This window comes from Salvelinus fontinalis, chromosome 2 (genome assembly GCF_029448725.1).
Source record: "Salvelinus fontinalis isolate EN_2023a chromosome 2, ASM2944872v1, whole genome shotgun sequence".
Lineage (NCBI taxonomy): Eukaryota > Metazoa > Chordata > Actinopteri > Salmoniformes > Salmonidae > Salvelinus > Salvelinus fontinalis.
This window is the reverse complement of record NC_074666.1, coordinates 67,676,191-67,964,548: the sequence shown is the minus strand read 5'-3', so window position 1 is coordinate 67,964,548 and position 288,358 is coordinate 67,676,191. Positions and strand designations below refer to the sequence as shown.

The window sequence follows — 288,358 nt, the reverse complement described above, 5'->3', positions numbered from 1 at the left end:
TGCATAAAATAAAAATAATGATAAAAAATACTTCAATAACATTCAAAATATTTGTCTACAAAACAGGATAAAATCTGAAAATAAATATTACTGTGCAACTTGAATGTATTGTCATTGCAGGTAGAGAGATGGATCAAGAACACTCTTTTTATGGATTAAACTTCACTTGAACTGAGTTACAATTATGTAGGCTTTAGGTTGGCTAGCTCAAGTCCGTTTCAATAGAAAATGCATAATTCTTTCCGCCCTAACCTTGAGGCCATCACTGATGTGATTGGTTAAGTAAAAGTAAAGCTTAAACCCCACTGCTTTTACCAATTCAAACCTCTCACATCTGTGATTACTTTGAGGAAGAGAGAGAAATAAGATTGCATTGTTTAAGTGAAAGCATTCAAACAGGTCCGACATTTGTTTTTTCTCACACTACTGAGCCAAGCCAAACTCAGTTGGCCCAGTTACACATCCACTATTTGCTGGAACCTTGCTGAAAAGGACAATGTGAAGCCAGCACAAATTGCTTTGGGAGTGCACAATAGTGTGAAAGGGGTATTAGTTAGCCTACTACACAGGCTGTCATAGGATTCAAAACACATATTTTGACAAGTAAAAAAGCTTTGCACTTTGTCAAATCACTCATACTTGGAAAGCAACAGAATGGTGATTCTTGATTTTACGCGGTCATATTCTAAAAACAGTTACCATACTGCATGTCTGCAGGTTTTTAAATAAAGTCCAAGTAGAAGGTATCAAGGTTTGTAGACACTAGCTCTGCTCTTTCTGCCTTTGTCAAAACAGTGCACTGCATGTTACATCTTTCCCATACAATACCTTAAAAGACATCTACTCACTACAATAGTTGACAATACAAAATAATACTTCAGTTTTTTTTGTCATGCATCCTTTTAAACATGTATTTGAATGGTTGTGCTCTACATTTAGGAAAATATAAATATACTTTTTGGCTAAACAAAATACTTCAGATACTGTAGTTAAAAAATATACCACTTTGTGGACTCTGGATAGAGTTGTTTCCTTTCACTTGTTTGCCCCTATACATTGACACCACACAACCCAATAAATTGTATACAAAACAAATTGTATCAGACTGTGTAAAGAAATAACAGTATAGCTTAGTTTAAAACAGAACAGTTCTAAATGGAGTCCACAAAAAGGTCATTGATTTGAGATTAAATGACTTGTGGTAAAACTATTATTGGAGTCAAAAGTGTTTGCTATGCCTCCTCCAACCAACAACCTTCACTTCCAAATGGTATTGTACACAAGTTGAGCAGTTGTATTCATTTACTCAATTTCAATTCACTCTCATGGAATCAACCGATAGGCCAGATCATGGCATATTGAAAAAGCCAACCAGGTTCACGCAAGGCTTGCCACTACACACAGTGCCTCTTAATTGGATATGCATTGCATGCCTTTTATTTTTCTCTAAGTGCTAAAAGTAATGTAAAAAATACTTCAATTTTGGCACAAAAATGACAATTAAGAAAGCAACTTAAATTCACAACATAATTATTAATGAATTGCTCCACTTGTTAAATTGACCTACTTCATTGGCCATCCAGAGTTGTTTACTAAGCACTTGCACCAGTGACATTTTGCACCACTTATTTTCCAGGAGGGAATATAAAAATAATATGGGCCAGTTTCCCAGACCCAGAGCAAATCTACTCCTGGACTAAAAACTAATGTTCAATGGCACATGAATCTCCTATAATAAAGGTGTATTTTAGTCCTAAAGGTAGAATAAATATTAAGATAGTTGTGTGTTTTATTCTTGTTGCTTTTATCTTATTCCCTTCTGAAAATAACAGGTGCAAACACTCCCTTGTTGTCTAGTTGAGACTTTCTCAGTACTCTTCATGTGGGTAACTATTCAGTAGGGTTGGCCACGTAACAACAAGCATAATATTGCTGTCAAGGCGTCATGAAGACAACAGCAAACAATTACTATGGTAACTGACCTATCCCTTTTATGCCTATGCGACTATTTATATGGTTGCAATTCACTATCATGAACATTTCAGTTCTGTTACTCTCATTTTCATGACAACTGACAATCTGAGACTTGACTTACATTTCTCTTCTAATACTCCGTATTCAGTAAAGACTAGGGTTGGGGTGGTTGAGTGTTTAAAATAAGAATCAGCTAAACACCTCTTACTTCAAAAAGCTATCCGTGTGTTCCAGAGCCTTCAACAGGGAGAAAAAATTGTTTGCTTTCACCTTACATTTTAAAATATATAATACAAACGCTCTTAAATATAGTTGTAGATAATGCAATAACTGAGATAATACTGTATACAGAAAGTCTGTTTACACTTCACATTCTTACCCATATACGTGTGGAAAAAGATTGACAATGCTAAGAGCCTAAATTCGAACACAGTGGCTGTACAGTAACATGCTATACATGAGTCAGAGCTCAGGATTTCCGCTTCACAGCTCTGTATGGGTTTTGACTGACAGTTGTTCTGAACTTGAGCACCGTGCGCGACAAGAAGTTGCCTTCATCCCTCCCGCTAATTGGGCAACTAGCAAATGTTTTGTTGTCTGAGTGAGGGAAAGGCTGTAAATTATGAGGATTCAATGTATTTTGAAAGATGAGACATTGAGGATGATAATACCACTCTGATGTCATACAACCAAGCCAAACACCTGTGAGTCCACTTCACATTACCATATCAACTCATGTAATATAGTGTCAACATGTATATTACATGTTTTATGTACAGATGACATGGCATTATACCCTGGGTTGTCCTGAACAGAATGAGCCTGTTTGTTGTATCGTGATGAAAATTTGCAGCGAACCATGCATCTGAATGCACACATGACTCCATTCTATGCGCACCAAAATGATTATCTGCTTCTCTGAATTGCCTTGTGAAGGCCTAACGCTGTAAGATCATATTTTATAATTTAGCTAGTCATGTTGGCAATAGAACAATCTTTCAAGTTATGCCCACCTGACCCAGATTGTGATTTATAATGGACCGTTTTTGGATTGCGTAAACAACAGTAATTGTGTAAAGACGGGGATGCAGGGCTGTGTTCCAAACAAAAAACTACATGTGTGCGTGCTGTAGTTCCTCAACGGCACAGCTAGAAGAAGAAAAAAGCTCCTTATAATTGAAGACTCTTCTTTGAGTCATAAAAAGTGCATTGAAATTACTTCGGAACTGTGCAAACTTTGGAGAAGCCACTAGGGAACACCAATTAGATCAATCACTTGTCAATTTTTTGTCTTATGTTGTACCTAACCCAAATTTACCAATAATATTTTTTTATCATGTAACTGAATGTATCCAGAGTATTTTTAGATTTCGTTATCAACAAATGCAGCGAAAAGTACATTGAAAGTAAAATGCACAAAAAAATGTAATGTTTAAATTCAGTCTTGTGTCAGAACTGTTGTGTCCTCAGCTTTAGTCTGATAATTTTCCAATAACTAACCAAACTGTTCCCTTTTAATTCCTACCTTGGTTATGGATTCCATATTTCTTCTGTAAGAAACATTTCAATTTCTCCATATAGGTCAATTCCCATAAGTCTAAGGGGTTAATTAATACACGTCTATAACAGTATTAACAATCAGTCAGCCACGCTGTAAATGTAAATACTGCACAATATACACCATTGGCAAGGTCCTCACCATTTGTGCTCAATTGCCTGAAAATGCAAGGGCAGTGAGCATTTTGAATAGTAGATCGAGCTGAAAAATTTAAAAAGATTCTGTGAGAAACACTGCAATACATCTATGTACATTACTGCCTTACTCTAAATTGAATTATTCACGATCACCTCAACAAAGCCTGAGAATTACAGTCGGAGTTGATTAATGAACAACTTGGTAAGTTTCTTAGCATTGATGTTACCTCACTTATGTCACTTTAATAGACGACTGCGGGACACATTTGTGCTTTGACACTAAGTTGCATAAACATTATTGCATATGCAACAAGGGAGTGTGGGGATTTTATTTTGAGGCGATAACGGACAAGTTATGTCGACTTTGTCACCCATGTCAGAGAAGTACTTTAGAGGTACTTCATTTTAAAGCATTCTACATGCATTGTTCCGATTGTCTGACATCAGGGCATATTTTGTGTGCATGTTTGGGGAACACCTCATAGTGAGGAATTTTCCAAGCACAGTGGGCCCTGAGAAGGTTATGTCACCTTGACAGAGTCAGATTTCTTGGTTTCACAGAGTAGAGTGACATAGGGCACTCCGATGAAGGCCCATTTCTCGTTGGGCCAGAACATGATGACCGGGCCTCGTTCAGGGGCCTCTGTGGCGACGTCAAAGTAGGCAAAGCACACACAGCCCAGGTAGGAGGCTAGGCAGATAAGGATGTGCCTGTGGGAACAAGAGTCATGGGGTCAGGACCAAAAACATTTAGGGCCAGTTTCTCAGAAAACTAGCTGAGAAACTGGCCCTAATGGTGTATCTCAACAAACTTGAGTGGGTTCCTTTCCTCATCTCCTTTCTTCCATCTGCACTGACGTGAAAGAACTTGCCCAGTGGGCAGAAATGGTTGTAAGGATGTTCATAATGACAATTTCAACCAGCTTCTGGTTATAACATCATTTCAACTAGTTTAGTCTGCTGGGTGTCAGGAAAAATTACATTTTTTAATACAGAAAGTGTGAAAACAATTTCATGTTTTTAATCTTCATGTATTTATTCCTTCTTAAAAACAGCAGGTGCAATTTCCAACCATTGCTGTCCTCTGGTGGCCCAGATCAGTACCTGATTAGGACTTTGAAAACAAAGGTGTTGCAGGTTTCATCCCCCAGGCTTAGAATTGAATAGCCCTACATTAGTGGTTAATAAAATACTTCAAGCCTCTTAAAAAGGGAAAATAATTCTGAAAGCCATTGTCATAAGAATATGTATCATCATCATGCGTGCACCAAGTGTGATGGAACATCAAGGTGACCCCATTTAAAAGGATTACATAAAAATGGTAGCTACCCATCTTTCCCACTCATTTGAGGCATATACAGTAGCTGGATCTACATATCAGACAGCGTGGTGCATGGACTCATCTCACCATTACACCACTTTTGAGGTCTGAAAACATTGTCATCTTAGTTGAATTCACTGACTAAGTCACTCTGGACAACAGTGTCTGCTAAATGACCAAAATGTAAATGAAAACTCTCTCAATGACTTTTCATGCAGTTTCAAGCTCACCAAGCACAGTGTAGGTAGGGGAAGTTGACAGAGGACCACATCTCACAGAAGATTTTGTCACTGATCCAGCAGAGGAGAGCCAGAGCCCACCAAAACCCAGAGATCAGCCCCAGCTTGAATACTCGTGGGTTCTCACACCTGCAAACACCACACAATAACATATTGGCAATGCATAAGTCCCCACACAAAGACATATACGTGACACACACTATTCAAATGTTAGAAAGAAAACAAACAAACACACACTTCATGGCTTGCTGTTAATGTAAATTCTATATTGACAAGAACTACAGCCAACACGAAACCACAAGCAGATGCCAGTACAACTTCCAGTAAATGCCCATACAATGCCCATACGTATGACTTTTGATTGCATTTCAAATAAAAGAGTGTGGAAGGACCACCAGAGGGCAGGCTGGGCTCACGGATGGTAGCCCAACAAGGCATGGGAGACAGGTGAACCAGAGGCAATTAAGCACAGCTGACACAACTAATGAGATATTCTCCTTCCCCTATAAGAGAGAGTATGGAACCAGCAAGGAGAGAGACTATCTCTGGAAGATGGCCACCGAGACAGAGGAGCTGTCTAGGAAGAACCATTAAGACGGTGACAATGTCGTGACTTTTTGTGGTAATTTAAAGACAATCGTATTGTGTTCCTGTTTTGCTCTGGAAAAGAAGATATGTTTTTTTCCTTTGGAGAGTTTCATTGATTCTGTTGGAGTGTTTGTGTTGTCCAAATGCCCTCAATATAGAACTTTGTTCAATCAAGAAAACCTACTCCTGACTCGTTTGTTCCACCTTCCCGCTTTAGAGTGACGCCCAATTACTTGGTCCGCTCACAAGAGCTTCAAACAATAGGAAGCCATGCATGTAAAAAGCAATGGGAAATTATATATCACATTTTCATTTTAGTCAAATAGCAAATGCTCTTATCCAGAGTGACTTAATTGGGCAATTGAATGCAAGTCTGTTTGTTAAGATGTATTTATTTTTGTAATAGTAACACCATATTAGGCTCCTGAGTGGCGCAGCTGTCTAAGGCTGCGCCACATCTCAGTGCTAGAGGGGTCACTACAGACCCTAGTTCGATCCCTGGCTGCTGTGAGTCTCATAGGGATGCGCACAATTGGCCCAGTGTCATCCAGGTTAGGGCGCGGCCAGGGTAGGCCATCATTGTAAAATAAGAATTTGTTCTTAACTGACTTGCCTAGTTAAATAAAGGTTCAAATAAAACATTTATTCAAATGAGAGTTCAGTTCATAGAACAGGGTTGATCTTAAAATGAGGGACAGGTTTTTTTAACAAAAATTTGTTACAAAATCACATGAAATAAAATTATAAATCTTCATAAATTACTTTTTCAAAGCAACAAAATAACTAGGGATTTCCAATGATGATAAACTGAGAAATTTAGGGAGTAAGTGAGTTAAAATCTCCCACAAGGGACATGTCAAAATGCTGATTTTTGTTGTACTTTAGCAAGTCTTTGTCCCTCCATCCGTCCATCCTTACACGCAAACTCAAACAGCACTGGCCCAATTTTGACCAAACTTGGTGAATGATGTGTCTCGCCATAGAGATTCGTCATTTACAAAATTGCACTGATTGGCACAAGACAGGAACTATGGTAATTAACTGAAATTTGTGAGTCGCATCAAAGAGGAAGAGGCGAAGGACAGGGTGTGGATTAGGGAAAAGGTAATACCTAGTCAGTTGTACAACTGAATACCTTCAACTGAAATGTGTCTTCCGCATTTAACCCAACCCCTCAATCAGAGATGTGTTGTGGCCTGCCTTAATCGACATCCACGTCTTCGGCGCCCGGGGAACAGTGGGTTAACTGCCTTGCTCTGGGGCAGAACGACAGATTTTTACCTTGTCGGCTCGAGGATTCGATCCAGCAACCTTTCGGTTACTGGCCCAACACGCTAACCAGCTGAAGAGACTGGTACCCTGTCACGTCCTGACCATAGAGTCCTTATTTTCTATGGTGGAGTAGGTCAAGGCGTGACTTGGAGGTTAGTCTAGTTTATTATTTATAGTTTGGTTTTTCTATGTTGGTGATTTTGTATGATTCCCAATTAGAGGCCGCTGGTAAGCGTTGTCTCTAATTGGGGATCATATTTAGGTAGCCTTTTTTCCACCTGTGGGTTGTGGGATATTGTTTGTGTAGTTGTATGTCAGCGCTCCATTGTCGTCACGTTTCGTTATTCTTTGTTTTTGTTATGTGGTTCACTTACTTTAAATAAATAAAGATGTGGAACCCAGATCACGCTGCACGTTGGTCCGAGTATGCTTCCAACGATCGTGACATACCCAGGCTAACTTGTCTTCCATTTGTTAAGAAATGTCTTTTCACTGTTAGAGCGACTTGAGCATCTGGTCAATATAATGGATAATTATGGGGGACGACATGTTCATATAAAAAAATGTGATTTATTGAATTTTAAAGGGCACTTCATTTAATTTAACAAGCTTTTAAAATGCAATATTGGTGCACAATCTCTACTTAAAATATCAAAACGGACTCATTTCGTGGACGACCCACCTGCTAGCGACACAGGTACCAATCAATTAATACAGACAAAAGACTAATCTCCAATGTGATGAAAACTCTGACTTACAGGTAACTGCCAAAATAAAGGAAATACAGAGTTTTAATAGGGAGTTGGGCCACCACGAGCCAGAACAGCTTCAATGCGCCTTGGAAAATATTCTACAAGTCTCTGGAACCCTATTGGAGGGATGCAACTCCATCCTTCCACGAGAAATTCCATTATTTGGTGCTTTGTTGATGGTGGTGAAAAATGCTGGTCTCAGGTGCTGCTCCAGAATCTCCCATAAGTGTTCAATTTGGTTGAGATTTGGTGACATATTGAAACATCAGCAAGTTGAGCAGTCTTTGTCACTGAAGCTCCAGCCAAACGTGCCTCAACAATCAACCCTCTTTCAAAGTCACTGAGATCTCTTCTTCTAGCCATGGTAGCCAAAATAATGGGACACTGGGTCTGCCCAGCATTTCTATACACTAAGAATGAGGAGATGATAATTCCACACCTGTGTGCAAGCACCTGCTTTCAATATACTTTGTATCCGTCTGTCTGTCTGAAGCTACTCTCACCCCAAGATATAAAAAGATAGAAGCAAGGCAAGATGCAGCACATATATTAAATAGTTCCTTTTTCAAGTGCTTCCCGGAAGTTACAACCAGGAATAGTCAGAGATCCTATATGTTCCTTTAGTTCAAGATGAGGCCATTCTAAACTGGGCTCTATGATAAAACATACGTAGAACACAAACCATTTAACAGTGATTTAAAAACGTAAAATTCACCCACTTAGCAAGATTATGAAAAAAATTGGTTTGAAATGTATTGCGTAAATATTGCGTAAATAACAGATGAGTCTGTCATGTCTGTCACTATCATTAAATGTGAAGACTTATTTATATCAAATCAGTTCTCTAGGTTTATTTATTAAGTGATTAAACTAATCATAAAAGTGATTAAACTAATAATAATTAACTAGGAAGTCAGGGTACCACGAAAAATGTTGCGATTTAGAGATTGTCGCGTTCGTCGTAAGGAGGAGACCCGGGCGCAGCGTGATATGAATACATACTCTTTAATTAAACGAAGAAACACTAAACAAACTAACAAAAGAACAAAACGAACGTAAAGCTAAAAACAATGAGTGCTGAAACAGGCAACTACACAGACAAAACCAACAAAACCAAAATGGAAAAAATGGCAACCTAAATAGGATCCCCAATCAGAGACAACGATAAACAGCTGCATCTGATTGGGAACCAATTTAGGCCACCATAGACCTACATCTGCCTAGACTACACACAAACACACCTAGACATACAAAAACCCTAGACAATACAAAACAATCATACCCACCCTCGTCACACCCTGACCTGACCAAAATAATATAGAAAACATAGTTCAGGGCATGACAGAGTTATAATTTTCCAAATATAACTCTTCAGATATTTTAAAATTACAATCTTCTATTAATGAATTATTACCTCATCAGTTCTTATTACTGAATGTCGCAACCCCTTAGATATCTGCACGAACCCTAGCCTAAATCATTCATCAACGATATACAAAATTGCCTTAATTATTTACTAACTAACTAACTAACCACACAGAATTACATAACAAACAAACAAACATTAGATATTTGGGTTACTGCATGATACAAAGCCAATATGACGAAGCCAATATGACGGCTTGGTAGACAAAGGAAAGGGGTGGGGACAGAGAGCGGGAAAGACAAAATGGATTCACTACACAGTTGATAATTACACTGCTCAAAAAAATAAAGGGAACACTTAAACAACACAATGTAACTCCAAGTCAATCACACTTCTGTGAAATCAAACTGTCCACTTAGGAAGCAACACTGATTGACAATAAATTTCACATGCTGTTGTGCAAATGGAATAGACAAAAGGTGGAAATTATAGGCAATTAGCAAGACACCCCCCAAATAGGAATGGTTCTGCAGGTGGTGACCACAGACCACTTCTCAGTTCCTATGCTTCCTGGCTGATGTTTTGGTCACTTTTGAATGCTGGCGGTGCTCTCACTCTAGTGGTAGCATGAGACGGAGTCTACAACCCACACAAGTGGCTCAGGTAGTGCAGTTCATCCAGGATGGCACATCAATGCGAGCTGTGGCAAAAAGGTTTGCTGTGTCTGTCAGCGTAGTGTCCAGAGCATGGAGGCGCTACCAGGAGACAGGCCAGTACATCAGGAGATGTGGAGGAGGCCGTAGGAGGGCAACAACCCAGCAGCAGGACCGCTACCTCCGCCTTTGTGCAAGGAGGTGCACTGCCAGCGCCCTGCAAAATGATCTCCAGCAGGCCACAAATGTGCATGTGTCTGCTCAAACGGTCAGAAACAGACTCCATGAGGGTGGTATGAGGGCCCGACGTCCACAGGTGGGGGTTGTGCTTACAGCCCAACACCGTGCAGGACGTTTGGCATTTGCCAGAGAACACCAAGATTGGCAAATTTGCCACTGGCGCCCTGTGCTCTTCACAGATGAAAGCAGGTTCACACTGAGCACATGAGCACATGTGACAGACGTGACAGAGTCTGGAGACGCCGTGGAGAACGTTCTGCTGCCTGCAACATCCTCCAGCATGACCAGTTTGGCGATGGGTCAGTCATGGTGTGGGGTGGCATTACTTTGTGGGGCCGCACAGCCTTCCATGTGCTCGCCAGAGGTAGCCTGACTGCCATTAGGTACCGAGATGAGATCCTCAGACCCCTTGTGAGACCATATGCTGACACATACACATTTGTGGCCTGGCTGGAGGTCATTTTGCAGGGCGCTGGCAGTGCACCTCCTTGCACAAAGGCGGAGGTAGCGGTCGTTGGGTTGTTGCCCTCCTACGGCCTCCTCCACGTCTCCTGATGTACTGGCCTGTCTCCTGGTAGCGCCTCCATGCTCTGGACACTACGCTGACACACACAGCAAACCTTTTTGCCACAGCTCGCATTGATGTGCCATGCTGGATGAACTACACTACCTGAGCCACTTGTGAGGGTTGTAGACTCCGTCTCATGCTACCACTAGAGTGAGAGCACCGACAGCATTCAAAAGTGACCAAAACATCAGCCAGGAAGCATAGGAACTGAGAAGTGGTCTGTGGTCACCACCTGCAGAATCACTCCTTTTTTGGGGGTGTCTTGCTAATTGCCTATAATTTCCACCTTTTGTCTATTCCATTTGCACAACAGCATGTGAAATTTATTGTCAATCAGTGTTGCTTCCTAAGTGGACAGTTTGATTTCACAGAAGTGTGATTGACTTGGAGTTACATTGTGTTGTTTAAGTGTTCCCTTTATTTTTTGAGCAGTGTATATTCATTGAAATGCTAATCCTTTGCACATGAACGGCCACTCATTCAAGAATAACTGCAATGTATATATTTACGCCCGTATGTCGTTATTGTCTTCTCTGTTGGAATCGCGGCCAGTTCATCAGAGTTTCTGGTTAACTTCCCCAGAAGTCTCAATGTCCTTCGTGGTTGTAGTTTTCTCCGTGGCTCTGGATAGTGTCTGCTGTAATGGATACGTCAGGTGTAACATGTTCTTAGATTAGATGTTTCGGTGGTTGTGGGTATTCTCGTCCTAGGTTTACGTAATTTCTAGCTGCAGACTAGTAATTCTACGTCTAGGACTTGCTCTTGTTCTGTAGTGTTTGATAGTCTCAGAGTTTAACCATTTCCAGCCATCTCCGTGGCCTATAGAATTGTAGCCATTCCAATGTGGGGACTCCATCCCGGCGTTCCATAACTTCTTATGGCTGCAATCCCGGTAACGGGATGATATGACAACAGCCAGTGAAAGTGCAGGGCGCCAAATTCAAAACAACAGAAATCTCATAATTAAAATTCCTCAGACATACATGTTTCTTATACCATTTTAAAGGTAATCTTGTTGTTAATCCCACCAAAGTGTCCGATTTCAAATATGCTTTTCACCGAAAGCACTACAAACGATTATGTTAGGTCACACCAAACCACAATAAGCACAGACATATTTCCAGCCAAAGATAGCAGTCACAAAAAGCAGAAATATAGGTAAAATTAATCACTAACCTTTGATGATCTTCATCAGAATGCACTCCCAGGAATCCCAGGTCCACAATAAATGCTTGATTTGTTTGATAATGTCCGTTATTTATGTCCAATTAGCTACTTTGGTTAGCGCGTTTGGTAAACAATTCCAAAGTCACAAAGCGCGTTCACCAAAACGTGATGAAATGTCCAAAAGTTCCGTAACAGTCAGTAGAAACATGTCAAACGATGTATTGAATCAATATTTAGAATGTTGTTAACATACATCTTAAATAACGTTCCAACCGGAGAATTACATTGACTTCAGTTGAGCGATGGAACGGAGCTGCCTCTCACGTGAATGTGAGTGGTCAAAGCGTAGTCACCTCATGGCAGTAGTTACTCATTCCTGTCTCCTTCAGCCCCCCTTCACAACAGAGTCATCAGACAAAGTTCTATAGACTGTTGACATCTAGTGGAAGCCGTAGGAAGTGAAAACTCATAAATATATCGCTGTAATTTTAAATGGGAACTTGGTTGAAAATCTACCAGCCTCAGAAAAAATCCAAACAGGAAGTGGAACTTCTCAGGTTTTTGCCTGCCATATGAGTTCTGTTATACTCACAGACATAATTCAAACAGTAAACTGCCTGCTTCTCAGTCCCAGTTGCTAGTATATGCATATTATAATTAGTATTGGATAGAAAACACTCTGAAGTTTCTAAAACTGTTTGAATGATGTCTGAGTATAACAGAACTCATATGGCAGGCAAAAACCTGAGAAAAAAATCCAACCAGGAAGTGGGAAATCTGAGGTTTGTAGATTTTCAACTCGCCTATCAAATACACAGTGGGATATGGGTCATTTTACACTTCCCAAGGCTTCCACTAGATGTCAACAGTCTTTAGAACCTTGTCTGATGCTTCTACTGTGAAGGGGGGCCGAATGAGAGGGGATTTAGTAAGGTCTACCATGACCTGAACATGCGCTGACCATGCGTGTTCATGTGAGAGCGAGCTCTGTTCCATCGCAATTCTGAAGACAAAGGAATTCTCTGGTTGGAACATTATTAAAGATTTATGTTAAAAACACCCTAAAGATTAATTCAATACCTCGTTTGACATGTTTCTACTGACTGTTACGGAACTTTTACATTGTCTGCTTTTAGTGAACGCGCTTCGTGATTTGATTTGTTTACCAAACACGCTAACAAAAGGAGGTATTTGGACATAAATGGACATTACCGAACAAATCAAACATTTATTGTGGAACTCGGATTCCTGGGAGTGCATTCTGATGAAGATCATCAAAAGTAAGTGAATATTTATAATGTTATTTCTGACTTCTGTTGACTGCACAATATGGCAGATATATTTTTGTCTTGATTGGGCTCTGAGTGCCGACCTAGGATTATTGCATGGTTTGCTTTTTCCGTAAAGCTTTTTGAAATCTGACACAGCGGTTGCATTAAGGAGAAGTGGATCTAAAATTCCATGTATAACACTTGATCTTTGATCAACGTTTATTATGAGCATTTCTGGAAATTGATGTGGCTTTCTGCAAAATCACCGGATGTTTTTGGAACTACTGAACATAACACACCAATGTATACTGAGATTTTTGATATAAATATGAACTTTACCGAACAAAACATACATGTATTGTGTAACAAGTCCTATGAGTGTCATCTGATGAAGATCATCAAAGGTTAGTGATTCGTTTTATTTCTATTTCTGCTTTTTGTGACTCCTGTCTTTGGCTGGAAAAATGGCTGTTTTTCTGTGATTTGGCGGTGACCTAACATAATCGTTTGTGGTGCATTCGCTGTAAAGCCTTTTTGAAATCGGACACTATGGTGGGATTAACAACAAGATTACCTTTAAAATGGTGTAAGATAGTTGTATGTTTGAGGAATTTTAATTATGAGATTTCTGTTGTTTGAATTTGGCACCCTGCACTTTCACTGGCTGTTGTCATATCGATCCCGTTAACTTTTTAGGGCTGCAATCCCGTTAACCTGTTGGGGATGGGGGCGCTGTTTAGACTATTTATGCTAATGTGGCTAATTTTTTAAACGGCTTCCCACAAAATCCTTGATCGTACAATATGCATATTATTATTATTATTGGATAGAAAACAGTCTATAGTTTCTATAGGAGTTGAAATTTTGTCTCTAAGTGGAACAGAGCCCATTCTACAGCAATTTCCCTGACATGGAGTCAGATTTGAGAAACGTTGGCCACTTTTCTGAAGTCATTTAAAAGGGCTCTGTCGTTGCTATGACTATACGGACACTTCTTACGTCTTCCCCTGGATGCCTTTACGTGATGACGATTCCAACGGGCTCGATTGCTCGTTCACAGGCCCTACAAATGAAAAAAACCTTTAGCTAGCAAGTCTTTTCTTGCTGCGTAACGCGCGTGGAAGACACCGACCCTCTCCTGTTCCAAGCGTTAGTTTAGCCTGTTATATTTCTCCGGTCATCTTTTCACTCGTTATAGGAGTTACAAACATCACAAAGTAGTTAATTTAAAGCGTTTTATAGCAATTTATATCCGTTTAGTGCGATTTTGGGACATTTATTTTTGCAACGATGTGAAAAGTTGGGCACGCTTTTCAGTTCATCCCGAACGTAGTTGACATTTCCACATGGCAAGAGGACAGCTTTCCACCAAAAGACGATTTCTCCCAAGAAAGGATCCTTTGCCCAAGATACTGATGGAAGAACAGCTCAAGGTAGGACATTTTTATTATGATAAATCGTGTTTCTGTCGAAACATTTTAGTGGCTTAGGACGCCATGTTTTTTGACGTAGCTTCGCTTGGCGCAAACTGTATTGAAAAGTAAGGATAAATTAAAAAATGTAATAACGCAATTGTATTAAGAATTAAATTGTCTATCAATCCCTGTCCACCCTATATTTTTTAGTCACGTTTATGAGTATTTATGTATAAGAGTAGATCACTGTCTAAGTGGCGCAAGGACGTTTTCTTTACCAGCTTGTCTACATTTCACATTGTCTAACCATGATTTTGGTGGCTAAATATAAACATTTTCGATCAAACTGTATATGCATGTTGTAATGTGATGTTACAGGAGTGTCATCGGAAGAATTCTGAGAAGGTTAGTGAAAAAATTAATATCTTTTGGCGATGTTGACTTTTATCGCTCACTTTGGCTAGAATCAATGCTGGGCTGCTAATTGCTATGTGCTAAGCTAATATAACGATTTATTGTGTTTTCGCTGTAAGACACTTAGAAAATCTGAAATATTGTCTGTATTCACAGGATCTGTGTCTTTCGATTCGTGTATGCTGTGTATTTTTACGAAATGTTTGATGATTAGTAGTTAGGTAAACACGTTGCTCATTGTAATTATTCTAGTCCATTTGTGATGGTGGGTGCAATTGTAAACTATGCCATATACCTGAAATATGCACTTTTTTCTAACAAAACCTATCCCATACCATAAATATGTTATCAGACTGTCATCTAATGAGTTTTTTTGTTGGTTAGGGGCTATAAATATCTTAGTTTAGCCGAATTGGTGATGGCTACTGGTGTTGGTGGACAAATAAAAGATGGTGGATTATGCTAATGTGTTTTTAGGTAATAGATGTACATCTTTACATATTGTGTCTTCCCTGTAAAACATTTTAAAAATCGGAAATGTTGACTGGATTCACAAGATCTGTGTCTTTCATTAGCTGTATTGGACTTTAATGTGTGAAAGTTAAATATTTAAAAAAAATATTTTTTTTGAATTTCGCGGCACTGGTTTTTCAGTGGGGGGGGGGGGGGGGGTGCCGCTAGCGCCACGCTGATCCTAGACAGGTTAAGAGATACAGTTGTGTGTTTCCTGTCCTTCATGAGATCACCAAATGAAAAGCACTCGTCATAACTGTCCCCTAAGTGTCCACGGACCATTACCATATTCTCAAAAGTAGAAACATTGTTTAATTATTCAAAATTTGATTTCCAAGGGTCTCTCTGTGTTCCACAGTTTACATTCCAATCTCGAACACTACAGAGCATAGGGGCAGCGTATTTTATGACCGACCATAAAACAGTTGACTTCCCACTCAGAGAGAGCACGCTGTAGAGCGGACCCCCCTGTAACCAGATCCTTCCGATCGTCACAAGAGAGTTCTGACAAGTGCTTCATGCTGAACAATGACTTCAAATTGTTAATAAAAAAAATGCACTTAGCGTTTGACATGAGAGCGCTAACTGTTTTAGTTCAATGAGAGTGGGTAAGATGCTAAGCTATTGGCTCAGTTGATAAACTAGAGGGAAATGTTAACGGAGTTACAAAATCAATTGTGATGTACTAGAAGGCAGCAGGCCATGTTTCAAAGGATCTCCGGCAGGAACTCTCACCCACTTAGGAGAACTACGAAAATAAAACAACAATATCAATGACTGGCCGTGTGAGCTATGTCAAGAATTAGAAACAAGTAGAACAATGGATGAATCAAGGCTAAATGCTTTAAGTGAGTCAGTCTTGTAGGAAAAGGAAAAAACATCATGCACCCACTTCCACACAGGTGTATATACACAAACCGACACGCACACACGACAGGAATGGCCCTTTGTGCTGCTATTTGGAAGAATGTTATTTCCTTCAACATTGACAGCAACACACTATTGAAAAGGCTCAAAGTAACACCATGCAAAATAGGTGACACATAACCATAGTCAAAAATGTGGACTCTCCAAAATGTGACTAACTTGTTTTCTGTCTAAATGGTTTTCTGTGTGTTAACTGCTACTACACTCTGACCTTAGAGGAAAAAAACATATTAGAAATATACCTTTAACACGTTGACTGAGTGTTGCCCATTACTGGTCGAAAATTACTACACTACAACATAGTGCTGTCACAATACCAGTATCATGAAACAAGAAGCAGACTGAACTCCATGGTCCTTTAACAACCTGTTTTAGGTCACATATTGTGTGCCTCGTTTAGAAATAAAAACGTGCCTCTGGGTGACAACTCTTTTCCCTGGGAAATTGAGTCCACTTAATGTGTTGCTTACTTGCCATGAAACTTGTGACATCACTATAACATTACTCGTCACTTTTGTAAAGCACCGGGAATTGTGGATGCTTACATATTATCCAACACTAAATCATATTAATTGAGATAAGGTTTGATGTAGAATCCGCAAAGTGAGGTGAGTCGCTATTTTCAATGCGAGTTAGAGGAAGACATTATCCCTGAGGCTCAACTTTGCGGCTTTCGCGTGCACACCCACACACGTCCACTATCGGATGTGCACACACACCCAAACACAACTTGTGGCTGCCTCATTAGATACAGCTTTCAAAACATTCAGACGCCTGGAGTATTATCTATTTCACATTCACTCAGCAACAGGCCACAAAGTCTTTTATAAAAAATAATCATTACATTTGAGGGTGTATTCTTTCATTCAGATCCATTACATTCCAATTCAGGAGATTAATTGACATTCATATCCAGATGACTTTTTTGCAATTAATTAATTAGATTTCAATGCTCTTTCTGAAATGGGACTTGACCCCAACCCTGGTTTCTACATAGGCCTACAGTATAAGGCCCCTCAGAGAGAACTAACGACTCAATGTCGTCTGTTATTTAATGGATTCATAAATTATTTAATCTATGGTGGCTTCTCAAGCATAATTTAGCTGGACAGCAAACTCAACTAGCTGTAGGCCCCATACAATAGGACAGATTTTTTGGACTCAAGTCACGACTTGGACTACAGTCACAAATTTGATGACTTGAGACTCGACTTGATAGAAAATAAAATAACTGGGGACTTGACTTGGAGCCTCAAGACTCGGGACTCGACTTTGACTTGAAATTATCTGGCCATGTTTTGTAACGTTTTGTCACTCATTTTGTGGCAGAGTCGCTAGTGAAATGCAAATTATTGTTCCATGTATAAATGGTATGGATATAGCAATTTGGTCTCCCAAGGGGAGGCTTTGCAGTCTTGCCCTCTACCGGTATCCGTTCAGATAGCCTCTGTATCAGGCTTAACCTGTCCTATTTCTTTTGGGCTATTGTCCATGTATATTTGGTAAATCTACTTGTATATTTTGTATGATATAGCACTTTCACATCAACCTGTCTTGCTTTCATGCCCTTACAACTGCTACAAGGTCCCCATTTTACAATGACATAATCAAAATGTGTTGTAGACAAAATAATGAAAAGGACTGTCTGGTAGCCTCAATAAATAGAGAAAGATTTATAGTTGAACAAGTCATCGCATGTATAGATTTTATTTTTACTTTACTTCAGACATGACTTGAAAATACTTTGCTCGACTTGCTCTTAGAATGCACGACCTGGACTCTTATTTATTTAACTAGGCAAGTCAGTTAAGAACAAATTCTTTTATACAATGACGGCCTACCAAGAGGCAAAAGGCCTCCTGTTGGGACGGGGGCTGGGAACGGGAAATTGACTCGACCTGTTCTACTTGGGACTCGACGTAAGATGGATCTCGTGACTTAAGACTTGCTTGTGACTCGAATAATAGTGACTTGGTCCCACTTCTACAACAGGATGTACCAGCTAGTCTATTGCATGTGATATTTGTTGGTGTTTGTTCTTAATAACACACCTGTTGAAGTAAACAGTGAATCATTCTCACCTTTTGAGCTCGGTAATGAGCAGAACGGTGCAGGGGATACCCAGAGTCATCAGAGACACCGAGTTGACGACAGGCTTAACGAAGGCCAAACCAGTGGTGATCCCGGACAAGATGCCGATGACCACTTTGAACCTTGACCTGGAAGGCAAAGAGACCTATATGACCACAGAGCAAAACATACTGGCAAAGCTGCATCTGCTTTATTTAGAATGTGATGAGCACTGGGAAGAGTGTGACATGGGAGTATAGTAGACAAACAGAAAAACAGTATAAAATAACAAAAACAGCTGTATATTGAGGATTCAAATAGATGCAATTTATCATCTGAGGATTTGAAAAATCCTTTATTTTGATGTCGGACAGTTTAGATGTGATGGCTTTGGTTACAAAGAAGGACAAACAGTGCCTTCAGAAAGTACTCACACTCCTTGACCTTTTCCACATTTTGTTGTGTTACAGCCTGAATTTAAAATTGATTAAAATTCAGATTGTCACTGGCCTACACACAACACCCCATAATGTCAAAGTGGAATTATGCTATTCGATTTTTTTTTTTAATTAATTACAACTGAAAAGCTGAAATGTCATTAGTCAAGTATTCAACAGTGAATTTCAAAACGCAGATTCAACCAAAGTCCAGAGAGGTTTTTCAATGCGTCGCAAGGAAGGGCACCTTTTATTTGCATTCATTTAACCCTTATTTTACCAGGTAAGTTGACTGAGAACACATTCTCATTTACAGCAATGACATGGGGAAAGGTTACAGGGGAGAGAGGGGGATGACTGAGCCAATTGGAAGCTGGAAATGATTAGGTGCCCATGGTGGTATTGGGAATTTAGCCAGGCCACCGAAGTTAACACCCCTAAGTTAACACCAGAGGAAAGAGTGCCTCCTACTGGCCCTCCAACACCACTTCCAGCAACATCTAGTCTCCCATCCAGAGACAGACCAGGACCAACCCTGCTTAGCTTCAGATAAAAGTGGGATGCAGGGTGGTATGCTGCTGGCACCTATTGGTAGATGGGTAAAAATAATACATTTTTGAATATTGACCATCCCTTTGAGCATGGTGAAGTTACTAATTTCACTTTGGATTGTGTAGTCACTACAAAGATACAGGCGTCCTTCCTACCTCAGTTGCTGAAGAGGAAGGAAAGCACTCAGTGATTTCACCATGAGGCCAATGGTGTTGTTAAAACAGTTACAATGTTTAATGGCTGTGATAGTTTTCTCCTGAGGACTGATCCACAACATTATATAGTTTACATTTTTTATTTATAAAGTACCAGTAAAAAGTTGACACACCTACTGATTATAGGGTGTTTATTTTCACTATTTTCTACATCGTAGAATAATAGTGAAGACATCAAATTATGAAATAACACATATGGAATCATGTAGTAACCAAAAAAGTGCTAAACAAGTCTAAATACATTTGAGATTCCTTAAAGTAGCCACCATTTATTTGCCTTGATGACAGCTTTGCACTCTTGTCATTCACTAAACCAGCTTCATGAGGAATGTTTTTCCAACAGTCTTGAAGGGCTGCTTTTCTTTCACTCTGAGGTCCGACTCATCCCAATTGGGTTGAGGTCGGGTGATTGTGGAGGCCAGGTCATCTGATGCAGCACTCAATCACTCTCCTTCTTGTTGAAATAGTCCTTACACAGTCTGAAGGTGTGTTTTGGGTCATTGTCCTGTTGAAAAACAAATGATAGTCCCACTAAGCGCAAACCAGATGGGATGGCGTATTGCTGCAGAATGCTGTGGTAGCAATGCTGGTTAAGTGTGTCTTGAATTCTAAATAAATCACAGACAGTGTCATCAGCAAAGCACCCCCACACCTCCTCCTCCATGCTTCACGGTGGGAACCACACATGCGAAGATCATCCGTTCATCTATTCTGCGTCTCACAAAGACACGGCGGTTGGAACCAAAAATCTCAAATTTGGACTCAGACCAAATGACAGATTTCCACCGGTCTAATGTCCATTGCTCGTGTTTCTTAGCACAAGCAAGTCTCTTATTATTATTGGCGTCCTTTAGCAGTGGTTTCTATGCAGCAATTCGACCACGAAGGCCTGATTCTCTGAACAGTTGATGTTGAGATGTGTCTGTTACTTGAACTCTGTGAAGCATTTATTTGGCTGCAATCTGAGGTGCAGTTAACTCTAATGAACTTATCCTCTGCAGCAGAGACAACTCTGGGTGGCGGTCCTCATGAGAGCCAGTTCCATCATAGCACTAGATGGTTTTTACGACTGCACTTGAAGAAACTTTCAAAGTTCTTGAAATTTTCCAGATTGACTGACTTTTGTTTCTCTTCACTTATTTGAGCTGTTCTTGCCATATGGTATTTTACCAAATAAGGCTATATTCTGTATACCCCCCTACCTTGTCACAACACAACTGATTGACTCAAACTTACAAAGGAAAGAAATTCCACACATGAACTTTTAACAAGGCACACCTGTTAATTGAAATGCTCTCCAGGTGATTACCCCATGAAGCTGGTTGAGAGAATGCCAAGACTTTGCAATGCTGTCATCAAGGCAAATGGTGGCTACTTTGAAGAATCTCAAAAATATTTTGATTTGTTTAAGACTTTTTTGGTTACTACATGATATGACATATGTGTTATTTCATAGTTTTGATGTCTTCACTATTATTCTACAATAGGTGTCTAAACTTTTGACTGGTACTGTATGTGTGAAACTTGTTTTGATTTAGAATGGACCATTATCACGCACCGGTCTCAAAACATGCACTTAAATAGCAAATGGAAGATGCTTTTACCGTTGTTTATTTTCATGCCAGCCAGGTAGGCTATACTTAAGCAATGTGCTTAATATTAGGAAAGTTGAGAAATAAATAAATATATATAGTAGGCCTAGTCTATAGAAATTTGATGGGATCCTACTCTTTTTAGAGGCCATCACTCTGTTTTCCCATGCAATTGCATAGCCTGCGCAACATGGGCTAATGGGATCTCATGAATTGTTTGATTAGATTTTCGATCATATTTGCATTGATGTCAGAGTGATTAGAGGGACAATAGAGTGCTGAGTACCAGGCAGTTTGCAAGTTTGGTAGGCTACTAATGACCATCAGCAGCATCAGAGCTTGGAGAAGCCTAATTACAGTGAATAAAGGGTCACGTGGAATTTGACTGGCGTCATGACTCATGACCGCCGGTGTTACGGTAATACAGTCATCTAACAGCCCTTAACACAACAAAATGTGGAATAAGTCAAGGGGTATCAACACTTTCTGAAGGCACTGTAGCTCTAGAGAAGTCCTCACTTTGGGAACTCTGTTCCTTCTTCCTGAAGGGAGCAGCTGCGACATTGTGAATAGAGGATGTCCTCAGGGCCCTTATTGATTGTGGAGATGAGTGACGGTGAGTTGTTTAGCGCCAGTAATGCAACTTGAGATGCAATGCAAGATGTCATGTGAGACATCAACTTCAATAAATGTTTTTATTTGCAATGATTCCCTTTAGATCGTATTATTTTGTGCCACTAACGATCCAGGTAAGACTAAGGAAAGTCCTTAGAGACAATAGGACTGACAGCCTGTCGTCTCAAGGACCCATAATGGCAATACTAATAGATGTGCTGCCATTTAGGCTGACACTAGCTGAAATAACTAGGTAGAGTAAACATGGATGACAGCCACCAGAGGTGTCCATAATGCCTTTAATGACAATGGAAAGGGATATAGGGACATGTGATGCAGCTTTGACTGGTGTCAGCTATCTCAGACAGGACTATTATTAAACATAGGCATACCAATGGCCACATGACAAAGAGTAGCCAACAGCAAACTTAATGAAACACCAAGAGTGGAAAAAGCTCATGGTAAAATAAACATCTATGAAACTGAAATGGTAAGTGTTTCTTTCATCCGGAAAGTTGTTTACTCAAAGAGAACAAATTAAAAGTTAGAAATGTAATATTTTACATTATGTTGCATAGATGACCAGCTGGCCAGTGTTTTCACTGACATGTTTATTTAACCTTTATTTAACTAGGCAAGCCAGTTAAGATCAAATTCTTAATTACAATGACGCTCTACCCCGGCCAAACCAGGACGACACTGCACCACCCTATGGGACTCCCAATCACGGCCGGATGTGATTCAGCCTGGATTCGAACCAGGGACTGTAGTGATGCCTCTTACACTGTGGTGGGTGCCTTAGGGCTCCCAAGTTGCGCGGCGGTCTATTTTCAACCTATCCCTGACCCAGTCTAATACCAGCTTGTTTCAAGCCGACCACTAGTCCTCGTGACCAAGAACGCCAAGGTAACCTACCTAAATTACTATCGCCCCGTAGCACTAGAATCTATAGCCATGAAATGCTTTAAAAGGCTGGTCATGGCTCACATCAACACCATTTGGAGGTGGAGGGTCCGTCATTATCTGGGGCGGTGTGCCACAGCATCATCGGACTGAGCAGCTCCAAACCATGATGCTCCCTTCACCATACTTCACAGTTGGGATGAGGTTGTTCCTTCCAAACAACTCAACTTTAGTTTCATCTGTCCACAGAATATTTTGCCAGTAGCGCTTTGGAACATCCAGATGCTCTTTTGCGAACTTCAGAAGTGCAGCAACGTTTTTTTTGGACAGCAGTGGCTTCTTCCGTGGTGTCCTCCCATGTACACCATTCTTGTTTAGTGTTTTACGTATCGTAGACTCGTCAACACAAGATGTTAGCATGCTCCAGAGATTTCTTTAAGTCTTTAGCTGACACTAAAATTCTTCTTAACCTCATTGAGCATTCTGCGCTGTGCTCTTGCAGTCATCTTTGCAGGACGGCCACTCATAGGGAGAGTAACAACACTGCTAAACTCTCTCCATTTATTGACAATCAAGGCTTTTAGAGATACTTTTGTAACCCTTTCCAGCTTTATGCAAGTCGACAATTCTTAATCTCGGGTCTTCTGAGAACTATTTTGTTCAAGGCATGGTTCACATCAGGCAATGCTTCTTATGAATAGCAAACTCACATTTTATGAGTGTTTTTATAGGACAGGGCAGCTCTAACCAACATCTTCAATCTCACCTCAATGATTTTGGAGAAGTCATTAGCCTTGGGGTTCACATACTTTTTCAAACCTACACTGCGAATGTTTACATTATGTATTCAATATAGACAAGAAAAATACAATAATGTGTGTTATTAGTTTAAGCAGACTGTGTTTGTCTATTGTTGTGACAGATGAAGATCAGATCTAATTTTATGACTAATTTATGCAGAAATCCAGATAATTCCAAAAGGACACACACACACACGTGTATGCATGTATGTATGGTACGCAATGTATGTATGTATGTATGTATGTATGTATGTATGTTTAACGTACGTACGTATCACACGCATACTGACACATTCACACACACCACATACGCTGCTGCTATTGTGTATTACCTATCCTGTTGCCTAGTCACTTTACCTCTACCTATATGTACATAGCTACCACAATTAAATTGTACCCTTGCACATCGACTCGGTACTAGCACTCCCTGTATACAGCCATGTTATTTTTTACTCGTTATTCACTGTGTATTTATTCCTCATGTCACTATTTCTATTTATTTTGTATCTTTAACTCAGCATTTTCAAAAAAGTACCCATAAGTAAGCATATCACTATTTATGAAGCATGTGACAAATACAATTTTATTTGATACCATGTAGTTTAATGGAACTGAAACCAACCAGTCCCCCAAAAGGCTAGAGTCTGCACAGACCCTTCATATCTGCAAACATCGAAGCGCAATGGCCAAGGTGAAGGGAGTGAATTGAGCAGTGAGACCAGGCAAACTGTTGACTCACCGGTCATTCCTGAACATCTTGGGCAGATATCTCTTGGGGAACCACATGCCGATGGCACACATGAGCACCCACAGGATGGACAACTCATCCAGCATCTGACCCAGGAAACTGAGGGTGGCATGGAAGTATGTGGAGCCAATACCTGAGGCAAGGGAGACACACCAAAGTTACATGCTATACAAAACCAACACTGTGCCTTTTAATTAATTAGGCATAATAAGACAACATCTGATCATTTGTGGTGCTATTGACAACAGGTGTTACTGGTAGTCCACAGGTGGTGTGTTATTTGTACTATGAATGAAATTGCTGTAACTCTGGTCAAAAGCAGTGACTCCGGAATAGGGTACCATTTCAGATGCACAGGATTTGCAAGCACACAGAGCTCCTCAACTCCCCCAGACTAATTTGATTCACTTTTATATTATTACTTTGTGATAATTTTCCAGAAATGTTCCCTTCAAATTGTGGTCTTGGTTCTTTCAAAACAAGGAAATATCACCCTCTTGCAGAAATCAAACTTATCTGATTAGCTTCAGGATGTTTTGAAACCCAATTTTACACATCCTCTCACATTGAAAACAGAGGGAGAGTTCCCCTGAAACCCAATTATCTCACTACAGACATCAACCCCTAGCCCTTCAACCACCTAAACTCTAACCTCCCCAGATCCGACAGTACCACACAGGTGTGAACAATGTGGCAAAATCTCTTTTGCCCATGGAAGGCAAGGTGGGGCCATCTCAGATTTACCCTGTGCACTGCCTGAGGCCGAAACGTGTTCTTAAGCTACAGCGGAATAAATTAATAACTAAAGATTATTTATGGTGTGGTGTCCAATCTCTTTCACCAAGGTGGAGCCATTGCCACACTGCTTGACCTATCCAGTCCCTTCAGAACTGCATGCGGTGAACAGAGGATGTGTTTCTCAATTCTGGTCCTGGGGACTAAAAAGGGGCACATTTTTGTTTTTGCCCTTCAGGTCAACAGGACCAGAACTGGGAAACACATTCTCTCAGTGTTCACTGCATCCAGACACTCTGGGTAGGGCCTAGCTAGACAGAGGAAGGAGCCAGGAGACCAGTCATTCAGCTCTAGATTAGATTCCAGCTGTGTTCCAACTCAGGTCAGAGGTGAACTCAGCTGTAGAAACTGTAAGGAGAGGCAGAAGTTATTCGAATTGTGGCCACAGTGCAGCTGCTGTCCCACTAGGCGTGTAATGCAGTATGCTATTAACTCTCTGCAATCTATTTTACGGTCTTTATAGTCATCCATTTTAGACTGCAGACTTACAGATCAGGATACAGTTTAATATGTTGTTTGGGATTGTGGGTGATGCTGTAAATTTAGGTAACCCCACAGCCTGGACAATAATCTGCAGTGTAGGCTTCGCAGAGACATAACAAAATAGAAAATGGCAGCTGTACAAATAACTCAAGACCCCTTTGACCTCACAAACACGGCAGAATGGCCAAGATTCGAGAGGTTTTGTCTGGCATCAGGGCTGAATGCAAAACCAGAGGAATATCAGTTGAACTCTCTTATACAGTGCCTTGAAAAACTATTCACACCCTTTCACTTTTTCCACATTTTGCTGTGTTACAGCCTGAAAATTGATTAAATTTAGAGTTTGTTTCACTGGCCTACACACAATACCCCATAATGTGAAAGTGGAATGATGTTTTTAGAAATTTTTACAAATAAATAAATTAAAAGCTAAAACGTCTTGAGTCAAATTATTCAACCCCTTTGTTATGGCAAGCCTAAATAAGCTGAGGAGCAAACATTTGCTTAATAAGTTGCATGGACTGTGTGCAATAATAGTGTTTGACATGCTTTTTGAATGACTACCTAATTTCTGTACCCCGCACATACAATTATCTGTAAGGTCCCTCAGTTGAACAGTTAACATCAAACACAGATTCAACAAAAAACAGGGAGATTTCCAATGCCTCACAAAGGGAACCCATTGGTATATGGTATTATATATATATATATATATATATATATATATATATATATATATATATATATATATATATATATATATATATATATATATATATATATCGCTCTCATCCAACACTTCCCACACTGCCCCTACTCGGATGGTATCGCGCCGTCCCAACCTTCGCTCTCTCTCCCCCGCTACTCTCTCCTCTTCCATCCTATCATCTCTTCCCTCTGCTCAAACCTTCTCCAACCTATCTCCTGATTCTGCCTCCTCAACCCTCCTCTCCTCCCTTTCTGCATCCTTTGACTCTCTATGTCCCCTATCCTCCAGGCCGGCTCGGTCCTCCCCTCCTGCTCCGTGGCTCGACGACTCATTGCGAGCTCACAGAACAGGGCTCCGGGCAGCCGAGCGGAAATGGAGGAAAACTCGCCTCCCTGCGGACCTGGCATCCTTTCACTCCCTCCTCTCTACATTCTCCTCTTCTGTCTCTGCTGCTAAAGCCAATTTCTACCACTCTAAATTCCAAGCATCTGCCTCTAACCCTAGGAAGCTCTTTGCCACCTTCTCCTCCCTCCTGAATCCTCCTCCCCCTCCTCCCCCCTCCTCCCTCTCTGCTGATGACTTCGTCAACCATTTTGAAAAGAAGGTCGACGACATCCGATCCTCGTTTGCTAAGTCAAACGACACCGCTGGTTCTGCTCACACTGCCCTACCCTGTGCTTTGACCTCTTTCTCCCCTCTCTCTCCAGATGAAATCTCGCGTCTTGTGACGGCCGGCCGCCCAACAACCTGCCCGCTTGACCCTATCTTGTCTTCTCTTCTCCAGACCATTTCCGGAGACCTTCTCCCTTACCTCATCTCGCTCATCAACTCATCCTTGACCGCTGGCTACGTCCCTTCCGTCTTCAAGAGAGCGAGAGTTGCACCCCTTCTGAAAAAACCTACACTCGATCCCTCCGATGTCAACAACTACAGACCAGTATCCCTTCTTTCTTTTCTCTCCAAAACTCTTGAACGTGCCGTCCTTGGCCAGCTCTCCTGCTATCTCTCTCAGAATGACCTTCTTGATCCAAATCAGTCAGGTTTCAAGACTAGTCATTCAACTGAGACTGCTCTTCTCTGTGTCACGGAGGCGCTCCCCACTGCTAAAGCTAACTCTCTCTCCTCTGCTCTCATCCTTCTAGACCTATCGGCTGCCTTTGATACTGTGAACCATCAGATCCTCCTCTCCACCCTCTCCGAGCTGGGCATCTCCGGCGCGGCCCACGCTTGGATTGCGTCCTACCTGACAGGTCGCTCCTACCAGGTGGCGTGGCGAGAATCTGTCTCCGCACCACGTGCTCTCACCACTGGTGTCCCCCAGGGCTCTGTTCTAGGCCCTCTCCTATTCTCGCTATACACCAAGTCACTTGGCTCTGTCATATCCTCACATGGTCTCTCCTATCATTGCTATGCAGACGACACACAATTAATCTTCTCCTTTCCCCCCTCTGATAACCAGGTGGTGAATCGCATCTCTGCATGTCTGGCAGACATATCAGTGTGGATGACGGATCACCACCTCAAGCTGAACCTCGGCAGGACGGAGCTGCTCTTCCTCCCGGGGAAGGACTGCCCGTTCCATGATCTCGCCATCACGGTTGACAACTCCATTGTGTCCTCCTCCCAGAGTGCTAAGAACCTTGGCGTGATCCTGGACAACACCCTGTCGTTCTCAACTAACATCAAGGCGGTGATCCGTTCCTGTAGGTTCATGCTCTACAACATTCGCAGAGTACGACCCTGCCTCACGCAGGAAGCGGCGCAGGTCCTAATCCAGGCACTTGTCATCTCCCGTCTGGATTACTGCAACTCGCTGTTGGCTGGGCTCCCTGCCTGTGCCATTAAACCCCTACAACTCATTCAGAACGCCGCAGCCCGTCTGGTGTTCAACTTTCCCAAGTTCTCTCACGTCACCCCGCTCCTCCGCTCTCTCCACTGGCTTCCAGTTGAAGCTCGCATCCGCTACAAGACCATGGTGATTGCCTACGGAGCTGTGAGGGGAACGGCACCTCTGTACCTTCAGGCTCTGATCAGGCCCTACACCCAAACAAGGGCACTGCGTTCATCCACCTCTGGCCTGCTCGCCTCCCTACCTCTGAGGAAGTACAGTTCCCGCTCAGCCCAGTCAAAACTGTTCGCTGCTCTGGCACCCCAATGGTGGAACAAACTCCCTCACGACGCCAGGTCAGCGGAGTCAATCACCACCTTCCAGAGAGAACAGAAAACCCACCTCTTTAAGGAATACCTAGGATAGGATAAAGTAATCCTTCTAACCCCCCCCCCCCCTTAAAAGAGTTAGATGCACTATTGTAAAGTGGTTGTTCCACTGGATATCATAAGGTGAATGCACCAATTTGTAAGTCGCTCTGGATAAGAGCATCTGCTAAATGACTTAAATGTAATGTAAATGTATATACACACACACACACACACACACACACACACACACATACATATATATATATATATATATATATATATATATATATTATACACACATACTGTTAACGGAATTTAATAATTCCTATATGTGTCTATTGTTCAATTCAAATCACTCTGTCTTGTTTCTAAGAATTTGTAAGCGCCTTATTTTGCATAAAATAGACAGAGACCAGTCTCAGAATCAGCCAATAGCATTTATTCTCGTGAGCGCGCTCCCATTGAACCACGAACAACAGTTTATATACAAAATATGACGTCATTGGTTGCTGAATGAATCTCCTCCTCTCGACCAAGACAAAACAGGTTCAAAAGCTCATTCCAACTCACCAGCGCACACACGACACACAATTTAACTGGATTAACTCCTGAAGTTTCACCATAATTTATTACCACTTTAGCAGACAGCTCCGGATAATGGAAAACCTAGGGAGGCACTCGCTGCCTTATCTAAATATCCCAGAGCTAAGTTGAGTCGGTTCAACCATAGGTTAACGATCCTTTTTGCTTACCTAATAACCCACAACACATACCTCTCCAACTAAGTTGGAATGGTGTTTATTATGTTTTAATTACTCCTTATTCATAATACATAATCCCTTCCTTATGAATTAACATTATTAAATCAGATATAATAATACAGGGTAGAGTTCAATTAGTTATAGTTCTATTTAAATGTAGATTTTGCTTAGTCATTATTCATAAATTCCTAGCACATACATAAACACAGACAAATACACATATATACACACACAGTTGAAGTCAGAAGTTTACATAAACTTAGTTTGGAGTAATTAAAACTTGTTTTTCAACCAGTCCACAAATTTCTTGTTAACAAACTATAGTTTTGGCAAGTTGTTGAGGACATCTACTTTGTGCATGACCCATACTTTTTCCAACAATTCTTCACAGACAGATTATTTCACTGTATCACAATTCCAGTGGGTCAGAAGATTAAAGGCACAGTATGTAAACAGCTTGGAAAATTCCAGAAAACGCTGTCATGGCTTTAGATGCTTCTGATAGGCTAATTGACATCATTTGAGTCAATTGGAGCTGTACCTGTGGATGTATTTCAAGGCCTACCTTCAAAGTGCCTCTTTGCTTGACATCATGGGAAAATCAAAAGAAATCAGCTAAGACCTCAGAAAAAAATGTAGATCTCCACGAGTTTGGTTCATTGTTGGGAGCAATTTCCAAACGCCTGAAGGTACCACGTTCATCTGTACAAACAAGAGTACGCAAGTATAAACACCATGGGACCACACAGCCGTCATACCGCTCAGGAAGGAGACGCGTTCTGTCTCCTAGAGATGAACGTACTTTGATGCGAAAAGTGCAAATCAATCCCAGAACAACAGCAAAGGACCTTGTGAAGATGCTGGAGGAAACAGGTAGAAAAGTATCTATATCCACAGTAAAACAAGTCCTATATCGACATAACCTGAAAGGCCACTCAGCAAGGAAGAAGCCACTGCTCCAAAACCACCATAAACAAGCCAGACTAAGGTTTGCAACTACACATGGGGACAAAGATCATACTTTTAGAAGAAATGTCTGCTGGTCTGATGGAACAAAAATGGAACTGTTTGGCCATAATAACCATCGTTATGTTTAGAGGAAAAAGGGGGATGCTTGCAAGCCAGAGAACACCATCCCAACCGTGAAGCACAGGGGTGGCAGCATAATATTGTGGGGGTGCTTTGCTGCAGGAGGGAATGGTGCACTTCACAAAATACATGGCATCATGTGGGAGGAAAAGTATGTGGATATATTGAAGCAACATCTCAATACATCAGTCACGGCGTTAACTTGGGTCAAATGTTTCGGGTAGCCTTCCACAAGCTTCCCACAATAAGTTGGTTGAATTTTGGCCCATTCCTCATGACAGAGCTGGTGTAACTGAGTCAGATTTGTAGGCCTCCTTGATCGCACACTGTTTTTCAGTTCTGCCCACAAATTTTCTATAGGATTGAGGTCAGGGCTTTGTGATGGCCACTCCAATACCTTGACTTTGTTGTCCTTAAGCCATTTTGCCACAACTTTGGAAGTGTCATTGTCCATTTGGAAGACCCATTTGCGACCAAGCTTTAACTTGTTTGGGATAGGGGGCAGCATTTTCACTTTTGGATGAATAGCGTGCCCAGAGTGAACTGCCTCCTACTCAGTCCCAGATGTTAATATATGCATATTATTATTAGTATTGGGTAGAAAACGCTCTGAAGTTTCTAAAACTGTTTGAATTATGTCTGTGAGTATAACATAACTCATATGGCAAGCAAAAACCTGAGGTTTGTAGTTTTTGAACTCACCCCTATTGAATACACAGTGGGATATGGGTTATTTTGCACTTCCTAAGGCTTCCACTAGATGTCAACTGTCTTTAGAATGTTGTTTCAGGCTGCTCATGTGAAGGGGGCCGGATGGGAGCTGTTTGACTAAGGGGTCTGCCTACAGCCTCGTTTTCAGTCACGAGCTTTCACTTGAGAGGTAGCTCTCGTTCCATTACTTTTCTACAGACAATGAAATTCTCCGGTTGGAACATTATTGAACTTTTATGATAAAAACATCCTAAAGATTGATTCTATACTTAGTTTGACAAGTTTCTTCGGCCTGTAATATAACTTTTTGAACGTTTCGTCCGAATGGACCAGATCGCACTTTTTGATTTGTTTACCAAACGCCCTAACAAAAGAAGCTATTGGACATAAATGGACATTATTGAACAAAACAAGCATTTTTTATGGAACTGTGATTCCTGGGAGAGCATTCTGATTAAGATCAAAGGTAAGTGAATATTTATAATGCTATTTATGAATAAATGTTGACTACCCAACATGACGGACATTTCTCTGGCTGGTTTGGGCTCTGAGCGCCGTTCTCAGATTATGCTTTTTCCGTAAAGTTTTTTTGAAATCTGACACAGCGGTTGCATCTAAAGTTCCATGTATAATAGTTGTATTTTCATCAACATTTATTATGAGTATTTCTGTAAATTCATGTGGCTCTCTGCAATATCACTGCATGTTTTGGAACTACTGAACGTAACACGCCAATGTAAAATAATAATTTTGGATATAAATATGAACTTTACCGAACAAGACATACATGTATTGTGTAACATGAAGTCCTATGAGTGTCATCTGATGAAGTGATTAATTTTATCTCTATTTGTGCTTTTTGTGACTCCTCTCTTTGGCGGGAAAAATGGCTGGGTTTTTCTGTGACTTGGTGGTGACCTAACATAATCTTTTGTGGAGCTTTCACTGTAAAGCATTTTTGAAAATCAGACACTGTGGCTGGATTAACGAGAATTCTATCTTTAAAATGGTGCCTAATACTGTATGTTTGAGAAATTTAATTTATGAGATTTCTGTTGATTTGTATTTGCCGCCCTGCAATTCCATTGGCTGTTGGCTAGCGGAAGTCATAGACATGTTAAACAAGTTAAAGGCAATGTTACCAAATACTAATTGAGTGTATGTAAACTTCTGACCCACTGGGAATGTGATGAAATAAATTAAAGCTGAAATAAATCATTCTCTCTACTAATATTCTGACATTTCACATTCTTAAAATAAAGTGGTGATTCGAACTGACAGGAAATTTTTACTCAGACTAAATGTCAGGAATTGTGAAATACTAAGTTTAAATGTATTTGGCTAAGGTGTATGTAAACTTCCACTGTATATATTAGAGGTCGACCGATTATGATTTTTCAACTCCGATACCGATTATTGGAGGACCAAAAAAAGCTTATACAGATTAAACATCGGCCAAGATTATATATATATATATATATATATATATATATATATATATATATATATAATATATAATATAGATAGATAAATAAATATATAATCTTGGCCGATATATATATATACATATACACACTGCTCAAAAAAATAAAGGGAACACTTAAACAACACAATGTAATTCCAAGTCAATCACACTTCTGTGAAATCAAACTGTCCACTTAGGAAGCAACACTGATTGACAATAAATTTCACATGCTGTTGTGCAAATGGAATAGACAACAGGTGGAAATTATAGGCAATTAACAAGACACCCCCAATAAAAGAGTGGTTCTGCAGGTGGTGACCACAGACCACTTCTCAGTTCCTATATTTCCTGGCTGATGTTTTGGTCACTTTTTAATGCTGGCGGTGCTTTCACTCCAGTGGTAGCATGAGACGGAGTCTACAACCCACACAAGTGGCTCAGGTAGTGCAGCTCATCCAGGATGGCACATCAATGCGAGCTGTGGTAAAAAGGTTTGCTGTGTCTGTCAGCGTAGTGTCCAGAGCATGGAGGCGCTACCAGGAGACAGGCCAGTACATCAGGAGACGTGGAGGAGGCCGTAGGAGGGCAACAACCCAGCAGCAGGACCGCTACCTCTGCCTTTGTGCAAGGAGAAGCAGGAGGAGCACTGCCAGAGCCCTGCAAAATGACCTCCAGCAGGCCACAAATGTGCATGTGTCTGCTCAAACGGTCAGAAACAGACTCCATGAGGGTGGTATGAGGGCCCGACGTCCACAGGTGGGGGTTGTGCTTACAGCCCAACACCGTGCAGGACGTTTGGCATTTGCCAGAGAACACCAAGATTGGCAAATTCACCACTGGAGCCCTGTGCTCTTCACAGATGAAAGCAGGTTCACACTGAGCACGTGACAGACGTGACAGATTGGAGACGCCGTGGAGAACATTCTGCTGCCTGCAACATCCTCCAGCATGACCGGTTTGGCGGTGGGTCAGTCATGGTGTGGGGTGGCATTTCTTTGGGGGGCCGCACAGCCCTCCATGTGCTCGCCAGAGGTAGCCTGACTGCAATTAGGTACCGAGATGAGATCCTCAGACCCCTTGTGAAACCATATGCTAGTGCGGTTGGCCCTGGGTTCCTCCTAATGCAAGACAATGCTAGACCTCATGTGGCTGGAGTGTGTCAGCAGTTCCTGCAAGAGGAAGGCATTGATGCTATGGACTGGCCCGCCCGTTCCCCAGACCTGAATCCAATTGAGCACATCTGGGACATCATGTCTCGCTCCATCCACCAACGCCACATTGCACCACAGACTGTCCAGGAGTTGGCGGATGCTTTAGTCCAGGTCTGGGAGGAGATCCCTCAGGAGACCATCCGCCACCTCATCAGGAGCATGCCCAGGCGTTGTAGGGAGGTCATACAGGCACGTGGAGGCCACACACACTACTGAGCCTCATTTTGACTTGTTTTAAGGACATTACATAAAAGTTGGATCAGCCTGTAGTGTGGTTATCCACTTTAATTTTGAGTGTGACTCCAAATCCAGACCTCCATGGGTTGATACATTTGATTTCCATTTTTGTGATTTTGTTGTCAGCACATTCAACTATGTAAAGAAAAAAGTATTTAATAAGAATATTTCATTCATTCAGATCTAGGATGTGTTATTTTAGTGTTCCCTTTATTTTGAGCAGTATATATATATATACACTGCTCAAAAAAATAAAGGGAACACTTAAACACAATGTAACTCCAAGTCAATCACACTTCTGTGAAATCAAACTGTCCACTTAGGAAGCAACACTGATTGACAATAAATTTCACATGCTGTTGTGCAAATGGAATAGACAAAAGGTGGAAATTACAGGCAATTAGCAAGACACCCCCAAAAAAGGAGTGATTCTGCAGGTGGTGACCACAGACCACTTCTCAGTTCCTATGCTTCCTGGCTGATGTTTCGGTCACTTTTGAATGCTGGCGGTGCTCTCACTCTAGTGGTAGCATGAGACGGAGTCTACAACCCACACAAGTGGCTCAGGTAGTGCAGTTCATCCAGGATGGCACATCAATGCGAGCTGTGGCAAAAAGGTTTGCTGTGTGTGTCAGCGTAGTGTCCAGAGCATGGAGGCGCTACCAGGAGACAGGCCAGTACATCAGGAGACGTGGAGGATGCCGTAGGAGGGCAACAACCCAGCAGCAGGACCGCTACCTCCGCCTTGTGAAATTTATTGTCAATCAGTGTTACTTCCTAAGTGGACAGTTTGATTTCACAGAAGTGTGATTGACTTGGAGTTACATTGTGTTGTTTAAGTGTTCCCTTAATTTTTTTGAGCAGTATATATATATATATATATATATATGCATACATACACACACACACACACTTGAAATAATGACAATTACAACAATAATGAATGAACACTTATTTTATCTTAATATAATACATAAATAAATTAAACCCATTTAGCCTCAAATAAATAATAAAACATGCTCAATTTGGTTTAAATAATGCAAAAACAGTGTTGGAGAAGTAAAAGTGCAATATGTGCCATGAAAAAAGCTAACGTTTAATGTTCCTTGCTCAGGACATATGAAAGCTGGTGGTTCAATATTCCCAGTAATGAAATATTAGGTTGCAGTTATTATAGGAAGTATGACTCGACTTTTTCTCTCTATACCATTTGTCTTTCATATACCTTTGACTATTGGATCTTCTAATAGATACTTTAGGATTGCCAGCCTAATCTCAGGAGTTGATAGGCTTGAAGTCATAAACAGCGCTGTGATCAAGCATTGCCAAGAGCTGCTGAAAAATGCAGTAAAGTTTGAATGAATGCTTACGAGCCTGCTGCTGCCTACCATCGCTCAGTCAGACTGCTCTATAAAATATCAAATCATAGCCTTAATTACAATATAATAAACACAGAAATACGAGCCTTTGGTCATTAATATGGTCAAATCCGGAAACTATAATTTCAAAAACAAAAAGTTTATTCTTTCAGTGAAATTCCGTATTTTATCAAACAGGTGGCAACCAAGTCTAAATATTGCTGTTACATTGTACAACCGTCAATGTTATGTCATAATTATGTAAAATTCTGGCAAATTAGTTCGCAACGAGCCAGGCGGCCCAAACTGTTGCATATACCCTGACTCTGCGTGCAATGAATGAAAGAGAAGTGACAAATTTTCCCTACTTAGTATTGTCTGCTAACATTCATTTCTTTAAACTAAATATTCAGGTTTAAAAATATATACTTCTGCGTATTTATTTTAAAGCAAAAGGTGTTCATGGTTAGGTACATTTGTGCAACGATTGTGCTTTTTTTCTCTCGCAAATGCGCCTTTGTTAAATCATCACCCGTTTGGCGAAGTAGGCTGTGATTCAATGATAAATTAACAGGCACCGCATTGATTAAATGCAATGCAGGACAAGCTAGTTAACCTAGTAATATCATCAACAATGTTTCATTAACTAGTGATTATGTGAAGAGTGATTGTATTTTATAAGATAAGTTTAATGCTAGCTAAAAACTTACCTTGGCTCCTCGCTGCACTCGCATAACAGGAGGTCAGCCTGCCACGCAGTTTCCTTATGGAATGCAATGTAATCGGCGTCCAAAAATGCCGATAATCGATTGTTATGAACACGCCCTAATTAAACTGGCCATGCCGATTAAATCGGTCGATCTCATACACACAAACACAGTTCCAGTCAAAAGTTTAGAACACCTACTCATTCAAGGATTTTTCTTTATTTTGACTATGTTCTACATTGTAGAATAATAGTGATGACATCAAAACTATGAAATAACACATATGGAATCATGTAGTAACCAAAAAAGTGTTAAACAAATCTACATCTATTTTATATTTGAGATTCTTCAAATAGCCACCCTTTGCCTTGATGACAGCTTTGCACACTCTTGGCAATCTCTCAACCAGCTTCACCTAGAATGTTTTTCCGACGGTCTTGAAGGAGTTCCCACATATGCGGAGCACTTGTTAGCTGCTTTTCCTTCACTCTGCGGTCCGACTCATCCCAAACCATCTCAATTTGGTTGAGGTTGGGGGGGTTGTGGAGGCCAGGTCATCTGAAGCAGCACTCCATCACTCTCCTTCTTGGTAAAATAGCCCTTACACAGCCTGGAGGTGTGTTGGGTCATTGTCCTGTTGAAAATGAAATGATAGTCCCACTAAGCGTAAACCAGATGGGATATCGCTGCAGAATGCTGTGGTAGCCATGCTGGTTAAGTGTACCTTGAATTATAACTATATCACAGACTGTGTCACCAGTAAAGCACCCCCACACCATAACACCACCTCGTCCATGCTTTACGGTGGGAAACACACATACAGTGATCATCCATTCACCTACTCTGTGTCTCACAAAGACACAGCGGTTGGAACCAAAAATCTCAAATTTGGACTCATCAGACCAAAAGGACAATTTCCACTGGTCTAATGTCCATTGCTTGTGTTTCTTGGCCCAAGGAAGTCTCTTCTTATTGGTGTCCTTTAGTAGTGGTTTCTTTGCAGCAATTGGACCATGAAGGCTTGATTCACCGTCTCCTCTGGTCAGTTGATTTTAAGATGTGTCTGTTACTTGAACGCCTAATCATTTATTTGGGCTGCAATTTCTGAGGCTGGCAACTCTAATGAACTTATCCTCTCCAGCACAGGTAACTCTGAGTCTTCCATTCCTGTGGTGGTCCTCATGAGAGCCAGTTCCATCATAGTGCTTGATGGTTTTTGCGACTGCGCCTGAAGAAACTTTCAAAGTTATTGAAATTCTCCGTACTGAATGACCATGTCTTAAAGTAACGATGAACTGTCGGTTCTCTTTGCTTCATTGAGCTGTTCTTGCCATAAAATGTACATGGTCTTTTACCAAATAGGGCTCTCTTCTGTATACCCCCCTACCTTGTCACAACACAATTGATTGGCTCAAACGCATTAAGAAAGAAATTCCACAAATTAACTAAACTAGGCACACCTGTTAAATTTAAATGCATTCCAGGTGACTACCTCATGAAGCTGGTTCAGAGAATGCCAAGAGTGTTCAAAGCTGTCATCAATGCAAAGGGTGGCTATTTGAAGAATCTCAAATATAAAATATATTTTGATTTGTTTAACTTCATTAGGGTAGGGGGCACTATTTTCACCCCCGGATGAAAAGTGTGCCCAAAGTAAACTGCCTGCTACTCAGGCCCAGAAGCTAGGATATGCATATAATAGATATATTTGGATAGAAATCTCTAAAGTTTCCAAAACTGTTAAAATAATGTCTGTGAGTATAACAGAACGGATATGGCAGGCGAAAACTTATAGTTTTCTATTGAATGCCATTACAGTATCCATTGACTTAGGACTCAAATTGCACTTCCTATGGCTTCCACTAGATGTCAACAGTCTTTAGAAATTGTTTCAGGCTTGTGTTCTGAAAATTGAGGGAGTAAGACCACTCTGAACGAGTGGACCATTCGGTGTCCCAGAGGTTTTTCATGCGCACAACTGAGAGCACGCCTTTCTTGTTTTACTTTTATATTGACGAAGCTTCTGTCCGGTTGAAATGTTATTGATTATTATGACTAAAAACAACCTGATGATTGATTATAAACATTGTTGACCTTGTTTCTACGAACTTTAGTGATACTTTTCGGATTTCTCTTCTGTCTGTTGTGACTGCCTTTGAGCCTGTAGATTACTGAACAAAGCGCGCGAACAATACAGAGGTTTTTGGATATGAGGGACTTCATCAAACAAAACAAACATTTATTGAGTAAATGGGAGTATTGTGAGTGCAACCATGTGAAGAGCAAAAGGTAAGGGATTCATTTTATCACTATTTCTGACTTGTGTAACTCCTCCACTTAGCTGGTAACTGTTTGTAATGATTTGTCTGCTGGGCGCTGTTCTCAGATAATCGCATGTTATGCTTTCGCTGTAAAGCCTTTTGAAATCTGACACCGTGGTTTGATTAACAAGAAGTTAATCTTTAAACCGATGTATAACACTTGTATGTTTTATGAGTATTTCTGTTTTTGAATTTGGTGCTCTACAATTTCACTGGATGGGACGGTAGCGTCCCACACCCCCTGGAGACGTTAACACTTTTTTGGTTACTACATGATTCCACATGTGTTATTTCATAGTTTTGATGTCATCACTATTATTATACAATGTAGAAAATAGTAAAAATAAAGAAAAACCTTTGAATGAGAAGGTGTTCTAAAACTTTTGACCGGTAGTGTAGACGCACGCACACACCTTCCATAGATAAACTTTTAAACGGTAGTGTGAGGTCACTTAGAAATGTCCTCGTTTTTGAAAAACACATTTTTTTGTACATTAAAATAACATCAAACTCAGCAGAAATACAGTGTCGACATTGCTAATGTTGTAAATGACTATTGTAGCTGGAAACGGCAGATTTTTATGGAATATCTACATAGCCATACAGAGGCCCATTATCAGCAACCATCACTCCTGTGTTCCAATGGCACGTTGTGTTAACTAATCCAAGTTTTTTATTTAAAAAGGCTAATTGATCATTAGAAAACCCTTTTGCAATTACAGTGGCTTGCAAAAGTATTCACCCCCCCCTTAGCATTTTTCCTATTTTGTTGCCTTACAACCTGGAATTAAAATAGATTTTTGGGGGGTTTGTATCATTTGATTTACACAACATGCCTACCACTTTGAAGATGCAAAATATTTTTTTAAATTGTGAAACAAACAAGAAATAAGACCAAAAAAAAACTGAAAACTTGAGCGTGCATAGCTATTCAACCCCCAAAGTCAAAACTTTGTAGATCCACCTTTCGCAGCAATTACAGCTGCAAGTCTTTTGGGGTATGTCTCTATAAGCTTGGCACATCTAGCCACTGGGATTTTTGCCCATTCTTCAAGGCAAAACTGCTCCAGCTCCTTGAAGTTGGATGGGTTCCACTGGTGTACAGCAATCTTTAAGTCATACCACAGATTCTCAATTGGATTGAGGTCTGGGCTTTGACTAGGCCATTCCAAGACATTTAAATGTTTCCCCTTAAACCACTCAAGTGTTGCTTTAGCAGTATGCTTAGGGTCATTGTCCTGCTGGAAGGTGAATCTCTGTCCCAGTCTCAAATCTCTGGAAGACTGAAACAGGTTTGCCTCAAGAATTCCCCTGTATTTAGCGCCATCCATCACTCCTTCCTTCAATTCTGACCAGTTTCCCGGTCCCTGCCGATGAAAAACATCCCCATAACATGATGCTGCCACCACCATGCTTCACTGTGGGGATGGTGCTCTCGGGGTGATGGGAAGTGTTGGGTTTGCGCCAGACATAGCGTTTTCCTTGAAGGCCAAATAGCTACATTTTAGTCTCATCTGACCAGAGTACCTTCTTCCATATGTTTGGGGAGTCTCCCACATGCCTTTTGGCGAACACCAAACGTGTTTGCTTATTTTTTTCTTTTACCTCTCTGGGGCAGGTGGGACGCAATCGTCCCACCTGGCCAATAGCCAGGGAAAATATAGCGCGAAATATACAAATAAAATGATATAAAATTCTAACTTTCATGAAATCACACATGTAAGATACCAAATTAAAGCTACACTCGTTGTGAATCCAGCCAACATGTCAGATTTCAAAAAGGCTTTTCGGCGAAAGCATAAGATGCTATTATCTGATGATAGCACAACAGTAAACAAAGAGAGTAGCATATTTCAACACTGCAGGCACGGCACAAAACGCAGAAATAAAATATAAATCATGCCTTACCTTTGACGAAATTATTTTGTTGGCACTCCAATATGTCCCATAAACATCACAAATTGTCCTTTTGTTCGATTAATTCCGTTGATATATATCCAAAATGTCAATTTATTTGGACCGTTTCATCCAGAAAAACACAGCTTCCAACTTTCGCAACGTCACTACAAAATATATCAAAAGTTACATGTAAACTTTACCAAAACATTTCAAACTACTTTTGTAATACAACGTTAGGTATTTTTAAACGTTAATAATCGATCAATTTGAAGACGGGGTGATCTGTGTTCAATACAAAAAGAAAACAAACTGACGCAGCTTTTTTCGTAACGTGCATCTCTAAAACAATTTACTTCATGTGACCCTCATTTATGATAGTCCTACTTCTTCATTACACAAAGGAATAACCTAAACCGATTTCCAAGGACTGGTGACATCCAGTGGAAGCGGTAGGAACTGCAAGCAAGTCCCTTAGAAATCTGGTCTCTATGTATGTATGTATGTATGTATGTATGTATGTATGTATGTATGTATGTATGTACTGAGATCGTGTGACACTTAAATAAAGTCCACCTGAGTGCAATCTAACGAATTATGTGACTTCTGAAGGTAATTGGTTGCACAAGATCTTATTTAGGGGCTTCATAGCAAAGCGGGTGAATACATATGCACGCACCACTTTTCCGTTTTTTTATTTTAAACAAGTAGTTTTTTTTTCCACTTTCACAACTTTGACAAATTTTTGTATGTCCATTTTCATGAAATCCAAATAAAAATCCATTTAAATTACAGGTTGTAATGCAACAAAATAGGAATAACTCCAAGGAGTATGAATACTTTTGCAAGGCACTGTATGTTAGCACAGCTGAAAACTGTTGTTCTGATTAAAGAAGCAATAAAACTGGCCTGCTTTAGACTAGTCTGGAGCATCAGCATTTGTGGGTTCGATTAAAGGCTCAAAATGGCCAGAAACAAAGACCTTTCTTCTGAAACTCGTCAGTCTATTCTTGTTCTGAGAAATGAAGGATATTCCATGTGAAATTGCCAAGAAACTGAAGTTATTACACATTGATTACACTATCACTCGTATTTCATATAAACAACGATTCATTGATACGTATGCTATGACGCTGGTAAGCTTGTCTCGCGCGCACCTACAGTGCTGGTCATTAAAAAAAACACCTAGCTAACTCATGAATGCAAACAATGTTCTTCCCCAAAAACATAGAAAAATGACATCTGTTTCAGTAGCTATAGCTAGGTGTCATCTAAAATAACCTTGATTTATAAGACCGTTCTTATTTGTTTAATGGGTGGACCCATCAATGTGAAGCTAGCCACAATAAGGATTAGCCACAATAGTGGACTTTGAGGTTAACCTTCAAAAGAAAAGTATGTCATTGACAGTGATGCAAATTAATATAAATAGTAGAATTATGCCATAATCGAATAGATCATGCTAAACGACATTGGAATGTTATATAAAATCAACAAAAGACAATCATTTGTTAATTTGACAAAACTGTTGAAACCACACTGGATGTATTAGACTTTAGAATTGCATTGTGGGCATACTTATTTCACTTACAGACTTACCTATGGATTGTGGATCAATGACATGGGGTATCAGTCTACTCAGTGACACCCAGAGAACATTACTCTTATTGTAACTCTCTTCTCATAACTCTTATTGTGGGACTCTGAAACAACTGAATTGAACCACATTTATTGTCAACCTATGTATATTGAATACTATTCCAGAGGAAAAACAATACTGCGTGGATGTTTTGAAGTATGATAACTCTGAGGAGGATGTTGGGGAAAAAATATCTTGGGTATTGAGTAGACCGATACCCCATTTCATTGATCCCCAATCCTTAGGTAAAGCTGTACACGGCAGTATGTATGTCAATACACACAATAAGCTGACTGGGGAGGTGATTTCACACAATCACAGTCCGGCGATAAGAGCTACAACGCTAATATTTGAGTTAGCTCTTCACAGTTGTTTTCTGTGGCTGTCACCAAGTTGACTGACACCCCATTTCATTGCTTCACATTCCAACCTTGTTTAACATTATCGAGTCTAAATATGGCATGATTCCACCAATTGTAACCCTTTGCATCACTTTCAAATAGGTACTTTTATTTTGAAGGCAAATCGCAATTTCTAAAAATAAAAAAAGATTGTGCCTAATCCTTATTGTGGCTAGCTTCACAACACATTACCCGGTCTGGTTGAGCCTTATGAAGCTAGCTGGCTGCTTATATATAACGTTAGCTTTGGGCATCAGGGTTTAGTAGCTGGCTAGCCATTTATTTTCATGAACTGAAGTTTAATTTCAATAGGCGAACAACAAGTGGCTACCTAGCCTATACTTACTCACAAGGATTCCTAAATCATTGCTAAGAATAATGAAAATGACTGCAGTTTCTATAGGTCATTGTTTTCAGGCTGGTTGTATTGGTGCTAGCTAGGTATTAAGCTAACGCTAGCTAGCTACCCCAGAAGTTGCAGTCCAACACAACATTCTGCAATTAAACTGTGTTAATTAAAAGCTTAATTAACACATCAAAGTGTTATTTTACATGTATATTTTTTGACACACAAAGACCCAAACGGCGTTCCATACAAACTGGCTCTACTGAGAATATAAAGAGTGAGAGGCCCCGGTGCACAACTGAGCAAGAGGACAAGTACATTAGAGTGTCTAGTTTGAGAAACAGACGCCTCAAGTCATCAACTGGCAGCTTCATTAAATAGTACCCGCAAAACACCAGTCTCAACGGTGAAGAGGCGACTCCGGGATGCTGGCCTTTTGGAAATGGCAGAAGGACAGCATCCCGGAGTCGCCTCTTCACCGGGGCCTCCCACCCTTTTTATTCTGATTCGAGCCAGTTTGTGCTGTTCTGTGAAGGGAGTAATGGTTGCTGATAATGGGCCTCTGTATGCCTATGTAGATATTCCTTTTTTTTTTTTATATATTTAGATCAGCTGTTTCCAGTTACAATAGTCATTTACAACATTAACAATGTCTACACTGTATTTCTGATCAATTCCATGTTATTTTAAATGGACGAAAAAGTGATTTTCTTTCAAAAACAAGGACATTTCTAAGTGACCCCAAACTTTTGAACGGTAGTATATATATATATATATTTTACACACACACACAGTGCATTCGGAAAGTATTCAGACCCCTTGACTTTTCCCTCATTTAGTTCCGTTACAGCCTTATTCTAAAATGGATACAATTACAATTTTCCCCTCAATCTACACACAATAAACCCTTAATGACAAAGCAAAAACCGGTTGAGAAACTTTTGAAAATAAAATACAGAAATACCTTATTTACATAAGTATTCAGACGCTTTGCTATGAGACTCGAAATTGAGCTCAGCTGCATCCTGTTTCCATTGATCATCCTTAAGATGTTGCTAGAACTTGATTGAGTCAACCTGTGGTAAATTCAATTGATTGGACAAGATTTGGAAAGGCACACACACCTGTCTACATCGTTCTTAAATTGAAGAAGTTGCTTCCCGAGTGGTGCAGTGGTTCAAGGCACTGCATCGCAGTACTAGCTGTGCCACTAGAGATCGTGGTTCGAGTCCAGGCTCTGTCATAGCCGGCCGCGACCGGAGGACCTATGGGGCGACGCACAATTGCCCCAGCGTCGTCCGGGTAAAGGGAGGGTTTGGCCGGCAGGGACGTTCTTGTCACATCTCGCTCTAGCGATTCCTGTAGCGGGCCGGGCGCAATGCACTCTGACATGGTCGCCAGGTGTACGGTATTTCCTCCGACACATTGGTGCGGCTGGCTACCGGGTTAAGTGGGCGTTGTGTCAAGAAGCAGTGCGGCTTGGCTGGGTTGTGTTTCGGAGGACCCACGGCTCTCGACCTTCACCTCTCCCGAGTCCATATGGGAGTTGCAGCGATGAGACAAGACTGTAACTACCAATTGGATAACATGAAAATTGGGGAGAAAAAAGAAATGAAAAGAAAAAAAGAAGTTTGGAAACACCAAGACTCTTCCCAGAGCAGGCCGCCTGGCCAAACTGAGCAATAGGGGGAGAAGGGCATTGGTCAGGGAGGTTTTCAAGAACCCGATGGTCACTCTGACCTAGCTTCAGAGTTCATCTGTAGAGATGGGAAACCCTTCCAGAAGAACAACCATCTCTGCAGCACTCCACCAATCAGGCCTTTATGGTAGAGTGGCCAGACCGAAGCCACACCTCAGTAAGGCACGACAGCCCACTTGGAGTTTGCCAAAAGGCACCTAAAGGACTCAGACCATGAGAAACAAGATTTTCTGGTCTGATGAAACCAAGATTGAACCCTTTGGCCTGAATGCCAAGCGCCACACCCTGGAGAAAACCTGGCACCACCCCTACGGTGAAGCATGGTGGTGGCAGCATCATGCTGTGGGGATGTTTTTCAGCAGCAGGGACTAGGAGACTAGTCAGGATCAAGGGAAAGATGAAAGTAGCAAAGTACAGCGAGATTCTTGATGAAAACCTGCTCCAGAGCGCTCAGGACCTCAGACTGGGGCAAAGGTTCACCATCTAACAGGACAACGGCCCTAAACACACGGCCAAGACAATGCAGGAGTGGCGTCAGGACAAGTCTCTGAATGTCCTTGAGTGGCCCAGCCAGAGCCCGGACTTGAACCCGATCTAAAATAGCAGTGCAGTGACGCTCCCCAACCAACCTGACAGAGCGTGAGGATCTGCAGAGAAGAATGTGATACACTCCCCAAATACAGGTGAGCCAAGCTGTAGTGTCATACCCAAGAAGACCTGAGGCTGTACTTACATAAATGTGAAATTGAAGTTGATTATTTTTCATACATTTGCTAAATGTTTTGAAAACCTGTTTTTGGTTTGTCATTATGGGGTATTGTGTGTAAAGTGATCAGGTAAAAAAAAAACAATTTAATTAATTTTAGAACAAGGGTGTAACGTAACAAAATGTGGAAAAAATCAAGGGGTCTGAATACTTTCCGAATGCACTAACTGTGATAGCAATGTTTGGTTGGTGTCATCATACACCTAGGCATGGCCATTTTAGTGACATGGCCATCCTTAAGTCTTCCATTAAAGGAAAACGTGTGGGATGTGTTCTATATATTCAGACCACCTTTTTTCAGACGTAAACCTATATGTTTGAGTGCCACACACACAAGTCAAAGTAAATGAAGGAATCATCATGCTTTGTCAAAACAACTTACCAATCACAACCAGTAGAATCCAAATTAGATATATTCCACTGTTGAAATGTGTTGCGTACTGGCGGAACAAGCACATTAATATAGGCGGTAAAACAAAAAACAAGATGTTGCTGATCTGAAATGAAAAAAAATTAAGGGAATGAAAATGTGAGCAGAATTGTAGCCTAAAAGTTACCAAGCAAATGACATGCTTGATACAAATACAATACACACATCCATTAATTTCACTCTGTATTGCAACATAATTTCTGAATCTTTAGGAACACGTGGCCACAGTAAGGATACGAATACAAGAGGTAGGCCTATTGAACAATGTTTCATCTAAAATACCAAGATGTCTTCTTGATAGGCAAAAAAATATATATATATATATTTAAAATAACATTCAGCACTGATAGTAGCTGACAGCTGTTGAAACAGATGAGGTGCCATTGCGCCTGTGTGTTCAAAAAAATCTAACTGTTGAAAAGTGAGGATGTGTCGACGACCAATCTGGGGTAGTAACATTCAAACGAAATCACAATACAGTAAATAACGGAAAGCAGTGCCATGCAGAAAAGTAAGGATTAGCAAATATTGACACAAAGACACTAAGCAATGGCTGTCACAAAACAGATTACAATATTGGCATAAAGATACATGACTAACCGTGTTATAAAACTCTGCAATGCTTGGGTAAATAAGGTAATTGCCTTCACACCAGTCCACCTCGGAGCTTCCAGCTTGCAGTTGGTCCCAAAACATAGGATTAGTCATGTCTCGACTTGTTCTAGTAATGGATAGGACTCCGCAGTCACTATTGAGATAAAGCAGTCGACTATCAAATCAGCTGTGGACCGCTAGACGATCAATTACCAGAATTTGAAACACGTAGCTGTATACAAAATGCATCCAAATTCAAACGCATTTTAAATCACCAGTATATCCCAATGCAAGCTTGTCGTACAACTCCGCTCTCAACAAAGTGCAAGAGCGCTGTAAATATTGTTCTTGTTCTTCGTCTTCTTCTTCTTTGGGATTTGGTTGTCGGCTCGCATCGAACTTCTAGTTGCATACACCGCCACCTACTGCACTGGTGTGTGATGCCATTCACGGTCTACATACATTATATTATTGGAAATAATAATGCAAAATTGGGGAAAAGGATAATACCTACCACCTATTAGCCCTATCTAAAAAAAAAACACCACTCATTACACTATTTAACCCTATCTATTCCTACTCCAGACCAATGGTCTGAGAGAACATATCACTACCACTCAACACTGCCTCTAGCAGTTCTGCAGTAAATCCTCGCAATCCCAAGTACCTCTCTGCCGCTGCCACTACAAACTATATTTTCTGTGACTTTCGATTAATTTCTGCAGTACAACCATGGCTATAAATGCTAAAAAGCCCACCTTACTGAAGCGCACATTCTTCCTATCACTCTCTCAACCTCTGCCTACTCACAGGAATCCTCTCAGGATCCCTCACCCTGTACCCATCCTTCTCTACCACTCTCTTCACTGCTTCAGTATTCAACACTTTCTGTACTACACTCAATCTGCCTTTCTCTCACCGGATACCTCCTATCTCCAGCCCAATGATCACCCCCACAACTAACAAACAGAACTTTCTACACCGATACTACACATTCCTTTGTCTCATGCCCCCCTGCACACTTCTCACATCTGCTGCAGGCATCTGCTGCAATATGCCCATAACCTTGACATCAAAAACACTGTTATATTTTCAGAACATAAACTCTCAATGGATAACTGACACTTCCTACTTTTACCTTATCTGGTAACAACTGCATCAAAACTCAGCATGACAGATAATGTCTTCTCCTTTTCCCCAACGGATCTATGTTTCATCAAGCGGCGGGCGTCACAGACACGGGGAATCTTCCATTTCAACTGCTCCTCCTCAACACTTCATGCCACCCCCGTTATCATTCCTTTCAACGGCGCCCTGTTATGGAGAGCAAAGCACGTCAAAATGATTGCCCCTAATCCCGTAAACCAGAGCGCCCTCTGGGCGGAGGAAACACAATAAATCATCACGAGTCCACTTCAAGTTACCTTCACCATCTCAACAGTCCCCAACCTCTCCTCCACCCAACCTGATACCACATATGGATCAACCACACAGCAAGACTCCATTCTCTCTACAAATCTCACTCCCACTGGACCTAAATCATCCTTAGGACGAGGCCCGAAATCGGCAATCCTCACCGCAGGTAGTTCACCCTCACTCTCAACAAATTCCATCTCTGAACTATTGGAGCTTGTATCCCTGTTTTTGCATTTGACACCCACCTTCCTCACCTCACTACTTTCCTCTTCACTCAACTTCTTCTCAGCAGTCATCAAAGCACCTGCCACTACATTTAATTCATCCTCACTCTCGTCCTGTCCCATTTCCTCCTCAAGCTCTTCCAAAAGTTCTGTGCGATCCTCCATTCCATATTCACTCAATAAATATTCCATGTCTCTCCTTTTTTAAATTTTCCATCATCTTCTCGTTCACCAGATCTTTCAGAAGGCTTGTGCAATCCCCCACTCCATCTTTATTCATAATATGTTCCACTTCCTTCCTTATTTTATTTTATGTCATCCTCCCCACCGTGGCCTTCGCCCAATTACTCTCTTCACCACTGTAATTCTTCTATAATGGCGGCCCGCAAGCCAACGTTGCATGCTGCAACCTACTGTGCTGGAGTGTGTGGTCAATCACGGTTTACAACATTTCTATATCCTCCTACCTAACTCAGTACTTCTGAGAAAATAAATAACAGCCCTACTAACTTCTAATAGACCCTCCCACATCCCCAAAATCCCTTCCAACCCGTCCAACCTCGTCCAACCTCAATGACCCTACACTTCGGTCTTTTCCTCTCTTCAACATACTTACAACAATATAATAACACGTGCTCCACCATTTCATGGACCGTATAGTCCAGACACAAACCATTCACATGCTTGCCAACCAGATGAAATGACAAGTTCAATGGACAATGTCCCAAGAGCAATCGAGCAAACACCAACTCTTCCTTCCTAATCTTACCATTGAATATTGGTCCACCAACCTTTCTTTGGAGGGCATATAAATGCCGGCACTTGGGCTCAGAGTCCCATCTCTTCTGCCACACATCTATCAAAATGACTCTGATCATACACTTGGCCTCACCTCTACCCAGTGGAACATTTAATATAAATTATATCAGGTTGCAAAGCTCTTTTGGCTAACTGGTCTGCAATTTCATTTGCTGTAATTCTTCTTCTTCTTCTTCTTCTGTGGATTTTATATGGCAGTTGGCAACCAACTTTGAGGTGCATTACCGCCACCAACTAGACTGGAGTGTGGACCAGAGACAGGGGATGTCTAAATTCTACCCATTATTCTCGTCTCCCTAAGGAAATGAAATACATAGTTAAATACTACACCCCCTGAAGAGTTCCTTAGCATTTCACTCAATCTTGGCTCTTCCACCCCATTACTCCATAAATCTCCCTTTCCCTCCCATGTTTCTGGCACTGAAGTGTGGTGTAATCTCAAGTAGGCCTACCCTTGAATACAGCAACAAATTGTAACACATGCGTGATGATGCACAAGTATACTTTTACAGACAGACAAAAATGATGAAATCACATATGTAGTGAATTACAGCATATTGAAATAGTTGACAATAAAGAAAGACAAATACCTTGTTTATACTGTCATTGGAGAGGAATATGGGGATATTAGAGACTAGGTTCAGTGACAATTTTTTTATAATTACATGTTTCATTTAGGAGTATTAAACGGAATGTTTCCATTACATTTGTGCATGCAGATTTAAATGCTGATGAAAGATTCTTATGAGAAAAAGGCAACATTGTAACTAACACCACGTGTTATCGCGATAGCGTATGATGCCTATGTGAGACAGCAAGGCGGACATCCGCTCTCTTTTCGGTGGCAGACTGTTATCGAGGCAGTTTTACAAAATGAAGGTAAGAGAATTCAATTCAACTTATCTTTCAAATAACATATCTATCCTTGTTAATGTCCAGTCCGAATTGAGGTAGTTTATTACAATATTATAAAACGGTATCTTGTTTAGTCAGATATTGCATTGTATTTTAGGATGCATGTTGATTTTGTTGCTAGCTAGCTAGTTAGCTATGGCTGGCGACGTTACTAAGTAAACCTGAAAACATGTCTGCCTCCTGAGAGAAATGTGCATGTCTTGCCGGGCGTCATTCAAAGAACCGCAATAACGTATCCTCTGCTGTTCTTGGGGGGTACGAATATTATTATATTTCGCCGATCAGTTGCACGTTTGTTAATCGCAACGTAGTCATCCTCAAGGCCGCTTCCAGCCAGCTTGCTTCCGATATTGGTTAACTACAGTTAACGTTAGCTACTTAATAGCGTGTACCTGGATCGTACCAAATAGTGTAAAGCTAACTGCCGAATTCATTTCCCCTGACTAAAATTCACTTGCAACCTGTGTTCTGTGTAACGAATCTTGTTTCTAGGAAACTAGCTAACAAGAATTAACCAATTGCATTAACTAGCCAACATGCCAGTATCTGCCAATTGCTAGCATCCCGTGTACATCTGCATCATGTTGCACTCAATTCAGCTGTCTCACCATTGTTTTGGTTAGGCTACTGTAGTAGTTAATTATTCAAGACATTTAAAGTTGGTTATGGATGGGTAGCGTAGGTGCAAGGTGATCGTCTAGCAAACAATCTGCCTGATGTACATTGCTAAGGCCTTCTCAACTAGGAGAGCTTGCTACAGCTAGTCAATCTACAACACACTGATCTATATATGTCTCTCTCAGCTGAATATCTCGTTTCCTGCCACTGGCTGTCAAAAGCTGATTGAAGTGGATGATGAGCGCAAGTTGCGAACCTTCTACGAGAAGCGTATGGCCACAGAGGTGGCTGCTGATCCCCTGGGAGATGAGTGGAAGGTAAGCTGCAGTCACTAAGAAAGCTGCTCAGTTTTCAGATCCTGCAGGCAATTTTTTTAAATAGTTAAATTAGTTCGTCTCAAACTCAAGTGAATGTAGTCTTCACTATTTACGCCAAGCGCATTGACTATAGCGTTGGGTAATTTTGGAATAGTCCATTTAATGCCTTGGGTGCCAGTGTGCCTTGAACACGAGCAGTATCAACATTCTGTTTCAACTCAACATGATCTCACACAACTTAGTAGACCCTTCCTGGCTGGTCTGTAGGGGGAACAGTGTTGTGCTACAGAAACTGCATATCTGCTTTACCAGATGCAACCTTACCCTCTGACCATGGCTGGTTGAACTGCATTGCTCTTCCAAACCTTTCACTGAACAAATGTCTTACTTGTGTGATCAACATGTCCTTGTATAGAGCAAGGTTTTCTTACTTAATCTTGGCTCTCATCTCTCCCAGGGCTACATGGTGCGCATCAGCGGAGGCAACGACAAGCAGGGCTTCCCCATGAAGCAGGGTGTGCTGACCCATGGTCGTGTGCGCTTGCTGCTTGCCAAGGGCCATTCCTGTTACCGCCCCCGTAGGACAGGAGAGCGCAAACGCAAGTCTGTCCGTGGCTGCATCGTTGATGCCAACCTCAGCGTGCTGAACTTGGTTATCATCAAGAAAGGTATGGCGTTGTAATGATGGTAACCACTTGATCTGGCACACCTTAGTAGACCCTTTCTGGCTGATCTGTAGCCTCAAAGGGGGGACAGTGTTGTGCTACAGAAACTGTAGAGCTGCTTTACCAGATGCAACCTGACCCTCTGACCATGGCTGGTTGAACTGCAATGCTCTCCCAATCCTTTCCCCATTTAACATTGGGTTATTTTGAAAGGTCATATTTTTAAAAATGTATTATTTAACCGTCATTTTCACAGGGAAGTCCTACTGAGACTAGGGTCTTATTTTTTTACGATGAGTCCTGCATAAATTTATTTAAACACAATATACCGTATACAAATTTACAAAACCTATTAAGGAAAACAAGACGTGCATGTTTCAAGTCTCTAACTTTGAAAACAACTTGAACATCCTCAGTGCTGTTCTGCTCCCGCTGCCACCGCTTGGATGTGGTTAACCATTTGGGTGGTGATTTCTGTATAGACTGTTTTAAATCTAGTGGCCTGACACCTTTTCGCTCCATCTTCCAGGTGAGAAGGACATCCCCGGCCTGACCGACAGCACTGTGCCCCGCCGCTTGGGACCCAAGAGGGCCAGTAAGATCCGCAAGCTCTTCAACCTGGCCAAGGAGGATGATGTCAGGCAGTATGTTGTGAGGAGACCCCTGACTAAAGAAGGTGAGGCCTACACTGCTTCTATATGGTCCTGTTAATGAATGGATTGGTAACACGCTTAGCACACCAGCACTTGTAAACTCTTGACAGCATGATTTAATTTTTTTTAAACTTCTAATATTTCTGCTTGCCAAATTGTGCAAAAGTTATTGTCTGGCACACCAGTAGACAAGAAAGGTATGGAGTTGTAATGATGGTAACCACTTGATCTGGCACACCTTAGTAGACCCTTTCTGGCTGATCTGTAGCCTCAAAGGGGGGACAGTGTTGTGCTACAGAAACTGTAGAGCTGCTTTACCAGATGCAACCTGACCCTCTGACCATGGCTGGTTGAACTGCAATGCTCTCCCAATAAGTAGATTTGCTAAAATCTCATTTGAGGCAACTTATAGTTTTGTGTGGGACATTTTGAATGAATGGGACATTTCTTTCATGTGAACATTGGCAGGCCAAATGAGTTGATACACTCAAAATATATCAACTATAACACATTCGGTATACTGGCTAGAATGAACAACGGCTACAACTCTCAATCACTAAGATCTACATACATTTCATAAACATTGAAACCTTAACTATTTTCCCATGTGCACACACACTTTGTAGTAAATGCCACTGGTAACACTTCGTCTTTTCCAGGTAAGAAGCCCAGGACCAAGGCTCCCAGGATCCAGAGGCTGGTGACACCCCGTGTGCTGCAGCACAAGCGCCGCCGCATTGCCCTTAAGAAACAGCGCACTCAGAAGAACAAGGAAGAGGCTTCCGAGTACGCCAAGCTGCTGGCCAAGAGGATGAAGGTACTGAAGGGACTTAGGCACTACTTAGGCATTTGGCTGTAATATGAGTCATTATGTATTCTGTGTAATGAATTGCCATGAATGTTGTGAATACCATTCATTTCATTCCAATGATTGCAAGTGAGTTGATGTATGATTGCAAGTTGACTCATAAAATGGTTAATAAAATTACAATTCATTAAAAATGTCCATAGGTATAACATCCCCAATGACGTGAACAATTTTGCCATTTGAGTAACTTAGGAAGTCCTTAGGAAGACTAACAAATCTCATCCTTGTTTGCAGGAGGCTAAGGAGAAGCGCCAGGAACAGATCGCCAAAAGGCGCCGTCTCTCCTCCCTTCGGGCCTCCACATCCAAATCTGAGTCCAGCCAGAAGTGAAATGTGGAATTGAATTAAATGGTTTGCTGAAATGCTGTTACTGGTGTTTTTATTGTTTCGTACATCTAACATAATGTCCATGTCTGAAACAAACATCCTGGTTGTATTTATATTGATCATTTTCACATCCATAAGAGGCTCCATGGCTCCCAAAACTGTTAAGAAAAAGTATGAACCTTTTGGAATTACCTGGATTTCTACATAAATTGGTCACAAAATGGGATCTGATCTTCCTCTAGGTCGCAACAATAGACTGTGCTTAACCTAATTACTGTTTTTTTTTGTCTATACCTGGATTTCTACATAAATTGGTCACAAAATGGGATCTGATCTTCCTCTAGGTTGCAACAATAGACTGTGCTTAACCTAATTACTGTTTTTTTTGTCTATATTGAATACATACTTTAAACATTCAGTGTAGGTTGAAAAAGTATGTGAACCCCTGGCCTAATGACTTCTCCAAAACGAATTGGCATCAGGAGTCGGCTAACCTGGAGTCCAATCAATGAGACGAGATTGGAGATGTTGGTTAGAGCTGCCCTATTAAAAACTCACAAAATGTGAGTATGCTATTCACAAGAAGCATTGCCTGATGTGAACCATGCCTTGAACACGAGTTCTCAGAAGACCCAAGATTAAGATTTGTTGACTTGCGGGGGGGGGGGGCACAACACCCCAAAACCTCATCCCAACTGAAGTGTGGAGGGAGCATCATGGTTTGGGGCTGCCTCAGAGCCTGGACAACTTGCTGTCATCAACAGAAAAATTTATTTCCATGTTCATCAAAACATTTTGCAGGAGAATGTAAGGCTATCCGCCAATTGAAGCTCAATAGAAGTCGGACGACGCAACAGGACAACAACCCAAAACACAGAAGGAAATCGGCAACAGAATGGCTTCAACAGAAGAAAATGCGCCTTCTGGAGTGGTCCAGTCAAGAGTCCTGACCTCAAATGTTTGGTTGAGGATATTGCTGCCAAAGGAGGGTCAAGCAGTTATTAAATCCAAGGGTTCACATACTTTTCCCACCCTGCACTGTGAATGTTTACACGGTTTAATTGTTTGTGTGTTATTAGATTAAGCAGACTGCTTGTCTATTGTTGTGACTTAGATGAAGATCAGATTTTATGACCAATTTATGCAGAACTCCAGGTAATTCCAAAGGGTTCACATACTTTTTCTTGACACTGTAATTGGTGAACACAAATCTGTAAAGGGAGTGTAGAGAACAAGACTTGAGATGGAATCTGTTTTAATGACTGCCACAGCCCAATGGGCAATCGTAAAATAAATGTAGGTACCCACTGCTATTTAAGGCAGTCTTTGATCTGGAGGGGATCTCATTAGTTGAGTTGCCATCCTTTGGACGCCAGGGTAATGAACAAACACAGCTGTTGACGCTGATGTGCCGAAAGCCGGGGACAGACAGATTATGAAAAATATGTTTGTCCGTCAACATTGAACTGACTTGGAACTTTTGCATATACATAACTCATTTTCACATTCTCTTTTCTGTTAAAAAATCAAATTGTCCACTTAATGTTCCTCAATATTAGTCCTGCACTTCCACGCAGAGGCTCTGAAAATGGTGATGTTTGTGGAATCTTCACAGGAAAGACTACGGCTCCTTTAAAACAGGCAGCCCCATTCTGATCTTTTTCTCAGTTGGTCTTTTGACCAATCCGAGCTTGGCCTGCATGTGTAAATGCAGCCATAAGGTGACCCATATATACTGACTCACAAGGGAGAAACTACATGGCTGCTCTGTCTGGTAGAATATTCGAGGGGGATGTCCTGAGGCATGGATAACATCCACAAAGAGAACAGGATGAACCATTTATTCTGTCAGACAACAGTTAGGTAAAGCAACTCTGGATCATTCATCCTATGGGTGTCAAGTTGAATGCATGGTGGTGTTGTATACCAATAGAGTATGATTTTATTTGAATAATGAGGTAATGGTCAAGCTGTACAAAGTATTATAAAAATTATGTTTTCACATTATTAGAAACAGCAATTCATGGTTGTTTTGGGATGTTTCAGGATTTAGCCCGTCAGCTGTTTTATCTCGTGGACAGACGCAGGTAACAAAACTGGTGTTGCGGCATCTGTCAAGATGGGACGATTAACGTGGAGCTTTGTTCCGGTGCGCAGATTTTTCGGCACTGATCGTTTGGCATGGCTTGGTTAACAGGCTAGACATTTGGCTTAACCTGTGTACCAGTCTGTTTCTGCCATCATTCCACTGCTTGTCATGCAAAACTCTGTGTGTGTGTGCTTTTATTTTTTTTCCCACTGACTTCTGGTGATAAGTTTATACTCAGTGAGAGCTGTGATTTGTTCAGCTGAACTCCAGGCCTTCATTAGCTACAGATTGTTACATTACAAAAGCTTTTTGGTATCCATTACTGGGAGTTACAGGTTAAGTACTGTTTGGTGTAGCACAGCGAATTTTCGACCAACCTTAATTTGGCAATACGATCTTCATTCTTGATTCGGCCGAACATATCTTCTAAAATGTGTCCAGTTGCAGGTGTTCCATTTGAATTTAGAAAATGCTCCATTTATTTAAAGAAATAAGTAATCCAACAATATGTACGCTGCCATCTTGTCTATTTAAAATCTTCTCTCGTTGATTGAGACGGATGGGTCCATCCCGAAGAAGAAGAAGGATTTAATACACCAGGATTGAATATTTTCCTGGTATTTTACAAATGTCCGATAATAAATCACTTTTCTCCCGGGTAACCATGTATGTCATTCAAAATCATTATAACGCATATAAATATGTCTGGATTTGATTAGAGCTTTGATCAGCATGAAAACGCTAACCTGATGCTACCTGAGCCTAATGAGCCATATATGAAATACATTTTATGATCCATACATTAGAGACATGTAATGAGCCCAAGCCCAAAAAAAGAAAATTATATTGAAGTTATCCAATACATACAGTGCATTCGGAAGGTATTCAGACCCCTGGACTTTTTCCACATTTTGTTACGTTATTAGACTACATTTAAAAAAGAATCCTCATCTACACACAATACTCCATAATGACTAAGCAAAAACAGGTTTTTAGATATGTTTGCAAATTTATTGAAAAATAAAAACCAGATACCTTAAGAATTCAGACCCTTTGCTATGAGACTCGAAATTGAGCTTAGGTGCATCCTGTTTCCATTGATTATCCTTGAGATGTTTCTACATATTAGAGTCCACCTGTATCATTCTTAAATGGAAGAAGTTTGGAACCACCAAGACTCTTCTTAGAGCTGGCCGCCCGGCCAAACTGAGCAATTGGCGAAGAAGGGCCTTGGTCAGGGAAGTGACCAAGAACCCGATTGGAGCCCTGAGAACCTTCCAGAAGAACAACCATCTCTGCAACTCTCCACCAATCAGGCCTTTATGGTAAAGTGTGAAGACGGAAGCCACTCCTCCGTAAAAGGCACATGACAGCCCGCTTGGAGTTTGCCAAAAGGCACCTAAAGACTCTGACCATGAAAAACAAGATTCTCTGGCCTGAATGCCAAGCGTCACATCTGGAGGAAACCTTGCACCATCCCTACGGTGAAGCATGATGGCAGCAGCATGTTGTGGCGATTTTTTTCATTGGCAGGGACTGGGAGGTCAGTCAGGATCGAGAAAAAGATGAAAAGAGCCAATTGAGAGATCCTTGATCCTTGCACATTTGTGGCCTGCTGGAGCTCATTTTGCAGGGCTTTGGCAGTGCACCTCCTTGCACAAAGGCGGAGGTAGCGGTCCTGCTGCTGGGTTGTTGCCCTCCTACGGCCTCCTCCACGTCTCCTGATGTACTGGCCTGTCTCCTGGTAGCACCTCCATGCTCTGGACATTACGCTGACAGACACAGCAAACCTTTTTGCCACAGTTCGCATTGATGTGCCATCCTGGATGAACTGCACTACCTGAGCCACTTGTGTGGGTTGTAGACTCCGTCTCATGCTACCACTAGAGTGAGAGCACCGCCAGCATTCAAAAGTGACCAAAACATCAGCCAGGAAGCATAGGAACTGAGAAGTGGTCTGTGGTCACCACCTGCAGAATCACTCCTTTTTGGGGGGTGTCTTGCTAATTGCCTATAATTTCCACCTTTTGTCTATTCCATTTGCACAACAGCATGTGAAATTTATTGTCAATCAGTGTTGCTTCGTAAGTGGACAGTTTGATTTCACAGAAGTGTGATTGACTTGGAGTTACATTGTGTTGTTTAAGTGTTCCCTTTATTTTTTTGAGCAGTGTATAATAGTGCCTATTTGTATAGGCTAATTATTAGGCTGAAGCATATATACAGTTGAAGTTGGAAGTTTACATACACCCTAGCCAAATACATTTAAACTCAGTTTTTCACAATTCCTGACATTTAATCCTAGTAAAAATTTCCTGTCTTAGGTCAGTTAGGATCACCACTCTATTTTAAGAATGTGAAATGTCAGAATAATAGTAGGGAGTGATTTATTTCAGCTTTTATTTCTTTTATCACATTCCCAGTGGGTCAGAAGTTTACATACACGTATTTGGTAGCATTGCCTTTAAATTGTTTAACTTGGATCAAACGTTTCGTGTAGCCTTCCACAAGCTTCCCACAATAAGTTGGGTGAATTTTGGCCCATTCCTCCTGACAGCCTCCTTGCTCACACACGCTTTTTCAGTTCTGCCCACAACTTTTCTATGGGATTGAGGTCAAGGCTTTGTGATGGCCACTCCAATACCTTGACTTTGTTGTCCTTAAGCCATTTTGTCACAACTTTGGAAGTATGCTTGGGGTCGTTGTCCATTTGGAAGACCCATATCTTGAAAATGATGTGATATCTTAGAAAATACAGGTAACTGCCAAAATAAAGGAAACACTTGAGTAAATGAGGGATACAAATTATATTGAAAGCAGGTGCTTCCACACAGGTGTGGTTCCTGAGTTCATTAAAAAAGAAAGCAGTTGTCGCAACTATTTTCTATGCCAACTTTTTAAATGTCGACAATAAAATCAGTGAACAAGTTAATGGAAACATAGATATTGTTGTAAGGTTGCCCCCAAACACCCCTATTCGTATCACAGACATTGGCCTGTTGAAGTGTGTGCATCCAACCCGTGCATGTGTGGTTTCATTTTGCCCAAACATAAAAATAATGAAACTTGTGAAGCTATAATGGATTTTAGTCTAGGAAGATCATTAATACAGAAATGTATGATTGGATTACAGTTATAAACACATATTGTAGACTACTGTAGGTCAACCTTTTGTACCTTTTCATTATTTACTCTATGGCTTGAGAACGGTTATTATTCTTTTATACAGCTGTGTAGGAATTTCATATTTCAACAGATTTTATACATTATCTTATTTGTTTGGTAATGATGTAGCATTTCAACCACAATGCATTTTTTTCAGAAAAAATTTATTTTATTCTTCCACTTTGAAATAAGTATTGTTTTTATCAGAAACTAGTGTTGGTAATATGGCTTTAGTCAAGGCTTTAGACTTGTCATGACTTGCCCTCCTGGATGGAGGTCAAAGGTCCCAGCTAACCAAAGGTTTCAAGAGCCCCTCTCATGCGGGAGTTGGCTAGTTTTATGTCGTAAATACCTCGCAGGAACTCTCCCACTCTGCAGAAATGGAAGTAAAAAATCCCTTCATTACAACAGAGAGAGATTTTGCAGTACTGTAACATCAAAAGGTTGGACATTAAAATAATATTTCTAATGGAAATAATGTGGGAAATGGTTGGTGGGACTTCCAGAACAAAGAAAGCCTACTACCATAACTAATAAGTACATTGTGACCTCTGGTGGACAACCAGAGACTTACACAACCAGAGACTTCTGTCGAACTACTCTCCACAGACTCATCAAATTATTTCAACAGAGCGAGACAACAAAGACATACAAGTGTAAATATGTACATTGCATTTCTAAATCCAAATGAGCGGTTTATAGGGTGCTAAATATCCATATTTAAGATTAGTGAATTATTCAACTGTATGTACGATAGTGGAATTCCTTTGTCTCCCCATCTCCTTCTCTTTCTCCCCCCCTTTCATTGTGTAACAAGCCGTCGTATTGGGTTAGTCCACTAGGGACTTTTCATGTACAGTTGTGGCCAAATATTTTAAGAATGACACAAATATTAATTTTCAGTTTGCTGCTTCAGTGTCTTTAGATATGTTTGTCAGATGTTACTATGGAATACTGAAGTATATTTACAAGCATTTCATAAGTGTCTAAGGCTTTTATTGACAATTACATGAAGTTGATGCAAAGAGTCAATATTTGCAGTGTTGACCCTTCTTTTTCAAGATCTCTGCAATCCGCCCTGGCATGCTGTCAATTAACTTCTGGGCCACATCCTGACTGATGGCAGCCTATTATTCCATAATCAATGCTTGGAGTTTGTCATAATGTGTGGGTTTTTGTTTGTCCACCCGCCTCTTGAGGATTGACCACAAGTTCTCAATGGGATTAAGGTCTGGGGAGTTTCCTGGCCATGGAACCAAAATATCGATGTTTTGTTCCCCGAGCCACTTAGTTTTCACTTTTGCCTTATGGCAAGGTGCTCCATCATGCTGGAAAAGGCATTGTTTGTCACCAAACTGTTCCTGGATGGTTGGGAGAAGTTGCTCTCGGAGGATGTGTTGGTACCATTCTTTATTCATGGCTGGGTTCTTAGGCAAAATTGTGAGTGAGCCCACTGCCTTGGCTGGAAGCAACCCCACACATGAATGGTCTCAGGATGCTTTACTGTTGGCATGACACAGGACTGATGGTAGCGCTCATATTCTCCGGACAAGCTTTTTTCCGGATGCCCCAAACAATCGGAAAGGGGATTCATCAGAGAAAATTACTTTACCCCAGTCCTCAGCAGTCCAATCCCTGTATCTTTTGCAGTCCCTGATGTTTTTCCTGGAGAGAAGTGGCTTCTTTGCTGCCCTTCTTGACACCAGGCCATACTCCAAAAGTCTTTGCCTCACTGTGCGTGCAGATGCACTCACACCTGCCTGCTGCCATTCCTGAGCAAGCGCTGTATTGGTGCTGCCCTGATCCCGCAGCTGAATCAACTTTAGGAGATGGTCCTGGCGCTTGCTGGACTTTCTTGGGCGCCCTGAAGCCTTCTTCACAACAATTGAACCGCTCTCCTTGAAGTTCTTGATGATCCGATAAATGGTTGATTTAGATGCAATCTTACTGGCAGCAATATCCTTGCCTGTGAAGCCCTTTTTGTGCAAAGCAATGATGACAGCACGTATTTCCTTGCAGGTAACCATGATTGACAGAGGAAGAACAATGATTCCAAGCACCACCCTCCTTTTGAAGCTTCCAGTCTGTTATTCGAACTCAATCAGCATGACAGAGTGATCTCCAGCCTTGTCCTCATCAACACTCACACCTGTGTTAACGAGAGAATCACTGACATGATGTCAGCTGGTCCTTTTGTGCCAGGGCTGAAATGCAGTGGAAATGTTTTTGGGGGATTCAGTTCATTTGCATGGCAAAGAGGGACTTTGCAATTAATTGCAATTCATCTGATCACTCTTCATAACATTCTGGAGTATATGCAAATTGCCATCATACAAACTTTATGCCATCATAAATAATTGCGGCAATTTGTGTATCGCTAAGTCATCAAGTAGATTAGGGTTTGTGCAGCTTTAAGGGATTATGCGATGTTCAGAATGAGTCTGATAAGTTAAATAACAATTAATGAATTGACTGTGACTGATGTAAGAGATATATCTTTAGAGTTTAGTCGGGAGATAGTAACTCGTTAATTAACTTTTCCCGTGGTGCCCCAAGATGACTAATTAGTTAATTGTTACATGACTAATTTAATCATCGTAATAATTAAACGTAGTTAATTGATTTGATGAAATAACAGTCAAACATATTAATGATAGCAACGTCATGACAGAGTTCCTCATATAAAATGTCTCAGTCAAGTTGTTAATGTATTGTCTTCAATTTGCAGATCTTCATGTTACCTCTGAATACAACAATGAGGTATTATATTTCTGGTGCTAGAAATAGCCCTGATTTAAAATCTGTGTCCTTTAGTGCTGGTACCTAATAGGTTATTTTTCCTCTACGTAGGATGGCCGATCTAACCGGTATGGTTCTGGCGATGTGGCTGGGCTTGGCACCAGTGGCGTTGGCAGTGGATGGATAAGTCACGCCCTCCTCTCCTGCCGACATGGTGCTGTAGAGGATGTGGCCTTTTTTACCCACCGACTTGTACTCAAAGCCGGGCGGATCACTGAAGCTGGCTGGGCAGCGCCAGAGCTCTCTGATGGTGTAGCTGGTGCAATACATGGTGCTGTCATCTATAGTCTGAGATCTCATTACCCTCTGGGCTGGCTTGAAACTGGTGGCCTGGGGGGCATTCTTGGCAGTGTACTGGGAGCGGAAGGTGGTTCGATGAACTTAGGCCTACATACAGCATGGATGCCGCACCATACCCCTTTGCAAGACAGCACACAAACCACTTCTAACACTAATGTAACACTTCAAGAGATTGGGCAGTGGCTCATTCCAGAGACCCTGAACGTATAAGGCGTACATACTCCTTGTGCCAATTGAGTGTAGTGCCTTCCATGGAAGTGGTTTTGGCATGATTCCATATGACAAGGGACTACAAAATGAACACTTTATAGCTTTTACTATGTAGACCAAATAAATTGACTGAAACGAACCTGAAGGTGGTGGTATTGGACATGTGACCATCCAACGGCTTGAACTCATTGTTAACTTTTTTGGACGCCTGAGGAGCCACAGTTCCTTTAGAGTGGATTTGTCACTGTAATCTGTGTGCACACACGCTGAGTCGGGGCGGGAGGTGGGGATGACAGCAGGTGGGGACATAAATGCCGACTGCAAGAAAAAATGAAATCTTTGCAACTTGACAAGAACATGAATAAGTATGAAAATAAAGACACACACATGCTCCCAACAATTTAAGGAGTTAACCTAATAACCAAATAATATGAACAATAACATGAACTACAAAATTCTAATTGGACTACGATTGCATAAACCATTATTTGATGTAGCCGTGATTAGGCTGTGTTAGGAAGTGATGTCACTCCTAGGAAATGATGCAAAGATGCAATTAGGAAATGTATCTTTATGGATGTAAATGTTAATTTACCGGCATTACAACAGTAAACAAATTACTCGTTCCACGATACAGAATTGTAATTTGCCAAAGTTAACTTATTTGATAGTTAGCCTGCCGTTAATAGCCTACAATGAAGCCTTCACTTTTTCGGCACAAGGCTACTTGAAAATAATCTTATCTGCAGTCGCAGATCTGGCATAAGCACTGGGTCATCATGTTTATGCCATCTGAATATGTTCCAGTGTCCTCAACAACATTGGAGGTGATAGGTCAGGTGGGCATTTATATCACCTAGAAAGTTATATGTATGAGATCATTTAAGTGGCAAGCAAAAAACAAACACACACAGTTATCCTTCAAAGTGTAATTGACATCACTTGTGTGCATGCGCGCATCTCAAACGTCTTCCTTTCCTCGTCTACACTGATTCATAGTCACTAATTAGGGGGTGAAACAACAGGTGAAAGCAATAGCCTAATTAATTATATATCAGGAATTGGATTTCAGCTGTGCATTTCATTCATAGGACTGATAATGCAACGGAGAGGACACCACTTCATACTATAGAGATCCACCCTGTTTGCGTTTCTTTGCTATTAGCCTGAATATCGTCATTACGCCATGGTGCAAGGGACATTGCAAGAAAGAATGTGGTTTTACGAAGAACAGGCGGGTAAAAGTTTGGCAGGTGAATAAAGCCACACTTTATAAAGCAAAATATGTAATTTCTCAGGTATCATATGCGATGCATTTATACTTTGAACCATCTTTTTTCTCATGCAAATTTGAAATTAAATGTATTTGTAAAATTATATCAACTTAAATGACCTAATCTAATAGGGCCAGATATGATGCCTGGGACTCTTAACTCAAGTCAGGTTGGTTAAATTTACATTCTTGTCCCCAGCCACTTGGCCTAGACAGCACATGTTCCCTATACTTTGTATTCCTACTACTCAACCATGTTTTTGCTATATTAACTGCTTGCTTAATGTTAGTGAGAGCACTGATGATCTAAAGTAGCCATACCCAGTGACGGTGTTTTGCATTGGTCATAGGTATTTTTATTAGTTATGAGTTGTGTTTACAATTTGGTTTGTTCCTTAACAGAATGTGGTCTTCCGCTTGGCTAACCTCCCCATGGTTAGTTCAGCGTGTGCACTCGTATCTGTCTGGTATTGTGACACCAAGCGCAACCACCCCTACATCAGATCGTTGTGTACGGTGGTGGAGATTAGTGTGATGACTTTAACCTCCGTAGCCTTTAACAGTGCCACCCCCATCATCATTAAGCTGGAGCCCCAAAGTAAGTACTTTGATTCTGTCATCTTTCCAGTTTTTCCACTTATGGAATCACTTTGGACCAAACCAGTGCTTGAATTGTGACAATTCTGTCTCACACCAAATCCAATCCCTATGCTGTGCTCCCACAGTTTCCATTGTGAATGATCTTGCATGCAAAGGCCTGGATAAGCTTGAGAGTACGTTGCCAGTGCTTCAACAGCCTTCACAGCAGGTGAATTCAATCTTCAAATATGTCCCAATCCTCTATTGGCTGTCCTTTGTGACAAATATATTGTTACATTATTGTAAGAACTATTTCTGTTCAATTATCATTATCATCCAGATTGTGTCAGATGTGAAGAATATAATGATGGAGGCCAAAGATGCTGTAGCCATTGCTGTCCACGGAGCAAATAACTGCATGTATTACACCCTGACTGGAATGGTTGTGATGACAAAAGGAGCAAGTGGTGGGAGAGCCAACATTGTGTCCCTGGAACATGCTGTCCAGCTGGTTAGTGTGGGACTGGAATATGCACTGAGCCTGTCAGAAACCCTGGTGGACCAAGCCCTTCCTCCGACCGATGAAGAGATGGGTGAGTGGAGCTAATGCTGGAGTGTATTCAATAGTGGCACACCATAGCGAAATGTAGCAAAATATTTTAATGGAAGTGAGGGGCTATTTACACCAGCATATCAAAGTGTAGTCAACAATGTTTTGCACCTTAACTATGGCTTTCCATGGCCTCTGGAGACTTATACTGACAGAAATGAAGGGCAACTGAAAGCTGTGTTCTCTTGTAATCTCTCATCACACCGACTCTTCTGTCTTTAGAAGATGAGGTCAAGACTGTGAAGGGCTTTGACGTTGCCGCCGCCAGGCCCAGCTCTCCTGTCCGACTGGTTTCCCTCACTGTCAAGCTGTGTAGACGAGCATACCACCAGGCAGAGGAGAAGATGCGCTCTGTCAAAGTCTGCGGTCAGAAATCCCTCAACCTGCTTCAGCACACCATGCACTTGGTAAGCCTGGTAGATGCTTAAACCAGTTTCTCTAGAAATTCATTTGGGAGAGGGACCCAGTGATAGGATTTGGTAGCCTAATAGTTTCAGGTCAGTTTGGGGTCCTGGTTTGATTTGGTTTGCTGATGTCAATGTTGTGAACAGTGCGTCCCGTGGTGGCTGTGGGGTTATGGTATGAGTAGGCATAAGCTACAGAAAACGAACGCAATTTCGTTTTATTGATGGCAATTTGAATGCAGATACAATGACGAGATCCTGAGGCCCATTGTCGTGCCATTCATCCACCGCCATCACCTTATGATACTGCACAGCCCCATGTCGCAAGGGTCTGTACACTTCCTGGAAGCTAAATGTCCTAGTTCTTCCATGGCCTGCATACTCACCAGACATGTCACCCATTGAGTATGTTTGGGATGCTCTAGATCAATGTGTATGGCAGCATGTTCCAGTTCCCGCCAATATCCAGTAACTTCACACAGCCATGTAAGTGGGACAACATTCCACAGGCCACAAACCACTTGATCAACTCTGTGCAGGAGATGTTGTGCTGCATAAGGCTGGTGGTCACCAGATACTGACTGGTTTTCTGCCCAACAGATGCATATCTATATTCAGTCATGGATTAGGGAAGAATGAATTTATATCAATTGACTGACTACTTTTATATGAACTAACTCAGTAATATTTGAAATTGTTGTATGATGCATTTATATTCAGTATAATCCATGTTCTTTGAAATTCTTGAAATTGAAATGCTACTTTGAGTCTAATGTCCATTATGCTTCTGATGGAATTAATGTGTGCAGGACAATCTTGGTGTCTTGGTGGAATGGACTAGTAACGTTAAAGAGAAGAAAGACAAGGAGACTGAGGTATTATCAAATCTATTTACTAATGTACTGTTGGTGGAAATGTCTTAAGCTGTGATTATTACTGTTACAAGCTTGCTCTAGGTGTTCTCAAATTCTTTCCCTAGAAATTGGCTCATATTCAAGTGGCTAATTGAGAAATCCTTACTGAAAACATTTCAGTACCAGAATTAACATGTTAAATAAAAAATAATTGTGCTCAACCATGCTGTTGCGTTTCCCAGACCAAGCATTGGTTGTGTTCGCTTGCATGGTTCAGCAGAGTCCCATATAAAGCAGTACATAACCTCTGTTTCTCCAGCGGGTGGTTATCCACAGCCTGGATGTCTCTCCCAGTGTGAGTCACCAGTTGCAGAGAAACTGTCTGAGCCTGGCCTGTAGCCTACAAAGTCTCCCCCGCCACCTCCAGCAGCAGGCTGTGTGTTTGCTGCTTTCTGCCTCACAGATCTTAAACAACTTTAGTTCCACTGACCCCCACCTGGTCATCAGACCTCAGGGCAAAGTGAGCGGTTCTCTGGATGCCATCCTGGACTACCTGGTCCACAACATGCCGCTCAATTGGCTGGCGGGGCCCTGGTGCCCTCAGAAGTTGCCCATTACTCCAAGGGCCCAGACATATGGTCAGAGGAGGAAGAGGCCTGCCAAGAAAACAGGTGTTTTTGACCGTGGGTGTACTGTCACACCCTATGAACAATATTGATGTGGTTCGTGTTGGGAGTCAGTCATCTCAGATATATGTAGGCTTCTGAAGTGCAGTGGTCTGTTTTTATTAATATTTGTCTAACACACAGCATGTCAATGCATTTGACTTGTGGGCATAGCGTTTAATGGACTTGGGTCAATAGACTTTGTTTGGGGTTTCTGTCACTGCAGTAATGCAAATCAATGTGTGGATGGCCCTAGACTTTGTATGCTTCATGCTGTGGAAAGAATCTGTTAAACCACAATAAATGACAATGCAAGTTACTTCCTTTGGCCTTGTCATTCATGTTTGGGTGCTGTTCCAAAATGTTATATCAAGATGACATGTAGCAATAGAACAATATTAACAAAGAAATGCCCTGGTCTAGGTTGATGGCAAAAACATGACCCAATGTGAGTGCCCCAGTGTAATAGAGCACAAGTGTTGCCTTTTTGTCATTGCTAAACCTGTTTTGCTTGACAATGGCGAAAGTACAGAGATCTGGGAACAAATCTGTGACCAGGCTAGGTTTCTTGTGCATCTTAAGGAAAAAAAATAGGTCTTGATCAAGGTCATTGATCAGTTAAGAACTTTCCTCACCTGGTTGTAGAGGTCTTTATTGGATACTCATTGAAAAGGAAATACCAACCAGCAGACTCCTGCCTTCCAATTCAGTTTTACACCCCTGCCTTAATGCCACAGTGGCCCTTCCCGTAAGGCATACTGTATTAGACCTTACACTGTTACCTGGTAATATTCATAGGCTTACTCGGTGCACCCAGACTGTGAATGGTGTTGATCGGGTACTGTGACTGTGAACATGAATTTGAGTTCACACCAGTTAACCATATGCTCATTGGAGATAAATGTGAAACTTCTGACAAGTTTGAGGTGCTTCCTTGTCCAGATTAGTTAGTGCCGGAGCTGGTCTGAGATGGAGACTGACTGGTACAGATGCGAAGAGTGATGGCTGAGACCCCAGTTGCGGTAGTCTTACCATCAGTGAGACAGTTCAGTCATGATGGCGGGTTCTGAACTAACATATGGAATTGTTTTTAAGATCATTTTAAGGATCATTTAGCTTGTGATTTTGAATTTACGACCCCTTTAGGGATCAAACAATTATTTGAGTAAACATTGAATTTGGCCGTGTGTGCAGGGTGACAAACCTACAAATTTTGCTATTTTGGCCACACCCTTTTCTGACAGGAAAAATACACATTGGCAGTAGAATGGCCTCTACTGAAGAGTTCAGTGACTTTCAATGTGCCACCTTAAGTCAAATTTCTGCCCTGCTACAGCTGCTCCGCTCAACTTAAGTGCTCTTATTGTGAAGTGGAAATGTCTAGGAGAAATTACAGCTCAACTGCGACGTGGTAGTCCACACAAGCTCACAGAACGGGACCGCAGAGTGCTGAAGAGTAAAAATAAGTTCACCGAGTTCCCAACTGCCTCTGGAAGCAACGTCGGCACTAACTTTATCGGGAGCTTCATAAAATGGGTTTCCATGGCCGCATACAAGCCTAAGAACCATGCGCAATGCCAAGCGTTGGCTGTAGTGGTGTAAAACCTTCCTCCATTGGACTCTGGAGCAGTGGAATCACGTTCTCTGGAGTGATGAATCGCTCTTCATCTGGCAGTCTGATGGATGAATGGGTTTGGCGGATGCCAGAAGAATGGGCTGTTCATGGTTGGGCTAGGCCCCTTATATCCAGTTTAGGGAAATCTTAACGCTACAGCATACAATGACATTCTAGACAGTTCTGTGCTTCCAACTTTGTGGCAACAGTTTGGGGAAGGCACTTTCCTGTTTCAGCATGACAATGCCCCTGTACACAAAGTGAAGTCCATACAGCAATGGTTTGTCAAGATTGGTGTGGAAGAACTTGACTGACCTGCAGAGAGCCCAGACCTCAACCCTATCGAACACCTTTGGGATGAATTGGAATGCTGACTGCGAGCCAGTCCTAATTTCCCAACATCTGTGCCTGACTAATGGTCTTGTGGCTGAATGGAAGCAAGTCCCCGCAGCAATCTAACATCTAGTGGTAAGCCTTCCCAGAAGAGTGACGGTTATTATAGCAGCAAAGGCGGGATCAACTCCCTATTAATGCCCATGATTTTGGAATCAGATGTTAGATGAGCAGATGTCCACATACTCTTGGTCATGTAGAAATGCATTGAAAAGATTCATACATGGGGAAAAAAACAAAAAATGATCAAGAGAAATAAGTAAATGTACACTACCGGTCAAAAGTTTTAGAACACATTCATTCAAGGGTTTTATTTGGACTTTTCTACATTGTAGAATATTAGTGAAGAAATCAACTATGAAATAACACATGGAATCATGTAGTAACCAAAAAAGTGTTAAAGAAATCTAAATCTATTTTATCCTGTTATGGCTGCAGGGGGCGTATTGAGTAATCAGATAAAATGTGCCCATTTCAAACAGTCGTACTCAATTCTTGCTCGTACAATATGCATATTATTATTACAATTGGATAGAAAACACTAGTTTCTAAAACTGTTTGAATTCTTTCTCTGAGTGAAACAGAACTCCTTCTGCAGCACTTTTCCTGACCAGGAAGTGAAATGTCAGAAATCGATGCTCTGTTCAACTGCATGCCTATACATGGGCGTGATACGTAAGAGTCTACAAACACTTCCTACGCCTTCCCCTGGTTGTCAAGATGCGGTGAGAGAAGAAATTTCGTGTCTATCTTGGTCTGAGGGGGAATAAAAGGTCTTTGTTTGACGTGACCGTCCATATCCTGTTTCTGGAGCGCGCGAAAGAGGACATGGATATGGTTTTGTTTAGCTGTCGTTATGAACGACGAACATCTCCGTCTTAGATTTTATTTGATACATGTCACCATATCATCGTAACGTATGTTTTTTCAATAGTTTAATCAGATTATTGAACATTTTTCGGGAGTTTTGCCGTGTTCCGTTCTCTAACTTTTGTTGACTTTGGAGTGATCCGTGCCACTTGGCAAGTGCCCATGCTAAATAAAGAGGGATATTTGCCGTTCCAGATCAAAACAACGACTGTTCTGGACAAAGGACACCTTATCCAACATTCTGACGGAAGATCACCAAAAGTAAGAAACATTTTATGATGCTATTTCTAATGTCTGTCGTGCATGTTGACTGGTCGTGGGCGCCAAAGTATTTCTGGCTATTGTGGCTATGCTAATCACGCTACATTTTTTTTGCGCTGTAAAACATTTAATAAATCGGAAATATTGTCTAGAATCACACGATGCCTGTCTTTCAATTGCTGTACACTATGTATTTTTCAGAAATGTTTTATGATGAGTAATTAGTTATTTGACGTTGGTGTCTGTAAATATTATGGCTGCTTTCGGTGCAATTTCTGATTGTAGCTGAAATGTAAACTATGATTTATACCTGAAATATGCAAATAAAAAAAAAAAAACATATGCTAAACAATAAATGTTATCAGACTGTCAACTGATGAGGTTGTTTCTTGGTTAGTGGCCATTTTTATCTTTATTTGGCCGAATTTGTGATAGCTACTGATGGAGTCATAAACTGATGGAGTAAGAATATTGGTGTCTTTTGCTAACGTGGTTAGCTAATAGATTTACATATTGTGTCTTCCCTGTAAAACATTAAAAAAATCGGACATGTTGGCTTGATTCACAAGATGTGCACCTTTCATCTGGTGTCTTGGACTTGTTAATGTGTGAAAGTTAAATATAAAAATAAAAAAATATCTTTTGAATATCGCGCCCTGCACTTGAGCTGGATGTTGTCATAAGTGTACCGGTGTCGGGCTGCAGCCCAAACAGGTTAAATTAGAAATTCTTCAAATAGCCACCCTTTGCCTTGATAGCTTTCCACACTCTTGGCATTCTCTCCAACCAGCTTAATCTGGAATGCTTTTCCAACGGTCTTGATGGAGTTCCCACATATGCGGAGCACTTGTTGGCTGCTTTTCCTTTGCTCTGTGGTTCGACTCATCCCAAACCATCTCAATTTGGTTGAGGTTGGGGGGTTGTGGAGGCCAGGTCATCTGATGCAGCACTCCACTCTCCTTCTTGGTAAAATAGTCCTTACACAGCCTAGAGGTGTGTTGGGTCATTGTCCTGTTGAAAATGAAATGATAGTCCCACGAAGCCCAAGCCAGATGGGATGGTGTATCGCTGCATAATGCTGTGGTAGCCATGCTGGTTAAGGGTTCCTTGAATTCTAAATAAATCACAGACACCGTGTCACCAGCAAAGCAACCCCACACCATAACACCACCACCTCCATGCGGTACGGTGGGAAATACACAAGCAGAGATCATCCGTCTCACAAAGACACGGCGGATGGAACCAAAAATCGCCAGTTTGGACTCCAGACCAAAGGACAAATTTCCACCGGTCTAACGTCCATTGCTCTTGTTTCTTGACCCAAGCAAGTCTCATCTTATTGGTGTCCTTTAGTAGTGGTTTCTTTGCAGAAATTTGACCATGAAGGCCTGATTCACGCAGTCTCATCTGAACAGTTGATGTTGAGATGTGTCTGTTACTTGAACTCTGTGAAGCATTTATTTGGGCTGCAATTTCTGAGGCTGGTAACTCTAATGAACTTAACCCCTGCAGCTGAGGTAACTATGGGTCTTCCTTTCCTGTGGCGGTCCTCATGAAAGCCAGTTTCATCATAGTGCTTGATGGTTTTTGCGACTGCACTTGAAGAAATGTTCAAAGTTCTTGACATTTTACAGATTGACTGACCTTCATGTCTTAAAGTAATGATGGACTGTTTCTCTTTGCTTATTTGAGCTGTTCCTGCCATATTATAGACTTGGTCTTTTACCAAATAGGGCTATCTTCTGTTTACCAACCCTACCTTGTGTTGGTAAAGTAGGGGAATAGCTTTAAAACACTGAAGTGCATTTTGGGTAACATAGTAAGGTAACTTTCGGTTTTGATGCAATTGTGTGACGGGGATGTAGCTGAACTGTGAGCTACGCTCGTTTTGCTCCGTTAGCCCACTATTTTATTTTGTCATTTGCTATGAGACGCAATATAACTCGGGTGTATTATGTTTCCATTGATCATCCTTGATGTTTCTACAACTTGATTGGAGTCCATCTGTGGTAAATTCTATTAATTGGACATGATTTGGAAATGCACACACACCTGCTATGTAAGGTCCCACAGTTGAAAGAGCATGTCAGAGCAAAAACCAAGCCATGAGGTTGACGGAATTGTTCCTAGAGCTCCGAGACAGGTTTGTGTCGAGGCACAGATCTGGGGAAGGGTACCAAAAAATATCTGCAGCATTGAAGGTCCCCAGCAACACAGTGGCCTCCATCATTCTTAAATGGATGAAGTTTGGAACCACCAAGACTCTTCCTAGAGCTGGCCGCCCGGCCAAAATGAACAATCGGGGGGAGAAGGGCATTGGTCAGGGAGGTGACAGAGAACCCCATGGTCACTCTGACAGAGCTCCATAGTTCCTCTGTGGAGATGGGAGAGCCTTGTGGGACAACCATTTCTGCAGCACTCCACCAATCAGGCCTTTATGGTAGAGTGGCCAGATGGAAGCCACTCAGTAAAAGGCACATGACCGCCTGCTTGGAGTTTGTCAAAAGGCACCTAAAGACTCTGACATGAGAAACAAGATTCTCTGGACTGATGACACCAAGATTGTACTCTTTGGCATGGACACCAAGCGTCACATCTGGAGGAAACCTGACACCCTCCCTATGGTGAAGCATGGTGGTGGCAGCATCATGCTGTGGGGATCTTTTTCAGCGTCAGGGACTGGGAGACTTGATGTTACTACAACTTGATTAAGAGTATCTCTACCTCCTCCGGTCTCTAGAGAGTTGAAAACAGCAGGTCTGGGACAGGTTGCACGTCCGGTGAACAGGTCAGGGTTCCATAGCCGCAGGCAGAACAGTTGAAACTGGAGCAGCAGCACGGCCAGGTGGACTGGGGACAGCAAGGAGTCATGCCAGGTAGTCCTGACACATGGTCCTAGGGCTCAGGTTCTCCGAGAGAGAGAAAGAGAGAATTAGAGAGAGCATACTTAAACACTTACGTAGATGGAAACAAGCTGTCCTTGAAACAGTCTTGATATGTTCGTCAAAAGAGAGATCATGGTCCAGAGTAACGCAGAGGTCCTTCATAGTTTTATTTGAGACGACTTTAAACCATCAAGATTAATTGCCAGATTCAACAGAAGATCTCTTTGTTTCTTGGGACCTAGAACAAGCATCTCTGTTTTGTCCGAGCTTAAAAGTATAACGTTTTCAGCCATCCACTTCCTTATGTCTGAAACACAGGCTTCTAGCGAGGGTAATTTTGTGGCTTCACCATGTTTCATTGAAATGTACAGATGTGTGTCATCCGCATAGCAGTGAAAGTTAACATTAAGGGTCCGAATGACATCTCTAAGAGGTAAAATATATAGTGAAAACAATAGTGGACATGAAACGGAACCTTGAGGAACACCGAAATTTACAGTTGATTTGTCAGAAGACAAACCATCCACAGAGACAAACTGATATATTTCGACAGATAAGATCTAAACCAGGCCAGAACTTGCCCGTGTAGACATATTTGCGTTTACAATCCCTCCAAAAGAATGTGGTGATTGATGGTTTCAAAGGCAGCACTAAGGTCTAGTAGCACGAGGACAGATGCAGAGCCTCGGTCTGATGTCATTAAAAGATAATTTACCACCTTCACAAGTGCAGTCTGTGCTATGGGGTCTAAAACCAGACTGAAGCATTTCGTATACATTGTTTGTCTTCAGGAAGGCAGTAAGTTGCTGCGCAACAGCTTTTTCAAAAATGTTTGAGAGGAATGGAAGATTCGATATAGGCCAATAGTTTTTTATATTTTCTGGGTCAAGGTTTGGCTTTTTCAAGAGAGGCTTTATTACTGCCACTTTTAGTGAGTTTGGTACACATCCGGTAGATGGAGCCATTTATTATGTTCAACATAGGAGGGCCAAGCACATGAAGCAGCTCTTTAAGTAGTTTAGTTGGAATAGGGTCCAGTATGCAGCTTGAAGGTTGAGGCCATGATTATTTTCATCATTGTGTCAAGAGATATAGTACTAAAACACTTAAGTGTCTTTCTTGATCCTAGGTCCTGGCAGAGTTGTGCAGACTCAGGACAGCTGAGCTTTGGAGGAATACGCAGATTTAAAGAGGAGTCTAATTTGCTTTCTAATGATCATGATCTTTTCCTCAAATAAGTTAATGATTTTATTACTGCTGAAGTGAAAGCCATCCTCACTTGGGGAATGCTGCTTTTTAGTTAGCTTTGCGACAGTATCAAAAATAAATTTTGGATTGTTCTTATTTTCCTCAAATAAGTTGGAAAAATAGGATGATCGCGTAGCAGTGAGGGCTCTTCGATATTGCACAGTACTGTCTTTCCAAGCTAGTCGGAAGACTTCCAGTTTGATGTGGGGCCATATCCGTTCCAATTTTCTGGAAGCTTGCTTCAGCGCTCGGGTATTTTCTGTATACCAGGTAGCTAGTTTCTTATGACAAATGTTTTTAGGGGTGCAACTGCATCTAGGGTATTGCGCAAGGTTAAATTGAGTTCCTCAGGTGGTTAACTGATTTTTGTCCTCTGACGTCCTTGGGTAGGCAGAAGGAGTCGAAGGGCATCAAGGAATCTTTGTGTTGTCTGAGAATTTATAGCACGACTTTTGATGCTGCTTGGTTGAGGTCTGAGCAGATTATTTGTTGCGATTGCAAACGTAATAAAATAGTGGTCCGATAGTCCAGGATTATGAGGAAAAACATTAAGATCTACAACATTTATTCCATGGGACAAAACTAGGTCCAGAATATGACTGTGGCAGTGAGTAGGTCCAGAGACATGTTAGACAAAACCCACTGAGTCGATGATGGCTCCGAAAGCCTTTTGGAGTGGTCTGTGGACTTTTCCATGTGAATATTATCTGCTATGACTACAAGGTCCGATAGGAATTCAGGGAACTCAGTGAGGAACGCTGTATATGGCCCAGGAGGCCTGTAAACAGTAGCTATAAAAAGTGATTGAGTAGGCTGCATAGATTTCATGACTAGAAGCTCAGAATGAATCAGCTGAGTCCCAGAAAGAGGGCCAATTATCTACAAATTCTATCTTTTGGGAGGGGCAGAAAACAGTTTTCAACCAGCGATTGAGTTGTGAGACTCTGCTGTAGAGCTCATCACTCCCCCTAACTGGGAGGGGGCCAGAGACAATTACTCGATGCCGACACATCGTTCTAGCTGATTTACACGCTGAAGCTATGTTGCGCTTGGTGACCTCTGACTGTTTCATCCTAACATCGTTGGTGCCGACGTGGATAACAATATCTCTATACTCGGCAGTTTTAGCTTTAGCCAGCACCATCTTCAGATTAGACATAACGTCGGTAGCCCTGCACCCTGGTCAACAGTGTATGATCTCTGGATGATTCGTTTTAAGTCTAATACTGCGGGTAATGGAGTCGCCAATGACTAGGGTTTTCAATTTGTCAGAGCTAATGGTGGGAAGCTTCAACATCTGTTTTGCTTTGTCATTATGGGCTATTGTATGTATATTGACGACGGAAAAAAACTTTAAATCATTTTAGAATGAGGTTGTAACGTAACAAAATGTGTAAAATGTCAATGGGTCTGAATACTTTTCCAAGTGCACCGTATAACAACAGCCATGTTCCAAACAACTGAAACTACAACCACTCAAGATGGAACAACTGCACCTTCATCTATAAGTGGTGAATATGTATTTTCTACATTATTGACTTGAATCAGCACTGTCACACTTCAATACAATAATCAGTCTTATCAGTATTACACTGAACTGCAATGACAGTTTCCCTTTTGTCTGCTACAGTGGTGAGTTGATATTGTGTCTATGATGGTGGTCAGCACGGTAATAAGTTGTTCTTGCTGTAGTATGTTGAGCACAAGACAAAGTCTGTGGTCCAAACAAGTAAAGATGGCGCCGACAGACATGGCAGCTCTGCCTCCTAGCTCATAAGCAAATTTGCTGTATTTAGTTTTTTGTCTGTGTTATTTCTTACATTAGCCCAGAAGGTTATTTGATATTACATACAGCTGGAAATAACTTTTGGATATCAGAGCGGCGGTAACTCGCCAGCATTACGACCAAGAATACGAATTTCCCAAATTGGATTCTTAGTTCGTACCCCCCAGGGCAATTTAACTTATTCCAGAGTCTGCTCTGTGGTGGTGGAGAAGAAGTATTCTGAGTGGACTTCTCGCTAATGTTCAGTCTCTGGACAATAAAGTAGACGAGCTCAGGGCGAGGATCTCCTTCCAAAGAGGCATCAGGGACTGTAACATACTCTGTTAAACAGAATCATGGCTCTCTCTGGATATAATGTCCCCTTCCATACAGCCAGCTGGGTTCTCAGTACATTGTGCATACAGGAATAAAGAACTCTCCGGGAATCAGAAAGGCGGTGGTGTATGTTTCATGATTAACTACTCATGGTGTGATTGTGATAATTGACAGAAACTCAAGTCCTTTTGTTCACCCGACATAGAATATCGCACAATCAAATGATGACTGTATTACCTCCCAAGAGAATTCTCTTTGGTTATAGAAACAGCCGTGCATATTCCCCTTCAAGCCGATACCATGACAGCCCTCAAGGACCTCTACTGGAAACTACATATCCTGATGCCGCATTTATTGTAGCTGGGGATTATTTTTTTTAAAGAAAATTTGAGGAAAAGGCTACCAAAGTTCTATCAACACATTGAATGTAGTACTCGCGCTGGAAAAACACTCGACCACTGCTACTCCCCCTTCCGGGATGCCTAAAAGGCCCTCCCACTCCCTCCCTTTGGCAAATCAGATCACATCTCCGTTTTGCTCCTCCCTTCCTATAGGAAGAAACTCAAACAGGAAGTGCCCATGCTAAGGTCAATTCAACGCTGGTCTGACCAATCGGAATGCATGCTTCAAGATTGTTTTGATCATGCGGAATGGGATATCTTCCGGGTAGCCTCTGAGAATAACATTGACAAACACAGACACGGTGACTGAGTTCATCAGGAAGTGTATAGGGGATGGTGTTCCCACTGTGCCTATTAAAACCTACCCAAACTAGAAACCGTGGATAGATGGCAGCATTCGCACAACTGAAAGCACGAACCACCTTATTTAACCGTGGCAAGGGTACTGGGAATATGGTTGAATACAAACAGTGTAGTTATTCCCTCCACAAGGCAGTAGAGAGAGTTGAGACGTACGAGGCAGGGTCTACAGACAATCACGGATTAACAAGGGGAAAACCAGCCACGTCGTGGACACCGACGTCTTGCTCCCGGACAAGCTGAACACCTTTTATTTTTTTTTGTATTTCACCTTTATTTAACCAGGTAAGCTAGTTGAGAACAAATTCTCATTTACAACTGTGACCTGGCCAAGATAAAGCAAAGCAGTGCGACACAAACAGCAACACAGAGTTACACATGGAATAAACTAGCGTACAGTCAATAACACAATAGAAAAAAAGAAAGTCTATATACAGTGTGTGCAAATGGCGTGAGGAGGTAAGGCAATAAATAGGCCATAGTAGCAAAGTGATTACAATTTAGCAGATTAACACTGGAGTGATAGATGAGCAGATGATGATGTGTAAGTAGTGAAACTGGTGTGTAAAAGAGCAGAAAAGTAAATAAAAACTATGGGGATGAGGTAGGTTGATTGGGTGGGCTATTTTACAGATGGACTATGTATAGCTGCAGCGATTGGTTAGCTGCTCAGATAGCTGATGTTTAAAGTTAGTGAGGGAAATGTAAGTCTCCAGCTTCAACGATTTTTGCAATTCGTTCCAGTCACTGGCAGCAGAGAACTGGAAGGAAAGGCAGCCAAAGGAGGTGTTGGCTTTGGGGATGACCAGTGAGATATACCTGCTGGAGCGCGTGCTACGGGTGAGTGTTATCGTGACCAGTGAGCTGAGATAAGGCGGAGCTTTACCTAGCATAGACTTATAGATGACCTGGAGCCAGTGGGTCTGGCGACGAATATGTAGCGAGGGCCAGCCGACTAGAGCATACAGGTCGCAGTGGTGGGTGGTATAAGGGGTTTTGGTAACAACAGATGGCACTGTAATAGACTGAGTCTAGTTTGCTGAGTAGAGTATTGGAAGGTATTTTGTAGATGACATCGCCGAAGTCGAGGATCGGTAGGATAGTCAGTTTTACTCGGGTTTGTTTGGCGGCGTGAGTGAAGGAGGCTTTGTTGCGAAATAGAAAGCCGATTCTAGATTTGATTTTGGATTGGAGATGTTTATTATGAGTCTGGAAGGAGAGTTTACAGTTTAGCCAGACACCTAGGTATTTGTAGTTGTCCAAGTATTCTACTTCAGAACCATCCAGAGTAGTGATGCTAGTCGGGCGGGCGGGTGCGGGCAGCGAACGGTTGAAAAGAATGCATTTAGTTTTACTAGCGTTTAAAAGCAGTTGGATTCCACAGAAGGAGTGTTTTATGGCATTGAAGCTCGTTTGGAGGTTAGTTAGCACAGTGTCCAAAGAAGGGCCAGATGTATACAGAATGGTGTCGTCTGCGTGGAGGTGGATCAGAGAATCACCCGCAGAAAGAGCGACATTGTTGATAAACACAGAGAAAAGAGTCGGCCAGAGAATTGAACCCTGTGGTACCCCCATAGAGACTGCCAGAGGTCCAGACAACAGGCCCTCCGATTTGACACACTGAACTCTGTCTGCGAAGTAGTTGGTGAACCAGGCGAGGCAGTCATTTGAGAAACCAAGGCTGTTGCGTCTGCCGATAAGAATACGGTGATTGACAGTCAAACCTTGGCCAGGTCGATGAAGATGGCTGCACAGTACTGTCTTTTATCGATGGCGGTTATAATATCGTTTAGTAACTTGAGCGTGGCTGAGGTGCACCCATTACCAGCTCGGAAACCGGATTGCACAGCGGAGAAGGTACGGTGGGATTCGAAATTATCAGTGATCTGTTTATTAACCTCTCTGCGCACAGATCCCTTTAGCGGGATCATTTTCCTAAACAACCGCTGAATTGCAGGGTGCCAAATTAACCTGTCTAGGATCAGCGTGGCGCTAGCGGCACACCCCCCCCCCCCCCCACTGAAAAACCAGTGCCGCGAAATTCAAAAAAAATATTTTTTTTAAATATTTAACTTTCACACATTAAAGTCCAATACAGCTAATGAAAGACACAGATCTTGTGAATCCAGTCAACATTTCCGATTTTTAAAATGTTTTACAGGGAAGACACAATATGTAAAGATGTACATCTATTACCTAAAAACACATTAGCATAATCCACCATCTTTTATTTGTCCACCAACACCAGTAGCCATCACCAATTCGACTAAACTAAGATATTTATAGCCCCTAACCAACAAAAAAACTCATCAGATGACAGTCTGATAACATATTTATGGTATGGGATAGGTTTTGTTAGAAAAAAGTGCATATTTCAGGTAGATGGTATAGGTTACAATTGCACCCACCATCACAAATGGACTAGAATAATTACAATGAGCAACGTGTTTACCTAACTACTAATCATCAAACATTTCGTAAAAATACACAGCATACACGAATCGAAAGACACAGATCCTGTGAATACAGACAATATTTCAGATTTTCTAAGTGTCTTACAGCGAAAACACAATAAATCGTTATATTAGCTTAGCACATAGCAATTAGCAGCCCAGCATTGATTCTAGCCAAAGTGAGCGATAAAAGTCAACATCGCCAAAAGATATTAATTTTTTCACTAACCTTCTCAGAATTCTTCCGATGACACTCCTGTAACATCATATTACACAATCCATATAGAGTTTGATCGAAAATGTTTATATTTAGCCACCAAAATCATGGTTAGACAATGTGAAATGTAGCTCAGCTGGTCAGAAAATGTCCTTGCGCCACTTAGACAGTGATCTACTCTTATACATAAATACTCATAAACGTGACTAAAAAATATAGGGTGGACAGGGATTGATAGACAATTTAATTCTTAATACAATTGCGTTATTACATTTTTTAATTTATCCTTACTTTTCAATACAGTTTGCGCCAAGCGAAGCTACGTCAAAAAACATGGCGTCCTAAGCCACTAAAATGTTTCGACAGAAACACGATTTATCATAATAAAAATTTCCTACTTTGAGCTGTTCTTCCATCAGTATCTTGGGCAAAGGATCCTTTCTTGGGAGAAATCGTCTTTTGGTGGAAAGCTGTCCTCTTGCCATGTGGAAATGTCAACTGCGTTCGGGATGAACTGAAAAGCGTGCCCAACTTTTCACATCGTTGCAAAAATAAATGTCCCAAAATCGCACTAAACGGATATAAATTGCTATAAAACGCTTTAAATTAACTACTTTATGATGTTTTTAACTCCTATAACGAGTGAAAAGATGACCGGAGAAATATAACAGGCTAAACTAACGCTTGGAACAGGTGCGCGCCGGTGTCCTCTAGGCTCATGACGCAGCTCCCAAAGAATGACTAGCTTCAGGGTTTTTTCATTTGTAGGGCCTGTGAACGCGCAATCGACCCCGTTGGAATCGTCATCACGTAAAGGCATCCAGGGGAAGACGTAAGAAGTGTCCGTATAGTCATAGCAACGACAGTGCCCTTTTAACTGACTTCAGAAAAGTGGCCAACATTTCTCAAATCTGACTCCATGTCAGGGAAATTGCTGTAGAATGGGCTCTGTTCCACTTAGAGACAAAATTTCAACTCCTATAGAAACTATAGACTGTTTTCTATCCAATAATAATAATAATATGCATATTGTACGATCAAGGATTTTGTGGGAAGCCGTTTAAAAAATTAGCCAAATTAGCATAAATAGTCTAAACAGCGCCCCCATCCCCAACAGGTTAAAAAATATCACAAAAAATATTTATAATCATGGAATCACAAGTGAAATATACCAAAACACAGCTTAGCTTGTTGTTAATCCACCTATCGTGTCAGATTTTGAAAATATGCTTTACACTCACAAACGCTTGGATTTCTTTCGCTGTATCAATCAATGCTAGAACTGCTAGCCTTAAATTAGCATGGTCACGAAAGTCAGAAAAGCAATACAATTAACCGCTTACCTTTGATAATCTTTGGATGTTTGTACTCACGAGACTCCCAGTTACACAATAAATGTTATTTTTGTTCGATAAAGATTAGCTTTATAACCAAAAATCTCTATTTGGTTTGCGTGTTATGTTCAGAAAACCACAAGCTCGTTCTGGTACTGAAGGGCAGACGAAAATTCCAAAAAGTATCCGTAATGTTCGTAGAAACATGTCAAAGGTTTTTTATAATAAATCCTCAGGTTGTTTTTAACCTTTCACGAGTATCTACCCCGGATCCGGGAGCACCCCCCACCCCCCCCCCCCCCCACACTGATTAGCATCGCTAGCATAGCGTCACAATTAAATAGTAGCATCTAAATATCATTAAATCACAAGTCCAAGACACCTAATGAAAGATACAGATCTTGTGAATTAAGTCACCATTTCAGATTTTTAAAATGTTTTACAGGGAAGACAAAATATGTAAATCTATTAGCTAACCATGTTAGCAAAAGACACCCCTTTTTTTGTCCACCATTTTCTCAACACCAGTAGCTATCACCAATTCGGCTAAACTAAGATATTGATAGCCACTAACCAAGAAAAAAGCTCATCAGATGACAGTCTGATAACATATTTATGGTATAGGATAGGTTTTGTTAGAAAAATGTGCATATTTCAGGTATAAATCATAGTTTGCCATTGCAGCCAGCATCACAAATCTCACCAAAGCTCCTAGAATTACTACAGAGAGCAACGTGTATTACCAATTTACTCATCATAAAACATTTCTTAAAAATACACAGCACATAGGAATGGACAGACACAGAGCTTGTGAATTCAGACAACATTTCAGATTTTCTAAGTGTTTTTCGGCAAAAACACACTAAATCGTTATATTAGCATACCACATACGCAAACGTTACCCGAGCACTGATTCTAGCCAAAGAGAGCGATATCATATCATCGCCAAAATATATTAATTTTTTCACTAACCTTCTCAGAATTCTTCAGATGACACTCCTGTAACATCATATTACAACATACATATACAGTTCGAAAATGTGCATATTTAGCCATAAAAAAACGTGGTTATACAATGAAAATAGTAGCAAAACAAGCCTGGAAATGTCGGTCGCCATCTTTGAGTGATCTAGTTTAATCAATAGCTAATCATGTACTTGACTAAAAAATACAGGGTTGACAGGAATCGAAAGACAAATTAGTTCTTAATGCAATCGCTGATTTTACATTTTTTAAATTATCCTTTTCAATACAGGTTGCGCCAAGCGAAGCTATACAAAACAAGATGGCGGCGTAAGCTTTAACATTTTTCGACAGAAACACGATTTATCATAAATTGTTCTTACTGTGAGCTGTTCTTCCATCAGAATCTTGGGCAAAGAATCCTTTCTTGGGTCTAATCTTCTTTTGGTCGAAAGATGTCCACTTGTCTGTCGAAATGCTCACTAACGTACGACCGGGAGCCCGAAATGTGCCCAGCGCGTCAAAGTGCACAACAAAGCAATGCCTCAAAATCGCACTAAAAGGATATAAATTGCTATAAAACGCTTTAAATTAACTACCTTATGATGTTTTTAACTCCTATAACGAGTCTTAACATGACCGGAGAAAGATTACTCCCAACACTAATGCTTGGAACAGGTGCGGGTCGGTGTCCTCCACGCGCATAACGCAGCTCCAAAAGACTTACTAGCTACAGGGTTTTTTAATTTATAGTGCCTGTGAACGCGCAATCGACCCCATTCAAATCGTCATCACGTAAAGGCATCCAGGGGAAGACGTAAGCAGTGTCCGTATACTCATAGCAATAACAGTGGCCTTTTAACTGACTCCAGATCAGGGGCCAAAATGTGTGAAATCTGACTCCATGTCAGGGAAATTGCTGTAGAATGAGTTCTGTTCCACTCAGAGACAAAATTCCAACGGCTATAGAAACTAGAGTGTTTTCTATCCAATAATAGTAATAATATGCATATTGTACGATCAAGAATTGAGTAGGAAGCCGTTTCATCTGTAGAGACAATTATGCTAATTTGAAACAGCACCCCCTATAGTCGCAAGAAGTTAACATACATAATTGATCATATTTCAACCAGACGGTAAACTGTTAAATTCTACAGAGAAAATGTCGAGCAAAATCCCTCTTGCGCAGGAACCAATCAAAGGACACCTGGTCATCCACTGACACGTTTTCATTATTCTCGCTCATTTTTTCAAAATAAAAGCCTGAAACTATGTCTAAAGCCTGGTCACAGCCTGATGAAGCCATTGGAAAACAAATCTGGTTTATACGCCTTTAAATGGAGAACGGGCAAGCAATGTAACAAGGATTATTATTTTTTTAAGCGCTTCTGGGTTGGAGTTCCTCAGGTTATCGCCTGCAAATTCAGTTCTGTTATACTCACAGACAATATTTTGAGTGCATGCGCTGACCAGCTGGCTGGAGTGTTTACAGACATATTCAATCTCTCCCCATCCCAGTCTGCTTCAAGCTGTCCCCACTTGCTTCAAGCTGTCCCCACTTGCTTCAAGATGCCCACCATTGTTCGTGCACCCAAGAAAGCAAAGGTAACTTAACTAAATCGCCCCATAGCACTCACTTCTGTCATCATGAAGTGCTTTGAGAGGCTAGTTAAGGATCATATCACATCTATCTTACCTGACACCCTAGTCCCACTTCAATTTGCATACCGCCCCAATAGATCCACAAACGATGCAGCCTACAGAGAGGAGGTATGGGTCTTGGCAGAGTGGTGCCAGGAAAATAACCTCTCCCTGAACGTCAACAAAACGAAGGAGCTGATCTTGGACTTCAGGAAACAGCAGAGGGAGCACGCCTCTATCCACATCGACGGGACCGCAGTGGAGAAGTTGGAAAGCTTCAAGTTCCTCAGCATACACATCACTGACAATCTGAAATGGTCCACCCACACAGTGTGATGAAGGCGCAACAGCGCCTCTTCAACCTCAGGAGGCGGAAGAATTTTGGCTTGGCCTCTAAGACCCTCAGAAACCTTTACAAATGCACAATTGAGATTGTATCAACGCCTGGTATGGTAACTGCTCCGCCCGCAACCGCAGGGCTCTCCAGAGGGTGGTGCAGTCTGCCCAACGCATCACCGGAAGCACACTGCCTGCCCTTCAGGACACCTACAGCACCCGATGTCACAGGAAGGCCTAAAAGATCATCAAGGACATCGACCACCTGAGCCACGGCCTGTTCACCCTGCAACCATCCAGAAGGCGAGGTCAGTACAGGTGTATCAAAGCTGGTACCGAGAGACTGAAAAACAGCTTATATCTCAAGGCCATCAGACTGTTAAATAGCCATCACTAGCCGGTTACCACCCGATTACGCAACCCTGCAACTTAGATGCTGCTGCCCCATATACATAAGCATGGAATCACTGGTCACTTGAATAATGGAACACTAGTCACTTTAATAATGTTTACAAACTGCTTTACTCATTTCATATGTATATACTGTATTCTATTCTAATGTATTTTAGTCAATACCATTCCAACATTGCTCGTCCTAATATTTATTAATTCCATTCTTATGCTTTTAGATCTGTGTGTATTGTTAGATACTACTGCACTGTTGGAGCTAGGAACACAAGCATTTCGCTACAGCAACAATAACATCTGCTAAATATGTGTATGTGACCAATAAAATTAGATTTGAACTGAACCTGCAACTAATCAACTCAACAACGGAACTCTCTACAAGCAGTGGATCTAGTGAGTAGAATGTAAACATGTAGTGAAGGATTCCTTGTCATATTTTGAGTGTGTGTTTGTGTGTTTGTTGTTCTGACAATGATGGCTAACAGTGTTTCTACACGATACGTAGAAAGCACGTCTCTATCCATATCGACGGGACTGACGGTGAAATTCTCCTCTGACACCACTGATGATTAGATCAGAGACATGGTCTTACAGCAGGTCAGTCACTGAGACAGGTTTATACTCGGCTAACAACACTATTGAATATTGTGATTTGTTACTTGTCATGTTTTTTTGGTGGACCCTGGGCAGAGTAGCTGATGCTTCTGCAAAAGCTAATGGTCATCCAAATAAATAAACTATATGAAGTGAGCTCATCGTGAATAATGAGTGAGAAAGTTAGACGCAGATATCATACCCCCAAGACGTGATAACCTCTCACCATTACAATAACAGGGGAGGTTAGCATTTTTGGGGGTATGATATTTGTGCGTCTAACTTTCTCACTCATTATTCAGAATTCATTCAGGATTATCCGTAATCATGGTAGAATCCAAATGAATGTAGAAGTGTTTTAGAAACATTCTATTCTTATTTCCAATAAAAGTGACTCCAAAATGGCATTATTTACCATTAATTTCTGTTGGGCACAGAATAATCTGAAACAAAACAAACATCAAATGAGTCACAAGCTTGATGTAGTCATTGTGTACTATGAATATGGGACCCAATACTTAACTTTTTACTACTTTAATTTAAGTAAATTTGTCCCAATACTTTTGATCCCCTAAAATGGGGGAGGGAATTTCAAAACGATTCACCCGATGTGTAACTGTCCCAATACATTTGGAGCTTACTGTAGATAAACAATGAGGCTTGAAGATGGAGAAAAGAGGGAGGATACGTAATAGTGAACGAGAGATCTGTAAGTGTATTCAATTTCACTAAAGCTTTATTCATAGTGTACTTGACATGGCTGCCACAACTGAAAACAATTGAACAGTATAGCAATACTTTCAGCACTGTAGGCATGTACAGAATATTCTGCATAATAGTCTTGCGCTGACATTTCAACCACTGTGTCCTCATTCCAGTTTCGTGAAGAACTGATCAGACAAGGAACGCCAAGTGATATCACACTAGGCCTTAGAGCCGATCGGACACGAGAGATAGGGGAGGAAGTGTAATCCGAGGGAGGTGGGAAAAGTATATACCCTTTCATACTTGAGTAAAAGTAAAGATACCTTAAAAGGACATGACTCAAGTAAAAGTGAAAATCAACCATTTAAAATACTATTTGGGTAGAAGTCTAAAAGTATATGGTTTCAAATGTACTTAAGTATCAAAGTAAATGCTATCAAATTCCGCCTCGATGTTTTTATTTTATTTACAGACAGCCATCCCCACCACCAGAACAGAGGCAGTAGGGATGACCGCGTGTTATCTTACTAAGTGCATGAATTGGACCATTTTGTTGTCCTGCCTGAGCATTCCAAATGTAATGAATACTTTTGTGTGTCAGGGATTTTTTTTATCCCATTCAAGTCATGGTAATGATATTAGCATTTTTTGCGCATCACGCTCAAATTATCTGTGAGCTCCACAAATAATTGTAGATACTTACAGAACATTTGTACATGTTGCGTGAAAAATGCTAATATTGGTACCATGACTTGAATGGGATTTGTGCTACAAATGCTAAAATGTTAGCATTTGGAAACAGTGCCATGTAAATAAAGCCAAAGCATGGCTTGCTGGCATACCTTACAGGGTAAAGAAAGCAATGTGTCAATGTAACGGCCAGTACATCAGGAGATGTGGAGGAGGCCGTAGGAGGGCAACAACCCAGCAGCAGGACCGCTACTTCCGACTTTGTGCAAGGAGGTGCACTGCCAGCGCCCTGCAAAATGACCTCCAGCAGGCCACATGTGCATGTGTCTGCTCAAACGGTCAGAAACAGACTCCATGAGGGTGGTATGAGGGCCCGACGTCCACAGGTGGGGGTTGTGCTTACAGCCCAACACCGTGCAGGACGTTTGGCATTTGCCAGAGAACACCAAGATTGGCAAATTCGCCACTGGCGCCCTGTGCTCTTCACAGATGAAAGCAGGTTCACACTGAGCGCATGAGCACATGTGACAGAGTCTGGAGATGCCGTGGAGAACGTTCTGCTGCCTGCAACATCCTCCAGCATGACCGGTTTGGCGATGGGTCAGTTATGGTGTGCGGTGGCATTTCTTTGTGGGGCCGCACAGCCCTCCATGTGCTCGCCAGAGGTAGCCTGACTGCCAATAGGTACCGAGATGAGATCCTCAGACCCCTTGTGAGACCATATGCTGACACATGCACATTTGTGGCCTGCTGGAGGTCATTTTGCAAGGCTCTGGCAGTGCACCTCCTTGCACAAAGGGGGAGGTAGCGGTCCTGCTGCTGGGTTGTTGCTCTCCTACGGCCTCCTCCACGTCTCCTGATGTACTGGCCTGTCTCCTGGTAGCGCCTCCATGCTCTGGACACTACGCGGACAGACACAGCAAACCTTTTTGCCACAGCTCGCATTGATGTGCCATCCTGGATGAACTGCACTACCTGAGCCACTTGTGTGGGTTGTAGACTCCGTCTCATGCTACCACTAGAGTGAGACCACCGCCAGCATTCAAAAGTGACCAAAACATCACCCAGGAAGCATAGGAACTGAGAAGTGGTCTGTGGTCACCACCTGCAGAATCACTCCTTTTTTGGGGGTGTCTTGCTAATTGCCTATAATTTCCACCTTTTGTCTATTCCATTTGCACAACAGCATGTGAAATTTATTGTCAATCATTGTTGCTTCCTAAGTGGACAGTTTGATTTAACAGAAGTGTGATTGACCTTGAGTTACATTGTGTTTAAGTGTTCCCTTTATTTTTTTGAGCAGTGTATATTGATTGCAATTATTCCCGAATGAGTGAGCGTTCATGTGCAAAGGATTAGCATTTCAATTATTATAATTATCAACTGTTGTGTCTTTTGTCTTTCCCGGCCTTCTCAGCCATACCGACTTCCCCCTTTGTCCACCAAGCCGCCATATCGGTTTAGCCACTAGGGAATATTCCCTATCATTTCCTCGTAACCATACCTACTGTTTGTTTGTTTGTTATGCATTTCTGTGATTATTTAGTTAGTTAGTAAATACATGATTAAGACAATTGATGTATGGATGATTCATAGCAAAGACTGGGTTCGTGCAGATAACCAACAATTTACGACGTTTGGAATGAGACTAACGTGAGGTAAAGAATAATTCATTAATTAGAAGACTAATTGATCAGATATTAAAATATCTGAAAAGTTATATTAGGAAAATTATAACTGTAATCTGAAGATTTTCCTTGGTGCCCCGACTTCCTAGTTAATCACATTTACATGATTAAACTAATCATGTAATAATAATTACAGATAATTCATTTCATAAAATAACAGTCTTCACTTTAATGATGCCAAAGAGATAAGGGCGCATGAGAAAAAAATATCTCCTTTACTTTCCAAACTCTCCAAAATGAACTGGAGGTTTCCTAACTCTTTGAGAGAGTCGCAATTCCCCTCTAGGTGAACCTTTGTTGGTTTCCTTTACAAGTGCATTGTCCGTTGGTGGCCGTGGAGTACCTGTGTCCTGTGGTAACTCCTCGCCTGTTGGACTGAGCTCTGTGTTGCATGTCACTGGCTCTGCATAGTCCCGTTCTGTCTGCTGTCCTCGTCTCTGTTGTCTGTCACTGGCTCTGCATAATCTGTTTCCTGTCTGCTGAACAGCTGATCAACGTACCTACGTACTCCTATACCATCCCCACTAGCACAGTGTATGACATGGGCCCTGTGATTTCTTGAACCAGCCCTGGTATCCATTTAGGTCTATACCCAAAGTTCTTGGTGTACACTGAGTCTCCGACTACAAAACTGCGAGCTTTTGCATGTTTGTCATGGTAAGTTTTCTGTCCTGCTTGCTTAGCCTGAACCTTACTCTTTAGGTCTGGGTGTAAAAAGTCTAACGTGCACCTCAACTTCCTCCCCATCATCATCTCAGCCGGTGAAAGTCCGGTGGTTGACTGTGGTGTGTAGCCTTCTCCAGGGCTTACTTCTCCAGGGCTTACTGGGCCACTCCCATGGATGTAGTGGTGCACTAGCAGGTGCTTTCCTTTACTCTTGACATGTGGTGCATGACTTTACCTTCCTTTCAATGTCAGAGTCCATATTAGTCCACCACATGTAGCTCCTGGCCAAGCCTTTCATTCTGGTCATGCTGGAATGACTCTGATGTAGCTGCTCCATCATTGCTGTATGTCCTCTCTCTGGAACGATGACACAGGCTCCCCACAGCACACAGCCATCCTGGACACTGAGCTCGTTCTGTCTCTGTTTGTATGGAGCAAACTCTGGTCCCACATTGTGATCTGGCCACCTCCTCAGTGTGTACTCATGGACCCTTGACAGGACTGAATCTTTCGCTGTCCAGCTCTGGATTTGCTGGCAGGTCATCAGTGGGCTGTTCTCCTGGTCCAACATCAGCACTCGTTCCTCTGGAGGTGGACTGCTTGGACACTCTGGGCGAGGGAGGCGGCTGAGAGCATCTGCATTACCATTGTCCTTGCCTGCTCTGTAAGTAATAACATACTCATATGCTCGTAATGTTACTGCCCATCTCATTATTCTGGGAGATACCATCTGTGGCACTGCTTTCATTTAATTCAACAGACTGATAAGAGGCTTATGGTCTGTACATATTTCAAACATTCTCCCATATAGATACTTATGAAACATCTGCACCCGAATATGATAGGTAACCCCTCCTTATCAAGTTGTGAATAGTTCTTCTCTGCCGGTGAGAGAGTGCATGATACAAACCCTATTGGCTCCCCCCCCATCTGGCATGCGATGAGACAATACCGCCCCTACCCCGTAGGGCGAGGCATCCCAGGAAAGTATCAGTTATTTTCCTTCATCATAATGCACTAACACTCTGCTTGACTGCAACAGTTCTTTTGAACTTTTGTTCTGATCCCCAACACCATGGCTCGTCCATCCTCAGCAGCTTGTGCACAGGAGCCGATAGTGTCGACAGATTCGCTAGGAAATTCATATAGTTTATTAGGCCCAGATATGATTTCAGTTCTGTGACTGTAGTAGGCATTGGTGCATCCTGCACCGCCGTTACTTTCTCTGGTACTGGATGCTGTCCAGTAGCATCCACTCTGTGTCCTTAAAAAATGTCACATCCTTCTCCATGAAGCTGCACGTACTCCATTTCAAGCGTAGCCCAGCCTCCTCCAGTCACTGTAACACTCTGTCCAGTGTTCAGATGTGGTCCCGATCACTTCTTCCTGTCAGGAGAATATCATTGAGATACACTGGGTAATCCACTGTAGAATCTCCTCCATAGTGCACTGGAAGATAGCGGGACTGGAGCTGATGCAGAAGGGTAACCTGGCATAGGTGAACAGTCTCTTGTGCGTGTTCACTGTGACATATTTCTTTGAATCTTCATCTAGCACAATCTGCTGGTAAGCATGACTCATGTCTAGTTTGCTGAATTTTTCTAGCTCCAGCTAAGGACGTGAACATGTCCTCCATTTTAGGAATGGGGTTCTGTTCTAGTGATGACACTCTGTTTACTTTATAGTCACCACACAATCTCACTGTACCGTCTGGTTTTAACACTGGGACTAACGGTGCTGCCCAGTCTGGTTCCATGATTTTGTTGTCCTGGCAATGAGCTAACTCAGCCTCTATCTTAGTTTTCATTGCAATTGGTACTGACTAGAGGTCGACCAATTATGATTTTTCAACGCCGATACCGATACCAATTATTGGAGGACCAAAAAAGCCGATACCGATTAATCGGGCGTTTTATATATATATATATATATATATTCTTAATAATGACAATTACAACAATACTGAATGAACACCTATTTTAACTTAATATAATACATCAATAAAATCTATTTGGCCTCCAAATAAATAATGAAACATGTTCAATTTGGTTTAAATAATGCAAAAAGAAAGTGTTGGTGTCACGCCCTGACCTTAGAGAGCCGTTTTATTTCTCTATTTGGTTAGGTTAGGGTGGGCATTCTGTTTCCTATTTCTTTGTTTTTGGCCGAGTGTGGTTCTCAGAGGCAGCTGCCTATCGTTGTCTCTGATTGGGAATCATACTTAGGTAGCCTTTTTCCCACCTGTGTTTTGTGGGTAGTTAATTTCTGTTTAGTCTCTGTTACCTGACAGAACTGTTCGCTTTCGTTTTGTTACTTTGTTCGAGTGGTTTTTGATAATAAATAAAATCAGGAACACTTTTCACGCTGCGCTTTGGTCCACTCCTTCCGACGACAGGCGTTACAGTTGTAGAGGAAAGTGCAATATGTGTCATGTAAGAAAGCTAACGTTTAAGTTCCTTACTCAGAACATGAGAACATATGAAAGCTGGTGGTTCCTTTTAACATGAGTCTTCAATATTCCCAGGTAAGAAGTTTTAGGTTGTAGTTATTATAGGAATTATAGGACTATTTCTCTCTCTACCATTTGTATGTCATATACCTTTGACTATTGGATGTTCTTATAGGCACTTTAGTATTGCCAGTATAAGTGTAGCTTCCGTCCCTCTCCTCGCTCCTACCTGGGCTCGAACCAGGAACACATCGACAACAGCCACCCTTGAAGCAGCGTTACCCATGCAGACCAAGGGGAACAACTACTCCAAGTCTCAGAGCGAGTGACGTTTGAAACGCTATTAGCGCGCACCCCACTAACTAGCTAGCCATTTCACATCGGTTACACCAGCCTAATTTCGGGAGTTGATAGGCTTGAAGTCATAAACAGTGCAATGCTTGAAGCATTGCAAAGAGCTGCTGGCAAAACGCATGAAAGTGCTGTTTGAATGAATGCTTACGAGCATGCTGGTGCCTACCATCGCTCTATCAAATCATAGACTTAATTATAACATAATAACACACAGTAATACGAGCCTTAGGTCATTAATATGGTAGAATCCGGAAACTATCTCAAAAACAAAACGTTTATTCTTTCAGTGAAATACAGAACCGTTCCGTATTTTATCTAACGGGTGGCATGCATAAGTCAACATTTTCCTGTTACATTGCACAACCTTCAATGATATTATGTTATAATTATGTAAAATTCTGTCAAATTAGTTCGCAGCGAGCCAGGCGGCCCAAACTGTTGCATATACCCTGACTCTGCGTGCAATGAACGCAAGAGAAGTGACACAATTTCACCTGGTTAATATTGCCCGCTAACCTGGATTTCTTTTAGCTAAATATGCAGGTTTAAAAATATATACTTCTGTGTATTGATTTTAAGAAAGGCATTGATCTTTATGGTTAGGTACAGTCGTGCAACGATTGTGCTTTTTTCGCAAATGCGCTTTTGTTAAATCATACCCCGTTTGGCAAAGTTAGCTGTCTTTGTTAGGAAGAAATAGTCTTCACACAGTTCGCAACGAGCCAGGCGGCCCAAACTGCTGCATATACCCTGACTCTGTTGCAAGAGAAGTGACACATTTTACCTAGTTAAAATAAATTCGTTAGCAGGCAATATTGACTAAATATGCAAGTTTAAAAATATATACTTGTGTATTGATTTTAAGAAAGGCATTGATGTTTATGGTTAGGTACACGTTGGAGCAACGACAGTCCTTTTTCGCGAATGCGCACCACATCGATTATATGCAACGCAGGACACGCTAGATAAACTAGTAATATCATCAACCATGTGTAGTTAACTATTGATTCATTGTTTTTTTATAAGATAAGTTTAATGCTAGCTAGCAACTTACCTTGGCTTCTTACTGCATTCTCGTAACAGGCAGGCTCCTCGTGGAGTGCAATGTAAGGCAGGTGGTTAGAGAGCTGGACTAGTTAACCGTAAGGTAGCAAGATTGAATCCCCGAGCTGACAAGGTAAAAATTTGTCGTTCTGCCCCTGAACAAGGCAGTTAACCCACCGTTCCTAGGCCGTCATTGAAAATAAGAATGTGTTCTTAACTGACTTGCCTAGTTAAATAAAGGTGTAAAAAACCTTGTACACCGGCCAAATCGGTGTACAAAAATACCGATTTCCGATTGTTATGAAAACTTGAAATCGGCCCTAATTAATCGCCCATTCCGATTAATCGGTCGACCCTTAATACTGACCTCTGAAGAAACGGGGTGTGGCATCACTTGATACATATATCTTTGCTGTGAATCCTTTCAACGTACCCAACTCATCCTTGAACACTTCCTCATGTTTCTTTAACAGTTCCTGTAGAGGTCGCTCAGGCAGTTCAAATCCTTCATGTTCTTGTTGGCTGCTTCAATGGCCTGCGCTTTACTTAGCGCTGTGTAAAATGTCAAACTCCTCAGATAAAAGGCTCCGCTGTATCTTATCATCATCTATCCCACATACTAATCTGTCACGTAGCATCACTGTGAGGGTGTCTCCATAGTTACAGTCCTGTGCTAGCTTCCTTAGCTACACCACATATTCAATAACACTTCTCTCTGGTTTCCTATGTCTTGAGTTGAATTTTCACCTTTGTACTATTTCACTCCGTTTAGGATTGAAATGTGTTTTCAGTAGACTCACCAAGTCCTCCAATCATTTCTCTCCTGGCTTTGCCGGGCTCAGTAAATTCCTCATCAAGATGTAGGTTTGCGCGCCCACACAGCTCAGTAGAATGGCCCTTTTCTGTGCCGTGTCGGCGATCTCATTTGCAACAATTTTTTTGAGAATTTCGCAATATTCTTCCTACAACTGAGTCTTGTTGTCAGATGGTGCCACCGATCCTACTGTGCCTGCCATCCTGTCCATCGTCTAGTCACTGCTGTCAAAGAGAGGGCGAAGTATTTGCTAGCTTCCCCACGTCGATAGCTCTCACTTACTTAGCTTAGCCTTTCCTAGCTAACTAGCGTGCTAATATTCACTCACGGTAGTTTCTCCACTCATAACTCAGAAAACTCTGTCGTCTCACCGAAAACTTCTTCTGATTTTTCCTCGTCGCCAAATGTAGTATCTTGAATAGACCAACATATAATTGGAGGACATGTTGATGACACAAGTTTACTGGAGAACTGAGACGAAGTAGAGACTCTGGACAGGGTGGATATTCATATAATAAAAAGCAGTTTTATTCAGAGGTAAAGATATCTGATACAAACATGCATGGACTCGTTCATTCAGCTCGTAATGAACCTGCAGACAGAGCCCAGATAACAGAAATACATAGTCATTTTATACAGCACAGAAAGTAGGTTGAGTCTGGAAGTTCTGGTCCTCTGGTTGGTTCTGATGAGTAGGGCGAGGTCTCCTTCAGGCTAGTATCACTGTCCCATTGGCTCTGAGTAGAGTTCTTTGTCTTCAAAAATGTTCAGACTGAAGAGGAGTTTTTGTGTGTGCGTAGATGTTCCTGTCTTATCTGTGTTTATGAAAGATTTACGTCAGCCCTCAGTCCTTGGTTATGTGTGTGTCTCATTATTTCGTGGGATGCAGACCCAAGCACTCTTGCTCAAGGCCTTCCCTGCCTTATCAGTGTTTATGAATGTTCTGTGTCAGCCATCTGTCTCTGGTGTGTGTGTGTCTCAGTTTCTGCTTGTGAGTATGTGAGAGAACCTTGTTTAAGAAAGAAGTTAGTTATAACAATGTAATAGCAATATGCTTGTGTTATTTACAATGGTATCTCTTACAAATACAGGGTGTAATCTTTACTTGTCATTTATTAGGAACTGATTTACCACCACTATCTATCATGGAAACCAATACTCAACTATCTCTATTGTTCACAGAACGGTTACCAATCTAGGACTGGTGATAGCGCCACCTATTGGTTTGATGGGCCAGCATCATTTATCACTCTATAACAACGTTAACTTCAGCTAAGTTAGCCAAGTTCTTTGCAAATTGATGAGATGGCGGTAGCTATTTAAAACTTCTAGAATATTGTAATAGCTAGATAATGTGTGTTTAATTTGTTTTCTTGCTGTATTTAAAAATCCGGTAGCCAACTGTCTGTGGCGCAACAAAATGTTCATAGTTACAGAAGTATCCATTTGTCTCAAGACAAGTGTTTAGCTGTCCTAAAGTTAAGTACATTTCCAAGAAGAAATCCTAAAACATTATTTCCAAGAATCTGCTTTCTTCTTACCTTTTTTCTTAGGAAGAAACATAGGGAAAAAATGAAGAACACTTCCAATAACTTTATCCATGAACAATTGAGGGACACAGCAACTGAATTTCAGTAAGTATATTTAAGTAAATAATACAACTAAACATAAAAAGGTATCACTAGTCTTAAGTCAAGTAATAGCACAAGGTATTATTGAGCATGAATGTTACGCAGAGTGGAACAGGGGAACCCACTCAGACTGGGATAAAGTAACCAAGGTATTTATTGAAACACAAGGGGGAGATGGAGTGCAGGTCAGGGGAAGCTCGGGCGTGTTGCTGGAAACCAGGTGTGGAGGCTAAAGCTGGAGGGAGAGGCGTTGAGACAGGGTAAGCAGGTCCGGAGGGGAATCCAAGGGAGTAGTAGAGTGGGGAATCCAGGACAGAGCAGCAGGATGACGAGACGTGGGACTGGAGACAGGGACCAGAGTCAGAACGGGCAGAACTGTAGCGGAGATGAAAACAGTGTCAGGCAAGGAAAACAGGCACAACAGCATAACAGGATCTGAATAGTAACAAACGGCTAGAAACGTAGACTGACTGAGCAGAGATTAAGATCTGGAAGTGGCAGGGCTGAGTATTTTTAGAGGTCTTGACTATGGAACAGGTTGCAGCTGGTGGGGATCTGCTCTGACTCCAGCACACCTGTCTCCACCCGCACAACCACGCACACACACAGAGAGGGCGAGGGAGAGAGTACTGGGGGAGTGGCGGCAGGTCAAGATGACACAGGATGAGCAGTAGAGGGGGTTGCAGGAGCAGATGTGACAACGAAATGTTATTTTATACGTATGTGGAAAGACTATACAGTCTATAGCATCTATGAATATATAATAAACTATTGAGACTATAGATGCTGAGGGACTATGGATGCTGAAGGGACTATGGACTCTATAGAGACTAGATACTATGGAGGCTCTAGTCTTATAGGGAAGATTAGAACGAGGGCAAGTAATGGTACAATGGGAAAGCCCCGCTGACAGCTGTCTGTAGGCATTTATTTGATCTGCAGCCACTACTAATAGCACGAGGTGTTATTGAGCATGTGGTGCTATTTTATATGTATAGGAAGATGCATATGGTGTATAGGAAGTAATGACAAGATAATTGTTGAAGATGCACACGGAGTAATAAGGGATATTAGTGACTGTGTTTGGGAATAGTACTTAGTTAATGTGGATGTGAGAGTTGTGTGAATGTGGAAAGGACTTGTTAAGCTGATTGAAATTTGGATAATAAATGGCTTCAAATTTGGATATTAAGCTGATTGAAATTTGGATAATAAGTGGTAAACTGAGTTCAGCAAAGGATTGAAATTTGGGATAATACGAGCATAGAAATTGGGATCATAATCTGATTGAAATGGGATAATAAGAGGATTGAAATGTATATAATAAGAGATATTATTACTATTAAGTAGTGAATGAATGAGAGCTGTCTGGGGACTAGCTCCGGTGTGAAAGAGGTGCGTGTCTGAATGAATACCCCAATCAGTTTTGTGAGCTGAGTTTATCGATATACACTGCATTCGGAAAGTATTCAGAACCCTTCCCTATTTCCACATTTTGTTACGTTACAGCCTTATTCTAAAATTGATCAATTACATTTTTTTTCTCGTCAATCTATACACAATACCCCATAATGATGAAGCGAAAACAGGTTTAGACATTTTTGCAAATGTAATAAAAATAAAAAACATCTTATTTACATAAGTATTCAGACCCTTTGCTATGAGACTCGAAATTGAGCTCAGGTTCATCCTGTTTCCATTGATCATCCTTGAGATCTTTCTACAACTTGATTGGAGTCCACCTGTAGAAAAGTCAAATGATTTGACAAGGCACACACTTGTCTATATAAGTGCCACAGTTGACAGTGCATGTCAGAGCAAAAACCAAGCCATGAGGTCGAAGGAATTGTTCGTAGAGGTCCGAGACAGGATTGTGTCAAGGTACAGATCTGGGGAAGGGTACCAAAAAAATTCTGCAGCATTGAAGGTCCCCAAGAACACAGTGGCCTCCATCACTCTTAAATGGAAGAAGTTTGGAACCACCAATACTTTTCTGAGAGCTGGTCACTCGGCCAAACTGAGCAATCGGAGGAAAAGGGAGATGACCAAGAACCCGATAGTCACTCTAACAGAGCCCCAGAGTTCCTCTGTGGAGATGGGAGAACCTTCCAGAAGGACAACCATCTCTGTAGCACTCCACCGATCAGGCCTTTAGTGTAGAGTGGCCAGACGGAAGCCACTCCTCAGTGGAATGCACATGATAGCCCGCTTGGAGTTCCCCAAAAAACAAGATTATCTGGTGAATGCCAAGTATCACGTCTGGAGGAAACCTGGTACCATCCCTACGATGAAGCATGGTGGTGGCATCATGCTGTGGGGATGTTTTTCAGCGGCAGGGACTGGGAAACTTGTCAGGATCGAGGGAAAGATGAACGGAGCGTACAGAGAGATCCTTGATGGTAACCTGCTCCAGAGCACTCAGGACCTCAGACTGGGGCGAAGGTTCACCCTCCAACAGGACAATGACCCTAAGCACACAGCCAAGACAATGCAGGAGTCGTTTCGGGACAAGTCTCTGAATATCCTTGAGTGGCTCTGCCAGAGCCCGGACTTGAACGCCGATTGAACATCTCTAGAGAGATCTAAAAATAGCTGTGCAGCGATAGAGCTTGAGAGGATCTTCAGAGAGGAATGGGAGAAACTCCCCAAATACAGTTATGTATTTGTAGCGTCATACCTAAGACTTGAGGCTGTAATTGCTTGAACAAAGTACAGAGTAAAGGGTCTGAATACTTATGTAAATGTGATATTTCTGGTTTTTATTTGAAATACATTTGCAAAAAACTTATCTGTTTTCGCTTTGTCATTATGGGGTATTGTGTGGAGATGGATGAGGGAAAAAAACTACTTAATCCATTTTAGAATTAGGCTGGGGTCTGAATACTTTCCGAATGCACTGTATTTGTGGAGGAATGTAACTGTTTTTCTGGGTGATTTGTGATGATTTATTTGTGCTTGCCATGACTGTTTTTGTATTTTAACGTGTGTATTTATAGTATATATACATATACAGTGGGGCAAAAAAGTATTTAGTCAGCCACCAATTGTGCAAGTTCTCCCAATTAAAAAGATGAGAGGCCTGTAATTTCATCGTAGGCACACTTCAACTATGACAGACAAAATGAGATTTTTTTTTCTCCAGAAAATTACATTGTAGGATTTTTTATGAATTTATTTGCAAATTCAAATCAAATTAAATTTTATTTGTCACATACACATGGTTAGCAGATGTTAATGCGAGTGTAGCGAAATGCTTGTGCTTCTAGTTCCGGCAATGCAGTATTAACCAACAAGTAATCTAACCTAACAATTCCACAACTACTACCTTATACACACAAGTGTAAAGGGATAAAGAATATGTACATGAAGATATATGAATGAGTGATGGTACAGAACGGCATAGGCAAGATGCAGTAGATGGTATAGTGTACAGTATATACATATGAATGAGTGATGGTACAGAACGGCATAGGCAAGATGCAGTAGATGGTATAGTGTACAGTATATACATATGAGATGAGTAATGTAGGGTATGTAAACATTATATTAAGTGGCATTGTTTAAAGTGGCCTGTGGTACATTTTTACATAATTTCCATCAATTCCCATTATTAAAGTGGCTGGAGTTGAGTCAGTATGTTGGCAGCGGCCGCTAAATGTTAGTGGTGGCTGTTTAACAGTCTGATGGCCTTGAGATAGAAGCTGTTTTTCAGTCTCTCGGTCCCTGCTTTGATGCACCTGTACTGACCTCGCCTTCTGGATGATAGCGGGGTGAACAAGCAGTGGCTTGGGTGGTTGTTGTCCTTGATGATCTTTATGGCCTTCCTGTGACATCGGGTGGTGTAGGTGTCCTGGAGGGCAGGTAGTTTGCCCCCGGTGATGCGTTGTGCAGACCTCACTACCCTCTGGAGAGCCTTACGGCTGTGGGCGGAGCAGTTGCCGTACCAGGCGGTGATACAGCCCGACAGGATGCTCTCGATTGTGCATCTGTAGAAGTTTGTGCGTGCTTTTGGTGACAAGCCGAATTTCTTCAGCCTCCTGAGGTTGAAGAGGCACTGCTGCGCCTTCTTCACAACGCTGTCTGTGTGGGTGGACAAATTCAGTTTGTCCGTGATGTGTACACCGAGGAACTTAACTTTCCACCTTCTCCACTACTGACCCGTCGATGTGGATAGGAGGGTGCTCCCTCTGCTGTTTCCTGAAGTCCACAATCATCTCCTTTGTTTTGTTGACGTTGAGTGTGAGGTTATTTTCCTGACACCACACTCCGAGGGCCCTCACCTCCTCCCTGTAGGCCGTCTCGTCGTTGTTGGTAATCAAGCCTACCACTAGTGTCATTCGCAAACTTGATGATTGAGTTGGAGGCGTGCATGGCCACGCAGTCGTGGGTGAACAGGGAGTACAGGAGAGGGCTCAGAACGCACCCTTGTGGGGCCCCGGTGTTGAGGATCAGCGGGGTGGAGATGTTGTTACCTACCCTCACCACCTGGGGGCGGCCCGTCAGGAAGTCCAGGACCCAGTTGCACAGGGCGGGGTTGAGATCCAGGTTCTCGAGCTTGATGACGAGTTTGGAGGGTACTATGGTGTTAAATGCTGAGCTGTAGTCGATGAACAGCATTCTCACATAGGTATTCCTCCTGTCCAGATGGGTTAGGGCAGTGTGCAGTGTGATTGCGTCGTCTGTGGACCAATTGGGTCGGTAAGCAAATTGGAGTGGGTCTACGGTGTCAGGTAGGGTGGAGGTGATATGGTCCTTGACTAGTCTCTCGAAGCACTTCATGATGACGGAAGTGAGTGCTACGGGGCGGTAGTCATTTAGCTCAGTTACCTTAGCTTTCTTGGGAACAGGAACAATGGTTGCCCTCTTGAAGCATGTGGGAACAGCAGACTCGGATAAGGATTGATTGAATATGTCCGTAAACACACCAGCCAGCTGGTCTGCGCATGCTCTGAGGACGCGGCTGGGAATGCCGTCTGGGCCTGCAGCCTTGCGAGGGTTAACACGTTTAAATGTTTTACTCACCTCGGCTGCAGTGAAGGAGAGCCCGCAGGTTTTGGTAGCGGGCCGTGTCAGTGGCACTGTATTGTCCTCAAAGCGAGCAAAAAAGTTATTTAGCCTGTCTGGGAGCAAGACATCCTGGTCCGCGACGGGGCTGGTTTTCTTTTTGTAATCCGTGATTGACTGTAGACCCTGCCACATACCTCTTGTGTCTGAGCTGTTGAATTGCGACTCTATTTTGTCTCTGTACTGGGACTTGGCTAGTTTGATTGCCTTGCGGAGAGAATAGCTACACTGTTTGTATTCGGTCATGTTTCCGGTCACCTTGCCCTGGTTAAAAGCAGTGGTTCGCACTTTCAGTTTCACGTGAATGCTGCCGTCAATCCACGGTTTCTGGTTTGGGAATGTTTTAATCGTTGCTGTGGTTACGACATCGTCAATGCACTTTCTAATGAACTCGCTCACCGAATCAGCATATTCGTCAATGTTGTTGTTGGACGCAATGCGGAACATATTCCAATCCGCGTGATCGAAGCAGTCTTGAAGCGTGGAATCAGATTGGTCGGACCAGCGTTGAACAGACCTGAGCGAGGGAGCTTGTTGTTTTAGTTTCTGTTTGTAGGTTGGAAGCAACAAAATGGAGTCGTGGTCAGCTTTTCCGAAAGGAGGGCGGGGGAGGGCCTTATATGCGTCGTGGAAGTTAGTATGACAATGATCCAAGGTTTTACCAGCCCTGGTAGCACAATCGATATGCTGATAGAATTTAGTTTTCAGATCGGCCTTGTTAAAATCCCCAGCTACGATGAATGCAGCCTCAGGGTGTGTGGTTTCCAGTTTACAAAGAGTCAGATAAAGTTCGTTCAGGGCCATCGATGTGTCTGCTTGGGGGGGAATATATACGGCTGTGATTATAATCGAAGAGAATTCCCTTGGTAGATAATGCGGTCGACAATTGATTGTGAGGAGTTCTAGATCAGGTGAACAGAATGACTTGAGTTCCTGTATGTTGTTATGATCACACCACGTCTCGTTAATTATAAGGCATACCCCCCCGCCCCTCTTCTTACCAGAAAGATGTATGTTTCTGTCGGCGCGATGCGTGAAGAAACCAGCTGGCTGCACCGACTCCGTTAGCGTCTCTTGAGTTAGCCATGTTTCCGTGAAGCAGAGAACGTTACAATCTCTGTCTCTCTGGAATGTTACCCTTGCTCGGATTTCATCAACCTTGTTGTCAAGAGACTGGACACTGGCGAGTAGTATGCTAGGGAGTGGAGCGCGATGTGCCCGTCTCCGAAGCCTGACCAGGAGACCGCTACGTTTGCCCCTTTTACGGCGTCGCATAGGGTCGCCGGCTGGGATCAGATCCATTGTATTGGGTGGAAGGCAAAACACTGGATCCGTTTCGGGAAAGTCATATTCCTGGTCTTATCTGGTGTCCTGTGTGAATTTAAGTATGCTCTCTAATTCTCTCTTTCTTTCGGAGGACCTGAGCCCTAAGACCATGCCTCAGGACTACCTAGCCTGATGACTCCTTGCTGTCTGTCCCTAGTCCACCTGGCCGTGCTGCTGTTCCAGTCTCAACTGCTCTGCCTGCGGCTATGGAACCTTGACCTGGTCACCGGACGTGCTACCTGTCCCAGACCTGCTGTTTTGAACCCTCTAGAGACAAGAAGGAGCGGTAGAGATGCTATGAAAAGCCAACTGACATTTACTCCTGAGGTGCTGACCTGTTGCACCCTCAACAACCACTGTGATTATTATTATTTTGACCCTGCTGGTCATCTATAAACATTTGAACATGTTCTGTTATAATCTCCACCCGGCACAGCCAGAAGAGGACTGGCCACCCCTCATAACCTGGTTCCTCTCTAGGTTTCTTCCTAGGTTCTGGCCTTTCTAGAGTTTTTCCGAGCCACCGTGCTTCTACACCTGCATTGCTTACTGTTGGGGCTTTTAGGATGGGTTTCTGTACAGCACTTTGTGACCAGTTGATGTAAGAAGGGCTTTATAAATACATTTGACTGATTGACTCTACTTCACAGGACAGGGGTCAGCTCTTCATCATCCAGTGTCTGCTGAAGCATTATGGCACTAAGAACCTTTCTGATTGTACTTATCTGTCTTTCCCAAATACCACCATGGTGCGATCCAGTGGGAGGGTTAAATATCCATGTGATACCTTTTTTGAGAGGCGTGTCCTGTACCTGAGCATCATCCAGGCCCTGAATGGCCTCCTTAACCTGTTTGGGCTGCAGGGGCATTATTGAGTAGCCTGGATAAAAGGTGCCCATTTCAAACGGCCTCATACTCAATTCTTGCTCGTACAATATGCATATTATTACTACTATTGAATAGAAAACTCTCTAGTTTCTAAAACTGTTTGAATTATATCTGTGAGTAAAACAGAACTTTTTTTGCAGCAAACTTCCTGACAGGAAGTGAAAGATCTGAAATCGATGCACTATTCTAGGGGCTGCCTATTAAAGTCCTTGATATTTATTAGTTTAGATGCACTTCATACGTCTTCCACTATATGTCGACAAGCAGTGAGAGAAGAAATTGAGTGTGTAACTTGATCTGGGCTCGAATAATAGCTCTTGGCATGACGTGTCACCAGTTTCCTGTTTTCTGGAGAGCGCGAGAAGGGACCTGGATTTGCCTTCTGATAAGCTGTCGTTATGGACGACTAATATCTCTGGCTTTAATTTTATTTGATACATGTGACAATATCATCGTAAAGTATGTTTTTTCAATATAGTTTAATCAGATTATTGAATTTTTTTCGGGAGTTTTGCCGTGTTCCGTTCTCTGAGTTTGTTGACGATGGAGAGATTCGCGCCACTTGGCAAGTGTGCTTGCTAAATCGAGAGGGAAAAAGGCCGTTCTAAAACCAAACAACGATTGTTCCCGACAAAGGACCCCTTGTACAACATTCTGATGGAAGATCAGCAAAAGTAGGACCCATTTTATGATGCTATTTCATATATCTGTCGAACATGTTGTACTAGTCGTTTGCGCCCAGATTTTGGGTACTCTCTCGCTATACCTAAGCTGGATGTCGTAATTAAGTTATTTTTAGAATTCTAACACGCCGATTGCATTAAGAACTAGTGTATCTATGATTTCCTATACAACATGTATTTTTTAGTTATGTTTATGAATAGTTATTTGGTCAGAATATGTGTGTCAGAAAAAGTGTCAGAAAAATATCCGGACGTTGTGGGAAAAAGATGCTACGTTAGCACAATGTATAACCACTGATTTCAGCTCTAAATATGCACATTTTCGAACAAAACATAAGTGTATGTATAACCTGATGTTATAGGACTGTCATCTGATGAAGCTTATCAAGGTTAGTCAAAAATTATATATCTTGCTGGTTTATTCGCTATCGCTAACGTGCCTTGATGAATGAATGCGGTTGTGTGGTAGGCTATTGTAGTAAGCTAATATAATGCTATATTGTGTTTTCGCTGTAAAACACTTAAAATCGGAAATATTGGCTGGATTCACAAGATGTTTGTCTTTAATTTGCTGTACACCATCGATTTTTCAGAAATGTTTTATGATGAGTATTTAGGTATTTGACGTTGGTGTCTGTAATTATTCTGGCTGCTTCCGGTGCAATTTCTGATTGTAGCTGCAATATAAACTATGACTTATATCTGAAATATGCACATTTTTCGAACAAAACATAGATTTATTGAATAACATGTTATTAGACTGTCATCTGATGAAGTTGTTTCTTGGTTAGTTTGGTTGGTTCTTGGTTAGTTAGGTTGGCTTTGTGCATGCTACCTCTGCTGTGAAAAATGTCTGTCCTTTTTTGTATTTGGTGGTGAGCTAACATAAATATGTGGTGTTTTCGCTGTAAAACATTTTAAAAATCGGACATGTTGACTGGATTCACAAGATGTGTATCTTTCATTTGCTGTATTGGACTTGTTAGTGTGTGAAAGTTAAATATTTCTAAAAAGTATCTTTTGAATTTCGCGCTCTGCCTTTTCAGTGGAATGTGGGAGGAGTTCCGCTGGCGGAACGCCAGAGCCAGACAGGTTAAGTGCATCTGGAATGTCTCCTTTATCATTAGTGTCCCTGTAGACCCGTATGAGTATGACCATACGTGGACTGTCAATGCCAAACCGCTGGTAGAGAGATGCTATCTGTTTCTCCATACTGCGTCCTCCGGCCAGTATTGCAGGCAAAGCACCTTCAGCTTCTCTATGAACTGGCTGTATCCTGTATTGTCCACTGCCCGTCCTCCTTAAGAGGACACTCTAGCCTCCATGTTCCTCGCCAAGCTCTTGAAAAATTCCCTCTGATTAAGAACTCTGTCGCTTGGTCTTCCACCATTCAGTTTGACGCCTTGGAGAGAGTTCTCCTGAATCCCTCTCCAGCTGAGTTGTGTCCGTCGGCCTGGCTGCTCTGCCATTGCACTGAATTCCCTCGCTTCCCTGTGTGCAGTAATAATTGTTCAGTCTCTTTTGGAGCTCGAGTGACAATTCAGATAGTTCTTGAAGTGCATCATACATATGGCCTAGCATAATTCTTTGGTTTTCTTTCACCAGAATATGTAGGCAGTTTGAATATTTCTCAGCTGCAGACATTTGTAGATTTACATGTCAAGAATGCACACTTGATATCAGGGATCATCAACAAAATTCAGCCGCGGGCCGATATTTCTGGAGCGGATGGTCGGGGGGCCGGAATATAATTACTAATAATTTTGAGACTCCAAATTGACAGCAAAAAATCCAAACAAAGAATTTCAAACCTTGCTTACATTTGTATACGATCACAGCTCTCTATAATACTTGGGAACAGATTTCTTAAATCAAAATAAAGTGTGTTTTATTTTGCAACCTTGCTTAAAACTTCTCACGAGTCACCATCCCGGATCCGGGAGCACCCTCATCAGTAAAAAAAGCTTACTAGCATAGCGCCACAAGTAAATACTAGCATCTAAATATCATGAAATCACAAGTCCACGACACCAGATGAAAGATACACATCTAGTGAATCCAGCCATCATTTCCGATATTTAAAATGTTTTACAGCGAAAACACAATATGTATTTCTATAAGCTAACCACGATAGCAAAAGACTCAACCGCATATTTTCCCACCATTTTTTTACCGCATAGGTAGCTATCACAAATTCGACCAAATAAAGATATAAATAGTCACTAACCAAGAAACAACTTCATCAGATGACAGCCTTATAACATATTTATTGTATAGCATATGTTTTGTTCGAAAAATGTGCATATTTCAGGTATAAATCATAGTTTTACATTGCAGCCACCATCACAAATCTCACCAAAGCAGCTAAAATAACTAGAGACCAATGTGAAATACACTGCTCAAAAATAAAGGGAACACTTAAACAACACAATGTAACTCCAAGTCAATCACACTTCTGTGAAATCAAACTGTCCACTTAGGAAGCAACACTGATTGACAATACATTTCACATGCTGTTGTTCAAATGGAATAGACAAAAGGTGGAAATTATAGGCAATTAGCAAGACACCCCCAATAAAGGAGTGGTTCTGCTGGTGGTGACCACAGACCACTTCTCAGTTCCTATGCTTCCTGGCTGATGTTTTGGTCACTTTTGAATGCTGGCGGTGCTCTCACTCTAGTGGTAGCATGAGACGGAGTCTACAACCCACACAAGTGGCTCAGGTAGTGCAGTTCATCCAGGATGGCACATCAATGCGAACTGTGGCAAAAAGGTTTGCTGTGTCTGTCAGCGTAGTGTCCAGAGCATGCAGGCGCTACCAGGAGACAGGCCAGTACATCAGGAGACGTGGAGGAGGCCGTAGGAGGGCAACAACCCAGCAGCAGGACCGGTACCTCCGCCTTAGTGCAAGGAGGTGCACTGGCCAGAGCCCTGCAAAATGACCTCCAGCAGGCCACAAATGTGAATGTGTCAGCATATGGTCTCACAAGGGGTCTGAGGATCTCATCTCGGTACCTAATGGCAGTCAGGCTACCTCTGGCGAGCACATGGAGGGCTGTGCGGCCCCACAAAGAAATGCCACACCACACCATGACTGACCCATCGCCAAAACGATCATGCTGGAGGATGTTGCAGGCAGCAGAACGTTCTCCACGGCGTCTCCAGACTCTGTCACGTCTGTTACATGTGCTCAGTGTGAACCTGCTTTCATCTGTGAAGAGCACAGGGCGCCAGTGGCGAATTTGCTAATCTTGGTGTTCTCTGGCAAATGCCAAATGTCCTGCACGGTGTTGGGCTATAAGCACAACCCCCACCTGTGGACGTCGGGCCCTCATACCACCCTCATGGAGTCTGTTTCTGACCGTTTGAGCAGACACATGCACATTTGTGGCCTGCTGGAGGTCATTTTGCAGGGCGCTGGCAGTGCACCTCCTTGCACAAAGGCGGAGGTAGCGGTCCTGCTGCTGGGTTGTTGCCCTCCTACGGCCTCCTCCACGTCTCCTGATGTACTGGCCTGTCTCCTGGTAGCGCCTGCATGCTCTGGACACTACGCTGACAGACACAGCAAACCTTTTTGCCTCAGTTCGCATTGATGTGCCATCCTGGATGAACTGCACTACCTGAGCCACTTGTGTGGGTTGTAGACTCCGTCTCATGCTACCACTAGAGTGAGAGCACCGCCAGCATTCAAAAGTGACCAAAACATCAGCCAGGAAGCATAGGAACTGAGAAGTGGTCACCACCTGCAGAATCACTCCTGTTTTGGGGGGTGTCTTGCTAATTGCCTATAATTTCCACCTTTTGTCTATTCCATTTGTACAACAGCATGTGAAATTTATTGTCAATCAGTGTTGCTTCCTAAGTGGACAGTTTGATTTCACAGAAGTGTGATTGACTTGGAGTTACATTGTGTTGTTTAAGTGTTCCCTTTATTTTTTTGAGCAGTGTAGTTATAACTATAACTGTAAATAACTACTTTGATGTTTTTAACACATATATCAAATAAAATCAGAGCCGGATATATCTAACGTCTATAACGAAAGCTTTTCAGAACGCAATCCAGAGGTCCTTTTCGCGCCACGCTGAACAATGAAAAGACTGGTCACGTCATTCCAAGAGGTCTTATTTCGGCCTCAGATAAAGCTATACACCCCATTCCACCTCTCACTGCCTATTGACATCTAGTGGAAGGCGTATGCAGTGCATGTAGACACATAGATTTCAAATAACCCATAGATTGCAAATTAATAGGATGGCCCTGGAACAGAGCCCCCGATTTTCAGATTTTTCAGTTCCTGACAGGAAGTTTGCTGCAAAATGAGTTCTGTTTTACTCACAGATATAATTCAAACGGTTTTAGAAACTAGAGTGTTTTCTATCCAATAGTAATAATAATATGCATATTGTACGAGCAAGAATTGAGTACGAGGCAGTTTAACTTGAACGATTTTTTACAAAGTGAAAACAGCGCCCCCATATTGACAAAAGGTTAATATCTATTCTGTCCTGTATTTATAAGTGTACAAGGACACTTATAAAACAGACAGATGTGGTAAGACTGCTATTTAAGTAAACTAATGAGTAGAGAGATACAAATACCTTAAAGTTGTGCTATCAGTGCTCACTACTACTCACCCCTGTTCAATTCCGTATATTTGGGCATCAGTTACTTTAATTTGTACTTTGACATAGTACTAGAGAAACATGAGGAATTATTGGATCAGTTGTATTAGGACCAGACAAGACTTAATAATTATTTTCTCTTCCATATTCACAATGTTGTTCTTCCAGTACCAACAGTCGTCATAGATAGTTAGGCCTAGATTAAATCTGGACCGTGCAAGATCCGCATTATAATGCGATTGACATGTAAAGGTCATGCCCGACTGATGAGACAGTGCATTTGGAAAGTATTCAGACTCTTTACCTTTTTCCACAGTTACAGCCTTATTCTAAAATGGATTAAATACATTTCTCAATCTACACACAACATCCCATAATGACAAAGCAAAAAAGTTTTCAGAAATGTTTGCAAATGTATTGAAAACCAAAAATACCTTAAAGTATTCAGACCCTTTGCTATGAAACTCGAAATTGAGCTCAGGTGCCTCGTTTCCATTTATCATCCTTGAGATGTTCCTACAATTTGGAGTCCACCTGTGGTAAATTCAATTGATTGGACCGGATTTGGAAAGGCACACACGTCTATGTAAAAGATCCCAGGACAGTGCATGTCAGAACAAAAACCAAGCCATGAGGTCCAATTAATTATTTGTAGAGCTACGAGACAGGATTGTGTCAAGGCACAGATCTGGGGAAGGGTACCAAAAGTGTCTGCAGCATTGAATATCCCGAAGAACACAGTGGCCTCCATTCTAAAATGGAAGAAGTTTGGAACCACCAAGACTCTTCCTAGAGCTGGCCACCCGGCCAAACTGAGCAATCGGGGGAGATGGGCCTTGGTCAGGGAGGTGATCAAAAACCCGATGGTCACTGACAGAGCTCCAGAGTTCGAGAAGGACAACCATCTCTGCAGCACTCCACCAATCAGGCCTTTATGGTAAGACGGAAGCCACTCCTCAGTAAAAGGCACATGCCAGCCTGTGAGGAGTTTGCCAAAAGGCACCTAAAGGACTGACCATGAGAAACAAGGTTCTCTGGTCTGATGAAACCAAGATTGAACTCTTTGGCCTGAATGCCAAGCCTCACACCTGGAAGAAACCTGGCACCATCCCTACTGTGAAGCATGGTGGTAACAGCGTCATGTGGGGATGTTTTTCAGCGGCAGGGACTGGGAGACTAGTCAGGAGAGGGAAAGATGAACGGAGCAAAGTACTGAGATCCTTGATGAAAACCTGCTGAAGACTCAACAGGACGACCATAAGCACACAGTCAAGACAATGCAGGAGTGACTTCGGGACAAGTCTCTGAATGTCCTTGAGTGGCCCAGCCAGAGCCCGGACTTGAACCCAACCTAACTTCTCTGGAGACCTGAAATGAACTGTGCAGAAACGCTCTCCATCCAACCAGACAGAGCTTGAGAGGATCTGCAATGAGGAATGGGAGAAACTCCCCAAAAACAGGTGTGCCAAGCTTGTAGCATCATACCCAAGAAAGCTCAAGGCTGTAATCACTGCCAAAGGTGTTTCAACAAAGTACTGAGTAAAAGGGTCTGAATACTTATGTAAATGTGATAGTTCAAAATGTTTTGTCTAAACCTGTTTTTGCCTTGTCATTATGGGCTATTGTGTGTAGATTGATGATTTAAAAAAAATCTATTTCAGAATAAGGCTGTAAATGTAACAAAATGTGGAAGTCAAGGGGTCTGAATACTTTCAAAATGCACTGTATGCAGCGTTCACTGTGAATTTGGTCTCCAAACGCAGGAACATTGCACCCTTTGGCTTCACAACAAGCACACCATTCACTGAGGTAAAAGGTATGAGACTTCAAGATCTTAATTTCAATTTGGCAGTAGAAGACTAGCCATTAAGTTTATTTTAATCCCAAGACAATTATGACAGTCACAGCACATAGATACCAGTAGCAGAACTTCTTGAGAAGTCTATGGAAAGTTTATTTACAGTTGGACTAATTCCCATGAAGAATGGAGGAATTAAACAGACCAACTCTTGATAGTAAAAATGGGGTAAATAACTTATTTTTTCATCATCAGTTGAACATAACGAAGTATACAATACTACAGCAGATAGGATTCAATTGAATCCTACAGATGAAGAACCACAAAAGGTCAATATGCATTTTATGAAATGTAGATAACATGCATCATTACTAAAAATGAATTAAACAAAAACGTTGGTATAATAATTGGCAAGTATCTTCTAACTATGCTGATGTGTCATACAAAACATTTAATTATTCTAAAATGGAACAATATGGAAATAGGCCTACATGGTTCTTTGCTGTGAGGATTCAATTAGGCAACATGAATTATAGCTTCAAACTATCTTCTCTCGTGACCTTTGGACACCACAAAATCACCAACTGTAGTAACCGTGACATCAAAGCAGACAGAGGGTGCTCAAAACCTGCTAATTTACAAATCAAACACCATAAAAATCAAACTTTATATTAAAAAAAAAAAAAAAAAAAAAAAGTCAGTGACAGCATCCATAGCGCTTCCAAAATCTCAGAATCTTCATTTCTGGTCATCTAAGGAACTTAACCAGAAATCCATTTCCTCCATTCAGGCACACGATCCAACTAAAAAACAGCCGAGTCACCTTGGAACGTAGATCCAGGTATCCAGCCCAAAGGACCGCTTCGGCACCACAGTTAGCATTGTAAGAGATTAAAATGTAAGATGCGGTTTGTGCACTTTTCCAGAGGGGGCTGGACCATGGGGTTTTGGGGTTGGAGTGATGTGACGGGGTCTTATGAGGTCTGGCACTGGACCCCGCCAGCGGACGGGTAGTCATCCTCTTCCATGTAATGGTATTGGCTGCGTCTTACTCTGGCCGGGTCGCAGTCCTCCAGGTCGGCGTATATGTAAAGGTCGTCGTCCATGCTCTCGGGCTGCTCCGCCTCCCTCTTGGCAGGAAGGTAGTGCTCTAGCTCCTCCAGCTTGTGCTTGGGGAGGAAGTTGGCCTCGGGGAATACCACCTTTGGCAAAAAGAAAATGGGTTTCATTTCTACGTCGTAACTTTTTCTTTAAAAAATGTCATGAAATTAAGAACCAACTGAAACAGTAAAGCAAACACATTATGAGTTACACAGTGCAGACTTTAGTGTCAATTACATAATCACTACAAAATGGCCACGGGTCATAAGGTTGGTATGGTTGACTAGGTCGCCAGTGGTTTAATAAAACAGCAGTAGTCTGCAGCAGTAGTCAGTCAATCAATGTAATACATTTTAACTGAGGGAATGAATGACACCATTTACTTTCTTAATATTTTTTTTGCTTACGGCAACCTGGTATTCCCAGATGGTCTCCCATCCCAGTACTAACCAGACCCTATTTTCTCCCCGAATTAGATCCCTTGGCTTATCTCTGCAACTCCTCAACGGGCTTGGGAGAAGTGAAGGTCGAGTCACGCGTCCTCCGAAATATATGTCCCACCTGGCCGCCTACTTATCACACTGTTTGCTTGACCCGAATGTCAGCCACACCAATGTGTCGGGGGAAACACTGTTCGACCGGAGTCAGCTTGCAGGTGCAAGGAGTTGCTAGGACACGATGAGCCAAGTCAAGCCCCACCGTCCAAACCCTCCCCCGGACGGCGCTGGGCCAATTGTGCTCCGTCCTGTGGGGGTCATGGCCGAATTAGGACACTATTTCCCAATATATACACACAGCACAAAAATATGAACGCAACAACGTCATTCATTTCATAAGGAAATCAGTCCATAGAAATATAGATTTCACATGACTGTAAATACAGATACCTGAAAAAAATATAATTAAGTAGGGGCGTGGATCAGAAAACCAGTCAGTATCTGGTGTGACCCCCACTTGCCTCATGACATCTCCGCATACAGTTGATCAGGCTGTTGATTGTGGCCAGTGGAATGTAGTCCCACTCCTCTTCAATGGCTGTGTGAAGTTGCTGGATGTTGGCGGGAACTGGAACGCGCTGTTGTAAACGTTGATCCGGAGCATTCAAATATGCTCAATGTGTGACATGTCCTGTGAGTATGCAGGCCATGGAAGAACGGGCATTTTCAGCTTCCAGGAATTGTGTACAAATTCTTGCAACATGTTTCAGCATAATGCATGGCCCCATGAGGTGATGGCGGCAGATGAATGGCAGGACAATGGGCCTCAGGATCTCATCACAGTATGCATTCAAATTGTGAGCGATAAAATGCAATTGTGTTCGATGTACGTAGCTTATGACCTCCCATCCCATAACCCTACCGCCACCATGGGGCACTATGTTCACAACGTTGACATCAGCAAACCGCTTGCCCACACAACACATACACACTGTCTGCCATCTGCCCGGTACAGTTGAAACCGGGATTCATCTGTGAAGAGCACATATCTCCAGCGTGCCAGTGGTGATTGAAGGTGAACATTTGCCCACTGAAGTCAGTTACGACGTCGAACTGCAGTCAGGTCAAGACCCCGGTGAGAACGACGATCATGCAGATGAGCTTCCCCGAGAGGGTCTGACAGTGTGTGCAGAAATTCCTTAGTTCTGCAAACCCAGTTTCATCAGCTGTCCGGGTGGCTGGTATCAGATGATTCCGCATGTGAAGAAGCCAGATGAGGTGGTCCTGGGCTGGTGTGGATACACCTGGTCTGCGGTTGTAGTACTGCAGACTCTACGACGACGTAGGTAGGTGGCTTATGGTATAGAAAATAACTTTCAATTCTCTGGCAACAGCTTTGGTGAACATCCCTGCAGTCACTATGCCAATCTGTGGCATTGTGTTGTGACAAAACTGCATATTTTAGTGGCCTTATATTGTCCCCAGCACAAGGTGCACCTGTGTAATGATCAGGCTTCATGTCACACCTGCCAGGATGGATGGATTATCATGGTAAAGGAGAAATGCTCACTAACAGGAATGTAAACAAATTTGTGCACATGTGAGAGAATCAAGCTTTTTGTGCATTAGGAACATTTCTGGGAACTTTTATTTCAGCTCATGAAACATGGGACCAACACTTTTATATGTTATGTTTATATTTTTGTTCAGAATAAATACAAAGATAATTATTGAACTACAGTATGAAGTCCTGAATGGTGGAACACATTGAAAGGTGTGTGTGTGTGTTTTACAGAACATACCGAAAAGAGGATAATGAGGCGTCCCTTTTCAAACGGCCGGCGGTGCATGGGCATCCCCTCATTCAGGACACACTTCTTGTCGCCAGGTTTGATCAATTCCCCTGCGAAGGTAAAAATATTTTAAGAAACTATAATCTATGAATATAGATAAACTCTTGGTAGAAAGTGTCGTCTACCGCTTATCATGAGGTACTCTACCTCAGGCAAGTAATACCTCGAGACTTCTTTGATATTAAGACCTCGTGCACCAGCTGTTATTGACAAATATACACAATACCACATCAATTTACAGAAATAGTCACCATAAATGTTGATGAAAATACGCCAGGTTTGATCAATTCCCCTGCGAAGGTAAAAATATTTTAAGAAACTATAATCTATGAATATAGATAAACTCTTGGTAGAAAGTGTCGTCTACCGCTTATCATGAGGTACTCTACCTCAGGCAAGTAATACCTCGAGACTTCTTTGATATTAAGACCTCGTGCACCAGCTGTTATTGACAAATATACACAATACCACATCAATTTACAGAAATAGTCACCATAAATGTTGATGAAAATACAAGTGTTATACATGGAATTTTAGATCCACTTCTCCTTAATGCAACCACCGTGTCAGATTTAAAAAAAACTTTACGGAAAAAGCAAACCATGCAATAATCTGCGACGGAGCTCAGAACAATAGCCAAATTAGCCGCCATGTTGGGGTCAACAGAAACCAGAAAATACATAAATGTTTTCTTACCTTTGATGAACTTCATCAAAATGCAGTCCTAGGAATCCCAGGTCCACAATAAATGCTTGATTTGTTCGATAATGTCCGTTATTTATGTCCAATTAGCTACTTTGGTTAGCGCCTTTGGTAAACAGTTCCAAAGTCAAAGCGCCTCCACTTTAACTTGACAATGTCCAAAAGTTCCGTAACAGTCAGTAGAAACATGTCAAACGATGTACTGAATCAATCTTTAGAATGTTGTTAACATACATCTTGAATAAAGTTCCAACTGGAGAATTTGATTGACTTCAGAAGAGCGGTGGAACGGAGGTCCTCCTCATGTGAAGGCGCGTGTTCAATGCGCGGTCACCTCATGGCAGTGATTACTAATTCCTGTCTCCTTCGGCCCCCCTTCACATTAGTCATCAGACAAAGTTCTATTGACATCTAGTGGAAGCCGTAGGAAGTGAAAACTCATCAATATCTCGCTGTAATTTCAATGACAGCTTGGTTGAAATCTGCCACCTCAGAAACAATTCAAACAGGAAGTGGAACTTCTCAGGTTTTTGCCTGCCATATGAGTTCTGTTATACTCACAGACATAATTCAAACAGTTTTAGGAACTTCAGAGTGTTTTCTATCCAATACGAATAATAATATGCATATATTAGCAACTGGGACTGAGGAGCAGGCAGTTTACTATGGGCACCTTTCATCCAAGCTACTCAATACTGCCCCTGCAGTCATAAGAAGTTAACCCACTGTTCCTAGGCAGTCATTGAAAATAAGAATGTGTTCTTAACTGACTTGCCTAGCTACAAAAAGGTAAAATAAAAAATGAACTACAATTTATAGCAATATTTACCAGAAAGGTGAGATAAACCTTTGAGTATGCAGCATTACTAGTTACTGTTTATGGCCCTCATGATAAAGAATTACGTAGATTACATTTACTTACATTGGAGGTTAATGGAGCACCAGATTTTTTTTTTTATATCGTTAAGGCTTAAAATTAGGCCTATATTAATCCTACCTTTGAAGCACATCTCATGAGTAGCAAAGCATTTTCCTTTCTTCCTGTGCCAAGCGAATTTGCTTAGACCTACAGTGGTTCCGCCTTTAAAAGTTGAGGCACACATTGCGGGCTGCTGCAGCATTCTGTGGCACGTTATCTATTTGTCAGCCATTTTCTGTTAATGCAAGTTATTGCTAGTTTGACCACCAGAGGGCATCTTTGAGAAGCATTTGATAATGCCGATACGGAAGACTAACGGAATATAGCACCTTTTTTGTAATAACATAGTCTCCTCATGGAGTGCAATGTAATCGGCCATAATCGGTGTCCAAAAATGCCGATTACCGATTTATGAAACCTTGAAATCGGCCCTAATTAAAATAGGCCATTCCGATTAATTGTTCGACCTCTAATAAAAAGTATATTGTCCTGCTAATAGGAAACATTTGCGCGATGGGCTACACCTGCTACAGTTGTGATGTCTTCATTATTCTACAATGTAGAAAATAGTAAAAATATAGAAAAATCCTGGAATGAGTAGGTGTGTCCAAACTTTGACTGGTACTTGGTTAATTAATATTATGGCTTTTCTATTCCATGAAAAACCCTCGGTTTCTGTTAGGATGGAATGGAAAATATAGCGCTGTACAAAGTGATGGTCGGCAGTACAGTACTGGGCTATTTAGCTAAAGAATCCCTGTGAGACCGGTTGTAATTGTAAGTGGGCCTAAGTTTTTACTACTATTTTATATAGGTCTAGGCACCAAAGAAATAGACTCCAATTAAGCCCTCTTGTTTGTAAAGTCAAATTAAAATGAAGATTGTTGAAATGAATTGCTCGACTGGTGTAGGTTCTCTCCATCTGTTGGTGTGTAACACTTGCATAACAAGTTAGTTATATTTTTGCACCAGCCACTGTTCACCTCCTATTGATTGCACTGCGGTTGCCGCCAGTTTAAATTGAACCTTTATTTAACTGGGCAAGTCAGATAAGAACAAATTCTTATTTACAATGAAGGCTTACCCCAGCAAAGCCAGATGACTCTGGCCCAATTGTGCGCCACCCTGAATTCGAACCAGGGACTGTAGTAAAGCCTCTTGCACCAAGATGCAGTGCCTTAGACCGCTGCGCCACTCGGGAGCCATGACCAACACACACGTGTATATCTTTTTTTCTTCAGAACATTAACCGTGTGTAGGTAGATGTAGAAAGATGCAAGTTGGGGAGGGGGGTTCACACCTAGCTCGGCTATTAGACAATTCTTTGAAGGTTGAATAGTCTATTGTTCAGCTAAGTGTTAAAGGTTCCAATTGATAAAGCGTTTTAGCCACAATCGTTCTCAACCCCAATTAATACATTTGGGCAGTCGAAAGCGTGCTGGACTTCGGGCTAGAATGTTGAGTTCCAAACCTGCTCCCTGCTTGTTTCAGTACATTATTATGCTGGTCTCAGCGCAAATAACCTGGATTGTTACTCCCATCTCGCTCCTGCTCTCTTCCACACGTCATTCTCTGCCTGAGTGGCTCGCTTGTGGGCATGCTGGTAGGATGTACTGTTTTTTATTCTGTATATATGAATTACAAATCAGCCTTTACTTAACCTGTTATGGCTGCAGGGGGCGTATTGAGTAGCCAGAAAATGTGCCCATTTCAAACGGCGTCGTACTCAATTCTTGCTCGTACAATATGCATATTATTACAATTGGATAGAAAACACTCTAGTTTCTAAAAACGTTTGAATTATTTCTCTGAAACAGAAATCCTTCTGCAGCACTTTTCCTGACCAGGAAGTGAAATGTCAAATCTATGCTCTGTTCAACTGCATGCCTATACATGGGCGTGTGACGTAGGAGTCTACAAACACTTCCTACGCCTTCCCCTGGATGTCAAGATGCGGTGAGAGAAGAAATTTCGTGTCTATCTTGGTCAGAGGTGGAATAAAAGGTCTTTGTTTGACGTGAACCGTTCATTTCCTGTTTCTGGAGCGCGCGAAAGAGGACATTGATATGGCTTCTGTTTAGCTGTCGTTATGAAATACGAACATCTCCGTCTTAGATTTGATTTGTCACCATATCATCGTAACGTATGTTTTCAATATAGTTTAATCAGATTATTGAAACTTTTTCGGGAGTTTTGCCGTGTTCCGTTTTCTAACTTTCTAACTTTGATTTTGGAGTAATCCGTGTCACTTGGCAAGTGCCCATGCTATATGAAGAGGGATATTTGCCGTTCCAGATCAAAACAACGACTATTCTGGACAAAGGACACCTTATCCAACATTCTGACGGTAGATCACCAAAAGTAAGAAACATTTTATGATGCTATTTCTAATATCTGTCGTGCATGTTGACTGGTCGTGGGTGCCCAAGTGTTTCTGGCTATTGTGGCTATGCTAATATCACGCTACATTTTGTTTGCACTGTAAAACATTTAATAAATCGGAAATATTGTCTAGAATCACAAGATGCCTGTCTTTCAATTGCTGTACACTATGTATTTTTCAGAAATGTTTTATGATGAGTAATTAGGTATTTGACGTTGGTGTCTGTAAATATTATGGCTGCTTTCGGTGCAATTTCTGATTGTAGCTGAAATGTAAACTATGAATTATACACATTTTTCGAAAAAAAAACATATGCTATACAATAAATATGTTATCAGACTGTCATCTGAGGTTGTTTCTTGGTTACTATTTTTATCTTTATTTGGCCGAATTTGTGATAGCTACTGATGGAGTAAGAATATTGGTGTCTTTTGCTAACGTGATTAGCTAATAGATTTACATAGTGTCTTCCCTGTAAAACATTTTAAAAATCGGACATGTTGGCTTGATTCACAAGATGTGCACCTTTCATCTGGTGTCTTGGACTTGTTAATGTGTGAAAGTTAAATATTTAAAAAAAAATCTTTTGAATTTCGCGCCCTGCACTTGAGCTGGATGTTGTCATAAGTGTACCGGGTTCGGGCTGCAGCCAGAAGAAGTTAAATCATGTTTCTAGTCTATTGCATAGTTACAATGTGTAATCATTGATGTCCCAGGAGCAGTGTATAATTGTAATACATACATGCAGACACAGCATCATTCAAAGAATGGCGTTTGATACACCTGGTATTGGATAAGACCGAGAAAAAAACTTGCCAAATTGCGATTTTCGTAAATTAACTTTGACCCAAAAATATGCACAATTGTTTGTCTACATTAACTAACATTTCCTCAATTGTACATTTTTTGCTTGACCTGTTATGACTTTCTAATTACTTAAATTAGCTCCCGCCGTATTGTTTTGTCAGCCATCTTTGCTGAAGAAAGTCAAATTCGTCATTGGAACCACTCGATATGATTGGTCATATAAAAACCTTGGGACCCAAATGCATAATGAGTGCGCTAACTCCCCCTTGCGGTGGTCTGGAGCAATAAATCCGTGATGCTGGGTACCTCCCGCGGTGTAAGCTCGCAATTTTTAAAGGAGGAACCACTGTACTGTCAAGTGAGCAGGTTGTTAGCTAGGTAACATGACTGAATGTTTTTTGTTATCAAACCAATAATTAACGACCCGGGATTAGTTTGGTTGTGAACTCATACCAAATGCACGCAAAATGACACATAAAAAAAAAAAAAGGTAGAGCTGGTAATATGGGTCATATCTTTAACCATTTGAGCTAGAGACACGCCATTTTCTATACTGTAATGCTGCAAAAATGCCTGTCATTAAGCTGTGCATTTCCTGTCACTCAGAGGCTGCATGACAGCAAACTTGCACTTGCAAAGTCTACTTAGACTGGCCTGTGCTCTTGGTTATACCAGGCAATAAAATGCTCCAATGTACCAAATGTAACAGAAGAGTCAGCGTACCCGCTCGCCATCACCACTAACCTATATTTTTAAAACTGATGGAGGAATAGATGCGCAGGAAAAGTGGACAGAGTAGCAGGTGATGGTTGGCTGATCACAGCTGCCACACGTGAGATGCGCATGAAAGTGAACTGGACATTGAACATACAAGAGCCTAGTTGCTGTTGCTTAAATGTAACTTTTTATAACAGGCGCCAGCAGGTTCTTTAGATTGGTAGGACCGACAAATTTGGTAGCATCATATGAAACGGTACTACGGTATTCTAAAATTATGGTAAAAGTATCATGACGTTTAGGTACCGTTATAATACGATGGTACCAGTATACCGTGCACCACCACAATAATTGTTTATTTTTTAAATGCATAAAAAAAAAATTTGCAGTGTTGTACAGGGTTTCTGTTAAGTGAAATAATCTAGGAAGTGTACCTGGGTGGCAGGTGATGAGGAGGCTTCGGTTGTCCAGAGTTTGACAAGGCTTCTGGAAACCACACAAGGCCTCCACCAGCTGCAGCTCCATAGTCATGATCAGATTTTCCCCTTGCCTGTAGAATAGAGCACAGTCAATACCAACCGGGCTGCGATCAATTGCATTTCAATTCTGGAAGTGAAAATCAAGAACTGAGAAGTGACTGGCTCTCAAATGGGGATTTTTTGTTGTTTTAAATGTATTTCCATTCAGAGTCTTGAAATTGACCAACATCATTTTTCTACATGCCTAGATATATAGACCTTTTTCCAGTACACGATACACTGATGTCACACAGTAACATACAACTTTTATTACCTTTTTGGGTTCTCATACGTTTACAATGATATTTTGACTCTTGCTTGAACAGTTGCTAAGATTATATCTGGTTTTGATTTTTGCTTACCTTTGATGCAGCAGTTGTCAGCTAGAATGCTAACGCTCATTGATATAGGCTGTAGCAAAAACTAGCCAAAGAGCCATTTTACTGGTTGAAATGTTTTACGTATAATGCTGTTGATTTGCATTAAGCAGGACATTCGTATGAGCCTTAAAACCCAATTATAATCCAAAAGTAGTGTGAAAAGCACTCATAAGCAACATGTAAAGAGAGCCTTTTTGCTGGTCTTCTATAAAGAACTCCCCCACCAACTTCCGTGCATTGCCCTCAAACATAGGCGGAAATCCCAGGGGGGACGGGGGGGACACGACCCCCCCATCCTGGGAAAAATATGACTTGTCCCCCCCAATATATCACTGTAAACATAACTATGTAATTTCAATAATATTAATAATACGCAATGAAAGCACTTGTGCTGATTATAGACACTTAATAGCGCGTTTAAGTTTCACAAGATTGCGACCCCCCCCGCCCTTTGCCTCACGATGGTTTGATCCACTGCCAGTTCTTTAGCTTGCAAGGTAGAGGGTTCGTATCTACTGTCCGAAAGGCACTCGATGTACGTAACTGACGTGAGGTAATTCAGTCAATTGCGCCATAGCAATGTATATATTTTTCTAATGTTGCAGGGTTCACACACTAGCTGAATTTGCAGAGCTAACGCGCAAACTAAAGCAAACATTAACTATCAAGCTAGCTAGTACCTATTCCATTTATGTGGCGTCGTCAGATGGAATATTTGCTATCGTCAGTTTATTCCAAGATTAGCATGCAGCTGTAGTGCTTCAAAGTCCCTGTGATAAGGTTAGCGATAAACTGAAGTCCAAACTGAACAGAACTACACTCTCTTATACCATTGTCTTAAATATATTTAATGGTCTCGTTGCAAAAGCTAAATTGTCGCTAGTGACTTTATTTTTTTTCACCTTTATTTAACCAGGTAGCAAAGATTATAGCAAACACCACAGAAACGGAATTGGTGCTCGCTAGCTTTGCAAATTCAGCTATTGTTGGAAGCTAGCCAATATGAAACAAACTATGTTAAAATTACAAAAGGTTGCAGCATGTGTTGTGTAAATGTGTGTGTGTGTGCAGCTAGACCGGCCAGCCAGGTAGAAAAATGTCAGAAAAAAGTAAAAAGACGGACATCAGAGTATTTTTCAGTACACCAAAACGCAAAGTAAGAACTCTAGTAGCCTAATATCTCAAAGACGAGTTGATAAAATGTTCATAAGAAAGAAGTGAAATGCTAATGGAAATGTTTCACAATGATGTCATTAGGCAGAGCAGGCAACAGATGGCACACAGACAGCTGAGTTGGGGACAGATATGCAGGGACAGACTGGCAGAGACAGGGAGTCTCAGGTAAGTTTGTTGAGTGTTTGTTTGGCAACATTATGAAAGGTTCTACATTTTTTTGATTTGTAAAATAGGGACATAATTGGAAAATGCCATGGATACCCCCACTCTCAACTTTAACAAATCTTAGTTTAGTCACCAGTTTAAGGCAATGGTATTGCTGTTGTGATTAATTGTGTAGTTTTGGGTACCGGTAGTTAGGAGTACAGCAAACACCTTATTTCTTTTCTAGGAGTCGACTGAGTCAGTGAGGGTGGTGAAAGGGAAAGAGCCAAGGAGAGAGACTTCAGAGGACAGTGTCACAGCCACGGCAGAACCAGGTGTCACCCTTGTTGCCAGCAGCACCAGTATAGGGGACAGTGGCACAGCATCGTCCAGTTACCTCAGTGATGGCACAAAACCATATCAGCCACACCCACAATTTATAGAACCGCAAACTCTTGCCAACAGAGTGTTGACGTTTCAAGAGATGGTTTCGCGATTTCCCCTGGCTACATTATAATCCATCAATAAAAGGAGTGTTGTGTTTTCACTGTAGCCAAGGGTTTTCAAGCCAGCCATCTTTTGGCCAAAGAGCAGATGCTGCCTTCATTAGTGCAGGATTTAGGAACTGGAGAAAAGCCATTGAAAAATTCACAGCACATCAAAACTGCCAAACCCACCGCCACTTTGTAACTGTAACAGCACACCAGCTAAATCCAATCAGTGTCCAGTTATCCAGCGCGTGGGGTAAACAGCAGGAGGACGCAAGGCATTGCTTGATGAAAATTGTTAGTTCGGTGCGGCATGTAGTAAGACAGGGACAAGCCTTTAGAGGCCACACGGATGACAGTGGGAATTTATACCAGCTTTTGAAACTCAGGGCAGAAGAGGATGATCCCATTTTACTGAAGTGGTTAACAGAGCGTACCACAATGTACACAGGCCCCAAAGCACAGAATGAAATTCTGAACATGGCCAATACAGTCATTCGAGGCATTGCAGCTGAGATTAGGTCTCTTCCGATTGTACAATTTTCATTAAATTGTTGATGGTACTCAAGATGTCTCTGGTGCTGAACAGGAGAGTGTCTGTCTGCGTTATGTTGACCATGACCTTGTCCCTCACGAGGACTCGCCTGTTGTCTCCGACACCCTGTCTCTGGTATGCAGGCTGCAGTCGAGTGTGTGCGGTCATCTCTTAGGGGCAAGAGAAATGACGAAAGCTACCTTGCACTGTATGAGAAAGCAACAACTTTGATTGACTATTGAATCCATTGAATCCATTGAGACGCACTCAAGACGATTTGCTGGCAAAGCAGTGGATCACTATAGGGCAGAATTTTTTTAAGTGTTGGATGGTGTGGAGGTTCAGTTTGGCGACCGTTTTGACCAGGACAGTCTAAACGTCCTGCAAAAGTTGGAAAGAGCGCTTCTCACGGGCGAGTTGGATGAGTCTCTAGATCAGTACCCTGAGCTGAACATAGATTCTCTTTCAGCGCAGATCCCTCTTTCACAACAAATACCCCTGTAGCAGCAGTTGAGAGGCAGCAGAGGTCCTCAGGAGGCTTCCAGTGGAGGTGCGGGGGTTGTTTGACCAAGTTGAGGTGCTGATCAGAATTTTGTTTGTGGTGCCAGTGTGTTCATGTGAGGCTGAGAGGAGTTTCAGTGCACTCCGCAGGTTAAAGACTTGGCTACGGGCCAGCATGGGCCAAGAGAGACTGAACGGCGTAGTTGTCTGTAATGTACATAAAGACAGGCTGGACAGTCTCAAGAGGGAAAATATCTGCCAGCAATTTGTTGGATCCATTGAAACCCGCAAACATATGTTCGGTTCTTTTGTTCAGTAGTGTGTATAGCAGTGGTTCTCAACCTTTTTTTGGGTACTGGAACCCCTGCATATTTTAAGGCAGGCAAGGTTTTGAGCGGTCCTCAGGGACCTCCACCCCCTCTATATTATATGTAAACTTACTGGAAACCTTGTGGTACTGAATACGTTCATTACACTTTATTTTATTTCACGGACACCTTGCAATTAGTCCATGGACCCCTGTTTGAGAACCCCTGGTGTAATTGATATTTGTTATTTTGTTTGGTAGTTTTCAGTACATGACAGTACACTTAAATTATTATTATTATTTCATGTTATTTTATTTAAAATTGCATACTTTGTGTGACACTTGTCCATAGCTGCTGTTTGAAGAGTTGAGACACTGACTGAAGGATATTTTGTTTGATTTATTTGGGTTTTTAATTGAAGTAGTTATTTTGCTTTTAGAACTGTACTTATTTTAAGCTTTTTGTTCTTGTAAAGATATTGTAGTAGACTCAGGCCAGGTGCACATATTTAATGACTATATAAATGTATCACAAAGTCAAATTAAAAGGTCAATTCAATACGGAGACCAACTTTGATGGTTCTCAATGGAGATTCTTTACGATGAGATCACACCATGTTCATTGTATTTATGAAAACTACACCCATACAGTGTACAGTACCATTGCCGCCTAATGGCCTTTCTTGATATTGCTGGTTGTAAGTACGAATACCTGCATACATACTGGACTGATAAGGAACACTGCTATAACTATTATTAGTAGTAGTATTATAATGATTTAAACAAGTTGGGACAACCCTTCAGTTAACTACTGTACCTAACAATTATCCAGTAGTAGTGATTATGGTCCCTCAATATACATTTAACATATTACAACGTAGGCTATGTGTTACAGCACTACTTTTGTTGTCCCCCTCAGGAATTGCTCCTGAGAAAATTTCATGTAATTGTCCCCTCCAAGGTTGATATCAGATTTTCGCCCCTGCCCTCAAAAGCAATTTTTGCACAGAAAGGAGTCTATAGGCTAGTACAGAATACAGACCAATACAATACTGAAGAATATAAAAGGTCTCGTGTGGAACATTGGAACTGCCAAATATGTGCACAAACAATCAGACAATGTGATATAGACATAGGTAGTGAATAAGAACTGGCATGAGAGGTTTCATCTTTTACCTGGTGAAGACGGGATGGACTCTCTGATCCAGGACAATGATGATGTCACCAGGCTCTAGTCCTGGCTCCTGATCTCCCTCCCCGTGGAAAACTAGCTTCTGCCCATCCTTCATACCTGCAACAATTTAGGATTAATGTAACAACTGGACCGTATTTAACTGCATTAAGAAAATACTGATCAGAATTCTGGTAATGGCGTTCACACAGAACCATGCCTTGGGGAACATTTAGGGCACTTTAACATATCCCTAGATTTGGATCCTAGAGCATTTGGTAACCAGATCCATGCGGTCCTGGTCCAGATATATAATCCAGAAGTACTAGTCGCATTTAGTTACAGAAATGATATCCAGAATCTGTTCATTTCCATTCTTGTCAAAGCATTTGTAGAAATCAAAAAACGCTCCAGGGTACCAAATCCATAAAAATTTCCCTTTTTCAGGACCCTGTCTTTCAAAGATAATTTGTAAAAATCCAAATAACTTCAGATCTTCATTGTAAAGGGTTTAAACACTGTTTCCCATGCTTGTTCAATGAACATGCACCTGTGAAACGGTCGTTAAGACACTAACAGCTTAGAGATGGTAGGCAATTAAGGTCTGTTGTGAAAAATAAGGACACTAAAAGGAGGCATTTCTACTGACTCTGAAAAACACCAAAAGAAAGACGCCCTGACATCTGCGTGAACGTGCCTTAGGTAACCTCCTTGGTTATACTGATGTGGGCGACTGAAAAACGAACGAGGTCGGTGGCGGTAATCCACCTAATTTATGAAAGTTGCCAATCGCAATATAAAGTCAAGAGAAGAAAAAGCCTGGAAGGAAGAGATGACTAGAAACGATTCGGTTGACCATTTTGTGTGTGGATTAATTGACGGAGTAGAGGACCTTGTGCATTTCAGGTAAAATAACTCAATGTTTATATCCCAGGACAAATTAGCTAGCAACAGCAAGCTAGCCAAATAGGACAAATTAGCTAGCAAGTGCAAGCTAACTAGCTATATTGCCATAAATGTTTAATGCTTTTCGACCTGTCCCCAAATTAATATAATTGGTTCGAGTATGTTTTGATATTTTAACCTGCATGTCATGATCGCGTTGTGTGGGGGGGACAAAATACATTTATGCACGATGGCGCACACTCGCAGCCAGTTTGGGTTCTGTGTAAGTTTGCTGAAAATAAACGCAGTTGACAGTGAGAAGACCTTTCTTTTTCGCTGAGTTTGTGAAAAAGCCCTGCGAGTTGGACAAAACCAACTTTCCCTGACTGTTGCCTTGGACAACCAGCGCTAAAAGAGTAGGGGAACAACCAACCACAACAGAATTCACAGTACACACACACACGTTTGTTTCAGTATAGGGATTTCACTATGGCTGTCCATTGGATACATTCAAAGGCTTTAGTAACTCAAGGATACACCAAGTGCTCTTGCTGAGTGAGCTTTATTTTATATATATAAAAAAAAAGGGCAATTCCACCCCTTATTGATCATCTCGAGCACAATACCAGTGTCTACATGTGAAAACAGCAGCCACAACATTTTGTAGAAAATACATTTAAAAAAGGGGTTGTACCCGATAACATCAAAAGTTAACATTGATTTTCAAAACAGATTCGTGGGGAGCAAGAAAATACCCTCCTTCTGGATAGAAACTTGTTGCAGGTTTTGAAAATCAACGTTTGTATTACTTGTAATCCTACCTGCAATGTCATAGAAGCATTTTATTTTTAACTAGAGATCCTAGAAATAAATGTACCGTTTTCACATACTCACCATTTTCACACAACTACCCAAAAAATAAATATAATAATATAATATTATAATATAATAATATAATTATAATATAACATTAAAAAGCAGCCAGAACAGCTTCAACACACCGTGGCATAGATTCTACAACTGTCTGGAACTCTTTTGGAGGGATAGAGTTCCAGACCAGTCTTCCATAATTTGGTGTTTTGTTGGTGGCAGCAACACCGCTCCAGAATCTCCAAGTGTTCCATTGTTTTGAGATCTGATGATTGACACATTTTAAAGCCCCCTATGCTCCTTTGAGACCCACCTTTTAAACAGATCTTTGCTAGCCATGGTCCGCAAAATATTGTGAAAATGGGAAATGTTATACTGACCCTAAGCATGATGGGATGTTTTAATTTGAATACACAATCCCTCATTTACTTAATGGTTTCCTTTATTTTGGCAGTTACCTGTTGGTAGACACTGATATGGTGCTGGAGAAAAATGAATGAGGTTGAAAAGTGGCAGAGTTGCCATTTTAGCTGTGTGTGTACGTACAGTGCATTCAGAAAGTAGTCAGACCTTGACTCTTTACCCATTTTGTTACGTTACGGCCTTCTAAAATGTATTACATTGTTGAGGAAACAAAACTACACAATATCCCATAATGACAAAGCAAAAACAGGTGTAGTAATCTTTGTATAAAACCCCCCAAAAAAACTACTTCCGGCGCCGACCGAGATGGCCGCCTCGCTTCGCGTTCCTAGGAAACTGTGCAGTATTTTTTTTTTGTGTGTGTGTTATTCCTTACATTGGCACCCCAGGTAATCTTAGGTTTCATTACATACAGTCGGGAGGAACTACTGAATTTATATTCAGCAACGTCAACTCACCATCGTTACAACCAGGAATATGACTCTCCCGAAGCGGATCCTGTGTTTTGCCTTCCACCCAATACAATGGATCTGATCCCAGCCGGTGACCCTAAACAACGACGCCGTAAAAGAGGCAAACGAAGCGGTCTCCTGGTCAGGCTTCGGAGACGGGCACATCACGCTCCACTCCCTAGCATACTACTCGCCAATGTCCAGTCTCTTGACAATAAGGTTGATGAAATCCGAGCACGGGTAACATTCCAGAGAGACATCAGGGATTGTAACGTTCTTTGCTTCACGGAAACATGGCTCACTCGAGAGACGCTAACGGAGTCGGTGCAGCTAGCTGGTTTCTTCACGCATCGCGCCGACAGAAACAAACATCTTTCTGGTAAGAAGAGGGGCGGGGGGGTATGCCCTATGATCAACGAGATGTGATCATAAAAACATACAGGAACTCAAGTCATTCTGTTCACCTGATCTAGAATTCCTCAATCAAATGTCGACCGCATTATCTACCAAGGGAATTCTCTTCGATTATAATCACAGCCGTATATATTCCCCCCCAAGCAGACACATCGATGGCCCTGAACGAACTTTATCTGACTCTTTGTAAACTGGAAACCACACACCCTGAGGCTGCATTCATCGTAGCTGGGGATTTTAACAAGGCTAATCTGAAAACAAAACTCCCTAAATTCTATCAGCATATCGATTGTGCTACCAGGGCTGGTAAAACCTTGGATCATTGTTATACTAACTTCCGCGACGCATATAAGGCCTCCCCCGCCCTCCTTTCGGAAAAGCTGATAACGATTCCATTTTGTTGCTTCCAGCCTACAAACAGAAACTAAAACAGCAAGCTCCCGCGCTCAGGTCTGTTCAACGCTGGTCCGACCAATCTGATTCCACGCTTCAAGACTGCTTCGATCACGTGGATTAGGATATGTTCCGCATTGCGTCTAACAACAACATTGACGAATACGCTGATTCGGTGAGCAAGTTCATTACAAAGTGCATTGACGATGTCGTACCCACAGCAACGATTAAAACATTCCCAAACCAGAAACCGTGGATTGGTGGCAGCATTCGCGTGAAACTGAAAGCGCAAACCACTGCTTTTAACCAGGGCAAGGTGACCGGAAACATGACCGAATACAAACAGTGTAGCTATTCCCTCCGCAAGGCAATCAAACTAGCTAAGTCCCAGTATAGAGACAAAGTAGTGTCGCAATTCAACAGCTCAGACACGAGGTATGTGGCAGGGTCTACAGTCAATCGCGGATTACAAAAAGAAAACTAGCCCCGTCGGACCAGGATGTCTTGCTCCCAGACAGACTAAATAACTTTTTTGCTCGCTTTGAGGACAATAGTGCCACTGACAGAGCACGCTACCAAAACCTGCGGGCTCTCCTTCACTGCAGCCGAGGTGAGTAAAACATTTAAACTTAACCCTCGCAAGGCTGCAGGCCCAGACGGCATTCCCAGCCGCATCCTCAGAGCATGCGCAGACCAGCTGGCTGGTGTGTTTAAAGACATATTCAATCAATCCTTATCCCAGTCTGCTGTTCCCACATGCTTCAAGAGGGCCACCATTGTTCCTGTTCCCAAGAAAGCTAACTGAGCTAAACAACTACCGCCCCGTAGCACTCACTTCCGTCATCATGAAGTGCTTTGAGAGACTAGTCAAGGACCATATCACCTCCACCCTACCTGACACCCTAGACCCACTCCAATTTGCTTACCGACCCAATAGGTCCACAGACGACGCAACCACACTGCACACTGCCCTAACCCATCTGGACAAGAGGAATACCTATGTGAGAATAATGTTCATCGACTACAGCTCAGCATTTAACACCATAGTACCCTCCAAACTCGTCATCAAGCTTGAGACCCTGGGTCTTGACCCCGCCCTGTGCAACTGGGTCCTGGACTTCCTGACGGGCCACCCCCAGGTGGTGAGGGTAGGTAACAACATCTCCACCCCGCTGATCCTCAACACTGGGGCCCCACAAGGGTGCGTTCTGAGCCCTCTCTTGTACTCCCTGTTCACCCATGACTGCGTGGCCATGCACGCCTCTAACTCAATCATCAAGTTTGCGGACGACACTACAGTGGTAGGCTTGATTACCAACAACGACGAGACGGCCTACAGGGAGGTGGTGAGGGCCCTCGGAGTGTGGTGTCAGGAAAATACTCACACTCAACGTCAACAAAACAAAGGAGATGATTGTGGACTTCAGGAAACAGCAGAGGGAGCACCCCCCTATCCACATCGACGGGACAGTAGTGGAGAAGGTGGAAAGTTTTAAGTTCCTCGGTGTACACATCACGGACAAACTGAATTGGTCCACCCACACAGACAGCGTTGTGAAGAAGGCGCAGCAGTGCCTCTTCAACCTCAGGAGGCTGAAGAAATTCGGCTCGTCACCAAAAGCACTCAAACTTCTACAGATGCACAATCGAGAGCATCCTGTCGGGCTGTATCACCGCCTGGTACGGCAACTGCTCCGCCCACAACCGTAAAGCTCTCCAGAGGGTAGTGAGGTCTGCACAACGCATCACCGGGGGCAAACTACCTGCCCCCCAGGACACCTACATCACCCGATGTCACAGGAAGGCCATAAAGATCATCAAGGACAACAACCACCCAAGCCACTGCCTGTTCACCCCGCTATCATCCAGAAGGCGAGGTCAGTACAGGTGCATCAAAGCAGGGACCGAGAGACTGAAAAACAGCTTCTATCTCAAGGCCATTAGACTGTTAAACAGCCACCACTAACATTTAGTGGCCGCTGCCAACATACTGACTCAACTCCAGCCACTTTAATAATGGGAATTGATGGAAATTATGTAAAAATGTATCACTAGCCACTTTAAACAATGCCACTTAATATAATGTTTACATACCCTACATTACTCATCTCATATGTATATGTATATACTGTATATCATCCACTGCATCTTGCCATCTTTATGTAATACATGTATCACTAGCCACTTTAAACTATGCCACTTTATGTTTACATACCCTACATTACTCATCTCATATGTATAGACTGTACACTATACCATCTACTGCATCTTGCCTATGCCGTTCTGTACCATCACTCATTCATATATCTTTATGTACATATTCTTTATCCCTTTACACTTGTGTGCATAAGGTAGTGGTGGTCCCGTGTGGTGGTCCCGTGTGGCTCAGTTGGTAGAGCATGGCGCTTGCAACGCCAGGGTTGTGGGTTCAATTCCCACGGGGGGACCAGGATGAATATGTATTAACTTTCCAATTTGTAAGTCACTCTGGATAAGAGCGTCTGCTAAATGAATAAATGTAATGTAAATGTAGTAGTTGTGGAATTGTTAGATTACTTGTTGGTTATTACTGCATTGTCGGAACTAGAAGCACAAGCATTTCGCTACACTCGCATTAACATCTGCTAACCATGTGTATGTGACAAATACAATTTGATTTGAAAAATAACATTTACATACAATTGAAGTCGGAGGTTTACATACACCTTAGCCAAATACATTTAAACTCAGTTTCACAATTCCTGACATTTAATCCTAGTAAAAATTTCCTGTCTTAGGTCAGTTAGGATCACTACTCTATTTTAAGAATGTGAAATGTGAGTGATTTTTTTTCAGCTTATAATTCTTTCATCACATTCCCAGTGTGTCAGAAGTTGACATACCAAATACTAATTGAGTGTAACATTGCCTTTCAATTGTTTAACTTGGGTCAAATGTTTTTGGCCCATTCCTCTTGACAGAGCTGGTGTAACTCAGTCAGGTTTGTAAGGCCTCCTTGCTCGCACATGCTTTTTCAGTTCTGCCCACAAATGTTCTATAAGATTGAGGTCAGGGCTTTGTGATGGCCACTCCAATACTTTGACTTCGTTGTCCTTAAGCCATTTTGCCACAACTTTGGAAGACCCATTTGTGACCAAGCTTTAACTTCGACTGTCTTGAGATGTTGCTTCAATATATCCTACAGTTCCTTTCCTCATGATGCCATCTATTTTGTGAAGTGCACCAGTCCCTTCTGCAGCAAAGCACCCCTACAACATGATACTGCCACTCCCGTGCTTCACGGTTGGAAAGGTGTTCTTCGGCTTGCAAGCCTCCCCCTTTTACCTCCAATCATAACGATGGTCATTATTGCCAAACAGTTCTATTTTTGTTTCATCAAACCAGAGGACATTTCTCCAAAAAGTACAATCTTTGTTCCCATGTACAGTGGCAAACTGTAGTCTGGCTTTTTATGGCGGTTTTGGAGCAGTGGCTTCTTCCTTGCGGAGTGCCCTTTCAAGTTGTCGATATTGGACTCGTTTTACTGTGGATATAGATACTTTGTACCGGTTTCCTCCAGCATCTTCACGTGGTCCTTTGCGGTTGTTCTCAGATGGATTTTTACTTTTCGCACCAAAGCACATTAGTCTTTGAGACAGAACGCGCCTCCTTCCTGAGTGGTATGACAGCTGCATGGTCCCATGGTGTTTATACTTGTGTACTATATTTTGTACAGATGAATGTGGTACTTTCAGGCTTTTGGAAATTGCTCCCAAGGATGAACCAGACTTGGAGGCCTACAATTTTTTTTCTGAGGTCTGATTTCATTTGATTTTCCCATGATGTCAATCAAAGAGGCACTGAGTTAAGGTAGGCCTTGAAATACACTGCTCAAAAAAATAAAAGGGAACACTTAAACAACACAATGTAACTCCAAGTCAATCACACTTCTGTGAAATCAAACTGTCCACTTAGGAAGCAACACTGATTGACAATAAATTTCACATGCTGTTGTGCAAATGGAATTGACAACAGGTGGAAATTATAGGCAATTAGCAAGACATCCCCCAATAAAGGAGTGGTTCTGCTGGTGGTGACCACAGACCACTTCTCAGTTCCTATGCTTCCTGGCTGATGTTTTGGTCACTTTTGAATGCTGGCGGTGCTCTCACTCTAGTGGTAGCATGAGACGGAGTCTACAACCCACACAAGTGGCTCAGGTAGTGCAGTTCATCCAGGATGGCACATCAATGCGAACTGTGGCAAAAAGGTTTGCTGTGTCTGTCAGCGTAGTGTCCAGAGCATGCAGGCGCTACCAGGAGACAGGCCAGTACATCAGGAGACGTGGAGGAGGCCGTAGGAGGGCAACAACCCAGCAGCAGGACCGCTACCTCCGCCTTTGTGCAAGGAGGTGCACTGCCAGCGCCCTGCAAAATGACCTCCAGCAGGCCACAAATGTGCATATGGTCTCACAAGGGGTCTGAGGATCTCATCTCGGTACCTAATGGCAGTCAGGCTACCTCTGGCGAGCACATGGAGGGCTGTGCGGCCCCACAAAGAAATGCCACCCCACACCATGACTGACCCATCGCCAAACCGGTCATGCTGGAGGATGTTGCAGGCAGCAGAACGTTCTCCACGGCGTCTCCAGACTCTGTCACGTCTGTCACATGTGCTCAGTGTGAACCTGCTTTCATCTGTGAAGAGCACAGGGCGCCAGTGGCGAATTTGCCAATCTTGGTGTTCTCTGGCAAATGCCAAACGTCCTGCACGGTGTTGGGCTGTAAGCACAACCCCCACCTGTGGACGTCGGGCCCTCATACCACCCAACCTAAGTGCATGTTAACTTCCGACTTCAACTGTAAATATTCAGACCTTTAACACAGTACTTTGTTGAAGCACCTTTGGCAGCGATTACAGCCTTGAGTCTTCTTGGATATGATGTTACAAGGTAGGAAATGTCTTGGTGGTTCCAAACTTCTTCTGTTTAAAATGGAAGCCACTGTGTTCTTGGGGACCTTCAATGCTGCAGCCATTTGTTGGTACCCTTCCCCAGATCTGTACCTCGACAAAATCCTGTCTCGGAGCTCTTCAGACAATTCCGTCGACCTCATGGCTCGATTTTTGCTCTGACATGCACTGTCAACTGTGGGACCTTATATAGACAGGTTGTGAGCCTTTCCAAATCATGTCCAATCAATTGAATTTACCACAGATGGACTCCAATCAAGATCAATGGAAACAGGATGTACCTGAGCTCAGTATCATAGCAAAGATTCTGAATAGTTAGGTAAATAAAGTCTGTTTTTATTTAATACAGTTGAAAAAAATCTAAAAATGTGTATCCGCTTTGTCATTGTGGTAGTGTGTAGATTGAGGATTTATTTTATTTTTTTGTCCATTTTAGAATAAGGCTGTAACGTAAGGGGTCTGAACACCTTCCGAATGCACTACATACATGCACGCATACACAGTGGACAAAACAGTCTACATTTCCGTAACAGACTGACCAGGTGAAAATTATGATCCCGTATTGATGTCGGATGTTAAATCCACTTCCAATCAGTGTAGATGAGGGGGATGTGACATGTATTGTGTGTGCCATACAGGGGTTGAATAGGCAAGAAAAAAACATTTAAGTGGTTTTGAACGGGGTATACCAGGCGCACAGGTTTAATTGTGTAAAGAACTGCAGCACTGCTGGGTTTTTCATGTGTATCAAGAATTTATTTATTTATTTTACCGTTATTTTACCAGGTAAGTTGACTGAGAACACGTTCTCATTTGCAGCAACGACCTGGGGAATAGTTACAGGGGAGAGGAGGGGGATGAATGAGCCAATTGTAAACTGGGGATTATTAGGTGACCATGATGGTTTGAGGGCCAGATTGGGAATTTAGCCAGGACACCGGGGTTAACACCCCTACTCTTACGATAAGTGCCATGGGATCTTTAATGACCTCAGAGAGTCAGGACACCCGTTTAACGTCCCATCCGAAAGACGGCACCCTACACAGGGCAATGTCCCCAATCACTGCCCTGGGGCATTGGGATATTTTTTAGACCAGAGGAAAGAGTGCCTCCTACTGGCCCTCCAACACCACTTCCAGCAGCATCTGGTCTCCCATCCAGGGCCTGACCAGGACCAACCCTGCTTAGCTTCAGAAGCAAGCCAGTAGTGGTATGCAGGGTGGTATGCTGCTGGGCCACCACCCAAAGGACATCCAGCCAACTTGACAACTGTGGAAAGCATTGGAGTCAACATGGTCCAAGCATCCCCATGGAACGCTTTAGACACCTTGTAGAGTCCATGTCCCGACAGATTGAGGCTGTTCTGAGGGCAAAGGTGTTCCTAATGTTTGGTACACAAGTTGATATGTAGCCGGACATTTTGTCAATTGACTGCCATTCTGCACAATAGGGTCAAACGGAGCTATAAGTGGGCTGGCCTAGTTACGGAGCCACCACAAATCCTGGAAATGTTTTGGAAAGGACCATGTGAAAAGGACATATCTGAGCCAGCACACTGTTTTGTTTGGCCCTGTATAGTGTGAATCAGGCACTGATGTGTCACTCACTATGTCATCTTATATCACAATACTCTTCATTCCTGGTCCCAGAAGACCAGAGCCTTAGTCTCTGCCCAGCTCTAGAAATGCTAATCCAACTAATCAAGATTTTGACTACATGCATTAGCCGTGTAGCTCTCCAGGACCAGAAGTGAAGAAAATGTAGGTTATATCACATAAGACATCCAAAACTCTGTCTGAATGGACAAACATCAAAAACCTCCTACATCCTCAAAATGGAGAAAGAAAATCTTCACACTTTTACCTGTTAAATTGGCAGTCACTCTGCTAGCATTCCCATCCACAGGCAGCTTGGTCTGTCAGTAACGGTGTCAACAAGGCCATGGCACATCCCGTGTCAACATGCTTAACCCAACCCCAACCCCCCACGTCGCTACACAAACATAGTGAACAATAGGCAGAGTCTATGCTTTTGACAATTTGTACTCCACACAAATCAAACGAGTCAAAGAACTGTTGGACCTCATAGCAAAAATAAAAATAATTCAGGGTAGAACAATTTAATTTATTGTATATATATTAACTATAATAAGTTTGTCAATTGTGAGCTGTGGAAAGACTTCAATTGATTGACAACTAATCAACCGCCTCACCTTTGTCAATGTGGACCTCCAGGATCTTCTTCTGCCGCAGAATCTTCCGTCCACTGCAGGCCTTGCAGCGGTCCTTGTGGCTGATGCGCTGGCCCTGGCCCTGGCAACCCCCGCACACGGTGGACACCTGCTGCACCATGCCTGGTCCCAGCTGGTGGAGGCGCACCTGCATGCCTGTGCCGCGACAGGACATGCACATCTCCACCGCGCCCTTCCTTCCCCCGCGACCTACCCCAAACCATAGCCATGTCAGTCCACATCACCCCAGTTGTTTGCAGCAGTAACTCTCATTACCTCACCGTTAAACAGAACCCCACATGCTGTGTTTGACAGGGCGGTAAATGCTAGTCAACAGATAGCAATTCTGTGGCTTAATGATCCGCTGTATAAATGTACTTGGAGTAAGCAATAACATCTACCGTAATTGCTGGACTATTAAGCGCACCTGAATATAAGCCGTACCCACCGAATTTTTTACAAATATGTATTTTGTACATAAATAAACCGCACATGTCTATAAGCCGCAAGTGCCTACCGGTACATTGAAACAAATGAACTTTACACAGCCTTTAAACGAAACACGGCTTGTAACAAAAATAAATAGGCTTTTAAACGAAACACGGCTTGTAACAAAAATAAATAGGCTTTAACGAAACACGGCTTGTAACAAAAATAAATAGCAGTAAACAGTAGCCTACCAAGAAAGTCAAACTTCATTGCGGTGGCGATTGTTTTTTTTGTTGTTTTTTTTACCGTTATTTTACCAGGTAAGTTGACTGAGAACACGTTCTCATTTGCAGCAACGACCTGGGGAATAGTTACAGGGGAGAGGAGGGGGATGAATGAGCCAATTGTAAACTGGGGATTATTAGGTGACCATGATGGTTTGAGGGCCAGATTGGGAATTTAGCCAGGACACCGGGGTTAACACCCCTACTCTTACGACAAGTGCCATGGGATCTTTAATGACCTCAGAGAGTCAGGACACCCGTTTAACGTCCCATCCGAAAGACGGCACCCTACACAGGGCAGTGTCCCCAATCACTGCCCTGGGGCATTGGGATATTTTTTTGACCAGAGGAAAGAGTGCCTCCTACTGGCCCTCCAACACCTATGGCTTTCAGTCGGATCTGCACAGTTCCAACGTCTTATCATCGACTCATTAAGGCCAAGCTCCCGTGCAGCAGCTCTATTTCCTTTTCCAACAGCCAGATCGATCGCCTTCAACTTGAAAGCTGCATCATATGCATTTCTCCGTGTCTTTGCCATGATGAGGGTGACAAAATGACTACCGTAATCAGAATGATGGCAAGTTTGAGCGCGCTCGATTTACGTCACATTATGTGATGGTGCTCAGTTTTTTGGCGGCATGAATCTTGTGAAAAAAATATATATAAATTAGCCGCGTCATTGTATAAACCGCGAGGTTCATAGCGTGGGAAAAAAGTAGCGGCTTATAGTCCGGAAATTACGGTATGTATGCATTTTATAGTCAGAGCAACAAAAATGGAACCAAATAATACTGTTTGGGCATTGTACGATGATAATCTCAAAAATGTTTTACCCTAGCCGAGGCATTTACCTCCCTCTAACAGTTAATTGTTCATAATGTGATATGGTTTTTAAAAAACAAAAAATTACATCCAATCCATGCATGAACACACAGGGCTATTCAACCTGATGACTTCAGGGTCACCACACTGGTCATTTTCATCCGTCCCTTTTAATAAGGGACTGATCAAGACCAATGTTAACCAACAATGTAACATGTGTAGTAATGTAGCACCTTCACATCGCTCGCAAATAACATTCTTCTGGACAGCAAGTTTCCTCGTGGCGCCATTGAAGAGGTCTTCCAAAGAGACTGTGAGCTGATGAACCACATTCTTTCCTAGGTTGAGAGCACATTGGGGCAAAGCATCAGCTTTAGAGAAGTTAAGAAGAACCACAGAAAACCAAAGGACAGAATTTGAAGTCTTCTGTGGAAGGTAATATTTGTCTCTGTACTTCATTTTGTTTTACCTCTCCTCTCCCGGTGCAGTCGGCCACCTCCTCCAAAGAACATGTCAAAGATGTCCATGGGGGATCCAAAACCCCCGCCACCTCCGCTGCCCCCTCCTTTTATTGCCTTCTCCCCTCCCCGGTCGTACACCTCTCTCTTCTGGGAGTCTGACAGCACCTCATATGCCTGAGATATCTGCTTAAACTGGGAAGAAAAAAAACTGAATGAAAAGGGGGATACCTAGTCAGTTGTACAACTGAAATGTATCTTCCGCTTTTAACCCAACCCCTCTGACTCAGAGAGGTGTGGGGGGCTGCCTCAATCGACATCCACGTCTTTGGTGGCCGGGGAACAGTGGGTTAACTGCCTTGCTCAGGGGCAGAACGACAGATTTTTACCTTGTCAGCTCAGGGATTCAATCCAGCAACCTTTCGGTTACTGGCCCAACAATCATTTCTCAGAGTGCAAACTACTAATAGAAATCTCAACTAGTACTCAAAAATATTAAACTTACTAGAATTGTCTGACAGAACTGTAGAAACAATTGATGTATTTTCCATATTCATCTCTTAAAAATAACCTGGCATAACCAGCATCAATGTGCTCGATTAGCATACATCGCTCCCTCTCTGAACTTGCCTCTGACTGGGCTTGAACCAGGGTCCTCTACCTTGCCAACACATGTGACCACCCACTCGATAATGTGAAAAAAAAAACATTTGAGCTATACAAAAGGAACCAATTGTATAGATCAATCTACAAAATGTCATGCTAGCTGTGGAGTGAGCTTACTGTACCTCTTAACTCCGTTACACTGGCATGAATAACGTATATCCACTCAACCACTGGTCATGAATCAGAACCTATTCATAAGAGTTTTACATCGTTTATATAACATACACAGCTCACAAAGATAAAGGTGGTACGACAAAAATAAACTCTGACCATCATGGACGCAAAGTGGTTTCCTGAAAACTTCCACTCACTTTCTCCCCCTCCGTAGGGTTCTTGTCAGGGTGGTATTTCAAGGCCAGCTTACGATAAGCCTTTTTCAGCTCATCTGGTGTGGCATTGGGCTTAACACCCAACATGTCATAAAAGCCGGTTTCCTTCACCATTGTTGTTGGTTAGTCTGCAGAAGAAAAAAAATGCTGTTCACACAAGTGTCAGTTTCTCTTCCTGTATGACATATAGTGCTGAGCGATGTGCTTTGAGGTCAGTTCAGTAATAGTTTGATTATAAAAAATAAACACATTTTGATAGATTTTTTTATTTGGGGGGGGGGGGGGCTATGCAGTCTTACAAAATCATTATTTTAGTAGTTCTTCAAAGTAAATATGGCATACCTTACACCTGCTAAACACCAACTATCAAATCTTAGATTATGTATTTTCAGCTAGATATTACACGAAGCAACTGCTCTTTCCCTCTCCGTCTCTGACCGGACAAGTAGATGCACAATGGACTTTGTTCAGTGCAGTTAATGTAGAATATTGGCCTGTTGGGAACAATTTGGACTTGATCTGATCTAAAAGAAAGTGAGCATTGCACTCAGGAAAAAAAATAATTAAATGGAAATCATATAATTGAACCGAAGTTGCTCAATCAGTTCAAATTCGCTCAGCACTAATGACATTCTATTTGCATTTGAAACCACTTATTGGTATGACAAGTTCCCCACCACTGCAACTTCATGATAGAAATATCCCACTCAGCATTAGAAACAAAAAAGTTGGTAAATAGCAACATATATTTTCAACATGAGGGGTTAGCTCTTAACATCTGAGTTTCTGAACCCAGAAGCTCAACATCGTGAGACTTCTGAGAACACATGCTTAACAGACCAGAGGGGTGTCCTACTTACTACAAAGCAAGCTAGATCTACTTGGGGTATCTACAGCAAACCAGCTTCAGATAGCTTCACATTCCAGCTCAGGCTTCTTCCATCATACAACAGTATTTATTGCTTGGCCAAATGCAACTAACTCTAGCCGGCTTGTAAATGCACATGGCTAGTCAAACTCAGTGCCACATTCATTTGTGCCTAAATCAAAATAAGAGAAATTCTCTTGCAAATTCGGCCGGCTCTGGTGTGAATTATAAGTGCCATCTTATGTGCTTTTCAATGAACAACAAGTATCTTCCCCCGACTCCTATCGATAAAATAATTGTTTTGTCAAACAAAAGTATTACTGTGCGTGAAGTTTAAAATGGATTCTGTCACTAATAAAATGTGCAATGTGATATTAACACTACTCTTTTTTAACAAACATTTGCTTTCTCCCTAGTTTTCAGACGTCAGCTTCGCCCACGACGGGTTCATGTGAACTACAATCCTGACGCTATGTTTAACATCAATATTCATCGCTTGGGATACGGCTTTCAAAACATATGGCTCTTATTTCATCAGCAATAAATCATCTTTAAATAAAGAGATACTTACTGTGTATTTATTTTTTATTTTTTTTGTACTTACTGTATTAGTTTTGCACAGATACACATAGCTATGGAAGCCCAATATTGGACTAAATGAGCCTAACATTACTTATTAGTTAAAGTATCTTACATTTTAGGTTTAAAGGGCTGTGGAAGCCAAAACAACCAAATAAACGTGAATCGATTCTCAACTGCGGTAACGTTACGGTTCTAGAAATATGAATCCCTGTACTTTCATATCAACTTCACAAATGCTAAATACACAACTACTGTACACTGTTTTAACCGGGTTTAACAGTTGCTGAGGATAGTATTTCAGTGACACATTTGTGGCGTTTGTCTTCAGTTTACACACAGGTAACGTTAGGTGTTCACTCAGACGCAAATAGCTAACATTCATTAGCACAGATAACGTTAGTCCACTGTCTTCTGTTTGTAAACAAGCGCTGTAATATGGATATGGGCTTGTGGAAACCCTATAAAATGGTGTGTATCAATTTAACATTTTAATGTTTTACTATTAGCGTTATTTCTCTGATATGAAATATAAAGTCCTCATGGTTCCACGTTAACGTTACGGTCTTTGCCAATACTAGAAGCGTTAGCTAGCGTCGAGCGTTAGCTACGTCATTAACGCTGGCTAGCTAACGTTACATTATTACTAAATGCTTAAGAGACCCATCTAGCTAGTTACCCGTATCCAACACGATAACGTTAAGTTAGCCAGCTAGGTAACTTACCTTGGTTTGGTAGCTAGCTAGGCTAACGTTAGCCGGCCAGCTATCCACGACCTAGCTAACTGATAGTAGTAGCTTAGCTAGTAGTTTATTACTATACCAATTAGGAACATTACTTTTTTTTGCAGAATGAAAAAAACATTACATTGTGGTTAGCTACCTGTTACAATAGACAGACGTTGAGAGAAAGGACCTTGTTTAACTTATAACACCCCTCGTCCTGGCGATGAACTTCCAGAACCTTCTACTACTTGCACCGCCTACTTTAATGGTGCTTTCAAGACAACTCGGAAAAAACGAGGTCAAACCATGACGTCGGTGATTTTCAGGTCGGGAAGTCGGGGCTATAGAAAGATGCCCGAGTTTCCGACTTGGGATTCCGAATTTGATGGACTTTCCCAGTTCCCAGTTGCCTGGAACGCACTGAAGTCAGAGATTTCCCAATTCAGAATTCCGAGTTGTTTTGAACATGGCATTATTGACAGTGTCGTGTATTCATGGTTGCCAAGGGAAGCCAGGCCTCCCCCAAAAATGACCAAGAAAAAAATATACAATTATTTATCTTTTGTCTCTCTGGGTTTCATAATTTTCCTTACATTCACAAGAGCCCCTCTGTATGTGTAGGCCATCTATCTAATACTGTCTAGTCCAAAAGACCATGACATTGTTGCCACCCCTAGCATTGAATGTAACAGCAAACATTTGGCCTTTTTTTTTTTAAGAAACAGGTATAAAATAATAGCCAATCAGTCTCGAGCTGAACTGAACGAGCTCAAATGTGAATGGTCCTGGCACACCAAAAAAAGTGTCAAGGGGGAAGCCAGTTTGGATTTGTCCTCACTCCTATCAAATCGCATTGAGAGCATACTTCATTGACAGAAACAACTTGACTTGTTGCGTCTTGTGTTGCTGTCCTCAGGTGGCTCGCTAGCTAAAGTTGGCCCTTTCCTAAATTAGCCATGGATGGAGATATAGAAAAACAATACATAATGTAATTAGTAGCTTAAACAGGCATCTTGGTGCATTTGGCATGTCAAAAACAAGTAGTGATGAAGTCAATCTCTATTTTATTAGAACCCCCATTAGCTGTTGCGAAAGTACACATACTAAAGCCTACAAATCAATACATACACACAAAATATCTAGGTCAAATAGGGGAGAGGTGTTGTGCCTTGAGATGTTACGTCATCTATTTTTTTAAACCAGGTTTGCTGTTCATTTGAGGAATATGAGATAGAAGGCAGTTCCATGCAATAATGGCTCTATATAATACTGTACGCTTTCTTGAATTTGTTCTGGATTTGGGGACTGTGAAAAAAACCCGGGTGGCATGTCTGGTGGGGTAAGTGTGCGTGTCAAAGCTGTGTGTAAGTTGACTAACTTACAAACAATTTGGAATGTTCAACACATTAATGTTTCTTATAAAAATACGTGATGCAGTCAGTCTCTCCTCAACTCTTAGCCAAGAGAGACTAGCATTCATAGTATTTAAAATAACCCTCTGATTACAATGAAGAGCAAGATGTGCTGCTCTGTTCTGGGCCAGCTGCAGCTTAACTAGGTTTTTCTTTGCAGCACTTGACCACATGGCTGGGCAATAATCAAGAGAAGACAAAACTAGAGCCTACATGACTTGCTTTTTGGAGTGTGGTGTCAAAAAAGCAGAGCATCTCTTTATTATGGACAGACCTCTCCCCATCTGTATAACCATTGAATCTATATGTTTTGACCATAACAGTTTAGAATCAAGTAATTTAGTCTCCTCAACTTGTTCAACAGCCACACCATGCATTACCAGATCCAGGTGAGGTCTAGAACTTAGGGAATGATTTGTACCAAATATAATGCTCTTAGTTTTAGACATGTTCAGGGCCAGTTTATTACTGGCCACCTGTCACGAGAATTTTCAATCCCAATGATAATAACTATCAATCAATAGCTTTGACCAATCCCCGAGATTTGTAAGACCATGGGTATAATAATAATTAGGCAAAGACTCAGCTTTATGCAAAAGGTTAGTACAGTTTATTCAGAGAACGTTCTAAAGTCAAGAATGCAAACACAGTCTTTATAAAACACTCAAACAAGTTCAAATCTTAAGCTACGCCTTGCTTAGACAGTCAGTGTTTTTCCACTACACAGATACATTGTTTCTTTAATAACCTCTTGACGCTAGGGGTCAGATTATTATTATTTTTTTTAAATAACGTTCCCAAGGTAAACAGACTATTTCTCAGGTCCAGATCGTAGAATATGCATATAATTTATAGATTAGGATAGAAAACACTCAAAAGTTTCCAAAACTGTCAAAATATTGTCTGTGAGTATAACAAAACTGATTCTGCAGGCGAAAACCTCAGAAAATCTAACCCGGAAGTGATTTTTTTTATTTTTTTATCTGTGTTTCCTGGCCCGTCTTTCTTCCATTTAAAGGGGTATCAACGAGATTCCTTTTCCAATGGCTTCCTCAGGCTGTGACCAGGCTTTAGACATAGTTTCAGGCTTTTATTTTGAAAAATGAGCGAAATTTTTCAAAACTAGTCAGGTGTCCTCTGATTAGTTCCTGCGCGCAAGAGGGGTAGCTCTCCATTTTCTTTTTCTCTCTTATTGAATAGGTTACGGTCTGATTGAAATATTATCGATTATGTATGTTAAAAACAACCTGAGGATTGATTATAAAAAACATTGACATGTTTCTACGAACATTACGGATACTTTTTGGAATTTTCGTCGAACGGAACGAGGCTTTCGTTTTCTGAACATAACGCGCAACCCAAATGGCGTTTTTTTGTTATAAGAGTAATATTTATCGAACAAAAATAACATTTGTTGTGTAACTGGGAGTCTCGTGAGTGCAAACATCCGAAGATTATCAAAGGTAAGCGATTAATTTTATTGCTTTTCTGACTTTCGTGACCATGCTAATTTGGGGCTAGCTGTTGTAGCATTGATTGATATACTCACAAAAGCTTGGATTGCTTTCGCTGCAAAGCATATTTTAAAAATCTGACACGATAGGTGGATTAACCTTTCAGGAGCCTCTACCCCGGGTCCGGGAGCACCCCCCCCCCCCCCCACCACACTGATTAGCATCGCTAGCATAGCGTCACAATTAAATAGTAGCATCTAAATATCATTAAATCACAAGTCCAAGACACCTAATGAAAGATACAGATCCTGTGAATAAAGCCACCATTTCAGATTTTTAAAATGTTTTACAGGGAAGACACAATATGTAAATCTATTAGCTAAACACGTTAGCAAAAATCACCATTTTTCTTTGTCCACCATTTTCTCTCAACACCAGTAGCTATCACCAATTCGGCTAAACTAAGATATTGATAGCCACTAACCAAGAAAAAACCTCATCAGATGACAGTCTGATAACATATTCATGGTATAGGATAGGTTTTGTTAGAAAAATGTGCATATTTCAGGTATAAATCATAGTTTGCCATTGCAGCCAGCATCACAAATCTCACCAAAGCTCCTAGAATTACTACAGAGAGCAACGTGTATTACCAATTTACTCATCATAAAACATTTCTTAAAAATACACAGCACATAGCAATGGAAAGACAGAGATCGTGTGAATTCAGACAACATTTCAGATTTTCTAAGTGTTTTACGGCGAAAACACAATAAATCGTTATATTAGCATACCACATATGCAAACGTTACCCGAGCACTGATTCAAGCCAAAGAGAGCGATATCGTTATCATCGCCAAAATATATTAATTTTTTCACTAACCTTCTCAGAATTCTTCAGATGACACTCCTGTAACATCATATTACAACATACATATAGAGTTTGTTCGAAAATGTGCATATTTAGTCACCAAAATCATGGTTAGACAATGACAAAAGTAGCTCAGCTGGTCAGAAAATGTTGTGCACCATATTAGACAGTGATCTAGTCTTATACATAAATACTCATAAACTTGACTAAAAAATACAGGGTGGACAGCGATTGATAGACAATTGAATTCTTAATACAATCGCGGAATTACATTTTTTAAATTATCCTTACTTTTCAATACAGGTTGCGCCAAGCGAAGCTATAGCAAACAAAATGGCGGCATAAGCGTTTAACATTTTTCGACAGAAACACGATTTATCATCATAAATTGTTCTTACTATGAGCTGTTCTCCCATCAGAATCTCGGACAATGAATCCTTTCTTGGGTCTAATCTTCTTTTGGTCGAAAGATGTCCACTTGTCCGTCGAAATGCCCACTAACGTACGACCGGGACCCCGAAACGTGCCCGGAGCTTCAAAGTCTATTACAAAGCAATGCCTCAAAATCGCACTAAACGGTTATAAATTGCTATATAAAATGGTTTAAATTAACTACCTTATGATGTTTCTAACACCTATAACGAGTAAAAAGATGACCGACGCTATATTACTGGCTAAACCAAGGCTTGGAAAAAGGCCAGTCAGATATCCTTCTTGCGTTGAGCGCAGAGTCCAAAGGAACGCTACTTCCGGTATTTGGTGATTTATAGAGCCAATGATTGCGCAATCGACTCCATTCAAATTGTCACCACTTACTGACATCTAGAGGAAGGCGTGGGCAGTGTTTGTATCCTCATAGGATTTACAGTGGCTTTAAAACTGATCTGGAACCAGAGGCCAAGAGTTCTGAAAACTCACTCACTGGGAGGAAAAGTGCTGTAGAATGAGTTCTGTTCCACTCAGAGACATAATTCAAATGGCTATAGAAACTAGAGAGTGTTTTCTATCCATTAATAACAATAATATACATATTGTACGAGCAAGAATTGAGTACTAGGCAGTTTCATCTGTAGAGAAAATTATGCTAATGCGAAACAGCACCCCCTATAGTTGCAAGAAGTTTAACAACAAGCTAAGATGTGTTTTTGTATATTTCACTTGTGATTGCATGATTATAAATACTTTTAGTAATATTTTTGAATCTGATACGTTTGGGAATTTTCTTCTGCCTTTCAGGACCGGAACGAGGCTGTGGTTTTCTGAACATAACGCGCAACCCAAATGGTGTTTTTTTGTAATAAAAGTAATATTTATCGAACAAAAAGAACATTTATTGTGTAACTGGGAGTCTCATGAGTGCAAACATCCGAAAATTATCAAAGGTAAGCGATTCATTTTTATTGCTTTTCTGACTTTCGTGACCATGCTAATTTGGGGCTAGCTGTTGTAGCATTGATTGATACACTCACAAAAGCTTGGATTGCTTTCGCTGCAAAGCATATTTTCAAATTCTGACACGATAGGTGGATTAACAACAAGCTAAGCTGTGTTTTGGTATATTTCACTTGTGATTGCATGATTATAAATATTTTTTGTAATATTTTGCGCCCTGCAATTCAGCGGTCATTTAGGAAAATTATCCCGTAAAAGGGATCCGTAGCGCAGAGAAGTTAATCTGCAACATGTTTCATAATTTTATGCAAGTCTAACAGTTTCTCCCCTCCACGGGTGGAGACAGAATGTCCTGTAAGGAACACAGTAATACAGCTTGTCTGTCGATAGCTCCTCTTATCATTTGTTTCACACTTGCACCCTGTTTACGTCCTAAAAAGGAATTCTGAATAAAACTACACACATCATCAGATTATAGTTTTATGATTCTAATAAATTTCATACAATTATATGGTTTCAGTGTGGAATATTTTTAGTCATTACCATTAAGCATATAATTCCCTTATCAATCCACCCTTAATGACTAAATAATACACACTGATACATCAAACGCCATATGGAAACATAAATGTTATACAAAAATAAACAAAACCATTACATGTATTTACATCAGATACTCATCATCGACTGCTCCAGGCCTATATCCAATTATAACTCTTCCTGCTAGGATTTTTATCATAATCTTCATTACAAAACAGTCTAGGGCCTCCCGGGTGGCGCAGTGGTCTAGGGCACTGCATCACAGTGCTAACTGCGCCACCAGAGTCTCTGGGTTCGCGCCCAGGCTCTGTCGCAGCCGGCCGCGACTGGGAGGTCCGTGGGACGACGCACAATTGGGCTAGCGTCGTCCGGGTTCGGGAGGGTTTGGCCGGTAGGGATATCCTTGTCTCATCCAGCTCCAGCGACTCCTGTGGCGGGCCGGGCGCAGTGCGCGCTAACCAAGGGGGCCAGGTGCACGGTGTTTCCTCCGACACATTGGTGCGGCTGGCTTCCGGGTTGGAGGCGCGCTGTGTTAAAGAAGCAGTGCGGCTTGGTTGGGTTGTGCTTCGGAGGACACATGGCTTTCGACCTTCGTCTCTCCCGAGCCCGTACGGGAGTTGTAGCGATGAGACAAGATAGTAATTACTAGCGATTGGATACCACGAGAATTGGGGAGAAAAGGGGATAAAAATTATATATATTTTTTTTAAACAGTCGAAACATTAAAAATGTTCTCATCCAACATGGGATTCTCGTAAGTGAAGGAACCAGAATCATCTACTAGGTTTGGAACTCTGTATTCGTCATCCCACTGGTCGGGGCTCGGAATCGGTCCGTATCTCACCATCTGTTGCATCATCTTCCTCTCCAGAGTCCTGGAAATGAGACCTCGCATACATGGAATCAAACAACAGCCACATAATACCAACACAGTCATACGGGTGAAGGTTGCCCATAACACAGTGATTATGAAATATTTCCATTTCCCAAACATGCTATCGAACTACCCTGTGAGGGAAGTATCCACCCCAGAGTTCTCTGCTAACTCATGAGCTAATGTGGTCAACCCTGCCAGGGCCTTGGTCACTGATCCGTCTGGAACTGTGTTATTAAAAAATAAACGTACAGCAATGGACTCGAATCATTCTACATACCCCGCCCTTTTCTGCTAATAACATATCGAGAGTCAGTCTATTTTACCTGGTCACTCTTTCTTATAAGTCAGTATCAAATATGGGTTGTTTACAAATATTAACTAAATGTCTCACTGTCTCCCTGTCTGCACTCATGGATTTTTAGAAAAATCAACATGTCTATGGTAGTAATCTCTAAGATTATTACCTAGTTGATGAAGTTCATCTCGATTCCTCTCATTGATCCTGAATTACCACAGATGTCATATGTCCCTGTCCTGTTGGCTTAGAGTATGTTCTAAATACTTAACATAAGTCTACCATTATTAAACTTATTCTTGCTAATTTTATAACCTTATTCAACAACCAACTATAATAATACTATTATATCAATTTCACAGTCTTGTTGTGGTAAATTGATGACACTGCATACAACAACAGCTGATTACCCAAGGGAAAATTCAACTTTGCTAGATTACTAAACATTACTTAAGCCAAAATAGTGGGAGTTTCAAAATAAATTTATGACAGTTTTTTTATAAACCCACTTTCGCCCCATTTTTAACCCATAATTCTCCACGAGAGTGTTGTATAAAAAATACTACTACTGGTCAAAAGATAAAACAAAGTTTCAAATTACATAATCAGATCAAAATCCCTACTCTGAAACCCTCCCCAAAGAAAAATTATTGTACCCTTATGGCCATAGGAAGAGAGACTTAAGGAAGTCTTCTCATCGTCAAAGGTTATGCCCTATCTTTCTTCTCATTGGTTTAAATTACAAATATGTCAAAGAACTATAAACTCCATCATAATTATCCCTTACACAAATTACCTTAAATCAGTATTACAAATGACTTCAAATTCATTATCCAAATTCGCCCTCCCATGAGGCTGATCAGACCACACAGGAGAGCCACGATAGAGGTCAAAAGTCATACCACCCTTTCAAATAAGTATTTCTTACTATATTAGATAAATTAAAGAAAAACCATCAAACATTTTCTACATGTTGTATCCCAGGTTCCCAGAACATTACCTTATCTAAAGAATTTATGTGTTTAATTAAAACTCAGAAAATAAAACTTCTAAAATTCCATATGTATGTGTACCCCTTTAAGATATCGTGGCTCTAGGAAACATTCCAAAGAGAGACAATGAAACCCTCCTTTTCCCAGAAAAGAACAACCACTTGTTCAGCATTCATTATACTGCACTGATTCAGAAACCCAAACGTTGACTACAAACAAAACCTAATAATAATGACAATTCCATTGTACTCCCTCCAATCATTAGTTTAAAACTTCCTCAATGTTTATATGTACTTAATTGAACATGCGCAACCCTTGGATACAATACTGTATTTCAAATCTATGAAATCCCCTACTTAACATACTACTTGACTAGTTTGGCCCAAGCTTGCTTTGCAACATTAAAACACATTCAGTCTGTCTGCAAAACCTCTCTCAAAGTGCTTGATAGGAATACCCTGCCATTAGACACACACAACTGTGATTACTGTGCACTGTCCTGTAAAATAAAATTAACTCAACCTGCAATCCACTTTACTGACCTGCCATTGTTCCATGTAATGGAAACAGATTATAATCTTAGAATACATTAACGTCCTGTTCAAATTCACCGGTGTTACCTAAACAATCAAACCAAGAATCAATAACCAGAAACTATCACAAACTTTTACGATTCAACTATTCAGACCTGAATCCCTTACAGCCAAATATAGCCCAGTGCGCACTACCAACCAGTGATGCCAACCTAGCAATTTTGTTGCTCGATTTAGCAACTTTTCAGACTACCCTGGCCACCTTTTTTTCAATCAGCACCTAGCAACACATTTAGCTACTTTTAAAAATGTATTTGGAACTTTTAGCAACTTTTGAAAAGTGACTCAAAGCTATAATGCACGCATTTTCCCTCTAAATGACACAAACAATTTTCTCTGTCACACACTCAGTCACAACACCGTTGCCTGGCTGCAAAAGTGCATTGTGAGAGACGTCAGCAGCAGGCGCTCAGCTCGTGCACAGGCAGCAGCAATTTCAGCAAATTGCAAATCATTGTTGGCTGACTGCAAGCCAAACCCAATGAATATAGTTGGTCACGAATGTTTGATCTTGAACAGAACTTACAACATCAATCAACATCTCTCAATCAAAATTGTACAGCCAGAAGTACAGAAAAGAGTGGGAGTCTGTACCTGAACAAATTTCAAATCAATTTGAGTAACGTTATGTGTGAAAAGGTCCTTGTTCTTATTCTGACTAAAACTACACACATCATCAGATTATAGTTTTATGATTCTAATAAATTTCATGGTTTCAGGGTGGAATATTTTTAGTCATTACCATTAAGCATATAATTCCCTTATCACCACCCATTCCAAAACTCTCTGCAACTCCTTGCATTGGCATGCAGTCATGGCTGAACACAGAGTACAGGAGGGGGCTGAGCACGCACCCCTGTGGGGCCCCCGTGGTGAAGATCAGCGTGACGGAGTTGTTGTTGCCTACCTTCACCACTTGGGGTAATCCCGTCAGGAAGTCCAGAAACCAGTTTCATAGGGAGGGGTTCAGACCCAAGACACTGAGCTTAGTGATGAGCTTGGAGGACACTATGCTGTTGAAGGCTGAGCTGTTGTTGATGAACAGCATTCTTACATAGGTATTTATCTTGTTTAGGTGGGATAGGGCAGTATGCAGTGCAATGGCTGTGGATTATGTTGTCCATGCATTTGTTGGGGCGATATACAAATTGTAATGGGTCAGGTAAGGTGGAGGTAATAATAACAATTTCAGATATTTGACTGAGTTACAGTTCATATAAGCAAATTAGTCAATTTAAATACATTCATTAGGCCCTACTCTATGGAGTTCACATGACTGGAAATACAGATATAAATCTGTTGGTCACAGATACTGTACCTTAAAAAAAGTAGGGGTGTGGATCAGAAAACCAGTCAGTATCTGGTGTGACCACCATATGCCTCATGCAGCGCGACACATCTCCTTCGCATAGAGTTGATCAGTTGATCAATCAACACTGTTGATTGTGGCCTGTGGAATGTTGTCCCACTACTCTTCAATGGCTGTGTGTGAAGTTGCTGGATGTTGGCGGAATCTGGAACACACTGTCGTACATGTCAATGCGGCGCATCCCAAACATGCTCAATGATTGACATGTCTGGTGAGTATGAAGGCCATGGTAGAACTGGGACATTTTCAGCTTGCAGGAATTGTGTACAGATCCTTGCAATATGGGGCAATGCAACATGTAACATGCATTATCATACTGACACATCAGGTGATGGCGGTGGATGAATGGCACGACAATGGGCCTCAGGATCTTGTCACGGTATCTCTGTGCATTCAAATTGCCATCGATAAAATGCAATTCTGTTCATTGTCCGTAGCTTATGCCTGCCCATACCATAACCCCACCGCCACCATGGGGAACTCTGTTCACAAGGTTGACAGGTTGTGAGGTGTGCGTAATGATGAGTGCCAGGTGTGCGTAATGATGAATCCCAGGACCTGTGGTGTCAGGTCGGATGGTATGGAGCAGCACGGGATGAGGGTCAAGGACCAGTAACACATCTGTAAATGGTATTCTTAATGTCTCCTCGGGTCTCTACCGAATTAGGTAAATCCACTTTTAGTTTTAATGCACCTCATTGCTGGAACCAACTGCAAAATACACTGCAATTGGACGCTCTGATGGAACTTGGGCAATTTAAAATGGTGCTATGTTTAGGTCTGAATTGATTAAAATTGTATTTATTTTACCTTTATTTAAACAAGAAGTCACAATTTAGACAAGAAGTCACCATTTAGACCAGGGTCTCTTTTGCAAGGGACCCCTGCACATACAATTCATAGACAAATCAAAAATACAGCACAATAAAAAATACAGCCACATTCCTTAGCAAACAGATATTGCAAATGCCTTAGACGAAAGAAAGAATTGTGCTGCCATGTTTGTAGACTTGTCAAAAGCGTTTGATACTGTAGACAGTGTTATTCTGTTGAATAAGCGGCCCTCGATAGGTTTGGTAGTGATGCTTGCCGATGGTTTCATAATTATCTCAATGACAGAACTCAGGCCATCTGTAACAGCTATCGTCATATTCTTCCTCCTCCTCGGACGAGGAGAGGCGAGACGGATTGGACCAAAACGCAGAGTGGTTAGGGTTCATAATGATTTATTATAACGAAACTGAAACTGACTTCCAAAACAAATTAACGAAGTGCATAAACCTATACAGTACCGTGTGGTGCAACAAACACAGACACGGAAACAAACACCCACAAAACACACGTGAAACCCAGGCTGCCTAAGTATGATTCTCAATTAGGGACAACGATTGACAGCTGTCTCTGATTGAGAATCATACCCGGCCAAACACAAACATCCCAACATAGAAAATCAAACATAGACAAACCCACCCAACTCACGCCCTGACCAACTAAATAAATACAAGAAAAAGGAAAACAGGTCAGGAACGTGACATAACCCCCCCTTAAGGTGCGAACTCCGGGCGCACCAGCATAAACTCTAGGCGAGGGTCTGGGTGGGCGTCTGTCCACGGTGGCGGTTCTGGCGCTGTTCGTGGTCCCCACCCCACCATAGTCAAACCCCACTTCCGTGGCCTCCTCCCAATGGCCACCCTCCATGTCAATCCCACTATACCAAAGGGCAGCACCGGACTGAGGGGCAGCTCCGGACTGAGGGGCAGCACCGGACTGCGGGGCGAATCCTGGCTGGCTGGCTCTGGCGGATCCTGGCTGGCTGGCTCTGGCGGATCCTGGCTGGCTGGCTCTGGCGGATCCTGGCTGACTGGCTCTGGCGGATCCTGGCTGGCTGGCTCTGGCGGCTCCTGGCTGGACGGCTCTGGTGGCTCCTGGCTGGACGGCTCTGGCGGCTCCTGGCTGGACGGCTCTGGCGGCTCGGGACAGACGGACAGCGCTGGGCAGGCAGACAGTTCAGACAGCGCTGGGCAGGCAGACAGTTCAGACAGCGCTGGGAAGGTAGGCAGTTCAGACTCAGGCTGCGCTGGAGAGGAGGAAGGCTCTGACAGCGCTGGACAGGTGGGAGCAGCTGGAGAGAGAGCCCAGGGTCCTTTGCCGTCCAGAATCTCCTCCCACGTCCACGAGTCCTGTGTCCTCGGTCTCTGCTGCTGCTGCTGTCTGTTCCCACTCTGCTTGATCCTCTTGGGGTGGGTGTTTCTGTAACTGCTAGCATCATATTCTTCCTCCTCCTCGGACGAGGAGAGGCGAGACGGATTAACTAAATAAATACAAGAAAAAGGAAAACAGGTCAGGAACGTGACACCATCAAGGTAGATGGGTTCAAATCTGAGTTCCTTGAGTTACATAAAGTGGTGCCCCAAGGTTCGATACGTGGCCCACTACTGTTTACAATCTATATAAATAACATTGGAAATGGTGTAAAAAAATATATTTATTTGTATGCAGATAATAGTGTTGTATTCCATTGCTCCATCGGTTGGCCAAGCCTTTTCACATTTGAAGTCTGATTTTCAAGCATATGAGAGGTCACTATTATTGTATCTAAAGTTAGTGCTAAATGCAAAGTCCCATAACGTATATTTAAATTAATTTGTAATGACTAGTTTGAACGGTACACAAATTGTGTTCCTTCCTACAGATATCTTGGTATCTGGCTTGATGACAAACTGTCATTTAAAAAACATGTCACTGAGCTGGTAAAGAAGTTGAAGTTCTTTTACAGAAACAAAGCATGTCAGACTTTTGTTAATTTGAAGGAAATTGTCCAGGCTTTTTTTTACGTCTATTTTCGATTATGAGGATATTATCTACACTCTAAAAAGAAAAAGTTCCTGGAGTATCTTTACGGGTTCTTCAAATTGAAACTGTGGAGGAACCCCTGTAAGTTCTTTGAAGAAACTTTTAGGGGTTATTTAAATAATCCCTTTTAATGGCTCCCCTCCCCTCCCCTATTATTATTAATAATGATAATACACATAACAATAGCAAAATATTTTTGTTCTCAGTGTTTATTAAGATTTTAGTGGCAAAGCAGAATTAAACAAATCCAAATATGAGGTAAACTCCAATGGATATATCCTCTGGCGTGTTTTGTATTTGTATTTATTATGGATCCCCATTACTCTTCCTGGGGTCCAGAAAAATTAAGGCAGTTTATACAATTTTAAAACATTACAATACATTCACAGATTTCATAACACACTGTGTGCCCTCAGGCACCTACTCCACCACTACCACATATCTACAGTATTAATTCCATGTGTATGTATAGTGTGTATATTATTGTGTATGTATAGTGCGTATGTTATCGCGTGTGTGTGTGTGTGTGTGTGTGTGTGTGTGTGTGTGTGTGTGTGTGTGTGTGTGTGTGTGTGTGTGTGTGTGTGTGTGTGTGTGTGTGTGTGTGTGTGTGTGTGTGTGTGTATGCATGTGTCTGTGCCAATGTTTGTGTTGCTTCACAGTCCCCGCTGTTCCACAAGGTGGTTTTTTAAATATATTTTTAAAATATATTTTTACTGCTTACTTGATGTGGAATAAAGTTCCATGTAGTCATGGCTCTATGTAGTACTGTACACCTCCCATAGTCTGTTCTGGACTTGGGGACTGTGAAGAGACCTCTTGTGGCATGTCTTGTGGAGTATGCATGGGTGTCCGAGCTGTGTGCCAGTAGTTTAAACAAAAAACTCAGTACATTCAGCTTGTCAACACTTCTTATAAAAACAAGTAGTGATGAAGTCAATCTCTCATCCACTTTGAGCAATGAGAGATTGACATGCATATTATTAATATCAGCTCTCAGTGTACATCCAAGGGCCAGCCATGCTGCCCTGTTCTGAGCCAATTGCAATTTTCCTAAGTCCTTTTTTATGGCACCTAACCACACGACCGAACAGTAGTCAAGGTGCGACAAATCTAGGGCATGTAGGACCTGCCTTGTTGATAGTGTTGTGAAGAAGGCAGGTCATCACTTTATTATAGACAGACTTCTCCACATCTTAGCTAATACTGCATCAATATGTTTTGACCATGACAGTTTACAATCTAGTGTTACTCCAAGCAGTTTAGTCATTTCAACTTGCTCAATTTCCACATTATTTATTACAAGATTTAGTTGAGATTTAGGCTTTAGTGAGTGTTTTGTTCCAAATACAATGCTTTTAGTTTTAGAAATATTTAGGGATAACTTATGTTAATGTGCTGATGTTCTCTGTATCCATAGTGTCATGGAAAATTGCAAGATGATGTTATATTGCTTGTAAGATGATGTTATAATGTTTATATTACATTATAATAGTTGTTACATTTGACAGAATAGAGTATTGTATGTGTTCCACTGAGGATGGGCATCTATGAGATAGCACTGGCAGAGGAGATTTACGATGTCTTTGGGTAATGAAGCCTAAAGAGCATTCCAGATAGTAAAGGTAATGTTTTCGTGCCAGACACTGGTCTTTACAATGAGAACTGTTGACACAGCAGTAACTGTCTGCTATGTTTTATAGATATCTTTCATACAAATCTTAACCTTAGTGAACTGTTCCTAAGATCTGTGGTTCGTCTTGTAAGTTGAGAGGGGTGTATCTTGGCTATAAAAGATCTTTGTATTTTTCTGTAGTCACTTTCAATGGTTCATCATAGATAGTGAATTGTTGAAAGTCAAAGGCTAAAGCTTAAAGCTTATTAAAGATGTAGTTTAAGTATAACTCTGACTGGTGTGTAGTTTGTAACTCTCCTCATTTGGTAATACAGGAAAATGCCATGACATTTGGCGACGGGGATGGGAAGTGAATCATCACTCGGTGACCGCTCCTGAAGATCTGGGCAAATCGTGCACGAGGGATCCCTCAAACTTGGGATCTCAGGGAAACCACACTTCGGGAACGAAGCAGATGGACCCACCTTTGATCTGAGAGGCAGCGAGCTGAGTGGATACCACATCTCAAACTTATTTTTTTAAAGAAAGAGGTGAGCGAACCACACTTGAAGTCGAGTTTTTAGAAAAGCCTCTATTACGTGGGCTCTGAGTGTGTATTCCTTTGTGAGGAGGGCACCTTGGAGGCATAAGCAGGGCTGAGTCAGAGGAGAATAATCTGAGAGTTTGTAGCGGATCTCCTCTTCGTCTGAGGAAGAGTAGGAAGGATCGGACCAATGTGCAGCGTGGTAAGTGTTTGTCATTTTATTAAAATGCACTGAACACTAAAATACAAAATAAACAAACAAAGAACAACTGAAACAGTTCCGTCTGTTAACTAACACAAAGACAGAAAACAACTACCCACAAATCATAGTAGGAAAACAGGCTACCTAAGTATGGCTCCCAATCAGAGACAATGATAGACAGCTGCCTCTGATTGGGAACCACACCAGGCCAAACACATAGAAACACAACAACATAGAAAAAGAACATAGACTGCACACCCCAAGTCACTCCCTGACCAAACTAAAGTAGAGACATAAAAAAGGAACTAAGGTCAGGACGTGACAGAGTTTGCGGACTCAAAGATACTCTGCTATTGGTCGGTTGCGGGCGACCTAGAGCCGTCCTGACACTGAATTGATCACAGTGGGGATTGGTGCGGTCTGTGGTGGTGAAGGGCCAGGGTGACTGTGTGTTCTGTGTGAAACACGGTACTTGGTGAAGCCCTATTGGAAGAAGGACCTCGTTCTGAAAGTGTCTGTGTGACTGTCTAAATGACCCTCAGAGGTGGTGAATTCCAATTATTTTAAATGTGCTAGCCAGGTATGCCCTTGGTTACTCTGTGTGAATATTTTGTTTTGGGATCACTAGGTAATCTTTGTAGGAGCGTTCTGTATGAGCGCGGTAGGTTGACTCTGTGTGGGTAACCTTTTAATTATGTTCTGATGTTCTGTGTGAACATCTGACCAGTTCTTTGTGATCATATGACCAATCCTGTGTGGGTGATCCTTAAAGTTCTGTGTGAGTACCTAAGAATTTCTTACGTATTATATGGATTCTATGAATATATGAAAATATGATAAATTGTATGTGTGTATAATCGATTACTAGTGATATCGATGAAAGTAATGCTGAGAATATAATTATATACAATTTAAACCACCCATTCGTAGACCTACGTAGGTTTTGAGTTGGTATCTTTAATGGATCATTTGATAAAGATGAGGATTTAAGCACTATTAAACTGTCTACAAAATCTGGGAAATTGTGCTCAAGAAACTGATTGGAATGTGTCCACTTTTGGTTATCTTACCCTAACAATGTAACTATAAATGCTTATTGGATTATCTCCGTCTGGGTACAACATTTGAAATAAAACTGCCCTTAAGGTCTGAAACCAGTATGAGAGGAGTTGCGGGATTTATTGAATAAACCGTTTTCCATAAAGTTAGAGCGAATTAAGATGGAATCTCGACGTAATTTATAATGTCATACAAAGCCTAGTGTATACATCAAAGTAATTATCATTGCGTGATTAATGTGATGTAGTAAAGTAATTGAAATACGTTGCATGAGAAAACAACATAACCTACATATAGTAAAAGGTTCAAGATCTGTTTCCTAGTCTATGAATGTCGAATTTACTCTTTGATTGCTAATCTATTCATTTGGCATGTGAGAATCATCGCCGGAGTAACGCTTGGACCTTTAAATTAGGGCTATTTTCTGGGAATTGTCTCGGTAGTACGTGCTTGATTTTATGATTACAGACAATTGTTAAGTGGGTTTATTTACGGGGAGTCTTAGTTATTAAAATAGCATTGGTGGTTCAGTTGTAGACCCCAGTTCGGTTCCCAGCCAATGCACTTACTAAAATCTAAGTTTCTGATTGTAATTCAACTATTTGGTATATTTTGACTGGAGAGATACGGTCGCTAGTGTTTGTTTAAGATATAAACTGAACGTTTTAATAGCTTGTTTGGTACAAATTGAAAGACGAAATCATTCAACTTAAATAGCGAGGTGAGTTTGATGTGATACATTGTCTGTTGCCTAAATGGTCTGCTGAAATAACATATTGAGAAGAATAGGAGTCGTATTTAAATAACTGAATCAAGGAAGAGACAGTTACCTAAATCTAATGAATAATTTTGGCGCTGTACATGTTATTTTTAAAGTCTTGGACATTTCATAAGTGTGAAGCCGAAAGAGAAGAGAAAGTTGTAAAGTTTGGTTTTAATCTTACGAGAGATGTAAGGCCGAACGTTGTTTGAGTAGGGGTTATATTTTTGCCCACTGGTAAAAAAAATAGGAGTTGGGCTGAAAGTGATTCAGGTGTGAATAAGGAAACATTTTGTGATAAAGTATTCTGATGATTATTGATTCTTGGTTTAATTGTTTAGGTAACACCAGTGAATTTGAGCAGGAAGTTATTGTATTCTAACATTATAATCTGTTGCCATTACGTGGAATAATGTCAGGTCATTAAAGTGGATTGCAGTTTGGGTAATTTTTATTTTTACAGGGACAGTGCACATTACTCACAGTTGTGTGTGTCTAATGGCAGGGTATTCCAGACATGGGAAGCTCTCACACTGAAAGCAGATTGACTAAAGGTGCTTTTCTTTAAAACTTCTCTAGGATAGGGGGCAGCATTTTCACGTTTGGATGAAAAGCATGCCCAAATTCAACTGCCAGCTACTCATCCCCAGAAGATATGATATGCATATTATTAATATATTTGGATAGAAAACACTCTGAAGTTTCTAAAACGGTTTGAATCATGTCTGTGAGTATAACAGAACTTATTTAGCAGGCGAAACCCCGAGGACAAACCAATTCCGATTTCTTTTTGAGGTCACTCTCTTTTCAATGAGGTTTCATTGGGAATCCCGGCTTCTAAGAGACCTTCTTGCAGTTCCTACCGCTTCCACTGGATGTCAACCGTCTTTAGAAATTGGTTGAGGTTTTTCCTTTGAGAAATGAAGAAGTAGCCATGTTCAGAATGAGGCTCCAGTGAAGTGTACCGTTTGTTAGAGGCGCGTGACCAGAAAGCATGCTACACATTGTTTTCCTCCAGGAAATGGAAACACAGATCATCCCGTCTTCAATTTTATCGATTAATTACGTAAAAAAATACCTAAAGTTATATTACAAAAGTAGTTTGAAAAGTTTGGACAAAGCTTACAGGTAACTTTTGAGATATTTTGTAGTCACGTTGTGCAAGTTGGAAACAGTGTTTTTCTGGATCAAACGCGCCAAATAAATTGACATTTTGGATATACAGTGGGGAGAACAAGTATTTGAACCACTGCCGATTGTGCAGGTTTTCCTACTTACAAAGCATGTAGAGGTCAAACAAAAATCCAGAAAATCACATTGTATGATTTTAAGTAATTAATTTGCATTTTATTGCATGACATAAGTATTTGATCACCTACCAACCAGTAAGAATTCCGTCTCTCACAGACCTGTTAGTTTTTCTTTAAGAAGCCCTCCTGTTCTCCACTCATTACCTATATTAACTGCACCTGTTTGAACTCGTTTGGTGAGTTTTCCATTTGTTTTAGTGCCAAGGTATCTTAACTTCTCTAGGGTAGGGGGCAGCATTCGGAATTTTGGATGAAATGCATGCCCAAATTAAACTGCCTGCATCTCGGGCCCAGAATATATGATATGCATGTAACTAGTAGAGTGGATAGAAAACTCTCCAAAGTTTCCAAAACTGTTAAAATAGTATCTGTGAGTAAAACAGAACTGATTTGGCAGGCAAAAACCTGAGAAAAATCCATTCAGGAAGTAGTTTTTTTTGTTGGTTTTGTAGTTTTCTATTCAATGCCAATACAGTATCCATTGACTTAGGACTCAAAATGCAGTTTCTATGCCTTCCACTAGATGTCAACAGTCTTCAGAAAATATTTCAGGCTTGTATTCTGAAAAATGAAGAAGTAAGAGCAGTCTGAATGAGTGGACCCTGCCGTGTCACAGAGCTTTTTCCTGCGCAAGACAGAGAGAGTGCGTTTCTTGTTTACATTTTATATTGACGACGTTATTGTCCGGTTGAAATATTATTGATTATTTAGGCTAAAAACAACCTGAGGTTTGAATATAAACATCGTTTGACATATTTCTATGAACTTTACGGCAAATTTTTTTTTGTCTTCCTGTTTTTACTGCGTTTTAGCCTGTGGATTACTGAAGAAAACGTGCGAACAAAACAGAGGTTTTTGGGTATAAAGATACTTTATCGAACAAAAATAACATTTATTGAGTAAATGAATGTCTGCTGATTGCAACCATATGTAGATCATCAAAGGTAAGAGATTAATTTTATCTCTATTTCTAAATTGTGTAACTGATCTAGCTGGCTGGCTACTGTTTGTAATGATTTGTCTAGTGGGCTATGTTCTCATAATCCTAATGTATGCTTTCGCCGTAAAGCATTTAAAAAATCTGACACCGTGGTTGGATTCACAAGCAGTTCATCTTTAAACCTATGTAAAATATGTTTTGTTTTCTGAATTTTTATAATGAGTATTTCTGTATACGAATTTGGCGCCCAGCAGTTTCACTGGCTGTTGAAGAGGTGGGACGCTACCGTTTCACGTGCCCAAGAGAGGTTAAAGGGGCACGCACGCACATGGAATTTTTATTTTATGAGTTTTAATTAAACACGTGAATTATTTTGATAAAGGAATGTTCTGGGAACCTGGGATACAACATGTAGGAAATCTTTGACTATTTTTTTTGTCTATTTGTCTAATATAGTAAGAAACACTTCTTTGAAGGGTTTGTATGACCTATGACCTCTATCATGACTTGCCGTTGTGGCTTGATCACCCTCATTGGAAAGCCATTTGGATAATGGTTTTAAGGTCATTTGTAATACCGATTTCAAGGTAATTTGTGTAATTGATAAATATGATTGAGTTTATAGTTCTTAGCATTGCTTTTAACTAAGGGTATGATGCTTTAAGTCTATTTTCCTATGACCATATAGGTCAAATAATTTTTCTTTGTGGAGTTTTTCAGAGTAGTGATTTTAATTTGATTAGTTTAGTTGAAATGTTGTTTTATCTTTTGTACCAGTAGAAGTTTTGTTTTATACATTACTCTCATGGAGAGAGTTATGTGTTAAACATGGGGGAGGATTCAGTTCTTTGAGGTTTTGAATTGAAGTTTACACACCTTGAGTGATATGTGAAGGAGTGTATTGTTGTGTTGTTTATTCTATTCTATTCCCGATGGGTTATAGGTCTAACATCCTGATCCCTTGGCTATACGATGGAGTTGACAGTGTGATGGGGAGTATAAGCTAATTTGAAAGAATAGTTTCAATAGAATGTGTTGTTATTCTTTTTGAAATATGTTTAGACATTTGTATTAAGAATAATTGGTAAAAGTAATAATTTATCATGTAGTTAATGAACTGAACTAAACTGTTGTGCTGATCTGTTCTTTCGAGGTTATCAGGAAAAGTGACATCAGACGGTATCTTAATGCATGGAAGAGATAATTGAACTGAACAGTGTGTATACCTCAAATCCCCCTCTAACTGGATGAAGAAGAGTGACAAAGGCGTTGAATAAGGCCCTGTCCGAACCACTTCTACCGAGAGAAGGGAGCCGAGCCAGAAATCGGTGTACAGTATCCGATCTAAGCTATCAACTGCTTTTCTTTCATGTTTCTCTCAGGAGTGTGAGAGGAGTCCACGTGGAGTGAGCATGGAGAGAAATCTGTTCTAAACTTCTCTTATGTTGCTGGTATATTGGTTGACGAATGGACAAGACATAATGGGTGGTAAAGGTGAGACATTGAAATTGGGACATTATCATGGGACATCCACTTTGAACTGTAAAGCTATCTGAAGAAGAACGAAAAGGACGCCAGAAGAATCAGTGCCTGAAGGAGGAGGGTGGTCAACTGTACCAAAAAATTGTTTTAGACTTTTGTGGTTTCAGGTTGATTGTAGAGGTCTACACCACATAAAATTATAGTAATTTAGATTAAGAATGCATTGAGATACTGATCTGTATTATAATAGTCATAAAAAAGTTAATTGTAGAATTATGGGATAATTATACTGGATGTTATTATATATGTACATTCTGCCAATGTCAATGTGTTAAATTGATTTTTTTTTTTTACTTTGAGTGATAGGACCAATTTGAATCACTGAGCAATGTCATTCTACATTTTGGTTGGATAATTAACTGGATTCTAATTATGATTTTATTTGGAAATTGAATGATTTTTAAAACTGAAGGATTGTTTTGGTTGTTGTTATGAACTAAAGATGTTGAAGCTATTATAAGCATGTCATGGTGAATGGAGGGGGTGAACTCTGATTTGGAGAATGAAAATGATCCTAATCTATTTGATCTATAGGCATTGCCTTATAAATAGTGGAATCATGATGCTTGTCTTGGGTCATGTTCATTAGGCACCAAGGGGATACATTTTACTTTAACTAGGAGTCATTACCTGGATTTGTTCAACAATATAAGCACATTTTTGTTTCTGGAATGGAAATAGTCATTTCCAACATACTATGCTGATCCATTGGAGTGTGATAGATTAATAAAATAATCTAAAGTTAACTTCATTGTTGCATGCACTGCATTATGCATTAAACGTGCTTTTCACTGTCTATGGAAAATATAGCTTTGAATCTCATAAACTGTATGTATTTTTTGTTTTTCTTTGTGGGTTCGTGCATGTGACTGTGTATCTTAACCTTCCCAGAAGCATGCTAGAGTGCTTAGAAAATGTGTTGGGGATTGAAATAAGAGACAGTGCTGAGTTTCTTGGAATGAAGCTGGTGTCGTGGCAATTTCCTGTATTACCAAATGATGAGAGAGTAAACCACACACCAGTCAGAGTTATACTTAAACTTCACCTTTAATAATCATTAAGCTTTTGCAGTAGCATTTGACTTTCAACATTTCAGTATCTCTAATGAAAGTTGAGAGTGCCTAACATAATGGCAACTGAGATATTTTATAGCAAAGATCCACCCCCTAGTCGACATGACAAACCACAGATATTAGGAACTGCTTCACAAAGAAAGACTTTTACTTTAGAGAGGAGTATCCCATACAGAGACAGCATTCGCTATAAATTATCGTTCAGTTTGATCTCCTAAACAAGGTTCTAATCTCATCCTTGATACTTCATTGTCTATGAAAACATTACCTCATCCAATGGCATATATCAATTGTCAATCCTAGATACTCCCAAACCTGGACAAACTCAAAATCAGACAGTGAGCCTCTTAAGTCAAATACTAGGTCAAGATAAGGGCAACCTCAGAGGGGAAATACAATGGTTCCAGACACAGCCATACTCTTTCCCTCAATGAGAAAAGTAGGGAGTGACTGGCATACAGACATTGTATGAGATAGCGACAATGGTTCCCCATTAATAACACCATCCCTTCACATGGTTTAGGAATAGTTACATTGACATATGAAGACAAGCCTGACCTCTCCCCTCTCTGCGCCCCAATGTGACTAATCCCTAGCAGAGAAGTGATAACTGCAACTACCAACCCTATAGACAAAGGGAATGATTTTAATGACAAGTATCTCACAAGCATATGATGAAAATAAAATATCTTATCTATGTTACCCAACTCATTCTGATTCATCCCCAACACTGGTCATGTGCAGGAACCCCATGCAATGAGTTATTATTTTGTGATTTTTGGTTTATGTAGAATATATGTATTTTCTATGTAAATGGTTATTCTCTTAAATCTTGTAATTTTCTTTTAAGTTGAGAATATTCTCAAAATGGGGGAGATGTCATGGAAAATTGCAAGATGATGTTATAATGCTTGTAAAATGATATTATAATGCTTGTATTACATTATAATAGTTGTTACATTCAACAGAATAGAGTATTGTATGTGTTCCACTGAGGATGGGCCTCAATGAGATAGCACTGACAGAGGAGATTTACGATGTCTTTGGGTAATGAAGCCTAAAGAGCATTCCAGATAGTAAAGGTAATGTTTTCGTGCTATACCGTACCAGGGTGAGACGGGTTCCAGTTTGGAGTAGGAGGGGGCCAGAGACTGGTCTTTACAATGAGAACTGTTGACACAGCAGTAACTGTCTGCTATGTTTTATAGAATTCTTTCATACAAATCTTAACCTTGTGAACTGTTCCTAAGATCTGTAGTTTGTCATGTAAGTTGAGAGGGGTGTATCTTGACTATAAAAGATCTTTGTATTTTTCTGTAGTCACTCTCAATGGTTCATTATAGATAGGCTAAAGCTTAAAGCTTATTAAAGATGTAGTTTAAGTATAACTCTGACTGGTGTGTAGTTTTTAACTCTCCTAATTTGGTAATACAGAAAATGCCATCACATTAGCCAGAATGATTTTGCAGTGCATGGTGATTAAACAGGTTTCCTGTTACATTCATCAGAGGTGTAGTCTGTGAATCCAAGCAATAGTAATTAAAACAGATGAATAACAAACACATTTTTTATTTATAGCTTGGTTTTTGTAGTGAATGTGAATGAAAAAAACTGTTTTGAGAATGGTTTTCATACACATAACCTTGTATATAATGTAGAGGCCTTTCTGATATTTATTGAAAAGGTAAGGGATGAGGATGGTTAATGTGATCTGCATAACATACCAATTGACATACCTGCAGACATAGACACAAAAGTGAGCAGTTCAGTCATCTGCACCCAATACAGCCAGTTTCAACATATAGCCTACATATTCTTACCTGTTTGTTTATTGATATTCATTGAATTGTGTCTATTATATTGTGTTTTAGAAAGATCTGTACAAATATGAAAAGATAGATGGTATCATCATAAAACAATATCAATTTAGATAATACAAGGGACAAACCTTACCCTGTTGGGGATGGGGGCGCTGTTTAGACTATTTATGCTAATCGGGTAATTTTTGAAACGGCTTCCCACAAAATCCTTGATCGTACAATATGCATATTATTATTATTATTGGATAGAAAACAGTCTATAGTTTCTATAGGAGCTGAAATTTTGTCTCTAAGTGGAACAGAGCCCATTCTACAGCAATTTCCCTGACATGGAGTCAGATTTCAGAAATGTTGGCCACTGTTCTGAAGTCAGTTAAAAGGGCACTGTTATTGCTATGACTATACGGACACTTCTTACGTCTTCCCCTGGATGCCTTTACGTGATGACGATTCCAATGGGGTCGATTGCGCGTTCACAGGCCCTATAAATTAAAAAACCCTGTAGCTAGCAAGTCTTTCCTTGGTGCGTAACGCGCGTGCTGGACACCGACCCGCTCCTGTTCCAAGCGTTAGTTTAGCCTGTTATATTTCTCCGGTCATCTTTTCACTCGTTATAGGAGTTAAAAACATCATAAGGTAGTTAATTTAAAGCGTTTTATAGCAATTTATATCCGTTTAGTGCGATTTTGGGACATTTATTTTTGAAACGATGTGAATAGCTGGGCACGCTTTTCAGTTCATCCCGAACGCAGTTGGCATTTCCACATGGCAAGAGGACAGCTTTCCACCAAAAGACGATTACTCCCAAGAAAGGATCCTTTGCCCAAGATACTGATGGAAGAACAGCTCAAAGTAGGAAATTTTTATTATGATAAATCGTGTTTCTGTCGAAACATTTTAGTGGCTTAGGACGCCATGTTTTTTGACGTAGCTTCGCTTGGCGCAAACTGTATTGAAAAGTAAGGATAAATTAAAAAATGTAATTCCGCAATTGTATTAAGAATTAAATTGTCTATCAATCCCTGTCCACCCTATATTTTTTAGTCACGTTTATGAGTATTTATGTATAAGAGTAGATCACTGTCTAAGTGGCGCAAGGACATTTTCTGACCAGCTGAGCTACATTTCACATTGTCTAACCATGATTTTGGTGGCTAAATATAAACATTTTCGATCAAACTCTATATGGATTGTGTAATATGATGTTACAGGAGTGTCATCGGAAGAATTCTGAGAAGGTTAGTGAAAAAATTAATATCTTTTGGCGATGTTGACTTTTATCGCTCACTTTGGCTAGAATCAATGCTGGGCTGCTATGTGCTATGTGCTATGCTAATATAACGATTTATTGTGTTTTCGCTGTAAGACACTTAGAAAATCTGAAATATTGTCTGTATTCACAGGATCTGTGTCTTTCGATTCGTGTATGCTGTGTATTTTTACGAAATGTTTGATGATTAGTAAGTAGGTAAACACGTTGCTCTAAGTAGTTTTTCTATTCCATTTGTGACGGTGGGTGCAATTGTAACCTATGCCATCTACCTGAAATATGCACTTTTTTCTAACAAAACCTATCCCATACCATAAATATGTTATCAGACTGTCATCTGATGAGTTTTTTTGTTGGTTAGGGGCTATAAATATCTTAGTTTAGCCGATTTGGTGATGGCTACTGGTGTTGGTGGACAAATAAAAGATGGTGGATTATGCTAATGTGTTTTTAGGTAATAGATGTACATCTTTACATATTGTGTCTTCCCTGTAAAACATTTTAAAAATCGGACATGTTGACTGGATTCACAAGATCTGTGTCTTTCATTAGCTGTATTGGACTTTAATGTGTGAAAGTTAAATATTTAAAAAAAATATTTTTTTTGAATTTCGCGGCACTGGTTTTTCAGTGGGGGGGGGGGGGGGGGGGGGGGTGTGCCGCTAGCGCCACGCTGATCCTAGACAGGTTACCTTAAATTGAGGATATCTTTACATTTTTCAGTTAAGTACCTGCACCTACTGTCCTTTCAAATTCAAGTCCAAATGTTTCAGTTGGGCAGTTAGGTTCCTGCAAGAACTAAGGAGGTTCCTTTTTTCAATTACAATTTTACTTTATTTAACTAGGCAAGTCAGTTCCTTGATGAACCCCACTTCCTATGGGGTTCTTGGAATAACCTTTTGGGGACCATTTTCAGTTTCAAGAACCCTAAGGTCCTTTGAAGAACTTTTAGGATCTTAGAAGAACCCTTGTTGAACCACACATGTTTTGAGTGTATATGCATGTAGCAGCATCTACACCTAAACCACTAGATGCTGTTGTGCCCTTAGGTTTATAATTGTTAATGGTTATATAACTCACCATGCCTGTAGATTGCTTCTAATGAAAATGTGGTGAAGGTGAGTTGGACTGATTTGATTGACTTAAAATCAATGTCCTGCCTGGGCAATTCCATGCAAGATATTTATAGCCTTTCACCATGGAGTTGTGTGCACATTTTTTTGTGATGTGTTAACCCACCCAGCTATAAAAGTGACAGGGTTGATTGTAACAGGGTTTATGATTTAATCTTAAAGGGGAACTGTACTTCCTGATTATGCCTCGGTTTAGATTTGGTTCATTAACCTGTTTGGGCTGCAGGGGCAGTATTGAGTAGCCAGATAAAAGGTGCCCATTTCAAACGGCCTCGTACTCAATTCTTGCTCGTACAATATGCATATTATTATTACTGTTGGATAGAAAACACTCTCTAGTTTCTAAAACCGTTTGAATTATATCTGTGAGTAAAACAGAACTCATTTGGCACAAACTTCCTGACCAGGAAGTGGAAAGTCTGAAATTGAGGCTCTGTTCTAGGTCCTGCCTATAAATGGGCATGATACGTATTGGCATACATGCACGTCATACACCTTCCCCTGGATGTCAAGAGGCGGTGAGAGAAGAAATGGAGTGTTTATCTTGGTCTGAAGTGGAATAAAAGCTCTTGGAATGACGTGTCACCCATTTCCTGTTTTCAGGAAGGCGCGAGAAGGAACCGGGGATTGCCTTATGAAAAGCTTTCGTAATAGGCGACTACTGTCTCCGGCTTTGATTTTATTTGTGACCATATCATCGTAAAGTATGTTTTTCCAATATAGTTTAATCAGATTATTGAATTTTTTTCGGGAGTTTTGCCGTGTTCCGTTCTCTTCCGTTTGTTGACATGGAGAGATTCGTGCCACTTGGCTAGTGTGCTTGCTAAATTGAGAGGGAAAGAGGCCGTTCTAAATCCAAACAACGATTGTTCTGGACAAAGGACCCCTTGTCCAACATTCTGATGAAAGATCAGCAAAAGTAGGAAACATTTTATGATGCTATTTCATATATCTGTCGTACATGTGAACTAGTCGTCGGCGCCCAGCTTTTGGGTACTCTCTAGCTATACCGAAGCTGTATGTCGAAATTAAGTTATTTTTAGAATTCTAACACGTCGATTTCATTAAGAACTAATGGATCTATCATTTCCTATACAACATGTATTTTTTTGTTATGTTTATGAATAGCTATTTGGTCAGAATATGTGTGTCAGAAAAAGTGTCAGAAAAATATCCGGACGTTGTGGGAAAAAGTAGCTACGTTAGCACAATGTATAACCACTGATTTCAGCTCTAAATATGCACATTTTCGAACAAAACATAAGTGTATGTATAACCTGATGTTATAGGACTGTCATCTGATGAAGCATATCAAGGTTAGTCAAAAATTATATATCTTTTGCTTGTTTGTTACGATCGCTAACTTTTGCTACTGGGAAATGGCTTGTGTTTCTGGTCTATTGTGGTAAGCTAATATAATGCTATATTGTGTTTTCGCTGTAAAACACTTAATAAATCGTAAATATTGGCTGGAATCACAAGATGCCTGTCTTTCATTTGCTGTACACTATGTATTTTTCAGAAATGTTTTATGATGAGTAATTATGTATTTGACGTTGGTGTCTGTAATTATTCTGTCTGCTTTCGGTGCAATTTCTGATTGTAGCTGCAATGTAAACTATGATTTATACCTGAAATATGCACATTTTTCGAACAAAACATAGATTTATTGAATAACATGTTATAAGACTGTCATCTGATGAAGTTGTTTGTTGGTTAGTTTGGTTGGTTCTTGGTTAGTTAGGTTGGCTTTGTGCATGCTAACTGTGCTGTGAAAAATGTCTGTCCTTTTTTGTATTTGGTGGTGAGCTAACATAAATATACGTGCTGTTTTCGCTGTAAAACATTTTAAAAATCGGACATGTTGGCTGGATTCACAAGATGTGTACCTTTCATTTGCTGTATTGGACTTGTTAATGTGTGAAAGTTAAATATTTAAAAAATATATATTTTGAATTTCGCGCCCTGCACTTGACCTGGCTGTTGTCATAAGTGTACCGATGTCGGGCTTGCAGCCAGAAGAAATGCCAGCGGCCATTACTGAATTCAAATGTCAATTTGTTTCGGGGTGTGGTTCGATGTGGGGTTCTCGTGGTCATGGCAAGAAAGGATCCAGCTTCTGTCAAATTTACCTCAAAAGTTTAAATTTATCGCATTTTAGCTAACCCTAACCCTTTTTCTTAACCTTAACTTAATTATCTTAACCTGCCGCGTAAGTTCTCCTAACCTGCTATGAAAATTCAATTCTGACATTAATTTGACAAAAGCTAGATCTATTCTAGCCATGACCTTGCCTCGTATGTGTTCGCAGGCGGGAAGAGTTAGCAAAATGATTTAGCCAATTAGCTTCAGCCAGCTGGTGTGCGTCAGTGGCAAAATTAGTTTGACTTAGGAAAGCCTATTTCCCGGGCTAGTTAGGGACCGTCAATAAATTACACACTGTAAATGAAACAATATTTTCATGTTGCACACATTTTAGGTCTCATTAAATACTTTCAATATTTGTTTATACATTTATACAATGTACAGTTGGTGTGAGGTTTTTAAGTCATTTAAATTTGGAGCCATTTGAATGTATTGTCCCGTATTAAATCAAAACCAAATCTTGTTTTTTTGATTGGTTACATACACATGGTTAGCAGATGTTAATGCGAGTGCAGCGAAATGCTTGCGCTTCTAGTTCCGACAGTGCAGCAACATCTAACATGTAGTCTAACAATTCCACAATAAGTACCTAATAGACACAATTCTAAGTAAGGAATGGAATTTGAGTATATGAATATATGGATGAGCAATGACAGAGCGGCTTCCTGTTAAGGCAAGGGCTGATTTCAAGGTTTTACTGCTAACCTACAAAGCATTACATGGGCTTGCTCCTACCTATGGTCCCGTGGTCCCGTGTGGCTCAGTTGGTAGAGCATGGCGCTTGCAACGCCAGGGTTGAGGGTTCAATTCCCACGGGGGGACCAGGGTTCAATTCTCACGGGGGGATCAGGATGAATATGTATGAACTTACCAATTTGTAAGTCGCTCTGGATAAGAGCGTCTGCTAAATGACTTAAATGTAATGTAAATGTATCTTTCCGATTTGGTTCTGCCGTACATACCTACACGTACGCTACGGTCACAAGACGCAGGCCTACTAATTGTCCCTAGAATTTCTAAGCAAAAAGCTGGAGGCAGGACTTTCTCCTATAGATCTCCATTTTCATGGAATGGTCTGCCTACCCAGTTGAGAGACGCAGACTCGGTCTCAACTTTTAAGTCTTTACTGAAGACTCATCTCTTCAGTGGGTCATACGATTGAGTGTAGTCTGGCCCAGGAGTGTGAAGGTGTACGGAAAGGCTCTGGAGCAATGAACCGCCCTTGCTGTCTCTTCCTGGCCGGTTCCCCTCTCTCTACTGGGATTCTCTGCCTCTAACCCTATTACAGGGGCTGAGTTACTGGCTTACTGGTGCTCTTCCATGCCGTCCCTAGGAGGGGTGCGTCACTTGAGTGGGTTGAGTCACTGACGTGATCTTCCTGTCTGGGTTGGCGCCCCTCCTTGGGTGGTGCCGTGGCGGAGATCTTTGTGGGCTATACTCGGCCTTGTCTCAGGATGGTAAGTTGGTGGTTGAAGATATCCCTCTAGTGGTGTGGGGGCTGTGCTTTGGCAAAGTGGGTGGGGTTATATCCTTCCTGTTTGGCCCTGTCCTGGGGTATCATCGGATGGGGCCACAGTGTCTCCTGACCCCTCCTGTCTCAGCCTCCAGTATTTATGCTGCAGTAGTTTATGTGTCGGGGGGCTAGGGTCAGTTTGTTATATCTGGAGTACTTATCCTGTCTTATCCGGTGTCCTGTGTGAATTTACGTATGCTCTCTCTAATTCTCTCTTTCTTTCTCTCTCTCGGAGGACCTGAGCCCTAGGACCATGCGTCAGGACTACCTGACATGATGACTCCTTGCTGTCCCCAGTCCACCTGGCCGTGCTGCTGCTCCAGTTTCAACTGTTCTGCCTGCGGCTATGGAACCCTGACCTGTTCACTGGACATGCTACCTGTCCCAGACCTGCTGTTTTCAACTCTCTAGAGAACGCATTAGCGGTGAAGATACTCTTAATGATCGGCTATGAAAAGCCAACTGACATTTACTCCTGAGGTGCTGACTCAGGGAGCACCCTCGACAACTACTGTGATTATTATTATTTGACCATGCTGGTCATTTATGAACATTTGAACATCTTGGCCATGTTCTGTTATAATCTCCACCCGACACAGCCAGAAGAGGACTGGCCACCCCTCATAGCCTGGTTCTCTAGGTTTCTTCTTAGGTTTTGACCTTTCTAGGGAGTTTTTCCTAGCCACCGTGATTCTACACCTACATTGCTTGCTGTTTGGGGTTTTAGGCTGGGTTTCTGTACAGCACTTTGAGATATCAGTTGATGTACGAAGGGCTATATAAATACATTTGATTTGATTTGATTTACCTCTCCATGGTTGCAGGATCTTGTCTATTTTGACAAGTTTTCTATTGAAATTCATTGTGCAGATCTTATTTATATATTTTGTGATATGAATACCGAATATGTCTACTTTACCATCAGCCCATTTTATAGGTAAACTGCAGGGTAATGTAAAAGTTGTATTTTTTAAGGATCCAATACGTAATATTGTACACTTATAATAATTACGTTTTAGTCCAGAGAGTACAGAAAAGTTATCTAGATCTTAAATGAGACATTGCAGGGATATAGCTTGCGGACTGAATATAAAACTTGAGTCATTGGCATACATGGACACCTTTGTTTTTAAGCCTTGGATTTCTAATCCTCTAATGTTTTTATTGGATCTGATTTTAATAGCTAGCATTTCGATGGCCATAACGAATAGATATGGTGACAGCGGACACCCTTGCTTAAAACTTCTTGTCGATAGGGGGAGCTGTTAGCACTTTGTAATTATGACGTTCCCAAATTAAACTGCCTCGTACTCAATTCTTACTCGTACAATATGCATATTATTATTACTATTGGATACAAAACACTCTCTAGTTTCTAAAACCGTTTGAATTATATCTGTGAGTGAAACAGAACTGGACTTAGAGCAATTTTCCTATGTGGATGTGAGAATGCCAAATTTTCCAAGCTGCTCTGAGACCTGTGTATAACTCTGCCTGTCTTCTATTGGTTGAGATGCACTGCATACGCCTTCCCCTGGTTGTTAGCGAATAGGGAGACTTGAAATGGAGTCTCTACGTAGATCTCAAAGGTTATAAATGACTTGGCAAAGACGTGTATTGTTCTTTTCCCCCTTCGCTCTGACGCACTGAGGACCTTGGCACATTGTACTAGAAGCATCGGTTATAGATCTTAGACATTTCCGGCTGTGTTTTTATTCGATATAGGCTTTAAAGACATCATAATCTTGTTATTTTGAACCGAAGTATATCAGTTCATGTCAGTATATTGCGATTTTCGGGTATTTATTTTCGTGGCGTTGTAGGAAGTTGGGTATCTCTGGCTCAAATGCTAATGTTTACTGCTAATTGCAACGTTGAAGAGGACGTTCTCCAACCTAGCAACGATTCTTTTGGACAAAGGACACCTTTCCCAAGATTCTGATGAGAGTTCATCAAAAAGTAAGAACTTATTATGCTGATAATTCGTTGTTCTGTTGAAAAAAGTCAAATGCATAAGCCGCCATTACTTGCAGTGCAGCCTTGCATTGTCGCACGCTGTATTTTGAAGTAACGTTAATTTTAAAAATGTAACCCAGCGATTGCATGATGAACTAATTTGTCTTTCAATTGCTGTCCAACCTGTATTTTTTTTGTCAAGTTTATGAATAGTTTTAGAATAGGTGCCTCTCCAAGATGGCGCCGGACAGATTGCTTGAGGTTTTGGACACTAATCACATTGTATAAGCACAACTTGTGCCGCTAAATATGCACATTTTCGAACAAACTCTATATGCATTGTGTAATATGATGTTATAGGACTGTCATCTGAAGAATTCTGAGAAGGTTAGTGAAAAAATTAATATATTTTGGTGGTTTATACGTTATCGCTATTTTTGCCTTGAATCAATGCTGTTGTGATGTTTGCTATTGTGGTAAGCTAAAATAAAGCTATATTGTGTTTTCGCTGTAAAACACTTAGAAAATCTGAAATATTGGCTTGATTCACAAGATCTGTGTCTTTCATCTGCTGTACGCTGTGTATTTTTAAGAAATGTTTTATGATGAGTAATTAGCTAATACACGATGGTCTCTGTAGTTATTCTAGTCACTTTGGTGAGAGTTGTGATAGTGGCTGCAATGGTAAACTATGATTTATACCTGAAATATGCACATTTTTCTAACAAAACATATGCTATACAATAAATATGTTATCAGACTGTCATCTGATGAAGTTGTTTCTTGGTTAGTGGCTATTTATACCTTTATTTGGTCGAATTTGTGATAGTTACTGATGGAGTAAAAAAATTGTGTTTTTTGCTAACGTGGTTAGCTAATAGATTTACATATTGTGTCTTCCCTGTAAAACATTTTAAAAATCAGAAATGATGGCTGTATTCACAAGATGTGTATCTTTCATTTGGTGTCTTGGACTTGTGATTTAATGATATTTAGATGCTACTATTTACTTGTGACGCTATACTAGCCTATGCTAGTCAGCTTTTTTACTGGTGGGGTTGGTCCCGGACCCGGGTTTGTGAGGAAGTAGAGGTTAACTCCTCTTGACAATTCAAAACTCTCTGAGATGTAGCCGTTATTTAGTATTTTACACCTGAGGTTGCTATACATTATTTTTACCCATGTTATAAGAAATACCGAAATTGAAAAAATCCAGGCATTTATAAATAAAATCCATTCTTACTTTATCAAATGCCTCTTCAAAATCCGCTATAAATACAATTTCTGGCTTCTTATGTTTCATGATGTGATATTATTTCTAGTAGTTGTTGTATATTATCTAAAATGTATCGTCCATGTAAAAAACCTGTCTGATCAGGATGAACAATAACTGATAAAACCCTTTTAATTCTGAGTGCTATGCATTTTTCTAGTATTTTTGCATCACGACATTGAGGGGCCTCCAGTTTCTTAGATAGACTGGGTCTTTATATTTGCCATCTGGGTTTTGTTTTAATTATAGAGAAATCAGACCTTCCTGCTGAATACCTGACAGACTACCATTTCTACAGGAGTAGTTAAAACAATCTAACAATGGAGCTTTTAGTATATCAAAAAATACTTGATATACTTCTACTGAAAGGATTTAATTTGGGAACAAAATTATTACAAAGTGCAAACGGCACCCCCTATTGAGAAAAGGTTTAATGTTGCTGGACCCCAGGAAGTGTAGCAGAAGCTAATGGGGATCCTTAGTAAATACAAACGAAAGGCTATTACACATTCATGGGCAATCATTGTCTACAGTCTATTCCTACTGTTGCAGCATGGTGTCGAATACGAGACATCTCACAGACACACATTAGCTAGGGATAGTTACCCCAAGAGTAATATGAGTCATCAAGCCAAAGTCATTCCTTTACTCTACTCCATCGTCATCAAAACATTTGTTCAGTTTTACTCATAATGAGAGGCACTGACGCTAGCTAGGCTAGTTAGCTAGCTATAACATTATACTACAGTACATTTTAGGTATAGCAAACACAGCTAGCTATCTAAACTTGGATAGCTTGGCTTGTCGTGGTTCTAGCAAGCCCCGTTATGGATGAATCAATCACCAAATTGTACTTTCCTGAACAACACTGCCTTGGTGTAAATATAGCTTATATTGCTAGCTAGCTACCGGCAGCTAAACAACTTACTCGTTTGTCATTTACCCTCCTGGTCCAGCTGGTCCAGGCTGCCGACACTGCTTTCTGGTCTCGCATTTATCTTCAGTGTATTCCAGCACAAATAAATAGGACTGTACGTTCCTATGTAAAACAAATCTTCTTGGAAAAAGGAATCATCAGAAGCAGTCATTGTAGCTTATTATTTAGCAGTCTCGGATAGACAGTTCACTGTAACATAGCTCCCATGAACCTGTAAACTAGTTCTGCCCTAGTTTTGAAAATCCTGCCTTCGAGTGTGGGAACAAGGAAATATGGCTTCCATCAGGCTGTAGTCTTTACAAAGCCAGGGGAAATGATTCAACCTAGATATCCTACAATATCCTGGCAGCTAGGAACATTGTTGAGACAAGTCCAAAAAAAAAAAAAACTAGAAAAATAATCTAATGGTGACACCTGGTTGCTCATTTACAAAAGGCACAAAGAAAAACAAGAAACTGAATAAGACATGAGAAACCATGAGAAACCATAAGAGAACATGGAGAAATCATGAAAAAAACATGAGAAATCATGAAAAACCCATGAAAAAACATGAGAAACCATGAGAAACCCATGCAAAAACATGAGAAACCATGAGAAACCCATGCAAAAACATGAGAAACCATGAGAAACCAATGCAAAACCATGAGAAAACATGAGAAACCATGAGAAACCATGACATAACTGCTCATTAGTGTAATTTGTGCAACGAAGCATTCTGATCTAAGAATATTACTCCTGCTTATTATGAAGAAAAAATACATCTGTTTAACTTTGTAAAGTAAAGGTGTGTTTAGAATTATTTTTGCTGTATTAATGCTATTTAATCTCTCCTCAGACTAATATTATTCTGTTTGTCCTGTGGGTACCTTTGCCACTGTTCCACCCCTTGTGTATTGCGCTGTCATGGTGTATTTGTTGCCAAGAGCAACAAACAAGGAACAAGGATAACCATATCTACTCCCGTGATTGCGTGATGGTACAATCTGTGAAACACAAAGGACACAATAATTGTAAAATGGGTGCTTCAGCCCTACACCCCTACTTCCTGTGGTTATGCTCTCATCACTCATAATTATGTAGGGAGACCCGGGTGGCGCAGTGGTCTAGGGCACTGCATCGCAGTGCTAGCTGCGCCACCAGAGTCTCTGGGTTCGCGCCCAGGCTGGGCTGGGTTCGCGCCCAGGCTCTGTCGCAGCCGGCCGCAACCGGGAGGTCCGTGGGGCGACGCACAATTGGCATAGCGTCGTCCGGGTTAGGGAGGGTTTGGCCGGTAGGGATATCCTTGTCCCAGTATGTAAAATGTAATATAATGTATGCACTCTACTGTAAGTCACTCTGGATAAGAGCGTCTGCTAAATGACTAAAATGTAATGTAAATGAGACTGGGAAAACACCCCGAATAGTGTCTAGCAGTGAAGTTTCCCTTTAAATTACCTGGTATGTTGGTGCATTGATCAGTTATACAATTTAAAGGGGAAGGGAAAGAAAAGCTGTCCCGCCCCCCCCCCCAAAGTCGACCTTTAAATAATTAAATCAATAAATATCTACAAATAAATGGCGAGAAGGAGTAGGCATTCCGCTGGCTTGAAGCTGAAAAGCGTTTTGCTTCTGACTTGCAGCTGTAGTGTCACCTGTCGGGAGAAGGGCGGTTGAAGGGTGACTGGCCTGTGTGAGGAAAAGGAGCACTGCTGCCGTGTGACAAAGCGGCCTATGGCGGGTGCCCTGTGTGTGAGAACGATGGGGAAAAAAGACTATGGGCCATAAACATTTTATATCCATAGTCTACCAACATTTCTCCATCAGTTTCTCCCTGAGAAATGCATGCCTGTGTGATGTTACTGTACCAAAATGTATAGCTAGATGCATTTTCTTGGGGGGGGGGGGGGGGTAACTGGACCGAAAATGCTGTTGACCACCTAGCTAGCTAAAGTTGTAATCTACAAGCCAAACATTATTGTGTCAACAATTTGCATATCTAGCTTTAGCTAGCTAGCTAGGTAACGTTAGGTAGTTAAAATAAAGGCATTCGGTCTCTTGTGGAATTGATGTAGTGTAGCTATCGTTAGATTCCTTTGAGTACAAAGCAGTGTGAATACAGACAATGTTATCTTGCTAAGTGTTAGCTAGCTAAGTAGCCGTGTTAGCTAGCTTGAACATTGAACACACTAAGGTTAGTAACTAAAAACACAATCCAACACTTACCTACCAGTCCTTGAGAACAGTGGCCATTTCGTCATCACTCTTCCAACCTTTCAATGCTCGCCACCTTTCAATGTTAATTCCAATGTTAATCCGGTTTCTGGATTGGTCATCAGCAGTCTTTTTCTCGTCTTTTCTCTTTTGGGGTCAGGTTGATTTAGATTCAAGAACCGAGGATGATGTTTGTTTCTGTCGACATTTTCTGAAAATGTTGTCCCTGCTACCAGGACAGTTTAACAGCAAGCAAGTATCATGGCGGCTGAGAAAATGGCTGACGTTTTACGTTCTCCTAACTGAATGTGTTTTTTGTTCGTTTTTTGTGTATTTAAAAAAAACGTATTCTGTACATAATGCTGCTGCTCTGTACCGGTACCCCCTGTATATAGTCTCGCTATTGTTATTTGACTGCTGCTCTTTAATTACTTGTTCCGTTTATTTCTTATTCTTATTTGTATTTTTTAAACTGCATTGTTGGTTAGGGGTTTGTAAGTAAGCATTTCACTGTAATACACCTGTTGTATTCGGCGCATGTGACAAATACTATTTGATTTGAAGTTAGCTTATCCCACAATAAAAATAACGCTTTCATTTCAAGTGTTTTTATTTCAGGCAACAATAACTCTCAAAAGTTAGTTCAGAGCCAAACTCCCAGGGGGCTCCGAACTCCAAGGGGGCAACCCCCCCAAAAAACAACGCTTTAATTTCACATTTTTAGTTCAGGCAACAATAACTCTCACCAGTTAGTTAAGAGAATTTGTGGCCCTGACCTCCCCTCAGGGCACGTGCTCTGCATGCCCGTTCGGTAATCTGGCACTGAGTGCCAGGACATTTTAGCCAAAAACCTGGTTGCCTCTGCTTGGAGGCTGACACTTGGCCGCAAGTGCATCTTCCAGCAAGACAATAACCTCAAGCACTAATCAAAATCCACAAATAAATGGTTAATTAACCACAAAATCAACATGTTGCAATCGCCGTCTCAGTCTATGGACTTGAACCCTATTGAAAACGTATAGTTTGAATTGAAGAGGGCACTCCATGAGCACAGATGAAGGATATCAAGGATCTGGAAAATTCTGAATGGAGGAATGTCTAAGATCCATCCCAACGTGTTTTCCAATCTCATAAAACATTTTAGTAAAACTGTGTCATCCTCACAAGGGGAGGGTGCTAGAATATTGAAAACAGGGGTGCCAATAATGTTTACTCCTATATTTTTTTTCTTCTTCTTTACTTGCTCAACTAAATCTCCTCCTCTGAGCAATTGTATTAGTATAAAATAATATAATGTCCCCCTTTCTTGCATACAATATAGCTCATTATTTTTATTATTTATTTTATAGAGTATTTTTTACTCATCTTTATCAAGGGTGCCAATAGTTATGGAACCCACTGTATGTGCATTAGATGCAGTAGTATGCTGGCTTTGTTTACATTTGGGGTCAGCTTGGTTACCCCCAGAAGTATGAGAAGATTTTTCAATGTCTAGTGCCAAAAGTAATTGAGTAAATATTTTACTTTATTTAATTAACCCTACTAGAAATGTACTTTTCACAGTAACAACATATTGGTAGTAGGCATACGGCAGTGGTGGAATGGTGTGTGTATATATAGTAGCAATGTTTAGATTTGTACATGTGCACTACAGTTTTGTAACCTAAAACTCTGGATGCAACCTTTTAAAAATAACCTCACACACTGTAGCTTCTTACAAGAGACTTGACTAGGAAGAGTTTCCATACACGAAGACTTCAGTTGGACTCCACTAGCAGTTTAAAAAAGGTTTTGGTAACCTTTGTCAAGTATGATACTGTATGTTTATCTGTGGAAGTGTTCACTTGTCTTCTTTGATCAAGTGAGTAGTAATGTATAAATTGTAACAAATTTGTACATTCCCTTATGTATTGTTCTGTGTTTAATTGAAGTTACTATTGAAAACTTTCCTTCAGATCTAGGCACCTTTTGTGCCTAGAGGCAGCTTAAACTTGAACAAACCTATGAAACTTGAACATTGATTGGACATTGGTGCCATTGTGCTGTTATTTTATTGTGTTCTTTTTTTAAATGTATTTAAATGTATTACTTTAGTTTATTTAGTAAATATTTTCTTAACTCTTAGTTTTCTTAAGGGCTTGTAAGTAACCATTTATTTCACTGTTGTATTCATCGCATGTGACAAATAACATTTGATTTGGGGTGGAGAAAGCAGGCAGAGACGGAATGAATGACATTGCCTTTCTAAACAAAGACGGGGACAGTTTTCCCACTGAGCCCAGAAAGCAGAGCCCAGTGGTATCTGCTGCCACCACATTATGCGGGTATCTGGACAAGCTGAGCGGGCCACTTAAGGTCTGGAGGTCCCTCTGGTTCATATATGAAGAGAAGGAGTGTCAGCTGGTCTACTACAAGTGTGCCCAGGATGTGAATCCACTGGGATGGATTGACCTGTCCAATGCCATACTGGGAGACCTACCACAGGCAGACCAGGGGACCTTCTACATTCAAACACCCGAGCGCACCTTCACCCTCAAGGTAAACTTGCCCAAGCGTGTGCCTTCAGAAAGTATGCCTTCAGAAAGTATTCATATATGACAATAGGAAAAATTAAAATAAATTACTCACGATCTACAGCAATCCTTTAAGTGGACCACAAAAAATATTAAATACTTAGGATGCTTAATAAGTTACAACAAACAAATATATAAATATAACTTTATTCCATTACTCAACAATATGAAAGCAGATATAATTAAATGGAATAATCTTCCAATAAATTGTACAGATGGAATTAACCTCTTTAGAATGGCCTGCCTGCCAAAGTTTTTTTTAATTATCTCTCTCTCACTCTACCGCATCTGCTGTTTCGACCTGAATGCTCTGCTATGAAAAGCCAACTGACATTTTCTCCTTAGGTACTGACCTGTTGCACCCTCTACAACCACTGTGATTATATTTGACCCTGCTGGTCATTTATGAACATTTGAACATCTTGAAGAACAATCTGGCCTTAATAAAATAAAAAAAAGTTTTACTTTAGTGCCTTATTGCAAACAGGATGCATGTTTTAGAATATTTGTAATCTGTACAGGCTGCCTTCTTTTCACTTTGCCATTTAGGTTAGTATTGTGTAGTAACTACAATGTTGTTGATCCATCCTCAGTTTTCTCTTATCACAGCCATTAAACTCTGTAACATTTTTAAAGTTACCATTGGCCTCATGGTGATATCCCTGAGCGGTTTCTTCTTCCACGGCAACTGAGTTTGGAAGGGCGCCTGTATCTTTGTGTATTGATGCACTAATGGGTATGTTGATACACTATCCAAAGTGTAATGCATAACTTCATCACAAAGGAATATTCAATGTCTACATTTTTTTTTTTTTACCCATGGCCTTTGCGAGGCATTAGAAAACCTCCCTGGTCTTTTGTGGTTGAATCTGTGTTTGAAATTCACTGGTTGACTGAGGAACCTTACAGATAATTGTATGTGGTACAGAGATGAGGTAGTCATATTTTTTTTAACACTATTATTTTAAACAGAGTGAATCCATGCATCTTTTTATGTGACTTGTTAAGCACATTTGTTAAGCACATTTTTTACATTTTGAATAAATTTGTAAACATTTCTAAAAACATAATTCCACTTAAACATTATGCGGTGTTGTGTGTATTTCCGGCAATACGGTGCATTAAAACTAAAAGCAGACATTTTTGTGAACGGTTTAATGATGATTACAAAGAAATAATGACACAACAGGTTTTTGCACATTTCAATATAGTGGCATACAGACATACATAGAAATAAATAAATAAGGAATATGAAGTCTTTCCATTGAGTGTGTGAAGTTTGAAGTGCAGCTCAGCAGTCCCATGAAGTAGGTCTTGCGGAGTACAGTGTACAGAGGGTTGTGGTTATGGCTGTTGGTGCTGAAATCTTAGACGAATGGTATTTCATCTGTGGGAAAGAGGGAAGTGCCTTGAGGAAGTCTGAGGTCACAGCTGTCTACGTATGTACAACCAATGACAAGAAGAAAGTGGACACACCCACAACCTTCCTACCACCTTTCTATGAAATGCATAATTCAATGTCCTGACTGAGTTTAATGCAAATCACCCACAGCAGGACAAAGGAGTTAAATTTGCACCTTACATAGGCATCATTCCCTCAACCTCTTTTTAAAGTATACATTTTTCAATAGATTCTATACAGACACTGCAGAGAAGCATGCTCTGAAACGGTAAAGAGAATCAAAGGACCTCAGCTCCATTAAATCTTTAATGCTGTATTAGGCAGCCATCCCGTGGTATACAGTTTTGTGGCTATTTGTGTTTTTTTCTCACTCTAAATGTGCTAAGAAAAGTTATTTATTTGAAAGTAAAATTTTGCCCTGAGGTCCTACTTCAGGTAATTCTCAAAACCTGTCTTGAATTTCAGGCTGTGAATTGCAAGTCTATGATATACTGGCTAAAGCAGCTCCAGTTGAAGAGGTGGCATCATGGGAACATTTCTGGAAAGCTGTTAATGGTCACCAGTCACCATGCACTACGACGATACGCCACTCTGAGTGACGTCCTCCTCAGACACACTCCGACAGGAATTCAGTCAGTATACACATAAATTAACCTTTTTCATACATCTGCAAACACACACACACACACATTAAACAGAATTGGTCTTGGTTCACTCTAGAAATTTGACATAGCTTTTTAGATTGGGAGGAAATATCAGAATTTTATATTTTATTAAGATCCCCATGAGCTGTTGCTAATGCAGCATCTTCCTGGGATCCACACAAAACATAAAACATGGCATAATACAGAACATTAATAGACTAGAACAGCTCAAGGACAGAACTACATAAAAGTAATGATATCTACTCATTGATTCTTGAAGAATATAACTTAGATATACCTCATGAGCAAAGTACAACTGTCTTACCCTATCATAACCCAAAATATAAGCTTGCTTTACTGTCATTTGAGTCTTTGTAAACAAATGTATAGTTTAAATGTTTTACATAAAAAGAGTTAGTGTGTGCTTATTTACTGTATGTTTATGTCCATCTGTGGTTGTAGTAAGGAATACTTACTCCGGAGCCGCTCCTCCCAGGAGCTCAGCCACAGCCTCAGCTGGGAGGAACTCTGGGACCCATTCCTGCCACTCAAAGACATCCAGGCCCCTCCATATTTTGACCAGGACAAATCACGTAGGTCTCTTCTAGACCACCTGATCCTCCTTTTTGGATGTTCATGGATATGAAAGGGCTGGATAGTTGAAAGCAATATGACAGAGGCTTCATTGATCGCAAGACTGAGTAATGGCCGTCTTTCTGCCATCAATCCAGTCCTTTTAGACCTGTGAATGCTGAGTGGATGGTGCCTGTGGGAAAGATTGTCACTATTATATAACCACCAATGCCACCTTTGTAATTAACAGTGACTTTTTAAAGTAATTGAAAACCATTTTTCTCTTTGCACAGCTCCAAAAACAAATATTGAGCCCTCTGGGCCAAAAACACAGTGGGTCCAGGAGATAGAGGCACCACAGGAACACCAGAGCTCCCTAAGCAGTGAGAGCTCCTCTTCTAACCCCGCAGATAAGACTGCTAGTCCACAGCAGGAAGAGCCTGCAGACACTGCCCGTCTTCAACAGGAAGTGCTCAGTCTGGCAGGCCAGGTCAAGGCCCAGAAGGTGAGGTCTGGAATAACATAATGACTCAGTCCTGGAATATTTCTGTATCAGTAAAAAAAGCTAAACTCAGCTATAAATCGAAAGTGTCTATATAGCCCTATATTCCTCTGAGGTCCATGTCAAACATTTTACCCAAGGTCATGTTAATTAGACAACTGTTGACACATTGTACTATAGCGACCACCTGCTGGGTGTCACGTCTAAGCCTGTCCCTGTAATCTCTGATGTCACTTCCTTTTTAGGATCTAGTATCCCTGTTGCAGAAGGCCCTGGAGTTGGCCCAGCAGGAGAAATTGACTCCTGCAGTAGAGTCCCTGAGGTCGGAGTGTGAATGGAAGAGTTCCAACTCACAACCATGGAATCAAGGCGAGTGCAACACAGATAATTCGTATGGCCTGCAGGTTGCGCCACTGCTGCGGCACGACTGTGTGGCCGAGTCTCAGGATCACCTCCGGATACTGGCTGAGAGGAACCAGGCTGAGAGAGAGTTGGTCCACCGTCTGTCCCAACAAGAGGCTGAGAGTTTGGCCGACCCCCAGCGAAGCCTCGTCCGCGGTTGGACTGTCCTTGAAACGCAGGAGCAGCTGAGACAGGAGATTAGGAATCTTAAGGTGGGGAAGGTTTCAATAATAAAAATAAATTAGTAATGGCTTAGTGGACTAGCTAGCTAGAGCATGGGGCTGTAAGTCACTTTAGTTGAAGGCTTCCACTTAAATGACCAGTATCGGGAGGATCAAGATGGACATCTCTTAGTAGAGTGAAGCCCGTATTCAATCAAACCTGCCGTTGCAATGTTTATGCAGCATCAAAGAACTATTGCAAGCACACACATACACTCACTAACTCACATTCTGGAAGATGGAGGGGAGTCTGATGTTTTTTCAGTTGTGAAATAGTTCCTACAACAATAACAGTATATCAAACAATAATTCAGGAGCAACCTCTGTAAACTTGAAATACACTTTATGAATGTACTGAAGGCATTAAGTTAAAATGCTCTCTCCCCTCCCCAAGGACAACATTGAGGCCTACAAGACTCAGAATACTTACTTGAACGCAGAGATCTACAAGCTAACCAAAGAATGGAGGCAGAGTACAGAACAAGAGAAGTGCTTGATGATAAAGGTACCTGCTGCTGCATGACATTTACAAGACCTGACTTTGATGTTGCATTGTAGATTGTGTAGTATTCTTTTGTGGCCTTTATTGAGGCACTTTGCTTTTACTGGTATTTCCAGCATGATTCACTAGGTTTGCTGCAGGTAGAAAATTCTAAGAAATGTTCTTTATTTGATGCAAGCCATCTCCAATTAATCAATGTCTCGTTGTGTGTGTCTTTGGTGGGGGGATCACCTGAAAGCCAATTTATGCTTGATCCATAATTGTGGTTCGAGGCTCCATATTTAGGGTGTGATGAAATTGCGGAGCCTCTGGAGGCATGCAGAGGCTAAATTGAGCTCCGTACCACATCGCTGTGTGCCTCCCAAATTTTGTAACAATGCGGAGGGCTTTGTATAGCTCCGCATTGACATGATTGATTGATGGTAGGTCCTGTATAAACACACACTCTTCCTTCACAACAGCTCTGCTCAGAAGCTCTGTGCTGCACCGCGAAGCGCAAGAGGTATGAATGTCCTGACTTCTGCAGAGACTGTATCACAATAAATGTTGCACAGCCAATGCAGACATCAGCTTGACCCTTCAGCATCTTTAAGCCAGGGGAGATGTAGGCAAAGACGGAAGAGGAAGCGATTAGACCAGACCCAGCTGCTATTGCATTGTCGTCACTAGTTACCCCGGCCACAAAGTCATAAACCCTGCCTATTTCTACAATTTCTCTTCTTAAAATCTGATTTTATACCTAACTCTAACCACACTGCTAACCTTATACCTAACCCAAACCTTAAATTATGACCAAACATTTTTGTTTTCATGAATATATACAATATTACCAATTTTGACTTTGCGGCTGTGGTAACTAGTGGAAAACCTTATTGCATTGGTGTCTATGGGAGACAAACCCAGTTAAGTAGACCAGAACTTTGCCTGTCGACCAGACGATGAATGTCTAAATACACCGTCTGGAACATGATTCTAGAAATGGTCCTCTCAGGTCTTCTACAAGCCGGAATGTTGAATATATGAACTTACTCTGCCGATTGTCAATGGTGTTGGTCCTTCAGCTGCTTGTCATTTGAGAAAAAATATCCACAGGAAAGTATTGTTTACCCAACTTTTTAGATCACCGTACTGAGTTGACATTTCACCTGACACATGCGCAAAACCATGTAAACACCTGCAAGACTTTGGTTAGTATGCATGGTTCGCATGTATACTAAAATGTACAGTGGGGCAAAAAAGTATTTAGTCAGCCAGCAATTGTGCAAGTTCTCCCACTTAAAAATATGAGAGAGGCCTGTCATTTTCATCATAGGTACACTTCAACTATGACAGACAAAATGAGAAAAAAAAATCCAGAAAATCACATTGTAGGATTTTTTAATGAATTTATTTGCAAATTATGGTGGAAAATAAGTATTTGGTCAATAACAAAAGTTTATCTCAATACTTTGTCATTGTCAACAAAGGGTATATAACAGAGGTCAAACGTTTTCTGTAAGTCTTCACAAGGTTTTCACACACAGACAATCGGCAAAGTTGACATTTTATTTTATTCAACATTCGTGACACACATTTACATAAAAAAATCCTAAACATTTCTTGTCTGTGGCGTTGTCTACATAATTTGAAGCTGAACTGGCATTTTTTTCCAATGGTAAACATTCTGAGTGAACTTCATTTATCCACCATCTTTGGTGTAGGTCTGCTAATCATAATCGCACTAAGCGTATTTGGCATTGAATACTATCTGTAGATCAGTTATTCGACCCCCCCCCCCCCCCACCAAACACACACGCACAACATGACATTGATTGATTGAATCCTAGGATTTTCTACATGCAGCAAACCTAGTGGATCATGCTGGAAATAATGGTAAAAGCATTGTCTCAAGAAAAGCCCCAAAAGCATGGCTTTTTTTGAGACAATAAGTACTGTATATATTTGTAGTATGCTTAATTCCAGACGAGTAGCAGTGTACCTTGTAAATTGTTACATTCCTTCTTCCTCTTGTGCTTTGTGTATGTGTCAGTGTGCCCATCTGGAGGCCAAGGTGTTCCGGATGGAGAGCAGGTCTCTGACAGTCCTCTTCAAGCTACAGGAGAGCAGAGGTTTGGAGAGACACAGGGAAGCCATAAAGACCCTGATCACTGACACTCTTCGGGAGGGCGGGAGGGACATTCTGGAACTGAACCCTGTCAGGTGTTTGTGTGTGGTGTGTGTGTGTAGCATTAATTGAAACATTTTCAGGTAAGTTAACCTCAGTGAGGGTGTTCATTGTAATCACACTTATGATTCCTATTATTTCTTGTGAGTACTTGTTGGTAAAGTTAAGTGATGCTAATCATGAGAAAAGACAAAGAACTTCCTAGCAGAGTTAATGAACTGTCGTCATTTGTGTGTTGTGTAGGGAATATGATGAGTATGGGTTCAGAATCTCCACTGACATCCAAATGGATGATATGAAGCTGCTGGCCAAACTGCAAGCATTAGGGATTCGTTCCCACGATCCCCCACAACAACAGAAGGATGGGGAAGAGGAGGGGGACGGCGAGCGTCTTTGGGGCCGCTGGGCCCAGCACTTTGATGGCAGACGATCAGACAAGGCGGTGGCCTCTCCGAAGCTGAAGGGGCTTCTGAGAAAGGGCGTGCCTTACCACTACAGGCGCCGTGTGTGGCGCTGGATAGTGTGGAGCCGCACTCGCTCCCTGAGAGAGCGCCACCCCCACTGGTACCAACAGATATGCTTTAGGAGCCAGGCTGCGTCGGCCCCCCGGGTCTCGCAGCAGATCTGGTTGGACCTGGAGACCACTCTGAGGGGGAACCGCCACTTCTCCTTCCCTGCCAAGCGTGCCGTCCGGCAGCTACATCGTATCCTCCTGGCCTTTTCTTGTCATAACCCGTCTGTCGGCTACTGCCAGGGCCTCAACAGGTACATTCACAGAATTAAAAAAAGATACCTATTTTATTTGTTGATATCTTCTGTAATACAGAAAATATATAGAAACCTTTCATTGTTTAACTAACTCTGTGGAGTAAAACATTTATTTGGTTTGTAATATTTGTAAAACAATTGTACACTTCAGTACTGTCAGTAACTATACTGAACAAAAATATAAATGCAACATGCAGCAATCTCAAAGATTTTTACTGAGTTCCATATGAGGAAATCTGTCAATTTTTAAATAAATTCATTAGACCTTAATCTATGGATTTCACAGAACTGGGAAGACTGTTAGTCACAGATGCCTTAACAAAAATGGGCCTAAGTATGGGCCTCAGGATCTCGTCACGGTACTTTTGTGCATTCCAATTGCCATTGATAAATGCAATTGTGTTTGTTGTCCGTAGTTTAAGCCTGCCCATACCATAATCCCACTGCCACCATAGGGCACTCTGTTCACAACGTTGACATCAGCAAACTGCTTGCCCACACAATGCCATACACATGGTCTCCAATTGAGGCCGGTTAGATGTATCAAATCACATTTTATTGGTCACAAACACATGGTTAGCAGATGTTCATGCGAGTGTAGCGAAATGCTTGTGCTTCTAGTTCCGACCATGCAGTAATATCTAACGAGTAATCTAACAATTTCACAACTACCTTTTACACACAAGTGTAAAATAATGAATAAGAATATGTACATATAAATATATGGATGAGCGATGGCCGAATGGCATAGGCAAGATGCAGTAGATGGTATAGAGTACAGTATATACATATGAGATGAGTAATGTAGGGTATGTAAACATTATATAAAGTGGTTTAAGGTGACTAGTGATACATTTATTACATCCCATTTTTAATAAAGCGGCTAGAGATTTGAGTCAGTATGTTGGCAGCAGCCACTCAATGTAAGTGGTGGCTGTTTAACAGTCTGATGGCCTTGAGATAGAAGCTGTTTTTCAGTCTCTCGGTCCCCGCTTTGATGCACCTGTACTGACCTCGCCTTCTGGATGATAGCGGGGTGAACAGGCAGTGGCTCGAGTGGTTGTTGTCCTTGTCTTTTTGGCCTTCCTGTGACATCGGGTGGTGTAGGTGTCCTGGAGAGCAGGTAGTTTGCCCCCAGTGATGCGTTGTGCAGACCTCACCACCCTCTGGAGAGCCTTACGGTTGTGGGCGGAACAGTTGCCGTACCAGGTGGTGATTCAGCCTGACATGATGCTCTCGATTGTGTATCTGTAAAAGTTTGAGTGTTTTTGTTGACAAGCCAAATTTCTTCAGCCTCTTGAGGTTGAAGAGGCACTGTTGCGCCTTCACCACGCTGTCTGTGTGGGTGGACCATTTCAGTTTGTCCGTGATGTGTACGCAGAGGAACTTAAAACTTGCCACCTTCTCCACTACTGTCCTGTCGATGTGGATAGGGGGGAGCCAAATTCTCTAAAATTCGTTGGAGATGGCTTATGGTGGAGAAATTAACATTACATTCTCTGTCAATAGCTCTGGTGGACACTCCTGCAGTCAACATGCCAATTGCACTCTCCCTCAACTTGAGACATCTGTGAGATTGTGTTGTGTGACAAAACTGCACATTTTAGTGGCCTTTTATTGTCCCCAGCACAAGGTGCACCTGTGTAATGATCATGCTGTTTAATCATCTTCTTGATATGCCACACCTGTCAGGTGGATGGATTACCTTGGCGAAGGAGAAATGCTCACTAACAGGGATGTAAACAAATGTCTGCACAACATTTTAGAGAAATATATTTTTGTGCGTATGGAACATTTCTGGGATCTTTAATTTCAGCTCATGAAACATGGGACCAACACTTTACATGTGCGTTTATATTTTTGTTCCTTGTAGGGTTCCATACAATTGGCAACAGATATTATAGATATACAGTGCCTTTGGAAAGTATTCAGACCACTTGACTTAACGTTAAAGCCTTATTCTAAAAGGTATTAAAACATTTTTTTCCAGCAATCTACACACAATACCCTATAATGACAAAGCGAAAACAGGTTTTTAGAAATGTTAAAAAACAGATACCTTATTTACATAAGTATTCAGACCCTTTGCTATGAGACTCGAAATTGAGCTCAGGTATATCCTGTTTCCATTGATCATCCTTGAGATGTTTCTACAACTTGATTGGAGTCCACCTGTGGTAAATTCAATTGATTGGACATGATTTGGAAAGGCACACACCTGTCTATATAAGGTCCCACAGTTGACAGTGCTTGTCAGAGCAAAAACCAAGCCATGAGGTCGAAGGAATTGTCCGTAGAGCTCCGAGACAGGATTGTGTCAAGGCACAGATCTGGGGAAGGGTACCAAAATATTTCTGCAGCATTGAAGGTCCCCAAGAACACAGTGGCCTCCATCATTCTTAAATGGAAGAAGTTTGGAACGACCAAGACTTTTTCTAGAGCCATCCACCTGGTCAAACTGAGCAATCGGGGGAGAAGGACCTTGGTCAGGGAGAGACCAAGAACCCGATGATCACTCTAACAGAGCTCCAGCGTTCCTCTGTGAAGATGGGAGAACCTTCCAGAAGGACAACCATCTCTGCAGCACTCCACCAATCAGGCCTTTATAGTAGAGTGGCCACACCTCAGTAAAAGGCACATGACAGCCCGCTTTGGAGTTTTCCAAAAGGCACCTAAAGATATCAGACCATGAAAAACAAGATTCTCTGGCCTGATGAAACCAAGATTGAACTCTTTGGCCTGAATGCCAAGCGTCAGGTCTGGAGGAAACCTGGCACAATCCCTACGGTGAAGCATGGTGGTGGCTGTGGGGATGTTTTTCAGTGGCAGGGACTGGGAGACTAGTCAGGATCAAGGGAAATATGAACAGAGCAAAGTACAGAGCGATCCTTGATGAAAACCAGCTCCAGAGTGCGCAGGACCTCAGACTGGGGTGAAGGTTCATCTTCCAACAGGACAATGACCCTAAGCACACAGCCAAGACAAAGTAGGAGTTGCTTCGGGACAAGTTTCTGAATGTCCTTGAGTGGCCCAGCCAGAGCCCGGGTTTGAACCTGGATGAACATCTCTGGGGAGACCCGAAAATAGCTGTTTAGCGACGCTCCCCAATCAACCTGACAGAACTTGAGGATCTGCAGAGAAGAATGGGAGAAACTCCCCAAATCAGGTGTGCAAAGCTTGTAGCGTCATACCCAAGAAGAGGCTGTAATCACTGCCAAAGGTGCTTCAACAAAGTACTGAGTAAAGGGTCTGAATACTTATGTAAATGTGATATTTCAGTTTTTCATTTGTAATAAATTAGCAAAAATGTATATAAACCTGTTTTTGCTTTGTCATGGGGTATTGTGTGTAGATTGATGAGGGGGGAAAACGATTTAATTCACTTTAAAATAAGGCTGTAATGTAACAAAATGATGAAAAAGTCAAGGGGTCTGAATGCTTTCCAAATCCACTATATTATAAAAATCTGCTTAAAGAAAATATGCGCATTTTCCCATCAGTTGTGTGTTTCCACCAAACGGACTTGTTGCGGATATAACTCAATGGGTGGTGACTTTCAATGTGTTTCCAACACATTTTCAACTCTACAGAGAGTTTTATCACAAACTGTTGCGTTGAATAGCAATTGTGCCAACTCTTGGCATGTGCAGTCTAGCCAACAACTTGCAGACACAGTGCGGGTAGGCTAGTCTACATGATGAGATTGAGAATATTTTTGTCAAACAGTCAAGCATTGATCATCATGTCAGCAGAATAAGACCCTCAATATTTATCAGAATCATCACCATGCACTTTCACCACCCTGTGAAGTTCATCATACCCTCACGTGACTCCAAGTTAACTTTGATATGATGGTTATTATATCAATATTTACGCATAAATGCGCTTCCAGTTCCCAAAAAGATCCTACCATGTCGAACAAGCAAATGTCTGTATTCATAAAATTGTACCGTGATTTACAAAAAATATATGGCATGACTTTACTCCCATAAAAACTGTGGATGGAACTTAATGTATGGGATAAAATTTTGGGTTTGTACTCACTTTGAGGAGGCATTGACCGTGTCCGAATACCCATACTTCCAGCCTAAATAGTAGGCCTTTTGAGTATGCAACATTTAGAAAATCAAGTATAGTTTAAATGCCCAGATGTCATACTAACTTAGTATAATTTCACACCGAAATCAACCAATACCTGGAAACAATGAAAATTGCGCATGATGCATTCTCATAATGCGAAAATATAATGTTTTACAGTATGTGAATTTTTGAAAATCGAGTGTGGCTCTTTATTTAGTAGAATTCGATGCACACTTTTACACAATGCATTGGAATAGATGGGCGACAAGTGATAGGCCCTATTTTTTTTTTTTTCAAGGACACAAACAACAAAACTAGGTTACTTCATTGGGAAGCGAAACATCTGTGGTGGTGTTCAAATGTTAGCTACGTTTCGTTTTTGATCACAATTATTTTATCGTAAGCTACATCTTTGAAATCAGAAGTATTTTTACCCAAAGTGGATTTCTGTTTTCTCATTGAAAAGTGTTTCTTGTTGTCTTGGCCTTCGTTGGAGCTTTTAAACAAAATACTGAACATCTTTCTATTTGTGAGTGTGTCGGCACCAGGACTCAGGATGTGGCTGCATTATTGATGTCATGTTAGCCATGCCTTTTGATTTGAACATATGGATTGTCATAGTTTTGTAAGCTACCTATTGAATTATTTAATTTATCGATCAAGCCTTAGCAGTGTTTCTGATCTTTTTCCCAATGATCAGTGCTTTAGTTTATGAAGTTTCTGTACAGTGGTTCTGAATTTGCGATGCTGTCCACATTTTGCTGCGCAATACCCTTTTTGATTTTAACATTTTGATATGTTTTGGTGTGTGTACTCGGCTATTTAATTTAATGTATTTGTTACAGCACTTTTGTTTCACTAATAAATACTGTATGTTAAAATGGAACCAAATGATCTGTTTCTATCTTCAGTGCTTTTTAAATAGGATAGATGGGTTCTATAGGCCTATAACTCCATTCCTATTCTATTCCGAGGATAGAGAAATCAATAGAATTGGAAATTAGCTATTATCAGGCTGGTTAGTGTCTGTTGAATTTGGAAAATCCACCCGCACTCGGCCCCACCCCACCTACTCAGCCAGTCAGGAGCCGTTAGTGTGGCATACTGCACACCTTTTACTAAACAGTACATGCTATAGTATGCGACGATGAGTACATAACATGCAGTTTAATTAAGTATGTTGTATGCTAGTATGTGTATTCGGACACAGTAACTGTATTAGTCTTGTCATTGCTTAATCTTGTCTTTGTCTTCTTTTTTCTGTCAGATTGGCTGCCATGGCCTTGCTAGTGTTGCAGAGCGAGGAAGATGCTTTCTGGTGTCTGGTGGCCATTGTCGAGACCATCATGCCTCAGGACTTCTATGGCAAGACTCTAACAGCATCTCAGGTATGTGAAACGATTCCTTTGATAGTTTTTAATATATGTTTTGCTGAAATTGCAATTACTTCTGATAAAAAATGTGGGTGGATATCCAGTAATGTACTTTAATGTAAAAAAACACAAAAAAACACTCAAATGGCCCAGCTAGTGAAGCATAAAAATTCAAGCATTGGTTCAGGGTTCGATACAGTGACCAAATCTGTCACATTTGGGAAGTTTGACTTGACATTTTTTATCAGTTACAAGTGTGCCAGTGAAAACAATTTACCTGGTCACGTTAGTTCCATGATTTTATTTATGATCTGTTTTTATGAGAGATGTAGGCGCTATTGTTTGTTTCCCGCCGTTTCAATTCAATATTATGAGCAAGATAACATTGAATGTTGGCTTAAACTTGGTTTTCCATACAAAGCATTCCACTACAAAAAAAAATGTTTTTTGTTGTTGTCACTTTCTCATTTTAAAACATGAAACAGTACACTACAGATTTGGCCCCGATTTTGCTGTTCCAAACAAGTTTTTGAGATCGGAAACAAAATCCCCATGTTGTTGCCTACTCGGGACTCGCGGTTTAGTGTGAGTGCGTCAGAGACGCAATCTAAGGCCTACGGATCTCGTCTTAGAGCAGTCCTTGACTTCCCGATACTTGGATCAAAATCTGCAAAGCTCTTAAAGTGTGAGATGTACAACAACAAGTTTTAAGAATGGTGATTAGCAATAGCCAATGAGAGCTCACCAGAGAAGAAGCAAGTGAGATGATGACATTGTTTTTCATCACCCAGGAGACTCTCAAGCAGGAGCGATGACTACTATTAGTATGAATTTGTACTTGCCTTTAACCAAAGCCAAAGTGTCAAATAGTTGCAGCTCTGATTTGAACAAGCAATGTTATTAAATTCAAATGTTGGGTAGACATTTCAACTCTGTATGGCAAGCGTAAATGTCTGACTGAAAACGGCAATCAATTCACATTTGGTGTCCAGGGCACAGCTGGGGGCTGAAGGGACGTCTATAACAAGCGGCAACGGTGACAGACTTGTTTCTGGAAAGGTGTATTTTTAAAAGTAGAAGCTTGAATTGTTTGGGCACAGACCTGGATAGTATGAAAGAACTCTTCAGGCTTTCTCTGCGGTAGATTGCAACTCTGCCCCCATTTGGCAGTTCTATCTTGTCGGAAAATGTTATAGTTGGGGATGGAAATTTCAGGATTTTTGGTGGCCTTCCTAATCCAGGATTCAGACACGGCTAGGACATCCAGGTTGGCGGAGTGTGCTAAAGCAGTGAATAAAACAAACTTAGGGAGGAGGCTCTAATGTTAACATTCATGAAACCAAGGCTTTTACGGTTACAGAAGTCAACAAATTAGAGTGCCTGGGGAATGGGAGTGGAGCTAGGCACTGCAGGGCCTGGGTTAACCTATACATCACCAGAGGAACAGAGGAGGAGTAGGATAAGGGTACAGCTAAAGGCTATAAGAACTGGTCGTCTAGTGCATTCGGAACAGAGAGTAAAAGGAGCACATTTCTGGGTGCGGAAGAATAGATTCAAGGCATAATGTACAGACAAGGGTATGGTAGGATGTGAATACAGTGGAGGTAAATCTAGGCATTGAGTAACGGAGAGAGGATTTGTCTCTAGAGGCACCATTTAAGCCAGGTGAGTTCACCACATGTGTGGGGGATGGAACAAAAGGGCTAGATATTGAGCAGGGCGGGAGGCTCTACAGTGAAATAAGACAATCACTTACCAAAACAGCAAGAGACAAGGCATATTGCCATTAGGGAGAGGCATGTGTAGCCGAGTGATCATAGTGTCCAGTGAGTAGCTAGGCGAGCTGGAGACACGGCGATTCAGACAGCTAGCAGATGGGCCTTTGGGGGACGTTGCAACGGGAGAGCCTGTTGAAACCCCCTCGGACGGTTACGTCGGCACACCAGTCGTGATGGATCGGCGGGGCTCAGTGTCGGCTGATGTCCGAGTTAATGGTGATGACCGCTAGCCGTGTTAGCTGGCTAGCTTCGGATGGGGGTTCCGGTTCTAAAGTGTAAAAAATAGCAGATCCGCACCACATTGGATGAGGCGGGTTGTAGGAGAGAAGGTTCAGTCCGTAGACGGAAATATAAAAAATATATACGAAATATATACGAAGAAAAATATATTTACATGAGACGGATGGGGACAAGACAAACAGACGTCCTACTGCTATGCCATCTTGGAATAAGTAGTCATGTAATGTACACCCGGCTTAACTCTTCAACATCTCAAATGTCGAGACTGACTAGCTACACACGGACAGACTTCATTAGTGTGTTTGTCGGGAGCATGCTGTCTATTTAGCCAGTTAACGCCCACATTATTCTGACATATTTTAGAAAAGAATTATGTGAATGTCAATGCATAATGCCATTGGGTAGGCCTATTAAAAAATGCATTATTCTTCTACCACTGTTTTCGGGTAGATGGAAAGGCAATTAAAAGGTAACTGCAAAGTAGCAGAATCATGATTATTTGCATCAATCCAGTGCCCATTTTGTTTTTAAAACTCCATCACAAGTGGGCTACAGAAACACAGAAAACCAAACTGTCTGGCTGGTTCTCACCTGAATTAAGGGGTAACTACACACAAAAAAAATTGTATTTCTCAGATTTTTTCCAGACCTAAAAAATGGTCCCCAGATGTGGTTTAACTTCTTGAAGCACGGATCCCTTTAGCGGGATCATTTTCGTAAACGACCGCTGAATTGCAGAGCGCCAAATAAAAAAAAATTACAAATATTTTCATGAAATCACAAGTGAAATATACCATAACACAGCTTAACTTGTTGTTAATCCACCTATCGTGTCAGATATTGAAAATATGCTTTACAGCGAAAGCAATCCAAGCGTTTGTGAGTTTATCAATCACTAGACAAAACAGTAAGAACAGCTAGCCGCAAATTAGCTTGGTCACGAAAGTCAGAAAAGCAATCAAATTAATTTGCTTACATTTGATGATGTTCAGATGTTTGCAATCACGAGACTCCCAGTTACACAATAAATGTTATTTTTGTTCGATAAAGATTATTTTTATAACCAAAAGCCTCCATTTGGTTTGCGCGTTATGTTCAGAAAACCACATGCTCGTGCCGGTCCTGAAGGGCAGACAAGGGCAGACGAAAATTCTAAAAAGTATCCATAATGTTCGTAGAAACATGTAGAACTTTTAATAATCAATCCTCAGGTTGTTTTTAACATACATAATCGATACTATTTCAAACGGACGGTAAACTATTCAATACTACAGAGAAAGAAAATGTCGAGCTACAACTCTTTGAACTAATCAAAGGACACCTGAAGCGTTTTGATAAATCTCGCTAATTTTTCCAAATTAAATATTGAAACTATGTCTAAGGCCTGGTCACAGCCTGAGGAAGCCATTGGGAAAGGAATCTGGTTGATACACCTTTCACCTTTACTGCTCAGGCGTTCCGCCAGCGGAACTCCTCCCACATTCCACTGAAAAGGCAGAGCGCGAAATTCAAAATATATTTTTTAGAAATATTTAACTTTCACACATTAACAAGTCCAATATAGCAAATGAAAGGTACACATCTTGTGAATCCAGCCAACATGTCCGATTTTTAAAATGTTTTACAGCGAAAACAGCACGTATATTTATGTTAGCTCACCACCAAATACAAAAAAGGACAGACATTTTTCACAGCACAGGTAGCATGCACAAAGCCAACCTAACTACCCAAGAACCAACCAAACTAACCAACAAAAAACTTAATCAGATGACAGTCTTATAACATGTTATTCAATAAATCTATGTTTTGTTCGAAAAATTTGCATATTTCAGGTATAAATCATAGTTTACATTGCAGCTACAATCAGAAATTGCACCGAAAGCAGACAGAATAATTACAGACACCAACGTCAAATACCTAAATACTCATCATAAAACATTTCTGAAAAATACAGTGTACAGCAAATGAAAGACAAGCATCTTGTGAATCCAGCAAATATTTCCGATTTCTTAAGTGTTCTACAGCGAAAACAAAATATAGCGTTATATTAGCTTACCACAATAGCCAGAAACACAAGCCATTTCCCAGCAGTAAAAGTTAGCGATCGTGACACACCAGCAAAAGATATATAATTTTTGATTAACCTTGATAAGGTTCATCAGATGACAGTCCTATAACATCAGGTTATACATACACTTATGTTTTGTTCGAAAATGTGCATATTTAGAGCTGAAATCAGTGGTTATACATTGTGCTAACGTAGCTACTTTTTCCCACAACGTCCGGATTTTTTTCTGACACTTTTTCTGACACACATATTCTGACCAAATAGTTATTCATAAACATAACTAAAAAATACATGTTGTATAGGAAATGATAGATACACTAGTTCTTAATGCAATCGCCGTGTTAGAATTCTAAAAATAACCTCATTACCACATAAGGCTTACGTTATGTCGACCGAGTGCCCAAAACCTGGGCGCAAAACTAATAGTACACAGTTCGACAGATATATGAAATAACATCATAAAATGGGTCCTACTTTTGCTGATCTTCCATCAGAATGTTGTACAAGGTGTCCTTTGTCAAGAACAATCGTTGTTTGGATTTAGAACGTCCATTTTCCCTCTTGAATTAGCAAGCGCACTAGCCAAGTGGCGCGACACTCTCCTTTCTGAACAAAGGCACACAACGCAACACGCCTAACGTCCCGAATAATTTTCAAAAATCGAATAAAACTATATTGAAAAAACACACTTTACGATGATATTGTCACATGTATCAAATAAAATCAAAGCCGGAGATAATAGTCGCCTATAACGAAAGCTATTCAGAAGGCAAATCCAGGTCCAACGTTGCGCCTTCCTGAAAACAGGAAATGGGTGACACGTCATTCCAAGAGGACGTATTCCATCTCAGACCAAGATAAACACTCCATTTCTTCTCTCACTGCATCTTGACATCCAGGGGAAGGTGTATGACGTGCATGTATACTAATAAGTATCATGCCCATTTATAGGCAGGACCCAGAAGAGAGCATCGATTTCAGATTTTCCACTTCCTGGTCAGGAAATTTGTGCCAAATGAGTTCTGTTTTACTCACCGATATAATTCAAACGGTTTTAGAAACTAGAGAGTGTTTTCTATCCAATAGTAATAATAATATGCATATTGTACGAGCAAGAATTGAGTACGAGGCCGTTTAAATTGGGCACGTTTTTCCCCCAAAGTGAAAACAGCGCCCTCTGTCCTCATCAGGTTAAATCGAGGATGGGCAGGCAATGGAACAGGGATTTTTCCAAATAAAGGGCACTTCCGGGTTGGATTTCTCAGGTTTTTGCCGGCAAAATCAGTTCTGTTATACTCACAGACAATATTTTGACAGTTCTCGAAACTTTAGCGTGTTTTCTATCCTAATCTGTTAATTATTTGCATATTCTAGCATCTGGGCCTGAGAAATAGTCTGTTTACCTTGGGTACGTTATTTTTCCAAACATAAAAATAGTGCCCCCTAGCTGAAAGAGGTTCAACATTGTGGTGGACTTAGAACATCCAATTTTGTTGTTTCCTATTTTAAAAAGTGTGATTTTGAGAAACAAATTATAATCAGTCCTTCGCGTTATATATATATATATGTATATATGTTTTTGTCATGGTATTGTTTTGGTATCAATAATCTGTATTTGATTATTTTTTATTCTGCCCTCAAGGATTTTACAGAAAAGAACATAGCATTTTGAAATGTACAAAAAATAAATGTTGCACTTTATTTTAACTATTTTCTTTGCTGTTACAGTAAATCTATCAAAATCAATGTAAGAACACAAGGGCATGCTCATTTAAAAGATGGCTAGTCATTATTAGCCTGGTTCTGTATGGAATTCAGGACTACAAAAATATATAGCAAAAATTGGTGTGACCAAATAATGTTCTGGTGCCACCAGTGGAAAAAGTTAGTGTAGAACCCTGTGCTGGTTGTTCACCCACTAATAGGGAGCGTGAACTGGGTTTAGACTGTGGTGGGACAGAAAGGTTTGTTTTACCCATCTTGTGTCTTAATCCCAGGTGGAGCAACGCGTGCTCAAGGACTTTATGGCAGAGAAGATGCCGAGACTAACAGCCCATTTCCACTGTCACGGAGTGGACGTGTCCCTGGTCACCTCCGACTGGTTCCTAGCTGCGTTCGTGGAGAGGCTGACCAGTGACGTCCTGCTCAGAATTTGGGACGCCTTCCTGTACGAGGGCACCAAGGTCAATGGGGCTTGAAGAAGGGGTTAGAGTTTTTAGGTTACAGGTTACAGATACCATATTAAAGTGACTTTTCATAAAGGTAATTGAGACAAATTCTTCAGAGAGTTATACCATGGCAATATTAGTCGGATGGGACTGGTTGTTTGGTGTTTTAGACATATTTCCAGAATGGGTCTCTATGGTAGTACTGAGAAATGACAATAAGTAATTTAAATATACAGGCAACCGCCAAACTAAAGGAAACACCAACATAAAGTGTCTTTAATATGGCATTGGGTCACCACAAGCCGCCAGAACTGCTTCAATGTGTCTTGGCATAGATTCTACAACTGGAACTCTATTTGAGGGATGCGACACCATTCTTCCACGATAAATTCCATAATTTGGTGTTTTGTTGATAATGGTGGAAAACGCTGTCTCAGGTGCCGCTCCAAAATCTCCCATGTGTTTAATTGGGTTGAGATCTGGTGACTGACACACACACACACACACACACACACACACACACACACACACACACACACACACACACACACACACACACACACACACACACACACACACACACACACACACACACACACACACACACACACACATCCTTTAAACCCCCTATGCTCCTTTTGAGACCCCTCTTTCAAAGTCACTGAGATCTCTTCTAACTATGGTAGGCAAAATAATGGGCAACTGGGCATTTTTATACATGGGATGTTTTAATTGCTTAATTAACTTTGGAACCACACCTGCTTTCAATATACTTTGTATCCCTCATTTACTCAAGTGTTTAGTTTATTTATCAGTAATAAAGGAAGCACTTATATCCAAAAAATAAAAAGGATTATGTAATTCACTGGGGTCAAGCTTCCTGACATCAAGAACCTATATACTAGGCGGTGTCAGAGGAAGGCCCAAAAAATTGTCAAAGACTCCTGTCACCCAAGTCATAGACTGTTCTCTCTGCTAACGCACGTCAAGCGGTACCGGAGCGACCAAGTCTAGTCCAAAAGGCTCCTTAACAGCTTCTACCCCCAAGCCATAAGACTGCTGAACAATTAATAAAATGGCCACCCGGACTATTTACATTGAACCCCCCCCCCCTCCTTTGTTTTTACACTGCTGCTACTCACTGTTTATTATCTATGCATAGTCACTTTACAAATTACCTTGACTATCCTGTACCCCCCGCACATTGACTCAGTACCGTTACCCCCTGAATATAGGATTGTTATTGTTATGTAAATGTAGTGTTACTTTTTGATTTGATTGAGATTTTTTTAACTTTCGTTTATTTAGTAAATATTTTATCAACTCTATTTCTTGAACTGCATTGTTGGTTAAGGGCTTGTAAAGTAAGCATTTCACGGCGCATGTGACAAATACAATTTGATTTGATTTCTATTCACTACTGTCATAGTAGCAAGAAACAATACTACTTAATGGACATTAATATTTTATCACATATTTTTACAGGTGATATTTCGCTATGCATTGGCGCTCTTCAAATACACAGAAGAGGACATTCTGAAGATTCATCATAGTGTGGATATCTACCAGTACCTCCATTTCATCACCAGAACCATCACAGACAGCAGGTAGATACGTTATCCCCTAATCTATAGATCTAATGAAGGACAATCTGATTGATGGCAATTAAACCAACTGCAGTAGTGCAACAATATACAATGTTAATTTCCTTGTGATGACAAATTCATTTGTCAGTCATTTTTCTTTTATTTGTTATCTCAGTAGCTAGGTTTCCATCCATTTTGCGGCAGATTCCTTGCGACTATTCTAAAAATAATATGCACATTTCCCCACCAGAGGTGTGTTTCCATCAAACTGAATTGGTACAGATAAAAGCTCTATGTGATGACATTAGTGCACATTAAAAGCACTTAAGCGCTTAAAGCTGAAATCCACATAAGGGGAAACGGCACCACTGTTTGCCCAAGCACATTTGTTATCGTTTTATTTATGAAACGGAGGAGCATCCAACATCGTGGTAAAAAAAAACGCAATAGCTATCACGCGTGTAATAATTTCCAAGAGGGAAAAACTGTGTTGTTTTGTAGTAATTTCTTTGTTGTAATATTACAAACGGAGATGGCAGTTTCACCATTACGGATTCCAGCTTTAATTGCCATGTACCAAATAAAAAAAACAGAAGTTCAATGTGTTTCCACCGCATTTTCAACTCTACCTAATTAGAAAACTTGCCCACTCTGGTTTTGGCACGTTGTCTCTCTAGACAAGAGTTCGCTGACAAAGTGGACAGGGTAGGTTATTACAATATGACAATATGATATGTATTGGAACATTCAAATATATTTATTTCAGTTTGTCCCCAACTAGTGGTAATTGTTGTAATAACCATTGTCATTGCACTTCCTGTTTTTACCATAGAAGAAGAATGTGACAGGAAGTTACTTAGCCTAGACACTGCAAGATATTGTGTACAACTAACTGCTATCTACACACGTCCATTCCTTCGTTTTTGGCCCTTATGGTGGCATTAAAACCTTTTATGGATCCCTTCACGCGCCGATCCCTTTAGCACGATTGATTTGACAACATCCAATGAAATGGCAGCACACCAAATTCAAACTACAGGAATATCAATATACAACATTCTTGAAAATATATGTGTTATACATCAAAATAAAGCTTAACTTCTTGTTAATCCAGCTGCTGTGTCAGATTTACAAAAAGACTTTACGGCGAAAGCAGACCATGCGATTATCTGAGGACAGCGCGCCGCATACAAACACATGGAAATCATATTTCAACCAGACAGGTGCGCAACAAAAGTCATAAATAGTGATATAATTAATGTCTTACCTTTGAAGATCTTCTTCTGTTGGCACTCCAAAATGTCCCAGAAACATCACAAATGGTCCTTTTGTTCGATAATGTCCTTCTTTTATGTCCCAAAAATGTCAATTTATTTGGCACGTTTTATTCAGAAATACACAGGTTTTAACTCGCCCAACATGCCTACAAAGTATCTAATAAGTTACCTGTAAACTTGGTCCAAACATTTCAAACAATGTTCCTAATCCAACGTCAGGTACCCTAAAACGTAAATAATCGCTACAATTTAAGACGGAATAAACTGTTTCTAATACCGGATAAAAACAAAGTGAAGCGCGTTCCAGTTCACACCGCCAAACAATAGAGTCCACCATTGGGAAACACAATAACCTCATTATTTTTTCCCTGCTCGGGGTTTCGCCTACCAAATCAGTTCTGTTATACTCAGACTATATTCTGCGTTTTAGCATGTGGATTACTGAAGAAAACGCGCAAACAAAACTGAGGTTTTTGGGTATAAAGAGACTTTATCGAACAAAAATAACATTTATTGAGTAAATTAATGTCTGCTGAGTGCAACCATATGTAGATCATCAAAGGTAAGGGATTAATTTTATCTCTATTTCTAAATTGTGTAACTGTTCTACCTGGCTGGCTACTGTTTGTAATGATTTGTCTAGTGGGCCATGTTCTCATAATCGTAATGTATGCTTCGCCTTAAAGCATTTTTAAAATCTGACACTGTGGTTGGATTCACAAGCAGTTAATCTTTAAACCTATGTAAAATATGTTTTGTTTTTTGAATTTTTATAATGAGTATTTCTGTATTTGAACTGGCTGTTGAAGAGGTGGGACGCTACCATCTCACGTGCCCAAGAGAGGTTAACAGCATCTACCCCTAAGCCATAAGACTGCTGAACAATTAATCAAATGGCCACCCGGACAATTTACATTGACAACCGCCCACTTTGTTTTTACACAGCTGCTACTTCCTGTTTAGTCACTTTACCGCTACCTACATGTACAAATTACCTCAACTGACCTGTACCCCCATACATTGACTCAGTACCAGTACCCTCTGTACATAGCCTCATTATTGTTATTTTTTTAACTTTAGTTTATTTAGTAAATATTTTCTTAACTCTATTTTCTTAACTGCATTAAACCTACCAAAAGACAACACCTGCCTGTTAGCTGTTTAAGGTCTTACTCAAATGGGCTACAGCAAGCGGGATCACACAGTCGTCCGGGAACAGCTGATGCTCTCATGCATGCTTCAGTGTTACTTGCCTCGAAGCGAGCATAGAATTAATTTAGCTCGTCTGGTAGGTTTGTGTCACTGCAGCTCGTGGCTGTGCTTCCCTTTGTAGTCTGTAATAGTTTGCAAGTCCTGCCACATCCGACGAGCATCAGAGCACGATAAAATCTTAGTCCTGTATTGGCGCTTTGCCTGTTTAATGGTTCGGCGTAGGGCATAGCGGGATTATAAGCTTCAGGGTTAGAGTCCCGCTACTTGAAAGCGGATGTTGCCTGTAATCCATGGCTTCTGGTTGGGGTATGTATGTATGTACATACTCTCTTGCTACAGCTTATCATGAGATACTCTACCTCAGGTGAGCATAACCTCGAGACTTCCTTAGATTTTGTGCACCAGCTGTTGTTCACAAATATACATAAACCGCCACCCTTGTCTTACCAGAGGCCACTGTTCTATCCTGCCGAAAAAGCTTTAAACCCGCCAGTTGTATGTTATTCATGTCGTCGTTAAGCCACGACTCGGTGAAACATAAGATATTACAGTTTTTAAAGTCCCGTTGGTAGGATATACGTGATTGTAGTTTGTCTATTTTATTATCGATTGATTGTACGTTGGCTAATATGTCTGATGGTAAAGGTGGATTACCCTCTCGGCGACAGATCCTTACAAGACACCTGGAACTTCGTCCTCGATACCGCCGTCTCTTTCTCCTGCGAATGACGGGGATGAGGGCCTTGTCAGGCATCTAAAGTAAATCTTTCCCGTTCGACTCATTGAAGAAAAAGTATTCCTCCAGTTTGGGTGAGTAATCGCTGTCCTGATATCTAGAAGCTCTTTTCGGTCATAAGACACGGTGGCAGAAACATTATGTACAAATAAGTTACGAATAACGCAAAAAAACATACACAGTAGCACAATTGGATACGGGATCGTGAAACAGCAGCCATCTCCTTCGGCGCCATTCTCTCAAGTATGCCTTAGGTAATTAATCCGCATTAAATGGTTGGATGGAAACCTGGTTAAAGAGACTGTTCTTCTCCCCAAAACCATTTAATACAATTCCCACTAATTTGTCTACACTTGTTAACAGGACTGAAAATACTTCTATGTAATTATAGTGTGTGACTGGACAACATAAGCGTCAAAATATACAACCGATACACACATCACACACTGCTTTTTCTTTCCTTCCACAGGAGACTGACGACCATTGCATTCAGCGACATGAACCCGTTTCCTTTCAAGCTGCTCCGTCAGAGACGGGCCCTGCACCTTCAGTGTGTGCATGTACAGTTGAGTGAGTTAGAGCGTATCCAGAGGAAGCTGGGTAGAGAGCGACGCCAGCACAAGGACAGGGAGGGGGCCACATGAGCTCTGGATAAAAGGCTCTGGCCAGATTCCAATCAGAACTTTTACCTCCTGCCTCCTGTTACTCACTTATCCCAGTAGATATTGTAGGTTTGTAATTTCTTGTTTGATGTTTTCAATGTTCATGTTTTATTGTCACGTGCATAAATACAGTGAAATGCCTTTCTTGCAAGCTCTTTCCCAACAATGCAGCAATCAATATCAATAGTACTATAAAAATGTATAAAGTAGAATTAAAAAAAGACGAGAAATAGAAATTAGAACACGAGGAAGCAAGTAAGCTATATACAGGGTCAGTGCCATATTTACAATGTGCAGGGAGTGGTAGGGGTAGATACATCGAGCTCCAAAAGTGTTGGGACAGTGACACATTTGATGTTGTTTTGGTTCTGTACTCCAGCACTTTGGATTTTAAATGATACAATGACTGACTGTGAGGTTAAAGTGCCGACTGGCGGTTTAAATTTGAGGGTATTTTCACCCATATCAGGTGAACTGTTCAGAAATTACATACATTTTTGTACATAGTCCCCCCCATTTTAGGAGACCAAAAGTATTGGGACAAATTCACTTGCGTGTATTAAAGTAGTAAAACGTTAAGCATTTGGTCCCAATTTCACAGCACGCAATGACTACATCAAGCTTGCGACTCTGTTGGATGCATTTGCTGTTTGTTTTGGTTGTGTTTCAGATTATTTTGTGTCCAAAAAAAATGCATGGTCACTTTTACTGTAAATAAGAATAGAATGTTTCAAAACACTTCTACATTACTGTGGGTGCTACCATATTTATGGATAATCCTGAATGAATCGTGAATAATGAGTGAGAAAGTTAGAGGCATAAATCTCTTTCTCACTCATTATTCATGATTCATTCAAGACTTTATAACTGTCCCAATACTTTTGAAACTCACTGTATGTATAGAGGTAAGTTGACTAGGCATCAGGATATATGATATGTGGCAGACCAGGGTATTTGGCCAAGAAGTTTACATAGATCAGACACAGACAGAGTAGGATTAGCTCGGTTTCAAGGGTGTTTATTTAAATAATAAATCAAAAAGGATAGGTCTACTCCATGAGACCCTCTCCGGGATACTGTCTTCTGGGCTCCAGGTCTTGTTGTATCCTGCCAGGATCAAAACTAACCATCTAACCATCCCTAACTATACAGGAGTCCCCCCCCCCTCCCCCGTGAGGGCGTTAAAATCTGCTTCTATTCTGTGGATGGCACTGTGCTCTTTTGAAAGGATAGGTCCCAATCTCTCAAAGGCCCTAGGATCCAGGTGGACAGGGGTGGTCTGCTAGTCACTGGGATGACAATCCAACTTGGGATGGGGGTAGGTTTTAGCGGGTGGAATAGTGGTCACTGTGCCCAAGGAAGCAAAGGTAATCTGCCTAAATCATTACCGTCCGTAGCACTCACATCAGTAGCCATGAAGTGCTTTGACAGGCTGGCCATGGCTCACAACACCATCATTCCGGAAAACCTAGACCCACTCCAATTCGCATGCCGCCCCAACAGATCCACAGACGACGCAATCTCAATCGCACTCCACACTGCCCTTTTCCACCTGGACAAAGGAACACCTATGTGAGAATGCTGTTCATTGAATACAGATCAGCGTTCAACACCATAGTGCCCACAAAGCTCATCACTAAGCTAAGGACCCTGGGACTAAACACCTCCCTCTGCAACTAGATCCTGGACTTCCTGACGGGCCACCCCAGGTGTTAAGGGTACGCAGCAACACATCTGCCACGCTGATCCTCAACACGGGGGCCCCTCAGGGGTGTGTGCTTAGTCCCCTCCTGTACTCCTAGTTCACTCATGACAGCATGGCCAAACAGGACTCCAACACCAAGTTTGCTGATGACACAACAGTGGCAGGCCTGGTCACCGACAACGATGAGAGGCGGTCAGAGACCTGTGGTGACAGGACAACAAGCTGTCCCTCAATGTGAGCAAGACAAAGGAGTTGATCGTGGACTACAGGAAAAGGTGGGCTGAACAGGCCCCATTTAACATTGACGGAGCTGAAGTAGAGCGGGTCAAAAGTTTCAAGTTCCTTGGTGTCCACATCAACAACGAACAATCATGCTTCAAACACACCAAGACACCAAGACATGAAGAGGGCACAACAACCCCTTTTCCCCCTCAGGAGACTGAAAAGATTTGGCATGGGTCTCCAGATCCTCAAAAAGATACAGCTGCACCACCGAGAGCATCCTGACCGGTTGCATCACCGCCTGGTATGGCAACTGCTCGGCATCTGACCGTAAGGCGCTACAGAGGGTAGTGCGTACGGCCTAGTAAATCACTGGGGCCAAGTTTCCTGCCATCCAGAACCTATATACTAGCGGTGTCAGAGGAAGGCCCAAAAAATTGTCAAAGACTCCAGTCACCCAAGTTGTAGACTGTTCTCTCTGCTACCGCATGGCAAGCGGTACCGGAGCGCCAAGTATAGGACCAAAAGGCTCGTTAACAGCTTCTACCCCCAAGCCATAAGACTCCTGAACAATTAATCAAATGACCACCAGGAATATTTACATTGACATCCCCCCCTCCATTTGTTTTTACACTGCTGCTTCACGCTGTCTATTGTCTATGCATAGTCACTTTGCCCATGCCTACATGTACAAATTACCTCGACTAACCTGTACCCCCGCACATTGACTCGGTACTGGTGCTCCCTGTATATAGCCTCGACAGACACTATGAAAGCTTAAAACAAGATTATTCATCCCAAAGGATCGAACAGCTGAACAGTCAAAGACATGGTTCCACCAGTGGTGGTATATATGGGTGATTCTGCAACTTCGGACACTTTGGCCCAACAAGCATTCAGAAATGTATTGAAACACCATTTTACCAGTATTATAATCGTCTGTGATTTGTCTAGAAATAATATCTGATAATGGCTGCGATCGTACTATTAAGGAATTTATATATTTTTGTAATTTTTCTCAGACAGCCATAGACAAATTTCCATCACATCATTAAACATCCATTTTAGTTAAATGAAATATCATACAATTATTTCTTATACATTTGTACATTATCTTTCATTGAATATTATTTGAAAAGGATTTCCTCAAATGAATAATTCAACACAATGCTTGAATATATAAACTTGCCTTTGTGACAGTTAAAGATTTACTTATCATTAAAAAAATAAGATATTTCCACCAAACCTTTTTGTGAGATTATGATAACAACCATATGATTTCCCTATCTAAAACAAATCAATCAATGTAAATTATACATAATATACTAATTTACCTAAAAATGTGGGTGTGGTGGAAATGACATCGATGTAAAAAAAACTTGAAAGCAATATTTTATTGCAAACATTTTGAACAACAACCACTGTAGAACATTTAATTAATTTAAGAAAAAGTAAGATTCCAAAAGTGGGCAGAGGTCAAGGAAGTAGGCCAGTGTTTTTGAGAGATGAGCCCAAATTGCAGAGGGGTCATCCGCATAGAAGAGCTCAGTGAGCAAAGTGAAACTGTATCACTTGTGGTATGTCCAACACAGGTGTGGAGGGTCACCTGCATGTGAGAATCACCAAAATGAACAGCCTGGATTTCACTGGTGTATTTACACAGGTAGTTCTCTCTTTGGCACAACTTTGGTTTTAGAAGTGGGGGGGAAATAATTATTCTAATTTGTTTTATCAAGTTGGATAAACACTCCAAACAGCCTACCCGACCGCTCGGAGGTGTCTGCATGGTCCTAAAGCACACCGTTGATTCATTTTGTATCACATTCAAATGATAAAACTGGAGGGGACAAAAATAAAATTTCAGAATGTGAGGGGGACATGCCCCCCATCCCCAATGAAAGTTGCACCCCTAAGTTCTCTGCAAAGTCAATATGCACAATCTCCTCTTTCCACAGATACTCTTTTAATTCTCTCAGTTTGGAGTATTGCTGTCGAATGTTGTACATGCGTTAGGAATTTTGTTAATAAATAATTAAAACAATTTCTAGCTTTAGATAAAACTATAACTAATTGAACTCTGCACGCCTGGTGAAAAGAGATTTGTGTTGTGGGTTATAAAATAAGCAGAAAGGGTCGTTAAACTATGGTTGAACTGACCCAACTTAGCCCTGAGGTGTTTAGATAAGGCTGTGGGTAACTTTTTAGGTCTTCCATTACCTTGAGTTGTCTGCTAAAGTGGTAATAAATTATAGTGATCCTTCAGGAGGATAGATTATATTGTGTGTCATGTGTGTGCGCTGGGAAGTTGGAATGAACTTTTGAACCTGTTTTCTATTTGTCAGGACAAGGAGACTTATTCTGTAACCTATGACGTCATATCTTGTATATAAACCTGTTGTTTATGATCAAATGGTAGCGTGCTCGGGGGATAAATACTATAATCTAATTTTAATAAGACTGTATCCTGTCTATTTTATGTTAATAAGTATCTTACAAATTCTTATAAATAGACAGATTGAATTTAATTAATGAATACATTAGAGGAATTATTCAATTCCTCCAACAATTGGTCCTTCGAGCGGATACCCAAACTTTGCCTCTGTCATCCGAAGATATTAGCTGAAAACCGTGCACGGGCAGGTCTGGACCCGTTATTTAAAGTCCTGGCCTCTGAATTGAGGTTAAAAAACAGACCGGTGTATATATATCTGAGGTCGACAGAGACGGTGACGGAATCCAACCGGCATTGCTTTTCCCAGTCTGCAAGACGACGGTAAATAGTCTTTATTCTCGAATGTGGGGGGTATGATGTAAGTTATCTTTGATTTGAAGTTCTAAACGTGTTTAGAATTTATCAATAATAGGAGCTTCTCTATTCCAAACATATTGTGGGTTACTTGTATGACCAAAATACAAGATGGATGTAACAGGTCCGAAAAGACCTGGGTAGGTGCATTACCGAAATAAAATATTGGCCTTAATGATCCGGGCCTTGCAAGCCGTGAGGGTTATTAAGGAGGATATAGTAAGTGTTGTTAGATAGGACGGTCGTTTTGTACAAATAGGACAGCCATTAATTCAAAAGACATACCTAAATACCTAAGTATATGGGAAGTAGTCTGACTATGAAAAATAGCAGATAGATATATTAAAACAGGTGAGGATAAATTGGGCTTGGTGAGAAGGCAGGGTAATCCTAGGCGAACGGAATAACTGATCCTATTCAATACTGAAAGTGATAATATCCAAAAGAGTGGGAGGGAAACTTAAAATAGCGAAGTGAGATTGGATAAATACAACCAGAGTTTGATCAGGGATGTGTGTCCCCTGGGTAATAACTGACAGGAGTGAGATCTAATGTCCAATCGATAACAACGCTATAGATAAAGTTTCCAGGGAAGAGAATCATATAAATACATACACATAAATTGTAACTAGGTAACGGTAAACAGCTCACACATAGTTCATAGAAATATATACACTTCAATTGTGACAGTGTAGAAAGAGAAGATCTGAATCCCCTAATAGAATTACCCAATCCCCAGGCGGGGGAGGGTGATCATGACAGTGGAGCGCAGGACCTGGGGAGCCATTCTGAGCAAAAGTTACAGAATTATGTGCTAACCTAACGAAAATTACTACCGACATGCTGACTCCTCTAAGGTAACTAAATGCAGACAGAGAGAAAGTGAAATAGTCAGTCAGTACCTAGAACGTTTCAAAGATGTATTCAATGCTAACAGTGGTACACCGGAACCAGCCCCGGGGGTGATCAAAATACCCCTTATCATCAGCAACTAAAAATAGCCTTTTTAACTGGAATGCGTGTTGAAATCAGTAAGGAGGTGGTAAAAGAATTTAGTTGGATGGGGGTTGGCAACTCTAGCGGAGGTAAGAAGACATGCTGTCCACCATGAACAGCACGGACAGGCAGAAAAAAGAAAATGGGATGAGTTCTTGATGGCGGTGCTGGAGGACAGAGCAGCAGGAGGGGGAAACAGAGAGAACGGGACTGTGACAGAAAAAAGTTTGAGCGGCTGTAAATGTAAGACGTAATTTATAATTTTGTACGAAGCCTAAGGTTTTCCACCAAACTAATTTTCAGTGCGTGATTAATGTGATGTAGTAAAGTTTTAGAAATATGTTGCATGAGTAAACATAATCTACATGTATTTAAAGGCACAAGATCTGTTTCCTAGTTTATAAATGTTGATTTTATTGTTTGACTGCTAATCTATTAATTTGGCATGGGGGAAATATAGCTGGAATAATGCTTGTACCTTTTAAATTAGGGCTATTTTTGTAGTCTCTGTGTTATAGTTAAGAATACAGACAAATGTGAAGTGGGTTTAAATGCGGATAATTTTTTGTTATTCACATAGCTTTGGTGGATCAGTGGTAGAATTCTCACGAAAACACAATATAGCGTTATACCACAATAGCAAACATCACAACAGCATTGATTCAAGGCAAAAATAGCGATAACGTATAAACCACCAAAATATATTAATTTTTTCACTAACCTTCTCAGAATTCTTCAGATGACAGTCCTATAACATCATATTACACAATGCATATAGAGTTTGTTCGAAAATGTGCATATTTAGCGGCACAAATTGTGCTTATACAATGTGATTAGTGTCCAAAACCTCAAGCAATCTGTCCGGCGCCATCTTGGAGAGGCACCTATTCTAATCGAAAACTATTCATAAACTTGACAAAAAAAATACAGGTTGGACAGCAATTGAAAGACAAATTAGTTCATCATGCAATCGCTGGGTTACATTTTTAAATTAACGTTACTTCAAAATACAGCGTGCGATAAAGCAAGGCTGCACTGCAAGTAATGGCGGCTTATGCATTTGACTTTTTTCAACAGAACAACGAATTATCAGCATAAATAGTTCTTACTTTTTGATGAACTCTCATCAGAATCTTGGGAAAGGTGTCCTTTGTCCAAAATAATCATTGCTAGGTTGGAGAACGTCCTCTTCAACGTTGCAATTAGCAGTAAACATTAGCCATGTGGGCCAGAGATACCCAACTTCCTACAACGCCACGAAAATAAATACCCGAAAATCGCAATATACAGACATAATCTGATATAATTCGGTTCAAAATAACAAGATTATGATGTCTTTAAAGCCTATATCGAATAAAAACACAGCCGGAAATGTCTAAGATCTATAACCGATGCTTCTAGTACAATGTGCCAAGGTCCTCAGTGCGTCAGAGCGAAGGGGAAAAGAACGATACACGTCTTTGCCAAGTCATTTATAACCTTTGGGATCTACGTAGAGACTCCATTTCAAGTCTCCCTATTCGCTAACAACCAGGGGAAGGCGTATGCAGTGCATCTCAACCAATAGAAGACAGGCAGAGTTATACAAAGGTCTCAGAGCAGCTTGGAAAATTTGGCACTCACATCCACATAGGAAAATTGCTCTAAGTCCAGTTCTGTTTCACTCACAGATATAATTCAAACGGTTTTAGAAACTAGAGAGTGTTTTCTATCCAATAGTAATAATAGTATGCATATTGTACGAGCAAAAATTGAGTACGAGGCCGTTTAAATTGGGCACGATTTTCCCCCAAAGTGAAAACAGCGCCCTCTGTCCTCAACAGGTTAATAAGGTTTGATTGTTGCTGCAGCTGATCACTTGTGATGCTGTAGTTTGTCCACCATGGACTGGAGGTTGGCGTTTGTTTTGCAGAGGCATGTGTCCCTATCCTGGATTGTTGGCTTGACAACCCAAAAATACATATTTTAAAGAATTCATAGTAGGACATTTTAATCCTGATAATGGTTCTGAATTGTGCCATTCAAGAAGCGCTTCTGCTTTTTTTTCTTGTTCCTCGTTAGTGTGTCCTTTCTCCCAATTGTTGCTCTACTGTTGTCATCATGTTCATAGAATCTAGTGATTTTCTCTTCTGTGGCTGTGCTAATTATGTTACGCTGCTTTTTCCTAGAGTATTGAAGACTTGTTGGCCTGTTTTCATTTGCTCTCATTGCTTTTGCTGAAAATCCAAATTGTCTGTTTGCAGGTTTGACCAGGCCATACTTTCTCAGGATGTTGCCTCTGAGCATTTTTGAAGCCACTTGTTTGTTGTTGGCACTGCACATTTTTGATACTTTGCTTTAACTCTGCAATGATGGCATTTTGAAACAATAAAATCCTTCTCAAGATCTTCAGAGTTCCCTTCATTTTCTGTTTTATCTTTGTCTTTAGGGAATCTTGTCTATCCATTTTCTTCATCAGTTGATCATACCTTTTTTGTATTTCTTAGTTTTTCCATTAAGCTTTATCAAGTTTGACATTTGTCATGCAAAGATCTCTATGTTTTTGAGCGACCTCTTCCAACCTTTTTCCTTCTAGCAAGTATTAGACTTCTCATTCCTGTTGCAGATGATGAGGAAGGGGTATCAGGGCGTGCATCAGGGCAGGTAAGATGGCTTCATGTTCTGGCTGCAAGTCATCTGGTGACTAAGGTGTTGTGTTGCCTGATAGGTAGGTCTCCATTGCAACTGTTCTCTTTTAAAATCTGTCTTCTATTCCATTGGTTGCATTTCCATTGCCATCTCTTGCTTCTTTGTTCTCGCTTTGTAAGTTCAGAGTTAGATATCATTTATCCTTTCTATTTTTTTTCCCATTATCTCTCCCTGTCTTTTACCAGTTCCTGGTATCGTATAGGATCATTTTATATTTCGTTTTTATGTCTGTGACCTCTATGCTGTTTTTTGTGGCATCTTCTAAAAACAAAGAAAAATACTACTTACGTTTTCCAATTAGATTAAAGTGATTTAAATCATGATTAAATAAGCCTAAAGTAAAAAAAAAAAAAAAAAAAATAATAGCATTGGTTTTTTGTCATTTCCACCACGTTCTATCACAGACTGTGATGGAAATGACTGTGATGGAAATGACGCTTCTGCTGTTTTTGGAGAAAAAGGACATGCTTTGGCCAGTATTACAGCTAGAGTATGGTTTAGACTAAATACATCAAATATATTTTAAAAATCAAAATTCTAACACAAATTACAGAATTTGTAGCCTGTTTGGAAATGACTGACAATAAAAATATGCTCTACACAAGCAATATTTACCTAGATTTTTCTTGAACTTCTGGACATCACATCTGGAATAACTGTCCTCTGCAGCCATGTGCGTCAGTGTCGCAATACGTTTCCATGGTAACTCAATTAACATTCTCCTGACAAAACTTTCTTAATGAGGAATTTGCCCTCAGTGGTGGAAATGACACCACTACCAAAGGACAGGTATATTTTGTGTAAATAACAATATAAAGGGCATACTCACAATAAATATTGATATAGATTTATTTAATTTACTCTTTCTCTAGAAGATAGCATTACATTAATGTGTAATTAGAAGCTCAAAAGTCTGTGTCAGGGACAAGGGCAAAACAGTGAAATTGAGGTATAAAATGCATCTGAAAAGTAGCTAAAATACTTGATAGAGAGGTGTTGAAAAAAATATGGGGTGATTGTAGTTTAAACTTAACATATAAAGAATTTTATAAAATCCCCAAATTTGACCCTGTGGACATAAAAGTTCCCAGAGTTGCAGAATTACCCATATAGCCCAATTTGGTGTGGAGTCTCCTCCTTCTCGCGAAACATTGCATCTTTATTGCTAGGCAGGAAATTAAGTGATATGGGCAATACATTGTTCCTTCTCCCTTAATGTAACCTGAACTGACCTCGACCCCCTTCATCACTAATCTACGGCTCTCTCCCCTTATCAGTGCTGCCACGTGATCATTTTCCCTACACTCAGTACATTCCAAACGTAATTGCACTGATTATATACATTCCTCCTACAGATACCCATTCACTTCTGTTGTAGACCCTAAACTATGGCACCCCTCATGTCTCTAACTTAACTGATGATTAATAATATTTAAAGTTTAGAAATCCGAACCCATCAATGGCATATCATGTTCAATTTCAGCCTACTAAAAAGTGTGTGCCCTCAGGCCTGGAGGGAAGCAAATGTAATTCTGCTATCTAAGAATAGTAAAGCCCCATTTACTGGCTCAAATAGCTGACCAATCAGCCTGTTACCAACCCTTAGCAAACTTCTGGGAAAAAAATTGCATTCGACCAGATACAATGCTATTTTACAGGAAACAAATTCACAACAGACTATCAGCACGCTTATAGGGAAGGACATTCAACAAGCACAGCACTTACACAAATGAATGATTGGCTGAGAGATGTTGATGATAAAATATTTTGGGGGGGGCTGTTTCGTTAGACTTCAGTGTGGCTTTTGACATTGGCGATCATAGTCTGCTGCTGGAAAAACATATGCGTTATGGCTTTACACCCCCTGCTATATTGTGGATAAAGAGTAACCTGTCTAACAAAACACAGAGGGTGATCTTTAATGGAAGCCTCTCCAACATAATCAAGGTAGATTCAGGAATTACCTAGGGCAGCTGTGTAGGCCCCTTACTTTTTTCAATATTTACTAACGACAAAGCCAGCGTGTCTATGTATGCGGATGGCTCAACACTATACACATCAGCTACTACAGCGACTGAAATGACTGCAACACTTAACAAAGAGCTGCAGTTCGTTTCAGAATGGGTGGCAAGGAATAAATTAGTACTAAATATTTCAAAAACTAAAAGCATTGTATTTGGGACAAATCATTCTCTAAACCCTAAAACCCTGAACTAAATCTTGTAATGAATCATGTGTAAATTTAGCAAGTTTAGGTGACTAAACTGCTTGGAGTAACCCTGGATTGTAAACTGTCATGGTCATTCATAAAACGGTAGCTAAGATGGGGAGAAGTCTGTCCATAATAAAGAGCTGCTCTGCCTTCTTAAGAACACTATGAACAAGGCAGGCCCTAGTTTTGTTACACCTGGTCTACTGTTCAGTAGTGTGGTCAGGTGCCACAAAGAGGAAAATTACAATTGGCTCAGAACAGGGCAGCACGGCTGGACCTTAAAAGTACACGGGGCGCTAGCATCAATGATATGCATGTCAATCTCTCATGGCTCAAAGTCGAGGAGAGATTGACTTCATCAACACTTGTTTTTGTAAGAAGTGTTGACAAGCTGAATGCACCAAGCTGTCTGTTTAAACTACTAGCACACAGCTCGAGCACACATGCATACCCCACAAGACATGCCACCAGAGGTCTCTTCACAATGCTCGTCCAGAACAGACTATGGGAGTACTACATAAGAGAGAATAAAGTAGACGGCGCGGGTCAAACGTCTGATTTATGACCCTATGTCCGGATGACGCGTACATGCCCAAATATGGGCATCCGGCCAGGACATCCTGTTGTCACGTGTTAGAGGGTGTGTTATTTTATATCTATATTGCATCTATTCCTTTGAAGTTGTCATGATGATTGATGTCTAGGGACCTGGTTGAACTGGGGGGGGATGTGTTTGAACATTTCAAAGAGGATGACCCCACACCCACCCTATTTTATTGCCCTTAGGGCTGTTGTCTATGAAGCAGGAATGTCCGGGGGGTATTGTGTGTGTGTGTATGTCTCTGCAGGGGTGTTTGAAACAATGTCCCTTCTCATTGTGTACATTTCAAGCTTTCAACAACAATAAAACAACCATCTAAATAATGTTTCTCGGCCTAACACACGGTTGAGTTTCCTATTTAGTTCTCTTTATTTGTACATGCACCGAGCTTCCAAGTGGCTCCAGCCTATGGATGCTCGGTGCATGTACACCGTGGCGATTTTGAAAGAGGTAGATTAGAACCCCAAAGTAAGAGGTAAGAGAGATCATAAAGTTAATTTCAGATTCAGGTTTAGGGGGTAATAACTTTAGGGAAACCACTTTTCACACTATGTACAGACATAGAAAGCCATCACATCAAGGTGTAACAGGGATGAATGGCTATTCAATGTACAACAGTAGTCTTCTGTAACAAGCAATACGTGTTACATATGCTTTACATACATCCATGACTGAACAGCTTCACAAACTCCTTTTAAAGGTTATGTAAGTAAGAGGTAACAGGCCTCATTGGGCAGTTTAGAGATGAACCTAGAGACACCAAAAAACATCAATGTTTAGAGCAGCTAGGTGTTTATTCCCCATGTAAGTGGGGCAAAGAGCGGATTTACCTAACTCTGTGCAGACCATAGGAATTTACAGAGTTAGCAATCCCTGAAGGGGATCAAAGGAGAGCTGCTCTCCAGGGTGGGGGCTGTCACAGTCAATCATGACAGCCTCTTTTTGAAAGGCCTTTACTTATGACTTAAACAGATTCATTCTCTTTTTTTAAATAATATGTTTATTATTTTTCAATAAAAATTAAATAAAAAAGACAGCAATACAAACAATGACATTCATTGTACTGTTGAATGGGTTGGCCAATTTAGAGGACAAAACAAAAGTTAACTCACACATACACAAAATAAAACAAAATCCTATTAGGTGGTACATGTATAAGAAGACAGCATATAGTCATTACAAGCAGTGTAGTTAAGCCAAAAATAAATATTGAGTGGAGTACAGCACAGAGTAGCAGCAGATTGTCAGCCCAGTTATGAGACGGGACTAGACCATTTATCCAGTATCGGCTGCCATATTTTGTAAAACACGACTTCTATTGGAGGTGTTGTATCGAATCTTTTCCATATGTATTACATTCCCTAAATCCCGTAACCACATTTCAAAGGTAGGTACAGTCTCCAATTTCCAAAATTGCAATATGAGCCTTATGGCTAATAGAGTACAAAGAGAGACAGCTTTCCCTTCCTGGTTATTCCCATCAACTGTACCAAACAGAGCGATCAATGGGTCTGGGGCTAGAACTCTATCAAAGGCCTTAGATAAGTAATCAAAAATGAGAGCCCAGTAAGCATGTAACTTAGGGCATGTCCAGAATAAGTGGGTCAACGTCCCCTCATCCTGCTTGCACCTCTCACACAGTGGTGAGGTGTCCGGGAATATTTTATGCAGTATGACTTTTGAGTAGTCTGATCTGTGTATCACCTTAAACTGTACAAGGTTGTGTCTGGCATTCACTGAACTGTGGTTTATATTCCTGAGAGCTTCTACCCAGTCCTCATTTGAGATTTCTACCAGCCACAATAATATACCGACCATTAGGATCTGAAATCGAGGTTGAGTAAACAAAAGGAATGTTTTTCCTTATCAGGATTGCTACCCCTCTCGCTTTTGCACCAAAGTTAGACTGGTATATCTGACCGATCTAGCCGACTCGTAGCTTGTCCTGCGTGGAGCGTTTAATATGCGTTTCTTGAAGAAGCACTATGTCAGCACCCAGTGATTTAAGATGAGAAAAACCCTTAGCTCATTTCACGACATGCCCTAAGCCATTACAGTTCCAGCTGACTATCTTTATTCCATCTGGTCTACTCTGTGCTCTGCCACTATGTGGCATTTCTTATTTTAGAGCAAATTGCTGCTGTCATACAAAACCCACAAGAAAAACGTCCCGCCGTGCGGGATCTTGTCATGCCACCTGTATTAATAAACGTGAACATAGAACACAGACCCCATTCCCCCTCCCGTCCCATTACTGAGTGACTTCCCCAAACAAAGCACTCCTTGGCTAACACACAAACCTTAGGGTGTCTAGACATTCAGCTTGAACGAACTCGTCGTCTATAGATGCTCCGCATATAAACTAATATTAAACCTCTTAGCGCTAGGGGTCAGATTTTTTTATTTTCTAAAAATAACGTTCTCAAGGTAAACAGACATTTTCTCTGGCTCAGGTCGTAGAATATGCATATAATTTACAGATTAGGATAGAAAACACTCCAAAGTTTCCAAAACTGTCAAAATATTGTCTGTGAGCATTACAAAACGTATTCTGCAGACGAAAACCTGAGAAAATCTAACCCGGAAGTGATTAAAGAAAAATGTAATCTGTGTTTCCTGGACCGTCTTTCTTCCATTTAAAGGGGTATCAACCAGATTCCTTTCCAATGGCTTCCTCAGGCTGTGACCAGGCTTTAGACATAGTTTCAGGCTTTTATTTTGAAAAATGAGCGTGATTTTTCAAAAGTAGTCAGGTGTCCTCCGAATAATTCCTGCGCGCGCGAGAGGAGCTCTCCATTTTCATTTTCTCTTAATGAATAGGTTATGGTCCGGTTGAAATATTATCGATTATGTTTGTTAAAAACAACCTGAGGATTGATTATAAAAAACATTTGACATGTTTCTACGACCATTACGGATACTTTTTGGAATTTGTCGAACGGAACAAGGCTTTGGTTTTCTGAACATAACGCGCAACCCAAATGGCGTTTTTTTGTGATAAAAGTAATATTTATCGAACAAAAATAACATTTGTGTAACTGGGAGTCTCGTGAGTGCAAACATCCGAAGATTATCTAAGGTAAGCAATTAATTTTATTGCTTTTCTGACTTTCGTGACTATGCTAATTTGGGGCTAGCTGTTGTAGCATTGATTGCTACACTCACAAAAGCTTGGATTTGTTTCGCTGTAAAGTATATTTTCAAAATCTGACACGATAGGTGGATTAACAACAAGCTAAGCTGTGTTTTGGTATATTTTTTACTTGTGATTGCATGATTATAAATATTTGTTGTAATATTTTTGCATTTGGTGCCCTGCAATTCTAGCGGTTGTTTAGGAAAGTGATCCCGCTAACGGGATTCGTAGTGCAGAGAAGTTAAATAACACTTAAATTAACTCTCACGTTCGGGGATGAGTGGCGCTAAAACATGACATGCCAAACAATGCTCTATTAGCCACAACATCTTACCTATCATATAAGTCCCAATTTCTGATCTTCTGATCGCAAAGACATAGGCCGGAAATTCAATTCAAACACATTCCTGGCCTGTATTTGGTCATTTAGCCGGCTGACACAGCCGTTCTGTATCCTCAGCCGGGGAGCTTGCTTGTCAATAACAGATCGGCCTCTTTTGGGTTGTCAAACGTACGTGTTGATCCCTCGACTGTCCCATTAAACCGGGCTGGGAAGAGGAATCCATATCGGATGTTGGCCGCCCTGTACCTCATCATACTCTTTCCGTTGGTTCCTCACCTCCAAGGTAAGATCTGGGTAGAAAGACACCCTGGCTCCGTTGTAGTTAAGGGGGAACTTTTGACTAGCCAGCTTGAGGATGAGATCCCTGGTCTGGGGATGGTGCAGCCTTACAATGAATGGCCTTGGTGGCCCGCCCTTGGCCGGCTTCATTGCCTGAGATCTGTGTGTGCGGATGATCAGGATGGCCGTTTTGAAGTGTTCACTCCCCAGCAATGCCAGTATCAGCTCCGAGACAAATTCAGTGGGTTTCCTTTTCTCAGTGTCCTCCTGGATCCCACATATTCGGATGTTCTGGCGTCTTGAATGCGACTCGAGCATTTCCAAATCGGGCTTTCAGGGTTTTGTTGTCATTTTTGAACGTTGCGCACTGTTTCTCTATGTCCTGTAGCCTGGCCTCGTGATAGACTGTCGTCTGCTCAACCTCGTGCACCCTTTCCTTAGTTGCCTTCACAGTTTCGGCCAAAGTCCCAATACTCTTTGAGATATCAGCCAACCTTGTGTCCACCTTCTTGCTTAGTGAGTTTATGGCAGCCAGTATATCACTTTGAGAAGGATCTGTGGCGAACTCATGGAAGCTAGCCTCTTCAGCCAGCTCCTCGTGGGTCGGCGACGTTGAAATTGGTTCGTTGTCTATCTCATTCCAATTATCTTGTTTAGCGCCCCCTTTTTTGGTGCCCTTTCCCTTTGTCATATTTGTTTGAAGTTATAGGCTGTGAGAGGTTAAGATAAATACTAATTTGTTTCAAAATAGAGCGGAGCTCTAACAAAGCACGTCTACTCCATAGCACGCTCTCTAGCGCCCCCACAGATTCATTTTCTACCCAGCTTATTAATTAATGCTGTGGGATAAATCAGAGATTTCTTGGTGGGCTTAAACAAATCTACTGTCAAACAAAAGTGTACACTTTACACACGTTTATTGACTTTAAAAAAGACCACAATAACATGACAGACATAGTAGAAATGCTACAAAAAAATCTATTAGTTCGTATGTATTTTCCCAAGCCTGTCTGGATGAACTACTTTGTGCCTGGAAAACTTACGGAGCTGGGGCTTGTGTGGAATATCCTGCGAGCAAGAGAGACTCATGACGACGGGGAGGAATTGGAAACGGCAGAATGTATAAACCTATAACCAGGCCCTTTATCTGGAAGAAAGGAATAGTACATTTTTTAAATTAATATGAGCATGTTTTAAAATGTACTAAAGATTTAGAAATAAAGGGATTTAAAGCCGTATCTCACACTTTAACGAACGGGAATCAATCGCTCTCTCTCGCCCCGGTCTGTCGCGGAGAAATGCAATGTCTTAAAAAACAATGTCTTATTTTATACGAATACAGTCTTTCCTACAACAGCATGTTATAAACATTAAAGGTTATTAAAAGTGTAGTACTGTCTGGTAATGATGTATAACTGTTGTACAGCAATGTTTATAAATAAAACATACGTGCATGTTTCAATATTGCACAGTAAAATTGTTTTGGATGAATTATAAGATGTTTTAAAAAGGTCTGTACTAAATATTATGAATTAAATAAATGATTTTAAAGAGGTATCTCACCTTTAACGAAGGCTCTGTCTTTTAGCTCTATCATCATGAATGTCCCGGAGAAAAAGAATTTAGGAAAAGACGTGTGCGGGAATGTAGGTGTGTGTGTTTCAAAACAAAAGTGGGTGGGGGTGTGTGTCTGCATGGGGCGTTTGAAATCAAAAATGTGTGCTTCTCTTCAAATGGGCACTTTCGATTCATTTACCACACATGCCTTTCAAATACGTATTTATCTCACCCACAAGGACGTGGGAGGCTAAAAAGTCAAACAACCCAGGCAGAATATTTCTTGTCGAGACAACCTCCTACGGTTTAAAACATATGTTATTTATAATTAGCCCATATACAAACGGCCCCCACCCAGGTCTATACATTTATTTCGGACACCCCCCAAGCTGCTTCCCCTGAGGTGCTACGAGGCATAAAGGCAATAAAGACAGACATAACATGTCGAGAAACCCTCCTGTTGTTTTGGGGTCTCTAAACATTCTGGGGTACTACTGGTCCATTTTTGCATACAGGATGTCGCCCGAAAAACGTCACCCCCGCTCTGTAAACTCATTACATGCTATCTCTTGTTAGAGACACGACCGCAGAGCGAGGCTAGTGAAACAGACCGTATTCTAACCATTCTGTACGAAAGGCATTAGCGCAACTCCAAACACCAGGCCAGCAGCCCAGAACCGCGGAATCTCGAGCAGCTAATAGATAATCTGTGAATCCATCCTAATGGAGCTTTCTGAAGGTGAGTTAGTGAAAATAATATATTAGATTTGGAGGCGTATGTTTTACATACATCCATGATTAAATGGTTTCACCAACTCCCTTTAAAAGGTTTTGTAAGTTGTAACAGGCCTCATTCAACAGTCTAGAGATTAACCTAGAGACATTCAAAAACAGCAATGTTTAGAGCAGCTTGGAGATTATTCCCCATGTAAGGGGCAAAGAGCAGATTTACCTAACTCTGTACAGACCAAAGGAACTTCCAGAGGTAGCAAACCCCACATGTACCCATTATATAACAAAATTATCTAGGTGCAAATGCATCTACATTTTTTTTAATGAAGTGGTAGCTGCATTCATATATATTATTTTTTCGTACACACAGAAAACAATATAACACAATACCGAGATAATAAAAAATGTATATGCAACATTTGAACAACTATGATGTATGATGTATATGACATGACGATACAAGGGATATTTTAGTATTCTAAAATGTATATACATGTTTATAATCCAAAAGTATATTTTTAGAGTGGAGTGAAATATTGTTTATGTTAACCTTTACAGCCCAGGGGTTCCGCTAGCAGAACCTCCCCCCAACATTCCACTGAAAAGGCAGCGCGGGAAATTCCAAAATATTTTTTTGAAATATTTAACTTTCACACATTAACAAGTCCAATACAGCAAATGAAAGAAACATCTTGTGAATCCAGCCAACATGTCCGATTTAAAAAAAATGTTTTACAGCGAAAACACAACATATATTTATGTTAGCTCACCCCCAAATCCAAAAAAGCACAGACATTTTTTCACAGCAAAGATAGCTTTCACAAAACCCACAGATAGAGATAAAATTAATCACTAACCTTTGAACATCTTCATCAGATGAGTCATATGACATCATGTTACACAATACACTTATGTTTTGTTCGATAATGTGCATATATACACTGCTCAAAAAAATAAAGGGAACACTTAAACAACACAATGTAACTCCAAGTCAATCACACTTCTGTGAAATCAAACTGTCCACTTAGGAAGCAACACTGATTGACAATAAATTTCACATGCTGTTGTGCAAATGGAATAGACAAAAGGTGGAAATTATAGGCAATTAGCAAGACATCCCCCAATAAAGGAGTGGTTCTGCAGGTGGTGACCACAGACCACTTCTCAGTTCCTATGCTTCCTGGCTGATGTTTTGGTCACTTTTGAATGCTGGCGGTGCTTTCACTCTAGTGGTAGCATGAGACGAAGTCTACAACCCACACAAGTGGCTCAGGTAGTGCAGCTCATCCAGGATGGCACATCAATGCGAGCTGTGGCAAGAAGGTTTGCTGTGTCTGTCAGTGTAGTGTCCAGAGCATGGAGGCGCTACCAGGAGACAGGCCAGTACATCAGGAGACGTGGAGGAGGTCGTAGGAGGGCAACAACCCAGCAGCAGGACCGCTACCGCCGCCTTTGTGCAAAGAGGAGCACTGCCAGAGCCCTGCAAAATGACCTCCAGCAGGCCACAAATGTGCACAGGAGAGGTTCACAGGAGAGGCGGCCAAAGGAAGAATTGGTTTTGGGGGTGACCAGAGATATACCTACTGGAGCGCGTGCTACAGGTGGGTGCTGCTACGGTGACCAGCGTGCTGAGATAAGGCGGGACTTTACCTAGCAGGGTCTTGTAGATGACCTGGAGCCAGTGGGCTTGGCGACGATTATGAAGCGAGGGCCAGCCAACGAGAGCGTACAGGTCACAGTGGTGGCTTTGGTGACAAAACGGATGGCACTGTGATAGACTGCATCCAATTTATTGAGTAGGGTATTGGAGGCTATTTTGTAAATGACATCACCGAAGTGGAGGATTGGTAGGATGGTCAGTTTTACAAGGGTATGTTTGGCAGCATGAGTGAAGGATGCTTTGTTGCGGAATAGGAAGCCACTTGCAGATTTAACTTTGGATTGGAGATGTTTGATGTGAGTCTGGAAGGAGAGTTTACAGTGTAACCAGACACCTAGGTATTTGTAGTTGTCCACATATTCTAAGTCAGAGCCGTCCAGAGTAGTGATGTTGGACAGGCGGGCAGGCGCAGGCAGCGATCGGTTGAAAAGCAATGCATTTAGTTTTACTCGTATTTAAGAGAGTAAGCGTGAGTAAGAGGGACGAGGGAGATCATATTTCTTTTCTCACTTGGGCTTCAGAGTTGCTCAGTGGTCTAAGGCATGGCATCTCAGTGCTAGAGGCATCACTACATACCCTGGTTCGATCCCATGATCGGGAGTCCCATAAGCCGGCACACAATTGTCATCCTGGTTAGAGGAGGATTTGGCCAGGGTAGGCCATCATTGTAAAATAATAATTTGTCCTTAACTGACTTGCCTAGTTATATAAAGGTTAATAACTCTTAAGGATTTTGTCAATTTTAGCCTAAAATGACATACCCAAATCTAACTGCCTGTAGCTCAGGACCTGAAGCAAGGATATAAGTATTCTTCATACCATTTCAAAGGAAACACTTTAAAGTTTGTGGAAATGTGAAATTAATGTATGAGAGAATATAACACATTAGATCTGGTAAAAGACAATACAAAGAAAAAACACATTTAAAAAGAGATAATTTGTACCATTATCTTTGAAATGCAAGAGAAAGGCCATAATGAATTATTCTAGCCCAGACGCAATATAGACTTTGGCAACTAGATGCCAGGTGTATGGCAAAGTTTTAGACTGATCCAATGAACTATTGCATATCTATTCAAAATGTTGTATCAAGACTGCCCAAATGTGCCTAATTTGGTTTATTCATACATTTTCAAGTTCATAATTGTGCACTCTGCTCAAACAATAGCATGGTATTCTTTCACTGTAATAGCTACTGTAAATTGGACAGTGCAGTTAGCTTAAATTCTTGTTAATATATCTGCCCTTATCAGATATGTCTATGTCCTGGGATTTTGTTTTGTTTCCTACAACCTCGTGCTACTCACATTAGCATACGTTAGCGCAACCATCCCGAGGACGGGACACAGATCCTCTAGAGCACATATGTCAGAGTCAAGGCCCGCGGGCCACATCCGGCCCGCGAGAAGGTTTTTTACGGCCCCTGGGATGATCTTGATTTATTATTAGAACCGGCCCGCAGACCGCAGCAAGCCGGCAGCCCGCAGATCTTTTACACGCACCAATACTACATTTCCCACAATGCAACGGTGACGCACCGAGCAGTAGGCTGCTTCATTTCAATATTTATTGGCACAGCAGTCGTCAGCATCACAGTAAAATTAACTTTCAGATACCCATCAAAAATGGCAAAACGGAAGGTGGACACTGAGAACTGGGGGTTTCAAACAAGGTGGGAGTCGGAGTATATGTTCACGGAGGTAGCTGGAAAACCTGTGTGTCTTCTGTGTGGAGAAAGTGTGGCGGTACTGAAAGAGTATAATCTGAGACGACATTATGAAACGAAACACGCGGACAAAAACAAGAATATGGACATGGAACAAAGGCTACAAAAGGCAGAGGAATTAAAACGAGGCCTCAAATCTCGACAGGCTCTGTTCAAAAAAGCCAAATCACAAGGCCAGGCTGCTGTCAAGGCCAGTTTTATTTTGGCAGAAGAGATCGCTAAATCAGCCCGGCCATTTACGGAGGGGGATTTCATCAAAAACTGCATGATTAAAGTTTGTGACGAAGTTTGCCCAGAAAAAAGGCAGCTCTTTTTAAATGTGAGTCTGAGCAGAAACACCATTGCCGAGAGAGTAGACCAGTTGTCCATCAATCTAAAAGAGCAGCTTGTGAAAAAGGGAAAAGATTTCATTGCATATTCCTTGGCTGTGGATGAGAGCACCGACATTTCTGACATTGCCCAGTTGTCAATTTTCATCCGCGGAGTGGACTCCAGCCTAAGCGTGACAGAGGAGTTTTTGGCTTTACGTCCTATGCATGGCACAACTACGGGGCATGATTTGTATGAAGAGGTGTCAAGATGTGTAAATGAGATGGAGCTGCCTTGGGAAAAACTCGTGGGTTTGACAACCGACGGAGCACCTGCGATGTGTGGACACAGGAGCGGACTGGTGGCGAAGATACGGGAAAAGATGCAAGAGGAAAACGCGACAGGTGAGCTGACAGCTTATCATTGTATCATACACCAGGAAGCGTTGTGCGGTAAAGCCTTGAAAATGGAGCATGTAATGAGCATCATCACGCGCACAGTTAACTTTATCAGAGCCAAAGGTTTGAATCACCGCCAGTTCAAGGCATTTCTGACGGAGTTAGAAACGGAGCATGGTGATTTGCCTTATCACACAGAGGTGCGATGGCTAAGCCAGGGAAAGGTGCTTCAAAGATGTTTCGAGCTTCGTGAGGAGATTTGTCTGTTCTTGGACAGCAAAGGGAAAGACACAACACAACTCCGAGACGAAATGTTTCTGTGTGAAATGGCTTTTCTGTGTGACATTACGAGTCATCTGAATGCAATGGGTCGGGATCATGTCATCTCTGATATGTACAGTACAGTGAAGGCATTTAAAACCAAACTGACTCTGTGGGAGACGCAGATGCGGAAAGAAAATTTGAGCCACTTTCCCAGCTGCCAGACCATGAAAGAGAAGCTCTCTACCAGTGCGTTCCCGAGCGCACAGTTGGCTGATAAAATAGGTATGCTTGCCGCTGACTTTCGACGCCGATTTGCTGACTTTGAAGCACAAAAAAGCAGGTTGGAACTGCTCGGTAACCCATTTGCTGTTGACGTGGAAAGCTCACCACCAAACCTCCAAATGGAGTTGATTGACCTCCAATGCAATGATGCACTGAGGGCAAAATATGCGGCAGTGGGTGCTGCGGAGTTCGCCCGTTTCCTCCCCGACACAATGCCCCAGCTGCGCATCCAGGCTGCTCAAACGTTGTCTATGTTTGGCAGCACATACCTGTGTGAACAACTGTTTTCTTTGATGAACCTGAACAAAACATCACACAGAAGTCGACTTACTGCTGAACACCTCCACTCAATTCTGAGGATTTCCTCAGCTCAGAGCCTTACCCCGAACATTGATGAACTTGTGGAAAAGATGGGACACCACCAAGTATCACCCTCAACCTCAAACAAGTGAACATTACTGTGCAATCACATATTTAGAGTTTTTACTCAGTTCAAGTTTAAAAGTTAAAGTTTAATATTTGTTTTCACTGCATGTTACTTCTCCTTAAACAAAGTGTTGTTTTTGATTAATAGATTTTTGCACTTTATTTTATTGTATTTCAATCCAATTATATTTTAAAAATATTTCAGTTGAGTGGATGATAGAAAATTGCTATTATTGTTTTTTTCTTTGAAGTAAATTTAGCCCACTTTTGCTAAAATAGAAAATATAGGCTACTGATGGTGCCTTGAATACCGGTTTCTTTCATTTAATGTTCATGTTATGGGGATTTTTATATAAAGGAAATTTGTCTTTTGTGTCTGTTGAAAATTAAAGATTACTGACAGAGCCATAAGAAAATATTGCTTTATTTATCTGATCATATTGGAATATATTTGTTAGGTTTTCAGTAGGTTCAATTAGGTTCACTAGACTATATGCGTCATTTAAAAAATTTTCAATGAACATTCGAACAGTCCGGCCCTCGGCTTGTAGCTAAATTTTTTATTTGGCCCTCCGTCCATTTGACTTTGACACCCCTGCTCTAGAGGTTCAATTAAAAAAATATATATTAAAAAGTTGTTTAGAATACACACAGAACCTCATGAATAGAAAAAGTAGATTTTAATAAGTCAAAAACATATGTGATGTGGTAAAACTTTCAAACAGCTTTTTAACAAAAACATCATCTCCACGCTCCCCCCCTTCCCTGCCACCCCCTTCTGCCCCTCATACCCGGCACCTGACCCTTCAACCCGGACCCCTGACTAGTTACTCGGGACACTCCAGAGTTCCGGAGGAGTGGGTCACTCTTCTTCAGGCGGCTCGGCTTCTCCTCACACTCACCATCAGACCTATACAGACCAGACAGAGGATTTTTATAAATGAAGAATGTGTTCACTATTTTGTAAATATTGTGTACATTTGTGTTTCTATGTTCAAGAGTGTAGTATGCTGTATTTTATTTGTTTGATATTGTATTTTGCTTTTTATGTATTTCATGAAATTGGACAATACGGTCAAAAGTTTTAGGACACCTACTCATTCAAGGGGTTTTCTTTATTTTTACTATTTTCTACATTGTAGAATAATAGTGAAGACATCAAAACTATGAAATGACACATATGGAATCATGTAGAAACCAAAAGTGTTAAACAAATCAAGGTCATCTGATGCAGCACTCCACCACTCTCCTTTGTAAAATAGCCCTTACACAGCCTGGAGGTATGTTTTGGGTCATTGTCCTGTTGAAAAACAAATGATAGTCCCACTAAGCCCAAACCAGATGGGATGGCGTATCGCTGCATAATGCTGTGGTAGCCATTCTGGTTAAGTGTGCCGTGAATTCTAAATAAATCACAGACAGTGTCACCAGCAAAGCAACCCCACACCATAACACCACCACCTCCATGCGTTACGGTGGGAAATACACATGCAGAGATCATCCGTTCACCCACACCGCGTCTCACAAAGACACGGCGGGTGGAACCAAAAATCTCCAATTTGGACACCTGACCAAAGGACACATTTCCATCGGTCTATTGTTCTATGTTTTGGTTTCTTGGCCCAAGCAAGTATCTTCTTATCGGTGTCCTTTAGTAGTGGTTTCTTCGCAGAAATTTGACCATGAAGGCCTGATTCATGCAGTCTCCTCTGAACAGTTGATGTTGAGATGTGCCTGTTACTTGAACTCTGTGAAGCATTTATTTGGGCTGCAATTTCTGAGGCTGGTAACTCTAATGAACGTATCCTCTCCAGCACAGGTAACTCTGTGTCTTCCACTCCTGTGGCGGTCCTCATGAGAGCCAGTTTCATCATAGAGCTTGATGGTTTTTGCGACAGCACTTGAAGAAACTTTCACGGTCCTTGAAATGTTCCGTATTGACTGATCTTCATGTCTTAAAGTAATGGACTGTTGTTTCTCTTTGCTTATTTGAGCTGTTCTTGCCATTATATGAACGGCTATAATAGGGTGGCTATTTGAAGAATCTCAAATATAAAATATATTTGGATTTCTTTCACACTTTTATGGTTACTACATATGTGTTATTTCATAGTTTTGATGTCTTCACTATTATTCTACAATGTATAAAATAGTAAAAATAAAGAAAAACCCTTGAATGAGTAGGTGTTCTAAAACTTTTGACCGGTAATGTATATGCAGGGCTCCCTCCAAAGAGACACTGGTCTCAATGGTGACTCCTTGATTCAATTAAGGTAAATAAAAAATAGACAATATGAAACACAAACCTTAATACACACACAATACACAGCCACAATAAACCGCAGTCTGAATGCTCAGAGCACCAATAACATTCTGAAATACAGCTTGTTAAATGTTTGTTGTGGACAGGTAAGTTCATAAGAGGTGTGTGTCTGTGGTTTACCCATGGGTCAGCGTAGAGAGCAACTGCAGAGAGCGCCCCGCCCTGTCAGGCTGGGAGGGGAACTGCGCCAGGAGAGACCTGAGCTGGGCTGACACCTGACCTGCAAACACACAGGGGTGGAGGTGGGTTTATAAACTGAAATTAGATTAATATTCCCAGGCCATTTTTGTGTTTGTATATGTGTGTATGCAACACACCTGTGTTAGTTGGATTGCGTGTGGGGTGTCTGGTTTGGTCTCCAGGGGAGGAGGGAGTGACCAGAGGGGCGTGAAGCTGAAACTTCACACTGTCCCACGATGACCCCAGACCTAAACACACACACATACCCCCCCTCCAGGTAAATAAAACACACATAATGCTTCACCACCCTTGAGGTAATTAAACCTTGTAATATTAGAATACTAGTTGCCATGGTTACCTGTGTTGTCCTGAGCTGGATTCTCCACGGGCTCTCCTGGAGAACGATCTAACAACTGATAGAAAGACAGATGGAGAGAGGGGTCTCATTGGTTTCCCTTAATAGGCAGTTCATAGCAGGGTTAAAAAGTGGGAACCGGGTTACCGATACTTACTAAGATTTGACACCCAAACCCACTCGCTTTCTACGAATAAATAACTGTGAAAAGCCGGTAAATAAGCTTAACAAGTCACATAATAAGTTGCATGGACTCTCTGTGTGCAATAATAGTGTTTAATAAGATTTTTGAATGACTACCTGATCTCTGTACCACACCACTACAATTATCTGTAAGATCCCTCAGTCGAGCAGTGAATTTCAAACACAGATTCAACTACAAAGACCAGGGTGGTTTCCCAACACTACAAAGATACAGACGTCCTTCCCAACTCCCTTGCCGGAGAGGAAGGAAACCACTCAGAGATTTTACCATGAGGCCAATGGTGACTTTAAAACAGTTACAGAGTTTAATGGCTGTGACAGGAGAAAACTGAGGATGGATCAACAACATATTAGTTACTCCACAATACTAACCCAATTGACAGAATTGTACAGAATAACAATATTCCAGAACATGCATCCTGTTTGCAACAAGGCACTAAAGTAATACTGCAAAAAAATGTGGCAAAGTAATCAACTTTTTGTCCTAAATACAAAAGTGATTTGTTTGGGGCCAATCTACATATTTTCAAACTTCATGTTATGGGTATACTTGTAATCGTTCAGGATAGGGGATTTTTTTGGGGATAAAAGCACAGGCGAAATCCTAGAGGAAAACCTGGTTCATTCTGCTTATCAGCAGACACTGGGAGATTAATTCACCTTTCAGCAGGACAATAACCTAAAAACACAAGGCAAAATCTACACTAGATTTGCTCACCAAGAAGAAAGTGAATGCTTCCGAGTGGCCGAGTTACAGTTTTGAATTAAATCGACTTGGAAATCTATGGCAAGACCTGAAAAATGGTTGTCCATCAATGATTAACAACCAATTTGACAGAGCTTGAAGAATTTTTAAAATAATAATGGGAATGTTGCACAATCCAGGCGTGGAAAGCTCTTAGAAATTTGCCCAGAATTACTAAACTGTAATCGCAGCCAAATGTGTGTCTAACATCTATTTGTATTTATTATGGATCCCCATTAGTTGCCGCCTAGCTATTCTTCCTGGGGTCCGGCAAAATTAAGGCAGTTATACAATTTTTTAAAACATTACAATACATTCATTACAGAATTCACAACACACTAAGTGTGTGCCCTCAGGCCCATACTCCACTCCCACATATCTACAACACAAAATCCATGTGAATGTATGTGTATAGTGCGTATGTTATTGTGTGCGTATGCATGTGTTTGTGCCTATATTTGGGCTTGCATAAGTTACCTGACGTAGAATAGAGTTCCATGTAGTCATGGCTCTATGTAGTACTGTACGCCTCCCAAAGTCTGTTCTGGACTTAGGGACTGTAAAATCATGTATTGTGGGGTATGCATGGGTGCCTGAGCTGTGTTAGTCGTTTAAACAGACAGCTCGGTGCTTTCAGCATGTCAATACCTCTAACAAATAAAATGTGTGAAGTCAATCTCTCTATTTTGAGCCAGGAGAGATATTAATGTTTGCTGTGTACATCCAAAGGCCAGCTGTGCTGCCCTTTTCTGAGACAATTGACATTTTTCTAAGTCCCTCTTTGTGACACCTGACAAATTGACTGAACAGTAGTCCAGGTGTTAAAAGATCTTGTTTTTCATGGTCAAAGTCTTTTAGGTGCCTTTTGGCACACTCCAAGAGGGCTGTCATGTGCCTTTTACTGAAGAGTGGCTTCAGTCTAGCAACGTAGAAATGTAGAAAGGCTGGGAAGACTGAATCTGCAATAGATAAGCAGCTTGGTTTGAAGAAATCAACTGTGGGAGCAATTATTAGGAAATGGAAGACATACAAGACCACTGATAATCTCCCTCGATCTGGGGCTCCACGCAAGATCTCACCCCGTGGGGTCAAAATGATCACAAGAACAGTGAGCAAAAATCCCAGAACCACACGGGGGGACCTAGTGAGTGACCTGCAGAGAGCTGGGACCAAAGTAACAAAGCCTACTATCAGTAACACACTACGCCGCCAGGGACTCAAATCCTGCAGTGCCAGACGTGTCCCCCTGCTTAAGCCAGTACATGTCCAGGCCCGTCTGAAGTTTGCTAGAGAGCATTTGGATGATCCAGAAGAAGATTGGGAGAATATCATATGGTCAGATGAAACCAAAATATAACTTTTTGGTAAAAACTCAACTCGTCATGTTTGGAGGACAAAGAATGCTGAGTTGCATCCAAAGAACACCATACCTACTGTGAAGCTTGGGGGTGGAAACATCACAGTTTTTCTGCAAAGGGACCAGGACGACTGATCCGTGTAAAGGAAAGAATGAATAGGGCCATGTATCGTGAGATTTTGAGTGAAAACCTCCTTCCATCAGCAAGGGCATTGAAGATGAAACGTGGCTAGGTCTTTCAGCATGACAATGATCCCAAACACACCGCCCGGGCAACGAAGGAGTGGCTTCGTAAGAAGCATTTCAAGGTCCTGGAGTGGCCTAGCCAGTCTCCAGATCTCAACCCCATAGAAAATCTTTGGAGGGAGTTGAAAGTCCGTGTTGCCCAGCAACAGCCCCAAAACATCACTGCTCTAGAGGAGATCTGCATGGAGGAATGGGCCAAAATACCAGCAACATTGTGTGAAAACCTTGTGAAGACTTACAGAAAACATTTGACCGCTGTCATTGCCAACAAAGGGTATATAACAAAGTATTGAGATAAGTATTTGGTCAATAACAAAAGTTTATTTTCCACCATAATTTGCAAATAAATTCATTAAAAATCCTACAATGTGATTTTCTGGAATTTCTCCTCATTTTGTCTGCTATAGTTGAAGTGTACCTATGATGAAAATGACAGGCCTCTCTCATCTTTTTAAGTGGGAGAACTTGCACAATTGGTGGTTGACTAAATACTTTTTTGCCCCACTGTAAAGCCCTGATTGCCAAGGCTTGAAAATCCATTCAGCCATTTTGCACAGTGACCCAGTACCCAAACACAACTGGTTTCAAGTGGCCAAGAGACGTCATGCCATCTAGTGGAAGAACTGGGAATCAGACAGAGGATATATTTACAACAATGGAGAAATCAGCTTTCTCCTCATGTGTACTGTAACGGATACAAGTATTCTGTGTGTATTCCTGTTCTCCCTTCTCACAGGTGACAATCATCATTCCCCAATCAGTCATCAATCAGTCGCTAATCAGAAGACACCTGCTCCTTTTCTCCTACCCAATCACATTCCCTTTCCCTTGGTTTAAAAACCCTGTCAGTTGTGTTCTCTAGAGCTCAATCTCTGTCAATGCCATATGTCTGTAGATCCATTGTGTGGTTTGCAACTACATGTCACTTTGTCCCCACCTGTGAGTATTGGTTTTGTTATGGTGTTTGAGTGTTTCTTTGATAGTGGGAAAAGGGGGTAACCAGACAGTTCGCCCATGGGCATACACTACCCGTAGGTAAACTTTGTTAACCTGTTTGGGCTGCAGGGGCAGTATTGAGTAGCCGGATAAAAGGTGCCCATTTCAAACGGCCTCGTACTCAATTCTTGCTCGTACACAATGCATATTATTAATACTATTGGATAGAAAACACTCTAGTTTCTAAAACCGTTTGAATTATATCTGTGAGTAAAACAGAACTCAGCAAACTTCCTGACAGGAAGTGGAAAATCTGAAATCGATGCTCTGTTCTAGGGCCTGCCTATAAATGTCCTTGATATATATCAGTATTCATGCACTTCATACGTCTTCCACTAGATTTCGACAGGCAGTGAGAGACGAAATGGAGTGTGTAACTTGATCTGGGGCCGAACAAAAGCTCTTTGTATGACGTGTCACCAGTTTCCTGTTTTCTGGAGAGCGCGTGAAGGGACCTGGTTTTTGCCTTCTGTACAGCTGTCGTTATAGACGACTAATATCTCCGGCTTTGATTTTATTTGATACATGTGACAATATCATCGTAAAGTATGTTTTTTTCAATATAGTTTTATTAGATTATTGAATTTTTTTCCCGGGATGTTAGACGTGTTGCGTTGTGCCTTTGTTCAGGAAGGAGAGCTTCGCGCCACTTTGCTAGCTTTCCGTGCTAATTGACTGGAGAAGAGGACATTCTAAATCCAAACAACGATTGTTCCCGACAAAGGACCCCTTGTACAACATTCTGATGAAAGATCGTCAAAAGTAGGACCCATTTTATGATGCTATTTCATATATCTGTCGAACATGTGAAATAGTCGTTTGCGCCCAGATTTTTGGGTACTCTCTCGCTGGAGCTCTCTCTAAGCTGGATGTCGTAATGAAGTTATTTTTAGAATTCTAACACGGCGATTGCATTAAGAACTAGTGTATCTATTATTTCCTATACAACATGTATTTTTTAGTAACGTTTATGCATAGTTATTTGGTCAGAATAGTTGAGTGCCATAAAAATATCCTCACATTCTGGGAAAAAGATGCTACGTTAGCACAATGTATAACCACTGATTTCAGCTCTAAATATGCACATTTTCGAACAAAACATAAGTGTATGTATAACCTGATGTTATAGGACTGTCATCTGATGAAGCTTAAAGGTTAGTCAAAAATTATATATCTTTTGCTGGTTTATTCGCTATCGCTAACGTGCCTATTGCTATCGCTAACGTGCCTTGATGAACGAATGCGGTAGTGTGGTAGGCTATTGTAGTAAGCTAATATAATGCTATATTGTGTTTTCGCTGTAAAACACTTTAAAAAAAAAATCGGAAATATTGGCTGGATTCACAAGATGTTTGTCTTTAATTTACCATACACCATTGATTTTTCAGAATGTTTTATGATGAGTATTTAGGTATTTGACGTTGGTGTCTGTAATTACTCTGGCTGTTCCGGTCCTATTTGTGACGGTAGCTGTGATGGTAGCTGCAATGTAAAACTGATTTATACCTCAAATATGCACATTTTTCGAACGAAACAGATTTATTGTATAACATGTTATAAGACTCATCTGAAGTTGGTTCTTGGTTAGTTTGGTTGGTTCTTGGTTAGTTAGGTTGGCTTTGTGCATGCTACCTGTGCTGTGAAAAATGTCTGTCCTTTTTTGTATTTGGTGGTGAGCTAACATAAATATACGTGGTGTTTTCGCTGTAAAACATTAAAAAAAATCGGACATGTTGGCTGGATTCACAAGATGTTTATCTTTCATATGCTGTATTGGACTTGTTAATGTGTGAAAGTTAAATATTTCAAAAAAATATATTTTGAATTTCACGCCCTGCACTTGAAGTGGCTGTTGTCATATTGTGCCCGGCTTCGGGCTTGCAGCCCAAAGAAGTTAAAAACACTAGTTAGAACTGGGCGGACCACCCACAATTTTTTTGTTAGTTAGCTGTTGGTGAAGTAGGCTAGTCTAACTTAGGGGTATTTTTGAATACTTATTATTTCTTTCCTTGGGTGCAGCTCAGCCCCTTTTTCCTGCCCCCCTTTACCGCGTGTTTAGAAATAAACCCTGAGTGTTTGACGGTAATTAAGTTGTCTGTGTTATTTCGTTCTCACCGTTACTTTGTCACTGTTATAATTTGCGTGAGTTGTGTTACGGGTCCCATTACCATCCCCTCCAGACTGTCAGGCCAAAGGGATTCGTAACAGTACACTAGACAAAAATATAAACGCAACATGTAAAGTGTTGGTCCTGTATTTCATGTGCTGAAATAAAATATCTTAGAAATTGTGTATATGTACAAAAAGCTTATTTCTCTCAAATTGTGTGTACAAATGTGTTTACATAGTGAGCATTTCTCCTTTGCCAAGATAATGCATACACCTGACATGTGTGGCATATCAATAAGCTGATTAAACAGCATGATCATAACATAGGTGCAACTTTGAACTGGGGACAATAAAAAGCCACTTTAAAATTAGCCGTTTTGTCACATAACACAATGCCACAGATGTATCAAGTGTTGGAGAGTGCAATTGGCATGCTGACTGCAGGAATGTCCACCAGAGCTGTTGCCAGAGAATGTAATGCGATTTATCTACCATAAGCCGCCTCTAACATCGTTTTAGAGACTTTGGAAACCACGTGTAACCACGACAGCCCAGGATCTCCTCTGAGATCAGACACCTAGACAGCTGATGAAACTGGGTTTGTATAACTGAAGAATTTCTGCACTAACCATCAGAAACCGTCTCAGGGAAGCTAATCTGCGTGCTCGTCGTCCTCACCAGGGTCTTGACCGGACTGCATTTCGGCATCTTAACCGACTTCAGTGGGCAAATGCATACCTTCAATGGGCACTCCAACGAACCATCAAACAGGCAAAGCGTCAATACAGGGCTAAGATTGAATCGTACTACACCGGCTCCGACGCTAGTCTTATGTGACAGGGCTGGCAAATTATTAGACTATAAAATGGGAAGCACAGCCGCGAGCTGCCCAGTGACAAGCCTACCAGACGAGCTAAATCACGTCTATGCTCGTTTCGAGGCAAGCAACACTGAGGCATGCATGAGAGGATCAGCTGTTCCGGACGACTGTGTGATCACGCTCTCCGTAGCAGACGTGTGTAAGACCTTTAAACAGGTCAACATTCACAACAAAAGGAACACCTACATGAGAATGCTATTCACTGACTACAGCTCAGCGTTCAACACCATAGTACCCTCAAAGCTCATCAATAAGCTAAGGACACTGGGACTAAACACCTCCCTCTGCAACTGGATCCTGGACTTCCTGACGGGTCATCCCCAGGTGGTGAGGGTAGGTAGCAACACATCTGCCACGCTGATCCTCCGAGAGCATCCTTAGGGGTGCGTTCTCAGTCCCCTCCTGTACTCCCTGTTCACCCACGACTGCATGGCCAGGCACGACTCCAACACCTTCATTAAGTTTGCAGACGACACAACAGTGGTAGGCCTGATCACCGACAACGACGAGACAGCCTATAGGGAGTAGGTCAGAGACCTGGCCGGGTGGTGCCAGAATAACAACCTATCCCTCAACGTAACCAAGACTAAGGAGATGATTGTGGACTACAGGAAAAGGAGGACCGAGCAGGACCTCAGGAAACAAAAAAGATTTGGCATGGGTCCTCAGATCCTCAAAAGGTTCTACAGCTGCAACATCGAGAACGTCCTGACAGGTTGCATAACTGCCTGGTACGGCAACTGCTCGGGCTCCGACCGCAAGGCACTACAGGTAGTGCGTACCTGCATTCCGGGACCTCTACACCAGGCGGTGTAGCAACCCCCCCCCCCCCCTCCCTGGGTTGTGCCGTAGCGTGATCTTTGTGGGCTATACTCGGCCTTGTCTCAGGATGGTAAGTTGGTGGTTGACGATATCCCTCTAGTGGTGTGGGGGCTGTGCTTTGGCAAAGTGGGTGGAGTTATCATCGGATGGTGCCACAGCGCGCCTGCCTGCCTGACCTGTTCACCGGACGTGCTACCTGTCCCAGACCTGCTGTTTTCAACTCTCTAGAGACAGCAGGAGAGGTAGAGATACTCTGAATGTGATCGGCTACGAAAAGCCAACTGACATTTACTCCTGAGGTGCTGACCTGTTGCACCCTCGACAACCACTGTGATTATTATTATTTGACCCTGTTGGTCATCTATGAACATTTGAACATCTTGGCCATGTTCTGTTATCTCCACCCAGCACAGCCAGAAGAGGACTGGCCACCCCTCAGAGCCTGGTTCCTCTCTAGGTTTCTTCCTAGGTTCTGGTCTTTCTAGGGAGTTTCTTAGCCACCGTGTGTCTACACCTGCATTGCTTGCTGTTTGGGGCTTTAGTCTGGGTATCTGTACAGCACTTTGAGATATCAGCTGACGTAAGGGCTTTATAAATACATTTGATTTGAGATGTATGCTCTTCACAGATGAATCCCGGTTTCAACTGTACCAGAGGGCAGACAGCATCGCGTGGGCAAGCGGTTTGCTAATGTCAATGTTGTGAACAGAGTGCCCCATGGTGGCGGTGGGATTCTGGTATGGGCAGGCATAAGCTACGGACACAACTGCATTTTATCGATGGCAATTTGAATGCATAGAGATACCGTGATGAGATCCTCAGGTCCATTGTCATGCCATTCATCCGCCATCACCTCATGTTTCAGCATGATAATGCACGGCCCCATGTCACAAGGATCTGTTCCTGGAAGCTGAAAATGTCCTAGTTCTTCCATGGCCTGCATACTCACCAGACATGTCACCCATTGAGCATGTATGTTGGGATGCTCTAGATAGACGTGTACGACAGCGTGTTCCAGTTCCTGCCAATATCCAGCAGAGCCATTGAAGAGGAGTGGGACAACATTCCACAGGCCACAATCAACAGCCTGACCAACTCTACATAAGAGGTGTGTCACGCTGCATGAGGCAAATGGTGGTCACACCAGATATTGACCTTTTTTAAAGGTATCCGTGACCAACAGATGCATATCTATATTCCCAGTCATGTGAAATCCATAGATTAGGGCCTGAAAATTGTATTTCAATTGACTGATTTCCTTATATGAACTGTAACTCAGTAAATGTTTTGAAATTGTTGCATGTCGCATTTATATTGTTGTTCAGTATATTTTATTTCTGTAAAAGGTATGTAATGTTGCACAAGCCCTGCACTTTTAAAATGGCTGTTTTTTAATGGGAATTTGCATGTTTAGAGCGCCACCATTAGTTATAAGATCTGAGAAAAAGAAATGTAAAAAAATATATAATATGTCACCAACTACTGTTCCAAAATATATATATATATATATATATATATATATATCTCAAACCTAGACTTTTAAATCTCTTAGCCCCCCCCACCCCCACAAAAAGTAAATGTATGTTTTTATTTGGTCTGCTGCATCTTGTAGTCACATTGGGATTCAGATAAAGGTGTCAGAAACACAGTTATTACCTTTCTAACAGTACTAAGCATGGGTTTGTAAGACAGTTTTAAAACCAAAATGTACTTTGAGGATATTATACAATATTAGGCGTTGTTTAGAAAATTCCACCAGAGTTTAACAGGTTAATGTATGGATCAGCATCAGGCTGAAATCAAAGCGCTAATCAAATCCAGACATTTACAGTCCATCCGTTAAGTATTCAAACACCTTGACTTTTCCCACATTTTGTTACATTACAACCTTATTTTAAAATTGATTAAATAACAAATAAACACCCCATACTGACAAATTCAAAACAAGTCTAGAAATTTTTGCAAATGTATAAAAAGAAATAAACAGTAAAACCAGTGGATGTAAAACTGTATATGTAAGGTCCCACAGTTGACAGTGCATTTCAGAGACAAAACCAAGCCATGAGGTCAAAGGAAAAGAGCTCCAAGACAGGATTGTGTCGAGGCACAGATCTGGGGAAGGGTACCAAAACATTTCTGCAGCATTGAAGGTCCCCAAGAACACAGTGGCCTCCATCATTCTTAAATGGAAGAAGTTTGGAACGACCAAGACTCTTTCCTAGAGCCGTCCACCCGGCCAAACTGAGCAATCGGGGGAGAATGGCCTTGGACAGGGAGGTGACCAACAACCTGATGGTCACTGACAGAGCTCCAGAGTTCATATGTGGAAAACCTTCCAGAAGGAATCTCTGCAGCACTCCATCTATCAGGCTTTTATGGTAGAGTGGCCAGGGGGAAGCCACTCCTCAGTAAAAAGCACATGCCAGCCCGCTTGGAGTTTGCCAAAAGGCACCTAAAGACTTTCAGAAAATGAGATTCTCTGGTCTGATGAAACCAAATTATACTATTTGTCCTGAATGCCAAGTATCACGTCTGGAGTAAACCTGGCACCATCCCTACGGTGAAGCATGGTGGTGGCAGCATCATCCTGTGGGGATGTTTTTTAGCGGCAGGGACCGGAAGATTAGTCAGGATCAAGGGAAAGATGAACAGAGCAAAATACAGAGAGATCCTTGATGAAAACCAGCTTCAGAGCGCTCGGGACCTCAGACTGAGAAGGTTCCCCTTCCAACAGGACAACGACCCTATAAGCACACAGCCAAGACAAAGCAGGAGTGGCTTCGGGACAAGTCTCTGAATGTCCTTGAGTGGCCCAGCCAGAGCCCGGACTTGAACCTGATCGAACATCTCTGGAGAGACATTATAGCTGTGCAGTAACGCTCCCCATCCAACCTGACAGAACTTGAGGATCTGCAGAGAAGAATGGGAGAAACTCCCCAAATACAGGTGTGCAAAGCTTGTAATTGCTGCAAAAGGTGCTTCAACAAAGTACAGAGTAAAGTGTCTAAATACTTATGTAAACGTGATATTTCCTCGGCATTTTTGGTATAAATTTGCCCCCCAAAATTGAAACCTGTTTTTTCTTTGTCATTATGGGTAGATTGATGAGGAAAAAAAACTATTTATCACCTTTAAAATAAGGCTGTAACAAAATGTGGAAAAAGTCAAGGGGTCTGAATACTTACCGAATGCACTTTAGAGAACTGTGTGAAAGTAAAGAGAACACAGACAGAGTGTGTGTGAGTTTGTCACAGATAGCAAGAGAGAGGTACTCACCATGGAGACATAGTACTGTAGTTCACTCCTCCTTCCGGGGTCAAAGCTAGGGCTGGGGCCAGAGGTGAGGCTGGGACCCCTCTCCGCCCACTGTTGCCTCTCTCCACTCTCAGCTCTCTGTCTTTCTCCCTTATGCTCCTCTTCCTCTGCCACACATCCCCTCAGATCTCCCCCTCTGTCACACAGCTCTTCAAGTCCTGCTGCACAAACACACAGAAAAGTGGCGATGTAGGCAAGCGTAGAGTATATTTAGCTGTGTAGAGAGATTAACCCAGGATGTGTACGATTGTGCTTTTTTGTTCATTTATTTGCGTTTGTAACTTTAAAAAAAACTTATTTTGTACATGTTGCTGCTACCGTCTCTTATGACCAAAAATAACTTCTGGAGATCAGGACTGCGATTACTCACCACGGACTGGCAGAATCCTTTTTTCCCTTTAACGAGTCTGACGAGGCAAACGCGAACGATATACTGCATTATCGTGAACAGGCCCAGATCCCCGTGATTTGCGTGAAGATGAGGTGGAGAAAAAGGGCCGGAGGGCAGGCTGCCTTCTGAGAATTCGTATGTGATCAAAAAAACAACAACACTTCCTTCCATTCTGCTTGCAATCTTTGGACAATAAAAATAGATGACCTACGCAGAAGATGAAACTACCAACGGGACATTCAAGACTAATATCTTATGCTTCACAGCAACGTGGCTGAACGAAGACACTATCAACATACAGCTAGCTGGCTGGTTATACGCTGCACCGGCAGGATAGAACAGCGGCGTCTGGTAAGACAAGGGGCGGCGGACTATGAATTTTTGTAAATAACAACTGGTGCACGATATCTAAGGAAGTCTCGAGCTATTGCTCGCCTGAGGTAGAATATCTCATGATAAACTGTAGACCACACCACACTGTTAGAGAGTTTCTGTATTTTTCGTAGCTGTTTACATACCACCACAGTCAGAGGCTGGCACTAAGACAGCATTGAATGAGCTGTATTCCGCCATAAGCAAACAAGAAAACGCTCACCCAGAGGTGGCGCTCCTAGTAGCAGGGGACTTTAATGCAGGGAAACATAAAACCGTCTTACTAGATTTCTATCAGCATGTTAAATGTGCAACGAGAGGTAAAAAAAAAAAAAAAAAAAAAAAAAAACTCTGGACTACCTTTACTCCACACACAGACGCATACAAAGCTCTCCCACCATTTGGCAAATCTGACCATAATTCTATCCTCCTGATTCCGGCTTACAAGCAAAAATTAAAGCAGGAAGCACCAATGACTAGATCAATAAAAAAGTGGTCAGATGAGGCAGATGCTAAGCAACAGGACTGTTTTGCTAGCACAGACTGGAATATGTTCCGGGATTCCTCCGATGGCAATGGAGTACACCACAGTCATTGGCTTCATCAATAAGTGCATCGATGACAGTGACCGTAAGTACATGCCCCAACCAGAAGCCATGGATTACAGGCAACATCCCCACAGAGCTAAAGGCTAGAGCTGCCGCTTTCAAGGAGCGGGACTCTAACCCGGAAGCTTATAACGAATCCCGCTATGCCCTCCGACGAACCATCAATACAGGACTAAGATCGAATCATACTACACCGGCTCTGACACTCGGATGTGGCAGGGCTTGCAAACCATTACAGACTACAAAAGGGAAGCACAGCCGAGAGCTGCTCAGTGACACAAACCTACCAGACGAGCTAAACTACTTCTATGCTCGCTTTGAGGCAAATAACACTGAAACATGCATGAGAGCATCAGCTGTTCCGGAAGACGCTCTCCGCAGCCGATGTAAGACCTTTAGACAGGTCAACATTCACAAGGTCACAGGGCCAGACGGATTATCAGGACGTGTACTGCGAGCATGCGCTGACCAACTGGCAAGTGTCTTCACTGACATTTTCAACCTCTCCCTGTCCAAGTCTGTAGTACCAACATGTTTTAAGCAGACCACCATAGTGCCTGTGCCCAAAAACACAAAGGTAACCTGCCTAAATGACTACCGACCCTTAGCACTCACGTCTGTAGCCATGAAGTGCTTCGAAAGGCTGGTCATGGCTCACAACAACATCATTATCCCAGAAACCCTAAATCCACTCCAATTTGCATACCACCCCAAAAGATCCACAGATGATGCAATCTCTACTGCACTCCACACTGCTCTTTCCCACCTGGACAAAAGGAACACCTATGTGAGATTGCTATTCATTGACTACAGCTCAGTGTTCAACACCATAGTGCCCTCAAAGTTCATCAATAAGCTAAGGACCATGGGACTAAACACCTCCCTCTGTTACTGGATCCTGGACTTCCTGACGGTGGTAAGAGTAGTTAATAACAAATCCGCCATGCAGATCCTCAACACAGGGGCCCCTCAGGGGTGCATACTCAGTCCCCTCCTGTACTCTCTGTTCACTCATGACTGCACGGCCAGGCTAACATGGTCCATGCACACCAAGACAGTCGTGAAGAGGGCACGACAAAACCTATTCACCCTCAGGAGACTGAAAAGATTTGGCATGGGTTCTCAAATCCTCAAAGTTCTACAGCTGCACCATCGAGAGCATCCTCACTGGTTGCGTCACTGCCTGGTATGATAACTGCTCGGCCTCCGACCGCAAGGCACTAAATCCCCAAAGGTTCCCACATGGACAATTCTCCCTCGTGGGGACATTTCCCACGTCCCCATGAGGACAAATGCTATTTTAAACTCAGTGGTTAGGTTTAGGGTTAAAATTAGGGTTAGGCTTACAATGAGGGTTAGGGGTAAGAGGTTTAGGGTTTGGGTTACAGGTTAGGGTAAACAGGATTTTGAATATAAATTCATTTTATGTCCCCACGAGGATAGAAGAACAAAATGTGCAAGTGTGTGTTTGTGCCTGCAAACATGTGTGTACCCGATTGAAGAAAAAAAAGTTAAAATAAAAGGATACTATTTTTGACAATATCGTATTGTTTGGACTATAATCACAATATAATTTTTGCGCTAGTTGGCTGTACTTGCACCAAAACGCCAGTATTTTTCCTTCATAGCCTTTTCTCCATCTTTTTAAATAGGGAGACAATTTGTTTTCAGCACTTATTTCAATGACTGATCAAAACTTGTTTTCTCATAGCTCTCTTTTGTCCAACAGCAGCAGACACATGAGCAATATGATTGGAACAACGAATCGCAATAAAAATCACAGTACATATTGTATCGGCAGCAAAGTATCGTGATAATATCGTATCGTGAGGTCCCTAGCAATTCCCAGCCCTACCGTCATGTTGGTGGTTTCTAGCTGGACGTGCGTGTGTGTGTGTGGGTACCTGTCATGTTGGTGGTGTCTAGTTGTGGCTCCAGAAGGTTGAAGGAGAGAGTGTGGTTCAGCACGCTGAGGTTTCCACTCTCTTCTCTTCCTGCCCCTCTCTCCCATCTTCTCTCTCTTCCCTCTGTTATCGCTCTTGCTTCACCCTCTCCACTTAATTCTCCTCTCTCTCTGGAGAGTCGGAGGACCACTGCTTGAGCGTCTGGTGAAACAAATATAATAATAATTATACTAACAAAAATATAAAAACAATAACAAAAGAGAAAGCACTTCTCTCAACTGAGACACTGCAGGACTCTACAGTTAAATCATTATACACACGTTTGGGCCGGTGCAAACCATATTAATGTTTCATGAGCACATTTGCAAAATTATTTTTGAGCTTAGAAATCGCAAAATAAAAGTGACTGACAAAAAAGATGACAATGGGGGCTTGTGGATTTGCCACCATTTACCTTGAAAGTGTTATTTATGTGCGTTTTTCTCAGCATGCAATGTTTGATTTGAATGTAGCCTCACAAGCCAGACATTAACACCGTATCAATGGGAATAGAGAATCAGTGCTTGATCTCTGGCACCGTTTGAAGGTTTGAGAAGCTAGCACTTTCAGGTTTGAGTGGTCCAATCAGTGAGTTTAAGCAGAGTGGTTTAAAACACAAGGTCTAATCAGTGAGTTTAAGCAGAGTGGTTTAAAACATAAAATGTTCCTATTGATTACCTTGTGCCAAGTGAGCAACTTCCTCCCCCTCCTGCTCTCTCTGCACCATGTGCGTGTCAGCTGCAGCTCTGTACTGTACTGTAATGTGTGAACTAGATGATGGTTCCTGTAGTAGATGTTGGTTCATCCAGTCTTTGGGCTCATCCCACAGCGAAGGAAGAGAAGACCCTTCTGTCTGCAAAACAAACACACACACACACACACACACACACGTACCTCTGGTGGCTGGCTCAGAAGGCTGTGCCTTGACCATTGAAAAAACGGATGATAGCAAATCAACTACACAAGCCTAATTCAAGTGTCCCATAAGCATAGTTTTTGGCATGCTACATCGAACCAACATTAGCAGAGGCAGAAAGCAAAAGTGCAAGTCAGTATCTCTCTTAACAGGAGGTGACATAAATGATCTGTGTGGAAACACTGTTTGACTGTGTATGTGTACCTGTGTACTGAGCAGTCTCAGTGCTTCTGTCCAATGGGAGCGTAGTAAACTCTGCAGTCTGCTCACAAGCTCCTCTCTCTGCCCTTCGAGCCTCCTCCTGCTCTCCTCCAACAAAACAGACTGCTGCTTGGAGTGGGCCAGCCTGACACACACACAAAAAATGGGCAGAAACCATTACAAGTGCAAAAACTGGTGTGATAAACTTTCCGTGGTGTGTGTTACCTGGTCTGGTAGTCCTGGGTGAGTGTCAGTGTGTGCTGCTGGTGTTGCTGTAACTGGGAGGAAAGTTCTCTCTCATGGCGAGCACTCAGATCCAGCAGCTGATTCCTGAAAACACACGTCAAACACTGTGGAAAAGTGTGTGTGTGTTCAAGTTTCAATGTCACATGCACAAGTACAGTGAAATGCCTTTCTTGCAAACTCAAAACCCAACAATCAATAACAATGTAATACTATAAAAAACACACAAGTAAGAAGAAGTATGAAGAACACAATAAGTAAGTAAATAAGCGTACTATATACAGGGTCAGTTCCAAAAGCATATTTACAATGTGCAGGGATACTGGAGTGATTGAAGGTAGATATGTATAGGGGTAAGGTGACTAGGCAACAGGATATAAGACAACAGAGTAGCAGCAGCTTGTATGTGAGTGGGTGTGCGTGTGTGTAGTCACTATAAATGTATGTGCATATTATATGTGAGGGAAGATGGAGTGAGTGTGTAGGGCCCTGTGACAGCGCAAAAATAAAGTTAATTCAGATAGTCCGTGTAGCTATTTTGTTAGCTATTTATACGTCTTATTGCTTAGGGATAGAAGCTGTTCAAGAACCTGTTGGTGTCAGACTTGTTGCACCGGTACCGCTTGCTATGCAGAAGCAGAGATAGTAGTCTATGGTTTGGGTGGATAGAGTCTTCAGCGATTTTCCGGGCCTTCCTTCCACACTGACTGATATAGATGTCCTGGATGGCAGGGAGCTCGGCCCCAGTGATGTACTGAGCTGTCCGCACAACCCTCTGTAGCGCCATGTGATCAAGGGCGGTGCTGTTGCCATACCAAGCAGTGATACAGCCAGTCAAGATGCTCTCAATGGTACAGCTGTAGAACTTTTTGAGGATTTGAGGGCCCATGCCAAACTTTTTCAACCTCCTGAGGGGGAAGAGGCGCTGCCGGGCCTTCTTCATGACGAGTTTTAATTCTTTAGTGATTTGTACAACGAGGAACTTGAAGTTCTCGACCTGCTCCACTGTCAATGTGGACTACTACGTTTCCTGTAGTCCACGATCAGCTCCTTGGTCTTACTGACGTTAAGGGAGAGGTTGTTGCTCTGGCACCACACTGCCAGGTCACTGACCTCCTCCCTATAGGCTGACTTGTTGTTGACGGTGATTAGGCCTACCACCATCGTGTCGTCAGCAAAGTTGATGATGGTGTTGGAGTCGTGCGTGGGAGTACAGGAGGGAACTCTGTTTTGAGGGTCAGCATGGCGGAGGTGATTTAGCCTACCTTCACCACCACGGGTCAGCCCGCCAGGAAGTCCAAGATTTAGTTCCTGAGGGAGGTGTTGAGACCCAGAGTCCTAAGCTTGGTGAGCTTATTTACAATGACGGCTTACACAGGCCAAACCCGGGCGACGCTGGGCCAATTGTGCGTCGCCCTACGTCAGAATGAACAGCATTCTCACATAAGTGGAATACCTATCTAGGTGGATGAGAGCAGTGTGTAGAGTGAGTCATCTATGGATCTGTTGGAGCGGTATGCAAATTAGTGGGTTTAGGGTGTCTGGGATGTTGGAGTTAATGTGCCTCTCAAAGCACTTTATGATTACAGAAGTGAGTGCTACATGATGGTGGTCATAATAAAACATGTGGGGATTACAGACTGGGACAAGGAGAGGTTGAAAATGACCGTGAATATGCCTGACAACTGTCCTGCGCATGCTCTGAGAACACGCCCTGGAATACCGTCGGGCCCCACGGAATTGCGGGTGTTACCCTGATTGAAGACCTTTCTCATGTCGGCCTCGGAGAGCGATATCACCCAATCCTCTTGGTTGGGGAAGGCCCTCACACCCGGCACAAAGTTGTTGTCAAAGCATGCATAAAATGCATTGAGTTTGTCTGGTAAAGAGGCATCGTTGGGCAGATCACGGTTGGGTCTTCCGTCGTAATCCATAATGGACTGTAGCCCCTGCCACATGTGGTGGACGTTGGAGGCTGTGTAATATGATTCCACTTCATTCCTATATTGTCCTGCTCGTTTGATGACTCTGCAGAGGTCATAGCAGGACTTCTTGTACTTATTCCTGTCCATGGCCGTAGCCTTAGGGTTGTCTACGATAGCTATGTGTGGTAGCCCCGTTCTTTAGTTTAGCACCAACATCGGTGTTAATCCAAGGTTTTTGATTGGGGAAGCAGCGAACCCTCACCGTTGGGACATCGTCGCTGATGCATTTTCGAATAAAGCCTGTAACAGAGGTGGTTAGCTTGTCAATGTTATCGACGCAGTCTCAAAACATATTCCAATCAGCGTTAGCAAAGCAGTCCTGAGGCATAATCTTTGTTTCTGGTGACCATTTCTCAATGGAGCAAGTCACGGGTACTTCCTGTTTTAGTTTCTGCTTGTAAACAGTTAGCAGGAGTACAGAGTCATGACCTGATTTGCCAAATGGCGGACGAGGGAGGGCCTTGTATGCTTGCGTGTGGGTAAAATAACTGTGGTCTAGGACTTTATCACCCCTAGTGGCGTTTGTGTTTGTGTGTACCTGTGCTGTTCTTTCAGGGCAATGTGTTCCTGCTGTGAAGCTGACAGTCTCTCAGTCTCCTGTTTCAGCTTTACTTCCAACTGAGAACGCTGGGCTTCAAATCGGGCCTACACACACACAATTTTGTAAACAAACCACCAGACCCCCAATTTTGTAAACAAACCCCCAGAGTCATAAGATCTTGTAAACACAGACAAATAGATATGTACCTGTTCCAGAGCCCAATCCATGCGCTCCGTGTCCCACTCTCCCCGCGCCTCCAGTTTCTCCTCCTCCAGCTGTAGCAGTCTCCCCCTCTCTTTGGTCAACTCTCCCCTCACCTCCTCCAACACCTGTCTTACCTCCAACAAATGCTGCTCTTCTCGCTGCTTGCACTCCTACAAACAAACACACGCGCACACACACAGGATGGGGTCAATTTAGAATTAACTCCAATTCAAGATGCTTTGAGTTATTTAAAGGACATTGATTCCATGAGGTACGCTTCATGCACAATTTAAAAAAGACACTTCATAAATGGAAATGCTAGTTAGACTGCTGTTAGTTGCTAAATAACAGACCAGAGCTGCTTTCAAGGCTTGCGTTTGCGGCAAACATGTTATTTAGTAACAATTTCAGTTGAATGATTTTAACGGACATTACAAAATGTTGGACAGGAGAGATAAACCCACCCTCTCCTCTTGCAGTTGATTGGCTAGCTGGACTGTCTGGTCCTCCAGCGATCTTCTCTCATTGGCTGTTTGCTCCTGGAGGCAGGTCAGAGCAGCCTGGGCTTCCTGGGCCTGTAGATGCAGCCCGTCTCGCTCCACACACAAGAGCTCACACTCATGCCTACAATCACACAGAGACCCTTCCAACTCCACCAGCCGCAGCTCCTACACACACACACGCACACAAAGAGTCAGATAGGTGTAAATGATAGTGCGAGAGAATGTGGCTGTGTGTATGTTACTCACCAGCTGTCTGTTGGTTCTCTGTAGTTCCTCAGTGTGTTTCTGCTCTTGCTCCAGGGCCTCGGCAACCTGAGCCAGAGACTGCTCTAATTGACCAAGGGTCTGGAAAACACATGCATGCACACACTCGTAGTGACATTTGTGAATCCTATGTATATGTGATGATAACAACAGCCAATGACAGTCCCGCCACTTGGTTTGGTATAAAGATGTGGGATGGTGGTGTGGAAATGTAACCACTGTCAAATTCTATGGATGCAAGGCAGCAACATGTTAAATCTTTGTAGGCACATAAATACTGTGTTTGTGCTACCTCTTGCTGCTTTGTATGTCGTCTCTCCGCCAGCTCCTTCTCTTGCTGTAGTCTCTTCACTCCCTCACTCTTCTCCTGCTCATGTTTCCTCCAGCCTTCAACCACCTTAGCCAGGGTCTGATAAACACACACAGGTTATTAGTAATATATGGTGACAGCTCCACCTTGGCCTCTGATATTTTCACCATATACAGTATGAGTCAAAAGTTTGGACACAACTACTCATTTGTATTTATTGGGGATCCCCATTAGCTGCTGCCAAGGCAGACACACCAAAGCACCCACACCAAAGCACCCACATTACATATAAAACAGTGAACTATGTTTGTACTGAATGAGCTAAAGATAAAACCCTACACCACCGCATATCCACAACACAACATTTTCAATACCACCATTCAACATCAATGTGTGCGTAAGCATGTGTTTGTACCTGTGTGTCTCATTCAAGGTTTTTCTTTATTTGTACTATTTTCTACATTGAAGAACAATAGTGGAGTCATCAAAATTATTAAATAACACATATGGAATCACGTAGCAACCAGAAGTGTTAAACAAATCAAAATATGTTAAAAGTTAATTTGTGGAATTTCTTTCCTTAATGCGTTTGAGCCATCAGTTGTGTTGTGACAAGGGAGGGTTGGTATATAGAAGATAGCCCTATTTGGTAAAAGACAAGTCCATATTACGGCAAGAACAGCTCAAGTAAGCAAAGACAAACGACAGTCTGTCATTACTTTAAGACATGAAGGTCAGTCAAAACGGAAAATGTCAACTTTTAAAGTTTATTCAAGTGCAGATGCAAAAACCATTAAGCGCTAGGATTAAACTGGCTCTCATGAAGACCACCACAGGAAAGGAAGACCCAGAGTTACTTCTGCTGCAGAGGATACGTTCATTAGAGTTAACTGCATCTCAGATTGCAGCCCAAATAAATACGTCACAGAGTTCAAGTAACAGACACATCTCAACATCGACTGTTCAGAGGAGACTGCGAGAATCAATGGATATTTAACGGGTGAAAATCTGCCCTTTGGTCTGATGAGTCTAATTTGTAGATTTCTGGTTCCAACCGCCATGTCTTTGTGAGATGCAGAGTAAGTGGACGGATGATCTCTGCATGTGTGGTTCCCACGTGAAGCATGGAGGTGGTGTGATGGTGCTTTTCTGGCGACACTGTCTGTGATTTATTTGGAATTCAAGGCAAACTTAACCAGCATGGCTACCACAGCGATACACCATCCCATCTGTTGTGCAATTAGTGGGACTATCATTTGTTTTTCAACAGGACAATGACCCAAAACACACCTCCAGGCTGTGTAAGGGCGATTTGACCAAGAAGGAGAGTGATGGAGTACTGCATCAGATGACCTGGCCTTCACAATCACCCAACCTCAACCCAATTGAAATGATTTGGGATGAGTTGGACAGCAGAGTGAAGGAAAAGCAGCCAAGTGCTCAGCATATGTGGCAACTCCTTCAAGACATTCCAGTTGAAGCTGGTTGAGAGAATGCCAAGAGTGTGCAAAGTTGTCATCAAGGCAAAGGGTGGGTACTTTAAAGAACCTAAAATATATTTTGATTTATTTAACACTGTTTTGGTTACTACATGATTCCATATGTGTTTCACAGTTTAGATGTCTTCAATATTATTCTACAAAGTAGAAAATAGTAAAAATAAAGAAAAACCCTTGAAAGAGTAGGTGTGTCCAAACTTTTGACTGGTACTGTAGAGAACATCCATCCCAAAGATTTGCATGTGTGTGGGAGAGCTAGAGAGAGAGAGCAAGAGTGTGTATGAGTGTAAGGTGTCCACACCTTATCCAGCTGCTCGATCATGACATCCTTCTTCCGGTCAGCTGACAAAGCGAGAGCCAATCGTTGCTGCAGCTCCAGAGCCTTACTCTGCAACACCAGCACGTGCCCCTCACACTGCTAGAGACACACGTAACGTCACAAACCAGCAGCCCCTGCCCCTCACACTGCTCCTGACTAAGTTTGTCCCAATACCAGTATTGGGATAGTGGTACCGTGACAACCCTACTATAGACGCACAGTTACACACCAGGCAACACTTGCCCCTCACACACACACATCTGCCCCTCATACTGGCACATAGAGAGGGGTTAGACACTGAACAGGCTAGAGCAGGCTAAAGCAGGGCTGATCCTCAGGAATTGGAAGGTATTGGGGCCAAAGATCATATCAGGATCTGTGTGCGTGTGTTTACCTTGCGGCTGGTCCTCTCCCTGTCTAGGCTCTCCCTAAGGACAGTGGCTTCCGGGGAGGAGAAGACACCATCAGAACGCAGACGAAAAGAATACCGCGGGAACAACTCCTCTAAACCTCCTATCCCACCACTGGAGAAGAGAATAAGAAGTGCAATTTGTTTTACATTTAGTCAAATACGTACCGACAACATAGATATTATAGAGAACACAAAAACGTATCGAAAAACTAAAATAGAGAAGGTGTGTAGTGTTACCCGAGTAGCTGTGAGGTGCTTTCACTGTTAAATGACTGGTTGGGACTCTCTGTAACACTGCTACCTCCTGCAGGACAATACAGGGAATAACATATTAGCAAAGTTTGTGTGTGTTTGTGAGAGTGGCGTGTCTGTCTCCTTTTTCTTCAGTGTGTGTAATCCATTCCCTGAATCCCAAATACAAAATCAGCCCCTACCCCCTAGGCACAGATCTAAAAGGATTGGATAGGTGTAAGCAATATGGTGGTGGTTCCACCTAGGGTTGGGTGATGTCAACCTCTGTCCTATCATGATTATGTTCCCATAAAACATTGTTATATACGATGCGATCACCCCCCAAAAAGTGTGCTAAAACTAGTTGTGCTATAGCGCAAAAAAAAATGCAACTGGACGAATCATGGCGAAAGATAATGTTGTTGAAAGCCTGAGCAGAGGCTAAATGCAGGCAATGGCAAATCTTATCTAATATTCCTTTCTTGTGGAGGAGCAGAAAAGGTTTGCGTGTGGCGCACACATGATGCAGCAGTGACCAATGAGGAACGGGCTGTTTTACCATAGTGAGCTAGGTTATAGGCCTACAGGCTGGGTAGAAGCGGTCTATAGTCATCAGAACTTGATAATATTGTTTGTTCCATTTTTCATAAAGCTTTGTTCGATCTTTTATAAAGCTGTGATTGAGAATAGACTACGCCTAGTCTATTAACTTTCATTCTTGTTATTTTTGAAAGCCACAACTTTAGGACAACACCTTTGTAGGTTAGAATATTTGGGAAATAAGTAAAAGTTATCAATACTAGCTTATCTCAAAGCTTTTATGATAGTCGGAGAATAGGTTCAGGATATCTGTAGGTTCCATGAAATTGAATATAAGACAAGACCTTTTTAATGCCACTTAGAATGCAATTTAATAAAATGTTGAGGCCTGCGTGCGCCACACAACTGTCTATATTCCTTTCTAGAAAGAAGCCCATGTTGGCAAAAAGTAGTATTTTTAGGGCTGGCTCGTTCACCAAATGCTACGGCCTACAGGCTCATATTAGGCAGGTGTGCTATTTTAGCAATGAGCATTCTCCTGTAGCCTAACGGATGTTGTAGCATAGTGGCTAGACTATAGATGGCTGAAGCATGGGGTTTCCCAATGGCTAATCATTCACTAGATAAACTAAGTGGTCAAAATGTTTCCTTTGATACCAATATCAGCTTAGAATGATAATACCATTATGATACCATGTATCATGTATACTATGTAAAAAATGCCTTAAAGTCAAATGTACAGCACTGTTACTGTATAAAACGTGGTCAACTCTAAATCCGGAGAGCTAGGCTTCTGGGTGTGCAGCCTTTTGATCCAGCACTGCTCAAACACACCCGAGTCAGCTTAACAAGTTCCTGTTGAGCAGCATTTGTTGAAGCGGGTGTATAAAAGAGCGGGTGTATAAAAGAGTAGGGCTGGAACAAAAGTATACACAACCAGTAACTCTCTTGGAGGTATTATGCTATAACATTAGAACATTGGCCTACAACCAAAAAGTTAAAAAGAATTCCCTCATTCAGTGAATCTGGTATCAATGGCTATACTTTGAAGCAAAGTAGCTAAGCGTGAAGACTCTAGAATGACTTTTTCCAGTGCCAAGTAAGACATGGAAGTAGTTAGCTATTTCATCTAACATCTTCAGGGAAAGCATGACCGATATTTTGATTCGCAACATGTCAAAATAGGATCCAGAATAATATATTCATTAGCTTTAGGAAGACGGTACACAAGGATAGTGGTAATAGAGCAGGATGATTTGTAAGCAATGTATTCAAATGAGACAGTAGGGACAGTTCAGTTATTTTGATTTAGAGTTACAGTATACAGTACAGCAAAGGCGCCATCACGGCTGGTGGAGTGGGGGTGACACAGGTAGTCATAACCAGCAGGAGTATCTTGGTTAAGAGAAAATAAATCACCGGGTTGTTGCCAAGTTTCAGTTAGGAGGAGGAAGTCTAGCTTGTTGTCAGATATTAGTTCATGGAGCAAGGGGGCTTTGTTCATTGATCGAGTGCTGAGGCGAGCAAAGTTAGTATTGTGAGAGAGTTGAGTTTATGGCCTGCTGGAGGTCATTTTGGAGGGCTCTGGCAGTGCACCTCCTTGCACTAAGGCGGAGGTACCGGTCCTGCTGCTGGGTTGTTGCCCTCCTACGGCCTCCTCCACGTCTCCTGATGTACTGGCCTGTCTCCTGGTAGCGCCTGCATGCTCTGGACACTACGCTGACAGACACAGCAAACCTTTTTGCCACAGTTCGCATTGATGTGCCATCCTGGATGAACTGCACTACCTGAGCCACTTGTGTGGGTTGTAGACTCCGTCTCATGCTACCACAAGAGTGAGAGCACCGCCAGCATTCAAAAGTGACCAAAACATCAGCCAGGAAGCATAGGAACTGAGAAGTGGTCTGTGGTCACCACCTGCAGATTCACTCCTGTTTTGGGGGGTGTCTTGCTAATTGCCTATAATTTCCACCTTTTGTCTATTCCATTTGCACAACAGCATGTGAAATGCATTGTCAATCAGTGTTGCTTCCTAAGTGGACAGTTTGATTTCACAGAAGTGTGATTGACTTGGAGTTACATTGTGTTGTTTAAGTGTTCCCTTTATTTTTTTGAGCAGTGTATTTTAAGACTTGAGGCCTTTAAATCAGATAAATTATTTTAAGAGTGTTTAAGGACCCATGGACCCCAAGGTTATTGGCCATTTGGATTTCAACCTCGCATGTAGGGGTTTTCCTAGCCTGCATGGATTTCTTTCTTAATAAGCTTACCCCTTTTGTGGCGTTCATGCTGTTATGCACCCAATGTTCGCAGCTGTAGCCAGTCACCAGCTTGTCTAAATGGTCCACCCACCTTTTGTAGCATTATAATCCATTATGATTAGTTATTTTTATTCAGGGCACTCATGAGTACCACATTTTTCCTTTCTTTGGCACGTAGGACACTAGGGACACATCGGCCGAGCTTCCCTCTGTTCCAATCTGGGTTCAACGCCATATAGTGTGGCTGATTCCCCGGAAATGACATCAATATTTCTCCTCCTGCAGGCTGCTGATGGGCTGGTCCTGGCTGAGGGTTAATCTCATCCACTTCTTTCAACTCACTGTCATACTCAGAATTGACAGACACACGAAAATTCTTAATCTTCCAAAGTGGAAGACACTCCTCCCTCTGCAAAAATCATTTCTAAGGCCCTCTGAGCAGAGATTATTTTTGCCATACTGATTGATTGTGGTAAGGAGTCACACATGCAAAGCTATTTATTTTTTGTGCTCCTCCCCTAATTTGCACCTGGTTGAGGTAGTGTGGGAAAGGACTTTATTTTGATACATTGTGAAAAATTCAGTTTTGTAATAACATTGTGCAGGTTCCCGCAAGACATTGTGTAGTTTCACACACTACAAAAGGTAAAAAGTGCGAGAAAATAGGAAGACAGACAGCACAAAGAACCTGTTGAAACAGCAGGCCCAGGGACGAGGAAAACAGAGTGAAGGCACACAGCAAACCTACTTGTTTTCACCTAGCTAATTTTACCCCAACATCGGACACCCCCTAACTTCTGACACTCTTTAGCGGTTGAAGGATTAAAATCACCTCAAGCTCAACATTTACATTTTTCACGACTCCTAAATTTTTATCCTAGTTAAAATGCCATGTCTTAGATCACCACTTCATTTTAAGAATGTGAAGTCAGAATAATAGTAGAGAGTGATTTATTTCATCTTTTATTTCTTTCATCACATTCCCAGTGGGTCAGAAGTTTACATACACTCAATTAGTATTCGGTAGCATTGCCTTTAAATTGTTTAACTTGGGTCAAACATTTCCGGTAGCCTTCCACAAGCTTCCCACAATAAGTTGGGTGAATTTTGGCCCATTCCTCTTGACAGAGCTGCTGTAACTGAGTCAGGTTTGTAGGCCTCCTTGCGCGCACACACTTTTTCAGTTCTGCCCACAAATTTTCTATAGGATTGAGGTCAAGGCTTTGTGATAGTCACTCCAATACCTTGACTTTGTCATCCTTAAGCCATTTTGCCACAACTTTGGAAGTATGCTTGGGGTCAATGTCCATTTGGAAGACCCATTCGGGACCAAGCTTTAACTTCCTGACTGATGTCTTGAGATGTTGCTTCCAATATATTCACATAACTTGCCATCTATTTTTTTGAAGTGAACCAGTCCCTCCTGAAGCAAAGCACCCCCACAACATGATGCTGCCACCACCGTGCTTCACGGTTGGGATGGTGTTCTTCGGCTTGCAAGCTTCCCCCTTTATCCTCCAAACATAACAATGGTCAGTATGGCCAAACAGTTCTATTTTTGTTTCATCAGACCAGATGACATTTCTCCAAAAAGTATGATCTTTGTCCCCATGTGCACTTGCAAACCATAGTCTGGCTTTTTTATTGCGGGTTTGGAGCAGTGGCTGCTTCCTTGCTGAGCGGCCTTTCAGGTTATGTCGATATAGGACTCGTTTTACTGTGGATATCAAATCAAATGTATTTATAAAGCTCTTCTTACATCAGCTGATATCTCAAAGTGCTGTACAGAAAGCCAGCCTAAAACCCCAAACAATGCAGGTGTAGAACTTTTGTACCCGTTTCCTCCAGCATCTTCACAAGGTCCTTTGCTGATGTTCTGGGATTGATTTGCAATTCTCGCACCAAAGTACATTAATCTCTAAGAGACAGAGCGCGTCTCCTCCCTGAGCGGTATGACAGCTGCGTGGTCCCATGGTGCTTATACTTGCGTACTATTGTTTGCACAGATGAACGTGGTACCTTCAGGCGTTTGTAAATTGCTGAACCAGACTTGTGGAGGTCTAAAAATAAAATTCTGAGGTCTTGGCTGATTTCATTTGATTTACCCATGATGTCAAGCAAAGAGGCACTGAGTTTGAAGGTAGGCCTTGAAATACATCCACAGGTACACCTCCAATTGACTCCAATGATGTCAATTAGCCCATCAGAAGCTTCTAAAGCCATGACATCATTTTCTGGAATTTTCCAAGCTGTTTAAAGGCACAGTCAACTTAGTGTATGACCCACTGGAATTGTGATACAGTGAATTATAAGATAAATAATCTTTCTGTAAACAATTGTTGGAAAAATTACTTGTGTCATGCACAAAGTAGATGTCCTAACCGACTAGCCAAAACTAGTTTAACAAGAATTTTGTGGAGTGGTTGAAAAACAAGTTTTAATAAAAGTGTATGTAAACTACCAACTTCAACTGTATATGAATGATTAATGAGTAATCGGCCTGTGGAAATATTAAAAAATGTAATATGACTTATCAATGACAGTTGCACTTCTGATTATACTATTTAAATAATTAAATTAATACTTTGCTTGTGACTGACAGGTAACAAAATAAAGAATGTCAAAGTGGAACTCCATTGTCTTGTTTTTCATCATTTTTTGCAAGTGTTAGATCTTGGTTTACATTTGGACTTGGGATGTGATCTTAGGCTTGAAAAGGTTGGTGACCACTGGGCTATAGCAAATAGGAATAGGCAAATTAGAATGTCACTTGTCCTGCGATACTTTTTTTACTCCACGGCACCAGTGAAGTTCAAATACGCTAAACCATCATCTGTCACATGTCGTCTGTCATTCATCGTCAATAGAAAATGCCATCATAATATCGCCCAACCCTAGTTTCACCTCCATCTTGCCCTCTGACAAGTCAGGTGGATTTTTGTGACATATTGTGGACATCCATTAATTCCTCTATGATCTGTGCCTATGGGGGAACAGGCTATGGGTTGGTTTGGGATAGAAGGAGAGTCTCCAGGGTCTCACCCTCTGTCTCCAATATGGGTGTGCTTCTCAGCATGGTTTGAAGGTGAGCTCTGACATTCTCCATGTCCTGGATATGTCTCCTGCCATTCTGCAACCAACACACCAACATGAAGTCACACACACACGTCGCATACATACAACAAACACGTGTCGGATGTAAGGGGTTAGTTACAGTGAGTCTGTTGCTGTAGTCCACACTGGTCTGGAGATTAACACCCATCTCCTCTACCAACACCCTATCTTCCTCTCCCTTCTCCTCCTGTCTCCCCCCGGGGGAGGGGGTGTGGAGGTTCTCGGGGGGTCTAGCCTTATCCCCTCCCTCCCCCCCCAGCTGAGGAGAAGACAACTGAAATGACACCTGTCTGGAGACACACAGATAGTTAGAGTGAGACATGACACTGTCCATCAACCAGTCTGTCTATTTGCATGTTGAAAACCCAGTCTTATTTCTGGGCAAGACGGGTGAGGTTGTTTCTGTGAGCATAGGGATTGTTTCTGGACAGGGCCAGGGTTACCTGTGAGTGTGGCCTGGTGATGGTTGACCTTTGGCCTGGAGGTCTCGGGTGAGTTGCAGCGAGGAGTAGAGGCGAGCTGTGACCTCACAAGACTCATCCCACGGGGAACGGTGCGAGGAAGGCCAGGAGCGGATCAGAGAGGTGGGGGCTTGTTTAGAAAGGGAAGCAGTGAGAGAAATGGGGGGAGGAGAGGTGGGGGCTGATATATGCAAAGGTTCTTTGTCACTTTGTAGTTCTTCACACCTGCTTGATGCCATCCCTGAACAGTCAGTGTAGAAAATACTAAATCAGTCAGAGTTTCTGTACAATCACCAACCACATGAGCTAGTTACAGTTCATAGCTAACCAATGTTAGCTACTTATGTTCACAAACAATAACTTTCGCAGTGAACTCATTCGTCAGCTAACGTTACTTAGCTAGCAAACTAACGAAAGTTAACTGTTGCAGTACATTTGATTGTTCTAAAAAAAAGTTCATATTTAATTCGCTAGTTAACTAGCAACAAAATAAACCAAAACATTAACGTTAGCCAACTTAGTGAGCAAATAAGGCAAAGGTAATGTTAGTCAACTAACGTTAACTAGGCAATTTTGATGCCTTTGTTTGTTGTGGCAACGTCGGTAGTCCAGCAACAGGAAGTGACTAATCCTAAAAATTGGCTGTATAAAGTTATGACAGCTAGCAATATATGGGAGACGAACAAGTGAGACATTGCTAGCAAATAGCTAACTACCTACACATTTTCAAATCAAACTAGCGTACTGTAGATTATAGTGACGCATAACGGTAAAACAAGCTCAGCTAACTAACAAGAGACATTAGTTTAGTATGACTCTGGTTAGGCTAACAAGCACCCAATCCCACCCTACCTATCGGTTGAGAGTGGCTGTGTACGTACCATCGGAAACTCCCGGGCGCGAAAAGGTAGTAGATAGCTACCTACTGTACCAAGCTATCCTTCAGTGGTAGCTTCTAACTGACGTTACAAGAAGGCTATCAACATCTAGTCAGTATATTGATGCTCTTTGGTACAGTACTAACGTTAGCTAACGGGGAAAAAATAAAAACTCCCTGGGCCTGATTTAAAAAACAATAATTTTAAAAACCGCGCTTGCCTGTGTTAACTAGCGGCACTTCGCTTGTTTAAGATACGACACGTCCGGTATTAAAGTCCACACACCAGTAGTTTCCTTCTTCTTCTCTGGTATAATGGCGCTCGAATGTGCATGCCGCCACCTAATGTGCATGTTGAAAAAAAAAAAATCCCTAAAAACGGAAAATATTTGTGGTGGTTGGGTAACCTTCAAACAGTTGTGTAAAGTACTCAAGTAAAAATAATTTAAAGTACTACTTACAGTGGCGGAACTAGAGTTTTATACATGGGGTGGCCAAGGGGTGTCCAAGGCTACTTCGGGAGTCCAAATGTAACAGGGTTGGTTATGTTTCCACTTGCCTCTAAGGAAAGGTGTATTCAATGTTCAAGCATTCTTATTGGTTGGTTCAACTCTGATGACAATATGGCGTGTTGTGATTGGTCCTGCATACAGATAAGCGGAGATCGCGAACGTCAGGTCTCCCCAGTATGAAAACGTGATGCAAGAAATTTTACCATCGACAGCCATCAACATTGTTAAGCCCTGCAAAACTGGGTAGTCGAGATGAAAGGAACACTATGGACGATTTTTAGCATTTTGCAACCATGAATTATAGTTAAAAACAGTTTCCCACAAAGAAGGTCTAAAACATGTTCGATGCAATTAGTAAATAAAAACAACTAACGTGCTGTTTCCTATTTAACAACAGAAATAAATAATGCTTAACTGGGACCACTGGCTGGGGTGATTTATTTGGACAAAACACAATGCAAGGAGAGTGCGATTTACATCTGTTACACATAGACCATGATAAAAAATGTGTGTAACTCTAACCTGGCATCTAAGGAGCATGAATGAATCCTATGATTGGTGATTAGAGATAGAAGTGATAATTCACTTAACCCAGAGTTTTTCAATGTGGCAGATAGTGTGGTCCAAAAGGGTTACTTCACTAGAATTCTTTATCATCTCTCACACATGCACACGCTCACGCTCACGCTCACACACACACACACACACACACACACACACACACACACACACACACACACACACACACACACACACACACACACACACACACACACACACGCACACACACGCACACGCACACACACACACACACACACACACACACACACTGTACTATACTCACATACTGGAGATTTGGGTCACTGTTTTCATGAATATATAATCTGGGTCTATAAGTGTTGAACATCCAGAAAATAAAGCTCAAGCACCAAGTAGATAAAATAGCATTTTTGTGTTGCATAAATTGCATAGTTTAATTACAAAAAAATTAGATTGACAAAAAAACAATGCAATTTGACATACCAGGTATCAAGCAGAAATGGACTTGAAAAATATAACTAATTTTGATGCCCATCAGTATTACAAACTTACTGTATCATATTTACGCTCATATACACTGCTCAAAAAAATAAAGGGAACACTTAAACAACACAATGTAACTCCAAGTCAATCACACTTCTGTGAAATCAAACTGTCCACTTAGGAAGCACCACTGATTGACAATAAATTGCACATGCTGTTGTGCAAATGGAATAGACAAAAGGTGGAAATTATAGGCAATTAGCAAGACACCCCCAAAAAAGGAGTGATTCTGCAGGTGGTGACCACAGACCACTTCTCAGTTCCTATGCTTCCTGGCTGATGTTTTGGTCACTTTTGAATGCTGGCGGTGCTCTCACTCTAGTGGTAGCATGAGACGGAGTCTACAACCCACACAAGTGGCTCAGGTAGTGCTGCAGGCCACAAATGTGCAGGCCACAAATGTGCATGTGTCAGCATATGGTCTCACAAGGGGTCTGAGGGTCTCATCTCGGTACCTATTGGCAGTCAGGCTACCTCTGGCGAGCACATGGAGGGCTGTGCGGCCCCACAAAGAAATTCCACCCCACACCATGACTGACCCATCGGCGTCTCCAGACTCTGTCACGTCTGTCACATGTGCTCATGTGCTCAGTGTGAACCTGCTTTCATCTGTGAAGAGCACAGGGCTCCAGTGGTGAATTTGCCAATCTTGGTGTTCTCTGGCAAATGCCAAACGTGCTCTTGTTTGAGGTCCTCTAAATCTGACTCGAAAGTCTGAGCAAAGGCAAACAGAGGCTCCTCATTTAAGAATGGTGTACTCTTTGCGTTGAGAGACTGGACCCCTTGCAATATCTCGCAATTATTATTTGAAAATGCCTTTGCAGCTCAGCTGTGAGACTGTCAAGCACCTGATAAAAGATAGCTCTTTGGAAGCTCTCACCATCACTTTGTTCACTATTTTTCTGTCCTACAGTGCTCATCATCAATGAGTCATGAAATCTTAAGCTTCTTTTAGGCTGTCTTTTACACACTGTTTGTACACATGTTTTGCAGTGCTCTGCAATATCTTCAACCTCTTTCCATAGTTCTTCAAAGTTACCCTCACTTCTGTAGTCCTTTAATGTGTCTGTACAGGCACCCCTTAACTCCACTGATCTATCACCACTATTTTCAAGTGTGATATCCTGTAGCACTCTCAGAACTGCTGGAAGCCTGTCCCTCAGATTACTGCATGCCATGTATCTGCATGCCCACCTTACATCCGGCAGTCTCTGTAGTTCCCTGTGCTGCTGCTGCAGATACAGCTCTTTCTGAACTGCAAGCCATATGAGATGAACGTACGAGCCAGATACAAAGTTATAAAGCTTCTGCAGGAGAGCAAAAATGTAATTGCCTCATGCACTGATTTTACAGCGTCGACAAGAACCAAATTCAAACGATGTGCATTACAGTGCACATAAAATGCAAATCTTGCACTGTTTTTAATCCGTGCAGACACACCAGAATGCTTTCCGCTGATGACGGATGCACCATCATAGCCTTGCCCCACAATATTATATCTGTAGTCCAGACCATGTTTTTCAAGGCAATCAATTATCATTTTTGTGAGACCTTCTGCATCTAATATTTCTGTCACGTTCCTGACCTGTTGTCTGTTATTTTTGTATGTGTTTAGTTGGTCAGGGCGTGAGTTGGGGTGGGCATTCTATGTTTTGTGTTTCTATGTTTAGGCCATTGGTAATTAGCCTTATATGGTTCTCAATCAGAGACAGGTGTTTGTCGTTTCCTCTGATTGGGAACCATATAAAGGTAGGGTGTTCACACTGTTTGTTTGTGGGTGGTTGTCTTCCGTGTCTGTATGTATGTTCGTACCACACGGGACTGTAGCGTTTTTGTTTGTAGTCTATACCTGTTCGTGCGTTCTTCGTGTTATTTGTAAGTTCTATAGTTCAGGTCTGAAGCTAAGAATGAACTAGTGCATACATGCAACATAGAACATCGACATAGACAATTACCCACAAAAAGCTAAAGCCTATGGCTACCTTAAATATGGCTCCCAATCAGAAACAACAGAAACCAGCTGTCTCTAATTGGGAACCCATTCAGGCAACCATAGACTTTCCTAGACAACTACACACAACATTAAACCATCTATACACCTTAACCCTCTAAACCACAGGTGTCAAACTGATTCCACGGAGGGCCGAGTGTCTGCGGGTTTTCGCTCCTCCCTTGTACTTGATTGATGAATTAACATCACTAATTAGTTAGGAACTCCCCACACCTGGTTGTCTAGGGCTTAATTGAAAGGTAAACCCCAAAACCTGCAGACACTAGGCCCTCCATGGAATGAGTTTGACACCCCTGCTCTAAACCATACAACCCCCTAGATCAGGGGTGTCAAACTCATTCCACGGAGGGCCTAGTGTCTGCAGGTTTTTGGTTTTTCCTTTCAATAAAGCCCTAGACAACCAGGTGTGGGGAGTTCCTAACTAATTAGTGATGTTAATTAATCAATCAAGCACAAGGGAGGAGCGAAAACCCGCAGACACTCGGCCCTCCGTGGAATGAGTTTGACACCTGTGCCCTAGATAATACAAAAACACATACTTCACCATGTCACACCCTGACCTAACTAAAATAATAATGAACACAAAGATAACTAAGGCCAGGGTGTGACATCGAGTGAAAAAGGCAATTTTCCCACACGACATCTGTCCTTCTCACTATAACGCATTAGTTTCGCTTCCTCACCCGCCATTTTTATAAAGACCCGATGGAGCTCATGCCTTCTTGAATTATGCAGAAACGGGCAGCGTGAAGGTCTCGGCATGAATTCTGTTGGAAAGGGGAGAAATTGTGCTTTACAATGGTATTGAAATTACAGTTGATCTGGAAGTATTACATTTTTGGGGCGCTAAAACAAGGTCAATTGTACGGACCAAGGCGATGTACGAGTTTACGTGAGATTATGTTAAGTAAATACATTTAGAAAATGTAAAAAAAAATGTATTATTAGCTAACTATCTACAGTGCAGACTAACTCAAATGAGCTGCTAAATGAGCTCGCTAGTTGACTAGCTTGCTTTCTAGCCAACTTCACATACTGTATAGATAGCTAATTGAATTAAATATCACCAGCTACCTAACTTCATATTAGCTAGCTATCTTGATGTATTTATCATTGTAAAAAACAAACTCCAAATGCATTTATAGGTAGCTATGGAGGAGCCATGGAGGAGGGTGAAAGGATAGCAGCCCCAAATGTCAATGTGAGAGAGTAGGCTATTTTGCATAGGGCAGGTACTTGTGTAGTTCCTGTCCCTAGAAGTGAGGACGGAGATATTAGTAACACAATATTCAGTGCGGTGTAATTTGACTATGATGAAGTCTGTTTCTTGTGAGGTTTTCTGTCCTCAGATAAAGAGAGCTATGAAAGACTGTCTGCATATGAAGAGGTCCCAATGAAGAGCAGTGGTTCTCGGTCCTGGTCCTGGGGACTCAAAGGGGTGCACATTTTTGTTTTTGCCTTCGCACTGCACAGCTGATTGAAATGATCAACTCATCATCAAGTTTCGAGTGGTATTTATGTATTCATTTGTAATCCTTGATATGATCCTGCTTTGGTCACATGCTACACATGCACATAATGTATGTGTGCCCATGCATCTATCAATCCAATGTTATCATGATTTGTTATCAGGGATATTATATTTCAGTAATCCACAATGACCTGGTGATGTAAAAGTCTAATAATTACATTGTCTTCCATATTCCTACAGATACCTTGTAAGATACCTTGGAGATTCCTTCAAGACGATTGCCTTCAGTTAACGTGTAGCGCACTGCAAGGTTGGGTGACTAGGGCCATCTGGGACTGCCTCCTGGGGGAATTCAGGTGTGTGAAGGCTACCTGTGTCCTGCATAACTTCATGAGGATGGACACGAGGACCGGGAGGTGATCTGCAGCACGCCGCCGTGTGCCAGAAGAAAGTCTGCTGCTCTGCAGGATGTTTCAAGGATGGGGTCCATCAACGCAGCAAGAGAGGCAATCCGTGTGTGGGAGATCTTCACCTCCTACTTCGAAGAGGGTGCTGTTCCCTGGCAACACCATAGGCTACACTACGCACAACCAAAGGCTCTTTTAAGAGCCATTCACATTGCAATAAGAGTGTTCTTCCATTTACTTAGCTATGTGCTTAATGATGAGCTTGGAGGGTACTATGGTTTTGAATTCTGAGCTGTAGTCAATGAACAGCATTCTTACATAGGTATTCCTCTTGTCCAGATGGGATAGGGTTGTGTGCAGTGTGATTTGCATCGTCTGTGGACCTATTGAAGTGGGTCTAGGGTGACAGGTAAGGTAGAGGTGATATGATCCTTGACTTGTCTCTCAAAGCACTTCATGTTCTCAGAGGTGAGTGCTACGGGATGATATTCATTTAGCTTAGTTACCATTGCCTTCTTTGGTACACAAACAATGGTGGCCATCTTGAAGCATGTGGGGACAGCAGACTGTGATAGGGAGAGATTGAATATGTCCGTAAACACACTAGCTAGCTGGTCTGCGCATGTTCTGAGGATACGGCTAGGGATGCCGTCTGGGCTGGCAGCCTTGCGAGTGTTAACACGTTTAAATGTCTTACTCACGTTGGCCACAGAGAAGGAGAGCCCACAGTCCTTGATAGCGGGCCACTTCGGTGTATTATCCTCAAAGCAGGCAAAGAAGGTTTTTTATTTTGTCTGGAAGCAAGACGTCCGTGATTGTCTGTAGACCCTGCCACAAACGTCTCGTGTCGAGCCGTTGAATTGCGACTCCACATTGTGTCTGTACTGACATCTTGAGTGTTTGATTGCCTTGCGGAGGGAATAACTACACTGTTTGTATTCGGCCATATTCCCAGTCAACTTTCCATGATTAAATGCGCAAACATTTATCTGTCTTCAATTAGATTTTTTTTCCTCAGATGACTTAATTGAAATATTTCCAGCCACATCAGTGGAAGAGAAAAGGGGAGCAGGGACAAGTGTCAGGTAACGTTAACTTAGCTAGCTATCGTCAAATCAGTCTTTAATTAGTTAGCTAACTCTTTAAAAGATTAAGCTATCGTTTTTATAACAAGTGTATGGCTTACTTTACTAGACAGAGAAGAGGCAGAATCTCGGGAGTGAGGTAGGGATGCATAAGGGACAGAGGGGAACAGAGGAGAGGAGAGAGCCAGGATGGGAGATGGAAGGAGAAAGGAGAGCTGAGAGAAGGAGAAGAAAGAGGAGTAGATAAAAGGAGAGGAGTAAGGCCAAGTGCGCACCACCGGCAATCCGGATGGGACCAAAAGTGGCTTAAAATTGTCAGACTGAAGCTGTGGCTCTATAATACGGTTAGTCAAATTTCCTTTAATTGGGCTAAGGGCTAAAAATGTTTGTGCATATTTAGTCTGTGCTAGTCTACAGCATTATGTGTATTTGTATTGTATTTTTATTTATTATGGATCCCCATTAGCTGATGCCAATGCAGCAGATACTCTTCCTGGGGTCCAGCAAAATTAAGGCAGTTTATACCATTTTAAAACATTACATTCATAGATTTCACAACACATCACACACCCTCAGGCCCCTACTCCACTACCACATGTCTACAGTACTAAATCCATGTGTATGTATAGTGCATATGTTATCGGATGTGCGTGTGCGTGTGTGTGTGTGTGTCTGTGCCATTGTTTGTGTTGCTTCACAGTCCCCGCTGTTCCATAATGTTTAAAAAAAAATCTAATTTGACTGCTTGCGTCAGTTACTTGATGTGAAATAGAGTTCCATGTAGTCATGGCTCTATGTAGTACTGTGTGCCTCCCATAGTCTGTTCTGGACTTGGGGACTGTGAAGAGACCTCTTGTGGCATGTCTTGTGGGGTATGCATGGGTGTCTGAGCTGTGTGCCAGTAGTTTAGACAGATAACTCGGTGCATTCAACATGTCAATACCTCTCATAAATAAAAGTAGTGATGAAGTAAATCTCTTCTCCACTTTCAGCCAGGAGAGATTGACATGCATACTTAATATTAGCTCTCTGTGTACATCCAAGGGCCAGCCGTGCTGCCCTCTTCTGAGCCAATTGCAATTTAGTGTTGTTAAGAAGGGAGAGCATCACTTTACTATAGACAGACTTCTCCCCATCCTAGGTACCACTGCATCAATATGTTTGACCATGACAGTTTACAATCTAGTGTTACTCCAAGCAGTTTAGTCATCTCAACTTGCTCAATTTCCGCATTATTTATGAAGTGTTGTAATGCTTGCTATGTGTAATAGGTTCTGCCCTAGCCACCAGTAATTCCACTAAACTACACTAAACTCTACATTCCGTCTGGGAATGTTCTGCCGCCTGTGCCGTCAACATAGGCAGGCTGCTAAGAGGGATGTGTCAAAGTGCCCTTTTATTGAAATAGGGGCCCAGATTCATCGTCTGGACTATATTAACCGGCACCAAGGGACAGAGCACCACATGGAAAGTGTGAGGGCTCATGCAATGCTGGCTAAAGGTGAAAATTGTTCAATTTGATTCTTACATTTCTCAAAATCTCTTCTAATGTAAAAGATGCCTCAGATTGTGCACTAACCGTGGCTCAATAATAACGCATTACGCCTGTTGCTGTTCACAGGCTCCTCAGTCATGGTTGCATTCAAGCCAACCACAGTGCTTAAGCACAACACCGTATGTGGGGGTTTTGAATGTCTGTACCATATAACAAAATGGGGGCAGGCCCATCACACAAACTTCCCAGAACTGCTGGACCTTGCTGAATTGCTGGGTTGTGATTATTTCACAAAGCTCAAGGTGAATGAGGGCTCCACAATTCTGTTGTGACGTAGAAGTCCGTCACTGGCCGCGGGCAGCATTTGGTACTTTAACGCACACACACTGTGCTGCCATCCTGTTTGAAGGTAACAATGGTTAAGATGGATTTTCATTGTGTTCCATGGTGTTATTTGCCCCCTAGTGGAGCTTTCTGGTACTTAGACTGTACGCAAACAGGAAGTAGAGAATTCGTTCTGCACGCGTAGAAGCAGCTAAAAACAACGCTACGGTGCAGGTCTTTCAGTGTAGTTATTTCTTGTCACGCTTCAGCCTTGGAAAATATTTGTTTGTAAGTTCGATTCAAGCATTTAGCTAATGATGATAATCTTGTTATTGATAGAGTTTCTTACATATCAATGTTGGTTGGTTGCATTTACTCACACAAATTGCAATGCCTTTCATGTATGATGTTAGCTGTATTACTTTGCTCGTGCGTCATGCAAACGAATTGTAAAATATACAATACTGTATTTTTGTTACTGTTTCTAGTGTAATATGCTTTCTTATTCTACATTGATGGTTGTACATTATTAGAGTAATGAAAGGAGTTAGTCAATAACCATATGAGAAAGCAATTAGCTATATGTTTTGGCATCATGCCAGATGCATGGTACCGTAGCACGTGCTTTGTATTCATGCAACTTCAAATGTATAATGTACAGCTACAGTATGTCGGTCTGAATTGAATACTAAAGTATATTCTTTTCTGTGTTTTGCAGTTTTACAACATAAACGTTTTCAATATATTCATTCAAGAAAAGTCAAGCCTTGGGAGTTTTATTGAAGACTTAGTTGTTAGCTATCTGTGTAGTTTTGCATGGGAACGCATCTCAAGGGCAGAATAGTAAAAAAACATCATCACGGCGGGCTCAAGCTCAAGAATAACCACACACGGTGGTTTGTTTCTACATTCCTCAGCCAACAAAGTCTCAGTTCCTATGGAAGACCAGCAGTCTACGGTACAACAACCAGAGCCAAGAGGTCGACAGAGAGAGATGGAGGAGCCTCTTAACCACATTGGGACCAAGTCTCAATCTACAAGATCAAGGTCATCAAAACAGTCAAGCAGATCCTCAACGGCGAGTTCTGCAGCCATCAAAGTACGCGCCAAGGCAGACGCAGCGCGTGCACAAGTCTCCTATGCTGAGAAGGAAGCTTCTGTGATGAAACAAAAGGCAGAAATAGAGGCCAGCTTGTTGAAGCAAAAAGCTGACCTCGAGGCAAGTTTATATGTTCTCCAATTTGAGAGAACAGCTGCTGCTGCATTGGGTGAAGCTGCAGCCTTTGAAGAAGCTGTAGAATCAGAACGCAGAGAGCTTCGCAAAGAACTAGACACAGGGACACAGCCCTTAAGTCCAGTCCAGCGTACTTGTGAGTATGTGCAACAACATGCTAGGCCCTACTTTGCTGAACTTCCATTTGAAGTGGAGAAACAAGAGCTTAGTCTTGACCCAGCTACATGCCATAATCCAGAAAGTACCAAACAACAGAGCATGAGCAGAGACTCTCCGTTCAAAAGAAATGAGCAGCAGCATGGTGTAAATGGAAAACAAGCCCACTTCCAGTCACACACACAAAGCGTCCTGAGTCACAAGTGGCACCAGACCTCATCAAGTACCTCCTACGCCGTGAGATGGTGAGTTCCGGACTCCTGAAGTTTGATGATCGCCCTGAAAATTATTGGGCATGGAAAGCATCCTTTCTCAATGCGACCAGAGACTTGAATGTATCAGCCAGGGAAGAGTTAGATCTAATTACCAAGTGGCTAGGGGCAGAGTCGTCTGAGCAAGCAAACAGAATTAGATCTGTCCATATTTTCAACGCAACAGCAGGGCTTAACATGGTCTGGCAACACCTAGAAGAGTGCTATGGTACACCCGAAGTGATCGAGAATGCACTGTTGAAGAAAATTTATGATTTTCCAAAACTGGCTAACAAAGACAATCACAAACTAAGAGAACTAGGTGACATTCTTCTCGAACTGGAGAATTGCTGGGTTAAAGGAGAAGGGTACCTTCCAGGCCTCGCTTATCTGGACACATCTCGGGGGGTAAACCCTATAGTAGAGAAACTTCCATTCAGTTTACAAGAAAAATGGATTGCACAGGGATCCAAATACAAGGAAGACTATCGGGTAGCATTCCCACCATTCTCGTTCTTCTCGAGATTCATCAGGAACCAGGCGAAAACTAGAAACGACCCCAGTTTCACCCTCTACACCTCAACTAACCAGGTGTCTATGAAAAGTGAGAAACCTGCCAGGTACAGCAGCAAGACACCTGTGACTGTATACAAAACCGATGTGTCATCTGAGCCCTCAGACCACCAAACCAAACCCAGTAAGACAAAGATTGAAAACCCTGACCATCACTGCCCGATACATAACAAACCTCATCCTCTTAAAAAGTGTCGTGGGTTTAGATACAAAACTCTAGATGAGCGCAAATGATATCTCAAAGAGAATGGAATTTGTTTCCGATGTTGTGGGTCAACTCAGCACAGAGCTAAAGACTATAAGGTGTCAATCAAGCGCTCTGAGTGCGACAGCGACAGACATCTTGCTGCTCTGCATCCAGGCCCAGCCCCTTCAAATACAGACACTGCTACAGCAGAGAAAGAGCATGGCGGGGAGCAAGGTGACGATGCTCTTCTATCTGTCACCTCAAAGTGTACGGAGATCTGTGGTGAGGCAGTTAATCCAAGATCATGTTCAAAAATATGCCTAGTTAAAGCTTATCCGTCTGGAAAAAGAGAGAAAGCTGTCAAAATGTATGTAGTGCTTGATGAACAGAGTAACAAATCTCTGGCCAAGACAGAGTTTTTCAATCTCTTCAACATCAATGACAACTCTGCTCCATACACCATGAAGACCTGTTCTGGGGTAATAGAGACTTCAGGCAGGAGAGCCGTCAACTTCATGGTGGAGTCTATAGACGGACACATGCAGCTATCTCTCCCTACTCTGATAGAGTGTGATATGATGCCAGACGATAGGACGGAGATTCCCTCCCCCGACATGGCGTATCATCATCCCCATCTGCAACCAGTTATGGACAAAATTCCAGCTGTGGACCCAGACGCTCCCATCCTCCTGCTCTTAGGACGAGACATCTTAAGGGTACACAAGGTACAAGAGCAAATCAATGGGCCCCACGACACTCCTTTTGCACAGCGACTCGACCTCGGGTGGGTCATCGTGGGTGAGGTCTGTCTGGGAACAGCTCACCGACCAGCCAATGTTAACGTGTTCAGGACAAACATACTTCAAAATGGTCGCACATCCTATCTGAGCCCTTGCCCTGACATCATCCAGGTAAAAGAGAACTACAACAACGTAGCTCAGAAACACATCTCTCCCTCTACAGTGCACTCGAGAGATCCGAGCACAACTGTGAACACAGACAACCTGGGATGTTCCGTGTTCGACAAAACAAAGCCTTTTTGGACATTATGAACAAACAGGTTTTCCAGGATGATGGAAACAACTGGGTGGCTCCACTACCCTTTCGCCCCACTCGACGTCGCCTTCCTAATAACAGGGAGCAGGCCATAAACCGTCTCACATCACTTCGCAGGACTTTAGACAAAAAGCCTGACATGAAGCGTCATTTTATTGACTTCATGCAAAAGATGCTGGATAACGACCAAGCCGAACCTTCACCGCCACTAGAGGGAGACAACGAATGTTGGTATCTACCCATATTTGGTGTTTACCATCCACAAAAGCCTGAACAAATAAGAGTAGTATTTGACTCCAGTGCTAAGTGTCAAGGCGTGTCACTTAACGATGTTCTGCTCAGTGGTCCAGACTTAAATAACACACTCTTGGGTGTCCTAATGCGCTTCCGCAAGGATTGATCCTCTCCCCTTTCAACGAAGTCTAGGACTTTCCTGGAACCTGGAAACAGACAGCTTCTCATTCCAGGTGTCCCACAATGAGAAGCCTTTTACGCGGAGAGGCATCCTGTCCACAGTGAATAGTCTTTATGACCCCCTTGGGTTCGTGGCTCCAATAACAATGCAAGGTAAAGCCTTAATCAGAGAACTCTCTTCTGATCAGAGTGAGTGGGATGCCCCTCTTCCCCCAGAAAAATAAGAGAAATGGAACATGTGGAAGGAATCTTTGATGGAGTTGGAACATATGTATATTCAGCGGACCTACATCCCAGTCTCCTTGTCTACCACTCAAAGAAGAGAGCTACACATCTTCTCGGATGCCTCTACAGTAGCCATAGGAGGGGTAGCCTACCTGAGAGTTATTGAATCGAAAGGTCAATGCCATGTTGGATTTGTCATGGGGAAATCAAAATTGGCCCCTCGTCCGGCCCACACTATCCCACTCCTAGAACTGTGTGCGGCTTTGCTAGCTGTTGATATGTATGAACTGATCAGAGACGAAATTGACATTGATGTAAATGCGGCCAAGTTCTACACAGACAGTAAGATAGTTCTCGGTTACATCCACAATGTCACCAAAAGATTCTATGTGTATGTTGCCAATAGGGTAACTCGCATCAGGAAGTCTACCCATCCAGATCAGTGGTGTTATGTACACACTGACAGCAATCCAGCAGACCATGCAACCAGGCCTATACTTGCTGCGCTCTTAAAGTACACCAGTTGGTTCTCAGGTCCACCTTTCCTGACCCAAACAAACTCAAGTGAGCCTGAGAACATAAAATCTGACCTTGTAGAGCCTCACGCAGACACAGAGATTCGACCAGACGTCACTGTCTTCGCCTCTAAGGTTTCTGGAGCTCAACTCGGCTCTCATCGCTTTGAGAGGTTCTCAAGCTGGAAAGCTCTCAATCGAGCCACAGCACGACTCATTCATGTTGCCAGATCCTTACATGAATGTGCGGACAACACCAGCTGCAGAGGCTGGCATGACTGTAATAAACCATGCGGTACAAGTAAGTTGTCACAGGCCAAAACAGCAATCATTCACTGTGTGCAACATGAAACCTTCAGAGAGGAATTCAAATGCCTTGAAAAAGGAAAAGTGTTCCCTAAACAAAGTACACTCAATGTTACTGACACAAAAGACCAGCGCTACCTCAGCCCCTTCTGGATACTTCAGCATGAACGACCTTCATGGAAAACAGTGGAAGCAAGTCCAGTGTCTCGCTGACACCTTTTGGAAAAGGTGGAGACAGGAGTACCTGACAACGCTGCAGAGACGCAGAAAATGGACAGCAGAAAAGCCAAATGTAAAAGTGGGAGACGTTGTCTTATTGAAAGACAGTCAGGCACACAGAAATGACTGGCCAGTCGGGCTTGTGGTCAAAACCTTTCCCAGTACTGACAAAAAGGTTAGGAAAGTAGAACAAAAAATTGTCAAGCAAGGAGCTGCTAAGGTGTTTCTGAGACCAATCTCAGAGATTGTTGTTCTTCTTTCTGAAGCATCCTAGATACAAAAGATAAAAATAGAAAGGACATTATTTGTTTCTTGATATGTTTTATTTCACAGTGGCACAATTTCATTATACCAGGCGGGGAGTGTGCTGCCATCCTGTTAGAAGGTAACAATGGTTAAGATGGATTTTCATTGTGTTCCATGGTGTTATTTGCCCCCTAGTGGAGCTTTCTGGTACTTAGACTGTACGCAAACAGGAAGTAGAGAATTCATTCTGCACGCATAGAAGCAGATAAAAACAATGCTACGGTGCAGGTCTTTCAGTGTAGTTATTTCTTGTCACGCTTCAGCCTTGGAAAATATTTGTTTGTAAGTTCGATTCAAGCATTTAGCTAATGATGATAATCTTGTTATTGATAGAGTTTCTTACATATCAATGTTGGTTGGTAGCATTTACTCACACAAATTGCAATGCCTTTCATGTATGATTGTCACGTTCCTGACCTATTGTTCCTTTTTCTTTTCTTTTATTTAGTTGGTCAGGGCGTGAGTTGGGGTGGGTTGTCTTTGTGTGTTTTTGTATTGTCTAGGGTGTTGTATGGTTTATGGCAGGGGTGTCAAACTCATTCCACGGAGGGCCTTGTGTCTGCAGGTTTTTGGTCTTTCCTTTCAATAAAGCCCTAGACAACCAGGTGTGGGGAGTTCCTAACTAATTAGTGATGTTAATTCATCAATCAAGTACAAGGGTGGAGCGAAAACCCGCAGACACTCGGCCCTCCGTGGAATGAGTTTGACACCTGTGGTTTAGGGGGTTATATAGAGTAGATGGGTTAGTGTTTAGTATAGGTGTCTAGGAAAGTCTATGGTTGCCTGAATTGGTTCTCAATCAGAGACAGCTGGTTATTGTTGTCTCTGATTGGGAGACATATTTAAGGCAGCCATAGGCTTTAGCTGTTGGTGGGTAATTGTCTATGTGTAGTGTGTGTGTCAGCACTATCTGTTGTTATAGCTTCACGGTCGTCAGTTTTGTTATTTTGTTAGTTTGTGTATTGTTGTTGGTTTCTTGTTTTGTTTTCTCTCTTCTTGAAATAAAGAAGATGTATTTTTCACACGCTGCGCCTTGGTCCAATCTCTCACAGCAAGACGATCGTGACAGAATTACCCACCAATCTAGGACCAAGCGGCGTGTCAAGCGGTAACAGGACCCACCTACACAGGATTCATGGACATGGGAGGAGATACTGGATGGTAAGGGACCTTGGGCACAACCGGGAGAATATCGCCTCCCTCGTGAAGAGCTGGAGGCAGCTAAAGCCGAGAGGAGGCGATATGAGGAGGCACCACGGAAGCAAGGCTGGAAGCCCGTGAGTACAACCCAAAATTTTCTTGGGGGGGGCCTTAAAGGGAGTGTGGCGAAGTCAGGTAGGAGACCTGCGCCTACTCCCTGTACTTACCGTGGAGAGCGAGAGTACGAGCAGACACCGTGTTACGCAGTAGAGCGCATGGTGTCTCCTGTATGCGTGCATAGCCCGGTTTGGTACATTCCAGCTCCACGTATCGGCCGGGCTAGATTGAGCGTTGAGCCGGATGTCATGAAGCCGGCCCAACGCATCTGGCCACCAGTGCGTCTCCTCGGGCCGGCTTACATGGCACCAGCCTTACGCATGGTGTCCCCGGTTCGCCTACATAGCCCGGTGTGGGTTATTCCACCTCCCTGCACTGGTCGGGCGACGGGGAGCATACAACCAGGTAAGGTTGGACAGACTCAGTGCTCAAGGGAGCCAGTACGCCTGCACGGTCCGGTATTTCCGGCGCCACCTCCCCGCTCCAGCCCAGTACCACCAGTGCCTACACCACGCACCAGGCTTCCTGTGTGTCTTCAAAGCCCTGTGCCTCCTCCACGCACTAGCTCTATGGTGCGTGTCTCCAGCCCTTTACCACCAGTGCCTACACCACGCACCAAGCCTCCTGTGTGTCCCCAGAGTCCTGTGCGTCCTGTTGCTGCTCCCCGCACTAGCCCTGAGATGCGTGTCCTCAGCCCGGTACCACCAGTTCTGGCACAACGCACTAGGCCTAATGTGCGTCCCCAGGGTCCAGCATGCCCTGTTCCTTCTCCCCGCACTAGCCCTGAGATGCGTGTCCTCAGCCAGGTACCTCCAGTTCCGGCACCACGCACCAGGCCTACAGTGCGTCTCAGCCGCCCGTCTGCCATGAGCCTTCAGAGCCTTCCGCCAGACAGGAGCCGCTAGAGCCTTCCGCCAGACAGGAGCAGCCAGAGCCTTCCGCCAGACAGGAGCAGCCAGAGCCTTCCGCCAGACAGGATCAGCCAGAGCCTTCCGCCAGACAGGATCAGCCAGAGCCTTCCGCCAGACAGGATCAGCCAGCCTTCCGCCAGACAGGATCAGCCAGAGCCTTCCGCCAGACAGGATCAGCCAGAGCCTTCCGCCAGACAGGATCAGCCAGAGCCTTCCGCCAGACAGGATCAGCCAGAGCCTTCCGCCAGACAGGATCAGCCAGAGCCTTCCGCCAGACAGGATCAGCCAGAGCCTTCCGCCAGCCATGAGCAGCCAGATCCGTCAGCCAGCCATGAGCAGCCAGATCCGTCAGCCAGCCATGAGCAGCCAGATCCGTCAGCCAGCCATGAGCAGCCAGATCCGTCAGCCAGCCATGAGCAGCCAGATCCGTCAGCCAGCCATGAGCAGCCAGATCCGTCAGCCAGCCATGAGCAGCCAGATCCGTCAGCCAGCCATGAGCAGCCAGATCCGTCAGCCAGCCATGAGCCGTCCAGCCAGGATCCGCCAGAGCCGTCCAGCCAGGATCCGCCAGAGCCGTCCAGCCAGGATTCGCCAGAGCCGTCCAGCCAGGATCCGCCAGAGCCGTCCAGCCAGGATCCGCCAGAGCCGTCCAGCCAGGATCCGCCAGAGCCAGCCAGCCAGGATCCGCCAGCCAGCCAGGATCCGCCAGAGCCAGCCAGCCAGGATCCGCCATTCAGTCCGGTGCTGCTCCTCAGTCCGGTGCTGCCCCTCAGTCCGGTGCTGCCCCTCAGTCCGGTGCTGCCCCTCAGTCCGGTGCTGCCCCTCAGTCCGGTGCTGCCCCTTAATCCAGTGGGGTTAATGTGGAGGGTGGTCATTTGGAGGAGGCTACGAAAGCGGGTAGTGACTATGGTGGGGTGGGGACCACGACCAGTGCCAGATGCGTTGGGCCGGCTTCATGACATCCGGCTCAACGCTCAATCTAGCCCGGCCGATACGTGGAGCTGGAATGTACCGAACCTGGCTATGCACACGTACAGGAGACACCATGCGTTCTACTGCGTAACACGGTGTCTGCCCGTACGCTCACTCTCCACGGTAAGTACAGGGAGTAGGCGCAGGTCAGCTAATAACTCCACTTTGCAACCACTTAGACAAAATATGTCAAGTTCTCCAGCTTCGTCTACTTCTCTGCTACTCAATGGAGGAAACACTTTTTAAATTGGGTCTACCGTTCGAGGGAGAGCGATTTAATTAACCCCTCACCTGCTCTTCAGTAACAGCTCTCTGAGTCAATACTGATATTCCAAAACGAAACCGTTGGCGAGGATACTCGCAGACACTGCAGGGCAAAAATCATGATGAGACACTCCTCCTACACCGTTTAAGCTAGAAATGCCGTTCCAATATCAACAATTCCGCAACAGTCTCGACCGAGTTGTTTCTATAGAATGTTTGATATCTGTTATACTTTTTCCGTTATTCACTTTCTTTTCCTCTTTTTGTCCTCCATCTGCTTTCATTGAATTTCTCAAGATACTAAAGTGCCCCATTGTGACATCATCACTTCCAACTGACATTCTCTGTAAGTGAAATCAAGCAACTTTTGACACAAATCAGCTAATAACTCCACTTTGCAACCACTTAGACAAAATATGTCAAGTTCTCCAGCCTCGTCTACTTCTCTGCTACTAAAATCTGGAGTTTGGAGGAAAAAATGATATTCACATCAAAAGTTACAGCAGTATAAGTAACAGCACCAACATCATTTTCTGTAACATTTTGGCAAACAGTGTCCATTTTGACAAATACTGCAACAAGTTAGACAAAAAGTTAGAGTTTATGGGATATTCGTCTACTTCTATGCTATTCATAGCTGTGTGTAGAATCAAAATATTCCATACGGAACTTACGGTACAGCTGTTTTTGTAACTGCATTACCATGTGTTTTTCAAACTTTCACAAACAAAGGTCGTTTTTGACCACTTTCGGAGCTTTTTTGAAGAAAAAAGTTCCCCTAGCTAAAATCTTCCCCCGCTTCTCTGCTCTTCATAGACGAAGTCGGATTTCAAATCGGGGCTTCCAATCTGTAACTATAGCCGTTTTAGTAACCCATCGCCTCTCTTTCAAGTGTCTGTAAATCATGTCAGCAGCAAGGCAATTCATTACTTTCCAAACAACTATCGTTTTGACCCCTAAACAAACAGTTAGACAAACATAGTTTGGCTTAAAATCTTCCTCTACTTCTCTGCTTCTCAATGGAGGAAACACTTTTTAAATTGGGTCTACCGTTCGAGGGAGAGCGATTTAATTAACCCCTCACCTGCTATTCACTAACGGCTCTCTGTGTCAATACTGATATTCCAAAACGAAACCGTTGGCTAGGATACTCGCAGACACTGCAGGGCAAAAATCATGAGGAGACACTCCTCCTACACAGTTTAAGCTAGAAATGCCGTTCCAATATCAACAATTCCGCAACAGTCTCGACCGAGTTGTTTGTATAGAATGTTTGATATCTGTTATACTTTTTCCGTTATTCACTTTCTTTTCCTCTTTTTGTCCTCCATCCGCTTTCATTGAATTTCTCAAGATACTAAAGTGCCCCATTGTGACATCATCACTTCCAACTGACATTCTCTGTAATTGAAATCAAGCAACTTTTGACACAAATCAGCTAATAACTCCACTTTGCAACCACTTAGACAAAATATATAAAGTTCTCCAGCTTCGTCTACTTCTCTGCTACTCAAATCTGGAGTTTGGAGGAAAAAATGATATTCACATCAAAAGTTACAGCAGTATAAGTAACAGCACCAACATCATTTTCTGTAACATTTTGGCAAACAGTGTCCATTTTGACAAATACTGCAACAAGTTAGACAAAAAGTTAGAGTTTATGGGATATTCGTCTACTTCTATGCTATTCATAGCTGTGTGCAGAATCAAAATATTCCATACGGAACTTACGGTACAGCTGTTTTTGTAACTGCAATACCATGTGTTTTTCAAACTTTCACAAACAAAGGTCGTTTTTGACCACTTTCGGAGCTTTTTTGAGGAAAAAAGTTCCCCTTGCTAAAATCTTCCTCTGCTTTTCTGCTCTTCATAGACGAAGTCGGATTTCAAATCGGGGCTTCCAATCCGTAACTATAGCCGTTTTCATAACCCATCGCCTCTCTTTCAAGTGTCTGTAAATCATGTCAGCAGCAAGGTAATTCATTACTTTCCAAACAACTATCGTTTTGACCCCTAAACAAACAGTTAGACAAACATAGTTTGGCTTAAAATCTTCCTCTACTTCTCTGCTTCTCAATGGAGGAAACACTTTTTAAATTGGGTCTACCGTTCGAGGGAGAGCGATTTAATTAACCCCTCACCTGCTCTTCAGTAACAGCTCTCTGTGTCAATACTGATATTCCAAAACGAAACCGTTGGCTAGGATACTCGCAGACACTGCAGGGCAAAAATCATGATGAGACACTCCTCCTACACCGTTTAAGCTAGAAATGCCGTTCCAATATCAACAATTCCGCAACAGTCTCGACCGAGTTGTTTCTATGGAATGTTTGATATCTGTTATACTTTTTCCGTTATTCACTTTCTTTTCCTCTTTTTGTCCTCCATTCGCTTTCTTTGAATTTCTCAAGATACTAAAGTGCCCCATTGTGACATCATCACTTCCAACTGACATTCTCTGTAAGTGAAATCAAGCAACTTTTGACACAAATCAGCTAATAACTCCACTTTGCAACCACTTAGACAAAATATATAAAGTTCTCCAGCTTCGTCTACTTCTCTGCTACTCAAATCTGGAGTTTGGAGGAAAAAATGATATTCACATCAAAAGTTACAGCAGTATAAGTAACAGCACCAACATCATTTTCTGTAACATTTTGGCAAACAGTGTCCATTTTGACAAATACTGCAACAAGTTAGACAAAAAGTTAGAGTTTATGGGATATTCGTCTACTTCTATGCTATTCATAGCTGTGTGTAGAATCAAAATATTCCATACGGAACTTACGGATCAGCTGTTTTTGTAACTGCATTACCATGTGTTTTTCAAACTTTCACAAACAAAGGTCGTTTTTGACCACTTTCGGAGCTTTTTTGAGGAAAAAAGTTCCCCATGCTAAAATCTTCCCCCGCTTCTCTGCTCTTCATAGACGAAGTCGGATTTCAAATCGGGGCTTCCAATCTGTAACTATAGCCGTTTTAGTAACCCATCGCCTCTCTTTCAAGTGTCTGTAAATCATGTCAGCAGCAAGGCAATTCATTACTTTCCAAACAACTATCGTTTTGACCCCTAAACAAACAGTTAGACAAACATAGTTTGGCTTAAAAGCTTCCTCTACTTCTCCGCTTCTCAATGGAGGAAACACTTTTTAAATTGGGTCTACCGTTCGAGGGAGAGCGATTTAATTAACCCCTCACCTGCTATTCACTAACGGCTCTCTGTGTCAATACTGATATTCCAAAACTAAACCGTTGGCTAGGATACTCGCAGACACTGCAGGGCAAAAATCATGAGGAGACACTCCTCCTACACCGTTTAAGCTAGAAATGCCGTTCCAATATCAACAATTCCGCAACAGTCTCGACCGAGTTGTTTCTACAGAATGTTTGATATCTGTTATACTTTTTCCGTTATTCACTTTCTTTTCCTCTTTTTGTCCTCCATCCGCTTTCATTACATTTACATTTAAGTCATTTAGCAGACGCTCTTATCCAGAGCGACTTACAAATTGGTGCATTCACCTAATGACATCCAGTGGAACAACCACTTTACAATAGTGCATCTAAATCTTTTAAGGGGGGGGGGGGGGCAGAAGGATTGCTTTATCCTATCCTAGGTATTCCTTGAAGAGGTGGGGTTTCAGGTGTCTCCGGAAGGTGGTGATTGACTCCGCTGTCCTGGCGTCGTGAGGGAGTTTGTTCCACCATTGGGGTGCCAGAGCAGCGAACAGTTTTGACTGGGCTGAGCGGGAACTGTACTTCCTCAGTGGTAGGGAGGCGAGCAGGCCAGAGGTGGATGAACGCAGTGCCCTTGTTTGGGTGTAGGGCCTGATCAGAGCCTGAAGGTACTGAGGTGCCGTTCCCCTCACAGCTCCGTAGGCAAGCACCATGGTCTTGTAGCGGATGCGAGCTTCAACTGGAAGCCAGTGGAGAGAGCGGAGGAGCGGGGTGACGTGAGAGAACTTGGGAAGGTTGAACACCAGACGGGCTGCGGCGTTCTGGATGAGTTGTAGGGGTTTGATGGCACAGGCAGGGAGCCCAGCCAACAGCGAGTTGCAGTAATCCAGACGGGAGATGACAAGTGCCTGGATTAGGACCTGCGCCGCTTCCTGTGTGAGGCAGGGTCGTACTCTGCGGATGTTGTAGAGCATGAACCTACAGGAACGGGCCACCGCCTTGATGTTAGTTGAGAACGACAGGGTGTTGTCCAGGATCACGCCAAGGTTCTTAGCGCTCTGGGAGGAGGACACAATGGAGTTGTCAACCGTGATGGCGAGATCATGGAACGGGCAGTCCTTCCCCGGGAGGAAGAGCAGCTCCGTCTTGCCGAGGTTCAGCTTGAGGTGGTGATCCGTCATCCACACTGATATGTCTGCCAGACATGCAGAGATGCGATTCGCCACCTGGTCATCAGAAGGGGGAAAGGAGAAGATTAGTTGTGTGTCGTCTGCATAGCAATGATAGGAGAGACCATGTGAGGTTATGACAGAGCCAAGTGACTTGGTGTATAGCGAGAATAGGAGAGGGCCTAGAACAGAGCCCTGGGGGACACCAGTGGTGAGAGCGCGTGGTGAGGAGACAGATTCTCGCCACGCCACCTGGTAGGAGCGACCTGTCAGGTAGGACGCAATCCAAGCGTGGGCCGCGCCGGAGATGCCCAACTCGGAGAGGGTGGAGAGGAGGATCTGATGGTTCACAGTATCGAAGGCAGCCGATAGGTCTAGAAGGATGAGAGCAGAGGAAAGAGAGTTAGCTTTAGCAGTGCGGAGCGCCTCCGTGATACAGAGAAGAGCAGTCTCAGTTGAGTGACTAGTCTTGAAACCTGACTGATTTGGATCAAGAAGGTCATTCTGAGAGAGATAGCAGGAGAGCTGGCCAAGGACGGCACGTTCAAGAGTTTTGGAGAGAAAAGAAAGAAGGGATACTGGTCTGTAGTTGTTGACATCGGAGGGATCGAGTGTAGGTTTCTTCAGAAGGGGTGCAACTCTCGCTCTCTTGAAGACGGAAGGGACGTAGCCAGCGGTCAGGGATGAGTTGATGAGCGAGGTGAGGTAAGGGAGAAGGTCTCCGGAAATGGTCTGGAGAAGAGAGGAGGGGATAGGGTCAAGCGGGCAGGTTGTTGGGCGGCCGGCCGTCACAAGACGCGAGATTTCATCTGGAGAGAGAGGAGAGAAAGAGGTCAAAGCACAGGGTAGGGCAGTGTGAGCAGAACCAGCGGTGTCGTTTGACTTAGCAAACGAGGATCGGATGTCGTCGACCTTCTTTTCAAAATGGTTGACGAAGTCGTCTGCAGAGAGGGAGGAGGGGGGGGGAGGGGGAGGAGGATTCAGGAGGGAGGAGAAGGTGGCAAAGAGCTTCCTAGGGTTAGAGGCAGATGCTTGGAATTTAGAGTGGTAGAAAGTGGCTTTAGCAGCAGAGAGAGAAGAGGAAAATGTAGAGAGGAGGGAGTGAAAGGATGCCAGGTCCGCAGGGAGGCGAGTTTTCCTCCATTTCCGCTCGGCTGCCCGGAGCCCTGTTCTGTGAGCTCGCAATGAGTCGTCGAGCCACGGAGCGGGAGGGGAGGACCGAGCCGGCCTGGAGGATAGGGGACATAGAGAGTCAAAGGATGCAGAAAGGGAGGAGAGGAGGGTTGAGGAGGCAGAATCAGGAGATAGGTTGGAGAAGGTTTGGGCAGAGGGAAGAGATGATAGGATGGAAGAGGAGAGAGTAGCGGGGGAGAGAGAGCGAAGGTTGGGACGGCGCGATACCATCCGAGTAGGGGCAGTGTGGGAAGTGTTGGATGAGAGCGAGAGGGAAAAGGATACAAGGTAGTGGTCGGAGACTTGGAGGGGAGTTGCAATGAGGTTAGTGGAAGAACAGCATCTAGTAAAGATGAGGTCAAGCGTATTGCCTGCCTTGTGAGTAGGGGGGGAAGGTGAGAGGGTGAGGTCAAAAGAGGAGAGGAGTGGAAAGAAGGAGGCAGAGAGGAATGAGTCAAAGGTAGACATGGGGAGGTTAAAGTCACCCAGAACTGTGAGAGGTGAGCCGTCCTCAGGAAAGGAGCTTATCAAGGCATCAAGCTCATTGATGAACTCTCCAAGGGAACCTGGAGGGCGATAAATGATAAGGATGTTAAGCTTGAAAGGGCTGGTAACTGTGACAGCATGGAATTCAAAGGAGGCGATAGACAGATGGGTAAGGGGAGAAAGAGAGAATGACCACTTGGGAGAGATGAGGATCCCGGTGCCACCACCCCGCTGACCAGAAGCTCTCGGGGTGTGCGAGAACACGTGGGCAGACGAAGAGAGAGCAGTAGGAGTAGCAGTGTTATCTGTGGTGAGCCATGTTTCCGTCAGTGCCAAGAAGTCGAGGGACTGGAGGGACGCATAGGCTGAGATGAGCTCTGCCTTGTTGGCCGCGGATCGGCAGTTCCAGAGGCTACCGGAGACCTGGAACTCCACGTGGGTCGTGCGGGCTGGGACCACCAGGTTAGGGTGGGCGCGGCCACGCGGTGTGAGGCGTTTGTATGGTCTGTGCAGAGAGGAGAGAACAGGGATAGACAGACACATATTTGACAGGCTACAGAAGAGGCTACGCTAAAGCAAAGGAGATTAGAATGACAAGTGGGCTACACGTCTCGAATGTTCAGAAAGTTAAGCTTACGTAGCAAAAAATCAATAAAATTAAAAATCTTATTGACTAAAATGATATAGTACTGCTGGCTGGTGGAGTAGCCTGGCTAGCAGTAGCTGCGTTGTTGAAAGTGAAGCTGGCTAGGTGACCTCGACAGTTTCTCTAAGTTTCTCTAAACTACACAATTATCATGGATACAAGGACAGCAAAGACAACTAGCTAACACTACGCTAATCAAGTCGTTCCGTTGTAATGTAAGTTTCTACAGTGCCCCCTAAAGTGCCCCATTGTGACATCATCACTTCCAACTGACATTCTCTGTAAGTGAAATCAAGCAACTTTTGACACAAATCAGCTAATAACTCCACTTTGCAACGACTTAGACAAAATATGTCAAGTTCTCCAGCTTCGTCTACTTCTCTGCTAATCAAATCTGGAGTTGAGGAAAAAATGATATTCACATCAAAAGTTACAGCAGTATAAGTAACAGCACCAACATCATTTTCTGTAACATTTTGGCAAACAGTGTCCATTTTGACAAATACTGCAACAAGTTAGACAAAAAGTTAGAGTTTATGGGATATTCGTCTACTTCTATGCTATTCATAGCTGTGTGCAGAATCAAAATATTCCATACGGAACTTACGGTACAGCTGTTTTTGTAACTGCAATACCATGTGTTTTTCAAACTTTCACAAACAAAGGTCGTTTTTGACCACTTTCGGAGCTTTTTTGAGGAAAAAAGTTCCCCTTGCTAAAATCTTCCTCTGCTTTTCTGCTCTTCATAGACGAAGTCGGATTTCAAATCGGGGCTTCCAATCCGTAACTATAGCCGTTTTCATAACCCATCGCCTCTCTTTCAAGTGTCTGTAAATCATGTCAGCAGCAAGGTAATTCATTACTTTCCAAACAACTATCGTTTTGACCCCTAAACAAACAGTTAGACAAACATAGTTTGGCTTAAAATCTTCCTCTACTTCTCTGCTTCTCAATGGAGGAAACACTTTTTAAATTGGGTCTACCGTTCGAGGGAGAGCGATTTAATTAACCCCTCACCTGCTCTTCAGTAACAGCTCTCTGTGTCAATACTGATATTCCAAAACGAAACCGTTGGCTAGGATACTCGCAGACACTGCAGGGCAAAAATCATGATGAGACACTCCTCCTACACCGTTTAAGCTAGAAATGCCGTTCCAATATCAACAATTCCGCAACAGTCTCGACCGAGTTGTTTGTATAGAATGTTTGATATCTGTTATACTTTTTCCGTTATTCACTTTCTTTTCCTCTTTTTGTCCTCCATCCGCTTTCATTGAATTTCTCAAGATACTAAAGTGCCCCATTGTGACATCATCACTTCCAACTGACATTCTCTGTAATTGAAATCAAGCAACTTTTGACACAAATCAGCTAATAACTCCACTTTGCAACCACTTAGACAAAATATATAAAGTTCTCCAGCTTCGTCTACTTCTCTGCTACTCAAATCTGGAGTTTGGAGGAAAAAATGATATTCACATCAAAAGTTACAGCAGTATAAGTAACAGCACCAACATCATTTTCTGTAACATTTTGGCAAACAGTGTCCATTTTGACAAATACTGCAACAAGTTAGACAAAAAGTTAGAGTTTATGGGATATTCGTCTACTTCTATGCTATTCATAGCTGTGTGCAGAATCAAAATATTCCATACGGAACTTACGGTACAGCTGTTTTTGTAACTGCAATACCATGTGTTTTTCAAACTTTCACAAACAAAGGTCGTTTTTGACCACTTTCGGAGCTTTTTTGAGGAAAAAAGTTCCCCTTGCTAAAATCTTCCTCTGCTTTTCTGCTCTTCATAGACGAAGTCGGATTTCAAATCGGGGCTTCCAATCCGTAACTATAGCCGTTTTCATAACCCATCGCCTCTCTTTCAAGTGTCTGTAAATCATGTCAGCAGCAAGGTAATTCATTACTTTCCAAACAACTATCGTTTTGACCCCTAAACAAACAGTTAGACAAACATAGTTTGGCTTAAAATCTTCCTCTACTTCTCTGCTTCTCAATGGAGGAAACACTTTTTAAATTGGGTCTACCGTTCGAGGGAGAGCGATTTAATTAACCCCTCACCTGCTCTTCAGTAACAGCTCTCTGTGTCAATACTGATATTCCAAAACGAAACCGTTGGCTAGGATACTCGCAGACACTGCAGGGCAAAAATCATGATGAGACACTCCTCCTACACCGTTTAAGCTAGAAATGCCGTTCCAATATCAACAATTCCGCAACAGTCTCGACCGAGTTGTTTCTATGGAATGTTTGATATCTGTTATACTTTTTCCGTTATTCACTTTCTTTTCCTCTTTTTGTCCTCCATTCGCTTTCTTTGAATTTCTCAAGATACTAAAGTGCCCCATTGTGACATCATCACTTCCAACTGACATTCTCTGTAAGTGAAATCAAGCAACTTTTGACACAAATCAGCTAATAACTCCACTTTGCAACCACTTAGACAAAATATATAAAGTTCTCCAGCTTCGTCTACTTCTCTGCTACTCAAATCTGGAGTTTGGAGGAAAAAATGATATTCACATCAAAAGTTACAGCAGTATAAGTAACAGCACCAACATCATTTTCTGTAACATTTTGGCAAACAGTGTCCATTTTGACAAATACTGCAACAAGTTAGACAAAAAGTTAGAGTTTATGGGATATTCGTCTACTTCTATGCTATTCATAGCTGTGTGTAGAATCAAAATATTCCATACGGAACTTACGGATCAGCTGTTTTTGTAACTGCATTACCATGTGTTTTTCAAACTTTCACAAACAAAGGTCGTTTTTGACCACTTTCGGAGCTTTTTTGAGGAAAAAAGTTCCCCATGCTAAAATCTTCCCCCGCTTCTCTGCTCTTCATAGACGAAGTCGGATTTCAAATCGGGGCTTCCAATCTGTAACTATAGCCGTTTTAGTAACCCATCGCCTCTCTTTCAAGTGTCTGTAAATCATGTCAGCAGCAAGGCAATTCATTACTTTCCAAACAACTATCGTTTTGACCCCTAAACAAACAGTTAGACAAACATAGTTTGGCTTAAAAGCTTCCTCTACTTCTCCGCTTCTCAATGGAGGAAACACTTTTTAAATTGGGTCTACCGTTCGAGGGAGAGCGATTTAATTAACCCCTCACCTGCTATTCACTAACGGCTCTCTGTGTCAATACTGATATTCCAAAACTAAACCGTTGGCTAGGATACTCGCAGACACTGCAGGGCAAAAATCATGAGGAGACACTCCTCCTACACCGTTTAAGCTAGAAATGCCGTTCCAATATCAACAATTCCGCAACAGTCTCGACCGAGTTGTTTCTACAGAATGTTTGATATCTGTTATACTTTTTCCGTTATTCACTTTCTTTTCCTCTTTTTGTCCTCCATCCGCTTTCATTGAATTTCTCAAGATACTAAAGTGCCCCATTGTGACATCATCACTTCCAACTGACATTCTCTGTAAGTGAAATCAAGCAACTTTTGACACAAATCAGCTAATAACTCCACTTTGCAACGACTTAGACAAAATATGTCAAGTTCTCCAGCTTCGTCTACTTCTCTGCTAATCAAATCTGGAGTTTGGAGGAAAAAATGATATTCACATCAAAAGTTACAGCAGTATAAGTAACAGCACCAACATCATTTTCTGTAACATTTTGGCAAACAGTGTCCATTTTGACAAATACTGCAACAAGTTAGACAAAAAGTTAGAGTTTATGGGATATTCGTCTACTTCTATGCTATTCATAGCTGTGTGCAGAATCAAAATATTCCATACGGAACTTACGGTACAGCTGTTTTTGTAACTGCAATACCATGTGTTTTTCAAACTTTCACAAACAAAGGTCGTTTTTGACCACTTTCGGAGCTTTTTTGAGGAAAAAAGTTCCCCATGCTAAAATCTTCCCCCGCTTCTCTGCTCTTCATAGACGAAGTCGGATTTCAAATCGGGGCTTCCAATCTGTAACTATAGCCGTTTTCATAACCCATCGCCTCTCTTTCAAGTGTCTGTAAATCATGTCAGCAGCAAGGCAATTCATTACTTTCCAAACAACTATCGTTTTGACCCCTAAACAAACAGTTAGACAAACATAGTTTGTCTTAAAAGCTTCCTCTACTTCTCTGCTTCTCAATGGAGGAAACACTTTTTAAATTGGGTCTACCGTTCGAGGGAGAGCGATTTAATTAACCCCTCACCTGCTCTTCGGTAACAGCTCTCTGAGTCAATGCTGATATTCCAAAACGAAACCGTTGGCGAGGATACTCGCAGACACTGCAGAGCAAAAATCATGATGAGACACTCCTCCTACACCGTTTAAGCTAGAAATGCCGTTCCAATATCAACAATTCCGCAACAGTCTCGACCGAGTTGTTTCTATAGAATGTTTGATATCTGTTATACTTTTTCCGTTATTCACTTTCTTTTCCTCTTTTTGTCCTCCATTCGCTTTCTTTGAATTTCTCAAGATACTAAAGTGCCCCATTGTGACATCATCACTTCCAACTGACATTCTCTGTAAGTGAAATCAAGCAACTTTTGACACAAATCAGCTAATAACTCCACTTTGCAACCACTTAGACAAAATATATAAAGTTCTCCAGCTTCGTCTACTTCTCTGCTACTCAAATCTGGAGTTTGGAGGAAAAAATGATATTCACATCAAAAGTTACAGCAGTATAAGTAACAGCACCAACATCATTTTCTGTAACATTTTGGCAAACAGTGTCCATTTTGACAAATACTGCAACAAGTTAGACAAAAAGTTAGAGTTTATGGGATATTCGTCTACTTCTATGCTATTCATAGCTGTGTGTAGAATCAAAATATTCCATACGGAACTTACGGATCAGCTGTTTTTGTAACTGCATTACCATGTGTTTTTCAAACTTTCACAAACAAAGGTCGTTTTTGACCACTTTCGGAGCTTTTTTGAGGAAAAAAGTTCCCCATGCTAAAATCTTCCCCCGCTTCTCTGCTCTTCATAGACGAAGTCGGATTTCAAATCGGGGCTTCCAATCTGTAACTATAGCCGTTTTAGTAACCCATCGCCTCTCTTTCAAGTGTCTGTAAATCATGTCAGCAGCAAGGCAATTCATTACTTTCCAAACAACTATCGTTTTGACCCCTAAACAAACAGTTAGACAAACATAGTTTGGCTTAAAATCTTCCTCTACTTCTCTGCTTCTCAATGGAGGAAACACTTTTTAAATTGGGTCTACCGTTCGAGGGAGAGCGATTTAATTAACCCCTCACCTGCTCTTCAGTAACAGCTCTCTGAGTCAATACTGATATTCCAAAACGAAACCGTTGGCTAGGATACTCGCAGACACTGCAGGGCAAAAATCATGATGAGACACTCCTCCTACACCGTTTAAGCTAGAAATGCCGTTCCAATATCAACAATTCCGCAACAGTCTCGACCGAGTTGTTTGTATAGAATGTTTGATATCTGTTATACTTTTTCCGTTATTCACTTTCTTTTCCTCTTTTTGTCCTCCATCCGCTTTCATTGAATTTCTCAAGATACTAAAGTGCCCCATTGTGACATCATCACTTCCAACTGACATTCTCTGTAAGTGAAATCAAGCAACTTTTGACACAAATCAGCTAATAACTCCACTTTGCAACCACTTAGACAAAATATATAAAGTTCTCCAGCTTCGTCTACTTCTCTGCTACTCAAATCTGGAGTTTGGAGGAAAAAATGATATTCACATCAAAAGTTACAGCAGTATAAGTAACAGCACCAACATCATTTTCTGTAACATTTTGGCAAACAGTGTCCATTTTGACAAATACTGCAACAAGTTAGACAAAAAGTTAGAGTTTATGGGATATTCGTCTACTTCTATGCTATTCATAGCTGTGTGCAGAATCCAAATATTCCATACGGAACTTACGGTACAGCTGTTTTTGTAACTGCAATACCATGTGTTTTTCAAACTTTCACAAACAAAGGTCGTTTTTGACCACTTTCTGAGCTTTTTTGAGGAAAAAAGTTCCCCTTGCTAAAATCTTCCTCTGCTTCTCTGCTCTTCATAGACGAAGTCGGATTTCAAATCGGGGCTTCCAATCCGTAACTATAGCCGTTTTCATAACCCATCGCCTCTCTTTCAAGTGTCTGTAAATCATGTCAGCAGCAAGGTAATTCATTACTTTCCAAACAACTATCGTTTTGACCCCTAAACAAACAGTTAGACAAACATAGTTTGGCTTAAAATCTTCCTCTACTTCTCTGCTTCTCAATGGAGGAAACACTTTTTAAATTGGGTCTACCGTTCGAGGGAGAGCGATTTAATTAACCCCTCACCTGCTCTTCAGTAACAGCTCTCTGTGTCAATACTGATATTCCAAAACGAAACCGTTGGCTAGGATACTCGCAGACACTGCAGGGCAAAAATCATGATGAGACACTCCTCCTACACCGTTTAAGCTAGAAATGCCGTTCCAATATCAACAATTCCGCAACAGTCTCGACCGAGTTGTTTGTATAGAATGTTTGATATCTGTTATACTTTTTCCGTTATTCACTTTCTTTTCCTCTTTTTGTCCTCCATCCGCTTTCATTGAATTTCTCAAGATACTAAAGTGCCCCATTGTGACATCATCACTTCCAACTGACATTCTCTGTAAGTGAAATCAAGCAACTTTTGACACAAATCAGCTAATAACTCCACTTTGCAACCACTTAGACAAAATATATAAAGTTCTCCAGCTTCGTCTACTTCTCTGCTACTCAAATCTGGAGTTTGGAGGAAAAAATGATATTCACATCAAAAGTTACAGCAGTATAAGTAACAGCACCAACATCATTTTCTGTAACATTTTGGCAAACAGTGTCCATTTTGACAAATACTGCAACAAGTTAGACAAAAAGTTAGAGTTTATGGGATATTCGTCTACTTCTATGCTATTCATAGCTGTGTGCAGAATCAAAATATTCCATACGGAACTTACGGTACAGCTGTTTTTGTAACTGCAATACCATGTGTTTTTCAAACTTTCACAAACAAAGGTCGTTTTTGACCACTTTCTGAGCTTTTTTGAGGAAAAAAGTTCCCCTTGCTAAAATCTTCCTCTGCTTCTCTGCTCTTCATAGACGAAGTCGGATTTCAAATCGGGGCTTCCAATCCGTAACTATAGCCGTTTTCATAACCCATCGCCTCTCTTTCAAGTGTCTGTAAATCATGTCAGCAGCAAGGTAATTCATTACTTTCCAAACAACTATCGTTTTGACCCCTAAACAAACAGTTAGACAAACATAGTTTGGCTTAAAATCTTCCTCTACTTCTCTGCTTCTCAATGGAGGAAACACTTTTTAAATTGGGTCTACCGTTCGAGGGAGAGCGATTTAATTAACCCCTCACCTGCTCTTCAGTAACAGCTCTCTGTGTCAATACTGATATTCCAAAACGAAACCGTTGGCTAGGATACTCGCAGACACTGCAGGGCAAAAATCATGATGAGACACTCCTCCTACACCGTTTAAGCTAGAAATGCCGTTCCAATATCAACAATTCCGCAACAGTCTCGACCGAGTTGTTTGTATAGAATGTTTGATATCTGTTATACTTTTTCCGTTATTCACTTTCTTTTCCTCTTTTTGTCCTCCATCCGCTTTCATTGAATTTCTCAAGATACTAAAGTGCCCCATTGTGACATCATCACTTCCAACTGACATTCTCTGTAAGTGAAATCAAGCAACTTTTGACACAAATCAGCTAATAACTCCACTTTGCAACCACTTAGACAAAATATATAAAGTTCTCCAGCTTCGTCTACTTCTCTGCTACTCAAATCTGGAGTTTGGAGGAAAAAATGATATTCACATCAAAAGTTACAGCAGTATAAGTAACAGCACCAACATCATTTTCTGTAACATTTTGGCAAACAGTGTCCATTTTGACAAATACTGCAACAAGTTAGACAAAAAGTTAGAGTTTATGGGATATTCGTCTACTTCTATGCTATTCATAGCTGTGTGCAGAATCAAAATATTCCATACGGAACTTACGGTTTTCATAACCCATCGCCTCTCTTTCAAGTGTCTGTAAATCATGTCAGCAGCAAGGCAATTCATTACTTTCCAAACAACTATCGTTTTGACCCCTAAACAAACAGTTAGACAAACATAGTTTGTCTTAAAAGCTTCCTCTATTTCTCTGCTTCTCAATGGAGGAAACACTTTTTAAATTGGGTCTACCGTTCGAGGGAGAGCGATTTAATTAACCCCTCACCTGCTCTTCGGTAACAGCTCTCTGAGTCAATACTGATATTCCAAAACGAAACCGTTGGCGAGGATACTCGCAGACACTGCAGGGCAAAAATCATGATGAGACACTCCTCCTACACCGTTTAAGCTAGAAATGCCGTTCCAATATCAACAATTCCGCAACAGTCTCGACCGAGTTGTTTCTATAGAATGTTTGATATCTGTTATACTTTTTCCGTTATTCACTTTCTTTTCCTCTTTTTGTCCTCCATTCGCTTTCTTTCTCTGTAACATTTTGGCAAACAGTGTCCATTTTGACAAATACTGCAACAAGTTAGACAAAAAGTTAGAGTTTATGGGATATTCGTCTACTTCTATGCTATTCATAGCTGTGTGTAGAATCAAAATATTCCATACGGAACTTACGGATCAGCTGTTTTTGTAACTGCATTACCATGTGTTTTTCAAACTTTCACAAACAAAGGTCGTTTTTGACAACTTTCGGAGCTTTTTTGAGGAAAAAAGTTCCCCATGCTAAAATCTTCCCCCGCTTCTCTGCTCTTCATAGACGAAGTCGGATTTCAAATCGGGGCTTCCAATCTGTAACTATAGCCGTTTTAGTAACCCATCGCCTCTCTTTCAAGTGTCTGTAAATCATGTCAGCAGCAAGGCAATTCATTACTTTCCAAACAACTATCGTTTTGACCCCTAAACAAACAGTTAGACAAACATAGTTTGGCTTAAAAGCTTCCTCTACTACTCCGCTTCTCAATGGAGGAAACACTTTTTAAATTGGGTCTACCGTTCGAGGGAGAGCGATTTAATTAACCCCTCACCTGCTATTCACTAACGGCTCTCTGTGTCAATACTGATATTCCAAAACTAAACCGTTGGCTAGGATACTCGCAGACACTGCAGGGCAAAAATCATGAGGAGACACTCCTCCTACACCGTTTAAGCTAGAAATGCCGTTCCAATATCAACAATTCCGCAACAGTCTCGACCGAGTTGTTTCTACAGAATGT

The 288,358-nt window shown here is 41.8% G+C and overlaps 6 protein-coding genes, 2 long non-coding RNA genes and 1 pseudogene across 18 annotated transcripts in view; 5 read left to right on the top strand and 4 right to left on the bottom strand.

The window, feature by feature from the left end:
* LOC129824121 (alkaline ceramidase 2-like) overlaps window positions 1-46,493 on the bottom strand; it is a 46,536-nt gene extending 43 nt beyond the window's left edge. The window contains exons 1-6 of one of the 2 annotated variants that reach the window (XM_055883480.1): window positions 46,131-46,493; window positions 45,483-45,597; window positions 24,299-24,440; window positions 18,457-18,594; window positions 5,221-5,358; window positions 1-4,380 (exon numbers count right to left, since the gene is read on the bottom strand). The exon at window positions 1-4,380 is cut by the window's left edge and continues 43 nt beyond it. In XM_055883480.1, coding sequence (XP_055739455.1) covers window positions 4,191-4,380; window positions 5,221-5,358; window positions 18,457-18,594; window positions 24,299-24,440; window positions 45,483-45,597; window positions 46,131-46,238 — 831 coding nt within the window. In that variant the 5' untranslated portion in view covers window positions 46,239-46,493 and the 3' untranslated portion in view covers window positions 1-4,190. Of the gene's footprint in view, window positions 4,381-5,220; window positions 5,359-11,177; window positions 11,306-18,456; window positions 18,595-24,298; window positions 24,441-45,482; window positions 45,598-46,130 lie in introns of those variants that run through there. The other variant, XM_055883490.1, reaches the window with a different exon arrangement.
* A 2,880-nt stretch (window positions 46,494-49,373) lies between these two features.
* LOC129824115 (40S ribosomal protein S6) lies at window positions 49,374-52,985 on the top strand. Its single transcript, XM_055883466.1, has 6 exons — window positions 49,374-49,462; window positions 50,302-50,433; window positions 50,891-51,101; window positions 51,628-51,774; window positions 52,411-52,568; window positions 52,854-52,985. The coding sequence occupies exons 1-6, from the start codon at window positions 49,457-49,459 to the stop codon at window positions 52,947-52,949; spliced, it is 750 nt and encodes a 249-aa protein (XP_055739441.1). The 5' UTR covers window positions 49,374-49,456; the 3' UTR covers window positions 52,950-52,985.
* Window positions 52,986-53,079: 94 nt separating this feature from the next.
* LOC129824110 (perilipin-2-like) lies at window positions 53,080-66,213 on the top strand (annotated as a pseudogene).
* Window positions 66,214-92,890: 26,677 nt separating this feature from the next.
* dnaja1 (DnaJ heat shock protein family (Hsp40) member A1) lies at window positions 92,891-138,674 on the bottom strand. Of its 5 annotated transcripts, none has more exons than XM_055883429.1 (9): window positions 138,472-138,659; window positions 136,125-136,270; window positions 135,159-135,342; window positions 134,923-135,027; window positions 133,137-133,364; window positions 122,543-122,657; window positions 117,752-117,867; window positions 111,739-111,839; window positions 92,891-94,390 (listed from the first exon to the last, which is right to left on the bottom strand). In XM_055883429.1, the coding sequence occupies exons 2-9, from the start codon at window positions 136,254-136,256 to the stop codon at window positions 94,376-94,378; spliced, it is 996 nt and encodes a 331-aa protein (XP_055739404.1). In that variant the 5' UTR covers window positions 136,257-136,270; window positions 138,472-138,659; the 3' UTR covers window positions 92,891-94,375. The 5 variants fall into 5 exon arrangements, with proteins under 5 accessions (XP_055739404.1, XP_055739396.1, XP_055739377.1 ...); XM_055883421.1 differs by lacking the exon at window positions 92,891-94,390 and adding an exon at window positions 108,435-109,600 and having other exon boundaries at window positions 138,505-138,659; XM_055883402.1 differs by lacking the exon at window positions 92,891-94,390 and adding an exon at window positions 108,435-109,600 and having other exon boundaries at window positions 138,472-138,646.
* LOC129824106 (uncharacterized) lies at window positions 137,844-161,384 on the top strand. Its single transcript, XR_008754714.1, has 3 exons — window positions 137,844-138,060; window positions 152,913-153,128; window positions 158,336-161,384. It is a non-coding gene; the product is annotated as an uncharacterized LOC129824106 (long non-coding RNA).
* A 15,049-nt stretch (window positions 161,385-176,433) lies between these two features.
* LOC129867245 (TBC1 domain family member 2A-like) lies at window positions 176,434-209,273 on the top strand. Its single transcript, XM_055940526.1, has 12 exons — window positions 176,434-176,782; window positions 178,685-178,851; window positions 179,326-179,456; window positions 179,730-179,941; window positions 180,184-180,552; window positions 180,956-181,066; window positions 183,093-183,262; window positions 183,471-183,992; window positions 189,343-189,463; window positions 195,532-195,717; window positions 197,188-197,309; window positions 200,983-209,273. Exons 1-12 carry the CDS (start codon window positions 176,471-176,473, stop codon window positions 201,155-201,157), a joined length of 2,598 nt encoding a protein of 865 aa, XP_055796501.1. The 5' UTR covers window positions 176,434-176,470; the 3' UTR covers window positions 201,158-209,273.
* A 4,174-nt stretch (window positions 209,274-213,447) lies between these two features.
* Window positions 213,448-222,594, bottom strand: LOC129824081 (uncharacterized). Its single transcript, XR_008754710.1, has 3 exons — window positions 217,727-222,594; window positions 217,408-217,448; window positions 213,448-217,310 (listed from the first exon to the last, which is right to left on the bottom strand). It is a non-coding gene; the product is annotated as an uncharacterized LOC129824081 (long non-coding RNA).
* Window positions 222,595-224,180: 1,586 nt separating this feature from the next.
* Window positions 224,181-255,808, bottom strand: cntrob (centrobin, centrosomal BRCA2 interacting protein). Of its 6 annotated transcripts, none has more exons than XM_055883347.1 (21): window positions 255,706-255,808; window positions 254,350-254,608; window positions 254,007-254,196; window positions 253,835-253,922; window positions 247,998-248,064; window positions 247,743-247,872; window positions 247,331-247,447; window positions 245,513-245,629; window positions 245,203-245,301; window positions 244,918-245,121; window positions 244,456-244,623; window positions 244,247-244,353; window positions 241,706-241,810; window positions 241,484-241,625; window positions 241,042-241,285; window positions 240,325-240,525; window positions 237,011-237,210; window positions 226,379-226,433; window positions 226,158-226,268; window positions 225,961-226,060; window positions 224,181-224,427 (listed from the first exon to the last, which is right to left on the bottom strand). In XM_055883347.1, the coding sequence occupies exons 2-21, from the start codon at window positions 254,604-254,606 to the stop codon at window positions 224,259-224,261; spliced, it is 2,871 nt and encodes a 956-aa protein (XP_055739322.1). In that variant the 5' UTR covers window positions 254,607-254,608; window positions 255,706-255,808; the 3' UTR covers window positions 224,181-224,258. The 6 variants fall into 6 exon arrangements, with proteins under 6 accessions (XP_055739322.1, XP_055739348.1, XP_055739331.1 ...); XM_055883373.1 differs by lacking the exon at window positions 255,706-255,808 and adding an exon at window positions 255,249-255,563 and having other exon boundaries at window positions 237,011-237,207; XM_055883356.1 differs by lacking the exon at window positions 255,706-255,808 and adding an exon at window positions 255,220-255,562.
* Window positions 255,809-262,321: 6,513 nt separating this feature from the next.
* Window positions 262,322-270,047, top strand: LOC129824043 (uncharacterized). Its single transcript, XM_055883326.1, has 2 exons — window positions 262,322-263,920; window positions 264,351-270,047. Exon 2 carries the CDS (start codon window positions 267,740-267,742, stop codon window positions 268,760-268,762), a length of 1,023 nt encoding a protein of 340 aa, XP_055739301.1. The 5' UTR covers window positions 262,322-263,920; window positions 264,351-267,739; the 3' UTR covers window positions 268,763-270,047.
* The last annotated feature ends 18,311 nt before the right edge of the window (window positions 270,048-288,358 follow it).

What these genes read in the sequence shown, in the direction of transcription:
- cntrob (XM_055883347.1), bottom strand. Translation starts at nt 254,606, where the DNA reads ATGGCATCAAGCAGGTGTGAAGAACTACAAAGTGACAAAGAACCTTTG. An exon ending in ACCCATATTGGAGACAGAGG is followed by an intron (nt 248,065 to 253,834) that starts GTGAGACCCTGG and finishes ATTGTCCTGCAG; the next exon opens with GAGGTAGCAGTGTTACAGAG. An exon ending in TCCAGCTCAGGACAACACAG is followed by an intron (nt 226,269 to 226,378) that starts GTAACCATGGCA and finishes GTGTGTGTTTAG; the next exon opens with GTCTGGGGTCATCGTGGGAC.
- LOC129824115 (XM_055883466.1), top strand. An exon ending in CTTGGTTATCATCAAGAAAG is followed by an intron (nt 51,102 to 51,627) that starts GTATGGCGTTGT and finishes TCCATCTTCCAG; the next exon opens with GTGAGAAGGACATCCCCGGC. An exon ending in GAGACCCCTGACTAAAGAAG is followed by an intron (nt 51,775 to 52,410) that starts GTGAGGCCTACA and finishes CGTCTTTTCCAG; the next exon opens with GTAAGAAGCCCAGGACCAAG.
- LOC129867245 (XM_055940526.1), top strand. Translation starts at nt 176,471, where the DNA reads ATGAATGACATTGCCTTTCTAAACAAAGACGGGGACAGTTTTCCCACT. An exon ending in AGAAGTGCTTGATGATAAAG is followed by an intron (nt 181,067 to 183,092) that starts GTACCTGCTGCT and finishes TGTATGTGTCAG; the next exon opens with TGTGCCCATCTGGAGGCCAA. An exon ending in AGACTCTAACAGCATCTCAG is followed by an intron (nt 189,464 to 195,531) that starts GTATGTGAAACG and finishes TCTTAATCCCAG; the next exon opens with GTGGAGCAACGCGTGCTCAA.
- dnaja1 (XM_055883421.1), bottom strand. Translation starts at nt 136,256, where the DNA reads ATGGTGAAGGAAACCGGCTTTTATGACATGTTGGGTGTTAAGCCCAAT. An exon ending in ACCCTACGGAGGGGGAGAAA is followed by an intron (nt 135,343 to 136,124) that starts GTGAGTGGAAGT and finishes TTTTCTTCCCAG; the next exon opens with TTTAAGCAGATATCTCAGGC. An exon ending in ACTGCACCGGGAGAGGAGAG is followed by an intron (nt 135,028 to 135,158) that starts GTAAAACAAAAT and finishes CTCTCAACCTAG; the next exon opens with GAAAGAATGTGGTTCATCAG.
- LOC129824043 (XM_055883326.1), top strand. Translation starts at nt 267,740, where the DNA reads ATGTGGAAGGAATCTTTGATGGAGTTGGAACATATGTATATTCAGCGG.